General features: G+C 43.4%; 3 protein-coding genes across 10 annotated transcripts; 1 reads left to right on the top strand and 2 right to left on the bottom strand.

The window, feature by feature from the left end:
* Nucleotides 1-61,917: 61,917 nt before the first annotated feature.
* ctnnal1 (catenin (cadherin-associated protein), alpha-like 1) lies at nucleotides 61,918-197,696 on the top strand. 4 transcript variants are annotated; one of them, XM_042310014.1, is made up of 19 exons: nucleotides 61,918-62,257; nucleotides 141,725-141,914; nucleotides 151,287-151,474; nucleotides 153,226-153,345; nucleotides 158,489-158,578; nucleotides 160,658-160,828; nucleotides 161,404-161,604; nucleotides 163,911-164,000; nucleotides 169,957-170,115; nucleotides 170,424-170,516; nucleotides 172,997-173,147; nucleotides 175,036-175,073; nucleotides 175,152-175,202; nucleotides 178,728-178,882; nucleotides 180,410-180,458; nucleotides 181,135-181,191; nucleotides 188,094-188,213; nucleotides 195,627-195,710; nucleotides 195,882-197,696. In XM_042310014.1, exons 1-19 carry the CDS (start codon nucleotides 62,162-62,164, stop codon nucleotides 196,044-196,046), a joined length of 2,268 nt encoding a protein of 755 aa, XP_042165948.1. In that variant the 5' UTR covers nucleotides 61,918-62,161; the 3' UTR covers nucleotides 196,047-197,696. The 4 variants fall into 4 exon arrangements, with proteins under 4 accessions (XP_042165948.1, XP_042165946.1, XP_042165949.1 ...); XM_042310012.1 differs by having other exon boundaries at nucleotides 172,997-173,162; XM_042310015.1 differs by having other exon boundaries at nucleotides 61,919-62,257; nucleotides 163,914-164,000.
* Nucleotides 197,697-198,411: 715 nt separating this feature from the next.
* Nucleotides 198,412-204,652, bottom strand: abitram (actin binding transcription modulator). The gene is made up of 6 exons (XM_024395374.2): nucleotides 204,442-204,652; nucleotides 204,092-204,143; nucleotides 203,740-203,869; nucleotides 200,194-200,270; nucleotides 199,269-199,338; nucleotides 198,412-199,116 (listed from the first exon to the last, which is right to left on the bottom strand). Exons 1-6 carry the CDS (start codon nucleotides 204,509-204,511, stop codon nucleotides 198,940-198,942), a joined length of 576 nt encoding a protein of 191 aa, XP_024251142.1. The 5' UTR covers nucleotides 204,512-204,652; the 3' UTR covers nucleotides 198,412-198,939.
* A 38,958-nt stretch (nucleotides 204,653-243,610) lies between these two features.
* LOC112229512 (src-like-adapter) lies at nucleotides 243,611-281,304 on the bottom strand. 5 transcript variants are annotated; one of them, XM_024395375.2, is made up of 9 exons: nucleotides 281,183-281,304; nucleotides 259,708-259,785; nucleotides 256,791-256,881; nucleotides 256,401-256,500; nucleotides 253,288-253,374; nucleotides 253,073-253,176; nucleotides 249,628-249,759; nucleotides 245,390-245,522; nucleotides 243,611-245,206 (listed from the first exon to the last, which is right to left on the bottom strand). In XM_024395375.2, exons 3-9 carry the CDS (start codon nucleotides 256,861-256,863, stop codon nucleotides 244,990-244,992), a joined length of 846 nt encoding a protein of 281 aa, XP_024251143.1. In that variant the 5' UTR covers nucleotides 256,864-256,881; nucleotides 259,708-259,785; nucleotides 281,183-281,304; the 3' UTR covers nucleotides 243,611-244,989. The 5 variants fall into 5 exon arrangements, with proteins under 5 accessions (XP_024251143.1, XP_024251144.1, XP_042166111.1 ...); XM_024395376.2 differs by lacking the exon at nucleotides 281,183-281,304 and having other exon boundaries at nucleotides 256,401-256,497; nucleotides 259,708-259,882; XM_042310177.1 differs by lacking the exon at nucleotides 281,183-281,304 and having other exon boundaries at nucleotides 259,708-259,881.
* Between the last annotated feature and the right edge of the window lie 7,054 nt (nucleotides 281,305-288,358).

The raw sequence follows: 288,358 nt of genomic DNA, 5'->3' as shown, positions 1-288,358 counted from the left end.
AAGAGAGAACAATAAAGAGAGAGAAGAGGGAATGGAAGGAGGGAAGAGGAGGAGTGATGAGAGCTCAGTCACTAATAAGACAGTTATAAAAGCCAAGTTGTCAAACTTGAAGCACAAAGAATCGTCCTGAAATAATTAAAATGCTGCATCTAGCAATCTCAGTAGAATCTCACTTCTCGTGTCAGAGCTGCCAGGTTCTAAACAGATGCATTTGGAACAGAAGCCAAGTCCCAAATGGCACCCTAATCCCTATGTAGTGCACTACTTTTTACTAGGACCCATACGGATTAGGGTGACATTTGAAACACAACCCAGAGAGTGGAAGGTTTTCTGTCTGGCAATATGGAGATGGCCCCCAGTCAGGCTGGAAAGCTTAAGAAAACACAGATACCTTAAACTGCTGGAGATATTTAGACTGGAATTAACACACACACACACACACACACACACACACACACACAACACACACAGTGATTATGCACTGGCAAATTATTCAACCTCTAAATGCTTTCAGTTTGCGGAAAAACAACGTGATGTTAGGGATGCACGATATTAGCTAAAAATGTCAAGACAACTCAAAGGTGAAATCCATTAATGCCAATATAATGGAATTCATTGCCCTTGACAATCAAACGTTCTCTGTCGTGGATGTTGGCTTTCGCCAACTGGTTGAGCACCGGCACACACTACCAAGTCTGAGCTATTTTTCAGATGTTGCCCTACCGGAGTTACACAGTATTGTTGAAACACGTACATGAGCTACTTGCTATGGGCGTCACTGCTATTAGCTTCACAACCGACATTGGGACCAGCGATGACAGCCCCATGAGCATGCGGAGTCTGACAGCACAGTGGGTCGATGAGGATTTGGTACTGAGGAAAGCTGTATTGCATGCTCAAGAATGTGCTGGTTCTCATACTGCTGCTGCCATTTCAATGGCATTTGAGAACATGTTTGAAACGTGGAAACATAAACACACTCCTAGTGCGTTCGAACAATTGACTGGAGAAATAAGCTCATCAACTGCGTCTGCAGCAGACGTGATACCCTCTGTCATGGCATTGAAACGCCTGCTCAACAAAACTGCCGACACAGACCATGGGTTTAAAACTTACAAAAGTACTGGAGGCTGTGAACAAGCGATTTGGTGGTATTCTCTCTGAGCCTCTTTACCGTGTCACCACCACGCTCGATGCTAGGTACAATAACCGCTACTTCGATGCAGACAAGAAACAGGGTTTACGTGAAATGTTAGACACAGCTGGACAAGAGGGAAACGGACACAGTGACAGTGGGACCGGGGAAGAGAGGCCACAGACAGACAGAGGTGGACAAGATGGAAACGGACACAGTGACAGTGGGACCGGGGAAGAGAGGCCACGGACAGACAGAGGTGGACAAGATGGAAACGGACACAGGAAAGTGGGCACCGGGGGAAGAGAGGCCACGGACAGACAGAGGTGGACAAGATGGAAACGGACACAGTGACAGTGGGCACCAGGGGGAAAGAGAGGCCACGGACAGACAGAGGTGGACAAGATGGAAAGAGAGGCGGACACAGTGACAGTGGGAACACCAGGGAAGAGAGGCCACAGACAGACAGAGGTGGACAAGATGGAAACGGACACAGTGACAGTGGGCACCGGGGAAGAGAGGCCACAGACAGACAGAGGTGGACAAGATGGAAACGGACACAGTGACAGTGGGCACCGGGGAAGAGAGGCCACAGACAGACAGAGGTGGACAAGATGGAAACGGACACAGTGACAGTGGGCACCGGGGAAGAGAGGCCACAGACAGACAGAGGTGGACAAGATGGAAACGGACACAGTGACAGTGGGCACCGGGGAAGAGAGGCCACAGACAGACAGAGGTGGACAAGATGGAAACGGACACAGTGACAGTGAACACCGGGGAAGAGAGGCCACAGACAGACAGAGCTGAAACACTTCTTGACATGTATGATGAAATCCTGGTTGAGAACGACTGAACAAATGAACAATGAAACAGCACAGCAAGTAAGTGAAAGAAATTTGATTATGCTTTACTGGTAATGGGAACATACGTAAATGCCAACTAAATAACTTGTTGCTCAGTGTGGTGTGTGTGTAAACTTTATTTAACTAGGCAAGTCAGTCAAGAACAAATTCTTATTTTCAATGATGGCCTACCCTAGCCAAACCCGGATGACACTGGGCCAATTGTGCACCAGGACTCCCAATCACGGCCAGATGTGATACAGCCTGGAATCGAACCAGGGACTCTTGCACTGAGATCCAGTATCTTAGACCGCTGCGTCCCTGTGTGTGTGTGTTAACTATTTAACTGTACTAGAATGCTTAAAAGGCCACTAAAATAGTTTATATCGGTTATCGGTATCAGGTTTTTTGGGCAAGGAAAATATTGAACATCGTTATCGGACAAAAATGCAATATCGGTGCATCCCTACTTCATGTTTTAAAAGTCAGCAAACACCTAACCATAGATTATCAGCCTGGTGGGAGAAACATCTCTTCCTCTCAACCTATCAAACTTAAACATTTCATATTCAGAAATATACTCAAAATAGATACGCCACCAGTCAATCATTGTACAGCAAAAATAATAAGGCCCTTATCTATTTTCATGTTCCTATTATGTGTCCAATTATACAATGCATTCCTTGCCAAATGGGAGTAAGAAAAGTGCTATTCAAAAACACAATGGTTGTATGATGGCATGTTAATGCAGGATTGACTGGTAAATGGAATTAACATTAACCACAAATGGAAGGGATATATTCTGCTGGGGAGAGAAGAGGCTCATGGGGCATGAGGAGGAGGGGGGTCTGCATTTTGGCTGACTGGCTGGATGGCTGTTTCTGAAGGGGGTTTAGAAACAACATTTTCAGACACAATCCTCACAGGCATTTTCTTTATAAAAATTCTATAAATATGGGAAACTAGTCAAAACGTTATCGCTCACAAAAGATTGAAATCACACATACCTCGTATGCATTCCAATACAGTAGGAAACAGTGCTAAAACAATTTTTCTGTCAAGCCCCATCTGATTCTGTAGTTGATAAGGCGGATGCAAAAGTTGTACTCGCTGACATTGGCTGCCTTTACACAAGCAGCCCAATTCTGGTCTTTTGGCAAAAGAGTTCATCCGATTGGTCAAAAGACCAATTAGTGGAAAAATATCAGAATTAGGCTGCCTGTGAAAACGCAGCCATTGAAACAGAAAACGAGTGTCAAATAAAATAAAATAGGTTTTGTCACATGCGCCGAATACAACTGGTGTAAACTTTACAGTGAAATCCTACCTTATGAACACTTTCCCAACAATGTAACTAAAAAGTAGAAAATAAACATATAGATGAAAAGAAAATGGTAACACAATAAAATAGTGAGGTTTATTGTGTGTGCACGCATGCCTGTGTATGAGGATGGAAAGGAAAGGACTCGTTAGAAGGATCATGTCACACTTGTAGTTTTTCATATTGTATTTTGGAGCAGGTGGTCCTCTGGAGGGAGCTCTGTGGATACCGAGCACACACACACACACACACACACACACACACACACACACACACACACACACACACACACACACAATAACAAAGAAAGTCAATTTCACAATCCTTACATAACTACTCAATATATTCAACATTCGCTTGTTTTAAAATTCAAATAAATCGGAAGCATTTTCCGATTGACTAAATGAAGATTGTATCTAACTGGCTGGCTGTTGTGATTTTCTTGTTTAACAACCCCCCTAATATTAAGCAGGGAGGGAGAGAGGGAGTAAAAATAAAAAGGGAATTAAAGACGAGAGACACACTGGAGACACGAAACAGAACGAAGAACAGAATTGACCGCCTCAAGACAATGTTCTCTCATTTTCTTCACAGTGCTCATCGTTAGCATTTAGCTCCAATATGTAACCCTCAACTTGTGATTTCTGAAAAGCTATTTTGAACAAGGCTTTATCTTCAAATTTTTGAGGGGTGCTGCAAATGAGAATCAAATGTATCCCCGCTCTCATTCTCAACCCATAGCAAGATAACTTCACCATCTACTCTTCAGACACAGTGTGTCCCAAATGACACCCTATTCCCTTTATAGTCCGACAGGCCCTGGTCAAAAATAGTGCACTATTTTGGGAATAGGTTGCCATTTGGGACGCACCCACTTACGCAACCCATCCTCTCCTTCATTACACATGAAATTGAAATCCTTGTTCCCCCTCTTTTTGAATTTGTCCCAGGCTTCCCGTGTCTCCCTAATTGTTCCCTCCCTTTACCCCCTCTAGTAGTGAATCAGAGACATGGCATTATTCTGTTAACTCATTATACTGTTAACAACTCTGTGTCTGCGTCATTTCCCTCTCCCCATAGCCCTCTACGAACACACACACACAAAAGTAGCCTGTAGCCTAGTCATCAATATTATAACTTCGCTCTGTACAGAAACACACACACGTGCACACACACACATACAGCTCAGTAGCCTAGTCATCGATATCATAACTCTGTAATCATCTACAGTGCCTTCAGAAAGTACTAATACCCCTTCACTTATTCAATTGTTTTTGCGTCACAGCCTGAATTCAAAATGGATGATATTTATTTGTTTTCTCACCCATCTACACACAAAGTGAAAACATGTTTATAAATGCACATTGATTGAAAATTAAATACAGAAAAATATAATTGACATAGGTATTCACACCTAAGATAATACTTTGTAGAAGCACCTACTTTGAGTCGTCTTGGGTATGTCTGCATTAGCTTTGCACATCTGGGTTTGGGGATCTTCTCCCATTCTTCCTTGCAGATTTTCTCAAGCTGTTAAGTTAAATGGGGAGCGGCGGTGAACAGCAATCTTCAAGTCTTTAAACAGATTTCTAAATGGGATTCAATTCTGGGCTTTGGCTGGGCCACTCAATGACTTTCACATTCCTGTTCTGAAGCTATTCCAGCACTGCTTTGGTTGTATGCTTGGGGTTATTGTCCTGTTGGAACATAAATCTTCGCCCCAATATAAGGTCATTTCCACTCTGAAGCAGGTTCTCTTCAAGGATTTGCCTGGATTAGGCACCATTCAGTGGTCTCTCTATCCTTACCATTCTCCCAGTTCCTGCCACTGAAAAGCATCCCCATAGCATGATGCTGCCACCACCTTGCGTCACGGTAGGGATGGTGTTAGAAGGGTGATGAGATGTGCCTGGTTTTCTCCAGACATAGTGCTTTGCTTTCAGGCCAAAGAGTTCAATAAACATGTCACGCCCTGACCGTAGAGATCCTTTTATTCTCTATGTTTGTTTGGTCAGGGTGTGACTCCGATGGGAAAGTCTATGCTTTCTGGTTCTTTGTTTTTGGCAAGGTATGATTCTCAATCAGGGACAGCTGTCTATCGTTGTCTCTGATTGGGAATCATACTTAGGCAGCCTTTTTTCCTTTTCTCATTTGTGGGTTGTTGTCTTCGTTTAATGCATGTATAGTCTTACGGTGCTTCACGTTCGTTTTTGTTGTTTATTGTTTTGTTGGCGACATTTAAAAATAAAGAGAAATGTACGCTCACCACGCTGCACCTTGGTCCGTTCATTTTCAAGACGACGTTCGAGACAGAACAGCCCACCACAAACAGACCAAGCGGCGTGGCCGGGAGGAGCAGACAGAGTGGACATGGGAAGACATTCTGGAAGGAAAGGGATCCTGGACGTGGGAGGAGATCCTGGCTGGAAAGGATCGCCTGCCGTGGAAGCAGGTGGAAGCAGCGAGGAAGGCGGAGGCAGCTAGTAAAGGGGCCCAGCGTTACACAGGGCAAGGAAGACCGGGAGGCCATTCCCAAAACATATGTTGGCGGAGCTAACTCCCCGTGCTCACGATTGGGAGCGTGGTATTGGACAGGTACTGTGTTATGCGGTGAAGCGCACGGTGTCTCCAGTGCGCGTTCACAGCCCAGTGCACTATATTCCAGCTCCTCGCATTGGCCGGGCTAGAGTGGGCATCCAGCCAGGACGGATGGTGCCGGCTCAGCGCTCCTGGCCTCCTGTGCGTCTCTTCGGCCCAGGATATCCTGCGCCGGCTCTGCACACTGCGTCTCCGGTGCGTCTGCACAGCTCAGTGCGTCCTGTGCTAGCGCCCCCGCATTTGCCGGGCGAAAGTAACCATCCAGCCAGGATGGGTTGTGCCAGCTCTCCGCTTGAGACCTCCAGTGCGCCTCCACGGCCCAGTGTATCAGGTGCCTGCTCCACGCATCAGGCTTCCAGTGCATCTCCTCAGTCCGGTGAGACCTGTTCTGATTCCACGTACCAGGCATCTGGTATGTCTCCCCAGCCTGGTAAGCCCTGTGGCAGCTCCACGCACCAGGCTTCTAGTATGTCTCCTCAGTCCGGTGAGATCTGTTCCGGCTCCACGTTCGAAGCCTCCAGTGATGATCCATGACACGAATCCTCCAGTGGTGATCCATGGCACAGAGCCTCCAGTGATGATCCATGGCACAGAGCCTCCAGTGATGATCCATGACACGAATCCTCCAGTGGTGATCCATGGCACGAAGCCTCCAGTGTCGATCCGCGGTCCGGAGCCTCCAGCGACGGTCTACAGTCATGAGCCTCCAGCGACGGTCCCCAGTCCAGAGCCTGCAACGAGGGTCCCCAGTCCAGGGGTTGCAACAAGCATCCCCAGTCCGGGGCCTGCAACGAGGGTCCCCAGTCCGAGGCCTGCGACGAGGGTCCCCAGTACAGGGCCTGCGACGAGGGTCCCCAGTCCGGGGCCTGCGGAGAGGGTCCCCAGTCTAGGGCCTGCGGCAAGGATCCCCAGTCCGGGGCCTGCAGCGAGCTTTACTTTCATTTTCCGTTTTTTTGAGTGCGTTTGATTTATGTAGTGCTCTCGTTTTAAGAACTATAATACACCATTGACATCCCTCTTCATAACATTTTGGAGTATAGGCAAATTGCCATCATACAAACTAAGGCAGCAGACTTTGTGAAAATTAATATTTGTGTCATTCTCAAAACTTTTGGCCACGACTGTATACCACCCCTACCTTGTCACAACACAACTGATTGGCTGAAACACATTAAGAAGCAAAGAAATTCCACAAATTAACTTTTAACAAGGCACACCTGTTAATTGAAATGCATTCCAGGTGACTACATCATGAAGCTGGTTGAGAGAATGCCAAGAGTGTGCAAAGCTGTCATCAAGGCAAAGTGTGGCTACTTTGAGGAATCTTAAATCTATTTTGATTTGTTTAACACTATTTTGGTTACTACATGATTCCATATGTGTTATTTCATAGTTTGATGTCTTCACTCATATTCTACAATGTAGAAAATAGTAAAAAAAAACAAATTAAAAAAACCCACCTTGAATGGTACTGTATGTAAATGAGATATTTCTGTATTTAATTTTCAATAAATTTGCAAACATTTCTAAAAACATGTTTTCACTTTGACATTATGGGGTATTGTGGGTGAGAAAAAAAATATGTTTAATACATTTTGAATTCAGGCTGTAACACCACCAAATGTGGAATAAGTCAAGTGGTATGAATACTTTACGAAGAAACTGTAAGCCTTTATTCTAACTATGATCTCAGACTTGAAATAAGGAGCTTTTTACAATCACAGTGAATGACAACGCCTGACACCGATTGCCTAGAGCAAAGGTTACCCTAAGCTTCCCCGACTCGCTCTCCCTTCATCCCTCTCTCACCATCCTTCCCTCCCCTCTACACACTGCTACTCTCTCTCTGCCTCTCTCTTTTTCTCCCCCTCCCTCATCACAACATCCTTCCCTTCCTCATATCTCCAGTAATAACATTTGTCTCCAGCTTCTCGGATTCATCCCCCTCTTCTAACACGCAGGCATGGGGAGCAGAGCAGAGCAGCGGCATCTACTAACTAGTTGTCATGAAGGCTGGATATCATTGTCCCTTACAGGAATAAACAGAGACAGGGAGGGGGAGAAGCAGAGAGAGCGAGAGAAAGAGAGAGACTCAAGGGCTGCACTGGGGGAGTGTATAGGGAAGGGAAACATATCCCTTCCGAATAAACAAAAAAAATGGTTTATGTAAGTCTGATGTTTTGTGGGAGTAAAGCCTTAGACATAATACTTTTTCAGTATGCAATACTATTAACACTGAGAGGGTGGACATAGGACTCTTGGCATTGGTCAGAAACCCTGTTGAACCCGGTTCCCTCCACTTTATTGGTCTTGGGAGCAAGATCACTAGTCAATAAAAAAGGAGAAACTATCAGAATCATTCAGATGTATCGAGACATTGACTGTTACATGCAGAAAGACCAAGTTAAGGATATGCATAGGCTGCACTTACACAGGCAGCCCATTGTGATATTTTTTCCATTAATTGGTCTTTTGACCAATCACATCAGATCTTTTCACATCAGATCGTTTTCAGAGCTGATGTCATTGGTCGTAAGAGGAGTGCCAGATATGTTGCCAAAGTTCTCCATAAAGTTACCGTGGGGCAGGGAACACCCGCAGGACCTTCTCGTCGGCCCGGAGATGTATTGAAAACGCCCCACCATGGCCAGAAACTGCATGTCATAGCTGTGGATCTGGGGGTGAGAGATCTGGTGTCAGGTAGGCTGTAGTTAAGATACAGAGGACAGGGGGGGTTGGAGATACTGTAGAGATACTGAGGTATAGTATTATAGTGAGAGATCTGGTGCCAGGTGGGCTGGGGGAGGACAGGGGGTTAGAGGTAGTAAAGAGATACTGAGGTATAGTATTATAGTGAGAGATCTGGTGCCAGGTGGGCTGGGGGAGGACAGGGGTTTAGAGGTAGTAAAGAGATACTGAGGTATAGTATTATAGTGAGAGATCTGGTGCCAGGTGGGCTGGGGGAGGACAGGGGGGTTAGAGGTAGTAAAGGAAATGTTAGAAGAGGTCTCCTGTGGCTGCATATCTAATGGCATCCCTATTCCCTATAGTGTAATACCAGGGCCAATTGTCCAGAGCCCACAGTTAGGAAATGTGGCGGTAACAAATACATGCGCATAACTTCGACAGAAATATCCATCTTCAGATAAATATATAATTTTTTTCAGTTTTATGTAGTCCTGGGAATTTTTCCACCAACAATAGGTATTATTCAAAGTAGTACTGATCTAAAATGCACTTTTCCCTTCAAAAACCACCTCAGAGAGAAATAAGCAATTTTAATGTGGTTACGTGCCTGAATACGAGACAGAAAAACGCATTTTCCCTTCTTAACAAGGTTTTCCTGCCAGACAGACATATTACAGTATAAACTTAAACAACAAATTGTTGACTCCATGGAATCTTAACAAGTCCTCCATGAGAAAATGTAGTAAAACTACTTAATCTTCACAAACGGTTCATATTTTACTGTAAATGCAAAACGACGCTGCCCACAATATAACACTGCCTTATTGGAAACTTTCAAAACAGGAGGATGATATCTGGCCATTACCAAGAGGAATAAACACTTTGAAAAATGAAAGTACTTTGAGTTTTAGGACCATGGTACGTAGCCAGTAGTTTGGTTAAAGGCCTCAACTTACAAGTGTTCATGCAGTAGTAAACAAAATAAAAAATGTTCCTGTGGTCAAATAGAATTGCAGTATGGTTTTATTAGTAGGGCACGGTAGGGGCATCAACATGGGCAGGTTTTTATTTTATTTTTTTATTTTTATTTCACCTTTATTTAACCAGGTAGGCTAGTTGAGAACAAGTTCTCATTTGCAACTGCGACCTGGCCAAGATAAAGCATAGCAGTGTGAACAGACAACACAGAGTTACACATGGAGTAAACAATTAACAAGTCAATAACACAGTAGAAAAAAAGGGGAGTCTATATACATTGTGTGCAAAAGGCATGAGGAGGTAGGCGAATAATTACAATTTTACAGATTAACACTGGAGTGATAAATGATCAGGTTAGCGTTTTTCATCATGCATCTTGTTCTGGAGGCAACTCTGCAGATTGGTCACTAGCTGGCATAACCACAGTCATAAAATCTGATTTAAATCTAACCTTAACCTAAACATTATCACTGCAAACCCTAATGCCTAACCCAAACCTTAAACTACGACCAAAAAGCTTGCCAATTTTGACTCTGCAGTTGACCTATTTAAGGGGAAATCTTTCAGATCTGCCTTCAGGACAAGACTAATGACACTAAAGTCCACTTGCTCAATGTGATGTCTATAGGTACTTGTGCATACGCCTCTATTTTCTGTCTACAGTGCATCTGTGGGTCTGCCTATAGGAGTGAAAGGGGTCTATAGGTTACATCAGGGCTCTCCAACTCTGTGCCTGGAAAGCCTCTCCAACCCTGATCTAGCGCACCTAATTCAAAAAGGCTTCTCAACAGTTTTTAACCCCAAGCCATAATACTCCTGAACAGGTAATCAAATGGCTACCAGGACTACTTGCACTGTGTTTGGTCTTTCCTCTTCCAGGGTGTTAATAACCTGGTGGTCTGGTCTGACCCCACACTGAGGATGAAGTGACCTGGGACCGCACACAGACATAACCTTATCGCACAGCTACTGAACCGGATCCCTTCTTCCCACTATCCTGCTGACCCAACCAGACTGTGCTGTAGTGTTGTCACATTTTCTTTGGGGAAAGAAAAAAAACACTAACCAAAATTCAATCTAAGGTCCTTTAAACCTACTTTTGTAAAATATTGTGTGCTATATGGCTTGCAAAATAAACAAATGTAACTCTGGGTGACAATTTAAGGCATTAGGACTGTTTTTCAGTCCGCTTCACGTTTTGTTTCCTTTCCTTCCTTACTCCCTAGTAACGCCATGCCGGTGTCATGACAACCCTACTGTGCTGACCCAGATATTTTCCTTTCACATTGAACCAGGCCAGTACATCTCCGCTCAGTTCAGTAGTGTAAAACAACAAGGGTAACAGAGTAGTCAGCCACTCAGTCAGGTCTGGTTCCCAGGGTAACAGAGTAGTCAGCCACTCAGTTAGGTCTGGTTCCCAGGGTTACAGAGTAGTCTGACACTCAGAGTCAGGTCTAGTTCTCAGGGTAACAGAGTAGTCAGCCACACAGAGTCAGGTCTAGTTCTCAGGGTAACAGAGTAGTCAGCCACACAGAGTCAGGTCTAGTTCTCAGGGTAACAGAGTAGTCAGTCACACAGAGTCAGGTCTAGTTCCCAGGGTAACAGAGTAGTCAGCCACACAGTCAGGTCTAGTTCCCAGGGTAACAGAGTAGTCAGCCACTCAGAGTCAGGTCTAATTCTCAGGGTAACAGAGTAGTCAGCCACAGAGTCAGGTCTAGTTCCCAGGGTAACAGAGTAGTCAGCCACACAGAGTCAGGTCTAGTTCCCAGGGTAACAGAGTAGTCAGCCACACAGAGTCAGGTCTAGTTCCCAGGGTAACAGAGTAGTCAGCCAATCAGTCAGGTCTGATTCCCAGTCAGACACTGACAATCAGGGTCTTTAGTCAGTCTAATTACACTTTGCACAGTCTCTCTCGAAGTGTGGCTGACCGGGAACTCACTGTGATTAAATCTCATTTGAGATAGACCCACCACAGTGCAGCTCAATCAGTAGTCTATAGAATATAATATAATAGGAATCGCACCTTTTTGCCTCCAGAGATGTAGAATAGAGAGAGACAGAGACAGAGACAGAGACAGAGACAGACAGACAGACAGACGAGAGAAATGGGGCAGTCGTCTGACATTATCTAAAGTAAACCCATGGCTCCAGACAGTCCACCTAAACTCACCTAACTGGCATCAGCTGGGTGATGAGCAATCCCTTTTTAGGTCAGAAATTTTGCATCAGCGCAGCAACACCGCAGATCCAATAGAAATCAACACTGGTTGCCTCCCAAATGGCACTGTATTCCCTACATAGTGCACTACTTTTAAAACCGGACCTGTAGGGCTCTGGACAAAAGTAGTGCACTATATAATATAGAGAATATGGTGCCATTTATTTTAGACTGTATAAGTCGTTTATTTGGGTCGCATCTCTTGGGTCACCTCCAAAGCACACAATGTATAATGAATCTGTTGGGAGTCAGAGCAGTGTGGCCAGGACATTTTACTGACCATGTGACGTTGCAACCAGGGAAAAACTCTGCGTCCTAGTTATAAGGTTAGTGCTATCCTGCATCCTTTGGACGTCGCTACCCTAACCTTAACCCTTACCATAACCCTTACCTTAACCCTTACCATAACCCTTACCTCAAACCTTACCCTAATCCTAACCTTAACCCTTACCATAACCCTAACCCTTACCATAACCCTTACCCTAATCCTAACCTTAACCCTTACCCTAATCCTTACCTCAACCCTTACCCTAATCCTAACCATAACCCTTACCATAACCCTTACCATAACCCTAACCTTAACCCTTACCTTAACCCTTACCATAACCCTTACCTCAACCCTTACCCTAATCCTAACCTTAACCCTTACCATAACCCTTACCTTAACCCTTACCCTTACCATGACCTTAACCCTTACCATAACCCTTACCCTAATCCTAACCTTAACCCTTACGCTAATCCTAACTTTAACCCTTACCATAACCCTTACCTTAACCCTTACCATAACCCTTACCTTAACCCTTACCTTAACCCTTACCATAACCCTAACCTTAACCCTTACCATAACCCTTACCATAACCCTAACCTTAACCCTTACCATAACCCTTACCATAACCCTAACCTTAACCCTTACCATAACCCTAACCTTAACCCTTACCATAACCCTAACCTTAACTTAACCCTTATCATAACCCTTACCATAACCCTAACCCTTACCATAACCCTTACCTTAACCCTTACCATAACCCTAACCTTAACCCTTACCATAACCCTAACCCTTACCATAACCCTAACCTTAACCCTTACCATAACCCTAACCTTAACCCTTACCATAACCCTAACCTTAACTTAACCCTTACCATAACCCTAACCTTAACCCTTACTATAACCCTTACCATAACCCTAACCTTAACCCTTACCATAACCCTAACCTTACCTTAACCCTTACCATAACCCTTACCTTAACCCTTACCATAACCCTAACCTTAACACTTACCTTAGCCCTACCATAACCCTTACCTTAACCCTTACCATAACCCTTACCTTAACCCTTACCCTAATCCTAACCTTAACCCTTACCATAACCCTTACCCTAATCCTTACCTTAACCCTTATCATAACCCTTATCATAACCCTTACCTTAACCCTTACCGTAACCCTTACCATAACCCTTACCTTAAGCCTTACCCTAATCCTATCCTTAACCCTTACCCTAACCTTAACCCTTACCATAACCCTTACCTTAACCCTTACCCTAATCCTAACCTTAACCCTTACCTTAACCCTTACCCTAATCCAAACCTTAACCCTTACCCTAATCCTAACCTTAACCCTAACCTTAACCCTTACCATAACCCTTACCTTAACCCTTACCCTAACCCTAACCCTTTTAAAATGTCAACTTCAATGGGGTAGGGATGTCGCAAGGACCCGGATAGCAAGGACCTTAGTTCTAGGCTGGTCAAAAATCCTAGATAGCAACGACCATACTTCTAGGCTGGTCAGGGATCCCAGCTAGGAAGAACCCTAGTTCTAAGCTGGTCAAGGACCTCAGATAGCAAGGACCCTAGTTCTGGGCTGGTCAGAGGTCCCAGATAGCAATGACCCTAATTCTAGGCTGGTCAAGGAGCCCAGATAGCAAGGACCCTTAGTTTTAGGCTGGTCAGGGATCCCAGCTAGCAAGGATCCTAGTTCTAGGCTGGTCAGGGAAATGCCTGCCTCTACAAATTAGTAATGACCACTAGATAATCCCAGATGTCTCCATCCAACCATCTCTTATTAACAAACACCCAAACAAATCAGACAGTCAAGCCAGAATAAGTAATTATGCAAAGCTATAAGACTCATTATTAGAAGGGAATCCATTTGGTTATTTTTGGAAATTAATTTATCGTCTAATGCGATAATGAAAGCAGTCACAGCGCTCCATATCACATTAAAGAAATGGGCACCAAAAAGGGCATAGCTGGAGAACATATTAAGACTTGACTAGGAGTTGTTTAAATTGGATTCGGGTGAGAGAGCCTTTGACCTGGGAATGTAATCACTCCATAGATCTTACAAGTAGGTTACTTCCAAATGGCATCCTAATTGCTATATAGCGCACTACTTTGTAGGGAATAGGGTGTCATTTGGGATGCACAATAACCCGTCTACCCTCTATATGACTATAAGCCTATATTGGAAAATCCCATTAATTTGAAAATGATCAGTAACCCCAGCTGTAACAGCCAATAGGGAATAAATTATTTTCTTTCAAGATCACAACCACATGCTCCATATTTAAATAATGCTATATTTAATTATGTAGAGAGAAAGTATGTAGTTCAATGTATAAACTAGAGCCAGAATGACCTCTTTCACAGGATAGGTGAGTGGGATAAGTCTATCAGGGTCCATATTCAAGAGTGCTGATCTAGGATCAGGTCCCCTCTGTCTATATCACATTATTCAGTATAATGGAAAGGCTAAACTGATCCTAGATCAGCACCCCTACTCCGAGAGGCTTTATGAATAAGGGTCCCGATTTTGACAATTTTACAATGAAGTCATTCGCCAATTAGCAATAACCAAATTAAGATGACTTAAGTGGTAAACAAGTACATTTCAGGCAGAGAGAATTGTGGGGGAAAAGAGGATTATAATTGAGTGATAACATTACGACGTAAAATAAAGATAATTTTATGCAAACGAAGTCCTCACATGTATGCAGTAATCCAGTTCCTGACACTAATATCCATGGAAAAACAATACTAAAAACGAATCAAAATAACACAAGACAGCCTACATTAGAAACACTGTTTCTTGTGGGTTGTGTAACCAGTGGCATTTGTGGTAGGATTAAAGGCCCAGTGAAGTTAAAAATGTGATTTTTTTCTGTGTTTTATATAGTTATTAAGTGGCAAAATAATGGAAACACTTGAGTAAATGAGGGATATAAAGTATATTGAAAGCAGATGCTTCCACACAGGTGGGTTTCATGAGATAATTGAGCAATTAACATCCTATCATGCTTAGGGTCGTGTATAAAATGCTGGGCAGGCCATTATTTTGGCTACCATGGCTATGCCCCCATAGGATGACAACGCCCCCCACCATCCACAGGTCACGAGTGGTCACTGAATCGTTTGATGAGCATAAAAAACACATACCATGACAGTTGCAGTCAACAGATATCAACCCAAATGAACACTTATGAAAGACTCTGGAGCGGCGCCTGAGAAAGTGTTGTCCACCATCAACAAAACACAGAATTGTGGAAGAATAGAGTTCCAGACACTTGTAGAATCTATGCCAAGGTGCAGTGAAGCTGTTCTGGCTTCTGGTGGCCTGTTAAGACACTATGTTGGTGTTTACTTTATTTGGTAGTTACCTGTATATTTCCAGGTTGGAATAATACTGTAAAAAAATGCCCTTAGTGTAAGAGCTGTTTGAAAAGACAGCCTCAAATTCCAGCCTGTTTTGGTGGGCTGAAGTTTTGGCCCGACTGGTGACATCACCTGTAAATTAATTAATAGACCAATAAAAAAAGAGGGGTTTGTATTTGTATTTATTATGGATACCCATTAGCTGCTGCCAAGGCTACTCTTCCTGGGGTCTGAAATGAAGGCAGTTATACAATTTATACAAAAAAACATTACAATACATTAACAGATATCACAACCCACCTTGTACCCTCAGGCCTCAACTCCACCACTACCACATATCTACAGTACTGTGTGTATAGTGCATATGTCATTGTGTGTATGTATGCATGTGTCTGTGTTTGTTCCAAACCTCTCAGTTAATAACAGAAGTTTTCAGTTTTCCACTCCCTACTCAGACCCCTCCCAGACAGTAGAGAGAATAACCTAACTTAGCAGGCGTTTCGTTCTTTCTGGTCCTGACGTGAGGGGGAAAAATGGTTGAGGGAGGTTCTCTTCTGCACTGTTCAACCAATCCAGTAAATGTGGAGGAGTTAAGATGGAGTCAATGTCGCCTTATTAATGTCAAAAAACAGAAGTCGGGTCCTTTCACCTGATGCATCCGGTTGTTATTAACCCCACAGAGGGTGGGTGGAGAGAGAGGAGACAGAGAAAACAACTTATTCTGCTCCCTCAGCACTTTGGCTGTGTCAAATCTAGTCAAAGCTATGTACTATCTGTGTTAAGTAATACATGGGCACATTCCACTATTCTATGGAATGTAATCAATTGTTCAGAAGTGTTGCGAAATATGAGAACTCAGAATATTATTCTGGCCTCAACAATAGTCAATGAATTAATCCGTTTCCCTTGTTTGGATTGATAAAGTAGTGTTTGTAGTTATTAGTTAGCAGACTAGTAGTAGTAAAGTGCATACAGAAAGTATTCATACCCCTTGACTTATTCAACATTTTGTTGTGTTACAGCCCGAATTAAAAATTGATAAAATAGATTCTCACCCATCTACACACAATACCCCATAATGACAAAGTGAAAACATGTTTAAACATTTTAGTACATTTATTGAAAATGAAACACAGAAATATCTATAAGTATTCACAACCCTGAGTCAATACTTTGCAGAAGCAACTTTGGCGGCGATTACAGCTTTGAGTCATCTTGGGTATGTCTTCATCAGCTTTGCACATGTGGATTTTGAGATTTTTACCCATTCTCCTTGCAGATTTTCTCAAGCTCTATTAAATTAGATGGGGAGCGGCGAACAGCAATCTTCAAGTCTTTCCACAGATTTCCAAATGGAATTCAAGTCTGGGCTTTGGCTGGACCACTCAAGGACTTTCACGTTCTTTTTCTAAAGCCATTCTAATGTTGCTTTGGCTGTATGCTTGGGGTCATTGTCCTGTTGGAATGTTGAAGTCGGAAGTTTTCATACACCTTAGCCAAATACATTTAAACTCAGTTTTTCACAATTCCTGACATTTAATCCTAGTAAAAATTCCCTGTTTTAGGTCAGTTAGGATCTCCACTTTATTTTAAGAATGTGAAATGTCAGAAAAATAGTAGAAAGAATAATTTATTTAGGCTTTTACTTTCAGCACATTCCAAGTGGGTCAGAAGTTTACATACATCCAATTAGAATTTGGTAGCATTGCCTTTAAACTGGTTAACTTGGGTCAAACATTTCAGGAAGCCCGCCACAAGCTTCCCACAATAAGTTGTGTGAATTTTGGCCCATTCCTCCTGACAGAGCTGGTGTAACTGGCCAGGTTTGTAGGCCTCCTTGCTTGCACACTCTTTTTCAGTTCTGCCCACACATTTTCTATAGGATTGAGGTCAGGGCTTTGTGATGGCCACACCTTGACTTTGTTGTCCTTAAGGCATTTTGTCACAACTTTGGAAGTATGCTTTGGTTCATTGCCCATTTGGAAGACCCATTTGCGACCAAGCTTTAACTTCCTGACTGATGTCTTGAGATGTTGCTTCAATATATCCACATAATTTTCCTGCCTCATGATGCAATCTATTTTGTGAAGTGCACCAGTCCCTCCTGCAGCAAAGCACCCTCACAACATGATGCTGCCACCCCCGTGCTTCAAGGTTGGGATGGTTCTTTGACTTGCAAGCCTCCCCCTTTTTCCTCCAAACATAACGATGGTCATTATGGCCAAACAGTTCTTTTTTTTTCATCAGACCAGAGGACACTTCTCCAAAATGTACGATCATTGTCCCCATGTGCAGTTGCAAACCGTAGTCTGGGTTTTTTATGGTGGTTTTGGAGCAGTGGCTTCTTCCTTGCTGAGCGGTCTTTCAGGTTATGTCGATATAGGACTCCTTTTTACTGTGGATATAGACACTTTTGTACCCGTTTCCTCCAGCATCTTCATAAGGTCCTTTGCTGCTGTTCTGGGATTGATGTGCACATTTCGCATCAAAGTACGTTCATCTCTAGGAGACAGAACGCGTCTCCTTCCTGAGCGGTATGACGGCTGCGTGATCCCATGGTGTTTATACTTGCGTACTATTGTTTGTACAGATGAACGTGGTACCTGCAGGCGTTTGGAAATTGCTCCCAAGGATGAACCAGACTTGTGGAGGTCTAAAAACAAAATTCTGAGGTCTTGGCTAATTTATTTTGATTTTCCCATGATGTCAAGCAAAGCTGTACTGAGTTTGAAGTTAGGCCTTGAAATACATACACAGGTACACCTCCAATTTATCAGGTACACCTCCAATTGATCAGAAGCTTCTAAAGCCATGACATAATTTTCTGGAATTTTCCAAGCTGTTTAAAGGCACAGTCAACTTAGTGTGTGTTAACTTCTGACCCATTGGAATTGTGATACAGTGAATAATAATTTCAATTATCTGTCTGTAAACAAATTGTTGGAAAGATAACTTGTGTCATTGTAACGGTTCTCTTTTGGATGAAGGAGAATCAGACCAAAATGCGGCGTGTAGATTTCGATCCATGTTTAATCAACAAACGTAAAACACGAATCAATACAAAAACTACAAAACAATAAACGTAGAAACGTAACGAAAACCGAAACAGCCCTATCTGGTGAAAACACAGAGACAGGAACAATCACCCACAAACACACAGTGAAACCCAGGCTACCTAAATATGGTTCCCAATCAGAGACAATGACTAACACCTGCCTCTGATTGAGAACCATATCAGGCCAGACATAGAAATAGACAAACTAGACATGAAACATAGAATGCCCACTCAGCTCACACCCTGACCAACCAAAACATAGAAATATACAAAGTAAACTATGGTCAGGGTGTGACAGTCATGCACAAAGTAGATGTCCTAACCGACTTGCCAAACCTATAGTTTGTTAACAAGAAATTTGTGGAGTTGTTGAAAAACGAGTATTAATGATTCCAACCTAAGTGTATGTACACTTCCGATTTCAACTGTAAATCTTCGCCCCAGTCTAAGGTCGTTTGCACTCTGAAGCAGACTCTCCAAGGATTTTCCTGTATTTGGCTCCATTCATGGTTCCCTCTATCCTTAACAGACTCCCTGCCGCTGAAAAGCATCCCCATAGCATGATGCTGCCACCACCTTCCTTCACGGTAGAGATGGTGTTAGACGGATAATGAGCTGTGCCTGGTTTTCTCCAGACATAGTGCTACGCATTAAGGCCTAAGAGTAAAATGTTTATCAGACCACAGAATCTTTCACGTGCCTTTTTGCAAACTCCAGGCATGATGTCCTGTGCCTTTTTCTCAAGATTGGCTAGTGTCTGGCCACACTTGGTAAAGTGCTGTAGAGACTGTTGTCCTTCTGGCAGGTTCTCCCATCTCAGCCAAGCAAATCTGTAACGCTGTCAGAGTGGACACTGGGTTCTTAGTCACCTCCCTGACCAAAGTCCTTCTTGCCCTGTAGCTCAGTTTGGTCGGACGGCAAGCTCTAAGCTGATACTGGGTAGTTCTATATTTTTGATGGAGACTACTGTGATCTTGGAAACTTTCAACAAATTGTTTTACACCCTTCCCAAGATCTCAATTCTATCTCGGAGATCTACGGACAGTACCTTGGAATTCATGGTATAGTTTCTGCTCTGACAACTATGGGATCTTATATAAACAGGTGAGTTTCTTTCTAAATCATGTCCAAACAATTGAATTGGCCACAGGTGGACTCCTTTTTTTTCACCTTTATTTAACCAGGTAGGCTAGTTGAGAACAAGTTCTCATTTGCAACTGCGATTTGGTCAAGATAAAGCAAAGCAGTTCGATACATACAACAATACAGAGTTTCACATGGAATAAACATACAACCAAAGGAGCAAGATAAATAAATAAATACAGTATGGGGATGAGGTAGATTGGATGGGCTATTTACAGATGAGTTATGTACATATGCAGTGATCTGTGAGCTGCTCTGACAGCTGGTGCTTAAAGCTAGTGAGGGAGGTTAGAGTCTCCAGTTTTATTGATTTTTGCAGTTCGTTCTAGTCATTGGCAGCAGAGAACTGGAAGGAGAGGCGGCCAAAGGAAGAATTGGCTTTGGGGGTGACCAGTGAGATATACCTGCTGGAGCGCGTGCTACGGTGGGTGCTGCTATGGTGACCAGTGAGCTGAGATAAGACGGGGCTTTACCTAACAAAGACTTATAGATGACCTGGAGCTAGTGGGTTTGGCGACGAATATGAAGCGAGGTCCAGCCAAAGAGAGCGTAGAGGTCACAGTGGTGGGTAGTATATGGGGCTTTGGTGACAAAATGGATGGCACTGTGATAGACTGCATCCAATTTGTTGAGTAGAGTGTTGGAGGCTATTTTGTAAATGACATCGATGAAGTCGAGGATCGGTAGGATGGTTAGTTTTACGAGGGTATGTTTGGCAGCATGAGTGAAGGATGCTTTGTTGCGAAATTGGAAGCTGATTCTAGATTTAATTTTGGATTGGAGATGTTTAATGTGAGTCTGGAAGGAGACTTTACAGTCTAACCAGACACCTAGGTATTTGTAGTTGTCCACATATTCTAAGTCAGAACCGTCCAGAGTAGTGATGCTGGACGGGCAGGCAGGTGCGGGCAGCGATCGGTTGAAGAGCATGCATTTAGTTTTACTTGCATTTAAGAGCAGTTGGAGGCCACGGAAGGAGAGTTGTATGGCATTGAAGCTTGTCTGGAGGTTAGTTAACACAGTGTCCAAAGAAGGGCCAGAGGTATACAGAATGGTGTTGTCTGCGTAGAGGTGGATCAAAGAATCACCAGCAGCAAGAGTGACATCATTGATATTTACAGAGAAGAGAGTCGGCCCGAGAATTTAACCCTGTGGCACCCCCATAGAGACTGCCAGAGGTCCGGACAACAGGCCCTCTGATTTTACACACTGAACTCTGTCAGAAAAGTAGTTGATAAATCAGGCGAGGCAATCATTTGAGAAATCAAGGTTGTTGAGTCTGCCAATAAAAATGTGGTGATGTGGTGATAGAGTCGAAAGCCTTGGCCAGGTCGATGAATACGACTGCACAGTAATGTCTCTTATCGATGGAGGTTATGATATCATTTAGGACTTTGAGCGTGGCTGAGGTGCACCCATGACCAGCTCGGAGACCAGATTGCATAGTGGAGAAGGTACGGTGGGATTCAAAATGGTCGGTGATCTGTTTGTTAACTTGGCTTTCGAAGACCTTAGAAAGGCAGGGTAAAATAGATATAAGTCTGTAGCAGTTTGGGTCTAGAATGTCTCCCCCTTTGAAGAGGGGGATGATCGCGGCAGCTTTCCAATCTATGGGAATCTCAGACGATATGAGAGAGAGGTTGAACAGGCTAGTAATAGGGGTTGCAGCTATTTCGGCAGATCATTTTTAGAAAGAGAGGGTCCAGATTGTCTAGCTCGGCTGATTTGTAGGGGTCCAGATTTAGCAGCTCTTTCAGAACGAACATCAGCTATCTGGATTTGTGTGAAGGAGAAGTGGGGGAGGTTTGGGCGAGGGGGTGGAGGGCTGTTGATCGGGGTAGCGGTTGTCAGGTGGAAAGCATGCCCAGCCGTAGAAAAATGCTTATTGAAATTCTCAATTATAGTGAATTCATTGGTGGTGACAGTGTTTCCTAGCCTCAGTGCAGTGGGCAGCTGGGAGGAGGTGCTATTATTCTCCATGGACTTTACAGTGTCGCAAAACTTTTTGGAGTTTTTTCTACAGGATGCAAATTTCTGCTTGAAAAAGCTAGCCTTTGCTTTCCTAACTGCCTGTGTATATTTGTTCATAACTTCCCTGACAAGTTGCATATCACGGGGGATGTTCGATGCTAATTCAGAATGCCAGAGAATGCCAGGTCTGCAGAGAACTAAGTTCCTGGTTCTACATCTTTTGAATGGGGCATGCTTATTTAAGATGGTGAGGAACGCACTTTAAAAAAATAACCAGGCACCCTCTACTGACGGGATGAGGTCAATATCCTTCCAGGATACCCGGACCAGGTCGATTAGAGAGACCAACCTCAGAGACCAACGGGAAGAGACCAACCTCAGAAATTACAGCCCAAATAAATGCTTCAGAGTTCAAGTAACAGACACATCTCAACAACTGTTCAGAGGAGACTGTGTGAATCAAGCCTTGCCTTGGGCCAAGATACATGAGAAATGGACATTAGACCGGTAGAAATGTGTCCTTTGGTCTGGAGTCCAAATTGGGGGTGGTGGTGGTGGTGGTGGTAGTAGTAGTAGTAGTAGTAGTGGTGGTAGTTGACTAGTTGCAGTAGTAGTTGACTAGTTGCAGTAGTAGCAGCAGTAGTAGTTGACTAGTTGTAGTAGTGGCAGCAGTAGTAGTAGTTGACTAGTTGCCGTAGTAGTAGCAGTAGTAGTAGTTGACTCGTTGCAGTACTAGCAGTAGTAGTAGTTGACTAGTTGTAGTACTAGTTGTTGACTAGTTGTAGTAGTAGTAGCAGTAGTAGTTGTTGACTAGTTGTAGTAGTAGCAGCAGTAGTAGTTGTTGACTAGTTGTAGTAGTAGCAGCAGTAGTAGTTGACTAGTTGTAATAGTAGGTTTATTCTAGATCTGACTGTAGCTTAAATTATGTAACCTGGGGTCCCTAGCACTAGCAACCTCCCTGCCAAGCTGCTGCTAGCTCCATTATTCTCCCTCCTAAAGAGGCCCAGCCATCAATGACCTTCAAAGACACGTTTCCTGTCGATCCTAAGGCTGAACTAATGACATCTACAAAGCCGTCTCCTTTCACTTTGAGTGGCACCCATCTCCCCCAGCCATTCAGGGCATAGACAACGAGGAGAGACCCATCTCCCAGCCATTCAGGGGATAGATGACGAGAAGAGACAGCGACGGAACATTAAACAGATTGATTTTGATTCTGCACACAAGAGCCCTGCCGTAAATCATGCGATACTCAGAGGCACACAAGAAAAAATGTAATCAGTCTTGTTTACTAGAGGGAAAACAATATGGATGCGACATGGGGTCTTATCGCTGGCAAGTGGATAGAGGGGAAAGAATTAAACAAGAATGACAGGAAAGAGGGGGATGGCATATTTCATTCCTCAAGAGGAAGGAGGAAAGACGAGGACTTAATGATGTGTGGAAACGGACAAGAGAAGGCCATACGGTACAGTAAAGGGATAGTTCAAATCATTGCTCAGCTTTGTCCATCAACAGGTTTATACTAAACAGCCTGGTTGCTCTCTAGGTTTCTTCCTCCTAGGGAGGAAGGCTCTTTGTGGTCTAGGCAGGGTTACTGTAAACTACAATCAGTCACGTCTGAGGGAGGGAGGGATGCTCTGGTCTATTGGCCTCCCCAGTATTTAATTAATAGTATGGCTCGTTGTTAGTACTTGGTGCTTAACTCCGCGGTGGGCCTGGCCACCCCACTGCTCGCCTCGACCCTCCGCTAAATTTCGCCAATTACTCTAATCATCACAGAGGGGGTGAGGTTTCCTTTGTAAAGGCGTTAATTAAGACCTAGCCAAGGCTGGTCGTTTACTGCCTTGCCTTTGGTTCACTGAACTCAGTCCTGGGGCGTGTTCAGTAGGGCACACTATAGCAATACGTTTCGCAACGGAAAATGAAAACTAGCATATCTTATTGGAGTTCTGGTTGTTTCACTCCCTTTTCAAAAACTTTTCTCCCTACTGGATAGGAGTTGGCTCTAGAAAGGGATAGGTCTCCTTCTGGTGCAGACAGGACATGTGGAAGTTCATTAGAGTTAACAGCCTCAGAAATTGCAGCCCAAATAAATGCTTCACAGAGTTAAAGTAACAGACACATCTCAACATCAACTGTTCAGAGGAGACTGTGTGAATCAGGCCTTCATGGTCGAATTGCTGTAAAGAAACCACTACTAAAGGACACCAATAAGAAGAAGATACTTGCTTGGGCCAAGAAACACGAGCAATGGACATTAGACCGGTGGAAATTTGGTCTTTGATCTGGAGTCCAAATTTTAGATTTTTGGTTCCAACCGCCATGTCTTCGTGAGACGCTGTGTGGGTGAAAGGATGATCTCTGCATGTGTATTACCCACTGTAAAGCATTGATGAAGAGGTGTTATGGTGTGGGGGTGCTTTGCTGGTTACACTGTCTGTGATTTATTTAGAATTCAGAGCACACTTACTTAACCAGCATGGCTACCACAGCATTCTGCAGCGATACGCCACCCCATCTGGTTTGCGCTTAGTGTGTCTATCATTTGTTTTTCAACAGGAGAATGATCCAACACACCTCCAGGCTGTGTAAGGGCTATTTGACCAAGAAGGAGAGTGATGTAGGGCTGCATCAGATGACCTGGCCTCCACAATCCCCCGACCTCAACCAAATGGTTTGGGATAAGTTGGACCGCAGAGTGAAGGAAAAGCAGCCATGTGCTCAGCATGTGGGAACTCCTTCAAGACTGTTGGAAAAGCATTCCAGGTGAAGCTGGTTGAGAAAATGCCAAGAGTGCGCAAAGCTGTAATCAAGGCAAAGGGTGGCTATCTGAAGAAAATAAAATCTATTTTGATTTGTTTTTGGTTACTACATATTTCTGACCATGCTACTAATGACAGAATGACAGTATAATATGTTCTCTCCAACAATGGGATTTAAAGCTGGAATCCTTAATGGTGTAACTGCCATGGCCGTTTTACAATATTAAAACAAAGAAGTTACTGCAAACAACAAACCCTGTTTTTTCCCCTCTGACATCATTGCACACGCGATAGAACAGCAGCACATGTACTGCAATCATTTGTTTTTACGACTCACAATGCTCCCCATTTTATGTTACTTTTAAAATATTTTTATTATTTTCCAATATAATAAAAAAAAGAGATACAAACATTGACATTCCTTGTGTTGAATGGGAGGCAAATTTAGTGGACAAAACAAAACTTAACTCACAAATACAAAAATCCTATTAGGTGGAACATATTAGAAGACAGCATATAGTCATTACAAGCAGTAATGCAAACCCTTTATCCAGTATCAGGGTGGCAGGGTAGCCTAGTGGTTAGAGTGTTGGACTAGTAACCGAAAGGTTGCAAGTTCAAATCCCTGAGCTGACAAGGTACAAATCTGTCATTCTGCCCCTGAACAGGCAGTTAGTTAACCCACTGTTCCTAAGCTGTCATTGAAAATAAGAATTTGTTCTTAACTGACTTGCCTAGTTAAATAAAGGTTAGAAAAATAATTGGCTGCCATATTTTGTAAAACATTGGACTTCTATTGGAGGTATTGTATCGCCTTTTTTCCATATGCATTACATTCCCTAAATCCCGTAACCACATTTCAAAAGGTAGGTACATTCTCCAATTTCCACAATTGCAAAATGAGACTTTCGCTTACAGAGTACAAAGAGAGACAGCTTTCCCTTCCTGGTTATTCCCATCAACTGTACCAAACAGAGTGATCAATGGTTCTGGGGCTAGAACTCTATCGAAGGCTTTAGATAAGTCATCAAAAATGAAAGCCCAGTAAGCATGTAACTTAGGACATGTCCAAAATAAGTGGGTCAAAGTCCCCTCATCCTGTGGTGAGGTGTCCGGAAATATTTTGATAACCTTTGAGTAATGTAACCTGTGTATCACCTTAAACTGTACAAGGTTGTGTCTGGCATTCACTGAAGTGTGGTTGATATTCCTGAGAGTATCTGCCCAGTCCTCATCTGAGATTTCTGAACCAAATTCCTGCTCCCAAGCCGTTTTAATAGTGTCTGTAGATCCCTCTATGTGGGTCTGTAGCATATCAAAGGTCTAGAGACCGACCCTTTTGAATGGGGTTGACAAGGATATCTAATGTAAATAATCCTACATTAGATATCCTTGTCAAAGGATAGTCTTAATGTTATACTGTGGGATATGTACCCTTAAGAAATTCCTGATTTGGAGGTATCTGAAAAAATGTGTTGCTGGCATGTTAAAATAAATCCTCTTAAGGATCCGACCCTTTTTTTTCTTTCAATTTTCGCCTAAAATGACATACCCAAATCTAACTGCCTGTATCTCAGGCATTGAAGCAAGGATATGCATATTCGTGATACCATTTGAAAGGAAACACTGACGTTTGTGGAAAGGTGAAATTAATGTAGGAGAATAAAACACATTAGATCTGGTAAAATAAAACAAAGACAATACCAACATTTTTTTTGCACCATCATCTTTGAAATGCAAGAGCAAGACCATAGTGTATTATTCCAGACCAGGTGCAATTTAGATTTTGGCCACTAGATGGCAGCAGTGTATGTGCAAAGTTTTAGACTGATCCAATGAACCATTGCATTTACCTTCAATTTGTTTTACATTAAAACTGTTCAAATATGCCTAACTGGTTTATTAAAAACGTTTCAAGCTCATAACTGTGCATTCTCCTCAAACAATAGCATGGTATTATTTCACTGTAATAGCTACTGTAAATTGGACAGTGCAGTTAGTTAACAAGAATTTAAGCTTTCTGCCAATATCAAATATTTCTATGTCCTGGGAAATTCTCTTGTTAATTACAACCTGAAGCTAATCGCATTAACCTACCTTAGCTCAACCGTTCCCACCGATCCAGAAGAAGGTTTACCCTGTAACTGTTGAAATTAAGCTAAATGACCATCAATGTATAAAAGTTATTGATTGTTGTGAGCCCCTTCTCCCTCCACTGTGAAAACACCATATCATCCAATGCAGGGTGGAAAGAATGAATCAAATTGGGCAGTCAAGGTATATATTGGGTATGTTAAGAAAATACTGTATCTGTTTCCAGATCCTAAGAGTGTGACAAATTACTGGGTTAGAGTCATAAGAGGCTTTTTTCACACATTCTGGGGTATTAACAAGTGGAGGGAGTGGTGAGCGTTGACAGGAGGCCTACTCAATCAAAAGGCATATCATTCTGACGGATCCCAGGTAAACGTTCCCTCCAGAAAGACACAATGTTCAGATTGGCAGCACAATAATACAGTTTAAAGTGAGGAAGGCCAAAGCCCCGCTCTATCTTGTATTTGCATAAATGCTTCTTTGAAATTCTGGCTGCCTTGTTATCCCATAAAAATGCAACTACTATTGAATCCAGTTTCTTAAAATAGCTTTGTTGTATGAAATTGGGTAGACATTGGAAGAGGTAAAGAAACCTGGGGAAAGGACAACCATTTTAATAGAGTTCATACCACCAACCAAGGAAATATTCCAAAAATTAATATTTTGTTTAATTTTCATGATCAATTTTCATGTCCCAATTTGTTTTCAATAGCTGATCAAATTTTCTTGTCACTACAATTTGTCCATCACAGTTCTAAATGGGGTAGATTGCAGAAATTGGAAAGCTGCCGCGGTCATCCCCCTCTTCTAAGGGGGAGTCACTCTAAACCCAACCTGCTACAGACCTATATCTATCCTATCTTGCCTTTCTAAGGTCTTCGAAAGCCAAGTTAACAAACAGATTACCAACCATTTTGAATCCCACAGTACCTTATTCACTATGCAATCTGGTTTCCGAGCTGGTCATGGGTGCACCTCAGCCATTCTCAAGATCCTAAACGATATCATAACCTCCATCCATAAGAGTCAATACTGTGGAGCAGTATTCATAGACCTAGCCAAGGCTTTCGACTCTGTCAATCACCACATTCTTATTGGCAGACTCAACAGCCTTGGTTTCTCAAATGACTGCCTCACCTGGTTCACCAACTACTTCTCTGACAGAGTTCAGTGTGTCAAATCGAGGGGCCTGTTCTCCGGAACTCTGGCAGTCTCTATGGGGGTGCCACAGGGTTCAATTCTCGGGCCGACTCTCTTCTCTGTATACATCAATGATGTCGCTCTTGCTGCTGGTGATTATCTGATCCACATCTATGCAGACGACACCATTCTGTGTCCCTCTGGCCCTTCTATGGACACTGTGTTAACTAACCTCCAGACGAGCTTCAATGCCATACAACTCTCCTTCGGTGGCCTCCAACTGCTCTTAAATTCAAGTAAAACGAAATGCATGCTCTTCAACCGATCGCTACCAGCACCTGCCCGCCTGTCCGGCATCACGACTCTGGATGGTTCTTACTTAGAATATGTGGAGAATCAGCTTCCTATTTCGCAACAAATCATCATTCACTCATGCTGCCAGACATACCCTCGTAAAACTGACTATCCTACCGATCACGGACTTTGGCGATGTAATTCACAAAATAGCCTCCAACACAAATTGGATGCAGTCTATCACAGTGCCATCCGTTTTGTCACCAACACCCCATATACTACCCACCACTGCGACCTGTATGCTCTCGTTGGCTGGCCCTCGCTTCATATTCGTCGCCAAACCCAATGGCTCCAGGTCATCAATAAGTCTTTGCTAGGTAAAGCCCCGCCTTATCTCAACTCACTGGTCACCATAGCAGCACCCACCCGTTGCATGAACTCCAGCAGGTATATTTCACTGGTCACCCCCAAAGCCAATTCCTCCTTGGGCCGCCTCCTTCCAGTTCTCTGCTGCCAATGACTGGAACGAATTGCAAAATTCACTGAAGCTGGAGATTCATATCTCCCTCACTAACTTTAAGCACCAGCTGTCAGAGCCGCTAAAAAGATCACTGCACCTGTACATAGCCCATCTGTAAATACCCATCCAATTACCTCATCCTCACACTGCTATTTACTTTTTTTGCAACCCATCTCTACTTGCACATTCATCTTCTGCACACCGATCACTCCAGTGTTTAGTTGCTAAATTGTAATTATTTTGCCACTATGGCCTATTTATTGCCTTACCTCCCTTATCTTACCTCATTTGCACACACTGTATATATCCTTTTTTCTTCTATTGTGTTATTGACTGTACGTTTGTTTATTTCATGTGTAACTCTGTGTTGTTGTTTGTGTTGCACTTCTTTGCTTTATCTTGGTCAGGTCGCAGTTGTAAATGATAACTTGTTCTCAACTAGCCTACCTGGTTAAATAAAGGTGAAATATATATATATTTTTAAATACGTTGAAAAGGAGTCTCAAATTGTAGTATATACAGGCGTGGTCAAAAGTTTTGCGAATGACACAAATATACATTTTCAGAAAGTCTGCTGCCTCAGTTTGTGTGATGGCAATTTGCATATACTCCAGAATGTTATGAAGAGTGATCAGATGAACTGTAATTAATTGCAAAGTCCCTCTTTGCCATGCAAATGAACTGAATCCCAAAACAACATTTCCACTGCATTTCAGCCCTGCCACAAAAGGACCAGCTGACATTGTGTCAGTGATTCTCTTGTTAAGACAGGTGTGAGTGTTGATGAGGACAAGGCTGGAGATCTCTCTGTCATGCTGTTTTGAGTTCGAATAACAGACTGGAAGTTTCAAAAGGAGGGTGGTGCTTGGAATAATTGTTCTTCCTCTGTCAACCATGGTTACCTGCAAGGAAACACGTGCTGTCATCATTGCATTGCACAAAAAGGGCTTCACAGGTGGTTTCACTTTATGTGGTTTGTCACCCAGTTCAAAATAACTTTGTTGCATTCTAGCACGTAAAGAGCTCACCCGTTTCGAAAGGATGGTAATTGTATTCATATTTCAACTTTGTGATCTTCTCAAGGACTGCATTTGAGGAAATCTCTTGTTCGCCTAACTCTTATAAATTCTTTCAGCCTATTGTTGGTGCGTTTCCTCCTCTCCGATGTATATGAAATAATGTGACCTCTAATCACAGCCTTGAGAGATTCCCAAAGGGTAGAGTCATCGACATCCCCATGTCATTAGCTCCAAGGAAAAACGTTATCTGCTCCTTCAAATACTGACAAAAGGCATCATCTTTCAATAAGTGAGCGTCTAAGCGCCACGGTCGACGACCTGCATACATATTGTCCAGTTTCAGCACCATGGACAGAGGAGAGTGGTCTGTAAGTAGAATCGGGTGACAGGTATCCGACACAGCTGCTGAAATTAGTTGAGTCCAACAAAAAATAGTAAATTCTGGAATATGACTTATGAACTGACAAGAAGAAAGAATAATCCCTATCTGTTAGCTTCCAAATATAGACAATGTTAAGGTTTGTCATCAATATATTTAGACAGACACTGGCATTTGATTGTTGGAGTGACATTGATTGATATCTGTTAATCTAAAAGAGGATCTAGTCACCTCCAACAATAACATTTGTATCTGACATATTTGGTATGGTCTTAAATTACGCTTTGAAAAAAGTTTGGATCATCGAAGTTGGGTCCATGTAAATTGACCAAGGTTATTGGTATCGAATTCAGTGTACCAGCCACAATAATATACCGACCATTAGGATCTGAAATCGAGGATGAGTAAATACAAGGAATGTTTTTCTTTATAAGGATTCTTCTCCCTCTCGCTTTTGCATCAAAATTATACTGGTATATCTGATCGATCCAGCCGACTCGTAGTTTGGCCTAAGCCGAGCGTTTAATATGAGTTTCTTGAAGAAGCACTATGTCAGTGGCCAGTGATTTAAGATGAGAAAAAACCTTGGCTCTTTTCACAACATGACCTAAGCCATTGCAGTTCCAACTGACTATCTTTAATCCACCAGGTCTACTCTGTGCCCGGTCACTATGTGGCATTTCTTATTTTAGAGCAAATTGTTTCTGTCATATAAAAACCAAAAGAAAAACGTCCCGCCATGCGGGAACTTGTCGTGCCACCTGTACTAACAGTGAACATAAAACAGACACCATCCCCCTTCCCGTCTCATTACTGAGTGACTTCCCCAAATGAAGCACTCCTTGACTAACACACAAACCTTAGGGTGCCTAGACATAACACTTAAACTCGGCACCTATAGATGCTCTGCATATAAACAAAGATTAAATAACACATAACTCTCACATTAGGGGGTGAGTGGGACTAAAACATGATATTGCTTATGTAGCATTGTTTAGCCTAACATCTCACCCATCATTATAGGCCCCCATTTCTGATCAAAAAGACATCGGCAGAAAATTCAAAACACATTCCTGGCCTGTATTTGGCCACTTAGCCGGCTGACACAGCAGTTCAGTATCCTCAGCCAGGGAGCTTGCTTGACAAGAACAGTTCGGCCTCTTTTGGGTTGTCAAACTTACAGTTGATCTGTCACCTTAAACTGAGCTGGAAAGAGGAATCCATATAGGATGTTCGCCGCCATGCATTTTGCCCTGCAACTTGTATCTTTCCGTTGGTTCCTCCAAAGTAAGATCTGGGTAGAAAGACACCCTGGCTCTGTTGTAGTAAAGGGGAACCTTTGACTAGCCAGCTTGAGGATGAGATCCCTGGTCTGGGGATAGTGCAGCCGTGCGATGAATGGCCTTGGCTGGCTTCATTGCCTGTGATCTGTGTGAGCGGTTGATCAGGATGGGAGTTTTGAAGTGTTCACTCCCCAGCAGTGCCGGTATCAGCTCCGAGACAAATTCAGTTGGTTTCCCTTTCTCAGTGTCCTCCTGGATCCCAAATATTCAGATGTCCGGGCGTCTTGAATGCGATTCAAGCATTTCCTGTCAGACTTTCAGTGTTTTGTTGTGCACTGTTCCTCAATGTCCTGTAGCCTGGCCTCGTGATGAACTGTTGTCTGCTCAACCTCATGCACCCTGCCCTTGGTTGCCTTCACAGTTTCAGACAAAGTCCTAATACTCTTAGAGATATCAGCCAACCATGTGTCCACCTTTCTTCTTAGTGAGTTTATAGCGGCCAGTCGGTCACTTGGAGTAGGTTCTGTGGGGAGCTCGTGGGCTGGCAATGTTGACATTGGTTTGTTTTCTGTCTCATCCAAATGATCTTGTTTAGCGCCCCCTTTTTTGATGCCTTTTCCTTTTGTCATATTGTCAGACAATGTTTTAAGTTATAGGTTGTGAGAGATTAAGAATAAATATGAAATCATTTAAAAATTGAGTGGCGCTCTAACAAAACACATATATTCCATAGCACACTCTCTAGCGCCCCCCCAAGCTACCCATATTTGCTTCGTCAAACAAAATGAAAAAAAGAGAGAAATAGTAATCCTGTCCTTTTGTAGGCACTTCTAACGCCATGGTTCGCTGGACAAAGCCTATGGGGAAATTAATGGAGTTTTGTAGGGTTTTTGGAGAAAGCTGAAAATCTGTCTGTGGTAAGCACAGGCTTAGGAGATCTTATACATTTTGGTCTATGAGAATCTTCAACAGCTAACATCACTTTTTGTGATATCTTTTTGTATTTATGTCGTTTAAAAAAGCACAAAGCACATAAAAGCTTCATAATTCCTAAAGGTCATGTTAACTGACTGATATTATATCATAAAACAAAACATAAGATCTCCTAAGCCTGTGTTAACCATTGACCTTATTTTCAGCGTATATCCAAAAACCCTATTCTTTCCCCACAGGAATAGCTGAACGAACCAGAGAGAAATCATTCACGTTTTTTAGGAGCTGGAGAGCTCCATAACAGTGACCGTGGGGTGGACAGTGTTGCTGTTACTGGGGAAGGTTATCTAAGGTCTCTACCAGAATACACCTGTCACTCCTGAAACTCAGGGCAGATGGGGAGGAATTTACAACTTCCACACTTGTCTTAAATTTAGTCCAGCACTGATGAAAATAGCAGATGTTCTGCACTCCAAGAGAGGGGTGGGGGGGGGTGGGGGGTCTGGTATGTCTTTCGTTATCCCTTCTTCCCGTCGGCTCTCTCTGGCTTGTGACTGATGGCAAGGCGACAGGGAGAAAACCAACCCATACAAACCCAACCTACAGTGTAGAACTGTCGGCTAATGGCATCAGCCTCTAACAATGCCATTTCTACAATCCAACACCACATCAGTGACATAATCAAATTATAAACCGGGTAGTTTGGGTCCTGGATAACAGACAATATACCACAGGTATGACACAATATTACTTGTTTTCTGTTGTAATTAAGTTGGTAACCAGTTTATAATAGCAATAAGGTCCCTCAGGGGGTTGCGGTAGGGCTAAGGGCTGTATCCAGGCACACTATTGAAACACAACGGGGGCATGATGACGAGAGAGAGAGACGGACAGAGAGAAAAGTGAGTGGGGCCTTGATGACATTTCAACATTTAATTTCATCACAACAGCTGCTGAAGACAGACGAGACAGAGAGACAGACAGCAAGAGACAGAGACAGGGGTGTTGACCTTTAACAGTGGAGGATTTGAAAAACAACAAAGCTATGAATGGAAAGATGGTTGTCCCCCAAACAGCACTCTATTCCCTATAGAGTGCACTACTTAAAACCAGAGGCCAAAGTAGTGCACTATATAGGGAATAGTGCCATTTGGGACACAGCTCGAAGCCTCCCGTTGACACTGACCTGCTCCACCCACACCCCTAGCCCTCCTCTGGAGCCCACAAGATCATGGTCATGTCCATGGACACAGAGAGCAGGCTCAGAGACTGATGCTGGTCGCATTCTATATGGGGATTTGCCAGAACTGCAGCAGGCAGACAGACAGTGAGTGATGTGAACTAATAAAAGAGTTTAGGGGTCACCCTTTCTGATTTCATGGGTGTATGGTAGGCCCATCAAACAAATCACTCCCTCCAACACCATGGAATCATTGAGTGGTATGGCACCACCACATCACAGTGAAATAAGAAAAGTCTGATCTGGGGACTGAATGGTGTATATGTTGACAGTACAGTACCTTTTATGACAAGGGTGTGCCAGTGGACTCCATAGACCTTTTTCTCATGTCAGGCCAGGACTGACTCTAGCATCACTGCAAACAATGAGGAGGCATCTGGGGCAAGGAGACAACATACAATGGGGCAAAAAAGTATTTAGTCAGCCACCAATTGTGCAAGTTCTCCCACTTAAAAAGATGAGAGAGGCCTGTAATTTTCATCATAGGTACACTTCTATTATGACAGACAAAATGAGAAAAAAAAATCCAGAAAATCACATTGTAGGATTTTTGGAAAGGAAAAACTCCCTAGAAAGGCCAAAGCCTAGGAAGAAACCTAGAGAGGAACCAGGCTAGGATGAATGGCCAGTCCTCTTCTGGCTGTGCCGGTTGGAGATTATAACAGAACATGGCCAAGATGTTCAAATGTTCATAAATGACCAGCATGGTCAAATAATAATAATCACAGTAGTTCACAGCAAGTCTGGGACAGGTAGCACATCCGGTGAACAGGTCAGGGTTCCATAGCCGCAGGCAGAAAAGTTGAAACTGGAACAGCAGCACAGCCAGGTGGACTGGGGACAGCAAGGAGTCATCATGCCAGGTAGTCCTGAGGCATTGTCCTAGGGCACAGGTCCTCCGAGAGAGAAAGAAAGAATTAGAGAGAGCATACATAAATTCACACAGGACACCGGATAAGACAGGAGAAGTACTCCAGATATAACAGACTGACCCGAGCCGCCCGACACATAAACTACTGCAGCATAAGTACTGGAGGCTGAGACAGGAGGGGTCGGGAGAAACTGTGGCCCCGTCCGACGATACCCCCGGACAGGGCAAAACAGGCAGGATATAACCCCACCCACTTTGCCAAAGCACAGCCCCCACACCACTAGAGGGATATCTTCAACCACCAACTTACCATCCTGAGACAAGGCCGAGTATAACCCACAAAGATCTCCGCCACGGCACAACCCAAGTGGGGGCGTCAACCCAGACAGGAAGACCACGTCAGTGACGCACCCTTCCTAGGGACTGCATGGAAGAGCACCAGTAAGCTAGTGACTCAGCCCCTGTAATAGGGTTAGAGGCAGAGAATCGCAGTGGGGAGAGCGGGGAACCAGCCAGGCAGAGACAGCAAGGGCGGTTCGTTGCTCCAGAGCCTTTCCGTTCACCTTCACACTCCTGGGCCAGACTACACTCAATCATATGACCCACTGAAGAGATGAGTCTTCAGTAAAGACTTAAAGGTTGAGACCGAGTTTGCGTCTCTGACATGGGTAGGCAGAATATTCCATAAAAATGGAGCTCTATAGGAGAACGCCCTGCCTCCAGCTGTTTGCTTAGAAATTCTAGGGACAATTAGGATGCCTGCGTCGTGTGACCGTAGCGTACGTGTAGGTATGTACGGAAGGACCAAATCGGAAAGATAGGTAGGAGCAAGCCCATGTAATGCTTTGTAGGTTAGCAGTAAAACCTTGAAATCAGCCCTTGCCTTGACAGGAAGCCAGTGTAGGGAGGCTTGCACTGGAGTAATATGATAAAAATTTTGTTGGTTCTAGTCAGGATTCTAGTAGCCATATTTAGCACTAACTGAAGTTTATTTAGTGCTTTATCCGAGTAGCCGGAAAGTAGAGCATTGCAGTAGTCTAACCTAGAAGTACCAAAAGCATGGATTAATTTTTGTGCATTATTATTGGACAGGAAGTTTCTGATTTTTGCAATGTTACGTAGATGAAAAAAAGCTGTCCTTGAAACAGTCTTGATATGTTCGTCAAATGAGAGAGATCAGGGTCCAGAGTAACACCGAGGTCCTTCACAGTTTATTTGAGGGACTGTATAACCATTAAGATTAATTGTCAGATTCAACAGAAGATCTCTTTGTTTCTTGGGACCAAGAACAAGCATCTCTGTTTTGTCCGAGTTTAAAAGTAGAACGTTTGCAGCCATCCACTTCCTTATGTCTGAAACACAGGCTTCTAGCAAGGGCAATTTTGGGGCTTCACCATGTTTCATTGAAATGTACAGCTGTGTGTCATCCACATAGCAGTGAAAGTTAACATTATGTTTTCGAATGACATCCCCAAGAGGTAAAATATATAGTGAAAATAATGGTGGTCCTAAAACGGAACCTTGAGGAACACCGAAATTTACAGTTGATTTGTCAGACGACAAACCATTCACAGAGACAAACTGATATCTTTCCGACAGATAAGATCTAAACCAGGCCAGATCTTGTCTGTGTAGACCAATTTGGGTTTCCAATCTCTCCAAAAGAATGTGGTGATCGATGGTATCAAAAGCAGCACTAAGGTCTAGGAGCACGAGGACAGATGCAGAGCCTCGGTCTGACGCCATTAAAAGGTCATTTACCACCTTCACAAGTGCAGTCTCAGTGCTATGATGGGGTCTAAAACCAGACTGAAGCATTTCGTATACATTGTTTGTCTTCAGGAAGGCAGTGAGTTGCTGCGCAACAGCTTTTTCTGAAATTGTTGAGAGGAATGGAAGATTCGATATTGGCCGATAGTTTAAAAATATATATTTTCTGGGTCAAGGTTTTTTTTTCTTCTTCAAGAGGCTTTATTACTGCCACTTTTAGTGAGTTTGGTACACATCCGGTGGATAGAGAGCCGTTTATTAATGTTCAACATAGGAGGGCCAGGCACAGGAAGCAGCTCTTTCAGTAGTTTAGTTGGAATAGGGTCCAGTATGCAGCTTGGAGGTTTAGAGGCCATGATTATTTTCATCATTGTGTCAAGAGATATAGTACTAAAACACTTGAGTGTCTCCCTTGATCCTAGGTCCTGGCAGAGTTGTGCAGACTCAGGACAACTGAGCTTTGGAGGAATACGCAGATTTAAAGACAAGTCTGTAATTTGCTTTCTAATGATCATGATCTTTTCCTCAAAGAAGTTCATGAATTTATTACTGCTGAAGTGAAAGCCATCCTCTCTTGGGGAATGCTGCTTTTTAGGTAGCTTTGCGACAGTATCAAAAATAAATTTCAGATTGTTCTTATTTTCCTCAATTAAGTTGGAAAAATAGGATGATCGAGCAGCAGTGAGGGCCCTTCGATACTGCACGGTACTGTCTTTCCAAGCTAGTCGGAAGACTTCCAGTTTGGTGTGGCGCCATTTCCGTTCCAAATTTCTGGAAGCTTGCTTCAGAGCTCGGGTATTTTCTGTATACCAGGGAGCTAGTTTCTTATAACAAATGTTGTTAGTTTTTAGGGGTGCAACTGCATCTAGGGTATTGCCCAAGGTTAAATTGAGTTGCTCAGTTAGGTGATTAACTGATTTTTGTCCTCTGACGTCTACGGGTAAGCAGAGGGAGTCTGGAAGGGCATCAACATATCAGCTGATGTAAAAATGGCTATATAAATACATTTGATTTGATCAAGAAATCTTTGGGTTGTCTGAGAATTTATAGCATGACGTTTGATGCTCCTTGGTTGGGGTCTGAGCAGATTATTTGTTGCGATTGCAAATGTAATAAATGGTTTTCCGATGGTCCAGGATTATGAGGAAAAACATTAAGATCCACAACATTTATTCCAATGGACAAAACTAGGTCCAGAGTATGACTGTGGCAGTGAGTAGGTCCAGAGACATGTTGGACAAAACCCACTGAGTCGATGATGGTTCCGAAAGTCTTTTGGAGTGGGTCTGTGGACTTTTCCATGTGAATATTAAAGTCACCAAAAATTAGAATATTATCTGCTATGACTACAAGGTCCGATAGGAATTCAGGTAACTCAGTGAGGAACGCTGTATATGGCCCAGGAGGCCTGTAAACAGAGCTATAAAAAGTAATTGAGTAGGCTGCATAGATTTCATGACTAGAAGCTCAAAAGACAAAAACGTCTGTTTTTTTTTTGTAAATTGAAATTTGCTATCGTAAATGTTAGCAACACCTCCGCCTTTGCGGGATGCACGGGGGATATGGTCACTAGTGTAACCAGGAGGTGAGGCCTCATTTAACACAGTAAATTCATCAGGCTTAAGCCATGTTTCAGTCAACCCAATCACATCAAGATTATGGTCAGATTAGCTCATTGACTATTACTGCCTTTGAAGTGAGGGATCTAACATTAAGTAGCCCTATTTTGAGATGTGAGGTATCACGATCTCTTTCAATAATGGCAGGAATGGAGGAGGTCTTTATTCTAGTGAGATTGCTAAGGCGAACACCGCCATGTTTAGTTTTGCCCAACCTAGGTTGAGGCACAGACACGGTCTCAATGGGGATAGCTGAGCTGACTAAACTGACTGTGCTAGTGGCAGACTCCACTAAGCTAACAGCCTGCTGCCTGGCCTGCACCTTATTTCATTGTGGACCTAGGGCAGTTAGAGCCCTGTCTATGTTCGTAGATAAGACGAAAGCACCCCTTCAGCTAGGATGGAGTCCGTCACTCCTCAACAGGCCAGGCTTGGTCCTGTTTGTGGGTGAGTCCCAGAAAGAGGGCCAATTATCTACAAATTCTATCTTTTGGGAGGGGCAGAAAACAGTTTTCAACCAGCGATTGAGTTGTGAGACTCTGCTGTAGAGCTCATCACTCCCCCTAACTGGGAGGTGGCCAGAGACAATTACTCAATGCCGACACATCTTTCTAGTTGATTTACACGCTGAAGCAATTTTGCACTTGGTGACCTCTGACTGTTTCATCCTAACATCGTTGGTGCCGACGTGGATAACAATATCTCTATACTCTCTACACTAGCCAGTTTTAGCTTTAGCCAGCACCATCTTCAGATTAGCCTTAACGTCGGTAGCCTTGCCCCCTGGTAAACAGTGTATGATCACTGTATGATCACTTTAATTGTATATATTCCCTAGATAGGCCTAGTGCATTACATTTGGGCTCTGATCAAAAAGAGTTCACTACAGAGGGAATAAGGTGCCATTTCAGATTCACTCTAGATAAGATGGCTGAGAAGAGAACACACAACTTCTTAAAACTAAGGCCACCTGGGGAAGAGTAACAGGGAGAGGAGGGGGTTGAAAGGAATGGGGTGATTAGGTGGCCATGGTAGTATAAGGACACCAGGATTAACACCCCTATTCCTGCAACAAGAAGGAATCTTCAGTGACCACGGAGTGTCAGAACCTTGGTTGAACCGTGTCTTCTAAAAGTTGGAATTAAAAAGACCCCCAGCTGAACTCAAAGACAGGGCTGCAGAGCCATGCTGCTTGAAGGATACAGTATATCTGAGAGAGAGGGGTGGAACGAAAGCATTGACTAGGCCCTGCTGCACCCATTTCATGCATTATAGAAAGGCTTCAGTTTGCAAATGCAAATCGAATTAAACAAATGCCCCAGTCATAAAAGGATGGATTTTAATTTTGTTTTATAGTAGAGAGAGACTGGAGAGAGAGGACTTTTGCAAAGCCTATGGGGCTGGTACATATAAATTCATCTCTGACTGCATCCCATAGGCCTCTGGTCAAAAGTAGTGCACTATGAAGGAAATAGGGTGCCATTTGGGACACACATCTCTCTCCACCTCTAATGGCCGCCCAGCTTGGAGTAGTTCATTGACTGAGTGGGATGAGTCCAGTGGAGGGGGCTGGTGAAGGAGATGAAATAGCTTTTACAAACCCTGGGCTGAAACCCAAATTGCATACCATTCCTTATTATAGTGTGCCACTTTGGACCAGGACCCATGGGGTTCTAGTCAAAATTAGTGCACTATATTAAGCCCTTAGGGTGCCATTTGTGATGTAGGCCTGAACTCCTGCTGGAGTACATCTGGAGTGGGTTGCACAACTCAAGTAGGCAGCTGAATACACATATACCAGAAATACTTCCACATATTTTGTCATAACATCTCTGATTATTAGACAGATTTTTGACTAAAATGTAAATGTAAAATAAGGCAGTGAGGAAACAGATCGCTAAACACTGGTGTGGTCCTCACCTAAATACACCCACTCCACACCACAGATCCAATCCTCATACCCTTGCAAGGAGAAGACTTTCATGAACTGTCAGAGACACTTGGGAAAAAGGCCAGCATCAATGTAAATTAATATGTTTATGAATATGAATACAACATACTCGATTTATTGATTTTAACATTACTGTCCATTAATTTGTTGGCCAATGCCAGCTATTTGATTTCGCTCACCTGTCCATTGCACTGCACATACAAATGTGTTCTGTAATCTCGCCACAGCAGGCCAGTACGGGAACACTTGCTGCTGAAGCCAGGCTGCATTATAACACAGACAGATTGAGTGAAGGGGTGGAAGGGCAGGGGGACAAAGCATCAAACAGAGAACAGGCATGTGAAAGGGAGGAGAGATAACGTGTGGGACACTTCATGCACAAATTGCATTTTTAATATGGGGTGGGGGGTATCTCCAACCGGCAACCGCCGCCGTAGAAACAGCTTACTTCTGCTGGCTGGCAAGAACGCTAGCGAGACATCCATCATGAAGCCTCTCCCAAATGATATGGTTTGTGTGCACTCCACTTCAGGGAGAGAGAGGGAAGAAAGAACAACAAAATTAGCCTTTAAAATAGGGTGTGAGTCATACTTGTACAAAACGGGCATGAAAATTACACAAAAACATTGGGTTCCATACATCACTGACAAGCATTCCTAAATCAACTGCTCCCAGATTATTTCACTAACTCATCCTAGAGAAGTGAGATGGCTAATCGCTAGGCTAGTTCTTTTGAGGCAAGCTACAGAGACATTTGTCAAACGGTGACATGTTTTTCTTCTCTCCTTTCGCCAGAAACCCAGGGGTCTTCCAGGCACTAGCAGCACACTCTGGCAGCAGAGCTCCGTCTGGCCTACATAAGACAACACACCCTGAGGACAGACCCAGACTGCATCCCAAATGTCACCCTATTCCCTATATAGAGCACTACTTTTGACCAGGGCCAATAGGGCATAGGGTGCCAAATGGGACGCAGCCCCAGCCCCAGCCACACGCTCATCTCCATGACTGTCATGTAACATCAACATTCACTCCCCCCCCACACCAGCTAACATACAGACAGGAAATACCAACCAATGCCACAAAAACACCTAATCTAAGAAACCCAGAACTAAAATCATGCGCAAATGCATCAGATGCTTGATTAGGTTCTGGGAAGAGATGCATGAGATAAGATACACTACATGACCAAAAGTAGGTGGACACCTGCTCGTGAAACATCTCATTCCAAAATCATGGACATTAATATGGAGTTGAACCCCCCTTTGCTGCTATAACAGCCTTCAACTCTTCTGGGAAGGTTTTACACTAGATGTGGGAACATTGCTGTGGGGACCTGCTTCTATTCAGCCACAAGAGCATTAGTGATGTCTGGCACTGATGTTGGGCGATTAGGCCTGGCTCTGCGTTCAAATTCATCCCAAAGGTGTTCGATTGGGTTGAGATCAGGGCTCTGCGCAGGGCAGTCAAATCTTCCACACCGATAAACCATTTCTGTATGGACCTTGCTTTGTTTACAGGGGAATTGTCTTGCTGAAACAGGAAAGGGCCTTCCCCAAACTGTTGCAACAAAGTTGGAAGCACAGAATCGTCTAGAATGTTATTGTATGCTGTAGCTTTAAGATTTCCCTGCACTGGAACTAAGGGGCCTAGTCCAAACCATGAAAAGCAGCCCCAGACCATTATTCCTCATCCACCAAACTTTACAGTTGGCACTATGCATTGGGGCAGGTAGCGTTCTTCTGGCATCCGCCAAACCCTGATTTGTTTGTTGAACTAGCAGATAGTGAAGCGTGATTCATCACTCTAGAGAACGTGTTTCCACTGCTCTAGAATCCAATATGTACGAGCTTTACACCACTCCAGCCGACGCTTGGCATTGCGCATGGTGATCTTAGGCTTATGTGCGGCTGCACGGCCATGGAAACCCATTTCATGAAGCTCCCGACGTACAGTTCTTGTGCTGACGTTGCTTCCAAAGGCTGTTTGGAACTCGGTAGTGAGTGTTGGAACCAAGGACAGACGATATTTACGTGCTACACGCTTCAGCACACGGCGGGCCGTTCTGTGAGCTTGTGTGGCCTACCAGTTTGTGGCTGATCCGTTGTTGCTCCTAGATGTTTTCACTTCACAATAACAGCACTTACAGTTGACAGTGGCAGCTCTAGCAGTGCAGAAATCTGACAAACTGACTTGTTGGAAAGGTGGCATCCTTTGACAGTGCCAAGTTTATGAAAGACAAGCATTGTAATTTTGAATTCCACAAAGTGTGGAAGAGGTGAAAAAATGATTGTTGTCCATTAACAATGACAAGCCCCCGGGTCTGACAACTTAGATGGAAAATTACTGATGATAATAGAGGACGATATTGCCACTCCTATTTGCCACTCCTATCTTCAATCTAAGCCTACTAGAAACTGTGTGCCCTCAGGCCTGGAAAGAAGCAAAAGTAATGCCTCCTTTACTGACCCAAATAGCTGATCAAAGAGCCTGTTACCAACCCTTAGTAAACTTTGACAAGATACAATGCTATTTGACTGTAAACAAATTGAAAACAGATTTTCAGCATGCTTATAGGGAAGGACATTCAACAAGCACACATTCACAGCACTTACACAAATGCCTGATGATTGGCTGGAAGAAATTGATGACAAAAAGATTGTGAGGGCTGTTTTGTTAGACTTCAGTGTGGCTTTTGACATTATCGATCATAGTCTGCTGCTGGAAAAATGTATGTGTTATGGCTTTCCACCCCCTGCTATCGTGTGGATAAAGAGTTACCTGTCAAACCTGCCTCTCGAACATTATCCAAGTAGAATCAGGAATTCCCCAGGGCAACGGTTTAGGCCCCTTACTTTTTTCAATCTTTAAATCTTTCAATCTTCATTCTCCATGTATGTGGCTGACTCAACACTGTACACGTCAGCTACTTCAGCTACTACAGCGACTGCAACACTTAACAAAGAACTGCAGTTAGTTTCAGAATGGGTGGCAAAGAATAAGTTAGTCCAAAATATTTCAAAAACTAAAAGCATTATATTTGGACAAATTGTTCACGAAACCCAAACCCTCAACTAGATCTTGTAATGAATAATGTGGAAATTGAGCAAATTGAGGAGATTAAATGAGACTAAGAGTGGTAGAAGTATGTCCATAGTAAAGTGCTGCTCTGTCTTCTTGACAATACTGTCCACAAGGCAGGTCCTACAGGCCCTATTGTCGCACCTGGGTTACTTCAGTCGTGTGATCAGGTGCCACAAAGAGGGAGTTAGGAAAAGATTAAACAACTGAGACATAAACTGAACAAGTTCCACAGACATGTGACTAACAGAAATGGAATAATCTGTCCCTGAACTAAGGGATCAAAATCAAAAGTAACAGTCAGTATCTGGTATGGCCACCAGCTGCATTAAGTACTGCATCTCCTCCTCATGGACTGCAGCAGATTTCACAGTTCTTGCTGTGAGATGTTACCCCAATCTTCCACCAAGGCACCTGCAAGAGACGGTGGGTTTGTGCCCATAGGCAAAGTTGTTGACGGTGATGTCTGGTGAGGGCCTGCCTTACAACAGTCCAGCCTCTCTCAGCCTATTGCGGACAGTCTGAGCACTGATGTAGGGATTGTGCATTTCTGGTATAACTCAGGCAGTTGTTGTTGCCATCCTGTACCTGTCCCGCAGGTGTGATGTTTGGATGTACCGATCCTGTGCAGGTGTTGTTACACGTGGTCTGCCACTGGGAGGACGATCAGCTGTCCGTCCTGTCTCCCTGTAGTACTGTCTTAGGCGTCTCACAGTACGGACATTGCAATTTATTGCCCTGGCCACATCTGCAGTCCTCATGCCTCCTTGCAGCATGCCTAAGACACGTTCACGCAGATGAGCAGGGACTCTGGGCATTTTTCTTTTGGTGTTTTTCAGAGTCAGTAGAAAGGCCTCTTTGGCGTCCTAAGTTTTCATAACTGTGATTGCCTACCGTCTGTAAGCTGTTAGTGTCTTAACGACCGTTCCACAGGTGCATGTTCATTAATTGTTTATGGTTCATTGAACAAGCATGGGAAACAATGTTTAAACCCTTTACAATGAAGATCTGTGAAGTTATTTCAATTTTTACAAATTATCTTTGAAGGACAGGGTCCTGAAAAAGGGACATTTCTTATTTTGCTGAGTTTACATGGCAATCTCTCATGGCTCAAAGTGGAGGAGATATTGACTTCATCACTACTTGATTTTGTAAGGTGTTGACAAGCTGAATGCACAAAGCTGTCTGTTTAAACTACTAGCACACAGCTCGGACGCATATGCATATCAAGACATGCCATCAGAGGTCTCTTCACAATCCCCAAGTCCAGAACAGACTATGGTAGGCGCACAGTACTACATAGAGCCATGACTACATGGAACTTTATTCCACCTAATAGAACAGCGAAGAGACACACACAGGTACAGACACACATAGCACACGCATTCTACACACATGTACATTGTGGTATTGTTGTATAGTGGTATCATAGATTTTGTGCTGTGGATATGTGTTGGTGTGACTGTCATATGATGTAATGTTTTATCTTTTTCTTTTATGTGTAATATAAGTGTCTTAATGTGTTTGGACCCCAGGAAGAGTAGCTGCTGCCTTGGCAACAGCTAATGGGGATCCCTAATAAAATACTAAATAGAAATACCTTGATACAATCCTGGTTTCACGACACAGTGGAAACCACAGCGGTAACAATAAGCCATTACAATGATTTGAGACAATCGTGAAGTGATGACTCATTAAATTCTGTGACTCAAATGATCAGACTGTTCCCTCTGTGTTTCTACTACCACAGCATGCCAGCAGATGTCAGGGTAGGTGGAGAATTCAGCACAGATTAACTCAAAAATGCCCCTTTTGCTACAGTGTGAAGTTTCCCCTGTAAACAGACACACTGCCTGCATCTCAGAGCAGGATTCAAGGAACACTTATAGTCCTTTTATAATGCAGGGTTTTATAGATCTGGGGTGAAGTTTCCCTTAGGTAAAGATCTAGGATCAGCGACCCCTCAACCATTAGTGGGGAAAATGCAAAACTGACCCAAGATCAGCATCTAGAGGCAACTTCACCCTACTTAGGTAGAAATAAGCCCACTTTAGGTGAACATTGTGGTTTGTGTATCCTTATCATATTGAGATAAGAGTACTTGAGAGTACTACTGAAGTTACAAAATACAAATCAACATAGCTGGCCGGCCTATGAGCAATGTTCCAGCTGAACTGCACACGTGCACGGCCTCGCACCTCCTCCAGGACTGCGACGCAGAAGAAATGCCTGGCAGCACAGAGATGCAAGAGATTGAACTTCAGCTAGTTCGCCCCATTAGTTTGCACTGTATAGATGAACATTTCTTCTGTGATCGAATCAACATTATATCAGCCCCTTTTCAATCGAACAAAACAAAACAAATCTAACTTTGCAAGATTGAGTCTGTGATTTTGTTGTAGACAGAGCCAGAGTACAAAACGGAGTAGAATTCTATTGGCAAGGTAGCCCACGATCCGTCTTTCAATCACCCGCGAGTGTATGTGCACAGAGCTGCGAATGATATTATTTACTAGTTAGCGAGTAATTAGCCCAGTTATAGATAAGAATAGTTCAGCAATGCGGAGTTACTGCTTCCTACAAGAGCACAAAACATGTACGCTACATTTCAATCTGTCTTTGAAATGCTATTTAGATTGTTGAATATGCAAATAAGCCAACAGGCAAAGGGGTAGTCTACATTGTATAATTCTCTGTATGGTAATAATTCATTGAATTTGTAAAGTGGTTTCTTGCATCATACAACACAATGCAATTTACAGTTCATTGTTTTGCAGACAAAGTAAAAAAAATCATTAATTCATGTCAAGCCCTTAACTCTTAGAACTACCCATCCCGGATCCGGGACAATTGTCATCAACTACACTAATTAGCATAGCGCAACAGTCAAAAAATATTACTAGAAAATATTCATATTCATGAAATCACAAGTGAAATATAGTGAAACACAGCTTAGCCTTTTGTTAATCACCCTGTCATCTGAGATTTTCAAATTATGCTTTACAGCCAAAGCAAGACAAGCGTTTGTGTAAGTTTATCGATAGCCTAACATAGCATTATGTCCAGCTAGCAGCAGGAAGCTTGGTCACGAAAATCAGAAAAGCAATCAAATTAAATTGTTTACCTTTGATGAGCTTCGGATGTTTTCACTCACGAGACTTCCAGTTAGACAGCAAATGTTCCTTTTGTTCCATAAAGAATATTTTTATTGCCGAAATACCTCTGTTTCTTGTCCATGTTTGTTGAGAAACCCACCGGAAATTGCGGTCACGACAACGCCGAAAAATTTGATCCATAATATTGACAGAAACATGGCAAAGGTTTTTTATAATCAATCCTCAAGGTGTTTTTCAAATATCTATTTGATAATATATCAACCGGGACAATTGGCTTTTCAGTAGTAGTGAGAGGAACAATGGCCGCCTTTGTCTATTACGCACAAATCACTCTGAGAGCCACCACCTGACCACTGACATAATGTTGTCATTCACGTTCATTTTTCAAAATAAAAGCCTGAAAATATCTCTAGTGGCTGTAGACACATTAGGGAAGCCATAGAAAAAGGAATATGGTTGATATCCCTTTCAATGGGCAATAGGGATGCATAGGAACACAGGGGTTTCAAAATAAGAGTCACTTCCTGATTGGATTTTTCTCAGGCTTTCGCCTGCAGTATCAGTTCTGTTATACTCACAGACAATATTTTTACAGTTTTGGAAACTTTAGAGTGTTTTCTATCCTAAGCTGTCAATTATATGCATATTCTAGCATCTGGTCCTGAGAAATAGCCAGTTTACTTTGGGAATGTTATTTTTCTAAAAATGAAAATAGTGCCCCCTAGTTTCAAGAGGTAATTCATGTTAAAACGTTATTAAAAGTCTCATGCAATGTAGCCTGCATTGAACACCACATATAGGCTACTGTAGGCTGCTATATCACAGAAACCAAAAGCTATTTCCATGTGAAAATGTTATGGGATTTGCTCCATTGGATTTGTTGGTAAGCCTACATTATGCTTGAATAGCCACAATAGCCAATTGGCTACTGTCTAAAACTGTAAGGAAACAGCCTCAGTGTTCACTGTAAATACGCCGGAAGTTGAACAAAATTCTCAAAACGTTCAAGTTTCCGCTCACAAGTTTCTGCTCACAAGACCTAAAATTTGCTCAGTGCCCCGAGTGCCCCCAGTGTGTCCAACACACTTTACACACTGGTTAAACTGGGGCAGAGAGGACAAACAACAAATATGCATCTCGGAAAGTATTCAGACCCCTTGATTTTTTCACATTTTGTTACGTTACAGTCTTATTCAAAAATGGATTACATTAAAAAAATGTCCTCATTAATCTACACACAATACCCCATAATGACAAAGCAAAATGAGATTTGTATAAATGTTTGCTAATTTATTACAAATAAAAAACAGAAATACCTTATTTACATAAGTATTCAGACGCTTTGCTATGAGACTTGAAATTGTAGCTTAGGTGTATCCTGTTTCCATTGATCATCCTTGAGATGTTTCTACAACTTAATTGGAGTCCACCTGTGGTAAATCAACTGATTGGACATTATTTGGAAAGGCACACACATGTCTATATAAGGTCCCACAGTTGACAGTGCATGTCAGAGCAAAGACTAGCCATGAGGTGGATGGAATTGTCTGTAGAGCATCGAGACAGGATTGTGTCGAGGCACAGATCGGGGGAAGGGTACCAAAACATTTCTGCAGAATTGAAAGTCCAAGAACACAGTGGCCTCCAACATTCTTAAATGGAAGAAGTTTGGAACCACCAAGGCACATGACAGCTCGCTTGGAGTTTGCCAAAAGGACTCTCTGGTCTGATGAAACCTGGCACCATGGCTACAGTTAAGCACGGTAGTGGCTAGAGGTCGACCGATTAATCGGAATGGCCGATTAATTAAGGCCGATTTCAAGTTTTCATAACAATCGGAAATCGGTCATTTTGGACGACGATTTTGCCAATATATATATATTTTTTTACACCTTCATTTAATCTATATTTAACTAGGCAAGTCAGTTAAGAACACATTCTTATTTTCAATGACGGCCTAGAAACGGTGGGTTAACTGCCTTGTTCAGGGGCAGAACGACAGATTTTTACCTTGTCAGCTCAGGGATTCAGTCTTGCAACCTTACGGTTAACTAGTCCAACGCTCTAACCACCTGCCTCATGAGGAGCCCGCCTGTTACGCGAATGCAGTAAGAAGTCAAGGTAAGTTGCTAGCTAGCATTAAACTTAATCAATCATAATCACTAGTTATAACTACACATGGTTGATGATATTACTAGTTTATCTAGCGTGTCCTGCATTGCATATAATCGATGCGCATTCATGAAAAAGGACTGTCGTTGCTCCAACGTGTCCCTAACCATAAACACCAATGCCTTTCTTAAAATCAATACACAGAAGTATATATTTTTAAACCTGCATATTTAGCTAAAAGAAATCCAGATTAGCAGGCAATATTAACCAGGTGAAATTGTGTCACTTTTCTTATGTTCATTGCATGCAGAGTCAGGGTATATGAAACAGTTTGGGCCGCCTGGCTCATTGCGAACTAATTTGCCACAATTTTACGTAATTTCGCATAACATTGAAGGTTGTGCAATATTTAGACTGATGGATGCCACCCTGTAGATAAAATACGGAACGGTTCCGTATTTCACTGAAAGAATAAACGTCTCGTTTTTGAGATGATAGTTTCCAGATTCGACCATATTAATGACCTAAGGCTCGTATTTCTGTGTGCTATTATGTTATAATTAAGTCTATGATTTGATAGAGCAGTCTGACTGAGCGATGGTAGGCACCAGCAGGCTCATAAGCATTAATTCAAACAGCACGTTTGTGCGTTTTGCCAGTAGTCCTGCTATTTATGACTTCAAGCCTATCAACTCCCGAGATTAGGCTGGTGTAACGATGTGATGTGAAATTGCTAGCTAGTAAGCGGGGTGCGCGCTAATGGCGTTTCAAACGTCACTCGCTCTGAGACTTGGAGTGGTTGTTCCCCTTGCTCTGCATGGGTAACGCTGCTTCGAGGCTGGCTGTTGTCGTTGTGTTCCTGGTTCGAGCCCAGGTAGGAGCGAGGAGAGGTACGGAAGCTATACTGTTACACTGGCAATCCTATAGTGCCTATAAGAACATCCAATAGTCAAACGTATATGAAATACAAATAGCATAGAGAGAAATAGTCCTATAAATACTATATTAACTACAACCTAAAACTTCTTACCTGGGAATATTGAAGACTCATGTTAAAAGGAACCACCAGCTTTCATATGTTCTCATGTTCTGAGCAAGGAACTCAAACGTTAGCTTTCTTACATGGCACATATTGCACTTTTACATTCTTCTCCAACACTTTTTCTCTCCATTATTTAAACCAAATTGAACAGGTTTCCTTATTTATTTGAGGCTAAATAGATTTTATTGATGTATTATATTAAGTTAAAATAAGTGTTCATTCAGTATTGTTGTAATTGTCATTATTACAAATACATTTTTCTTAAATCGGCCGATTAATCGGTATCGGCTTTTTTTTTTGTCCTCCAATAATCGGTATTGGTATTGTCGTTGAAAAATCATAATCGGTCAACCTCTACTAGTGGCAGCATCATGCTGTGAGGATATTTTCCAGCGGTCGGGACCGGGAGATTAGTAAGGATTGAGGGAAAGATGAACGGAGCCAAGTACAGAGCGATCCTTGAAGAAAACCTGCTCCAGAGCGCTCAGGACCTCAGACTGGGGAGAAGGTTCACCTTCCAACAGGACAACAACCCTAAGCACACAGCCAAGACAACGCATGAATGGCTTCGGGAGAAGTCTCTGAACGTCCTTGAGTGGCCCAGCAAGAGCCCAGACTTGAACCCGATCTAACATAGATCTGTAGAGAAGAATTTGAGAAACTTCCCAAATACATGTGTGCAAAGCTTGTAGCGTCATACCCAAGAAGACTCAAGGTTGTAATCACTGCCAAAGGTGCTTTAACAAAGTACTGAGTAAAGGGTCTGAATACTTATGTAAATGTTTTCAGTGTTTATTTTTATAAAGTTGCTAAAAAAAATAAACCTGTTTTTGCTTTGTCATTATGGGGTATTGTGTGTAGATTGATGAAGTGCCAATCGGATGAGACCAATTCCTGCTTCTAGTAGTGTTAACACACCTTCCCATCTAGGGCCTCCCACACAATCAGTAGATTGTCAGACCCTCCTGACACCAGGTGAGTTTCTGTACCATCATCAGGGAGGAAGACAACCAACTGTCATAAAAAGTCTATCAAAGCATTGGATGAAACATATCAATATATATTATCAGCATATCAAAGCATTGGATGAAGCATGCAGGTAGCTACTCACCACAGTCCTCTCTGTGGACTCACTGGACTGTGTTCACCCTCCCAGATGTCCATTCAGGACAGCAACAACACCTTTCTCCTGTAAACCTGACTGTCACAGCAAATGTGCCTTATACCCAAGGACTCCAAGAAGCTGTCAACATTGACAAGACTGATTATGTAGTGACACGAGTACATTTAAAATGTGAAATATATATATATTACTTTTGGGTCATAGAGAGCGGCGTAATTACATGTTCTACATGCAATGACCCCACCACGACCCCATGAAAGAACATTTTGGGTTCGATTAGCACAACATGAGACATGGCATGTTTCTATTATGGGCGCTGCCATTCTGAATTCTACCCCGCAGCAGAGTTACCGTAAATACGGGTATACATGGCAAATAATTCTACAAACATTCCGCTCACAGAGCTTTAATGGGTAAAATGAAGTTGAACACACTCTGGAAAACTGTATATTTTTGTTTCACAAGACTGCAATTTAAGGGGACAGTTGCTTTAATTGTATTGGTGGCATTGTTACCTTTACAATAAAACATTACACACGCTTCATCGTAGCCTACATGATCTCGAACAATCGCTAAACTCTTCTGATTGCGTTATTGGGTAGAATCCACTAGGTGGTGCAATAGACCCATTGTGGGCCTTGCGCAGCAAAAGCCCCAGTTTCAATCTTCGACATACAGTTATTCTTATTAATGGGACTTGTGAAGCAAACGTCTTTTTAGTACTTAATGGGACTTGTAAAGCTAAGTCTTCAACATACTCAGAGGCGACCCATCATTCAGGGCCTGTTTTGGGCCTCCCTGTTCAGTAAAAAAAAAATCCTGTTTTGCATGTTATTTTGGCAATAATACTTGTCACATATCAGTTTGCAAACAATGTAAAAAAACAATAATAATAATAATAATTGAGTTAATAAAGACGTATACAAACATGATATTGAGTAAGGCAGCTCCAAACTGCAAAGCATAGGGGTTGGTAATGTTCTCTAGTTGTGCCGTGATTGGCTCAGTGTTCTGTCACTCATGGGGACACTAGTCACCTCAAAATCTTTAGGGAGAGCTCGAAAATGTAAGCCCCTTGGGTGCTGAAATAGCCTTTTTTTAATCAAAAGTGTTGAAAAACTTGTCAATAATCAACTGACTGGCTTTCTTGATGTTTATAGTATTCTCTCTCGTATGCAATCTGGTTTCCGCTCAGGTTATGGATGTGTCACTGCAACCTTAAAGGTCCTCAATGATGTCACCATTGCCCTTGATTCTAAGCAATGGTGTGCTGCTATTGTTATTGATTTGACCAAAGCTTTTGATATGGTATTCCATTCTTGTGGGCCAGCTAAGGAGTATTGGTGTCTCTGAGGGGTCTTTGGCCTGGTTTGCTAACTACCTCTCTCAAAGAGTGCAGTGTATAAAGTCAGAAAATCTGCTGTCTCAGCCACTGCCTGTCACCAATGGAGTACCCCAAGGCTTGGGGAGGTATGGCCCCACGCTCTTCTCAATTTACATCAATAACACAGCTCAGGCAGTAGGAAGCTCTCTCATCCATTTATATGCAGATGATACAGTATTGTACTCAGCTGGCACCTCAGTGGATTTTGTGTTAAATGCTCTACAACAAGGTTTTTTTAATGTCCAACAAGCTTTCTCTACCCTTAACCTTGTTCTGAACACCTCCAAAGGTCATGTGGTTTGGTAAGAATGCCCCTCTCCCCACAGGTGTGATTACTACCTCTGAGGGTTTAGAGCTTGAGGTAGTCACCTCATACAAGTACCTGGGAGTATGGCTAGAAGGTACACTGTCCTTCTCTCAGCACATATCAAAGCTACAGGCTAAAGTTAAATCTAGACTTGGTTTCCTCTATCGTAATCGCTCCTCTTTCACCCCAGCTGCCAAACTAACTCTGATTCAGATGATCATCCTACCCATGCTAGATTACGGAGACATCATTTATAGATAGGCAGGTAAGGGTGCTCTCGAGCGGCTAAATGTTCTTCACCATTCGGCCATCAGATTATGACAGAGCCTGGGCGCGAACCCAGAGTCTCTGGTGGCGCAGCTGGCGCTGCAGTACAGCGCCCTTAACCACTGCGCCACCCAGGAGGTGCGTGACCTATTGTTGTCTCTACCTTCTTGCCCTTTGTGCTGTTGTCTGTGCCCAATAATGTTTGTATCATCTTTTGTGCTGCTACCATATTGTTGTCATGTTGTGTTGCTACCATGCTGTTTTGACATGTTTTGCTGCCTTGCTATGTTGTTGTCTTATGTCTCTCTTGTCGTGATGTGTGTTTTGTCCTATACATATATTTTATTTATTTATTTTAATCCCAGCCCCCGTTCCCGCAGGAGGCCTTTTGGTAGGCCGTCATTGTAAATGAGAATTTGTTCTTAACTGACTTGCTTAGTTAAATAAAGGTTAAATAAATAAATTAAATAAAAAAGAAGGCAAAAGGTAATTGGCCACAGATAAAATGACGTCAAATCACGTTATATCTACCGTAGCTGAACTGATGTAAACATCATACTTTCAAAAGTAAGCAGTCATCATCATGAATCAAGTCGACAATCTACTGGCAAATCCTTTTCAATCCTTGTCATATGAAGAGAAATTATAGATACAGTAAATGGTATCGGTGCTCATCGGCCATTGGACATAAACATACTACTTCTTCTTCTTATTCTGTAGCACGCTACTCCTCCTACACCGTTTAAGCTAGAAATGGCGTTAACTTCAAAACGTACAGAATTGTATACAACTTTTTGATATCATCTATACTTAATATTACACTTTTTGAATTTTTTTTGTCCATCTTCCATTTACTGTAAATGTATTAATACAACTTTTGACACAAATCAGCTACTTTGACCACTTTGCAACACCTTAGACAGAAAGTTAGTGTATAAATCTTTGTCTACTTCTCTACTACTCAATTCTGACATTTGAACAAAAAATAATACTACCCCAACAAGTTAGACAAAAATATAGAGGGTATGAAATCTTCATCTCCTTCTCTGCTTTTAAAATCCGAAAACAGATTAGTCATAGAGTCTACCAATCTGTAGATGTTTTAGTAACCCATTAACTGCTCTCTAGCTGCAATTAGTCATGTCAGAAGCTAGCAGATTCATTATTTAACAACAGCTGCAAATAAAAATTAAAAACGCATCACGTTTTGAAGTCCACTTTCCTTTATTTGTCTAACAACATTATCATGAATCTAGCAAATACGTTTTGTGGGTCAGAGTGAAGTATTTCGGTCAGGCCAGGTAGGTGGGTCCGGATGGCCAGACAGATAGGTCCAGTCGGGCAGACAGGTGGGTCTGACCGGTCGGCCAGATAACTAGGTCCGGCCAACCAGCCAGATAGCTTAGTCCGGCTGGCCAGGTGGCAAGGTCCGGCCCCCAGCCTGATAGCTTGCAGATAGCTAGGTCCGTCGGGCCAACCGACAGATTACCAGGATGTGTACTCAGAGCATGTGCTGACTCCCTGACCCAGTCTATAATACCTACATGTTCCAAGCCGACCACCATAGTCCCTGTGCCCAAGATTGCCACGGTAACCAGCCTAAATGACTACCGCCTCGTAACACTCACATCTCTGACTACAGCCTCAAACCCTGGACACACTCCAATTCACATACCTCCCCACAGATCCACAGCAATATATAGTATGAGTTAAACAGACATAGTGTTTCCTCTCCCTCACTCTTAGGTGTTAATTTCAGTCTGTCCATTTCGTGATGGTAAATCCCTATTCAAATATATTGGGGGCGGTGCTAAGCTGACATATGGAATTGTTTTAAGATGGTCATACTATGGATCATTTAGCTATTCGATGTGGAATTTTAGGTCTCCTTTAGGTATACCAAAAATATATAAACAAATTATTTGATAAAATATTTATTTTGGCCATTACTACTAAAGTTAATAGAAATGCATTGAATAACACATTTGTAAATGGCAAAAAGGAAAGTAAAAAAATATATCATAAGAAACAAGGTTTTGAAGTGTCTTTCCTAAATCTACATTTATTTGACACATATTTAACACAGTTTTGGGGGTAGACACGAAACCACCTTCATACTTCCATTAGTCTTTTTTTTTTAACCTGTACCGTTTACCTTCAGCCGAGTCCTGTAACACTTCTGGGGGTCGTCGAGCAAAACGTCATTGTGAGAGTCTCCCCTTTCTATGGAGTGGTCATAATAGTTTGTAGGTCAAACCGTTCTGACACTACAGATGTTTTCATGAGAAGACCGATTTTCGGGATGTCTCATTGTCTGACAAACATGGTTCTAGCTCTGCCACCTTTCACCGCAGATGTGGAAGTGCGACAGTGGCGTATGCGGTGGATTGAACGGACATTATTTTAAACGGACAGATGTTTTGTTGTTATGTAGCTTACATTGAAACACCTGTGCATTTCAGAGAAAATTTTGCAGTTTTAAAGCTAATTTCCTGCAATTCTACACATTTTTCCATGGGGCAGAGATAAAAATGTGCTGTTTTATAGCTCATCTCATGCCATTCTATACATTTTGCCATGTGGATGAGAATACATTTTGCAGTTAAACTAACTGTCTGAAAATCTCACATTGAGAAGTTCGTATTCTCTCAACCCATACCCAAATAATGTTATTGAATCATTCTATACTTGTATTGGTGGCCAAAGCATATACAGTGCCTTGCGAAAGTATTCGGCCCCCTTGAACTTTGCGACCTTTTGCCACATTTCAGGCTTCAAACATAAAGATATAAAACTGTATTTTTTTGTGAAGAATCAACAACAAGTGGGACACAATCATGAAGTGGAACGACATTTATTGGATATTTCAAACTTTTTTAACAAATCAAAAACTGAAAAATTGGGCGTGCAAAATTATTCAGCCCCCTTAAGTTAATACTTTGTAGCGCCACCTTTTGCTGCGATTACAGCTGTAAGTCGCTTGGGGTATGTCTCTATCAGTTTTGCACATCGAGAGACTGACATTTTTTCCCATTCCTCCTTGCAAAACAGCTTGAGCTCAGCGAGGTTGGATGGAGAGCATTTGTGAACAGCAGTTTTCAGTTCTTTCCACAGATTCTCGATTGGATTCAGGTCTGGACTTTGACTTGGCCATTCTAACACCTGGATATGTTTATTTTTGAACCATTCCATTGTAGATTTTGCTTTATGTTTTGGATCATTGTCTTGTTGGAAGACAAATCTCCGTCCCAGTCTCAGGTCTTTTGCAGACTCCATCAGGTTTTCTTCCAGAATGGTCCTGTATTTGGCTCCATCCATCTTCCCATCCATTTTAACCATCTTCCCTGTCCCTGCTGAAGAAAAGCAGGCCCAAACCATGATGCTGCCACCACCATGTTTGACAGTGGGGATGGTGTGTTCATTGTGATGAGCTGTGTTGCTTTTACGCCAAACATAACGTTTTGCATTGTTGCCAAAAAGTTCAATTTTGGTTTCATCTGACCAGAGCACCTTCTTCCACATGTTTGGTGTGTCTCCCAGGTTGCTTGTGGCAAACTTTAAACGACACTTTTTATGGATATCTTTAAGAAATGGCTTTCTTCTTGCCACTCTTCCATAAAGGCCAGATTTGTGCAATATACGACTGATTGTTGTCCTATGGACAGAGTCTCCCACCTCAGCTGTAGATCTCTGCAGTTCATCCAGAGTGATCATGGGCCTCTTGGCTGCATCTCTGATCAGTCTTCTCCTTGTATGAGCTGAAAGTTTAGGGGGACGGCCAGGTCTTGGTAGATTTGCAGTGGTCTGATACTCCTTCCATTTCAATATTATTGCTTGCACAGTGCTCCTTGGGATGTATAAAGCTTGGGAAATCGTTTGTATCCAAATCCGGCTTTAAACTTCTTCACAACAGTATCTCGGACCTGCCTGGTGTGTTCCTTGTTCTTCATGATGCTCTCTGCGCTTTTAACGGACCTCTGAGACTATCACAGTGCAGGTGCATTTATACGGAGACTTGATTACACACAGGTGGATTGTATTTATCATCATTAGTCATTTAGATCAACATTGGATCATTCAGAGATCCTCACTGAACTTCTGGAGAGTTTCAAATCAAATCAAATCAAATCAAATTTTATTTGTCACAGATGTTAATGCGAGTGTAGCGAAATGCTTGTGCTTCTAGTTCCGACAATGCAGTAATAAAAAGCAAGTAATCTAACTAACAATTCCAAAAAAAACTACTGTCTTATACACAGTGTAAGGGGATAAAGAATATGTACATAAGGATATATGAATGAGTGATGGTACAGAGCAGCATAGGCAAGATACAGTAGATGATATCGAGTACAGTATATACATATGAGATAAGTATGTAAACCAAGTGGCATAGTTAAAGTGGCTAGTGATACATGTATTACATAAGGATGCAGTCGATGATATAGAGTACAGTATCAACGTATGCATATGAGATGAACAATGTAGGGTAAGTAACATTATATAAGGTAGCATTGTTTAAAGTGGCTAGTGATATATTTACATAATTTCCCATCAATTCCCATGATTAAAGTGGCTGGAGTAGAGTCAGTTTGCTGCACTGAAAGTTAAAAAAGTTTGAAATATCCAATAAATGTCGTTCCACTTCATGATTGTGTCCCACTTGTTGTTGATTCTTCACAAAAAAATACAGTTTTATATCTTTATGTTTGAAGCCTGAAATGTGGCAAAAGGTCGCAAAGTTCAAGGGGGCCGAATACTTTCGCAAGGCACTGTATATATATACAATAATATAATATATATATATATATTTAAACACTTCAATCCCACCTCAAAAAGACTGTTTTAAAAAATGCTTGATATTATTTAATCCTTCTGAGCAGGATGAGATGGCCAATCAGCGGTCTAGTCACACAAATATTTTTAATGACTGGAATATACCCACACTATTCTGTTGTTAGGGTACGCACACTCTATTCCAAAACAGAAAAGCTGCTTTTTTAAACATGCTTTTTACCATTTTTATGTAGAAATCTGGAAACACCGGACAGTTACTTTAACGGTTAACTTTGGGCAAAAACGCAAAAATTACAGCTTTAAACTGTAGAACTGATCAATGCACGTCATACTAGGTCATGATGCTTTAAAAAAAATACGAATAAATAATTGGCTACAGAAGTGCCATTTCTTACCGATCTCTACAGCTTCCGTCCAAAAACAAGTCCTGTGAAATTACGTCAACACATACCGGAGGAGTTACTGGCTAGCTATAAGTTAGCTATCTTAGCTAACAAACTAACTACTTCAGTCACGGCGCGCATTAGAATGTTACATCGATGAACCACCAAAGGGCACAACCCCATTACTGTTTGAAAATTGAGAAAGGGGAGGAATTGGACAGATTTTACTGTTCAAAGTTGACCGTTGACGCTAATGTCTTGCAATTCTACACATTTTGCCATTGAATATGACGTCTTCATACGCACATTTATGTTGTGTTTTTTTTTTTTTTTTTTTACAGCTGCAATATGTAACTTTTTGGGCGACGTAACAAAATTCACATAGAAAATGTGTTTACAGAGTTGTCATTCTCGTTAAAAGCAAGTGTAAGAAGCGGTAAATCTGTTCTATATGCAATATTGCTATGCTTCCCTTTCTTAAATTTCGTTATTGCATCTTTCAGTTTCCTACACCAGCTTCAAACAACTGAAAATAAAATATCTTTGGTTATAGAAAATATATTTCACAGCTGTTTATATGGTACAACGATTCTCTACACTATAGGTGCTTATTTTGTCACATAAACTGAAACTATTAGAATTTTAGCAACCAGGGAAAGGCTGAGCGATTTCTGCATAATGCATCTTTAAAGCTAATGATTGGGTGGGACAAATCAACCTGTTTCGTGGCAATTTCGCCATGTGTGTATGGCCTATTCACAACTCTAGTCCAGTACTAGCAGTAAGTACTAACTCCCCCTGCTATTTCCCACAGCCACGAACTACTGCACCCACCATTCTGAAGGCTTTGTTGTGCTTGCTCTCTGATGTAAGTCACAAACACATTCTGCATCAGAAATGATCAACTCATTATCTCTCCCAGCACCGGACAGATTGGTGAGCAGGTCCAGCTAATCACTATGTCCAGCAGAGGTCAACCCCCTTGCATTCACAAGCAAGACACAACCCCTGAAGTGTGTGTATGTGTGTGTAATGTCATCCCTACCTGCATGCATCAGCTTACAGAGCAGACAGACGATCTGTAGTTTAAGGTGCAGGATAAAGAGAGAGAGGCTCGGAGAGTATTAATGAGCGTGTGTGGGATTTAAATATCCATGATTATGTCACAACAGGGGAAATACTATAACAAAACATGGCAGCAAGATTAATGGCAGCTGCCTCTGTGTCACTTTCTGCAGCCTGTTTTTGTTTACAGGCAATTAAATGATCCTAGCCCCTGAGGGCCTCTCTCTGGTAGGCTGGCCAGCAGTGGTATAGGCATATTGAGCATATGGCACTGGCAGTCACAATCACTGATGTCCAGAAGGAGCATCAGTTTGCACCTGTGGTCTCAAATGCAAGGTCAAAGGGGTTTAATGGTAGAGGTAAGGGAATCTTTCCACCGTGCCCTTTTTGAAGGTGAAAGTATCCACTCTCTGGAAGCAGAAAAACAACTATGTTTTTATCATTTATAGTTATCGCAGGGCCCATCCAGTGTCATTAGCTCAAAACCCGAATGCCTCTGGAACGCAAAAGACATTGGTGTTTCAGGAAATGCTATATGAAATCTGTTGTACATTTCTTGAACTTAAATTCTATAACTCTATTTCAGAAAAGATATAACACCATTACTTATTTTTAGGGAAAACTACCAATCAAACTTTGTTGGTGGATTATTGGAATCATCATATGCTGCCCGTGAACCCAATATGCCTGAGAAAATACTTCAAAATCCCACTGCAAGTCATCCTTTAATCTGCATATCCCAGGGAAATGACTGAGTATGCAGTTTATTCCACGTTTCACTGTGCACAAAATCACCCTCAATTCACGATCTTTACATTCAGCTCAGCAGTTCTGTTCCCAAGAGCCACACGGCCAAGAGGAAAGATACAGAGAGTGAAATAGCAGTCCTTATTTCTGCAGAGTATAAAAACTTCAGAGGCAGCTGTAAGCAAGACAATCACACATTGCCTAGACATGCTAGGACAGTGTGGATATGCTTACACAAAACAAATAGAGTTTTCTGAGTCTGATTGTTTTCCTCAGAAAATATGTCTGACAAACAATAAAAACAGAGCCTCCAGAGTGGCACAGCGGTCTAACGCACTGCATTGCAGTGCTTGATGCGTCACTACAGACCCAGGTTTGATCCCAGGCTGCGGTCACCGGGAGACCCATGAGGCGGCACACAATTGGCCCAGCGTCGTCCGGGTTAGGGGAGGGTTAGACCCATGAGGCGGCACACAATTGGCCCAGCGTCGTCCGGGTTAGGGGAGGGTTTGGCCATCCGCTGACTTCGGTCGCCAGCTGGACAGTTTTTCCTTTGACATATTGGTGCGGCTGGCTTCCGGGTTACGCGAGCAGTGTGTCAAGAAGCAGTGAGGCTTGGCAGGTTTGTGTTTCGGAGGATGCATGGCTCTCGATCTTTGCCTCTCCCGAGTCCCTTCTATGCAACCCCCCTACGGACAAGACTGTAACTACTAATTGGATATCACAAAAAAGGGGTAAAAGTAAAACATTTTTACAGTACTTGTCAAAAGTTTGGACACACCTACTCATTCAAGAGTTATTCTTTATTTTTACTATTTCCTACATTGTAGAATAATAGTGAAGACATCAAACTATGAAATAACACATATGGAATCATGTAGTAACCAAAAAAGTGTTAAACAAATATTATTCAAAGTAGCCTCCCTTTGCCTTGATGACAGCTGGAAATGGACTGCAATTTCAATCAACAGGTGTGCCTTGTTGAAAGTTAATTTGTGGAATTTCTTTCCTTCTTAATGTGTTTGAGCCAATCAGTTGTGTTGTGACAAGGTAAGGGTGGTATACAGAAGATAGCCCTATTTGGTAAAAGACAAAGTCCATATTATGGCAAAAACATCTCCTTAGAGCGCTGCTCCCGAGTGGCGCAGTGGTCTAAGGCACTGTTTCTCAGTGACCAAGGCATCACTACAGACACTGGTTTTATTCCAGGCTGTATCAAAGCCGTCTGTGATTGGAAGTCCCATAGGGTGGCACACAATTGGCCCAGCGTCATCCGGGTTAGGTTTTGGCCAGGGTAGGCCTTCGTTGTAAATAAGAATTTGTTCTCAATGTTCTTAACTAACTTGCCGTGTTAAATAATGGTTAAAAAATAAATAAATAATAAGCAAAGAGAAACTACAGTTCATCAATACTTTAAGAAATGAAGGTCAGTCAATCTGGCAAATTTCAAGAACCTTTAAAGTTTCTTCAAGTGCAGTTTCAAAAACGATCAAGCGCTATGATGAAACTGGCTCTCATGAGGACCGCCACAGGAAAGGAAGACCCAGAGTTACCTCTGCTGCAGAGGATAAGTTCATTACAGTTACCAGCCTCTAATAACAGACACATCTCAACATCAACTTTTAAGAGGAGACTGCGTGATTCAGGCCTTCATGGTTGAATTGTTGCAAAGAAACCACTACTGAAGGACACCAATAATAAGAAGAGACTTGCTTGGGTCAAGAAACATGATAATGGACATTAGACCGGTGGAAATCTGTCCTTTTGTCTGATGAGTCCAAATTTGAGATTTTTGGTTCCAACCACTTTGTCTTTGTGAGATGCAGAGTGGGTGAACGGATGATCTCCACATGTGTGGTTCCCACCGTGAAGCATGGAGGAGGAGGTGTGGGGGTGCTTTGCTGGTGACACTGTCTGCGATTTATTTAGAATTCAAGGCACACTTAACCAGCATGCTGCAGCAATACTCCATCCCATTTGGTTTGTTCTTAGTGGGACTATCATTGGTTTTTCAACAGGACAATGACCCAAAACACACCTCCAGGCTGTGTAAGAGCTATTTGACCAAGGAGAGTGATGGAATGCTGCCTCAGATGACCTGGCCTCCACAATCACCCGACCTCAACCCAATTGAGATGGTTTGGGATGAGTTGGGCCGCAGAGTGAAGGAAAAGCAGCCAACTTGTGCTCATCATATGTGGGAACTCCTTCAAGACTGTTTGAAAAGCATTCCTCATGACGCTGGTTGAGAGAATGTCAAAAGAGTGCAAAGCTGTCATCGAGGTTAAGGGTGGCTACTTTGAAGAATCTCAAATATAAAACAGATTTTTATTTGTTTACCACCTTTTTGGTTACTACATGATTCCATATGCGTTATTTCATAGTTTTGATGACTTCACTATTATTCTACAATGTAGAAAATAGTAAAAAATTAAGAAAAACCCTTGAATGAGTACTTTTTTGTTGTTGACTACTACTGTATATATATATATATATATATATATATATATATATATATATATATTTTTTTTTGTTGAATATACTGTATCAGGCTGCCAATCACCAAAGAGATGGCTAACACACATCAAAGACTCACATTCCTGCAAACACCTTGTTACATACATGTCTTCATTCTTCCAATAAGCTTGAGCAAACGCCTGCTATGAAGTTAACATGTGAATTGAGAAGGTATAGAGAGAGCTGTCGTCGATGCTTGTCCTGTAAAACTGTCCGGGTGAGAGAGTCGTGGAATATTACATCAACTAGTCAAGGGTTACTACCATGTAAACAAAACACTAGGGTAGGCTAAAGGCTATGCGGACAATAAACCATGTTGTACGAGTTTAAGACAAACTGAAATGAGCTCTGTAAATAAGAGACTAAAACGTCCATGTCCCCAGTGTGCTCTCTCTCTCGATCGATCGATACAACCTTTGTGTGCGTGTATGTGCGTGCCTGTCAGTTCCTACTCGTACGGCTATAGTCCTGGAGAGCCAACCCACTCTCTAGCTAGTTGCTGCAGACTCCTCTGCCTGTCGTAGTTGAGTAAACTACATAGACATTAGCGGGCGCACAGAATGCAGCACACCCGAACACGAGTGGATTAAAACGGTATGCTTCTTTAGAGTCAGTCAGTCGACCGTGTAACTAGAGGAATAAACCCCAAATACTTTCACACTTTACTTTACGCTAATTTACTGAAACGTTAAGCCAGGTAGCGGTAACCCAGTAGTGCATTGTGTAATAAAGAGAGATCGGCTGGAATGGCTTCATCTCCTTGCAGCAGTGTTAACTTTGATTCCGGACTGGAAATCAAAACTCGGTCGGTGGAACAAACACTTATCCCATTGGTCTCGCAGGTGAGTTGTTGTGCGCCAGAACGAAACGAGTGAAACTTTGTCCATGAACATTCTTAAAGGACGAATTGTTATTTTGTTTCATTTACCAAGCTAACGCAGTGTTTTGTGGATTGAAGGAGACTGCATTGCACTTTCACTCTCAAGTCGTCGATTGTTTAAACTATTCAGACATTTCTGTAAATGTGAAAGTTTGATAGAGGTGATTGAATGACGGTGCATTGGAATAACTGCGTTGTTCCCGTTTGTTTACGTGGAGGCCGCCGCATGTTCATGTTGTTGAGAAGTTTTGCCCTGACGAAAAAAGATTGCAGTCAGAGTGCAGTATAACGGCAGTACACTGCAGTATAACTGCATTTAGAGTGCAGTATAACTGCAGTATGCTGCAAATACTGCGTCCAAAATAACCGTTTTTTGTTACTGTAGTAATTTTGCAGTGTAACTGCAGTTAGAGTGTAGTATTCTGTAATTACTGCGTCAATAAACCCACAGTTGACCGCAGTTATTGCACTTTTACAGCTGTTTCAAAACTGCAATCTTTTTTTAAGGGTGGAATTTGTACCCAGTGAAATATCCAACTGCTGTAAAGGCTCCACTTTAAAAAAAAAATATATGGTCTAATTCTATTGTGAAAGTCTCAAATTATTTAATTGCATAGGGCTCAACTTGGGAAAGAATGTGGGGACATGATCACAAGGAAGTTTCAAAGGGTGGCCTACTAAAGCTACAATGTGTAATTTGCTCATTGATGAACTATTGTGGAAACTGTTTATTTTCAGTACATTTCTTGTATCAAATTGTCTGAACATTTCTCCTTGTTTCTTCCCCTTCTAATTAGTGCACAACGGGGCTGACCCCAAAATGTAGAAGAAAAGTTACAAATAGCCTATATTCTCAGAATTTATGTTAACTTTTCTCCCCTCACTAGATGCAGAGAACATTATGGTGACTAGCCTATACCCATGCAAGACATGCAAGTTTCTCTGACATGCAAGTTTCTCTACCCTGCTGCCCCATTCTTCGAATAGGGGTTCATCACATAACAAAAAGTACCTGCTCTTCTGCAGTTTAAAATCATAGCCTATTACAGTTCTATAGATTAAGCTATAAGCAATGTATGTCTATTATCCCCATTGAGAAATAGGATTTGTCCAGCTCAGATAAACAACATAATCAGATTTTCACAAATAGCTCCTGTGTCAGCATGTGTAAAACTAACCCATTATGCTCTTGTGTGACCTCTAGGCTGATTTCCAATTCCAGCAAGTCACATGGCCAGCTTGCATTGTATCACATCAATGGAGGGGAATGAGAGAGAGAGAATCACATAAATGCTAATGTTTTCTTGTTTAAGAGGTAGTGGCTATTGGAGAAGGTTCAGAGAGACATGTAATATCTACTGGTGTGTCTCTATTCATCTACAGTGGAAAGAGAGGCAGTGGGGCACCTCTCCAATGAGGGTTTACAGAGTCCCAGACAATACAGTGGTGAGGGGGGTCTCTGTCCAGGACCCTTCCCCCTCAGAGGGGTGTCAAAGCCTAGGTCCTCCCTATATTGGCACTGGCTCATTTGAAAGATAAGGCCACTAGTGTGGTCCTTGTGGATACCCCTCTCAAGAGGAGAGCTGCATGACGTAGGTCTAGGATACTCTTGTCATTCCAATGCATTCATTTAGCACTGGGCTGTGTGCTTTTTAATTCCATGTATCTGAAGTGAAGAAGCAGGTTGTACATGCTTTAGTTTATTGATGAAATGAGCTGTAAAATCAGTGTTTCTGCCTTTCTCAAGGAAAGCTGAAAAGGCCTTCTCTAGCTTAACTTTTTCATAGCAACTAATTTGAAAAACTAGCAGAGTTATTGTGACATTCATGCACTTTGCACAGCCAACTTACTGAATGTAAGGCTACAGTGCTGCAAAATCAAGCTGTAAGGTCTGTTTCAAGTTTCCTATATTCTCTCCGGTGATGAGGAAGATCATCGTGTGGGCGTGCTATAATGACATTCACATTCTTGCTGTTTTAGATGTAACAAAAGCGTCAAGGACAAAATGTTTGCTCAACAATGACATTTTCTCTCCCCTTGTAAGAATCCCCATAGCAACCGTTTGCGATGCAGATAATCTCTGCTGAATGTTTTCTCCATATGTGTTGTTGTTGTTAAAGTCATGATGTCATTGGAGATAATCATGCAACCAGACAGTGTTGATGATACAATGTAAATGTAATACACAAGTTTCCCTGCAGTGAGGCTTCTGTTGTGTAGAGGGCAGAAGTAGATTGTGAGGGACTGGCTACATTGTGTGGGTTCTCCTTTGGGAGTGGGGATGGGGGGTTGGAGAAGGGGGTTCTGGATGATTATCTGACTGCCTGCATTGTGTGGGCTCTCCTTTGGGACTGGGGTGGTTAGAGGGGGGGTGGTGGATGAAAAGTCTGTGTCACTGAGAAAAGTCCTGGGAAGATTATTCTGGTGCAGATTCCACCCCTGTCTGTACACTGTGACATTGATCTTCTCACAGCCTCTGTTCTGTTATCAGCTCTACTCCCATCAGCATGTAATCTCTAGTAGATGGGAGGGAGATGTACTGCTGGGCTTGCTCACGACCGCACACCTCTACAACCACAGAATGAAATGGAACACTTTTATACACGCTCAGAACAATATAATATAGAAGAGCCATATTGTGTCTCTATGGCTACAATATTCTATCTCTATGGTCCCGCACCATGTATGCACACACAAGGTTACAACAACCTGCCAATCTGTTTGTCTGCCCGCCTGGCTATCTGTTTGTCTACCTGTTTGTCTGCCCATCTGGCTATCTGTTTGTCTGCCGTCTGGCTATCTGTTTGTCTGACCGCCTGGCTATCTGTTTGTCTACCTGCCTGCCTGTCTGATTGTCTGACCGCCTGGCTATCTGTTTGTCTGCCTGTTTGTCTGACCGCTTGGCTATCTGTTTGTCTACCTGTTTGTCTGACCGCTTGGCTATCTGTTTGTCTACCTGTTTGTCTGACCACCTGGCTATCTGTTTGTCTACCTGCCTGTCTGTCCGTCCGTCCACCTGTCTTTTTGCACCCTCCGTCACTGTGGCCACTCTCAGGACCTGGTCAAAGATTTCTTTAATCGAGCAGTAGCCACATTTGTTTTTACAAATCATGGTGTACAAGACACCTGTCTGATTGATGCCTGTCTGAGTGCACTGATCCATTGTGGAGGCCGTGGGGATGGCACAGTCTATCAGTCTAAAACATGTGCTACTGAAATTGTATATGGTTAAATTATGTAAGAGCAATGGTGTAACACAAATAAAAAATTATATTATTTTACAACAAATGCGCTTTCTCCAGCGTTGGATAGTGGTCGCTGTCCGCGGTTCTGAAACACATCACTGCGCTGTTGAATTGGCGCCTTTTCCTAGACCATGTTGCTATGTGCATAATAGCAAAGTTAACCAGCATACTGTTTTTGAGAACAATGTGGTGGAGGCAGCAGATCTCCTTTTTATTGTTATTATTACTATTATTATTATCATCTTTAGTAGGTTTATTATAGCAGCCTTGTATCACCACCATCGAACTGTAAGCCTAAGAGAGCATCCTGTTTATTCTTAATACCGTAACTTACTTATGCCTTTATTTTAATGCTTACAGTATATATATATATATATATATGTATCAATCAATCATTTATTTGTTCATATCGGGGCGGCAGGATAGCCTAGTGGTTAGAGCATTGGACTAGTAACCGGAAGGTTGCAAGTTCAAATCCCTGAGCTGACAAGGTACAAATCTGTCGTTCTGCTCCTGAACAGGCAGTTAACCCACTATTCCTAGGCTGTCATTGAAAATAAGAATTTGTTCTTAACTGACTTGCCTAGTTAAAAAAAGGTCAAATAAAAATTCATAAGTCATTCATGATGTGAAATGCATTCAAGGATTTTAGTTTGAACATAAAATAAAGCAACCATTGAATAATTAGCGTAAGCAATAAATAGGACTAAACCATTTCGGAAATTGCATTCAGGAATGTGGCTTTACAAAAAACAAAAAAACTTTACAACAGACTCTCTGGTACACTTATAATTTATCTAGTGTTGTCTACATTGTTCCAAACGGTCAGAAAAAGTAGATTGTATTCTAACAGAACCTGTTTGTCACACATAGGCCTAATATGCATGCAACACTTGCTCCTTACCTTGCTTTTCTTGAGCTCCAGTATTTTCCACAACTAGTCAAATTTATTCCACATATCTGACTTCCCCTTTACAACCTGAGCAACCAGTAAACATTCCCTTTTCGAGTTTATTTGTCATATCCTCTTCATTGATTTTGCTATCATGTGTTACGAAGTACCAATTTATCGATGTGATTATGATATGCTATAGGTAAGGCCCTATTGGTCACATGCATGTGATGCGTACATGTGTCACATAAGGAGAGAACGCATTGAGGGTAGGGCGGGGCGATAAATCAATCTCAATAATTATTGAGGTAATTGCTTCCCTCAATAACAATATAAAAACGTTTAGAATCATTTTAGATTATGTCAAAATAGGATAATTAGGTCCATTTCATCTCTGTGACGCAGCAGGAACGTGCGGAGAAGTGACAATATGCACGTGGAGAGATATATGCCCACTAAAAAACACTATTAACCACAAAAAAAATGGTGATGTAGGTGAAAACAGTGGCAATGAAAGCCATGGAGAAGGAGCAGCTTCCAACAAATAAATTATTTATAAAAAGGGTTCAACTTGTTTCAGTTATTTGGAAGTGGTTTGGCTTTTTGAAGTCCGACAAAGAGCAAAGCAATGTTCGGTGCAAATTGTGTCGTAGACAGGTGGCTACCAAGTGGTAATACGACAAACCTTTTTCACCATCTGAAGCAAAATCACTCTTTGGAACATGCAGGAAGTTTGAGTTTGTGCCACGGTATTGATAAACGCCCCTCAAACACCAGCCAATATAGGGATGTTCGCCCGAAGCAGTCAACACTGACAGCGTTTATGCCCTACGAGCAAACATCGAAAAGACACAAAGACATCACAAATGCTATTATGCATTGCATTTCTAAGGACATGCTACCAATTAGCACAGTCAAAAAGGAAGGTTTCAAGAGGTTTCTCAATTTAATTGACCCCAGGTATGTGCTCCCTGGCCACAAACATTTCTCTCACACCGCACTGCCTAAACTCTACGCCGAGTGTAGGGAAAACGTTGAGGAACAGCTCAAGACAGATTTCACGTATTTTGCTACTACTAACGGTCAAGTCGCACGTCAGAGCCTTATATTAGCCTCACTATCCACTATATTGACAAAGAGTGGAATCTTAGAAATAAATGCCTTCAAACATCATACTTTCCCGACGACCACACGGGTTAAGCTATAGCAGAGGGGCTCATTGACACTCTGCCTCCTGGGGACTCAGTCAAGACAGACAGGTCTGCATTACAACGGATAGTGGTGTGAACGTGGTGAAGGCCGCTCAAATCAACAAATGGAACCGACTGCAATGTTTTGGACATCGTCTGCACTTGGCCATTGGTAATTAGCCTTGTCAATTGTGTATATTGAAGTGATTGGTTAGATGAAACTAAATGTGCATTTGTTTTCATCAACTGATTAAGTTAAATATTAGATTTGTACATAACTAAAGGGATTATTGTGATTTTAACATTTTATTAAAATCTCTTGATTTCCCTTAGAGAGAGTGAGTAGAGACAAATGGGTGGATCGAGCAACTGGAGTGTGTAAGAAAGTGGTAGGTGCCTTTTCCTATTTGTGGAAAAAGAAGAGAGACCTGGTACTTCCTCAAGAAGAACAACCTACCCCAGCGCAAGTTGGTGACAGAGTCGCCTACCAGGTGGGGATCACGTCAAAAGATGGTGCAAAGAGTACTGGAGCAGGAGAAAGCCATTTCACAGGTCTTGTCCAATGACTTGTCAACCTGTCCTTGTCCGAGTCTGTAATACCAACATGTTTTAAGCAGACCACCATAGTCCCTGTGCCCAAGAACACTAAGGTAACCTGCCTAAATGACCCGTAGCACTCACGTCTGTAGCCATGAAGTGCTTTGAAAGGCTGGTCATGGCTCACATCAACACCATCATCCCAGAAACCCTAGACCCACTCCAATTTGCATACCGCCCCAACAGATCCACAGATGATGCAATCATTATGCACTCCACACTGCCCCTTCCCACCTGGACAAAAGGAACACCTATGGGAGAATGCTATTCATTGACTATAGCTCAGTATTTAACCCCATAGTGCCCTCAAAGCTCATCAATAAGCTAAGGACCCTGGGACTAAACACCTCCCTCTGCAACTGGATTCTGGACTTCCTGACGGGTCACCCCCAGGTGGTAAGGGTAGGTAACAATGCATCCGCCACGCTGATCCTCAACACAGGGGCTCCTCGGGGGTGTGTGCTCAGTCCCTTCCTGTACTCCCTGTTCACTCATGACTGCACGGCCAGGCATGACTCCAACAACATCATTAAATTTGACACAACAGTGGTAGGCCTGATCAAATACGAGACAGCCTATAGGGAGGAGGTCAGAGACCTGGCCGTGTGGTGCCAGGACAACAACCTCTCCCTCAATGTGATCAAGACAAAGGAGATGATTGTGGACTACAGGAAAAAGAGGATGTAGCACGCCCCCATTCTCATCGATGGGGCTGCTTTGGAGCAGATTGAGAGCTTCAAGTTCCTTGGTGTCCACATCACCAACAAACTAACATGGTCCAAGCACATGAAGACAGTCGTAAAGAGGGCACAACAAAACCTATTCCCCCTCAGGAGACTGAAAAGATTTGTCATGGGTCCTCAGATCTTCTAAAGGTTCTACAGCTGTATCACTGGTTGCATCACTGCCTGGTATGGCAACTGCTCGGCCTCTGAACGCAAGGCACTACAGAGGGTTGTGCGAACGGCCCAGTACATCACTGTGGCCAAGATTCCTACCATCCAGGACCTCTAAGCCAGGCGGTGTCAGAGGAAGGCCCTAAAAATTGTCTAAGACTCCAGCCACCCTAGTCATGGACTGTTCTCTCTGCTACCGCACGGCAAGCAATACCGGAGCGCCAAGTCTAGGTACAAGAGGCTTCTAAACAGCTTCTACCCCAAACCATAAGACTCCTGAACATCTAGTCAAATGGCTACCCAGACTATTTGCAGTCCCCCCCCCCACCTTCTTTACACCGCTGCTACTCTCTGTTGTCATCTATGAATAGTCTCTTTAATAACTCTACCTACATGTAGGTACTACCTCAACTAACCGGTGCCCCAGCACATTGACTCTGTATTGGTACCCCCATGTATATAGTCTCACTATTGTTATTTTACTGCTGCTCTTTAATTACTTGTTACTTTTATCTCGTATTCTTATCCATATTTTTTTTAAACTGCATTGTTGGTTAGGGGCTCGTGTCACTGGGCAGCTCTCGGCTGTGCTTCCCCTTGTATTCTGTAATGGTTTGCAAGCCCTGCCACATCCAACGAACTCAGCTGCTACCTTCAGTTTCCTGATGCTGACAGTGAAACCAATTCACTGGACTGGTGGAAGATCCACCAAAAACACTTTCCCAAAGTCAGCCACCTGGAAAGCGCTACCTGTGCATTCCTGCGACCAGCTTCCCCCCATATTGTGTTTTTAGCACAGGTGGCAACATAGTGGCCTGCCATAGGGCAGCTTTAAATCCAGAGACAGTAGTCAGACTTTTCTTTCTTGCTTGTAACTTGTAAGACAACAACTACCCCAACTTCAACTGTGATGTGCTATTAGGCTAACAGCTATAATGCATATTGACTTGCACTATTTGTTTTTTTTAATTTTGTATTTCTTGTTCATAACTTGTAAGGGTTTATACCTTTATGAAAAGTCGAGTTAATGTTATTTGTGAGTTCTACATCTGACAATAAATAAGAATCATTAAAGCCTTTGGTTTGTTTAGACAGTCTTGAGTCTGAAGCAGAAATGGCCCTTTGATGAAAATGAATATATAATATATATATATATATATCATGATAATTTATTTGCCATATCGCCCAGCCCTAGTTGAGGGTATAGGGAATGTTTTTCCTAAACAAATGAGAGATTTCGGAAACATAACTTTTCAGTCAGAAATGTCTGTAGTTATGTTGCCGCTTCAGCAACACTGACAGCGTGATACACACTGTTGATGCAGGGAAGAGAGAGCGGGTGCTAGTCACAGTCACTCGCTGTCTTTTTTTAAACACCGCGCAGCATGTCTGAGTCAGGCTCGGCACTCCCTCTTGTCATTTGTGTGTCTTAATTATTTCATCAAACAGTTCGCTTAAAGCATCAGACAAGCTCAGTGCATATATTTGATTTGATTAAAACACATAGGATGTGTCTATATATGGAAAAATACACCTTTTAAAATTCCGACCATTCAATTGGTCAAAAGAATAGACAACTCTTAGTCGACCAAGATTTTATTTTGTCGGGAACAGCCCTAAATGTGTCTCAACCAGCCCTTTGTGCAGCCTTACCTATGATGTGGTCCACACAGTAGGCTGGTGGGCAATTAGGGATCATCTAGCTCTGCTTTTGTGCTTCCTTTTCACATCCGATTACTGTTTTGAAGCCACGATTAGTCAAATAGTACTTCTGGTCTTTGGCTATATAATTGAGGTGTTCATTTCGTTAAAAGTTCCCGTGTAGAGTATAGGTCTGACACGGGGGTCTGTGTCTTAACTGGAAACGTGGGTGGAGGTGGTGGTGTTGTCTGGAGGTTTGGGTCTTGTGGGAAGAAAACAAGGCTAATAAATTACACCCGAGTCTTTGATCTCATCTGGGAACATTTAAACGCCTGTGACACCCAAAGCCTTGTTATAACATATTTGTGCTGGCTCTGTTGTTTTTCTGCCAGACTAAGCACAGTTTCTTAAAATATTTTCTCTTATAATTGGGGCTGTGAAATCCTTTCTCTGTCCAAGTTGGTTAAGTTGAGTTGTCATGCTTGCGTAACTTCTGCGCCACTTGCAGTTTTTCTGAACGGTCAAAAGGTCTGAGAAAGGGAGGAGTTTTTTTGTTGTTGCTCACAGTCTGGAATAAGATCAAATATAATATATGTATTACCATAACAACACCTCAGTGATAGGCTTTCAGTCAATTGTTGACTAGAATCCAACGGGATATTCTCTGTTTCACCAGCATATCAGTGTGGATTCCAGGCTAGTAATGTACCCATCCCAGCAGCGGATTGACATGATAAACACCCAGGTGGAGAAGTATTTTTTTTATTCCCAGACAGACAGTAGAGGCATTAACCTAGTTTGAGAGCATAACAGATCTGCTTCTTCTAGCCATGACTGTAATGAAGATGAATGACTCCATGGCTTAAAGGCAAGCCACAGAGGATTACCACACCAAACACCTTCTGGGATAGGAGGGAAATGTGTGTGCGTGGTGGTGTGCAGTGTGGTCAAGCGTGTTTGCCTGTGGTAAGCGGTTGTATTCTCTCAGCATGATGTTTGTTTAGCTATAGCTCAACACGGGTGACCAGGACCAGGGCCATATCTGATCAATTATTTCACAGTCGACTTCAGGCTAACTATGTGAGTTGAGGCCTCTGTTTTTTGGTTTCCTCATCATAGGCTTCTGTGTGAGGCCAAAGCCAACTCTGCTCTGCTCAGCACTATGGAGAATGATGCAGTCAGCCAGTGTGCATCACACACCATGAACCATGAGGCACAGAACAGGCAGAGCAAATGGTCTGGTGTAAGATAACATCAGATCAGCTATAAAAACACATGCGCTAGCCTGGGGCTGACTCGTTGTTGTGTGAATGAACTTTTTAAACAATACTGCCTTACTGCTCTTTAATTATTTGTTACTTAACTTTTTTTAATTTTTAGGTATTTCCCTTAAAACTGCACTGTTGGTTAAGGGCTTGTAAGTAATAATTTCACTGTTGTATGCGGCGCATGTGACAAATACAATTTGATTTGATTTGATTACTCATGAGATGGCTAGTGCAGGCCATCACCAAAGATTTCATTTGAAACCCAGATCTGTCAACAATGTATTTTGTTTCGATGCACCACATTTCTAGGCCATCGTTGTAAATAAGAATTTGTTTTTAATTTACTCACATGGATAAATAAAGGTTAAATAAAATACTAAATAAAATCACAGATCCCACTAATATTTGGGGTGGGAAGCCAAGATGTAGTAGTTGGTCAGGTGGTTTGGTCATATTAGGGAATCTTGGACCCCATTCCTATGACCACAATTTCCCGCTCTCATCTCTCTATTGCTCTTCTGTCTCTTCCCCTCTTTTATCTCTTCCCCTCTTCCGTCTCTTCCCCTTTTCTGTCTCTTCCCCTCTTGCCCTCTTCCGTCTCTTCCCCTCTTCCGTCTCTTCCCCTCTTCCGTCTCTTCCCCTCTTCAATCTCTTTCCCTTTTCCGTCTCTTCCCCTCTTCCGCTCTTCCGTCTCTTCCCTCTTCCGTCTATTCTGTCTCTTTCCCTCTTCAATCTCTTCCCCTCTTCCGTCTCTTGCCCTCTTCCGTCTCTTCCCCTCTTCCGTCTCTTTCCCTCTTCCCCTCTTCCGTCTCTTCCCCTCTTCCGTCTGTTCCCCTCTTCCGTCTGTTCCCCTCTTCCGTCTCTTCCCCTCTTCCGTCTCTTCCCCTCTTCCCCTCTTCCCCTTTTCCGTCTCTTCCCCTCTTCCGTCTCTTTCCCTCTTCCGTCTCTTCCCCTCTTGCCCTCTTCCGTCTCTTCCTCTCTTCCGTCTCTTTCCCTCTTCCCCTCTTCCGTCTCTTCCCCTCTTCCGTCTCTTCCCCTCTTTCCCTCTTCCGTCTCTTCCCCTCTTCCGTCTCTTTCCCTCTTCCCCTCTTCCGTCTCTTCCCCTCTTCCCCTCTTCCGTCTCTTCCCCTCTTCCGTCTCTTTCCCTTCCCCTTTCCGTCTCTTCCCCTCTTCTCTCTTCCCCTCTTCCGTCTCTTCCCCTCTTCCCCTCTTCCGTCTCTTCCCTCTTCCATCTCTTCCCCTCTTCCGTCTCTTCCCTCTTCCATCTCTTTCCCTCTTCCGTCTCTTCCCCTCTTTCCCTCTTCTGTCTCTTCCCCTCTTCCGTCTCTTCCCCTCTTCCGTCTCTTCCCCTCTTCCCCTCTCTCTTTCCCCTCTTCTCCTCTTCCGTCTCTTTCCCTCTTCCGTCTCTTCCCCTCTTCCCCTCTTCCGTCTCTTCCCCTCTTCCGTCTCTTCCCCTCTTGCCCTCTTCTGTCTCTTCCCCTCTTCCGTCTCTTCCCCTCTTGCCCTCTTCCGTCTCTTCCCCTCTTGCCCTCTTCCGTCTCTTCCCCTCTTCCGTCTCTTTCCCTCTTCCGTCTCTTCCCCTCTTGCCCTCTTCCATCTATTCCCCTCTTCCGTCTCTTTCCCTCTTCCCCTCTTCCGTCTCTTCCCCTCTTTCCCTCTTCCGTCTCTTTCCCTCTTCCGTCTCTTCCCCTCTTCCGTCTCTTCCCCTCTTCCGTCTCTTTCCCTCTTCCGTCTCTTCCCCTCTTGCCCTCTTCCGTCTCTTCCCCTCTTGCCCTCTTGCCCTCTTCCGTCTCTTCCCCTCTTGCCCTCTTCCGTCTCTTCCCCTCTTCCGTCTCTTTCCCTCTTCCGTCTCTTCCCCTCTTGCCCTCTTCCGTCTCTTCTCTTCCCCTCTTTCCCTCTTCCGTCTCATCCCCTCTTTCCCTCTTCCGTCTCTTCCCCTCTTCTGTCTCTTCCCCTATTCCCTCTCTTCACCTTTTCCCCTCTTCCGTCTCTTCCCCTCTTGCACTATTCCGTCTCTTTCCCTCTTCCGTCTCTTCCCCTCTTGCACTATTCCGTCTCTTCCCCTCTTCCTCTCTTCCGTCTCTTCCCCTCTTCCGTCTCTTCCCCTCTTGCCCTCTTCTGTCTCTTCCCCTCTTCCGTCTCTTCCCCTCTTGCACTATTCCGTCTCTTCCCCTCTTCCATCTCTTCCCCTCTTCCGTCTCTTCCCCTCTTGCCCTCTTCTGTCTCTTCCCCTCTTCCGTCTCTTCCCTCTTGCCCTATTCCGTCTCTTCCCCTCTTCCATCTCTTCCCCTCTTCCGTCTCTTCCCCTCTTGCCCTCTCTTCTTCCCCTCTTCCCCTCTTCCGTCTCTTCCCCTCTTCCGTCTCTTCCCCTCTTCCGTCTCTTCCCCTCTTGCACTATTCCGTCTCTTCCCCTCTTCCGTCTCTTCCCCTCTTGCACTATTCCGTCTCTTCCCCTCTTCCGTCTCTTCCCCTCTTGCACTATTCCGTCTCTTCCCCTCTTGCCCTCTTCCGTCTCTTCCCCTCTTCCCCTCTTCCGTCTCTTCCCCTCTTCCGTCTCTTCCCCTCTTCCGTCTCTTCCCCTCTTGCACTATTCCGTCTCTTCCCCTCTTCCGTCTCTTCCCCTCTTGCACTATTCCGTCTCTTCCCCTCTTCCGTCTCTTCCCCTCTTGCACTATTCCGTCTCTTCACCTCTTCCCCTCTTCCGTCTCTTCCCCTCTTCCGTCCCTTCCCCTCTTGCCATCTTCCGGCTCTTCCCTCTTCCGTCTCTTCCCCTCTTCCGTCTCTTCCCCTCTTCCATCTCTTCCCCTCTTGCACTATTCCGTCTCTTCCCCTCTTGTCCTCTTCCGTCTCTTCCCCTCTTCCGTCTCTTCCCCTCTTGCACTATTCCGTCTCTTCCCCTTTCCGTCTCTTCCCCTCTTGCACTATTCCGTCTCTTCACCTCTTCCCCTCTTGCACTATTCCGTCTCTTCCCCTCTTCCCCTCTTCCGTCTCTTCCCCTCTTCCGTGTCTTCCCCCTTGCACTATTCTGTCTCTTCCCCTCTTCCGTCTCTTCCCCTCTTGCCCTCTTCTGTCTCTTCCCCTCTTCCGTCTCTTCCCCTCTTGCACTATTCCGTCTCTTCCCCTCTTCCGTCTCTTCCCCTCTTCCGTCTCTTCCCCTCTTGCACTATTCCGTCTCTTCCGTCTCTTCCCCTCTTGCCCTCTTCTGTCTCTTCCCCTCTTCCATCTCTTCCCCTCTTGCACTATTCCGTCTCTTCCCCTCTTGCCCTCTTCCGTCTCTTCCCCTCTTCCGTCTCTTCCCCTCTTGCCCTATTCTGTCTCTTCCCCTCTTCCGTCTCTTCCCCTCTTGCCCTCTTCCCCTCTTGCACTATTCCGTCTCTTCCCTTCCATCTCTTCTAGAGGTCAACCGCTTAATCGGAATTATTCCGAACACCGATTTGGCCGATCTTTATTATTTTTTAAAATAATTTTATCCTTTATTTAACTGGGCAAGTCAGTTAAGAACACGTTCTTATTTTCAATGACAGCCTAGGAACGGTGGGTTAACTGCCTTGTTCAGGGGCAGAATGACAGATTTTTACCTTGTCAGCTCGGGGATTCAATCTTGCAACCTTCTGGTTACTAGTCCAATGCTCTAACCACCTGCCTTACATTGCACTCCACGAGCAGCCTGCCTGTTACATGAATGCAATAAGAAGCCAAGGTAAGTTGCTAGCTAGCATTAAACTTATCTTATAAAAAAACAATAAATCAATCAATCATAATCACTAGTTAACTACACATGGTTGATGATATTACTAGTTTATCTAGAGTGTCCTGCGTTGCATATAATCGATGCGGTGCGCATTTGCGAAAAAGGACTGTCGTTGCTCCAACGTGTACCTAACCATGTGTACCTAACCATAAACATCAATGCCTTTCTTAAAATCAATACACAAGTATATATTTTTAAACCTGCATATTTCGTTAATATTGCCTACTAACATTTAATTTATTTTAACTAGGAAAATTGTGTCACTTCTCTTGCAACAGTGTCAGGCTATATGCAGCAGTTTGGGCTGCTTGGCTCTTTGCGATCTGTGTGAAAACTATTTCTTCCTAACAAAGACAGCCAACTTCGCCAAACAGGGTATGATTTAACAAAAGCGCATTTGTGAAAAAAGCACAATCGTTGCACGACTGTACCTAACCATAAACATAAATGCCTTTCTTAAAATCAATACACAGAAGTATATATTTTTAAACCTGCATATTTAGCTAAAAGAAATCCAGGTTAGCAGGCAATATTTGCCAGGTGAAATTGTGTCACTTCTCTTGCACGCAGAGTCAGGGTATATGCAACAGTTTGGGCAGCCTGGCTCATTGCGAACTAATTTGCCAGAATTTTACGTAATTATGACATAGCATTGAAGTTGTGCAATATAACAAGAATATTTAGACTTAGGGATGCTATCCCTAAGAATATTTAGACTTAGGGATGCCATCCGGAAACTATCATTTTGAAAACAAAAAGTTTATTATTTCAGTGAAATACGGAACCGTTCCGTATTTCACTGAAATAATAAACTTTTTGTTTTCAAAATGATAGTTTCCGGATTCGGCCATATTAATTAATGACCAAAGGCTCGTATTTCTGTGTGTTATGTTATAATTAAGTCTATTGGCGATGGTAGGCAGCAGCAGGCTCGCAAGCATTCATCGAAACAGCACTTTCGTGCGTTTTGTCAGCAGCTCTTCGCAAGCACAGCGCTGTTTATGACTTCAAGCCTATCAGCCTAATGGCTGGTGTAACCGATGTGAAATGGCTAGCTAGTTAGCGGGGTGCGCGCTAATAGCGTTTCAAACGTTACTCGCTCTGAGACTTGGAGTAGTTGTTCCCCTTTCTCTGCATGGGTAACGCTGCTTCGAGTGTGGCTGTTGTCGATGTATTCCTGGTTCGAGCCCAGGTAGGGGCGAGGAGAGAGACAGAAGCTATACTGTTACACTGGCAATACTATAGTGCCTGTAAGAACATCCAATAGTCAAAGGTGTATGAAAAACAAATGGTAAAGAGAGAACTAGTCCTATAAATACTATATTAACTACAACCTAAAACCTCTTATTTTGGAATATTGAAGTCTCATGTTAAAAGGAACCACCAACTTTCATATGCTCTCATGTTCTGAGCAAGGAACTCAAATGTTAGCTTTTTTTACATGGCACATATTGCACTTTTACTTTCTTCTCCAACACTTTGTTTTTGCATTATGTAAACCAAATTGAACATGTTTCATTATTTATTTGAGGCTAAATAGATTTTTATTGATTATATTAAGTTAAAATAAGTGTTCATTCAGTATTGTTGTAATTGTCATTATTACAAATAAATAAACAAAAATCATCAGATTAATCGGTATCGGCTTCTTTTGGTCCTCCAATAATCGGTATCAGTATCTGCGTTGAAAAATCATAATCGGTCGACCTCTAGTCTCTTCGCCTCTTCCTCCTCTTCCCCTCTTCCCTCTCCGGCTATCAAGTGAGCCATTACCACTCCATGTCTTTTTAAGAGGCGATAATAGGGTGTCCATCAGTTGTTCTCAGTCCTGGATCAGGACTTCTCCTCTGCTAATATACTGCATGATAAGAGTCCAACACAGAGTCCAACACCAGAGATCTGGGGAGGAGAGGAATGGGGGATGGAGTGCAGCCCATCCATCCACAGCTTGTGTGTGTGTTTCTCTCTGTGTGTGTGTGTGTGGTGCCATTTCACCCTCCTCCTTCTCATTGGTTTTAGAGATAAGAGGAGAAAGAGTCATTACCCAGAAGGGATCTCTCACCTGAGAGAATGGGGAGGTAAGTGGAGTGTCTCTCACCCTCACTTATCTATTGGCCAGTGGTGGCTGATAGCCAGACTCATTATCTGGAGTGGAGCTAACTTAATGCCTGCTGCCTCAGACTGCGAGATGAGAGGAGACCCAAGCCAGGGAGAGGTGACCCAAGCCAGGGAGAGGAGACCCAAGCCAGGGAGAGGAGACCCAAGCCAGGGAGAGGAGACCCAAGCCAGGGAGAGGAGACCCAAGCCAGGGAGAGGAGACCCAAGCCAGGTAGAGGAGACCCAAGCCAGGGAGAGGAGACCCAAGCCAGGGAGAGGAGACCCAAGCCAGGGAGAGGAGACCCAAGCCAGTTTTCACAAAAAGTCTCAGAGTAGGAGTGCTGACCTAGGGTCAATTTTCCCTTTTAGGTGTTAATGAATACAATCATATGGACAGGAAGAACCTGGTCCTAGATCAGCACGGTTTGAGACGGTTTGTGAATACCAACCTTGGGGGTCTGACTGATGTGGTGGGAGGTGAGCACTGATGAGAGGTTCCTTGTCCCTCTCAGACCTGACCAGGGCTGCACCTGCTCTGGGTTCCAGGATCAGGTAGCATCTTGGTTCACTTCCAGTAAACCGTATTAATGTCATGGAGGCGTGATATCTTTATCTGTTAGCGTGCTGGGAGCAGGAAGCGATCTCTGTTGGTTTTGGTGGGGCTTGTCGTGTTGGGTTCCCCCCCTGCCTCATTTTCAGTCCAGCATGGGAGAAAAGAGGAGCACTCTATGAATAGAGAAAACAAAACATCCACTGTCTTGTCACTGGTGCTGCCTATGATCTCTGGGCTTTGGTGAAGTGCAGAATTGAGTAGCAGTTGATGTTCTCTCTCGGTCTGTCTCTCGCTCTCTCTCGCGCACTCACTCTTTCTCTCTCTTCCTGCTCTCTTCCTCCCTCTCTCTCTCAGTCAATCAATCAAATGTACGTATTTATAAAGCCCTTTTTACATGAGCAGATGTCACAAAGTGCTTGTACAGAAGCCAGCCTAAATCCCAAACAGCAAAATGTAGAAGCACAGTGGCTAGGAAAAACTCCCTAGAAAGGCAGGAACCTAGGAAGAAACCTAAAGAGGAACCAGGCTCTGAGGGGTAGCCAGTCCTCTTCTGGCTATGCCAGGTGGAGATTATAAGATTACATGGCCATTAAGGCCAGATCATTCTTCAAAATGTTCAAACATTCGTAGATGACCAGCAGGGAGAAATAATAATCACAGTGGCTCTATCTCTCTGCTCTATCTCTCTGCTCTATCTCTCCCTCCCCCCACCTCTTATGACATGCCATTTGTAGACCCCAAGCACGCCGACTGAGTCTTCATTTGTGTCAGCCTACCACCCACAGTTGGAGTAAGACAGACAGACAGACGGACGGACGGACGGACGGACGGACGAACGGACGGACGGACGGACGGACAGACAGACAGACAATCTATTATTTCTGCTGCCTGGACATCGGCAAACAAACAGCCAGCAATGGATGGAAAGTATCAGGCTGTCTCCTATTACTCTTCTATAACTAGCCCCACTCATCCCTCTCTTCTCAGCTGACTGGACCACAGAGAGAGAAGCACATCAGAATATTAGTTATATGTATTAATTGCTTCCCTGTGAGCAGCTGTGAACCTCTCCCTCCCTTCGATAATGAATTGAAAGTTATCGTAACAGAACAAAGCCTTGACTTTTAAGAAAAAAGGACTGTCAGGACAGGAACTTTTAGAATATTTTTTGGGCCAGGTCTCAGAGGTGGAAACACGAAAGGTAAAAATGTTTGGCCAAACTTGTGGTAAAAGTTGATGCCTCACAAGTTTTATGCCCCCTTGTGTGTTGCTGGGTTTGCTGTTGAGTTGAGGTGTTGTTGAGTTTTTACCTCTGGCAGGTGTCCCAAGTGTCCTTTTGATAGTGTTCACAGCCCTCTGCCCTCACACCACAGGTAGGACAGTGCCCCTGGCTGTACCAGGTCTGGGGCCTGCTGCAGAGGTTGCTTGTCAGGCCGGATGTAACTGTAGGTATGGATTGGTCCAGAGACCTCCATCCGGGCCAGTGGAGTTGGGAGCTGTTCCTGTGACTGCAGGGGGCTGATCACTGGTGTGTTAATATATTACTTGATACCTATGTGTCGGCAGAACTCTTTGTTAGGGGTTTTTAGTTCTCGCTCTTTCTTTCTGTCTCTCTCCCCCCTTTTCTCTTCTCTCTCTCTCCTTGTATCTCTCTTCTGTGCCTCTCTCTCTCTCTCTTTCTCTGTAACGGTTCTCCTCGTCATCTGAGGAAGAGTAGACAAGATCGGACCAATGCGCAGCGTGGTAAGTGTCCATAATATAGTTTCATGAAATATCACTGGACACAGAAAACAAAAGGAACAAGAGAATAAATGAAAACCGATACAGTCCCGTAATGGAACAAAACCTGACACGGAAAATAATCACCCACAAAGCACAGGTGGGAAAAGGCTACCTAAGTATGATTCTCAAACAGAGACAACGATGGACAGCTGCCTCTGATTGAGAACCATACAAGGCCGAACACAGATATAAAACAAAGAAAAAAGAACAGACTACCCACCCCAACTCACGCCCTGACCAAACTAACACAAAGACAATAAAGGAACTAAGGTCAGAACGTGACACTCTCTCTCTCTCTCTCACCTGAGAACCCCGTGTCCCAGACTCACAGCTTCATTAATTATACAGGCTATTGAAAGCTTAGCCCCAGGCTTAAAGGTAGCTAGCACACTGAGGTAAAATGAACCTGTTGTGTCCACAATGACCCAGCTCCTACTTCTTCTACCCTTTCTCTGTGAGTCGAATGTGTAAACTGAGACTTGATAATACCCACCCATCCCTTCTAAAGAACAGAGCTGGCCTGGAAGTCTGTAACGAAGTCGCTGGGTGGGTCCCAAATGGCACCCCATGCACTGTTGGGCAGAGTGTAAAAGTAAAGCATTTCTCTGTACTTGTGCATGTGACAATGCAACTTGAACTAGGCTAAAAGTAGTCCACTGTAAAGGGAATAGGGGTGCCATTTAGGATGGAACCGTCCACATTCCAAACTCTTCTCACTCTGGATTGAGTAGCCTACATGGAACCAAGTAGGAGCTTGCGGTATTCTGATCATGTTTTGTGCGTAATGTTGGTGTTGTCACGTGGCGAGTCAGAGCAGTATTTACTTCACAGAAACCTCATTTGAATAGGAAGGGGACAGATATGTCATTTTGATAGATTTGATGGTCCTCGCCAAGCAAAAGATCAACGTTCAATACTGAGGAGTCTTCATTGTAAATGATTGTCTGTATGACAGTTATGAGAATGAGATTGATGAGCCTGGCGTATTTGTTTGAGATTTGGCTACATTCTGTCGCTTTCAAAACAACTTTCCACACCTACATTTCAGCTAACACTGCAAAAATGTTTGGGAAAAAACCCACAAGCGACTTTTCAAAAAGTGACAGACCCCAAAGGGAGATGTAAAAAACAGATAAAATGTCAGCTAGCAGCTCAGAGAAGAGAAGTCACACCAGTGTGAATCCTCCTTTAATTGTTCCAGTATGTACATTCTATGCTTCCTTCCTGCAGAGTTGGTTTCCTAAAGCAGCTTCCCAGAGTAATTAGTTCCATCAATCATGTCCCCGGTCTGGGCCCCATGGAATAGCCTAGTGCCCCTCCGTCAGACAGATAAGAACAGATGAAGCTAATGCTAATGGAAGCTAGCCACTAAAACATTAGCTTCTGGAATGGATTGTGCTTACTCCGTCAAAATCGATAGCGTATCCAGGTTTGTTGGCAGGTATAACAAAAGAAAGCATTGGTGTAGATGACAAGAATGCATTATTGGACTCACTCCAACAGTAAACCTTTGTTTACAGTTCAACACAGAAAAGATAACCACATATTTAACTTTAATTGTTGTTTACAAAAATTAATGACTGTCCTCACCACATAAACTTGTGTGAAAGTTTTCAACAGGGTATCTGTCCTTGGTCCACATACGTGGAGGAGGGTCAGCTATCTATCTCTGTTCTGCTGCGGGTGGTTTATCTGATGGCAGCGTCTTGGGGGACAGGGAGAAAGGGAGTGTGTGTGTGTGTGTGTGCGTGCGTGCGTGTGCGCGCATGTGTGTGTGTGGGAGCAGTGACCGGCCAGAAGGGACAGTGTGTTGTGCCTTTTATGGCCTTAGTGCTTCTGGGTGGCTGAAGCCGGTGTGGTGACAGGTGGTGGTGAGTGAGAGTGACAGTAAGGTGACTTTTATACAGTGATGAAACTTCCTATTAATAAGTTAGCGTTAGCCCTACCGCTGACCACTATAAATAAACACTGCTTCCAAGACGAAAGATCACGTCCGTTATTTAAATGTATTCTTATGTAGCCTTATGTGAGTAATGGACTGGTGGGTATGGAATTTTAACTGTAAAGATGTTTTAGACTGGTTTCTCACACGCTGCGGCAGAAAAGGTTGATCAAAGTGGAATGAAGGCGGGATCTTCATTGAATAGCAATGGGGGTGGGCATTCATTTCCTGATTCAGTTTTGGTCAAATTCATTTGCCTCTAGTTTGTGAATCTGTGAATGACAGAAGGCTGTTTGAGATTGTGGAGATTGGAAATGTGACAGCATTTTCCAGCCTGAATGTACATGATGCACTGCTCCAAATTGTTAAATGAGGGTTTGTAAGGTCATGAAACGTCATGGAAATTAGTTTCATAATTGCTGTTAATGTAATTCATGAAAGCACACTTTTAAATATGATCAATCAATAAAAAACACGATATGTCAGTCATTATCAGAATGACTCTTCAGTGCTGTGGTGCTGCGTGTGTCTGCCAGTGCGACTGGGCCGTTGCCCGAGGAGAGAGAACACGACATGTCAGTCATTATCAGAATGACTCTTCAGTGCACGTCTGTGGTGCTGCGTGTGTCTGCCAGTGCGACTGGGCCGTTGCCCGAGGAGAGAAAACACAGGCTATTGAAAGCAGCAGGTATAAAATAATAACAGACAGACAAACTACATCACTAATTCAAAACAAAACACTAACTAAAGCTAACTAAGCATTCATTTTGTTGTTGCCTTTCTACCGGCACTGTAGAGCCTAAATAAATCTGCACTGTTGGAAAGCAGGGAATCCCCTCGATTAAGCAGGAGCCATGTAATTGCAACGTACAAAATGTTCTAAGAATAGCCTAATTAACAAATAATTAGCTGTGCATAGATCTCCCCTGAAACATGAATGTTTGAGCCTAATATATAAACATGTCTCGTTAAATACCTTGCTTTGAAGTAGCCTATCTTATCCGTTGATCCCTGATTTATTGAATGAGGGAATAAAGAATTTAGTTGTAATGTTGAAAAGGCCACGCCTGCACAACCAGGAGCTCTCCAGATGGAGGGTTGACCACATGTTGACAACATGGTGCTATATCAGTGCAGTTCTATGTGGGGTGTTAAGTGCCTAGATCAAGGGCACAATGGCAGGAGGTGGTAGTTCTACATGGGATCAGACACAGCAGCCTTCCAGTGTCAGTCATGCTTACTTTTCATGTAGGCTATAACAATAGTCATGTGGTTAAAAGTTATGGAGAAGTCATTGAACATGTGTATAAACCGTTAACAGTGAATAATCAGAGGTCTCTATAGCATAATGTAAGTTGTGAATTTCGGTGAATGGACCGACTAATGGACCGACTTAGAAAAAGACAGCTCCTACACCAAGTCAAGCACTGTGTACATATAGGGGCTTCAGTGTCAGGCTTGGGTTACAGATTGACTGCAGATAGCTATGGCCTTGAGGGAAATATGGGTGCTTAAAGTAACTGTCCAGTGTGTCCAGATTTCTATCAAATATGACTTATCATTTTTTTATTTTTTTTATTTCACCTTTATTTAACCAGGTGGCCAGTTGAGAACAAGTTCTCATTTACAACTGCGACCTGGCCAAGATAAAGCAAAGCAGTGCGACACAAACAACAACACAGAGTTACACATGGAGTAAACATACGTACAGTCAATAAGACAATAGAAAAAGTCTATATACAGTGTGTGCAAATGGTGTGAGGAGGTAAGGCAATAAATAGGCCGTAGTAGCGAAGTAAATACAATTTAGCAAATTAACACTGGAGTGATAGATGTGCAGATGATGGTGTGTAAGTAGTGATACTTGTGTGCAAAAGAGCAGAAAAGTAAATAAAAACAATACGGGGATGAGGTAGGTAGATTGGGTGGGCTATTTACAGATGGACTATGTACAGCTGCAGCGATCGTTAAGCTGCTCAGATAGCGGATGCTTAAAGTTAGTGAGGGAGAGATAAGTCTCCAACTTCAGCTATTTTTGCAATTCGTTCCAGTCATTGGCAGCAGAGAAATTAATTACAATATGACTGAACATTTTTTCCTTACAATTTATTTTAATTAAGTATGTGAAAAAGCAGCTTTTCTGTGTTGGAATGGTGTGTGTGTATACTGGTCATTAAAAATATTATGGCAGTAGACTGCTGATTGGCCAGCTCATTATCTTGAGGAAATAGCAAGCGTTTTTTAAACGGTCTGTTTTGAGATACAAGTTTGAGGTGGGGGTTTTGAAGTGGGGTTTTTTCTCCAATTTATGCTTTGGCCACCAATACGGGTATAGAATGAGTCAAGAACATTATTTGGGTATGAGTTAACAGAATATTAACTTTTAAAAGTGAGATTTTCACTGGACAGTACTTTAAAACACTGGAGAACATGATTGTGTGTCATGTAGTGAAAACAGGTTGCAGTGTGTGTGGTGTGACAAGACACATTCCTTTGTGCAGACTGGCAGGGGGGCCAGCATTCCTCCAGAGACAGGGCTTGTGTTTCCACCCTCCAGCGAAGTGTATGTGCATGTGTGTGTGTTTTGCTGTGTTGTGTGCGTGTGTGTGCTTATGCTTGCCTGTGCTTGTTTTTGCGAGAGTGTGTGTGTGTGTGCACATGTGTCTGTGTGTGCATGTGTGTAAGCTTGTGTGAGTGTATGCTTGTGTGAGTGTGTGTGTGTGCAGTGAGAGGAGGGGGCGTCTCCAGTGAGGTCAAAGGCCAGAGTCTCATAGGGCGAGACACACACAGGATTCACACAGGCCTCTCCAGTCTCCTTGAAATCATTGCCTGAATTCATCAATGCATCATCCCACTTGCCCTCAACTTAAGCTTCTGCTTGATGGTTGATGTTTGGCATGACACCACTTTTAAAGTGATTTATTGATGTAACCATTCAATTTTGTACGTTTTTTCTTCTTCTCAAATGTCAGTGACAACACAGCATGATGAAAAGCAATCTCAGTTCTTCTTTTCCTCAGGATAGAACACGTAGTCGTGTTGACTTGTTTTCACACCTGACATCTTCAATACAATCTCTTCGTTTGATCATTGAAGAATCATTTGAAAGCAGAGCGATTGTGACTCACGCGAAAACCACACCACAGCTCACATACTCATGAGCGTAATTCAGTTGGCTGTCAGGCCTACCCCCGGAGAAAGTCAAGACTAACTCTTTCATGTGACACTTGAGCTTTTGTATTTGATTTCAACTCAATGGCGTTTCTCTCTCATTGACTGAAAACCGTGTTTCCCCTTAACTGTGCCTTCCATTCAGAAGTTACACAGCCCCTTTTATTCGATTAGCATCCAAATGAATGTAGCTTTTGACTGCAGCCATGTGGCTGAGGGCCGTGGTCATTAACCCTGTTAGCACTGTGGGAAGCTATGTGACGCTATGTGAAGCTAAGTGACACTATGTGACGCTATGTGAAGCTATGTGACGCTATGTGAAGCTATGTCACGCAATGTGAAGCTATGTCACACAATGTGAAGCTATGTCACACAATATGAAGATATGTGACGCTATGTGACGCTATGTGACGCTATGTCAACCTATTATTATTATTCTTTTTTTCCCCCCCTTTATTTAACCAGGTAGGCTAGTTGAGAACAAGTTCTCATTTACAACTGTGACCTGGCCAAGATAAAGCAAAGCAGTGAGACACAAAAAACATCAGAGTTACACATGGAATAAACAAGGTTACAGTCAATAACACAATAGAAAAAAAAAGAAAGTCTATATATACAGTGTGTGCAAATGGCGTGAGAAGGTAAGGCAATAAATAGGCCATAGTAGCGAAGTAGTTACAATTTAGCAAATTAACACTGGAATGATAGCAGATGGTGATGTGCAAGTAGAAATAATTGTGTGCAAAACAGCAGAAAAGTAAGTAAAAACAATATGGGGATGAGGTAGGTAGATTGGGTGGGAACATATGAAAGCTGGTGGTTCCTTTTAACACGAGTCTTCAATATTCCCAGGTAAGAAGTTTTAGGTTGTAGTTATTATAGGAATACCATTTGTATTTCATTAACCTTTGACTATTTGATGTTCTTATAGGCACTTTAGTGTGAAACAGTATAGCTTCCGTCCCTCTTGTTAGCGCGCGCTAACTAGCTAGCCATTTCACTTCGGTTACACCAGGGGGTTGATAGGCTTGAAGTCATAAACAGCGCACAACGAAGAGCTGCTGGCAAAACGCACTAAAGTGCTGTTTGAATGAATGTTTATGCGCCTGCTTCTGCCTACCACCACTCAGTCAGATACTTGTATGCTTGTATGCTCAGTCAGATTATATGCAACGCAGGACACGCAAGATAATCCCTAGTAATATCATCAACCATTAACTAGTGATTATGATTGATTGTTTTTTATAAGATAAGTTTAATGCTAGCTAGCAACTTACCTTGGTTTACTGCATTCGCGTACCAGGCAGTTTCCTTGTGGAGTGCAATGAGAGAGAGGCAGGTCGTTATTGCGTTGGACCAGTTAACTGTAAGGTTGCAAGACCGAATCCCCCGAGCTGACAAGGTAAAAATCTGTTGTTCTGCCCCTAAACAAGGCAGTTAACCCACCGTTCCTTGCCGAGTTAAATAAAGGTATATATATGTATTTTACCCCAATTTTGTGGTATCCAATTGTTTAGTAGCTACTATCTTGTCTCATTGCTACACTGGCTTGGGAGAGACGAAGGTTGAAAGTCATGCATCCTCCGATACACAACCCAACCAAGCCGCACTGCTTCTTAACACAGCGCGCATCCAACTTGGAAGCCAGCCGCACCAATGTGTCAGAGGAAACACTGTGCACCTGGCAACCTTGGTTAGCGCGCCCTGCGCCCAGCCCGCCACAGGGGTCGCTGGTGCGCGATGAGACAAGGATATCCCTACCGGCCAACCCCTCCCTAACCCAGACGACACTAGGCCAATTGTGCTTCGCCCCACGGACCTCCCGGTTGCGTCAGGTTACGACAGAGCCTGGGCGCGAACCCAGAATCTCTGGTGGCACAGCTTGCGCTGCAGTACAGCGCCCTTAACCACTGCGCCACCCGGGAGGCCCTAAATAAAGGTATATTTTAACAAAATCGGCAAATTGGCCCTAATTAAATCGGCCCTAATTAATCGGCCAATGAAATGAATCGGTCGACCTCTAGTTTAGAGTGTCACCCCCTTTGAAGAGCTTTCCAATCTTTAGGGATCTCGGACAATACGAAAGAGAGGTTGAACAGACTGGTAATAGGGGTTGCAGCAATTGCGGCAGATCATTTTAGAAAGAGAGGGTCCAGATTGTCTAGCCTAGCTGATTTGTACGGGTTCAGGTTTTGCAGCTCTTTCAGAACATCTGATATTTGGGTGAAGGAGAAGCTGGGGAGGCTTGGGTAAGTAGCTGCAGGGGGTGCGGAGCTGTTGGCCGGGGTTGGGGTAGCCAGGAGGAAAGCATGGCCAGCCGTAAAGAAATGCTTCTTGTAATTCTCGATTATTGTGGATTTATCAGTGGTGACAGTATTACCTAGCCTCAGTGCAGTGGGCAGCTGGGAGGAGGTGCTCCATGGACTTTTTGAAAATTGATCAAAATTTCTGTTTGAAAAAGCTAGTCTTTCCTTTTCTGACTGACTGCGTGTATTGGTTCCTGACTTCCCTGAAAAGTTGCATATGGCGGGGACTATTCGATGCTAGTGCAGTCCACCACTGGATTTTTTTGTTGTGCTGGTCGAGGGCAGTCAGGTCTGGAGGGAACCAATGGCTATATCTGTTCTTAGTTCTACATTTTTTTGAAAGGAGCATGCTTATTTAAGATGGTGATGAAATTACTTTTAAAGAACGACCAGGCATCCTCGACTGATGGGATGAGGTCAACATGCTTCCAGGATACCTGGGCAATGTCGATTAGAAAGGCCTGCTCGCAGAAGTGTTTTAGGTAGCGTTTGACAGTGATGAGGGGTGGTTGTTTGACCGCGGACCCATAGTGGATGCAGGCAATGAGGCAGTGATCGCTGAGATCCTGATTGAAAACAGCAGAGGTGTATTTGGAGGGCAAGTTGGTCAGGATAATATCTATGAGGGTGCCCATGTTTACGGATTTAAGGTTGTACCTGGTGGGTTCCTTGATAATTTGTTTGAGATTGAGAGCATCTAGCTTAGATTGTAGGACTGCCGGGGTGTTAAGCATATCCCAGTTTAGGTCACCTAACAGAACGAACTCTGAGGATAGATGTGAAGCTATGTGAAGATATGTGACGCTATATGACGCTATGTGAAGCTATGTGACGCTATGTGATACTATGTGAAGCTATGTGACGCTATGTGAAGCTATGTGAAGCTATGTGACGCTATGTGACGCTATGTGAAGCTATGTGACGCTATGTGACGCTATGTGATGCTATGTGAAGCTATGTGACGCTATGTGACGCTATGTGAAGCTATGTGATGCTATGTGAAGCTATGTGACGCTATGTGAAGCTATGTGAAGCTATGTGACGCTATGTGATGCTGCTATGTGATGCTGCTATGTGAAGCTATGTGATGCTATGTGAAGCTATGTGAAGCTATGTGACGCTATGTGAAGCTGTCACAAAGCGAGTTAAGCTACTTTTACACACTGTTCCCCAGCTCTGTATTATTTGTCCATTACTTGTAATTACTGGTCATGAAGACTGATGGAATTTCTGCCACTGACTTGGCTGTGATTTGGGATTATCCTCCCGTAAGGGTTGGTGTAATTCCCAAATCATCAGACACAGCTCTGGGTGAAACAATATTAGAAAAATGGGTGATTTTGCCAGAGGACAGGTTCCCCTTAGGATCCCCAGTTTGGTTTAGCATTAGCTACCAACCAACTTGCTTTTTGGAAATCAAAATCACCTATGGAAGTTATTTTCCTGAACAAGATGGCTCATACATGGGTTTCCTGTCTTGCTAATACTTCGGTGTGATGCTGAATGGCAAATACATGTAGGCTAAAGTAGACTAACTCACATCCACTACACTTTATGTAGGATCGGGACCAGCCCCTGGCCATGTAACTGATCCTACATAATAGTATATGCCATTTAGCAGACACTTTTATTTTATGTATGGGTGGTCCCGGCAATCAGAAAAATGACTAGTGCCATGCTCTACTAACTGAGCTACAAAGGACCACCTACCAGCACTCCTGCTATGAGAAGCTTGATCCATACGGTCCCTGGTTCCATTCTGTCAACCGCTACTGTGCACCTCAGCAGCAGCTTGAGCAATATTCCTTGTGGCCCATTTCTGGGGCCAAAACGCCACAGGAGTTTAAACAGACAGTTTATTCTCATCGGAGTCATTGTTGTGTGAGGCATCAGTCAGATGACTCTAAGATAATGATGATGAAAAGATGCAGAGCTGCTAATTACAGTGACTGATCTTCGCTTTGCTCCCAACATGGTCCCTGTCCACCCTGTTGGATGATAATGGTACCTGAGGTAGTTACCACGGTAGACCGGATTGATTTACACTCTCTGCGATGCGTCGACCCACCCGAGAGGGTATGTGTGTGTGTACGATCTCGGGCCGAGAGGGGTGGTTTCCATCACCGCTCCGCACGCTCCCTGCCAAAGGATCCTTCTCTCTGAGATAAGTGGAGAGGTACAATGAAGCCTCATCAGGCAGAGGAGGGAATCTCATACCTTGTTTCCTCTTCAAAAGGTAATCAAGGAAGGGGATAATCAAAATTTGGGCTCATGCTAGTCATGTTGAACAACAAAGAGTTCGCCTTGGGCCCTGTGCTTTTTTCTCCACTTCAAAGTTTTCAAAGAAAGAGATTTGTTACACCCTATGTAAATTCAGGACAGTTTTTTTCTCTATATTGATTTGGGATGCTTGATCTCACCAGCTGCATATAACAGGTTATAACTGATTTACAATTTTAATCTCTCAAGCGTAATTTGGAAGATCTCATTTCCCCTCATCTCCAACAAAAGACCTTGACCTTTTGAATAATGCAGTAAGTTCAATCATAGGTAGGCCTTGGCCTGAACAAGTGCCCCAGCCACCGTGAACCGTGAATCTGAAAGTGTATCTGAAATTAATGCAAGCAGAGTTTTTCAAATTCATTTTAGATGTAGGCTATTTCAGTAAACTGCTTCATTCATTTCACACACACTTTATATTTCACAGAATGCAGCAGACTGCCCCACACTGCTGAATTCCACCTCCCCATAATGCCAGCAGTGTCTATATTGATACCTCACACTTAGATGTAATGTGTCCTGTCCTGCTGTTTGCATGCACCGTTCGGCTCTCCAGGTTGTGTTCTCTGGCCAGGTTAAACAACTGCCATCTCCCTGTAAAATAATAGTTCATCTGGTGAGAGGATGGGGGGGGGGGTATGAGCCAGAGCCATAACCATGCTGTTAGAGACATAACATAACAGTTAAAACCAAAGAGGCAGTATGTTGTACAGTATACCCCACCACCACTACGCTATGGAAATGAGCACAGTGTACATTTAAAAGCGGTGGGATGGAACTCTGTCTTGTCCTGAAATGTCCACCTTCAATATAATTTATTCTCTGTCAATGTGTGTTTGTGTTCTACTGACTTTTTACATTTGAAAAACATTAGTCATTTAGCAGGCGCTCTTATCCAATGCCACTTAGTATATTCATCATAAGGTAGCTAGGTGAGACGTAAAAATAAATAAATAGAGTCGCACACTCTATATACAAGCTCCCAGTAATTTATCGAGTAAACCACCAACGTTTCGGCATCACTGTGGCTTCTTCATGGTGAGACATCCACATATCTGCGTCATAGGAAGCACATTGTTCCTCAATAAAGCAGCTATCTGTAAAGTCAGTGCTAGTTAGGAAAGTCAAATGTGTGAGTGTGACCTCAAGGCTCATTGTTGGTGACCCTGGTCAAAGTAGTACACTAAATCATTGTTGGTGACACTGGTCAAGTAGTGCACTAAATCATTGTTGGTGACCCTGGTCAAAGTAGTGCACTAAATCATTGTTGGTGACCCTGGTCAAAAGTAGTGCACTAAATCATTGTTGGTGACCCTGGTCAAAGTAGTGCACTAAATCATTGTTGGTGACCCTGGTCAAAAGTAGTGCACTAAATCATTGTTGGTGACCCTGGTCAAAGTAGTGCACTAAATCATTTTTGGTGACCCTGGTCAAAAGTAGTGCACTAAATCATTGTTGGTGACCCTGGTCAAAAGTAGTGCCCTAATTCATTGTTGGTGACCCTGGTCAAAAGTAGTGTTCTAAATCATTGTTGGTGACCCTGGTCAAAGTAAAGCTATATGTATATAAGTACCTGCCAATCAATAAATGACCAGCTCTTCAGCAGGGTTTTCCCTGTATTTACTCAACCTGTTCTAGAAAACACCAGCTTTTAACCTTTTGACTCGTTTGACCTTGATGCTAAGAAAACACGGAAGAACTGATGGAAAAAGAAGGATAACTCATGGAATCTTTTCCCCCCAATGATGATGATGTTTGCTTACACAAGACAAGCCTGGCCTAGATAATTCAGTTGGCCCATTTCCAAGTCAATGAAACCATGATCATCATCACATTTAGATAGTAGTAGATTATGTTGATGGCTGAGATTTTTCTGTTTACCTGGATATGATAACACGGTTATAAACATAATCGAATGTACTCGATGATATTAACATACTGTATTTACTTACATTTCAGTACAATTAATTCAATGAGGACCTCCCATTCTTCCCCAATAGCCACTGAAACAAGACAGGAATTTCTTCCCGAGGTCTTTCAGAATCTGATTCTGTATTTTCCCAAACTCGGGAGGCCTGACAATCATGGCATTGGAGGCTAAGATTAACAGGGTGGGTTGGTGAACCACAACGGGGGTTGAGTCATGGCTCGCCACTCTTGTAGCCATTTCCTGTAGTCAAATGACCTAGTGGCCACATAGGTGGAATGTTATTAATATTTTTTCCTAATTTCCTAATTAATTAAATGTTTGTTTTTTCTACACTGAATGTCCAGGGTTTCTATGCCAAATGATTTTGTTATATTTCAGTCTGTAATGTATATAAAGGGAATGGAATGGGGATATTTAGTCAAATGTGTCTTTCTGCATTTAAATCCAGGATTTTTGGTTACTGGCCCAACGCTCCTATCCGCCAGGCTACCTCACTATTGGGATGTAAACTCAAAACTATATTTGACATGGTACAGGGGTCTTCTTTTTTTAAGCTCATAACCATGTGTGTGAGGTGTATACTTTTGTTTTAAAGTAGATTTGTTTAAGACTACCAAGAAACACTCTGTGTGACCCTGATTTAGCCCATTGCAGTAAAAGGTTAACCAATGACTGAATGTGCATCCCAAACACTCACAAGAAGTGCACTATGTAGGGAACAGGGTGCCATTTGGAACACGGTCGGTAGGCCTTTAACAGAGGAGATCAGTGTATCAGTGTTTTTCTCTTTCTTCCGGCTTTGGCGGTGAACCGTAGAAGACTATCTGAAGTATAATGTCTTCTCATCTCTTCACAGCAAAGACAGGGAGCAGAGACCACGCTGAGATGATCTGAGTCACATGGCTTTTCTCTTTCTCTCGCTCTATCATTCTATCGCTCTCTGTCTCATACACACACACACACACACACAAACTCTCTGCTATTTCCCTCTCCATTTTCTCTCCTCTCTCTTCACTCTTGCTCTCTCTCTCCAGCACTCCTCTCTATCTAGTTTGACGTTTTAATGCACAAGTACAGGGAAATGCAAACTCCGACCCCAACAATGCAGTAACCAATTACAATACAAAAATAACAAGGTAGAACAAAAACACACAAGCTATAAAAATAAGAAATAAGAAGAACACGATAAAGTAAGTAAGCTGTATACAGGGTCAGTTCACAGTCAGTTCCAATACAATATTTACAATGTGCAGTGATACTGGATCGATAGAGGTAGATACATTACATCACCAAAAGTATGTGGGCACATGCTCATCAAACATCTCATTCCAAAACCATGGGTATTACAGTTTTTTGGGAATGCTTACACACTAAAATTAAAAGTAGTACACTATTAGCAAAACCTTACACTCAAGAAGCAAAACATCAGCCCATATTTGCACAACTATAAGCACATTGTCAACCTCACACTTGTTGCAAAACTCTACACACAGTGATTTGCAAAACACTAAACACACTTAACATACATTACACACACAAATCTATCATGAAGTCACGTCCTTGCAATACCAAAGCACTGACTGTCAGATTACCACACCGTCCAACCAATTGGTTCAACACAGTCATCAGGTGTGCAAACACTCGTTTGCTTAATTGTAGACACACCAATCAGGTGTATAAGCACTATTAAAAGCAGCAGGTGAGTTCATCGGTCTTCAAACACAATGGAAAGAGTCAGAGAAAGAGTAAGACGAGGACGAGGAGGAGGACAACAAGGAGGATGAGGAGAACGAGGAGGACGAGGAAGGGGAGGAAGAGGAAGATAAGAAGGTGCTCAAAGAGGACCGAATCTGACAAATGAGATCCGCGCAACATTGGTTGACCACGTTGTCAACCACGGCCTGACGCTGAGGGAGGCTGGACTGCGAGTACAGCCAAATCTAAGCCGATATACAGTGGCAAGTGTGATGAGAACATTTCGACTGGAAAATAGGTATTGTAAAAATATCATCATATCAAAAACATCTGCACGGTTTCAGTAACTGCTTACAGTACTGTATTCTATGCACTATCAGCACTTCTGTTACCTTTTCTTGTGAAATTACTGTACTATTGTATACTGGGTTTTTCTCTACACAGGATTGAGGGTCAGGGACGACAAGGGGGAAGGCCTCCTATGTTCACAGAACAGCAAGAGAGGGAGATAGTAAACATGGTTTTGGCCAACAATGCTATAACACTCAAGCAGCTCCAAGCTAACATTGTCAATAACCACGCCCTTTTCAACGATATCCATCAGGTCCCACATGGTCAATAACCACTCCCTTTTCAACGATATCCATCAGGTCCCACATGGTCAATAACCACGCCCTTTTCAACGATATCCATCAGGTCCCACATGGTCAATAACCACGCCCTTTTCAACGACATCCATCAGGTCTCAACATCAACACTGGCACGCATCCTAAAGAAAACATATTCAAGTGAAGCAAATTTATCGAGTGGCTTTCGAGCACAATTCCGAAAGGGTGAAACGACTGTGGCATGATTATGCAGAGGTTTGTATTCACTTTAGCACTGTGATCTTGCATACTGTCTCATAATCTTTTACTGTACTGTAATATGTATACTAGATCTACACTGAACTACACAATTTTGCCTGACACTGTTTTTCTGAGAGTTTTACGAATGGATGGAGAGGAGATCCAGCATGAGTTCATTTATGTAGATGAGGCTGGGTTCAACCTGACGAGAACACGAAGGAGGGGAAGAAGCATCATTGGCCACAGGGCAATAGTCAATGTCCCAGGGCAACGTGGGGGTAATATAACACTCTGTGCAGCCATTACACAGAATGGGGTCCTCCACCGCCATGCCCATATGGGCCCTTACAACACAGCACTCATACTTACATTCTTGGACCAATTGCACAACATAACAGCAGCAAATCAAATCGATCATATGCAATACATTGTTGTCTGGGACAATGTGTCTTTCCACCGCTCTGGTCTGGTTCAGATCTGGTTTCAGCAACTTCCACATTTCACCGTCCTATATCTTCCACCATATTCTCCATTCCTCATCCCTATAGAAGAGTTTTTCTCTGCATGGCGGTGGAAGGTATATGATCTCCGTCTCCAGGCTGAGGTACCCCTCATCCAAGCCATGGAGGAGGCCTGTGACCAGATGGAGGTAGCAGCAATGCAAGGATGGATTCGTCATTCAAGACGTTTCTTTCCAAGGTGTCTTGCTAATGACAACATTGTCTGCGATGTTGATGAAATTCTCTGGCCAGATCCAGCTAGGCGAAGAGACAATGTCTAGTTATTTATTTATTTATTTTTACTTACAATACGTAAAGTGACGTTTGGTTACAGTATTATGAATCTCCATGTCAACATTTTGGGCGTGTTGAGAAATAAATGAGTTTCTTCAGTCTGCAACATTGGTCTTGTGTAGTGTTTGGTGAATTTACATTATATTTGTACTTTGTTGATGGTAGCCTACTCTAATCATAGGGAAGTAGAAGTGCTAAAAGTGTTTTAGGTTTATCACAGCAGAGTGTAACTCGTGCAAACAGAGCATAGTAATGTGAAACGTGTGTGTTTCATATGGTAACAAAGTGTGGTTTTTAAAAGAAGTGTATAGTTTTTACAAGAGTGTTTAATTTTGCAAAGGATCTGTAGTGTTTAGCTAATTGGGTGTGTGGTTGTGCTAATTGTGTGTAGTGTTTTGAAAACACAGGCCCTGTTTTGAAAATCGTGCTTAAGCAATCAAAAAAAAATGTAATATTGAGTTAGTCCCCCATTTGCTGCTATTACAGCCTCCACTCTTCTGGGAAGGCTTTCCACTAGATGTTAAAACATTGCTGCAGGGACTTGCTTCCATTCAGCCACAAGAGCATTCGTGAGGTCGGGTACTAATGTTGGGCAATTAGGCCTGGCTCACAGTCGGCGTTCCAATTCATCCCAAAGGTGTTCAATGGGGTTGAGGTCAGGGCTCTATGCAGGCCAGTCAAGTTCTTCCACACCGATCTCGACAAACCATTTCTGTATGGGACCTCACTTTGTACACGAGGGGCATTGTCATGCGGAAACAGGAAAGGGCCTTCTCCAAACGGTTTCTACAAATGTGGAGAAACAAAATAGCCTATAATGTCACTGTATTATGTAAAGATTTCCCTTCAGTGGAACTAAGCTGCCTAGCCAAAAACAGCCCCAGACCATTATTCCTCCTCCACCAAACTTTACAGTTGGCACTGTGCATTGGGGCAGGTAGCGTTCTCCTGGCATCCGCCAAACACAGATTTCTCCGTCAGACTGGCAGATGGTGAAGCGTGATTCATCACTCCAGAGAACGCGTTTCCACTGCTCCACAGTCCAATGGCGGCAAGCTTTACACTACTCCAGCCGTAGCTTGGTATTGTGCATGGTGATTTTAGGCTTATGTGTGGCTGCTCGGCCATGCAAACCCATTCCATGAAGCTCCCAACGACACAGTTATTGTGCTGACTTTGATTCCAGAGGCAGTTTGGAACTCGGTATTGAGGGTTGCAACCGATGATAGTTTTATGAGCTACGCGCTTCAGCACTTGGCAGTCCCATTCTGTAAGCTTTTGTGGCCTACCACTTCACAGCTGAGCCGTTGTTGCTCCTAGACGTTTCCACTTCACAATAAGAGCACTTACAGTTGACTGGGGAAGCGCTAGCAGGGCAGAAATGTAACAAACTGACCTGTTGTAAAGGTGGCATCCTATGACTGTGCCACGTTGAAAGTCACTGAGCTCTTCAGTAAACCCGTTTTACTGCCAATGCTTGTCTATAGAGATTGCATGGCTGTGTGCTCGGTTTTATACACCTGTCAGCTGTCTGAAATAGCGTATGATGTGCGATTTTCTTATTTTACTTTTATTTAACTAGGCAAGTCAGTTAAGAACAAATTCTTATTTTCAAGGACGGCCTAGGAACAGTGGGTTAACTGCCTGTTCAGGGGCAGAACGACAGATTTGTACCTTGTCAGCTCTGGGATTTGAACTTGCAAACTTTCGATTACGAGTCCAACGCTTTAACCACTAGGCTACCCTGCCGCCCCACTAATTTGAAGGGGTGTCCACATACTTTTGTATATATAGTGTATGTATAGGGGTAAGGTCACTAGGCCTCAGGATACAGTGGCTTGCGAAAGTATTCACCCCCTTGGCATTTTTTCTATTTTGTTGCGTTACAATCTGGAATTAAAATAGATTTTTTGAGGGGTTTGTATCATTTGATTTACACAACATGACTACCACTTTGAAGATGTAAAATATGTTTTATTGTGAAACAAACAAGAAATAAGACAAAAAAACTGAAAAGTTGAGCGTGCATAACTATTCACCCTCTCAAAGTCAATACTTTGTAGATCCACCTTTTGCAGCAATTACATCTGCAAGTCTCTTGGGGTATGTCTCTATAAGCTTGGCACATCTAGCCACTGGAATTTTTGCCTATTCTTCAAGGCAAAACTGCTCCAGCTCCTTCAAGTTGGATGGGTTCCACTGGTGTACAGCAATCTTTAAGTCATACCACAGATTCTCAATTGGATTGAGGTCTGGGCTTTGACTAGGCCATTCCAAGACATTTAAATGTTACCCCTTAAACCACTCGGGTGTTGCTTTAGCAGAATGCTTAGGGTCATTGTCCTGCTGGAAGGTGAACCTCCGTCCCAGTCTCAAATCTCTGGAAGACTGAAACAGGTCTCTCAAGAATTTCCCTGTATTTAGCGCCATCCATCATTCCTTCAATTCTGACCAGTTTCCCAGTCCCCGCCGATGCTGCCACCACCATGCTTCACTGTGATGCTATTCTCGGGGTGATGAGAGGTTTGCTCCAGATATAGCGTATTCCTCGATGGCCAAAAAGCTACATTTTAGTCTCATCTGACCAGAGTACCTTCTTCCAAATGTTTAGGGAGTCTCGCACATGCCTTTTGGCGAACACCAAACATGTTTGCTTATTTTTTTTCTTTAAGTATTGGCTTTTTTTCTGGCCACTCTTCCGTAAAGCTCACCTCTGTGGAGTGTACGGCTTAAAGTGGTCCTATGGACAGATACTCCAATCTCCGCTTTGGAGCTTTGCAGCTCCTTCAGGGTTATCTTTGGTCTCTTTGTTGCCTCTCTGATTAATGCCCTCCTTGCCTGGTCTGTGAGTTTTGGTGGGGGGCCCTCTCTTGGCAGGTTTGTTGTGGTGCCATATTCTTTCCATTTTTTAATAATGGATTTAATGGTGCTCCATGGGATGTTCAAAGTTTCAGATATTTTTTTATAACCCAACCCTGATTGGTACTTCTCCACAACTTTGTCCCTGACCTGTTTGAAGAGCTCCTTGGTATTCATGGTGCCACTTGCTTGGTGGTGCCCCTTGCTTAGTGGTGTTGCAGACTCTGGGGCCTTTCAGAACAGGTGTACATATACTGAGATCATGTTACACTTAGATTGCACACAGGTGGACTTTACTAAACTAATTATGTGACTTCTGAAGGTAATTGGGGGCACCAGATCTTATTTAGGGGCTTCATAGCAAAGGGGGTGAATACATATGCACGCACAACTTTTTTGTTGGGTTTTTTTGTTAAATTTTTTGAAACAATAATTTTTTTTCATATTACTTCACCAATTTGGACTATTTTGTGTATGTATGTCCATTCCGTGAAATCCAAATAAAAATCCATTTAAATTGCAGGTTGTAATGCAACAGAATATGAAAAAAACGTCAAGGGGGATGAATACTTTTGCAAGGCACTGTACTGGGCTGTTTGCACTGCCCTCTGTAGCACCATGCGATCGAGGGCGGTGCTATTGCCATACCAAGCAGTGATGCAGCCAGTCAAGATGCTCTCAATGGTACAGCTGTAGAACTTTTTGTGGATTTGAGGGCCCATGCCAAACCTTTTAAACCTCCTGGGGGGAAAGAGGCACTGTCGCGTCTTCTTCACGACTATGAGCGCATGTGTGGACCATTTAAGTTCTTAGTGATTTGGACACCAAGGAACTTGAAGTTCTAAACCTGCTTGACTGCAACCCTCCTGTAGTCCACGATCTGCTTCATGGTCTTACTGACGTTGACGGAGGGGATGTTGTTCGGTCACCGGGTCCTAAGCTTAGTGATGAGCTTGGAGGGGACAATTATGTTGAACTCTGAGCTGTAGTCGATGCATTTTCACATAGGTATTTCTCTTATCTAGGTGGGTTAGTGCTGTGTAGAGTGCAATTGAGATTGCATCGTCTATGGATCTGTTGGGGAGGTATGCAAATTGGAGTGGGTCTAGGACGTCTGGGATGATGGAGTTGATGTGTGCCATAACCAGCTTCTCAAAGCACTTCATGATTACATATGTGAGTGCTACAAGGCGGTAGTCATTGTGGCATGAAGCCTTAGAGTTCTTGGGAACAGGAATGATGGTGGTCATCTTAAAACATGTAGGGATTACAGACTGGAACCAGGAGAGGTTGAAAATGACCATGAATATGTCTGCCAGCTGTTCTGTGCAAGCTCTGAGAACCCGACCTGGAGTACCATGACTGAGGTGTTTAGTCATGAAAGATATTCCAATCAGGGCTAGCAAAGCAGTCCTGTAGCATGATCTCTGATTCTGGAGAGTCACAGGTACATCCTGTTTGAGCTTCTGCTTGTACAGAGTCATGATCTAATTTGCCGAATGGTTGACGAGGGAGGGCCTTGTGTGTTTGCTTGTGGGTAGAATAACAGTGGTCTAGTACTTTATTGCCCCTAGTAGAGAGGGAGACGTGTAGATGGAAGTTGAGCATTGTGTCTCTTAATGACGCGGCATTAAATACGCCGACAACCAGAAAAGCAGCCTCTGGATGTAAGTCTTCCTGGTTATAGCCTCGTTAAGTGACAGCTTGTTATTTTTCTTGTCCTCTAAACTCCCCTTTTTTCTGTTTATACTAATCTGTTCTGACAGTATATCTCTTCATCACACCTGGCTCACACTCTGCTCTTCCCTTGTTTATCAACCAGTCTCATCATCTGCTGTATGTTGTTGTGCAGTTATCACCCTGTAATGGGTCCTATGTGTAGCTGGTGTAGAGAGTCAGGCGCAGGACAGCAGATATGAGTAATCAACGTACTTTTACTCAAAATGTATAATATACAAAGTAACAAATACACGCACACCATGACAGGCCGAAAATACAATAAAACAATCACTCACAAAAAAACATGGGGGAACAGAGGGTTAAATAATGAAACAGATTGAAATCAGGTGTGTAAAACAAAGACAAAACAAATGGAAAATGAAAAGTGGATCGGCGGTGGCTAAAAGGCAGGCCGAACAAGGAGACACACCCAGTCTCATCATCTGCTGTATGCTGTTGTGCAGTTATCACCCAGTCTCATCTACTGTATGCTGTTGTGTAGTTATCACCCAGTCTCATCATCTGCTGTATGCTGTTGTGCAGTTATCACCCAGTCTCATCATCTGCTGTATGCTGTTGTGCAGTTATCACCCAGTCTCATCATCTGCTGTATGCTGTTGTGCAGTTATCACCCAGTCTCATCATCTGCTGTATGCTGTTGTGCAGTTATCACCCAGTCTCATCTACTGTATGCTGTTGTGCAGTTATCACCCAGTCTGATCATCTACTGTATGCTGTTGTGCAGTTATCACCCAGTCTCATCATCTGTTGTATGCTGTTGTGCAGTTATCACCCAGTCTCATCATCTGCTGTATGCTGTTGTGCAGTTATCACCCAGTCTAATCTACTGTATGCTGTTGTGCAGTTATCACCCAGTCTGATCATCTACTGTATGCTGTTGTGCAGTTATCACCCAGTCTCATCATCTGTTGTATGCTGTTGTGCAGTTATCACCCAGTCTCATCTACTGTATGCTGTTGTGCAGTTATCACCCAGTCTCATCTACTGTATGCTGTTGTGCAGTTATCACCCAGTCTCATCATCTGCTGTATGCTGTTGTGCAGTTATCACCCAGTCTCATCTACTGTATGCTGTTGTGCAGTTATCACCCAGTCTCATCTACTGTATGCTGTTGTGCAGTTATCACCCAGTCTCATCATCTACTGTATGCTGTTGTGCAGTTATCACCCAGTCTCATCTACTGTATGCTGTTGTGCAGTTATCACCCAGTCTCATCATCTACTGTATGCTGTTGTGCAGTTATCACCCAGTCTCATCATCTGCTGTATGCTGTTGTGCAGTTATCACCCAGTCTCATCATCTGCTGTATGCTGTTGTGCAGTGCTTACAGTAACATTACACAGTGATAGTGATGTTCTCCGTCTTCACTGTATTGAGTGTGCTCTGCTTAGTAGTCTGTGAGGGTAGCATATAAGCCTTTCTGTATAGTCGTCTGTTAGGGTATATGCTGAAAAAACTGGATTGTTTGGACTTAAAAGGATTCCCTATGTAGTCCACTGGCTTCACTTAATAACTGATGGATTCCCTAATACGACCAGCTCCATATGGGTCTTGGTCAAAAGTAGTGCACTACTTATGGAATAGGGTGCCATTTTGGACGCATAATATATATATATGTGCTGCTTCTGTCAGAGTGACTCATGAAGAGTGCCTGCTGCTTAGCCATGCTCCACAGCCTCCACTTAATACCTGATAGATTTCCCATTACGGCTCAGACAGCAGTGATGGAGCACCAGGTAAACCAGCCGTTTCCTGTCTCTCCTGCTCTTACCACTGCTCTTTTGATCAACTCCCCGCCACTCAAGAGAATGAACGACGAGACTTCTACTACCATCCATGAGACAAATTAGTAGTTTAGTGTGGAAAGCTATATGGAAAACGGAAGCAAGGTTTTTCCTTCTTTGCTCACATCTGCCATTTAGCCAAAGCGACTTACGTCAGCCCTCAGACTTACATGGTCCTTTGCAGATCTGTTGGTAGATCCTGGTGCTTGTAACTCCAGGGTAGTGGGTTTGATTACCGGGACCACCCATACGTAAAATGTATGCTTTGGATAAAAGCAGCTGATAATTGGCATATATTATTTTATCAGTCAGTGAACACATTTTCATATCGGTGGCCCCAACTGGAATCGAACCCACTACCCTGGCATGGCTAGTGCCATGCTCTACCAACTGAGCAACATAGAACCAGAAGGGAGATTTTTCCTTCTTTACTCTCCCTCTGGGCTCCTTTGCGTTCCCTTTTTTATCAGTCCTCCATTAATGTCTATGGACATTTGAACTGTGGCATAGAGCACCATGCACAATGTCAGGCCATAATGCAAAGGAAGCATATCGTAATAGGGATGTATTTTACGTTGATTTGACACTGAATGGTGCTATGTAAAACCTAAGTGCTGTGTTTAGAGGTTGGTTTGCAGTGTGCTTGCCTGGCTGTCAGTCTGGTAGGGGTTGGCATGCGTCTGCTTGCTGTGTCCTGGCATGTTCAGACAGAGACGTGTATTGAGTGAGACCTCAAGTAATCGACACTTAGGCAGCAATTACAGATAAGAAGCCCATAAGAAGCCTAATTGTAGAGACTGAGGTGCTTGGGGATTTTCACTGGTTAAAGGGGAAATCTGGAATTCAGAAAACAACAGAGGGTCACCCAGCCACTTTTTTTGGTAAACAGTTCAGGGATGGGGCCTTTAAGTGTACTGAACATCTGTGGACCAACAACAAAAGTCTTGCCTAACATAATATAGTCTACATATTTAATCCGATTTTGATTCCGAGGGAGGGAATCCTTTGGTGCAAGAAGGGTAGATTCAGCTGGATTAACGTTCGTCCCTGAGACTCAACTGGCCAGCTTCGAGTGGCCTGTCACGAATCATGTTGTCTCACGATGTGTGGAACAGAAGATGACAGTGACATTGTTTGATGGGACCACACTGTGTGGCTCACACGGCAAGCCAGGAACAGATATTGCTTCTGACCGCCGCCAAGGGTTTTCTTGTTCCCTCAGCTTAAGGTTATAACTGTCATCTGTCCACGGCGATAGAAGCTGAAAACAGACATGGTGCTATAGAGGAGGAGCTTGTTCATCACTCAACCTCACACTCTGGGCTCAGCGACTGGAGCCTGAAGAGATGAGTTCTCAGCTCTGTCTGTCCTCCTGTGGGATGAAGACATGGATTAGAAGTGGAGGATTCAGTCTTGTCCAGAGAAACTCTACCATCATCTTCTTTCAGAGCAAAGGAGAGCGTAATTGGGGATATGGAAGGAGAGGACACAGAATCCCGCCAGTCTGTGTCAGTCCATAGATTCAAACCAACAACCCTCTGGTTAAAAGCCTGCCTCTCTACCCTCAAGGCTACCGCTGCCTCCAAAAGTGGGAGTGCTGGGTAAATTGGGGACATAGAATGAGTTCAGAGTGCTCCCTCACTGTCTGAGATTACAGCTCCTCAGTTTGAAATTGAGGCACTGCAGATGTAGCAACGTTACGTCTACGCACCAGGTTCAGAAAGCTGTCAAGGCTGGACTTATATAACTCAAATCTCCCAGGACAGGTGGACTGCATACCTGCCTCCGGTACTCTCTCACACGCTAATCTCTGATGGATCTACATTCATGGAAAGGTCAGGTGAACCAACGAACAGTGATCCTCCTGGAATCATTCATGCAGCAGTCAGAGAAAGAGTGAGTTTCACTGGTTACAGTAAATAGTCAGTCACGTTGCATTCTAGGCTGTCTACCAACCCCAACCCCCCCACCCCAATAATCACGCGCACAGGACAGAATGAAAGGAAGGTATTGTGCTCTGCTGAATGTGCTGAATGTGAGCGGAGTGTGTGTGTGTGTGTTTGTGCAGTGAGGACTCACTGGAATGCGATGACGAGCGTACAACCGTATGGCACGCCAGCCCTCAGGTGCTTTGGGGACACAGCCTTCAGATGCCTATCTCCCCTTTCAGCTCTCACCGGAGAGGAGCGACACGTTTAATGGGCATGTTAACTAATGTTTCCATTAGGAAGATCATATGCATGGGAAGTAAACACACATGCATATATGCTTATGCATGTCATGTTCAGGGATTATGAAGGCTTAATGAATGGTTTATGAAGGCTTTAGGCCCCCCTCCCATTCATGTAAGAGTACCGTAGTAGAATGCTTCCTTCGATCTCTGTCTCCTTGGCTCTGGAGGTCACCACAGTTTCACTCTGTTTACCGCTGCATTAATGTCAACGGATTGCTGCGCCAATTGAACAAAAAAAACATACGCCTTTTCTCTCAGTGCTGTGATGGGTCAGATCTGATAATACAGAGTGAAACAACTGCCTGCGACACACACAGACACACACAGACACACACAGACACACACACACACACACACACACACACACACACACACACACACACACAGACACACAGACACACAGACACACACAGACACACACACACACACACAGACACACAGACACACACACACACACACACACACACACAGACACACTACAGGTTGACACTGGAGTGAAAATTCATTCCTGTCCCATCTTGTCCTGTAAATTATTTTCCTGTACTGTTCTATAACCCCGAGAACCTTTCTGTCCTGTGCAAATTTTTGAGCACAGACATATGGAGGCTATTGTGTTTGTTTAGGAAGTATTGATAATAATGTCATTAATGCATTATGCGACTGTGTGGTCCTCTTACCTATTATAGTTAAATGCACTGACTGTAGGCCAAAGTTGCTGTGGATAAGAACATATTCTAAATGACCTGGATGTAGATGGGTTAAGGCTGGAGGATGACAGAGACCCAGCAGGATGGTCTGCTCAGCATTACAACATGAACAAAAACATGAACAAAAACCTGAGCGGCAGTACTGCATAAGTCAATCTATTTGTATTTCACTCTTCACCTCAGATTGCACGTGTTTAGTTAAATACTCAAACAATTGGGCTTGACTGTAAAGTTGTTGCAAGAATGAGCAGCTCTGCCGCTTCAGGCCACTCTCTGTTTGGTAGCCTATTTGATTAAACAGCAGCATTTTTTACAAGCCGTGTACTCGGTTCCTTCTTTGTCAAAGACAACTCCATCAAATGTAGCAACAAAAAAATAGCTCTTTCCTTGACTCTAATGTTCATGTTAGGGATGGGTACTTGGCTGCAACAAAACGTTGCAATTCCTCTGTTGAAGGCTTCATCGTTTAGCCTACTGATGTAGGTTGGCATCTGAGGTAGCCTATGGGCTGGCTACAACTGGAGTGAGGCGTGAGAGAGGGCTGGCTACAACTGGAGTGAGGCGTGAGAGAGGGCTGGCAGTAGGGTTGAAATTACTTTTTTTTATTTTATAGATTTTTATAATGTAAACTATAATAGGCCTAGCCTACACAGTGGTTGTTATATGAAATGCTCCACACATGACTTACATTATATGGCCAAAAGTATGTGGACACCCCTTTAAATGAGTGGATTCGGCTATATTTCAGCCACACCCGTTGTTGACAGGTGTAAAGAATTGAGCACACAGCGATGCAATCTCCATAGACAAACATTAGCAGTAGAATGGCCCATACTGAAGAGTGCAGTGACTTTCAACATGGCACCGTCATTGGATACCACCTTTCCAACAAGTCAGTTTGTCAAATTTCTGAAAGTGCTGTAATTGTGAAGTGGAAACATCTAGGAGCAACAATGAAGCACGTAGCATGTAAAAATCATCTGTCCTCGGTTACAACACTCACTACCAAGTTCCAAACTGCCTCTGAAAGCAATGTCAGCACAATAACTGTTCGTCGGGAGCAGAAATGGGTTTCCGTGGGCGAGCAGCCGCACACAAGCATAAGATCACCATGCACAATGTCAAGCGTTGGCTGGAGTGGTGTAAAGCTCGCCGCCATTGGACTCCGGAGCAGTGGAAACGTGTTCTCTGGAGTGATGAACCACACTTCACCATTTGGCAGTCCGACGGACTAATCTGTGTTTGGTGGATGACAGGAGAACTCTACCTGCCCAAATGCGTAGTGCCAACTGTTAAGTTTGGTGGAGGACGAATAATGGTCCAGGGCTATTTTTCATGGTTCGGGCTAGGCCGCTTAGTTCCATTGAAGGGAAATCTTAACATGACAGCATACAATGACATTCTAGACTATTCTGTGCTTCCAACTTTGTGACAGCAGTTTGGGGAAGGCCCTTTCCTGTTTAAGTATGACAATGCCTCCATTCACAATGTGAAATCCATACAGAAAGGGTTTGTCGAGATCGGTGTGGAAGAACTTGACTGGCCTGCACAGAGCCCTGACCTTAATCCCATCGAACACCTTTGGGATGAGTTGGAATGTCAACTACGCGCCAGTCCTAATCGCCCAACATCAGTAATGAGATACTGGGTATTTTATGGGCACCGCACGGCTTTGAGTCTGCCCTCTCTCTGGAGCCATCCGTTGTGCAGCTGTCTTGTAATGCAGCCCAGAACCATCTGGTCGCTGGTTCAAATCCTAAGCCAAGGCGGTGAGACATTTGCCAATGTGCCCTTAAGCAAGGCACTTAACCCTAATTGCTCCTGTAAGTCGCTCTGGATAAGAGTGTCTGCTAATTGACTAAAATGTAAATGTAAAAGTATGTGTGTACTGCGTAAGTAAAATTGTGTGTGTTTGTGTGTGTGTACTGTGTTAAGCAATAGTTCTACAGTCCTCCACCAGGCTCATCAGCCCAGTACCAGTCTGCCCATGCTGATAAGAGGCAACCTCACTCTGCCCATCTTATCTTGTGACCAGTGCCCAGCTCCTTCATACCGCTGATGTATTACTCTCAGTGTGCCACTTGTTTAGGAGATTATGGACTGCCAATACAGCCACAGACTAGTGTCTTTGGAAGATGCAAGATGTCTATTTTCAGTTTTGAAAGTGGAAAGATTTTATCTTTACTTGCAAGGGGTGTTCAAAGTTTACTGAATGCTAGGAGTTTCTTCTCAAATTCTTCCTCAATAAGTTGTTATAACTGAACTGAAAAAGCTCAATATGTTGTTGGTAGTGGTGCGTTAACTATGCTGCGCCTGTTGGTTTTAGGAGTAGTGTAAAGAGATTAAGCTCACAGTTCCTCCAGAGGATGGGAAATAAAACCTAGCGAGGCCTCACTCTGAGAGCTGAATGAAAGGTAGGCCTGTATGTTCACAGTAAATGTTAAGAATGCATGGACAGAGAGCACCACATGTGGCATGACTCCGTTCAGCTCTGTTCAGTCTTTAAACACATGAAGAAGCTGCCATATTATATGGAGCTTGTTGTTGTAATTTAGTACGGTAGAAACCCCTTTCTTGTCCTATTAGCTGACTCCATGACCCCTTCTTTGTCTCTGTAGCCAGTTCAATCAGCATGAAACGATTCAAGTATGTTTCCTGGATAATGGTTGTGGTTCATGCGCTGGGTTTTGCCTGCAGAGAGTAGAGAGTAGAGGGTGGAGGGGAGTTTGTATGCCTGGCTGGCAGCCCGGTATGTTTCACTCACTTATGCTTTGTGTCGGTAACGTCCGCCCTGGTGTACAAGAGCAATACTTTTGTCTCAGAATCAGAAACCACCCCCATGGTTCTCATTAGCTCTGCTCTGAACCGGAACGCCCCACGGGTTTGGTTCAGCTGCGGTCCGCACGTTAAACGACTGTGACTAGAGGTGTTTTGGCGGGAAATACGAGTCTCTCTATAAAGAGATACTGTCCTCAGTTGCAACACTCACTACCAAGTTCCAAACAGCCTCTGGATGCTACGTCAGCACAATAACTGTTTGTCAGGAGCATCATGAAATGGGTTTGCATGGCCAAGCAACCGCACACAAGCCTAAAGATCACCATGCGCAATGCCAAGAGTCGGCTTGCATAGTACAACTGTAAAGTTTGGTGGAGGAGGAATAATGGTCTGGGGCTGTTTTTCATGGTTTGGACTAGGCCCCATAGTTCCACTGAAGGGAAGTCTTAACGCTATAGCATACAATGACATTCTAGACGATTCTGTGCTTCCAACTTTGTGGCATATTTGTGGCATACTAATGGCCATGATTTTGGAATGAGATGTTCAACAAGCACGTGTCCACATACTTTTGGTCATGTAGTGTATGTTTCCCATGCCAAAAAAGCCCCTTTGAATTGGAAAATTGAGAGGAGAGATGTGTTCTCTTACCCATAGACAGTAGCAGGGCAGGGGCCCTTGTGTAAATGTGTCCTTTCCTAAGCCTGACATACTGTCCCTGTTCCACTCTCTGATCTTAATTATCTGCCCTCTCCCTCGCTCGCTCTTTTCTCTCTTTTTTGCTCTCTCTCTCTCTCTCTCTGGCTAGCGACCAGCACACTGTACTGAGCCTCATCTGCTCACAGACAATTTGGAATTAATTTGTTCTTCCATTAAAGTGCATATTCAGCACAACTTTCATCTTTTCGCCCCCATCCCCCTGCGAACAGTACAGCCTCACCTCAGCAGCATCACATAGCAGCAGAAAAACCTGTGTTTCAAGAGCACCTCGGTTCAGGTTCCAGAAAAAGAAGTCAAACCCTGCAGAAAACATTATATTGGTTAAAGTGATGAAAATAAAAGCATCCAGCCAGTTGCCAGTTTTGGGGCAATGTTCTATAACAATCTGTACCCAGGTCTTTTCTGCTACCTTAACCTGCCATATAATTAGATGAGATGGAAGAGGGTGGAGTTTCTCTGACAAAATTATGTCTGTGATGGTATGGGACTGTGAGCTTTACAGCAGAGTGCAAAGCTACAGCCCTTGGTTACAGTAGTGTCTGTGTCACTGGCTAATTCATTTTAATGGCCTTTGTTTCAGTGGAGAAAAAGTGCTGCTTGTTACCAAGGTTTCAAAGCATCTTTTAATTACTGTGTTGATTAGTGCTCCTGTTGTTTAAATGCCTATCCCCCAATTTGAGACGCAATCAATCGATCAATCAAATTTATTTATAAATCCCTTCTTACATCAGCTGATGTCACAAAGTGCTGTACAGAAACCCAGCCTAAAAGCCCACACAGCAAGCAATGCAGGTGTAGAAGCACAGTGGCTAGGAAAAACTCCCTAGAAAGGCCAGAACCTAGGAAGAAACCTAGAGAGGAACCAGGTCTAAATCGGAGCCACCTATGAGGGGTGGTCAGTCCTCTTCCGGCTGTGACGGGTGGAGATAACAGAACATGGCCAAGATGTTCAAATGTTCATAGATGAGCAGCAGGGCCAAATAATAATAATCACAGTGGTTGTCGCGGGTGCAACAGGTCAGCACCTCAGGAGTAAATGTCAGTTGGCTTTTCATAGCCGATCATTCAGAGTATCTCTAGCGCTCCTGCTGTCTCTATAGAGTTGAAAACAGCAGGTCTGGGAGGTAGCAGGTCGCACGTCCGGTGAACAGGTCAGGGTTCCATAGCCGCAGGCAGAACAGTTGAGACTGGAGCAGCAGCACGGCCAGGTTGACTGGGGACAGCAAGGAGTCATCATGCGAGGTAGTCCTGAGGCATGGTTCTAGGGCTTAGGTCCTCAGAGAGAGAGAGAGAGAGAGAGAGAGAGAGAGAGAAAAAAAAAGAAAGAAAGAAAGAAAGAAAGAAAGAAAGAAAAGAAAGAAAGAAAGAAAGAAAGAAAGAAAGAAAAAAAAGAAAGAAAGAAAGAAAGAAAGAAAGAAAAAAGAAAGAAAGAAAGAAAGAAAGAAAGAAAGAAAAGAAAGAAAGAAAGAAAGAGAATTAGAGAACTTAAATTCACACAGGACACCGGATAAGACAGGAGAAATGCTCCAGATATAACAGACTGACCCTAGCCCCTGACACATAAACTACTGCAGCATAAATATTGGAGGCTGAGACAGGAGGGGTCAGGGGCACTGTGGCCCCATCCGATGATACCCCCGGACAGGGCCAAACAGGCAGGATATAGCCACACCCACTTTGCCAAAGCACAGCCCCACAATCATTTTTTCAGTTGATGGCCATCTGCTCAACTGAAAGAGAGGTTTGCTGTACAGTCTACAACCAGGTGTATTCAACTCTTACCCTACAAGGGCCGGAGCCTGCTGGTTTTCTGTTCTACTTGATATTTAATTGCACCTACCTAGTGTCCCAGGTCTAAATCAGTCCCTGGTTAGAGGGGAACAATGAAAACAATGCAGTCTGCAGTCTAAACAGTCTTGCAGTCTAAACAGTCTTGCAGTCTAAACAGTCTTGCAGTCTAAACAGTCCAAACAGTCTACACAGCCTATAGTCATTAATTGTCTACAGTCTAAACAGTCTACAGACCATCCCTATTGTCATTATGTGACTGACTGGGGTTCAAACCTAAGTCTGCTGCAACCACCACAAGACTGTTAGCCCGTTGAGCTAAAGTAAATTTCCATCTGCTCAACTAATGTATGCGATTGACCATGTTGAAGAGACTAAACAGCTGGGTGAACCCTAGATACTGCAAGCTGTTATGGTCAAAACATCTAGACTCAATGGTTGCTAAAATAGGAAGAGGTCTGTCCATGGTAAGGCGTTGCTCTGCTTTCTTGACATCGACCAGACAGGTCCTACAGGCACTAGTTTTGTCGCACCTGGACTACTTCCCAGTTGTGTGGTCATGTATGGGAAAGAGGGACATACACTACTGTTCAAAAGTTTGGGGTCACTTAGAAATGTCCTTGTTTTTTAAACTCGTCAGTCTATTCTTGTTCTGAAGAAATGAAGGCTATTCCATGCTGGAAATTGCCAAGAAACTGAAGATCTCGTACAATGCTGTGTACTACTCCCTCTTGCTCAGCTGTGCACCGGGGCCTCCCTCTCCTATTTCTATTCTGGTTAGAGACAGTTTGCGCTGTTCTGTGAAGGGAGTAGATAAACTTGGATTAGCTAACACAACGTGCCATTGGAACACAGGAGTGATGGTTGCTGATAATGGACCTCTGTACGCCTATGTAGATATTCCATTTTAAAAAATCAGCAGTTTCCAGCTACTATAGTCATTTACAACATTAACAATGTCTACACTGTATTTCTGATCATTTTGATGTTATTTTAATGGACAACAGATTTGCTTTACATTTCTAAGTGACTCCAAACCTTTGAACGGTAGTGTAGGTAAATTGCTGTTGGATGTACGTGGCTCGTATTGCACTCAGATGTACACGGAGGGTGAATGTCAGTAACATGCAGTTCCATCTCTCCTGGCTCAAAGTGTTGAAAGTACCGAACTGTCTGTTCAAGCAGTTGGCACACAGTTCGGACACTCATCGGAACAACACAAGACATGCAATCTGAGGCCTCTACACAGTACCCAGGTCCAGAACAAAGTCTGGGAAACGCACAGTATTAAATAGAGACACTCTGCCAGCCCTGGTAACTCAAAATAGCAATAAAACCAGATAAAAGAACACCTTACAGCACAACGGGGTAAATGTGCTTGTCATTTAGTAGGCCGGGTTTCTATTTACACTGTAATTAGCTGTAATAGCAAAGCAGACCTAGATCTCATTATTATTATACCAGGTTCCTGATTACAGACAGCCCCAGGTAGCCCTAACCCTGCCAGGTTCCTGATTACAGACAGCCCCAGGTAGCCCTAACCCTGCCAGGTTCCTGATTACAGACAGCCCCAGGTAGCCCTAACCCTGCCAGGTTCCTGATTACAGACAGCCCCAGGTAGCCCTAACCCTGCCAGGTTCCTGATTACAGACAGCCCGAGGTAGCCCTAACCCTGCCAGGTTCCTGATTACAGACAGCCCCAGGTAGCCCTAACCCTGCCAGGTTCCTTAATTACAGACAGCCCCAGGTAGCCCTAACCCTGCCAGGTTCCTTAATTACAGACAGCCCCAGGTAGCCCTAACCCTGCCAGGTTCCTTAATTACAGACAGCCCCAGGTAGCCCTAACCCTGCCAGGTTCATGATTACAGACATCCCCAGATAGCCCTAACCCTGCCAGGTTCCTGTTTACAGACATCCCCAGGTAGCCCTAACCCTGCCAGGTTCCTGTTTACAGACAGCCCCAGGTAGCCCTAACCCTGCCAGGTTCCTGATTATAGACAGCCCCAGGTAGCCCTAACCCTGCCAGGTTCCTGTTTATAGACAGCCCCAGGTAGCCCTAACCCTGCCAGGTTCATGTTTACAGGCAACCTAACCCTGCCTCGTTCCTGTTTACAGACAGCCCCAGGTAGCCCTAACCCTGCCAGGTTCATGTTTACAGGCAACCTAACCCTGCCTCGTTCCTGTTTACAGACAACCCCAGGTAGCCTTAACCCTGCCAGGTTCCTGTTTACAGACAGCCCCAGGTAGCCCTAACCCTGCCAGGTTCATGTTTACAGGCAACCTAACCCTGCCTCGTTCCTGTTTACAGACAGCCCCAGGTAGCCCTAACCCTGCCAGGTTCATGTTTACAGGCAACCTAACCCTGCCTCGTTCCTGTTTACAGACAGCCCCAGGTAGCCCTAACCCTGCCAGGTTCATGTTTACAGGCAACCTAACCCTGCCTCGTTCCTGTTTACAGACAACCCCAGGTAGCCCTAACCCTGCCAGGTTCCTGTTTACAGACAGCCCCAGGTAGCCCTAACCCTGCCAGGTTCATGTTTACAGGCAACCTAACCCTGCCTCGTTCCTGTTTACAGACAGCCCCAGGTAGCCCTAACCCTGCCAGATTCCTGTTTATAGACAGCCCCAGGTAGCCCTAACCCTGCCAGGTTCCTGATTATAGACAGCCCCAGGTAGCCCTAACCCTGCCAGGTTCCTGATTATAGACAGCCCCAGGTAGCCCTAACCCTGCCAGGTTCCTGTTTACAGACAGCCCCAGGTAGCCCTAACCCTACCAGGTTCCTGATTACAGACACCCCCAGGTAGCCCTAACCCTGCCAGGTTCCTGTTTACAGACAGCCCCAGGTAGCCCTAACCCTGCCAGGTTCATGTTTACAGGCAACCTAACCCTGCCTCGTTCCTGTTTACAGACAGCCCCAGGTAGCCCTAACCCTGCCAGGTTCATGTTTACAGGCAACCTAACCCTGCCTCCCTGTTCCTGTTTACAGACAACCCCAGGTAGCCCTAACCCTGCCAGGTTCCTGTTTACAGACAGCCCCAGGTAGCCCTAACCCTGCCAGGTTCATGTTTACAGGCAACCTAACCCTGCCTCGTTCCTGTTTACAGACAGCCCCAGGTAGCCCTAACCCTGCCAGGTTCATTTTTACAGGCAACCTAACCCTGCCTTGTTCCTGTTTACAGACAGCCCCAGGTAGCCCTAACCCTGCCAGGTTCATGTTTACAGGCAACCTAACCCTGCCTCGTTCCTGTTTACAGACAACCCCAGGTAGCCCTAACCCTGCCAGGTTCCTGTTTACAGACAGCCCTAGGTAGCCCTAACCCTGCCTTGTTCCTGTTTACAGACAGCCCCAGGTAGCCCTAACCCTGCCAGGTTCATGTTTACAGACAGCAACCTAACCCTGCCAGGTTCATGTTTACAGGCAGGTAGCCTTCCTGTTTACAGACAGCCCCAGGTAGCCCTAACCCTGCCTCGTTCCTGTTTACAGACAGCCCAGGTAGCCCTAACCCTGCCAGGTTCCTGTTTACAGGCAACCTAACTCTGCCTCGTTCCTGTTTACAGACAACCCCAGGTAGCCCTAACCCTGCCAGGTTCATGTTTACAGGCAACCTAACCCTGCCTCGTTCCTGTTTACAGACAGCCCCAGGTAGCCCTAACCCTGCCAGGTTCATGTTTACAGGCAACCTAACCCTGCCTCGTTCCTGTTTACAGACAGCCCCAGGTAGCCCTAACCCTGCCAGGTTCATGTTTACAGGCAACCTAACCCTGCCTCGTTCCTGTTTACAGACAGCCCCAGGTAGCCCTAACCCTGCCAGGTTCATGTTTACAGGCAACCTAACCCTGCCTCGTTCCTGTTTACAGACAACCCCAGGTAGCCCTAACCCTGCCAGGTTCCTGTTTACAGACAGCCCCAGGTAGCCCTAACCCTGCCAGGTTCATGTTTACAGGCAACCTAACCCTGCCTCGTTCCTGTTTACAGACAGCCCCAGGTAGCCCTAACCCTGCCAGGTTCATTTTTACAGGCAACCTAACCCTGCCTCGTTCCTGTTTACAGACAGCCCCAGGTAGCCCTAACCCTGCCAGGTTCATGTTTACAGGCAACCTAACCCTGCCTCGTTCCTGTTTACAGACAACCCCAGGTAGCCCTAACCCTGCCAGGTTCCTGTTTACAGACAGCCCCAGGTAGCCCTAACCCTGCCTTGTTCCTGTTTACAGACAGCCCCAGGTAGCCCTAACCCTGCCAGGTCGTTCCTTTTACAGACAGCCCCAGGTAGCCCTAACCCTGCCAGGTTCATGTTTACAGACAACCTAACCCTGCCTCGTTCCTGTTTACAGACAGCCCCAGGTAGCCCTAACCCTGCCTCGTTCCTGTTTACAGACAGCCCCAGGTAGCCCTAACCCTGCCAGGTTCCTGTTTACAGGCAACCTAACTCTGCCTCGTTCCTGTTTACAGACAACCCCAGGTAGCCCTAACCCTGCCAGGTTCATGTTTACAGGCAACCTAACCCTGCCTCGTTCCTGTTTACAGACAGCCCCAGGTAGCCCTAACCCTGCCAGGTTCATGTTTACAGGCAACCTAACCCTGCCTCGTTCCTGTTTACAGACAGCCCCAGGTAGCCCTAACCCTGCCAGGTTCATGTTTACAGACAACCCCAGGTAGCCTTAACCCTGCCAGGTTCCTGTTTACAGACAGCCCCAGGTAGCCTTAACCCTGCCAGGTTCCTGTTTACAGACAGCCCCAGGTAGCCTTAACCCTGCCAGGTTCCTGTTTACAGACAGCCCCAGGTAGCCTTAACCCTGCCAGGTTCCTGTTTACAGACAGCCCCAGGTAGCCCTAACCCTGCCAGGTTCATGTTTACAGGCAACCTAACCCTGCCTCGTTCCGGTTTACAGACAGCCCCAGGTAGCCCTAACCCTGCCAGGTTCATGTTTAAATCAAATCAAATCAAATCAAATTTTATTTGTCACATACACATGGTTAGCAGATGTTAATGCGAGTGTAGCGAAATGCTTGTGCTTCTAGTTCCGACAATGCAGTAATAACGAGCAAGTAATCTAACTAACAATTCCAAAAAAAAATACTGTCATACACAGTGTTAGGGGATAAAGAATATGTACATAAGGATATATGAATGAGTGATGGTACAGAGCAGCATAGGCAAGATACAGTAGATGATATCGAGTATGTAAACCAAGTGGCATAGTTAAAGTGGCTAGTGATACATGTATTACATAAGGATGCAGTCGATGATATAGAGTACAGTATCAACGTATGCATATGAGATGAACAATGTAGGGTAAGTAACATTATATAAGGTAGCATTGTTTAAAGTGGCTAGTGATATATTTACATCATTTCCCATCAATTCCCATGATTAAAGTGGCTGGAGTAGAGTCAGTGTCATTGACAGTGTGTTGGCAGTAGCCACTCAATGTTAGTGGTGGCTGTTTAACAGTCTGATGGCCTTGAGATAGAAGCTGTTTTTCAGTCTCTCGGTCCCAGCTTTGATGCACCTGTACTGACCTCGCCTTCTGGATGGCAGCGGGGTGAACAGGCAGTGGCTCGGTGGTTGATGTCCTTGATGATCTTTATGGCCTTCCTGTAGCATCGGGTGGTGTAGGTGTCCTGGAGGGCAGGTAGTTTGCCCCCGGTGATGCGTTGTGCAGACCTCACTACCCTCTGGAGAGCCTTACGGTTGAGGGCGGTGCAGTTGCCATACCAGGCGGTGATACAGCCCGCCAGGATGCTCTCGATTGTGCATCTGTAGAAGTTTGTGAGTGCTTTTGGTGACAAGCCGACTTCAGCCTCCTGAGGTTGAAGAGGCGCTGCTGCGCCTTCCTCACGATGCTGTCTGTGTGAGTGGACCAATTCAGTTTGTCTGTGATGTGTATGCCGAGGAACTTAAAACTTGCTACCCTCTCCACTACTGTTCCATCGATGTGGATGGGGGTGTTCCCTCTGCTGTTTCCTGAAGTCCACAATCATCTCCTTAGTTTTGTTGACGTTGAGTGTGAGGTTATTTTCCTGACACCACACTCAGGGCCCTCACCTCCTCCCTGTAGGCCGTCTCGTCGTTGTTGGTAATCAAGCCTACCACTGTTGTGTCGTCCGCAAACTTGATGATTGAGTTGGAGGCGTGCATGGCCACGCAGTCGTGGGTGAACAGGGAGTACAGGAGAGGGCTCAGAACGCACCCTTGTGGGGCCCCAGTGTTGAGGATCAGCGGGGAGGAGATGTTGTTGCCTACCCTCACCACCTGGGGGCCCCGTCAGGAAGTCCAGTACCCAGTTGCACAGGGCGGCGAGACCCAGGGTCTCGAGCTTGATGACCCTTGGAGGGTACTATGGTGTTGAATGCCGAGCTGTAGTCGATGAACAGCATTCTCACATAGGTATTCCTCTTGTCCAGATGGGTTAGGGCAGTGTGCAGTGTGGTTGAGATTGCATCGTCTGTGGACCTATTTGGGCGGTAAGCAAATTGGAGTGGGTCAAGGGTGTCAGGTAGGGTGGAGGTGATATGGTCCTTGACTAGTCTCTCAAAGCACTTCATGATGACGGATGTGAGTGCTACGGGCGGTAGTCGTTTAGCTCAGTTACCTTAGCTTTCTTGGGAACAGGAACAATGGTGGCCCTCTTGAAGCATGTGGGAACAGCAGACTGGTATAGGGATTGATTGAATATGTCCGTAAACACACCGGCCAGCTGGTCTGCGCATGCTCTGAGGGCGCGGCTGGGGATGCCCTGGGCCTGCAGCCTTGCGAGGGTTAACACGTTTAAATGTCTTACTCACTTCCTGCAGTGAAGGAGAGACCGCATGTTTCCCTTGCAGGCCGTGTCAGTGGCACTGTATTGTCCTCAAAGCGGGCAAAAAGTTATTTAGTCTGCCTGGGAGCAAGACACCCTGGTCCGTGACTGGGCTGGGTTTCTTCCTGTAGTCCGTGATTGACTGTAGACCCTGCCACATACCTCTTGTGTCTGAGCCGTTGAATTGAGATTCTACTTTGTCTCTGTACTGGCGCTTAGCTTGTTTGATAGCCTTGCGGAGGGAATAGCTGCACTGTTTGTATTCAGTCATGTTACCAGACTCCTTGCCCTGATTAAAAGCAGTGGTTCGTGCCTTCAGTTTCACACGAATGCTGCCATCAATCCACGGTTTCTGGTTAGGGAATGTTTTAATCGTTGCTATGGGAACGACATCTTCAACGCACGTTCTAATGAACTCGCACACCGAATCAGCGTATTCGTCAATGTTGTTGTCTGATGCAATACGAAACATCTCCCAGTCCACGTGATGGAAGCAGTCTTGGAGTGTGGAGTCAGCTTGGTCGGACCAGCGTTGGACAGACCTCAGCGTGGGAGCTTCTTGTTTTAGTTTCTGTCTGTAGGCAGGGATCAACAAAATGGAGTCGTGGTCAGCTTTTCCGAAAGGGGGGCGGGGCAGGGCCTTATATGCGTCGCGAAGTTAGAGTAACAATGATCCAGGGTCTTTCCACCCCTGGTTGCGCAACCCTGCCATCGATATGCTGATAAAATTTAGGGAGTCTTGTTTTCAGATTAGCCTTGTTAAAATCCCCAGCTATAATGAATGCAGCCTCCGGATAAATCGTTTCCAGTTTGCAGAGAGTTAAATAAAGTTCGTTCAGAGCCATCGATGTGTCTGCTTGGGGGGTATATACGGCTGTGATTATAATCGAAGAGAATTCTCTTGGTAGATAATGCGGTCTACATTTGATTGTGAGGAATTCTAAATCAGGTGAACAGAAGGATTTGAGTTCCTGTATGTTTCTTTCATCACACCATGTCACGTTGGCCATAAGACATACGCCCCCGCCCCTCTTCTTACCAGAAAGATGTTTGTTTCTGTCGGCGCGATGCGTGGAGAAACCCGCTGGCTGCACCGCTATTGCGTCTCTCCAGTGAGCCATGTTTCCGTGAAGCAGAGAACGTTACAGTCTCTGATGTCCCTCTGGAATGCTACCCTTGCTCGGATTTCATCAACCTTGTTGTCAAGAGACTGGACATTGGCAAGAAGAATGCTAGGGAGTGGTGCACGATGTGCCCGTCTCCGGAGTCTGACCAGAAGACCGCTTCGTTTCCCTCTTTTTCTGAGTCGTTTTTTTTTTTTTTTTTGGTCGCTGCATGTGATCCACTCGGTTACACTGGTTGTAAGGCAGAACACAGGATCCGCGTCGCGAAAAACATATTCTTGGTCGTACTGATGGTGAGTTGACGCTGATCTTATATTCAGTAGTTCTTGTCGGCTGTATGTAAAGAAACCTAAGATGACCTGGGGTACTAGTGTAAGAAATAACACGTAAAAAAACAAAAAACTGCATAGTTTCCTAGGAACGCGAAGCGAGGCGGCCATCTCTGTCGGCGCCGGAAGTACACCAGGCAACCTAACCCTGCCTCGTTCCTGTTTACAGACAGCCCCAGGTAGCCTTAACCCTGCCAGGTTCCTGTTTACAGACAGCCCAATGTAGTCATGTGTTCTGTTGATCCCCCCCCCCCCGGAGGAAGTTAATGGCAACATTGCCCTCCTCTATCTCTACCTAACGCAAGCACGCACACACTGACCGTCAGTACACTCTCACATTTACAGGTTCTCTATCTTTCTCGAACAGAAATACACTCTCTCACACACACACACACACACACACACACACACACACCTTCTAAATCATACGTTGTAAGAGACTCCTGCCCTGAAAGATAATAAAAACAAGGAGAAAGTATCTTTCAGGGCAGGAGTCTCTTACAACGTATGATTTAGAAGGAGTGTGTGTGTGTGTGCGTGTGTGTGTGTGCTTGTGTGTGTGTGTGTGTGCATGCATGTGTGTTCGCGGGTATGTGTGTGCGTGTACATGGTGTGCGTAAATAGCATGCAGATAATAAAAACAAGGAGAAAGTATCTGCATGCTATTTACGCACACCATGTACACGCACACACATGCCCGCGAACACACATGCATACACACACACAAGCACACACGCACACACACATTCACATGCAAGCACACACACACACACCATACACAGGGGCAGAGACTTTGAACCCATGACTTTTATGTAAATGTCACTGTCATGTTGTTGATTTAAATTCAGGCCAAACATTCTAACCTTTTCCAGAGGTTGAGTACAGTGTGACATATGGTAACTCTATCACTGAGTCACCATGGGCCTATACTGTCATATACTGTAGTAGAACCTATCCAGTATTCAGGCTTCAGGACAGAAATAGCATTTCCCTTTTCCTATAGAATGCCTATTTCTTTCTGTGGGTGAGTCAGCAAGAGCTCCTTGGTTTGAAGGCAGCGTAACTAGTGGCTCTAATCCTGACCAGGCAGCGCTGTTGTCACGCATGGAAAGAGAGAGAGAGGGAAGGAGAGAGAGAGAGAGAGAGAGAGAGAGAGAGAGAGAGAGAGAGAGAGGGGATAGAAAGACAGTCAGTGAGAGAGAGAAATGCAGAGATGGGGAGAGAGAAAGAAAAAGAGGGAAATATATATATACAGTTGAAGTCGGAAGTTTACATACACTTAGGTTGGAGTCATTAAAACTCGTTTTTCAACCACTCCACAAATTTCAGGTAGCCCTAACCCAGGTAGCCCTAACCCTGCCAGGTTCATGTTTACAGGCAACCTAACACTGCCTCGTTCCAAAAACCACCATAGAAAAGCCAGACTACGGTTTGCAACTGCACATGTGGACAAAGATTGTACTTTTTGGAGAATTGTCCTCTGATCTGAGAAAACAAAAATAGGACTGTTTGGCCATAAGGACCATCGTTATGTTTGGAGGAAAAAGGGGGAGGCTTGCAAGACGAAGAACACCATCCCAACCGTGAAGCACAGGGATGGCAGCGGTGCTATGCTGCAGGAGGGACTGGTGCACTTCACAAAATAGATGGCATCATTAGGAGGAAAAATGATGTGAATATATTGAAGCAACATCTCAAGACATCAGTCAGGAAGGTGAAGCTTGATCGCAAATGGGTCTTCTAAATTGACAATGACCCCAAGCATAATTACAAAGTTGCTTCCCACAATAAGTTGGGGGAATTTTGGCCCATTCCTCCTGACAGAGCTGGTGTCACTGAGTCAGGTTGCTAGGCCTCCTTGCTCGCACACACTTTTTCAGTTTTGCCCACACATTTTCTATACGATTGAGGTCAGGGCTTTGTGATGGCCACTCCAATACCTTGACTGTCTTTAAGCCATTTTGCCTCAACTTTGGATGTACAGTGGGGCAAAAAAGTATTTAGTCAGTCACCAATTGTGCAAGTTCTCCCACTTAAAAAGGTGAGAGAGGCCTGTAATTTTCATCATAGGTACACTTCAACTATGACAGACAAAATGAGAAAAAAAATCCAGAAAATCACATTGTAGGATTTGGAATGAATTTATTTGCAAATTATGGTGGAAAATAAGTATTTGGTCACCTACAAACAAGCAAGATTTCTGGCTCTCACAGACCTGTAGCTTCTTCTTTAAGAGGCTTCTCTGTCCTCCACTCGTTACCTGTATTAGTGGCACCTGTTTGAACTTGTTATCAGTATAAAAGACACCTGTCCACAACCTCAAACAGTCACACTCCAAACTCCACTATGACCAAGACCAAAGTACTGTCAAAGGACATCAGAAACAAAATTGTAGACCTGCACCTGGCTGGGAAGACTGAATCTGCAATAGGTAAGCAGCTTGGTTTGAAGAAATCAACTGTGGAAGCAATTATTAGGAAATGGAAGACATACAAGACCACTAATAATCTCCCTCGATCTGGGGCTCCACGCAAGATCTCACCCCGTGGGGTCAAAATGATCACAGCAAAAATCCCAGAACCACACGGGGGGACCTAGTGAATGACCTGCAGAGAGCTGGGACCAACCTAACAAAGCCTACCATCAGTAACACACTACGCCGCCAGGGACTCAAATCCTGCAGTGCCAGACGTGTCCCCCTGCTTAAGCCAGTACATGTCCAGGCCCGTCTGAAGTTTGCTAGAGAGTATTTGGATGATCCAGAAGAAGATTGGGAGAATGTCATATGGTCAGATGAAACCAAAATAGAACCTTTTGGTAAAAACTTGTTGTGTTTGGAGGACAAAGAATGCTGAGTTGCATCCAAAGAACACCATACCTACTGTGAAGCATGGGGGTGGAAACATCATGCTTTGGGGCTGTTTTTCTGCAAAGGGACCAGGACGACTGATCCGTGTAAATGAAAGAATGAATGGGGCCATGTATCGTGAGATTTTGAGTGAAAACCTCTTTCCATCAGCAAGGGCATTGAAGATGAAACATGGCTGGGTCTTTCAGCATGACAATGATCCCAAACACACCGCCCGGCCAACGAAGGAGCAATTCAAGGTCCTGGAGTGGCCTAGCCAGTCTCCAGATCTCAACCCCATAGAAAATCTTTGGAGGGAGTTGGAAGTTCGTGTTGCCCAGCAACAGCCCCAAAACATCACTGCTCTAGAGGAGATCTGCATGGAGGAATGGGCCAAAATACCAGCAACAGTGTGTGAAAACCTTGTGAAGACTTACAGAAAACGTTTGACCTCTGTCATTGCCAACAAAGGGTATATAACAAAGTATTGAGATAAATGTTTGTTATTGACCAAATACTTATTTTCCACCATAATTTGCAAATAAATTCATACAAAATCCTACAATGTGATTTTCTGGATTTTTTTTTCTCATTTTGTCTGTCATAGTTGAAGTGTACCTATGATGAAAATTACAGGCCTCTCATCTTTTTAAGTGGGAGAACTTGCACAATTGGTGGCTGACTAAATACTTTTTTGCCCCACTGTATGCTTGGGGTCATTGTCCATTTGGAAGACCCATTTGCGACCAAGCTTTAACTTCCTGACTGATGTCTTGAGATGTTGCTTCAATATATCCACGTAATTTTCCTCCCTCATGAAGCCATCTATTTTGTGAAGTGCACCAGTCCCTCCTGCAACAACTCACCCCCACAACATGATGCTGCCACCCCCTTGCTTCACGTTTGGGATGATGTTCTTCGGCTTGCAAACCTAACCCTTTTTCCTCCAAACATAACGATGGTCATTATGGCCAAACAGTTCTATTTTTGTTTTATCAGACCAGAGGACATTTCTCCAAAAAGTACGATCTTTGTCCCTTTGTGCAGTTGCAAACCGTAGTCTGGCTTTTTTATAGCGGTTTTGGAGCAGTGGCTTCTTGCTTGCTAAGCGGCCTTTCAGCTTATGTCGATATAGGACTTGTTTTACTGTGGATATAGATACTTTTGTACCTGTTTCCTCCAGCATCTTCACAAAGTCCTTTGCTGTTGTTCTGGGATTGATTTTCACTTTCCTCACCAAAGTATGTCTATCTCTAGGGGACAGAACGCTTTCCTTCCTGAGCGCTATGACGGCTGCGTGGTCCCATGGTGTTCATACTTGCTTACTATTGTTTGTACAAATTTCTTGATAACAAACTATAGTTTTGGCAAGTCGGTTAGGACTTGCCGAAACTATAGTTTGTTATCAAGAAATTTGTGGAGTGGTTGAAAAACTAGTTTTAATGACTCGAACCTAAGTGTATGTAAACTTCCGACTTCAACTGTGTATATATATATATATATATATATATATATATAAATAAATAAGAGAGGCACTAAAGAGAGAGAGGGAAGGAGAGAGAGGGAGAAAGGCAGAGATGGGGAGAGAAAGAAAAAGAGAGAGTGAGAGAAACAGGGATTTGCTCACTTACATTTTCTGTAGTTTTCCAATTATCCTCCTGTTCAGGGACACACGTCACTAAACCGACCATCACGTTACACTCGGTTACCTGTGGTGTCACATACTCACCAACGGCCCCCCTTCCACTTAATGTGCCTGGTGCCTCTTCTGCCGTGCTTCTGTTCTGTTCTGACTGAAGAGTGGGCTGTGGTTCTGTTCTGACTGAAGAGTGAGCTGTGGTTCTGTTCTGACTGAAGAGTGAGCTGTGGTTCTGTTCTGGTTTAAGAGTGAGCTGTGGTTCTGTTCTGACTGAAGAGTGGGCTGTGGTTCTGTTCTGACTGAAGAGTGAGCTGTGGTTCTGTTCTGTTCTGACTGAAGAATGGGCTGTGGTTCTGTTTTGTTCTGACTGAAGAGTGGGCTGTGGTTCTGTTCTGACTGAAGAGTGAGCTGTGGTTCTGTTCTGACTGAAGAGTGAGCTGTGGTTCTGTTCTGTTCTGACTGAAGAGTGGGCTGTGGTTCTGTTCTGGTTTAAGAGTGAGCTGTGGTTCTGTTCTGACTGAAGAGTGGGCTGTGGTTCTGTTCTGACTGAAGAGTGGGCTGTGGTTCTGTTCTGACTGAAGAGTGGGCTGTGGTTCTGTTCTGACTGAAGAGTGAGCTGTGGTTCTGTTCTGACTGAAGAGTGAGCTGTGGTTCTGTTCTGGTTTAAGAGTGAGCTGTGGTTCTGTTCTGACTGAAGAGTGGGCTGTGGTTCTGTTCTGACTGAAGAAGCTGTGGTTCTGTTCTGTTCTGACTGAAGAATGGGCTGTGGTTCTGTTCTGTTCTGACTGAAGAGTGGGCTGTGGTTCTGTTCTGACTGAAGAGTGAGCTGTGGTTCTGTTCTGTTCTGACTGAAGAGTGGGCTGTGGTTCTGTTCTGGTTTAAGAGTGAGCTGTGGTTCTGTTCTGGTTTAAGAGTGAGCTGTGGTTCTGTTCTGACTGAAGAGTGGGCTGTGGTTCTGTTCTGTTCTGACTGAAGAGTGGGCTGTGGTTCTGTTCTGGTTTAAGAGTGAGCTGTGGCTCTGTTCTGACTGAAGAATGGGCTGTGGTTCTGTTCTGACTGAAGAGTGGGCTGTGGTTCTGTTCTGACTGAAGAGTGGGCTGTGGTTCTGTTCTGACTGAAGAGTGAGCTGTGGTTCTGTTCTGGTTTAAGAGTGAGCTGTGGCTCTGTTCTGACTGAAGAATGGGCTGTGGTTCTGTTCTGTTCTGACTGAAGTGTGGGCTGTGGTTCTGTTCTGTTCTGTTCTGACTGAAGAGTGGGCTGTGGTTCTGTTCTGACTGAAGAGTGAGCTGTGGTTCTGTTCTGGTTTAAGAGTGAGCTGTGGCTCTGTTCTGACTGAAGAGTGGGCTGTGGTTCTGTTCTGACTGAAGAGTGAGCTGTGGTTCTGTTCTGGTTTAAGAGTGAGCTGTGGTTCTGTTCTGACTGAAGAGTGGGCTGTGGTTCTGTTCTGACTGAAGAGTGGGCTGTGGTTCTGTTCTGACTGAAGAGTGAGCTGTGGTTCTGTTCTGACTGAAGAGTGGGCTGTGGTTCTGTTCTGACTGAAGAGTGGGCTGTGGTTCTGTTCTGACTGAAGAGTGAGCTGTGGTTCTGTTCTGGTTTAAGAGTGAGCTGTGGCTCTGTTCTGACTGAAGAATGGGCTGTGGCTCTGTTCTGACTGAAGAGTGAGCTGTGGCTCTGTTCTGACTGAAGAATGGGCTGTGGTTCTGTTCTGACTGAAGAGTGGGCTGTGGTTCTGTTCTGGTTGAATAGTCATTATTATGTGCCTCATAACATGCAAATCATTTCAGCTGGAGAAGGGTTGGGGTTTATCTTCTGGCAATGTACTCGGCTTTACTATAAGATTATATTATATTATTAAGAGATTCCAAATGAAATAGCAGGGCCGAAGTAATCTGTTCTAATAAAAAGCGATTAAATGTGATGAAATTATTGAGACGTGTGTTAAATAAAGAGCTTAAATAACGAGCTTCAAAGCTACTCTTGTTCACACTTGCTGGGTATTACACAGGCTCTGTCTATTCCCGACGTAGGGAATAGGGTGCCATCTGGGACAGAGACAGAGTGTTAAGAAGTGACTGGATTTTCCCAATGGGATTTACCAATAACTGGAATGTCTCAAGATTGCTTCTCAGAAACATGTTACAATAGAAAAACACACACACATTCACATACACCTGCGCACCCCCACGCACTCGCACACAGACAGGCACACACACACTACACAAAGAAAGAAATACACCAAGGGGAGAAAGACAAAATGCCAAACGGAGTCTTTTGTTGAGCTGTCTTTTAGCACAACCTGTCAGTAACCACAGGAGGTTGCCACAAGTGTTTCCAGCTTTTGTTAAAAGTCAGATTTATAGTCAGACAGTGTGTCCTTCAGGAATATGCTTCCTGTAAGCCCAAACATAACCCATACACAGCACTGCCTATTCTCTATCCTCCTCTGTTTCCATTGTGGGTTGTTGTTGCAGCAGTGTGACGTGTGTGTAATTGTAGATGCCATTATGGATAACAGCATGGATTTAGCTGAGTGGCTGCAACTGAGTTGATTGTCTGTGTCTGGTCAAAAGCAGGGAACGGTAAGCTGTCCACTTCTGTGCTGATTACGACAAAGCTCTCTGTGTGTGTTTGTGTGTGTATGTGTGTGTATGTGTGTACAGGTGAGGTGCTTTGATGTGTCGTAAACATTTGTTTTTGTTTGTTCTTTGAAGTCTTTTTTTTCTAAAACCTTGAATCCTTGACAGGTTTTTATTTTCATCAGCAGGCAGCACAGCTCTGATGCTCTGAGGCTGTTCTGTTCTCATTGGGATGCATGGGGGATGTGTCAGAGCTTACTGTGTGTGTGTGTGTGTGTGTGTGTGTGTGTGTGTGTGTGTCTGTGTCTGTCTATATGTGCTGTATGCAGCTTGTCACACTCAAATCTAAGTCTGTGTGCTCCCAGCTACGAATAACACTCTGCAGGGCTTCTTCCTGACCCCTGACAACCACACATTCTGCTGCTGTTGAACAAGAAAAAGCATCCACTGAATGGCTTGCTTAATTAGATTGGACATAGACTGCCTCCTAAATTGCACTACTTTTGACCAGGGCCCAGGGCCCATCTATGGTCAATAGTCTAGACCTTGGGTTTAGACCCATATAGCAGCTCTCTCTCATACACACACACACACACACACACACACACACACACACACACACACACACACACACACACACACCCCCAACACACACACGGTAGTCTCTTCACTCATGGCTCAACGTATCAATATTATGTTTCTCCACCCTCCACAGACAGCCCCAGGTAGCCCTAACCCTGCCAGGTTCCTGTTTACAAACAGCCCTAGGTAGCCCAAACCCTGCCTCGTTCCTGTTTACAGACAGCCCCAGGTAGCCCTAACCCTGCCAGGTTCCTGTTTACAAACAGCCCTAGGTAGCCCTAACCCTGGCAGGTTCCTGTTTACAGACATCTCAAGGTAGCCCTAACCCTGCCAGGTTCCTGTTTACAGACAGCCCCAGGCAGCCCTAACCCTGCCAGGTTACTGTTTACAGACAGCTCCAGGTAGCCCTAACCCTGCCAGGTTCCTGTTTACAGACAGCCCAGGTAGCCCTAACCCTGCCAGGTTCATGTTTACAGACAGCCCAGGTAGCCCTAACCCTGCCAGGTTACTGTTTACAGACAGCTCCAGGTAGCCCTAACCCTGCCAGGTTACTGTTTACAGACAGCTCCAGGTAGCCCTAACCCTGCCAGGTTACTGTTTACAGACAGCTCCAGGTAGCCCTAACCCTGCCAGGTTCCTGTTTACAGACAGCCCAGGTAGCCCTAACCCTGCCAGGTTCATGTTTACAGACAGCCCAGGTAGCCCTAACCCTGCCAGGTTCATGTTTACAGACAGCCCAGGTAGCCCTAACCCTGCCAGATACACCATACACATGCATGCACATATACACACGCACACATACACATGCATGTACGCACACACACACCATACACACACACCATACACAGGGGCAGAGACTTTGAACCTGTGACTTTTATGTAAATGTCACTGTCATGTTGTTGATTTAAATTCAGGCCAAACATTCTAACCTTTTCCAGAGGTTGAGTACAGTGTGACATATGGTAACTCTATCACTGAGTCACCATGGGCCTATACTGTCATATACTGTAGTAGAACCTATCCAGTATACAGGCTTCAGGACAGAAATAACATTTCCCTTTTCCTATAGAATGCCTATTTCTTTCTGTGGGTGAGTCAGCAAGAGCTCCTTGGTTTGAAGGCAGCGTAACTAGTGGCTCTAATCCTGACCAGGCAGCGCTGTTGTCACGCATGGAAAGAGAGAGGGAAGGAGAGAGAGGGAGAAAGGCAGAGATGGGGAGAGAGAAAGAAAAAGAGAGAGAGAGAAACACAGAGATTTGCTCTGTTACATTTTCTGTAGTTTCCCGATTATCCTCCTGTTCATGGACACGTCACTAAACCGACCATCACGTTCCACTCGGTTACCTGTGGCGTCACATACTCACCCGCCACCCCCCTTCCACTTAATGTGCCTGGTGCTTCTGTTCTGACAGAAGAGTGGGCTGTGGTTCTGTTGAATAGTGGGCTGTGGTTCTGTTCTGACTGAAGAATGGGTTGAAGTGTTGGCTGTGGTTCTGGTTGAAGAGTGGGCTCTCTCTCTCTCTCTCTCTCTCTCTCTCTCTCTCTCTCTCTCTCTCTCTCTCTCTCTCTATTCAATTGGCTTTACTGGCATGGGAAACATATGTTAACATTGCCAAATCAAGTGAAGGAGATAGCAAACAAAAGTGAAATAAACAATCAAATTAACAGTAAACACTACACTCAGAAGTTCCAAAATAATAAAGCATTTCAAATGTCATATTATGTCAATATACAGTGTTGTAACAATGTGCAAATAGTTAAAGTACAAAGTGGAAAATAAATTAACAGAAATACGGTTGTATTTACAATGGTGTTTGTTCTTCACTGGTTGCCCTTTTCTTGCGGCAACAGGTCACACATCTTGCTGCTGTGATGGCATACTATGGTATTTCACCCAGTAGATATTGGAGTTTATCAAAATTGGGTTTGTTTTCAAATTCTTTGTGGATCTGTGTAATCTGAGGGAAATATGTGTCTCTAATATGGTCATACATTTGGCAGGAGGTTTGGAAGTGCAGCTCAGTTTCTACCTCATTTTTGGGCATTGTGCACATAGCCTGTTTTCTCTTTAGAGCCAGAACCGCCTAGGGCGGCTTTTCTCAATAGCAAGGCTATGCTCACTGAGTCTGTACATAGTCAAAGCTTGTTGGTCAAATAAAATAAAATCTAACTTTATTTGCCACATGGACCAAATACAACAAGTGTAGACTTTACAGTGAAATCCTTACTTACACGCCCTTAACCAACAGTGCAGTTCAAGAAGAAGAAAATATTTATCAAGTAGGCTAAAATAAAAAGTCATAATTAAAAGTAACAAAATAAGAATAACAAGTCTATATACAGGGGGCACCGGTACCAAGTCAGTGTGCGGGGTTACAGGCTTGTTGAGGTAATCTGTACATGTAGGTGGGGGCGAAGTGACTATGTATAGGTAACAAACATACAGCGAGTTGCAGAAGTGTACAAAAGTGTGGGGGGAGGGGTCAATGTAAATTGTCCGGTTGCGATTTTTATGAATTGTTTAGCAATCTTAATGGCTCGGGGAAAGAAGCTGTTGAGGAGCCTTTTGGTCCTAGACTTGGCGCTCCGGTACCGCTTTCTGTGCAGTAGCAGAGAAAACAGTCTATAACTTGGGTGACTGGAGTCCCTGACAATTTTATGGGCTTTCCTCTGACACCGCCTATTATATAGGTCCTGGATGGCAGGAAGTTTGGCCGCAGTGATGTACTGGGACATTCGCACTACCCTCTGTAGCGCGTTACGGTCAGATGCCGTACAGTTGCCATACCAGGCGGTGATGCAACCGGTCAGGATGCTCTCGATTGTGCAGCTGTTGAACCTTTTGAGGATCTGGGGACCCATGCCAAATCATTTCAGTCTCCTGAGGGGAAAAAGATTTTGTCGTGCCCTCTTCATGACTGTCTTGGTATGTTTGGATAGTTCGTTGGTGATGTGGACACCAAGGAACTTGAAACTCTCGACCCGCTCCACTACAGCCCCGTCGATGTTAATGGGTGCCTGTTTGGCCCTCCTTTTCCTGTAGTCCACGATCATCTCCTTTGTCTTGCTCACATTGAGGGAGAGGTTGTTGTCCTTGCACCACACTGCCAGTTCTCTGACCTCCTCCCTATAGGCTGTCTCATCAATGTCGATGATCAGGCCTACCACTTTTGTGTCTTGAGCAGACTTAATGATGGTGTTGGAATCATGATTGGCCACGCAGTCGTGGGTGAACAGGGAATACAGAAGGGAACTAAGTACACACCCCTGAGTTGAGGATCAGCGCTGCAAACGTGTTGTTGCCTATTCTTACCACCTGGGGTCGGCCCGTCAGGAAGTCCAGGATCCAGTTGCAGAGGGAGGTGTTTAGTCCCAGTGTCCTTAGCTTAGTGATGAGCTTCTTGGGCACTATGGTGTTGAATGCTGAGTTCTAGTCAATGAACAGCATTCTCCCATAGGTGTTCCTTTTGTCCAGGTGAGAATGGGCAGTGTGGAGTGCGATTGAGATTGTGTCATCTGTGGATCTGTTGGGGCGGTATACGAATTGGAGTGGGTCTAGTGTATCCGGGAGGATGCTGCTAATGTGAGCCATGACCAGCCTTTCAAAGCACTTCATGGCTACTGACGTGAGTGACACGGGGCAGTAATCATTTAGCCAGGTTACCTTCACTTCCTTTGGCACAGGTACTATGGTGGTCTGCTTGAAATGTGTAGGTATTACAGACTCGGTCAGGGAGAGGTTGAAAATGTCAGTGAAGACGCCTGACAGTTGGTCCGCGCATGCTTTGAGTACACGTCCTGGTAATCCGTCTGGCCCAGCGGCTTTGTGAATGTTGACCTGTTTAAAAGGTTTTGTTCTCATCGGCTACCGAGAGCATTATCACACAGTCATCCAGAACAGCTGGTGCTCTCATGCATGCTTCAGTGTTGCTTGCCTCGTAGCGAGCATCAAGTCTCTATGGGGGTGCCACAGGGTTCAATTCTCGGGCCGACTCTTTTCTCTGTATATATCAATGATGTTGCTCGTGCTGCGGGCGATTCCCTGATCCACCTCTACGCAGACGACACCATTCTGTATACTTCTGGCCCTTCCTTGGACACTGGGCTATCTAACATCCAAACGAGCTTCAATGCCATACAACACTCCTTCCGGGGCCTCCAACTGCTCTTAAACACTAGTAAAACCAAATGCATGCTTTTCAACCGTTCGCTGCCTGCACACGGCTCCAGGTCATCTACAAGTCCATGCTAGGTAAAGCTCCGCCTTATCTCAGTTCACTGGTCACGATGGCAACACTCACCCGTAGCACGCGCTCCAGCAGGTGTATCTCACTGATCATCCCTAAAGCCAACACCTGATTTGGCCGCCTTTCCTTACAGTTCTCTGCTGCCTGTGACTGGAACAAATTGCAAAAATCGCTGAAGTTGGAGACTTTTATCTCCCTCACCAACTTTAAACATCTGCTATCTGAGCAGCTAACCGATCGCTGAAGCTGTACATAGTCCATCGGTAAATAGCCCACCCAATTTACCTACCTCATCCCCATACTGTTTTTATTTATTTACTTTTCTGCTCTTTTGCACACCAGTATCTCTACCTGCACATGACCATCTGATCATTTATCACTCCTGTGTTAATCTGCTAAATTGTAATTATTCGCCTACCTCCTCATGACTTTTGCACACAATGTATATAGACTCTTTAAAAAAAAAATTCTACTGTGTTATTGACTTGTTTATTGTTTACTCCATGTGTAACTCTGTGTTGTTGTCTGTTCACACTGCTATACTTTATCTTGGCCAGGTCGCAGTTGTAAATGAGAACTTGTTCTCAACTAGCCTACCTGGTTAAATAAAGGTTAAATAAATTAAAATATTTTTTTTTTAAAGGCATTTAGCTCGTCTGGTAGGCTTGCGTCACTGGGCAGCTCGCGTCTGGGTTTCACTTTGTAGTCTGTAATAGCCCTGCCATATCTGACGAGTCAGTCACAGTGGTCTGGTATTCTGCCACTGTGTACTCTCTGTTTAGGGCCAAATAGCATTCTAGTTTGCTCTGTTTTTTGTGTGAATTCTTTCCAATGTGTCAATTAATTATCTTTTTGTTTTCTCATGATTTGGTTGGGTCTAATTGTGTTGCTGTCCAAGGGCTCTGTGGGGTGTGTTTGTGTTTGTGAACAGAGACCCAGGTCCAGCTTGCTCTTCTCCAGGTTCATCTCTCTATAGGTGCTGGCTTTGTTATGGAAGGTTTGGGAATCGCTTCCTTTTAGGTGGTTGTAGAATTTAACAGCTCTTTTCTGAGTTTTGATAATTAGCGGGTATCGGCCTAATTCTGCTCTGCATGCATTATTTGGTGTTTTACGTTGTACACATATGATATTTTTGCAGAATTCTGCATGCAGAGTCTCAATTTGGCGTTTGTCCCATTTTGTGAATTCTTGGTTGGTGAACGGACCCCAGAACTCACAACCATGAACGGCAATGAGTTTTATAACTGATTCAAGTATTTTTAGCCAGATCCTAATTGGTATGTCGAATCTTATGTTCCTTTTGATGGCATAGAATGCCCTTCTTGCCCTGTCTCTCAGATCGTTCACAGCTTTGTGGAAGTTACCTGTGGCTCCGATGTTTAGGCCAAGGTATGTATAGTTTTTTGTGTGCTCTACTAGGGAAACAGTGTCTAGATGTAATTTGTATTTGACACACACATTCTAAACATGTAAGATCAAGAAGATCAAACTCTGGGAGAATAAATGTGAAGATGGGGATAGAAGTTGTTTCCAGCAGCTTGACACCTACCTTTCTACATACGATGTTGACAGAGCTCCTATGGTGCTAATAGTTAGCTCACATTTACCCAATCTCAACAGTGAGTTCTACTCCTACTTCCCTGACATTGAAAACAAGTCTGCCAAACTTGACTGGGTGTGTACCAACAACAACATTCCTACCAGACTGCAGGATAATCTTCTGGATGTGTCCTCAGGCCATGGCCTGAAGACGAGGTACTCAGAGACAAGACTGTCACAGTTCTTGCATGATGTGGAGAAGGAATATCCTGATTTGGGGAAGCATGCACTGAATGAACTGCTACCCTTTGGATCTACATATGTATGTGAAATGTCATTTTCATCCATGACTCTAATCAAGACCAAGAACAGGTACAGACTCGACTTGGAGAAAAGCATGATCACTGCTGTTGCCACACTGACCCCAAGACTGGCAAAGTTTATGAGTGAGAGACAGGGTCAAGTTTCTCATTGATTGGTGAGTCCTCCGTCCCCACAGAAGGCCTTTTGCCTTTTGGTAAGCCGTCATTGTAAATAAGAATTTGTTCTTAACTGACTTTAAAAAATATATACAGTACCATTCAAAAGTTTGGTGTCACTTAGAAATGTCCTTGTTTTTGAAAGAAAAGCTCATTTTTTGTGCATTATAATAACATCAAAGTGATCAGAAATACAGTGTAGACATTGTTAATGTTATAAATGACTATTGTAGCTGAAAACGGATGATTTGTTAAATAGGATATCTACATACAGTTGAAGTCGGAAATTTACATACACTTAGGTTGGAGTCATTAAAACTCATTTTTCAACGACTCCACAAATGTATTGTTAACAAACTATAGTTTTGGCAAGTCGGTTAGGACATCTACTTTTTCCAACAATTGTTTACAGACAGATTATTTCACATCACATTTCCAGTGGGTCAGAAGTTTACATACACTAAGTTGACTGTGCCTTTAAACAGCTTGGAAAATTAACGAAAATGATGTCATGGCTTTAGAAGCGTCTGAAAGTCTAATTGACATCATTTGAGTCAGTTGGAGGTGTGCCTGTGGATGTATTTCAAGGCCTACCTTCAAACTCAGTGCCTCTTTGCTTGACATCATGGGAAAATCAAAAGAAATCAGCCAAGACCTCAGAAAAAATAATTGTAGACCTCCACAAGTCTGGTTCATCCTTGGGAGCAATTTCCAAACCTGAAGGTACCACATTCATCTGTACAAGGTACCTGAAGGTACCACGCTCATCTGTGCAAACAATAGTACGCAAGTATGAACACCATGGGACCACCCAGCTGTCATACTGCTCAGGAAGGAGACACATTCTGTCCCCTAGAGATGAACATACTTTGGTGCAAAAAGTGCAAGTCAATCACAGAACAACAGCAAAGGACTTTGTGAAGATGCTGGAGGAAACATGTACAAAAGCATCTATATCCACAGTAAAACGAGTCCTATATCGACATAACCTGAATGGCCGCTCAGCAAGGAAGAATCCACTGCTCCAAAACCGCCATAAAAAAGCCAGACTACGGTTTGGAACTGCACATGGGGACAAAGATCGTACTTTTTGGAGAAAGGTCCTCTGGTCTGATGAAACAAAAATAGAACTGTTTGGCCATAATGACCATTGTTATGTTTGGAGGAAGAAGGGGGATGCTTGCAAGCCGAAGAACACCATCCCAACCGTGAATCAAGCGGGTGGCAGCATCATGTTGTGGGGGTGCTTTGCCGCAGGAGGGATTAGTGCACTTCACAAAATAGATGGCATCATGAGGGAGGAAAATTATGTGGATATATTGAAGCATCATCTCAAGACATCCGTCGGGAAGTTAAATCTTGGTCGCAAATGGGTCTACCAAATGGACAATGACCCCAAGCATACTTCCAAAGTTGTGGCAAATTGGCTTAAGGACAACAAAGTCAAGGTATTGGAGAAATCACAAAGCCCTGACCTCAATCCTATAGATCATTTTGGGCAGAACTGAAAAGGCGTGAGCGAGCAAGGAGGGTTACAAACCTGGCTCAGTTACACCAGCTCTGTCAGGAGGAATGGGCCAAAATTATTGTGGGAAGCTTGTGGAAGGCTACCCGAAACATTTGACCCAAGTTTAACAAATTAAAAGCTATGCTACCAAATACTAATTGAGTGTATGTAAACTTCTGACCCACTGGGAATGTGACGAAAGAAATAAAAGCTGAAATAAATCATTCTTTCTACTATTATCCTGACATTTCACATTCTTAAAATATAGTGATGATCCTAACTGACCTAAAACAGGGAATTGTTACTTTTATTACCGAGGCAAGTCAGTTAAGAACTAATTCTTAATTTCAATAAATGACGGCCTAGGAACTGTGGGTTAACTGCCTTGTTCAGGGGTAGAGCGACAGATTTGTACCTTGTCAGCTTGGGGTTTTGATCTTGCAACCTTTCGGTTATTAGTCCAACGCTCTAACCACTAGGCTACCTGACACCTCAGTTCTATTAGCTATGATGACTAGGACGTTACTTTAGCTAATATGGGGACAACGATGTGGGCTGTGTGTAGTGGTTATGATATGGTTTGGCTTGCAATGTTTTTTTTTGCCTGGTCACATATAGCTGATGTGTTGTTCATTGAAGTCCACAAACAAAGAGAAAAGGTGAGAGGACGAGAGTGCATAAAGGCGAGAAGGAATACAATGTGAACTGTGTTTATTCGTGATCAGGGGTGTATTCATTCCGCCGATTCTGGAAGCAAAGAAACATGGGTAAAAATACTAGAATTTGTCCAATAGAAACTCTTGTCTACAACTGTTGGACTAATGATCACACCCTAGATAAGCTAGATGCAGGTAAGGCGGTATTGTATATAAGGCAGTATTGAATGTGTCACTGTCTGTCCATGTCTCACTGTCTGTCATCTCAAATGTTTCTCTCGACCTGTGTGCACCTACGTTGTAAACTTTCATTCATATGCTAGATTGTAGTACCCTCATGATGGGTATAGGGAAAATTTGAGTATCATGTAGTAGCCTAAACCTTTCGATGTTACATTGAACTGGTGAATGGAATATGAATGACAGTCATCCAATATGCAAAAATAGAAATAAGGCCATGTTCATGAAAAAAAGTGTCCTCCCTCATCTTAAACGGCACTGACTGCTACTGGTCTTCAGTACATGGGACTTCATATCCCACCTCTCATCAATGTGATGACTCATTGCAGTGATGTATGACAGCGTGTTCATAGACGTCCAACAATTTGTTTTTAACGCCATGCATGGGGTGTTTTAGAGCACTTTGAACATGCAGAGCAATCATTGTACAAGTTGGTTCTTCTAGATGTGCCGTCAGAGCAGTAAAGCCGATATCCTCTACCATTGACAATGGCTGCATATCAACTGGAATCGTTTCTGTAATCAGCACTGTGATTTTCTTCACTCCGTCCCTTCTTGCACTTCTTTTATGTGAACCTGTCTAATGTCTGTTGTTATTGGCCTGCACAGTTTCGGGGTCTCACGGTGCCCCCCTTTTTAGATGGTTAAGTATTGCACCTGTACTGCCACTAGCTCAGTTCCACTGTGTTTCTCACCACCTTCTCGTTTAACTTGTGAAAGTATTGTCATACAGGACTTCGCTGCGGTTGCTTCCCTGTCTCACTGCCATTTTTTCAACTGTTAACAACGATGACGTGCTGAGCGTTTTATGTCTGTGGCAAAAAGTAGCGTTACAGCATTGTTGGATTAGGTATTTGTATCATTTGTATTTTTGTCTTTATGATGATGATCGGGACCTGTTAGTGGTAGTTTTGTGACTTTTGTTTTGTAAAGGGAAAACGTTTTTTCTAAACGTTAACGATTCTAATTTTGTTTAACTTCTTGCGTCGAGCCATCCCGGATCCGGGATCGTAAATACAGCCTCAAGCTCATTACCATAACGCAACGTTAACTATTCATGAAAATCGCAAATGAAATGAAATTAATATGCTAGCTCTCAAGCTTAGCTTTTTGTTAACAACACTGTCATCTCAGATTTTCAAAATATGCTTCTCAACCATAGCAAAATAAGCATTTGTGTAACAGCTAGCGCAGCTAGCGTAGCATTTAGCGTAGCATTTAGCGTTAGCATCAGCAGGCAACATTTTCACAAAAACCAGAAGATCATTCAAATAAAATCATTTACCTTTGAAGAACTTCAGATGTTTTCAATGAGGAGACTCTCAGTTAGATAGCAAATGCTCAGTTTTTCCTGAAAGATTATTTGTTTAGGAGAAATCGCTCCGTTTGGTGCGTCACGTTTAGCTACGAAAAAAACCTGTATCCAGGAGTGTAATTATCCCCGCAGCTCATTAGCATAACACAACGTTAACTATTCATGAAAATCGCAAATGAAATGAAATTAATATGCTAGCTCTCAAGCTTAGCCTTTTGTTAACAACACTGTCATCTTAGATTTTCAAAATATGCTTCTCAACCATAGCAAAACAAGCATTTGTGTAACAGCTAGCGCAGCAAGCGTAGCATTTAGTGTAGCATTTAGCGTTAGCATCAGCAGGCAACATTTTCACAAAAACCAGAATCATTCAAATAAAATCATTACCTTTGAAGAACTTCAGATGTTTTCAATGAGGAGACTCTCAGTTAGATAGCAAATGCTCAGTTTTTCCTGAAAGATTATTTGTTTAGGAGAAATTGCTCCATTTGGTGCGTCACGTTTGGCTACCAAAAAAACCCGAAAATTCAGTCTTCAAAACGCCAAACTTTTTTCCAAATTAACTCCATAATATCGACTGAAACATGGTAAACGTTGTTTAGAATCAATCCTCAAGGTGTTTTTCACATATCTCTTCATGATATATCGTTCGTTGAAAGCCTCCTCTCTCCTCTCAATCACTGGATGACTGCGTGCAGCTTGTAGATTACGCACCAATTTAGACAAAGGACACCGGGCGGACCCCTGGTAAATGTAGTCTCTTATGGCCAATCTTCCAATGATATGCCTACAAATACGTCACAATGCTGCAGACACCTTGGAGAAACGATAGAAAGGGCAGTCGCATTCACAGCCATATAAGGAGACAATGGGAAACAGAGCTTCAAAAATTCTGCCCATTTCCTGGTTGAAGTTTCATCTTGGTTTCGCCTGTAGCATGAGTTCTGTGGCACTCACAGATAATATCTTTGCAGTTTTGGAAACCTTAGAGTGTTTTCTTTCCAAAGCTGCCAATTATATGCATAGTCGAGCATCTTTTCGTGACAAAATATTGCACTTAAAACGGGCACGTTTTTTTATCCATAAATTAAAAGAGTGCCCCCTATATCCAAGAAGTTAAACGTTCACAGCCCTAGTGTCAGTGCATGCGACTGTGTGGGTGTGTGTGTGTGGGTGTGGGTGTAGATGCTGAGCTCTTCTCTCCTGCTGTCTCACTGCCGGCTCTCCACCTGTTACTCCATAGGAAATCAGCAAACAGTTCTCTGTCTCTCCGTGAAAAATAAATAACTATCATTTAGACTTTTCTTCCGTGTATTCACTTGGGGAAAGTGGTAGAAACACGGCCTGTGTTTACGTGCTGTACAGTGGACGGGGTAGACTCAAATTGATTTATATAGCTCTTCTTACATCAGCTGATATCTCAAAGTGCTGTACAGAAACCCAGCCTAAAACCCCAAACAGCATGCAATGCAGGTGTAGAAGCATAGTGGCTAGGAAAAACTCCCTAGAAAGGCCAAAACCTAGGAAGAAACCTAGAGCGGAACCAGGCTATGAGGGGTGGCCAGTCCTCTTCTGGCTGTGCCGGGTGGAGATTATAACAGAACATGGCCAAGATGTTAAAATGTTCATAAATGACCAGCATGGTCAAATAATAATAATCACAGTAGTTGTCGAGGGTGCAGCAAGTCAGCACCTCAGGAGTAAATGTCAGTTGGCTTTTCATAGCCGATCATTAGGAGTATCCCTACCGCTCCTGCTGTCTCTATAGAGTTGAAAACAGCAGGTCTGGGACAGGTAGCACGTCCGGTGAACAGGTTAGGGTTCCATAGCCGCAGGCAGAACAGTTGAAACTGGAGCAGCAGCACGGCCAGGTGGACTGGGGACAGCAAGGAGTCATCATGCCAGGTAGTCCTGAGGCTGGATGGATGCCTAAGGAAACCAGGATTTCCCCCCAAAATTATATATATTATGTATCTTTTGTTGTTTCATAATTGTCGTTCAATTTGCAAAAGGCTGAATGTATCTCACCAGAGAAAGTATCTGAGCAAATGAAACAGCGCACCTCTGTCTCTGTATGGATAGCCCATGTATCTGATGCTGTCTGGTCATAAAGAGGATATTGTTGCCGCCCGTACTGATGCTGTCTGGTCATAAAGAGGATGATATTGTTGCCGCCCGCAGCATTGAATGCAAGAGAAGCCAGCGAGCATTTGGCCGCCCTTAATAAACAAATTATGAAATAATAGCCAATCAATGTTGAGCTAAACTGAGCGAGCTCAACTGTGAATGGTCCAGGTCCACCAAAAAAAAGTGTCAAGGGAAGCCAGTTTGGATATGGCTTCACACCAATCACATCACATCAAGAGAAACGCCATTGACAGAATAAACTTGAATTATTGCATCTCGATATTGTTGTTGTCCTCCGGTGGCTAGCTAGCTCAAATTGACCCTTTCCTAAATTAGTAATGGATGGAAATAGGGATTTGGTCTTGTGGTTTTACTTAATTCTCAGTACTGGCCAATGATTATAACGGTGGTTCTGATCCAACCATAAATTCATACATTGTGCCCCTTGCCTGATGTATGTCAGGACCTGGTTACAAACCCAGGTCTCCAGTGTGAGAAACAGTCACTTAGCAAACTGAGCCACAAATAGTCAGCAGAACCCAGGATATAAGGCAGACACAGCAGTACTGGAGACGGTGTTTTAAGAAAGTAAAAGGAAAGTTCTTCAGGCAAAAATATAAGTCCACAACGTCAAAAGTAATTCCAAGAGAACAAAGAATCCTCCAAGTCAAAAAGGTAAATCCACAAGGTGGTAGGTACAGCAGAAAAAAGCCTCAAAAGATAATCAAAAATAAATAAGAACAAAAACAGAATACCACAAGCGAGTCCAACTGGAGCAACAAATGTTCACAGCATCACTGGGGCTGGGTGCCAACATTCAAACACAGAGCAAAGAACTGAGGAAAACGAAGGGTTTAAATACAATCAAAGGAAACGAGGCACAGGTGCAAATAATAACTGGGAACAAGGGAAAACAAAAGGGTCAAAAAAGCACAATGGGGGCATCTAGGGACCAAAACCGGAACAACCCTGGCCAAATCCTGACCATGTAGAAGGCTAGTGTTAACTAGCTGGCTCATCATTGCCCATGAAGTTAGGCTAGTGGGAAAGCATTTTAGCCAGGTAGCCAATCAGAATCATACAGAATCATAGACCATTTTGGCAACATGAAAGAGAGGGGGATGGGCATTGGCATTTCTCTAAAAGTAGGGTGAGTTCACATGTTTTCTCTACTTGCGAGCACGCACACACACACACACACATACACACACACAAATTAGTACTATGGACAGCCACATCATATTTAGCTTATGTTGATTGGACTAAATTGTTTTTGGTATCTTTTAGTTGTCACTGTATTAGACTAAGCATATGTGATTTGAAGATGTTGAAATGTTAAAGTTGAAATGGTGCTGAAATAGTGGCGGCAGCTCCTGTTTTCTTTGCAACTTGCAGTAACTCTCTGGTTTTCTAAATCAATAGTTGTTTAGTAGTCCGAAAATGTTGGAAATGGTGACTTGCTTGACCCTGCTGTAGGTAATGTAACTGCTTGTTACATGCAATATGTTTCGTGGACTTCACCGGACAGATGTTGCTCTCCGGTTTTGTGATGAAACAAAAGTGTGGCTGAATTTATTCTGGGCCTATAGGCCTATATATTATGGCGTCAAGGCATATGAACTAACAGATTATAGAGCAAACAACGCAATTATCGCAACACATAATAATGGCTTTGTAATATGGCTTTTCCCCCCAGTGATTTTACCCACTCACCGTTACTGTGTAGACTGTAGGGGATTTTAACTGTTCGAAGAGACGAGAGACTGCAGAATCTTCAAACAACAACTTTATTATAAGATTTGAAAAAATGGAGCAGTCAACTATGCTCTTCAACAGTACTAAGTTAAGGCCCAACGAACAGAGTTGTCTCTCAGCTTTTATAAAAAAGTTCAATCTTTTTGTCTATGTGGCAGTTAGCAGATGTGTGTAAACAGGGGTGGGGAACATAGTGTATAAAAAAGGCATTTAGCTTGTCTGTGTAGATTAAGATAGCTGATGTTGCCACCATTGTCTGATCTTTCCTGCAAGTTTCCACACAGAGGAGTTCCTGCAGATAGTTCAAACAGGATGTCACAAACTGTCTCACCCTGATCTGTTTCACCTGTCCTTGTGATTGTCTCCATCCCCTCCAGGTGTCACTTATTTTCCCCAGTGTATTTATCCCTGTGTTTCCTATCTCTCTGTGCCAGATCGTCTTGTATGTTTATCAAGTCAACCAGCGTATTTTTTCCCGTACTCCTTTTTCAATTCTCCTTTTGCTAGTCCTCCCGGTTCAAACCCTTGTCTGTTTTCTGGACTCTATGCCCGACCTGCCTGACCATTCTGCCTGCCCTGACCTCGAGTCTGCCTGCCCTTCGGTACCTCTTGGACTCTGATCTGATATTGACATTTTGCCTGTTCATGACCATTCTCTTGCCTACTCCCCTTTGGATTTATTAAACATCTTAAACTCCAACCATCTGCCTCCTGTGTCTGCATTTGGGTCTCGCCTTGAGTCATGATACATAGTGCGGTCGCACCCAGCTCTTATCTGTATACCCAGGCTAACTAAGTCACAAAAGACAACAATCCTGCATCAGCAAAAAAAATCACAAGCATATACAATGGACAATTCTCTAAGTAAAAACAGCATAGTATGTCTAATTTAGAAATTTTCCATGACAAGACGGTGATTTGTTTTAGGGAAACTGGTTGGTATGCTGAGTCAGGTTGAGGACAGCAGCAATCTTCAAATGACCATTTCCTCACCAGCTATGACAGCATTCTCAGGTACTTCAAAATATGATTCCTTTACACGGTTCCTATACACCAGTGGTCAACAACCTTTTCTGAATCAAGATCACTTTCTGAGTCAAAATGCAAGCCGAGATCTACCGCTCAGATTTTTTTAAACATGACTTAAAAAACATGAGCCTATGCAACATTAACTAATTAAAAACAGTTATGTAGTAATGAGGTTTGTGCAGTAGGCTATAGGCCCAAAACATTATCACTGCATATTGGCTACGCCTGAATTGCCCAGACGATGTTGTTCTTCTCAGACCATCTTTTTAAATTATATTTCAAAATTGTAGGTATATGATCACACTGGCAATAGATCATTTGTTCTATTACTTGTGAGGCACAGCTGAGTGAGCATAATAATTAGCTTGTTTTGTTTACTGTGCTAATGGGCTGCATCTGATGGTCAGTCTGAGGGGAGGCTGCCTCTCACCCGACTCACTGTCCCTCCTCTCTCCCTCCCTCAACTGAGAAAAGGGGACACAGTCTTCCAGCTGATGGTGAGGCTTAAGTTGCACTGCATTACTTCTGCCTCATGAACCAATTAATGTTGTTACTCCTATGACCAGAGAAATAACAACAAAGCAAGCTTATCGAAACACTTGCATTTTATGGCTTATAAAACTGATGAACTAAGTGTTGACAGTGCTGAATAACAACTTAAACATGAACTCACTCATAAAAACAGCACCTCTCTGCTGTATTCGTTGAGTCTCTCTCTACTCATGGTTTTAAATGTTCTGAAATCTCACAGGATCAACTTTGCTGTGAGTTCAAGGCTTCTTTTTACAGTCTATGGAGCGAGGAAACTGTGTAGACATGGTGATCTGAAATATCTGATTTACTAGCATTAGGCCTATAGGTGCACTTGATTTGCTCTCTGGGCCTGCCGGGTAGGCGGAGTTCTACCTTCAGACACATGAAATGGTTTAAAATGGGAACAATTTGCCTTCCCGGCGCTAGGGCTGCTGAATCAAGTGCACCTACCGTCAACAGCGGGAAACGGAAAGAATAGGAACACACGGCTTTATTGTTGAGTTTATCACAGAAATTCATCGCGATCGACCGGTTGGTGACCACTGCTGTACACCTATATTACAAACACACAAGGCACACCTCACTGACTAGTCTCTGTCTCTGTATCCTTCTAGATCACCACCCTGATCAATCACAAAGACAAACCAAAGAAGTCTGAGCGGACGCAGCAGGCCATACAGAGGGTGGGCCAGGCTGTTAGTGTTGCTGTGGGTCGCTTCGTTGCCGTGGGCGAGGCCATTGCCGTGGAGAACGAGGAGCTGAAGGAGGAGATGGGCATGGCCTGCTTCGAGGCCCGCAGAGCAGGTAACTGGATCTGCGTCTGAAATTACATCCTAAATGGCATCCTAGTGCACTCTATAGGGAAGAAGGTGCCATTTTAAATGCAGTCCAACGAAGGGAGTGTTTTTGCTGTTTTCATCATAAATACATTTTTAAAATGGGTCGGAAACTTTCCATGGGAAGTTAAGCCCTTGAATTTGGCGAATTGTGCTTAAATTCATTAAAAAAGTTAGCTTATATCAGTGAACCTTTTTTGTGGGATACAGATAAGGCCATTCTAGGTCTTGTGGCATATTTTGGTTAAACTATCCCCAATTCAATGGAATTGCAACCCTCTGCATGCACAGTTCATTCTTCCATCACATGTACAGCTGATTCTCAAGATCTTGCACACTAATGAGATGCTATTGAGCCTGCGCTACATATTATATGAAAGAAGAACTACATGCTTTCTGGTAAGTTTTACAATACTGGGTGGGGTGAATATATTTTATATGACATACGTTATTTTTTGTTAACTAGTAAATAGTACCCTATAGCAAAGTGTGTTTAAATCATTTCTAATTTATTAACCATTTCTGCTAGTTCGTTTTTGCTACGATGTGGGTTTTTAGCTTGCTTGAGCCTGCTAACCGAGGAGTGGTAGTTCATTTATTTCCATACATGTTTCATTCTAAAACATTTGTCTTACAAAGGAGTTGTTTAATCTAACTGCTTAACTATTTATCTGCACAGGGAATTGTATTCTGAGTTTTTCAACATTTGTTTTTCTAATCTTTACAGGAAAATGCCACGAGCACTATCTCATGTGTGGAGACATTTCACTGCAGCTAATGTAGAAGGAAAAGCTGTGTACATTTGCAAATACTGTGCCAAATCATATGTGAAGAATGCAACAAAGATGCAGAATCATCTGACCAAGTGCATAACGTTCCCTCAGCACTCACAACAAGCAAACTCTGACAAAAGTCCCTCTACTTCTATTTGAGGTGAAAATTATGAATCAGACACCTTATTGTTGTGTCTGGCTATGCCGGATTAAGTGATATGACATGCTATTCTATAAAATCCTTTCTCTGTAATTAATATTACCTGATTAAGCTAATCATGTAAATGTAATTAACTAGAAAGTCGGGGCACCACAAAATAATATTTATAGAGCAGTTATCTTCCGAAGAAACTCTTAAAGACCTAGTAATATTTTACATCAATAGCAGTCAATATCAATTGTCACCTTATTTCAGTCTCATCTGAAAGTTCTAAATTAGGGGCAGCAGGTTAGCCTAGTGGTTAGAGCGTTGGACTAGTAACCGGAAGGTTGCAAGTTCAAATCGAGCTGACATGGTACAAATCTGTCGTTCTGTCCCTGAACAGGCAGTTAACCCACTGTTCCTAGGCGTCATTGAATATAAGAATTTGTTCTTAACTGACTTGCCAAGTTAAATAAAGGTAAAAAAAATGGTTATCTTCCCGAACCCTGGCTAACAAGTTGAATCAGCAATACAAAATTGGGTTTAATTATTTATTTACTAAATACCTAACTAATCACACAGAATTACATATACACAGAATAAACCATACATTGATTACAAATGATGTCATAAAGGAAAACGTCCCTAGCGGACGGAACAGATATGACAGCTGGTTACCCAAAGAAAAGGGGGCTGGGTTTGAGTGGTAGAGCGGGAAGACTGAAGAACAAAGGGAGAAGCGATGTCTCTATCTGGCCGTAGGCAGCTACTCTATCGCAAATACAGAATCTTATGCATTCTAAATTACCGCCCATTTGGAAAAGGAAAATGCAATAAATATTTACTCTGAGCTGCGCTTCGGTAGGTTGGTCGTAGATGCTGGTCGTGTTGGCCAACAGAGATCTTCCTGTTCTCGGAAGAATGTCTCTGGTGGTAAATTGGATATGTTGTAGTAACGTCGTTCTGTGGTAGACGGGGTACTCAGTCTGTTCTTTCCTAGCCCACGTTTTCAGCTGCTGTTGCTAACTCAACGGCTAGGATGTATCACTTCTGTAGCGAATAAGAGTTCAAAGTTCATACCATTCGCAACCAAAGCTCACGCTGAGGTTGGCTTCGTTCTGTAGTTATTATCTGAACCCTTCTGACATCGGATCGTCATCCCAATGTACCCGCAACAGAACGTTATATTGTCGTCAAGGCTTTATATAGGAAGGGAGAGGAGGGCGTGTTTCATAGTTTATAACCAATGTCTCTTCACGTGGGTGGGCCAATGATTCGGGCCTAATTCACCCAATTCTCACATTTTAGAAGCTAAAATCACATTTCATCCCATCACGAATAATTTCATATTCAAACATTTAAATTGCACAACAATTCCACGTGAATCTGATACCTATAATGTGTAGACTTTCCACTGTAGAGTTTATGTCATCCTATCATTGATGAGAATGTCTCAGATGACAACCGAACTGACATCATATTCATTAAGTACCAACGCATATGTTCAACTGGTTGGTTTACCAAAAAGTGGTTCATTTCCCCCCACCTTCTGATGTTCCCAGAATCTATATGTTAACCAAGGGATTTTCAATAGTTACATCAGTAGGGTAGAGAGAGGAAAAAGGGAGGGAGAGGTATTTATGACTGTCATAAACCTACCCCAGGCCAGCGTCATAACATTATCGATAGCAACAACTCATGGTCCTCCTGGAATCAGAAGTTTTTTTGACCCAATAGAGGAACGTAGTCAGAGAAATGCTGATGAATGTCTTGCTCGAGCTGTGTCTGTAACTGGTTCCCCTCTGATGCTCACAGGCAATGTTTATTGGAAGAAATTTCCGAATGTTCTTCGCCCAGCATACACCCCTCCAACCAGACATGCTTTATATACTAATTTACTGGATGCAGAGTTCAACAGAGTTCAAGTGAAGGTCAAGCAAATCATAGAGAAAGCAGACTGTATTGCACTCATCTCTGATGGGTAGTCGAATGTTCGTGGGCAAGGAATAATTAACTATATCATCTCCACCCCTCAACCAGTAGTCTATAAGAGTGCAGACATTGCACGGATTGAGGGAGACAATGCCATCCTGACTGATATTCAGACTCTGCTTTCAGATGTAAGAGAAGAAATCCGTACTGCCCTGCCCACTTCACTGTTGCTCCAAGCAGAGGAAACTGCAGTTCTGAAATACATCAAAAAGTGTAAAGACTTCTGCCTGAAGCCCATACACACCGCAGCGTACATGTTAGACCCCAAGTATGCTGGCAAGAGCATCCTGTCTGGTGCAGAGATCAACAAGGCCTATGGTTTCATCACGACTGTGTCTCGCCACCTTGGCCTGGCTGAGGGAAAGGTTCTTGGCAGTCTGGTGAAGTACACTTCCAAGCAAGGGCTTTGGGATGGAGATGCAATATGGCAATCGTGCCAACATATCTCATCAGCCACCTGGTGGAAGGGACATTGTGGATCTAAGGCTCTTTCCCCTGTTGCCTCCATCAGCCTCCAAATCCCACGAACATCAGCCGGCTCAGAGCGCAACTGGTCCTTATTTTGGAACACACACACCAAAGCACGCAACAGGCTGACCAATACAAGGCTTGAAAAATTGGTGGCCATCTGGGCAAATTTGAGGCTTTTTGAGCCTGACAACGAGCCATCCTCAACAAAGTTGGAAAGTGACAGTGAAAATGAGGCCTCAGATTCTGATGTTTAAGAGGTAGACATTGAGGAGGTCCAGGGAGAAGACATGGAAGCCTGAGAGGAAGACAACCAACGCTTTAGTTTCTAGACTATCATTTTACAGATGTACTGTATGTTGAAAACATTTTTGGGAGATGTGATGGATCATTGGGTATCACTCAATATTCCCTTTCTTTTGTTGTTCAGTGAAATCATCCCATGTGAAGAGTCAACACATTTAATTAATGTTCAATTCGTAACTAAATGTTTTTTGTTTTTTCTATTGGAAGGATTTAATCATTTGCAATTATGTCTACTTACGATACGGTAAAAGGTTTATGTTTCTGTCTCCATATGATATGGTAAATATATCCAATGCAAAAAAACATCTACGTTTATCAGTATTAATATTAATTTGCATATATTTCCGTTAATTCCCATATATTCCCGTTAATTCCCATATATTCCCACGGAAAGTTTCCACCTCTGAATATTCCCCAAAATGTGCAACCCTAACTCTGCCTATTCAACATATTTGCACTGGAGGTGTTCAGAAGTCAAATACTGTTGTTTTTGTTAGTTTTGAGTGAAGTTTAGTTTAAGTTTGCAAGACTAGAAGCTAGAGGGAAGTGACGTTGGTTATGTTCTTTCCTGAGGGGGGAAATGCAGAGACAGAGAACAGAACAGTATGAGTAAGGTTTGGAAAAGGAGAGAGCTGTGTAATTTGAGGCTGAAGTGTTTGTGTACCAGGCAGGCAGGGCTGCAGGCGTAATGAAGGGTATTCTGAGGTTTGCTTACTCTGTCTTCTGGACAGAGTTCACTCATCTTCAGTATCTTCTCTCGCTCAGAGGGATATAGAGAGAGAGAATCTCGCCTGTTCTCAGCTGTCGGCAGTTGAATCCTTTGCTTAGAGAGACAAATGGAGAAACTGGGACGTGTCACCTTGTGCCCCCCTCTTTCAACACTTTTCCATGAGCCCATGCAACTAAATATACCTACAAACGCCGACCATTTATCTCTTCATCATAACTGTCCAGTCATTCTCCAAATAACTACCACATGCCGTGGGAGGAGGATATCTACACCGCAGCTATCAACACTCTTTTAAAAGAAACAGAGTAATATATTTTTGAGCCGGCTTTGCAACTCTTATCAAGTGAAAAAGAGCAGGATGAATAGGGGGTCAAAGCCTTGAGGCCCAATCACAGTCTTATCCTGTTGATATATGAAGTCCAAAACAAAATCTCACAGGGTAAGAATTTAGAAGCCAACACGGGATAATAGGTTAATGTGGAGAGAAGCGGCATGTGTAACAGTGTGTTTAATCTCCCAGTGTGCTGATTTGAAAAGCGCTGAACCCAAACAAAAGCGTGCTGGTGGGAAGCGTCAGCCAGAGTGGCCCACTTTTATTCCTTCCACTCCTCCTTTCTTCTGTTTTCTTACCTTCTTCACTCTATTGAGGGAATATTTGACCTTTACCGTTAAAAAGACAGAAAGTGAACTTTTCCCTCCGTCGTTCTGGGACGGAATGAAGTTGTCTTCTCTGTGATGGAAAGAAAAAAGAAAGAAAGAAAGAAGGGGAAAGGAAAGGAAGGTAAAGCTTTAAATCTGCAGGAAGAGGAGAAGGATTGACGGCCTCTTAAAGTGTAGCCAGAGGGAGGAAGAGACGAGGCGAACCTCCTCCAGCGCAGGGAGGCAGGAAGGCAGGCAAAGACACAGGGAGACAGGCAGGGAGTGAGGGAAGCAAAACAAGGTGGATGGAGGCAGGAAGGCATGCAGGCAGGAAGCGTAATGAAATAAATAAATACGGTGATTACGTTACTTTCATTTGGTGATCTCCATCATGGGGCGATGTCGTAGAGAGGGGGCAATGAGGCATAGTTGTTGGCTTCAATCTGTTCTGCTTGACCAGACCAAACATATTATGCCGCTAGCTAAGGTTTTAGGAGGCAGATACTGTATTGAGAGTTTAGTGAGTGTGTAAAAGGGCACCACGGTCCTGTATCTCTCAAACGGTGTATGTCAGTGCAACATGCAGGCTGTAGACTACATAATATCACAATCACCCTGTTACAAGGCTCTTTTTATGGTCAGGACTCGGCCGGTTACAAGTCTCCACAGGTTTTAATCATTTCAAGTGTTCATCCCATTTGAATAGCAAGCAGCAGAAAACAAACAATTCCCATAAAAAGATATCTTAGCGATAAAGAGAACAAGAAGACGAATGAGCAACATTCTGTTACAGCATTCTTGGGAAGCATGGAGGGGGACATTTGGCATAGCTTAATCAAACTCCATGCAGCTTCTGGACCGTATTCTGATGTTCAGCAATATTATTTGTGAGCTATGCTGAATGTTTCAGCTGGTTTGGGGGATTCTGGCATCCACAAGGGGCTGTCGAATGCAATCAGTGCGTTGGTGCACTTTATTTTCGATTGCAAACCAACCCAAACAAGGAGCCAAACCATGCAGCCAACGTGATACAAGTCTCTCTCTCCACCCCACCCCCCTTCTCTCTCGCTCTCTCTCGCTCTCTCTCTACTGCCCGAGACTATTTTAGTTATGGTTCTTCAGCCCAATATTTATATGTTGGTTTTCCTTTTCCGTTGTGCACCCAGGGTTGTTTTGGAGTTTCGTGAAGGAATTAGCGACCCTCCAGTGTACCGGCCTCTCAGTTTGAAATGGCCTGGTCATGCCGCTCAGAGGGCGTGCCAGCTGGCCTTAGCATTGGCTGCATCACATTGCTGCAGTGCCACCAAGCTGAATATAAGCCTGTCCAGGATGAGATGTTCCCACTGGGGTTTATGGTGCTACCGTTGACTGACAGGAGAGCAGAGGAGAAGAGAAGAGAAAGGAGGGGAGGAGCCTCTCAACTGTCACATAGGGCACCATGGGAAGGGAACCTAAAGGGTTTTATCTCTAACAAAGTGGAGCTGAATTCTGGATGTCACTTTTTAGTTTATGCAACTTTGAACAAGTTTTTGGATAATGGGGTTTGCATGAAACCACTGTGAAGAAATATGACCAAGTATTAGAACATTTAGATAAAGTGATAATGTACGATACAATGTACCTCTGAAAATGTTGTATGGTGTTTCTATGCTGAATGATATAGAACAATTCCAAAAGATTTGATCATCATCATCACCCTCCCCCTTCTCCTCTTACTCCTCCTGATCATCATCATCATCATCACCCTCCCCCTTCTCCTCCTCTTACTCCTCCTGATCATCATCATCTCCCTCCCCCTTCTCCTCCTCTTACTCCTTCTGATCATCATCACCCTCCCCCTTCTCCTCCTCTTACTCCTCCTGATCATCATCACTCTCCCCCTCTCCCTCCTGATCATCATCACTCTCCCCCTTCTCCTCTTACTCCTCCTGATCATCATCACCCTCCCCCTTCTCCTCCTCTTATTCCTCCTGATCATCATCATCACCCTCCCCCTTCTCCTCCTCTTACTCCTCCTGATCATCATCATCACCCCTCCCCTTCTCCTCTTACTCATCCTGATCATCATCACCCTCCCCCTTCTCCTCTTACTCCTCCTGATCATCATCATCATTACCCTCCCCCTCCTCTTACTCCTCCTGATCATCATCATCCCTCCCCCTTCTCCTCCTCTTACTCCTCCTGATCATCATCATCACCACCCCCTCCCCCCTTCTCCTCCCCCTCTTTTACTCCTCCTGATCATCATCATCATCACCCATCCCCCTTCTCCTCTTACTCCTCCTGACCATCATCATTACCCCTCCCCCTTCTCCTCCTGATCATCATCATCATCCTCCCCCTGATCATTCTCCTCTTACTCCTCCTGACCATCATCATCATCTTCTCCTCTTACTCCTCCTGATCATCATCATCATCATCACCCTCCCCCTTCTTCTCCTCTTACTTCTCCTGATCATCATCATCATCACCCTCCCCCTTCTCCTCCTCTTACTCCTCCTGATCATCATCATCACCCTCCCCTTCTCCTCTTACTCCTCCTGACCATCATCATCACCCTCCCCTTCTCCTCTTACTCCTCCTGATCATCATCATCACCCTCCCCTTCTTCTCCTCCTCTTTCTTCTCTTGACCATCATCATCACCCTCCACCTTCTCCTCTTACTCCTCCTGATCATCATCATCACCCTCCCCCTTCTCTTACTCCTCCTGATCATCATCATCACCCTCCCCCTTCTCCTCTTACTCCTCCTGACCATCATCATCACCCCCTCACCCTACTCCTCTTACTCCTCCTGATCATCATCATCACCCTCCCCCATCATTCTCTTACTCCTCCTGATCATCATCATCATCCTCCCCCTTCTCCTCTCTTACTCCTCCTGACCATCATCATCACCCTCACCCTTCTCCTCTTACTCCTCCTGATCATCATCATCACCCTCCCCCTCTTCTCCTGACCATCTTACTCCTCCCCTTCTCATCATCATCATCATCATCATCCCTTTCTCCTCTTACTCCTCCTGATCATCATCATCACCCTCCCCCTTCTCTTACTCCTCCTGATCATCATCATCACCCTCCCCTTCTCTTTACCCTCCATCATCACCCTCCTCTCTCTTACTCCTCCTGACCATCATCATCACCCTCCCCGTTCTCCTCTTACTCCTCCTGATCATCATCACCCTCCCCCTTCTCCTCTTACTCCTCCTGATCATCATCATCCCCCTCTCCCTTCTCCTCCTCTTACTCCTCCTGACATTCATCATCACCCTCCCCCTTCTCCTCTTACTCCTCCTGACCATCATCATCACCCTCCCCGTTCTCCTCTTACTCCTTCTGATCATCATCACCCTCCCCCTTCTCCTCCTCTTACTCCTCCTGACCATCATCATCATCACCCTCCCCCTTCTCCTCTTACTCCTCCTGACCATCATCATCACCCTCCTCCTTCTCCTCGTACTCCTCCTGACCATCATCATCACCCTCCTCCTTCTCCTCGTACTCCTCCTGACCATCATCATCACCCTCCCCCTTCTCCTCTTACTCCTCCTGACCATCATCATCACCCTCCCCCTTCTCCTCGTACTCCTCCTGACCATCATCATCACCCTCCCCGTTCTCCTCTTACTCCTTCTGATCATCATCACCCTCCCCCTTCTCCTCCTCTTACTCCTCCTGATCATCATCCTCTTTACCCTCCCCCTTCTCCTCTTACTCCCCTGATCATCATCATCATCACCCTCCCCATTCTCCTCCTCTTACTCCTCCTGATCACCATCATCATCACCCTCCCCCTTCTCCTCTTACTCCTCCTGACCATCATCATCATCACCCTCACCCTACTCCTCTTACTCCTCCTGACCATCATCATCACCCTCACCCTACTCCTCTTACTCCTCCTGATCATCATCATCACCCTTCCCCTTCTCCTCCTCTTTCACCTCCTCCACAGATAACCAATATTCTATAAATAGGATGAAAAAAGGGAATTTCATGCTTATCTGAACACTTGCAGACATTCTCATGATGTGTCATTCATTTCACAATGTAAGAAATCAACATTTGAAGCGTAATTCTTAGGACAGTTGCTCTTCTGAAGGGCAATTTATGAGAATTAATTGCGGGATAATTACACTTTTTCATTTCCGCTGTAAAACAGTATATCAGCAGATATATTGGTATCGGTAAGTTTTGTCCCCCCAACAATCGGAATTGGTATCAGACCCAAAAAACCTATCGGTCGGGCTCTAAAAACCATTATCATCCTCCGTCCTTTTTGTCCTCTAGGGGATGCCATAGCCCAGCTGACAGACGTTGGGACTGCGGTGACTCCCCCTGTGGACGGACGCACAACAGTGTTCAGTGACCGGACAGGCATGGTGAAGGCCGCCCGCATGCTCCTCTCCTCCGTCACCAAAGTCCTGGTCCTCGCAGACCGCATCGTTATCAAACAGATCATCACCTCACGCAACAAAGTAGGTCCCATCGTCATCAAACAGATGAGTAGTTACCGCTTCCGACCACACAGTATAGATATAGGGCTTTAGATGCACACAGACTCACAAAACAAAGTAGGTACAGACAGAGTCTCACACACGCACACACACACACACACACACACACACACACACACACACACGCACCCAGCACTGGCAACTCCATCCTCCTTCCAGTCTATCCGATCCTATCTGAGCTCCATGACACAGTACAGGAGAACTCCTCTGCTGCTGTGGAGATAATGGTGGGGGAGTAGCAGCACATTCACATAAAAGGACCAGGCCCTGTTTCTATTCCTGCTGCTTTCAGGAACGGGATGTGCTGTGTGTGTGCGTGTGTGGCTCTTAGAGGCGAGGGGGCACACACACACACACACACACACACATACACAGAGTGTAAGGGCCTAATCACGTCCAGTAAGGCCTGTTTGGACAGACGGGCGACAGGTCTGCTCCCATTACTGGCAAACACAATTCAATTTTGAACCCTGTGTCTGTCTGATAACAGCATAGAGCTCCTGCCTGGCTTGCAGGATGTCACTACTGTTTACCCTCCTAGAGCCAAGCCACTCTCTCACACACACATGAACACACACACACACACACACACACTGCTCCGGATGGATGGATCACGCTGTTTTATAATAGATCCATATTTCATGATGTTTTGGGGGGGTCTGAGAGGTGTTGAAGGTTTGATGCATTATGCATCGGCTGATTTTGTTCAGTGTTGCATGTCAGACAAAGTTGTATCTAAATGCAATACAGTTCACTAGTAGCATGTTATCAAGGTACGTGTCTTATAAAGTAGCTGAAGGCTTAGTAAGCTAATGATTTCTACATTTTCATGACAATAGTCATTCCTGTAACAATTGTATACATTAATACACCGTCATACATCATGGGTTCTGTTCCGTCTGTATTGCAGACAGATCCCAGGTTACCCTTTTAACACACCTTCATGCAACACAGAGTTCCGTCTGTAATGCAGACAGATCCCAGGTTACCCTTTTAACACACCTTCATGCAACACAGAGTTCCGTCTGTAATGCAGACAGATCCCAGGTTACCCTTTTAACACACCTTCATGCAACACGGAGTTCCATCTGTATTGCAGACAGATCCCAGGTTACCCTTTTAACACACCTTCATGCAACACGGAGTGTGTTCCATTGTGTACAGTAGAGGTGATTGGGGTAAATCAATGTGATCTGATTGGTTTTTCAGATGCCCCACTCAGCCCCAAGGCCATTGTGATAACTCCTGAGACATGGTGACACCAACATTAATCCTCCTTCCTATTTCCCCGTTCACCAGACGATTGGAAGACAATACCACTTCTTGTCACTATGACCTTTTCCTGTTTCGACAGACAGGTCCTCCGTGTCGTCTCAGTCAATCAGTCATGACAAACTGCTCTACTGAACACTGCAGCTGGAAAGTGAAATGAATAGCCATCATTTATATGGCGAGGCCAACATTAAGAATTTGCTTTGCTACCTCGTTCACATATCTTAAAGCAGCATTTTGCCAGCAGCAAAAGCAGTCTGAGGTGTCAAAGTAGTAATATCTCTCACAGCAACTTTGCTCCCTCAAGACATGGTTCTGGCAGAAAGAAATGTGCCATCTTTGAGTTCAGCATGTGGTGTTTAATTCAAGAGTTGTTGTGTGTAATGTGTAGGTGTGGGAGCCAATGGTAGTTACTGTAATAGTGTTCCTGATCTTCCCAGGTGCTAGTAACTTTGGAGCAGCTGGAGAGAGTGAGCACCTTCCAAGAGTTTGTCCAGATCTTCAGCCAGTTCGGGAATCAGATGGTGGAGTTCGCCCACCTGACCGGGGACAGACAGAATGTGAGTATCATCCCTCTCTGATCATGTATTGGGCAAAGTCTTCCTTCTTTCCCCCTTCCTACCAAACACACTGTCATCCTACCAAACACTATGTCATCCTACCAAACACTATGTGCTTCTCCACTCCCCATCAGCTCTTGATAAACACAGTCAGTCCAGAGAGAGAGGGGGGGGAGTGAGACCCTCCAGATTTTGTACAGTACCGTGTGCTGCTGGCTCCACATCCACTCAGACAGCAAGATGACACAGATAGCAGGGTGTGTGTGACGAGCCCCTGCTACCCAGACACACGTGCCGTTTGTCTAAACACACACACACACACACAGAGATACACTCCAGGGCTTCTACCCAGACACACGTGCCGTTTGTCTAAACACACACACACACACACACACACACACACACACACACACACACACACACACACACACACACACACAGAGATACACTCCAGGGCTTCTGCACAGGCTAGGAGTGTGTGTGTGTGTGTGTGTGTGTGTGTGTGTGTGTGTGTGTTTTTAGACAAACGGCATGAAAAATGGGTCAGATCTGACTCGAATATCAAAGGAGCGTTTACATCATGAAAGCAGAATGTTGATATGCCTTGATACATTTTGACCGTCAAATCAAACAAACTCTCTATTTGAAATATATCAAGTGCAACATGTCATATACAGTGCCTTGCGAAAGTATTCGGCCCCCTTGAACTTTGCGACCTTTTGCCACATTTCAGGCTTCAAACATAAAGATATAAAACTGTATTTTTTTGTGAAGAATCAACAACAAGTGGCACACAATCATGAAGTGGAACGACATTTATTGGATATTTCAAACTTTTTAACAAATCAAAAACTGAAAAATTGGGCGTGCAAAATTATTCAGCCCCCTTAAGTTAATACTTTGTAGCGCCACCTTTTGCTGCGATTACAGCTGTAAGTCGCTTGGGGTAGGTCTCTATCAGTTTTGCACATCGAGAGACTGACATTTTTCCCATTCCTCCTTGCAAAACAGCTCGAGCTCAGTGAGGTTGATGGAGAGCATTTGTGAACAGCAGTTTTCAGTTCTTTCCACAGATTCTCGATTGGATTCAGGTCTGGACTTTGACTTGGCCATTCTAACACCTGGATATGTTTATTTTTGAACCATTCCATTGTAGATTTTGCTTTATGTTTTGGATCATTGTCTTGTTGGAAGACAAATCTCCGTCCCAGTCTCAGGTCTTTTGCAGACTCCATCAGGTTTTCTTCCAGAATGGTCCTGTAATTTGGCTCCATCCATCTTCCCATCAATTTTAACCATCTTCCCTGTCCCTGCTGAAGAAAAGCAGGCCCAAACCATGATGCTGCCACCACCATGTTTGACAGTGGGGATGGTGTGTTCAGGGTGATGAGCTGTGTTGCTTTTACGCCAAACATAACGTTTTGCATTGTTGCCAAAAAGTTCCATTTTGGTTTCATCTGACCAGAGCACCTTCTTCCACATGTTTGGTGTGTCTCCCAGGTGGCTTGTGGCAAACTTTAAACGACACATTTTATGGATATCCATAAAGGCCAGATTTGTGCAATATACGACTGATTGTTGTCCTATGGACAGAGTCTCCCACCTCAGCTGTAGATCTCTGCAGTTCATCCAGAGTGATCATGGGCCTCTTGGCTGCATCTCTGATCAGTCTTTTCCTTGTATGAGCTGAAAGTTTAGAGGGACGGCCAGGTCTTGGTAGATTTGCAGTGGTCTGATACTCCTTCCATTTCAATATTATCGCTTGCACAGTGCTCCTTGGGATGTTTAAAGCTTGGGAAATCTTTTTGTATCCAAATCCGGCTTTAAACTTCTTCACAACAGTATCTCGGACCTGCCTGGTGTGTTCCTTGTTCTTCATGATGCTCTCTGCGCTTTTAACGGACCTCTGAGACTATCACAGTGCAGGTGCATTTATACGGAGACTTGATTACACACAGGTGGATTGTATTTATCATCATTAGTCATTTAGGTCAACATTGGATCATTCAGAGATCCTCACTGAACTTCTGGAGAGAGTTTGCTGCACTGAAAGTAAAGGGGCTGAATAATTTTGCACGCCCAATTTTTCAGTTTTTGATTTGTTAAAAAAGTTTGAAATATCCAATAAATGTCGTTCCACTTCATGATTGTGTCCCACTTGTTGTTGATTCTTCACAAAAAAATACAGTTTTATATCTTTATGTTTGAAGCCTGAAATGTGGCAAAAGGTCGCAAAGTTCAAGGGGGCCGAATACTTTCGCAAGGCACTGTATATATAAAACAAAAAGTTTTACAGAAATAATGAGGCCAGAAAAACTCTGGTGTTCCCCTGTAGTGTCAGCGTCTGCTAATCATGCTTTGATTCATACACAGTCTCTTTGTATGCATCCCTAATGGCTCCCTATTCCCTGGTCCCAAAGCCCAATGGCTAATGCACTAGACAGGGAATAGGTTGCCATTTAGGATAATGGATAAGGTTTATCCAACTGTGTTAACTAGCTGATGAAAAGTGTTATCGCTGTGCTGTAGGGAGAGAACGGATCATATTCAGCTTTCCTTCCCTTCTTTTTGTTTAAAGGGGTGTTTCACAAACATGCCACGTCCCCATCTCTCTCTCCGTCTGGAAATCTCCTGGCTCTTCTATTGAGAGACTAACCTAGTGAAGAGCAGGGGAATATAATAACACATCATCACATCTCCTTAGTAATCCATGGCTCTGCGCCTCGAGAAGTCGATTCAGCCTCTCCTGAAAAACACACACACACACACACACACACTAAATCCCTACTGGAGGCTAAGTCTTTGAAACACAGAGAGAGGAGAGAGAGTCCATGGATGTAACTGAGATACCTAGTCTCCTGCCGACTGCGTAATGTTATCTACTGCATTGAGTCGTGCTTCACCAGGTTGGTCTATGAGTAAGAACTCTGATGGCCTGAGAACTAGGCTTTAACTTAACATAGCCTAATAACTCTGACATATCTTTCCCATCATAGGAATGTGGTCCATATGTATTCAGCATGCTCTTTAGGAAGTGCACTATATGGTGAATAGGGTGCCATTTGGGATGTGGCCTTGGTCCACTAATCCAGACCACTGGTAGGGTCAGACCCCACTGAGTCAGAGTGGGTTTGAGACTTGCTTCAGATCCCACTGGTGCTGTTAGGTCACTGTCAGTTGTGTTGTATTTAATCTTGAGAAATGGTTCTGTCTATTCAGTGGCTCACAAGATCATTCAAAGGGCTTTAACTGGGTCACACTCACAAATCAGAGAAGTTTGGGAACCTGCTACTTCTCTAACTGTCCAGTGTTGGTCTCTGTCCTTTTGGACCTGAAGGGAAGCTTCTTCTCTTAAACCTATGTTCACACTGTGTGCCTTAATATTGAAAATCAGTTTTGTATTTCAAATCAGTTTTGGACTAGTGACTGTCCAAACAGCCAGTTACGTGACCAAATTGGATTTGTGTTTGTTCAGACAGCAGTTATTTGCTGACATGGCTACGCTAGTTGTCATAGTAACAATGGGTGTATACGCAGTGATAAAGACTGATTGGTGGTGGTGCACGTGCTTCCTATCACTCAGAAGTTATGTAGCATGCTAAGGTGACAACAGTGTCTGCCATGGACGTTTCCCAGGTGCTTTGAATGTTCAAAATCTGCGTGTTTTAAACACTTATAACTTCTTATGGGCAGGTGGGATGGTAGCGTCCCATCTGGCCGACATCTGGTGAAATTGTAGAGCGCGAAATTAAAAAATACCAAATTAAAATATTTAACATTCTTGTATACATGTGTTATATATCAAAAAGGCTTTACGGCGAAAGCAAACCATGCGATTATCTGAGGACAGCGCCCTGCATACAAACACATGAAAATCATATTTCAACTAGGCAGGTGCGCCACAAAAGTCAGAAATAGCGATATACTGAATGCCTTACCTTTGAAGATATTCTTCTGTTGGCACTCCAAAATGTCCCAGAAACATCACAAATGGTATTTTTGTCCGATAATGTCCTTCTTTATGTCCCAAAAATGTCCATTTATTTGGCGTGTTTGATTCAGAAATACACCGGTTTCAACTCGCCCAACATGCCTACAAAGTATCTAATAAATGACCTGTAAACTTGGTCCAAACATTTCAAACAACGTTCCTAATCCAACCTAATCCAACATTCACTAACACGTAAATAATCGATCAAATTTAAGACGGAATAAACTGTTTCTAATACCAGATAAAAACAATGTGAAGCGCGCTCCAGTTCACTCGCACCAAAACAGTAGAGTCCATATGGAGTGACGCTTACAATGAATAGCACTACTTCTTCATTTCTCAAAAGAAAAACATCGAACCATTTCTAAAGACTGTTGACATCTAGTGGAAGCCATAGGAACTGCAACCAGGTTCCTATTAATAAGGGTATTCCATAGAAAACCATTGAAAAATCCTATGACCTTAATTTTGCGTTTCCCTGGATGGTTTGTCCTCGGGGTTTCGCCTGCCATATCAGTTCTGTTATACTCACAGACATTATTTTAACAGAAACTTTAGAGGGTTGTCTATCCACATCTATCACTTATATGCATATCCTAGCTTCTGGGCCTGAGTAACAGGCAGTTTACTTTGGGCATGCTTTTCATCCGGAGGTGAAAATACTTCCCCCTACCCAAGAGAGGTTAAAGCCTCAAAGGATAAGATGATCAAACTTTCAAAATGAATCATTTTTGGCTAGCAACAGCAGTCAACTAGCTAGCTAGGTAGCTGTTTAGCTTTCTGTCACATTCACTCAGTTTTTTGTAAACAATTAACAAGCTCGTTAGCTGCCACATGTTCTTGTCAAACTGTTAACAGAGTAGCTAGCAAGCAACAAGATATTCCAAAGAACCACTTGAGGACAAAAACATCACATTTGACCTTTCAGACACAAGTCACATGGGCAGGAATCAGATTTGTATCTGACTTCAAACCTATGAAGGTGGTTTGAAATGTGTCTTGAAATATTAGATTCCATCTGCTTTTTGTCTGTTCAGGCTGCAGGAAAAAGAACAGATTCAAATCAGATATGCAAATAAATAGGATTTGAGTGACTTCAAACTGTCAATGTGAACACAGCTTAACTGTCCAGTGTTGGTCTCTGTCATTTAGGACCTGAAGGATGAGAATAAGAAGGCCAGGATGGCAGCAGCCAGAGCAGTGCTGGAGAAATGCACCATGATGCTGCTCACTGCGTCCAAGGTATGTACATCCTACCACTACTGCTAATGTAGTAGGTCAAAGCTGTGAGCTGGAAAACCTTAGTACTTCATGGGTGAAATTAGGCCTTATGGTGGTCATGTGAATTTTCATTCTTTTTTGGAATCAAACCAGTCTAACTTCTCACCTAAAACATCGTTTTTGTGTTAAATATACATTTGAAGTCAGACGTTTACATACACTTTAGCCAATACATTTAAACTCTGTTTTTCAGCTTTTATTTCTTTCATCACATTCCCAGTGGGTCAGAAGTTTATATACACTCAATTAGTATTTGGTAGCATGGCCTTTAAGTTGTTTAACTTGGGTCAAACATTTCGGGTAGCCTTCCACAAGCTTCCTACAATAATTTGGGTGAATTTTGGCCCATTCCTCCTGACAGAGCTGGTGTAACTGAGTCAGGTTTGTAGGCCTCCTTGCTCGCACACACTTTTTCAGTTCTGCCCACAAATGTTCTATAGGATTGAGGTCAGGGCTTTGTGATGGCCACTCCAATACCTTGACTTTGTTGTCCTTAAGCCATTTTGCCACAACTTTGGAAGTATGCTTGGGGTCATTGTCCATTTGGAAGACCCATTTGCGACCAAGCTTTAATTTCCTGACTGATGTCTTGAGATGTTGCTTCAATATATCCACATAATTTTCCTGCCTCATGATGCCATCTATTTTGTGAAGTGCACCAGTCCCTCCTGCAGCAAGCACCCCCATAATATGATGCTGCCACCCCCTTGCTTCACGGTTGGGATGGTGTTCTTCGGCTTGCAAGCATCCCCCTTTTTCCTCCAAACATAATGATGGTCATTATGGCCAAACAGTCCTATTTTTGTTTTATCAGACCAGAGGACCTTTCTCCAAAAAGTACGATCTTTGTCCCCATGTGCAGTTGCAAACCGTAGTCTGGCTTTTTTATGGCGGTTTTGGAGCAGTGGCTTCTTCCATGCTGAGCGGCCTTTCAGGTTATGTCGATGTAGGACTCGTTTTACTGTGGATATAGATACTTTTGTACCTGTTTCCTCCAGCATCTTCGCAAGGTCCTTTGCTGTTGTTCTAAGATTGATTTGCACTTTTCGCACCAAAGTGCGTTCCATCTCCTTTCTGAGCGGTATGACGGCTGTGTGGTCCCATGGTGTTTGTACTTGCGTGCTATTGTTTGTACAGATGAACGTGGTACCTTCAGGCATTTGGAAATTGCTCCCAAGGATGAACCATTCTTGTGGAGGTCTACAATTTTTTTTTCTGAGGTCTTGACGGATTTCTTTTGATGTCAAGCAAAGAGGCACTGAGTTTGAAGGTAGGCCTTGAAATACATCCACAGGTGCACCTCCAATTGACTCAAATGATGTCAATTAGCCTATCCGAAGCTTCTAAAGGCATGACACCATTTTCTGGAATTTTCCAAGCTGTCTGTAAACAATTGTTGGAAAAATTACTTGCGTCATGCACAAAGTAGATGTCCTAACCAACTTGCCAAAACTATAGTCTAAACAAGTTCACATTGTCTACATTGTTCATCTCATATGCATACGTTGATACTGTACTCTATATCATCGACTGCATCCTTATGTAATACATGTATCACTAGCCACTTTAACTATGCCACTTGGTTTACATACTTATCTCATATGTATATACTGTACTCGATATCATCTACTGTATCTTGCCTATGCTGCTCTGTACCATCACTCATTCATATATCCTTATGTACATATTCTTTATCCCCTTACACTGTGTATAAGACAGTAGTTTTTTTGGAATTGTTAGTTAGATTACTTGCTCATTATTACTGCATTGTCGGAACTAGAAGCACAAGCATTTCGCTACACTCGCATTAACATCTGCTAACCATGTGTATGTGACAAATAAAATTTGATTTGATTTGATTTGAAGTTTTAATGACTCCAACCTAAGTGTATGTAAACTTCCGACTTCAACTGTATATATGAGGTAGAGGGACTGTATTACTACAATTGATTTCAAACATGGACTGTTTCTTCATCTGCTGCTTGGTTTTCAAATCATGTGCCAGATACTTATAAAACCACATCTCTCTCCTCCCTGCAGACGTGTCTCAGACACCCTGACTGCGAGTCGGCACGCATCAACAAAGACGCCGTGTTTCACCGCATGCGTTTCGCCCTGGAGCAGGTCATGGAGATCGTGACGGACGCTCGGCCCTGCGGGGAGACTAAGGTCCTTCCCCTCAGCATTTACACCGGCATCAAGGACTTCAAGGTGGGACGACAGGGGAGGACCGAGCCTGGGGGCTCCTTCCATATGTTGTTGTTTTTTGTGCCAGTTTGTGGGGGGCAACACGTTTCTAAGTACCACGCAACAATGTGTTATAACACTGTACCTGACTGTGTTAATACAGTATGCCGCTTTAGGCCTCTACATACAAAGATGAAGTATGCTAGGAGTTCTGTGCGAGTTCTTTAGAATAAGTCAATTATCCTAGCTTTGAATTGGATAATAGACTGCAACAGAGATCATAGAGCTTTCTAATGATCTTCTCTGTCTCTGCCTGTGTCTCTGTCTCTGCCTGTGTCAATTCAATTTTTGGCATGACAAATAGTTTTTGTATTCACTATTGTCTCTGTCTCTGTGTTTCTATGTCTGTGTCTCTGTCTGTGTCCCTCTCTGTGTCTCTCTCTATCTCTCTGTCTGTGTCTCTGTCTATGTCTCTGTGTCTCTCTCCATCTCTCTGTCTGTGTCTCTGTCTCTATGTCTCTGTCTCTATGTCTCTGTCTGTGTCTCTGTCTCTGTGTTTTTCTCTGTGTGTATGTCTGTGTCTCTGTCTGTGATCCCAGTCAAACGTGGAAGGTCTGCGTGAGGGTCTGTACTTGCTGCCCCACCAGGCTCTGTCTGGCCAGCTAGAGGCGGTGGTGGAGAGGACGGAGGACTTCACTGACTCGGCCTACACCAGCCACGAGCACCGAGAGGGCATCCTGCAGCTCTGCCAGCTCGCCCGCCAGGACACTGACCAGCTCATCACAGCCTGGATGGAGGCAGTATGTGGCCGTTCACAGGGCATACATGCACATATAAACACTCACATGCATACACACAAGCACAGAGACACACAGGGACACACAAACACGTATACAAGTACTCACACAGATATGTGATAGATATGTACTCATACTTCTACATGGTTAAGAGCACACATACAGTATGTTATGATTTAACACATGCATATGCACATTTACACGTGCAAATACCCACAGACTTCTTTTCCTTTTCACGCACATTTTATTCAACCTTTATTTAACCAGGTTAGTCTCGTTGAGATAAAAATCTGTTTTTCAAGAGAGACCTGGAACACACACATTCACCTTCTCTCTGTATCTCCTTTCTATATTGTCAGTGAATGTCCTTGAGCTGTCAAGTGATTCTCTGGGTGACAAATGGATCACACTGCAGGAGTGTAGTTGCATGACCTTGTGTACTGTTGATAGGTTTACAGATAATGTGGAGGAGAAGTATAGAATATCCAGCCTTTTCACACTACCCTCCTGCATGCTACTATGCAGGACTATTTTCCTTCTTTCAGTATGTTTGTGTTTCCATACAGGATTTACCCTAGTGTTTTACCCAAAAGGCTGAGACTTGTCTGTTTCCATCTACGCGGGCCGGTACCCGTGTCTCTGGCAGACCTGCTCTCACTTGGGGCCAAAGCCAGGCCCCTGGTACTTTTCAGCTTGCATTTACATAACAGTGGATAACTGTGAACTGTTACACCTCACAAAGCAACTGTTTTGATTATGCAGAGGTTGTTGATTCTGCTCTTCACAGGTCTTCACTGTCAGCCCCAGCTTTGGAAACACAATGTCCCTAATATAACATAAGGGTGTATACACTAGTGTAACATAAGGGTGTATACACTAGTGTAACATAAGGGTGTATTCACTAGTGTAACATAAGGGGGTATACACTAGTGTAACATAAGGGTGTATACACTAGTGTAACATAAGGGTGTATTCACTAGTGTAACATAAGAGTGTATACACTAGTGTAACATAAGGGTGTATACACTAGTGTAACATAAGGGTGTATACACTAGTGTAACATAAGGGTGTATTCACTAGTGTAACACAAGGGTGTATTCACTAGTGTAACATAAGGGTGTATACGCTAGTGTAACATAAGGGTGTATGCACTAGTGTAACATAAGGGTGTATACACTAGTGTAACATACGGGTGTATACACTAGTGTAACATAAGGGTGTATACACTAGTGTAACATAAGGGTGTATGCACTAGTGTAACATATGGGTGTATTCACTAGTATATAATAAGGGTGTATGCACTAGTGTAACATAAGGGTGTATGCACTAGTGTAACATACAGATGTATACACTAGTGTAACATAAGGGTGTATGCAATAGTGTAACATAAGGGTGTATGCACAAGTGTAACATAAGGGTGTATACACTAGTGTAACACTGGTGTTGCAGTATATAGGAGTAAGATCTAACTTGAAGTCAGCCTCGTTGTATGAATAGATATCCACTTGACTCCACTGATAACACGGACACATTGTGTTCTCTGTCTCTCTCTTGACACCTCGCTCAAAAGATTCTCCTTGGATACCGAAACTTGGAGGTTTTATACAATGTGTTTTTGGTTTAAGCTGGTATAACGATGTGAAAGTAGAGGCCACAGTTCCTCTGACAGATTGAATGGAATCAGAGCTACAACACGTTGAAGGATTGGTTCCCTGGTGAGACACATTTCCACAACGTGCGTCACTAGCTGGATCCCAGGGTCTGTTTGTGTTTCTCCACTCAATTCAGTAGAAACAGAGAGGGTGTGAGAAGGTGTTACTCCACTCATTTAAGTGGAAACCGAGAGAGTGATATGAGGGGGTGTGGTGAGTGGGTCAAATACAAATCATCTGATCCCTCCTGCTTGTTTGACAGTGTTTTGACACCCTGCTTTAATCCTGTCTGTGCAAGGTTGGTACTGCCCACCTGCCTCCTTGGCCTGAGAACCTGTGTCTGAAACGATTATGTTTTACATGCTATTGGTGAAGCAGAAGGGATCTTAATTCAATTCAAGGGGCTTTATTGGCATAGGAAACATATGTTAACATTGCCAAGGCAATCGAGCGATCTCTCTCTCTCTCTCTCTCCCCTCTCTGTCTCTCTGATAGGGACTGAACAGGTTTGTGTGATCTGGTGTGGGTCAGAAACTGACTTCTCCTTCCTCTGCAGAGACAGGACACGTCCAAGGCAGCAGTCCATGATTTATGTGACAACTCTTATCTTTTCCCACTCCCTCCTTTCTTTCTTTTTGTCTTTATCTTTCTTTCAAGAAGCAGTCTCTAAATGCTAAAGAGGCCACGGAGGAGATGGAGCTGTCTATACTGAAGACCTGCCAAAGTGTCTACGAACTCCGCAGAGAGGTGAGTCCCGTAACCCTATGCTCCTACCCAGAATGCTTCACTGTTTGGCATGCCAAGGGGTTCAGTCCTAGAGCAGAAATTTTCTGTACTCCATCACAGTTTGTCTGTATCTCTTGCTCTTTTTTATCTTTGATATGCCCACATCACTCTCTCTGTTTCTCTCTCTGTTCTGTCTTTATCCTCTAGTGTACACTGCCACTCTCCCTATTCCTTTCACTCTTTCTCTCTCTCTGCCTTGTTCTTTCTCTCTCTGCCTTGTCCATTCTCTCTCTGTCTTGCTCTTTCTCTCTCTGCCTTGTTCTTTCTCTCTCTGCCTTGTCCATTCTCTCTCTGACTTGCTCTTTCTCTCTCTGACTTGCTCTCTCTACTCTCTCTGCCTTGCTCTTTGTCTCTCTCTCCCTGCCTTGCTCTTTCTCTCCCTGCCTTGCTCTTTCTCTCTCTGACTTGCTCTCTCTCTCTCTACCTTTCTCTTTCTCTCTCTCTGACTTGCTCTTTTTCTCTCTGCCTTGCTCTTTCTCTCTCTAACTTGCTCTTTCTCTCTCTGCCTTGCTCTTTCTCTCTCTAACTTGCTCTTTCTCTCTCTGACTTGCTCTTTCTCTCTCTCTCTCTGACTTGCTCTTTCTCTCTCTGCCTTGCTCTTTCTCTCTCTCTCTCTGACTTGCTCTTTCTCTCTCTCTCTCTGACTTGCTCTTTCTCTCTCTCTCTCTCTTTCTCTCTCTCTCTAACTTGCTCTTTCTCTCTCTGACTTGACTCTTTCTCTCTCTGACTTGCTCTTTCTCTCTCTCTCTCTGCCTTGCTCTTTCTCTCTCTGCCTTGCTCTTTCTCTCTCTCTCTGCCTTGCTCTTTCTCTCTCTCTCTCTCTCTAACTTGCTCTTTCTCTCTCTGACTTGCTCTTTCTCTCTCTGCCTTGCTCTTTATCTCTCTGCCTTGCTCTTTCTCTCTCTCTCTCTTGCTCTGACTTGCTCTTTCTCTCTCTCTCTCTTTCTGACTTGCTCTTTCTCTCTCTGCCTTGCTCTTTATCTCTCTGCCTTGCTCTTTCTCTCTTTCTCTCTCTGCCTTGCTCTTTCTCTCTCTGACTTGCTCTTTCTCTCTCTAACTTGCTCTTTCTCTCTCTGATTTGCTCTTTCTCTCTCTGCCTTGCTCTTTATCTCTCTGCCTTGCTCTTTCTCTCTCTCTCTCTGACTTGCTCTTTCTCTCTCTCTCTCTCTCTCTCTCTCTCTCTCTTTCTCTTTCTCTCTCTCTCTCTCTCTCTCTGAACTTGCTCTTTGTCTCTCTGACTTGCTCTTTCTCTCTCTGACTTGCTCTTTCTCTCTCTTGCTCTTTCTCTCTCTGACTTGCTCTTTCTCTCTCTGACTTGACTTGCTCTTTCTCTCTCTGACTTGCTCTTTCTCTCTCTGCTCTTGCTCTTTCTTTCTCTCTCTGCCTTGCTCTTTCTCTCTCTCTCTCTGACTTGCTCTTTCTCTCTCTCTGCCTTGCTCTTTCTCTCTCTGACTTGCTCTTTCTCTCTCTCTCTCTGCCTTGCTCTTTCTCTCTGACTTGCTCTTTCTCTCTGACTTGCTCTTTCTCTCTCTGACTTGCTCTTTCTCTCTCTGACTTGCTCTTTCTCTCTCTGACTTGCTCTTTCTCTCTCTCTCTCTCTCTCTGACTTGCTCTTTCTCTCTCTGCCTTGCTCTTTATCTCTCTGACTTGCTCTTTCTCTCTTGCTTTTTCTCTCTTTCTCTCTCTGCCTTGCTCTTTTCTCTCTCTGACTTGCTCTTTCTCTCTCTAACTTGCTCTTTCTCTCTCTGACTTGCTCTTTCTCTCTCTGCCTTGCTCTTTATCTCTCTGCCTTGCTCTTTCTCTCTCTCTCTCTCTGACTTGCTCTTTCTCTCTCTCTCTCTCTCTCTCTCTCTCTCTTTGCTCTTTCTCTCTCTGCCTCTCTCTCTCTGCTAACTTGCTCTTTGTCTCTCTGCCTTGCTCTTTCTCTCTCTGACTTGCTCTTTCTCTCTCTGACTTGCTCTTTCTCTCTCTGACTTGCTCTTTCTCTCTCTCTCTCTGCCTTGCTCTTTCTCTCTCTGCCTTGCTCTTTCTCTCTCTCTCTCTCTCTGACTTGCCTTGCTCTTTCTCTCTCTCTCTCTCTGACTTGCTCTTTCTCTCTCTCTCTGCTTGCTCTTTCTCTCTCTGACTTGCTCTTTCTCTCTCTCTCTCTGACTTGCTCTTTCTCTCTGCCTTGCTCTTTCTCTCTCTATCTCTGACTTGCTCTTTCTCTCTCTGCCTTGCTCTTTCTCTCTCTGCCTTGCTCTTTCTCTCTCTCTGACTTGCTCTTTCTCTCTCTGCCTTGCTCTTTCTCTCTCTCTCTGCTTGCTCTTTCTCTCTCTCTCTGACTTGCTCTTTCTCTCTCTCTCTCTGACTTGCTCTTACTCTCTCTGCCTTGCTCTTTCTCTCTCTCTGACTTGCTCTTTCTCTCTCTGACTTGCTCTTTCTCTCTCTGACTTGCTCTTTCTCTCTCTGACTTGCTCTTTCTCTCTCTGCCTTGCTCTTTCTCTCTCTGACTTGCTCTTTCTCTCTCTGACTTGCTCTTTCTCTCTCTGACTTGCTCTTTCTCTCTCTTTCTCTGACTTGCTCTTTCTCTTTCTCTCTCTGCCTTGCTCTTTCTCTCTCTCTGACTTGCTCTTTCTCTCTCTCTTTCTGACTTGCTCTTTCTCTCTCTCTCTCTCTCTCTGACTTGCTTTCTTCTCTCTTGCTCTTTCTCTCTCTGCTTGCTTTTCTCTCTCTGCCTTGCTCTTTCTCTCTCTCTCTCTGCCTTGCTCTTTCTCTCTCTGACTTGCTCTTTCTCTCTCTGACTTGCTCTTTCTCTCTCTGACTTGCTCTTTCTCTCTCTGCCTTGCTCTTTCTCTCTCTGCCTCTCTCTGCCTTGCTCTTTCTCTCTCTGACTTGCTCTTTCTCTCTCTGACTTGCTCTTTCTCTCTCTGACTTGCTCTTTCTCTCTCTGACTTGCTCTTTCTCTCTCTGCCTTGCTCTTTCTCTCTCTGCCTTGCTTGCTTTTCTCTCTCTCTCTCTTTCTCTCTCTGCCTTGCTCTTTCTCTCTGCTTGCTCTTTCTGACTTGCTCTTTCTCTCTCTGCCTTGCTCTTTCTCTCTCTGACTTGCTCTTTCTCTCTCTCTCTCTGACTTGCTCTTTCTCTCTGCTTGCTCTTTTTCTCTGACTTCTCTTTTCTCTCTCTGATCTCTGCTCTTTCTCTCTCTGACTTGCTCTTTCTCTCTCTGCCTTGCTCTTTCTCTCTCTGCCTTGCTCTTTCTCTCTCTGACTTGCTTGCTCTTTCTCTCTCTGCCTTGCTCTTTCTCTCTCTCTCTGACTTGCTCTTGCTCTTTCTCTCTCTGACTTGCTCTTTCTCTCTCTCTCTCTGACTTGCTCTTTCTCTCTCTGCCTTGCTCTTTCTCTCTCTCTCTCTGACTTGCTCTTTCTCTCTCTGACTTGCTCTTTCTCTCTCTGACTTGCTCTTTCTCTCTCTGCTTTGCTCTTTCTCTCTCTGCCTTGCTCTTTCTCTCTCTGACTTGCTCTTTCTCTCTCTGACTTGCTCTTTCTCTCTCTGACTTGCTCTTTCTGACTTGCTCTCTCTCTCTGACTTGCTCTTTTCTCTCTGCCTTGCTCTTTCTCTCTCTGACTTGCTCTTTCTCTCTCTCTTTCTGACTTGCTCTTTCTCTCTCTCTCTGACTTGCTCTTTCTCTCTCTGCTTGCTCTTGCTCTTCTCTCTCTCTGACTTGCTCTTTCTCTCTCTCTTTCTCTGCCTTGCTCTTTCTCTCTCTGACTTGCTCTTTCTCTCTCTGACTTGCTCTTTCTCTCTCTGACTTGCTCTTTCTCTCTCTGACTTGCTCTTTCTCTCTCTGCCTTGCTCTTTATCTCTCTGACTTGCTCTTTCTCTCTCTGACTTGCTCTTTCTCTCTCTGACTTGCTCTTTCTCTCTCTGACTTGCTCTTTCTCTCTCTGACTTGCTCTTTCTCTCTCTGACTTGCTCTTTCTCTCTCTGCCTTGCTCTTTCTCTCTCTGACTTGCTCTTTCTCTCTCTGACTTGCTCTTTCTCTCTCTGACTTGCTCTTTCTCTCTGACTTGCTCTTTCTCTCTCTGACTTGCTCTTTCTCTCTCTGACTTGCTCTTTCTCTCTCTGCCTTGCTCTTTATCTCTCTGACTTGCTCTTTCTCTCTATGCCTTGCTCTTTCTCTCTCTGCCTTGCTCTTTCTCTCTCTGACTTGCTCTTTCTCTCTCTGACTTGCTCTTTCTCTCTCTGACTTGCTCTTTCTCTCTCTCTCTCTGACTTGCTCTTTCTCTCTCTGCCTTGCTCTTTCTCTCTCTCTCTCTGCCTTGCTCTTTCTCTCTCTGACTTGCTCTTTCTCTCTCTGACTTGCTCTTTCTCTCTCTGACTTGCTCTTTCTCTCTCTGCCTTGCTCTTTATCTCTCTGACTTGCTCTTTCTCTCTCTGACTTGCTCTTTCTCTCTCTGACTTGCTCTTTCTCTCTCTGACTTGCTCTTTCTCTCTCTGACTTGCTCTTTCTCTCTCTGCCTTGCTCTTTATCTCTCTCTGACTTGCTCTTTCTCTCTCTGACTTGCTCTTTCTCTCTCTGACTTGCTCTTTCTCTCTCTGCCTTGCTCTTTCTCTCTCTGCCTTGCTCTTTCTCTCTCTGACTTGCTCTTTCTCTCTCTGACTTGCTCTTTCTCTCTCTGACTTGCTCTTTCTCTCTCTCTCTCTGACTTGCTCTTTCTCTCTCTGCCTTGCTCTTTCTCTCTCTCTGACTTGCTCTTTCTCTCTCTCTTTCTGACTTGCTCTTTCTCTCTCTCTCTATGCCTTGCTCTTTCTCTCTCTGCCTTGCTCTTTCTCTCTCTGCCTTGCTCTTTCTCTCTCTGCCTTGCTCTTTCTCTCTCTGACTTGCTCTTTCTCTCTCTCTCTCTGACTTGCTCTTTCTCTCTCTGCCTTGCTCTTTCTCTCTCTCTCTGCCTTGCTCTTTCTCTCTCTGACTTGCTCTTTCTCTCTCTGACTTGCTCTTTCTCTCTCCGACTTTCTCTTTCTCTCTCTGCCTTGCTCTTTTCTCTCTCTGACTTGCTCTTTCTCTCTCTGACTTGCTCTTTCTCTCTCTGACTTGCTCTTTCTCTCTCTGCCTTGCTCTTTCTCTCTCTGACTTGCTCTTTCTCTCTCTGACTTGCTCTTTCTCTCTCTCTCTCTGACTTGCTCTTTCTCTCTCTGCCTTGCTCTTTCTCTCTCTCTGACTTGCTCTTTCTCTCTCTCTTTCTGACTTGCTCTTTCTCTCTCTCTCTCTGACTTGCTCTTTCTCTCTCTGCCTTGCTCTTTCTCTCTCTGCCTTGCTCTTTCTCTCTCTCTCTCTGCCTTGCTCTTTCTCTCTCTGACTTGCTCTTTCTCTCTCTGACTTGCTCTTTCTCTCTCTGACTTGCTCTTTCTCTCTCTGCCTTGCTCTTTATCTCTCTGACTTGCTCTTTCTCTCTCTGACTTGCTCTTTCTCTCTCTGACTTGCTCTTTCTCTCTCTGACTTGCTCTTTCTCTCTCTGACTTGCTCTTTCTCTCTCTGACTTGCTCTTTCTCTCTCTGCCTTGCTCTTTCTCTCTCTGACTTGCTCTTTATCTCTCTGACTTGCTCTTTCTCTCTCTGACTTGCTCTTTCTCTCTCTGACTTGCTCTTTCTCTCTCTGACTTGCTCTTTCTCTCTCTGCCTTGCTCTTTATCTCTCTGACTTGCTCTTTCTCTCTATGCCTTGCTCTTTCTCTCTCTGACTTGCTCTTTCTCTCTCTGACTTGCTCTTTCTCTCTCTGCCTTGCTCTTTCTCTCTCTGACTTGCTCTTTCTCTCTCTGCCGTGTCCTCCTTCTGGCTTACTCTTGTTTTCTCTTTCTGCTACCATTGTGCAGCCAGGCATAGAAAAGATACAAAACATACACATATTCACCCCCTCTTTTCCCTTCTCCCTTCCGTCCAGCTTCATAAGGTGGCGGTGGGGCGGGCGGCGGACCTGCTGAAGCTGCACGCGGAACACCTGCCTCTGCGGGCCCTGAAGGCCTCGGGGGGCGAGGGCAACCTGGAGGCTGTGGCAGAGTACGCCCGGACGCTCGGCGAGCAGAAAGAACAGCTGGTGGAGGTGAGAGAAGCTCACTGGACTGGGGAGGTTGACTTAAGTCTGTTGAGTCTCCTTGATCAAGTCACCATTGAAGCACAATAAAGTATTCAATTCAATCCACAGCAATCCAACCTCATATCCATCTCTATATCGGAGGTATATGGACATGTATGATGTGGGATACTGGCTTTGGAAGCCTGTATGTATTTTATCAATTGAAACATTTGGATAAGTATCTTGATCTGTTGTTGGCATCAACATGTAACACACACACTGCTCATATCCAATCATATGGATGTTAGACGTCAATGTTCTTTGTCCTGTTCCAGACTTGTCGTCTGCTGTGTCACGTCTCGGGGACAGAGCCTCTGGAGATCACCTGTATACATGCTGAGGAGACCTTCCACGTCATCGGCCCCCAGGTAACACACACTGACAGGTAACACACACACTGACAGGTAAAACACACACACTGACAGGTAACACACACACACACGCACACTGACATGTAACACACACACACACACATACACACTGACAGGTAAAACACACACACTGACAGGTAAAACACGCACACTGAAAGGTAAAACACACACACACTGACAGGTAAAACACACACACTGACAGGTAAAACACACCCATACTGACAGGTAAAACACACACACTGACAGGTAAAACACACACATTGGCACATTGGCAGGTAAAACACACACATTGGCAGGTAAAACACACACTGACAGGTAACACACACACTGACAGGTAAAACACACACACTGACAGGTAAAACATACACACACTGACAGGTAACACACACACTGACAGGTAAAACACACACTGAGAGGTAACACACACACTGACAGGTAACACACACACTGAGAGGTAAAACACACCCATACTGACAGGTAAAACACACACACTGACAGGTAAAACACACACACTGACAGGTAAAACACACACACACACTGACAGGTAAAACACACACACACACTGACAGGTAAAACACACAGGTCAAACACACCTGACAGGTCAAACACACACTGACAGGTAATGCACACACTGACAGGTAACACACACACACTGACAGGTAACACACACACACTGACAGGTAACACACACACTGACAGGTAACACACACACACACTGACAGGTAACACACACACTGACAGGTAACACACACACTGACAGGTAACACACACACTGACACGTAACACACACACACACTGACAGGTAACACACACACACTGACAGTTAACACACACACACTGGCAGGTAACACACACACTGACAGGTAAAACACACACACTGACAGGTAAAACACACACACTGACTGGTAAAACACACACACTGACAGGTAACACACACACTGACAGGTAACACACACACTGACAGGTAAGACACACACTGACAGGTAACGCACACTCACACATACGCATCACACTCACACTGGGAATGGGCCCCTGAAGGGCCAAAACAAGACACATGAGATGGCATAGTCCTGATCATGTCTGATACAGTCCATGTTGCGACAGAAACTTGATAATCTGTATAACCTCTCCATTATCAAGGTTCAGTTTTTCAGCACATCCCCTGTCATCTAGATCCCTTATAGCTTCAACACCATACATTAAACACAGCCAACCATTGCAGAAAAATACATTAAGAAGACTTCATCTGATACATGGGAAATAACTCAGACAACCACATGCACACAAGTCAGAGTGCATCACCCCCAGTGTGCTGCATTTAATTGGCAATTACCCGCAGGAGTCCCTTTATTATCATTGAAAGACACGCACAGACGCACAGACACACACACACACACACACACACACACACACACACACACACACACACACACATACCAGTATCATCCCTCCCTGCTGGGCAGTGGCTCCCTCTCTGTGACCTTATTGATTGGTTGACCTTTGAGCTTATGAGCTCAGTCATTACTGCGGGGTCATGCAGCGTCTGACGTTACTGTGGGAGGATCATCACATTTCACACTATACCCCCAGCAGCAGATAAAGACCTTCCCGATGGCCTGGAAGACCAAACATAATTAGAAAAGTGGGGAACAAAACTGATGCCCTGCCCACTGAAGATTGTGTGAAATGGAACAAATCCACCCCCACACTGAAAGGTAATGATTTGGTGTAACTCCGGTGTCTCTGCTGTCTCATAGTAGTTCAACATTGTACGAGACTGAGGCCTGTTTCCATTCAAATCACCCTCTCCTTTTCTTGGTCTTGCCTCAAAGAGTCAACTGGTCTGGATAGGTACTGCTGTGAGTAACATAGTAATAGCTCCACTTAAGGTAACGTTTCCCATGTGTGGTTGCCTGATTTTGAAAATGGGGTCCGAGAGAAATGGTGAAATAAAATTTTGAAGCAAAAATATAAAATAATGAAACTGTTTTCCTCCTACAGATGTGGCTCAGTCGTTTGAACGGTTTAAGCTATAAAATATTATGACCCCATCACTGAAAGACTCTCAGGAACATGCATGAGTGGACAATACCAGGCACTAAGTCAGACTGGGAGGAAAAGATCATACATAATTATTAGCTGAGAACATTCTGAACTTCCCAATAGCTTTCTGATGCATTTCAATCACTTCAAACCAGTACTTTTGAAATATTGTAAAAAGTACTGTCAGACTCATTTGTAATAGGCTGTCAAATAAAAAATGATTACATCATTTTTGTTACATGGTGTGGTCATGAAACAAATGTGATATCAAAATGGGGTCGGGGGTCAAAAAGTTTGGGATCCCCTGACTTAAGGTAGAACTTAGTGCACCTTATCAAAACACTTTCACAGTCCAATACAGTGTAAAACATAGCTACTCCATCTGCTCACTCCCTCCCTCCCTCTCTCTCTCCCCCCTTCCTCTCTCCTGTCAGATCATCTCTGCAGCCCAGACGCTGGCCCTGCACCCATCCAGTAAGATTGCCAAGGAGAACCTGGATGTGTTCTGTGAGGCCTGGGAGTCCCAGCTCTGTGACATGGCAGTGCTGCTAAGGGAGATCAACGACGTGTTCGAGGGCCGCCGAGGTGGGGCTGCCAGTGGTAGGAGAGGGGGAGAGGGATGGGTGTGTGTTATGGGCAGTCGCAGGAGAGGGTTGTCGTAGGACAGCTCACCACAAGCCGTGGTTGTTTTTACTCTGTCTCTCACTGAGCTTTGGTAGTCAAATGTATTGATCCTATTCATAGACAGTTAAATCTCTATAACCGTAGTTGTTTGTATTATCTGACACAAGCTCTATCAGGGAGGGGATGTCAGATTAAAGCACCATCAGCAGGATACCTCTCATTGAGTTGGAGATGCAAACCGTTCTGTTACAGGCCTGATAGTCAGTGTGTGTCCCAGCGTGGTGATGCCAGACGTTTCTCAGAGCTCTCTCCCAGCATGCAGCGTGAGTCCTGTCATCCGTAACCTCTGTGGCGTGTCACGGTGCCAGTATTTATGGGCTACGATCCCAATGACAAGCAGCGAGAGAGACGACGTCCCCCTACTAAACCAATTGAATAGGGGAGGAATAGGGATAAATCTCCCTCCCTGGTGGAAGTTTAACGATGAAGTTCACACTGTGCCCTCGAGTCGTGGCTCTAACATAGTAAAAGTGCTATTTTTCCTCTGGTAAAGCTGGTATGTGTGTGTGTTTACCTGTGTATGTGTGTGTGTCTACCTTTCTGTTTGTGTGTGTGCTCACGCTTGTGGAGGGGGTGTGTTACTCAAGCGAAACAGACAGGCCCTCCAAAAAGCTGCCTGTACTTTTATGTGAAGTAATGCTCCTTGAACATGTTAGTGATGTTTATCACACCCTCACCACCACTGGAAATTCTACTGAAATGTCCCTTTATTCCAAACTTGATTGGTGAGTTAATTGGTTGCACTCCATTTGAAGTCTGATAGAGGATGTGTTAGGGATAATCAACTGTAGTATGATAGAGGATGTGTTAGAGATAATCAACTGTAGTATGATAGAGGATGTGTTAGGGATAATCAACTGTAGTATAATAGAGGATGTGTTAGGGATAATCAACTGTAGTATGATAGAGGATGTGTTAGAGATAATCAACTGTAGTATGATAGAGGATGTGTTAGGGATAATCAACTGTAGTATAATAGAGGATGTGTTAGGGATAATCAACTGTAGTATGATAGAGGATGTGTTAGGGATAATCAACTGTAGTATAATAGAGGATGTGTTAGGGATAATCAACTGTAGTATGATAGAGGATGTGTTAGGGATAATCAACTGTAGTATAATAGAGGATGTGTTAGGGATAATCAACTGTAGTATGATAGAGGATGTGTTAGGGATAATCAATTGTAGTATGATAGAGGATGTGTTAGAGATAATCAACTGTAGTATGATAGAGGATGTGTTAGGGATAATCAACTGTAGTATGATAGAGGATGTGTTAGGGATAATCAATTGTAGTATGATAGAGGATGTGTTAGGGATAATCAACTGTAGTATGATAGAGGATGTGTTAGGGATAATCAACTGTAGTATAATAGAGGATGTGTTAGGGATAATCAACTGTAGTATGATAGAGGATGTGTTAGGGATAATCAACTGTAGTATGATAGAGGATGTGTTAGGGATAATCAACTGTAGTATGATAGAGGATGTGTTAGGGATAATCAACTGTAGTATGATAGAGGATGTGTTAGGGATAATCAACTGTAGTATAATAGAGGATGTGTTAGGGATAATCAACTGTAGTATAATAGAGGATGTGTTAGGGATAATCAACTGAATCCCTCCCTTTTAGTATCCTTTCATGGGTTGGCGTGGGTCATTTCAAAAGGTACACAATACTTTCACTGGAAAATGATTCTTTCCAAACTTACCTTGTGACCAATGCCCAAAATATGACTTAAAAAAATGTATTTCCTCAAAATACTTTCTTTCTTTCTGATTAATTACAGGTGATAAGAGAGCCTACATGTCGCTTCCCAGACCAGGGGTGAGTATCAGAATATACAATGTTATGACTGGTGGATATTTCTTATTTCGTTTTATTCAAATGACTTTCTCCCGCCAGAAACATTCAGCCAACCTGAAGACGGTGAAGGCAGTCAAGCTAGATGCAGAGGTATAACTTGATCATCAATTACACAATACACCTCACATAGGACACAACCTATGTGAGGTGTATTGGGACACAGCCTATGTGAGGTGTATTGGGACACAACCTAATACACCTCACATAGGCTGTGTCCTAATACACCTCACATAGGCTGTGTCCCAATACACCTCACATAGGTTGTGTCCTAATACACCTCACATAGGATGTGTCCCAATACACCTCATATAGTCTGTGTTCCAATACACCTCATATAGGGTGTGTCCCAATACACCTCATATATGTTGTGTCCCAATACACCTCACATAGGTTGTCCCAATACACCTCACATAGGTTCTGTCCCAATACACCTCACATCGGCTGTGTCCCAATACACCTCACATAGGTTGTCCCAATACACCTCACATAGGTTGTGTCCTAATACACCTCACATAGGATGTGTCCCAATACACCTCACATAGGTTGTCCCAATACACCTCACATAGGTTGTGTCCTAATACACCTCACATAGGATCTGTCCCAATACACCTCATATAGGTTCTGTCCCAATACACCTCACATAGGCTGTGTCCCAATACACCTCACATAGGATGTGTCCCAATACACCTCATATAGTCTGTGTTCCAATACACCTCATATAGGTTGTGTCCCAATACACCTCATATATGTTGTGTCCCAATACACCTCACATAGGTTGTCCCAATACAACTCACATAGGATCTGTCCCAATACACCTCACATAGGCTGTGTCCCAATACACCTCACATAGGTTGTCCCAATACACCTCACATAGGTTGTGTCCTAATACACCTCACATAGGATGTGTCCCAATACACCTCAAATAGGTTGTCCCAATACACCTCACATAGGCTGTGTCCCAATACACCTCACATAGGTTGTCCCAATACACCTCACATAGGTTGTGTCCCAATACACCTCACATAGGTTGTCCCAATACACCTCACATAGTCTGTGTCCCAATACACCTCACATAGGTTGTATCCCAATACACCTCATATATGTTGTGTCCCAATACACCTCACATAGGTTGTCCCAATACACCTCACATAGGTTGTATCCCAATACACCTCATATATGTTGTGTCCCAATACACCTCACATAGGTTGTCCCAATACACCTCATATAGGTTCTGTCCCAATACACCTCACATAGGTTGTCCCAATACACCTCATATAGTCTGTGTCCCAATACACCTCACATAGGTTGTGTCCTAATACACCTCATATAGGCTGTGTCCCAGTGGTACTCTATTCTCCCAGGTGCCATGGTCAAAAGAAGTGCACTATATGGGGGATAGGGTGCCATTTGGGGCACATCCATTACCTCTACTTTCTCACCCTGACAGGTGAATTAATTCTGCAGGAAATGAATAACTGTTCAAACACACTATTGGGGAATTATGCCGATATTGCAGGAACCATGGTCTGCTAGATTTTAGCAGGACTCTGTCAGTCATGACTGGGCATGCAGGGTCGAGAGTATTTTATGAGTAACTTAGTACACAAAGTGATAATCAATAATTGGAAATAATTAGGAAATATTATGGCTGATTGATAATGCATGACATTTAGAGGTGAAGAGCAGAACTGAGTTTATATTCAAACTGATAATGTTACGCCCTGACCTTAGAGAGCCTGTTCATTTCTCTATTTGGTTAGGTCAGGGTGTGATTTGGGTGGGCATTCTAGTTTTCTATTTCTTTGTTGGTCGGGTATGGTTCCCAATCAGAGGCATTTGTCTTTCATTGTCTCTGATTGGGAATCATACTTAGGCAGCTTGTTTTCCACCTAAGTTTGTGGGATCTTGTCTATGTTCAGTTACTGTGTAGCCTGCAGAACGTTACATTCATTTATCTTTGGTTGTTTTTTGTTGTTCATCTAAAATAAAGAAAGCTGTACATTTTCCACGCTGCACTTTGGTCTCATTCCGACAATGGACTTGCCAGAAGATCCCACCACCAAGTGACCAAGCAGCGTGCCCAGGAGTGGAGGACATCATGGACCTGGGTGTAGGTAATAGCAGGGGACAAGACCCTGTCATGGAAGCAGGCGGAGGCAGCGAGAGAGGAACGGCGACGAGATCAGGAATCTTGGACACGACGCAAGCAAGAGAGGCACATGGGGTGGTCGGCGGAGCTAAGGGTTGAACCAGAGCCAGTCAGGGAGTCAAGTAAGGAGCTTGACGCAAGATTACGGAGAGAGGTGCTGGCGTTGAGAGCGCTGCAGAGCAGGCGTGCTGAGGAGCGTGACACCAGTCCGGTGTCATGTGCACTGGTTTCACGCATCTGGCCTCCGGTGCGCCTCACCAGTCTGGTGCGTCCTGTGTCTCCTCTGTGCACTCGCCCTGGGGTATGTGTCGCCGTTCAGGCACCATGTTATGCGGTTCTACGCACCGTGTCTCTAGCGCCCCGCACTTGCCGGGCTAAAGTGAGCATCCAGCCAGGACGGGTTGTGCCAGCTCTACGCTCCAGACCACCAGTGCGCCTCTACAGTCCAGTACGTCCTATGCCTCCTCCCCGCACTCGCCCTGAGGTGCCTGTCATCAGCCCGGTGCCACCTGTACAGGTCCCACGCATCAGGCCTCCAGTGCGCCTCCACAGTCCAGAGCTTCCTGCGACAGTACCCAGTCTAGAGCTTCCGGCGACAGTATCCAGTCCAGAGTTTCCGGCGACAGTACCCAGTCTAGAGCTTCCGGTGACAGTATCCAGTCCAGAGTTTCCTGCGACAGTACCCAGTCTAGAGCTTCCAGCGACAGTATCCAGTCCAGAGTTTCCGGCGACAGTTCCCAGTCCAGAGTTTCCGGCGACAGTTCCCAGTCCAGAGTTTCCGGCAACAGTTCCCAGTCCAGAGTTTCCGGCAACAGTTCCCAGTCCAGAGTTTCCGGCGACAGTTCCCAGTCCAGAGTTTCCGGCGACAGTTCCCAGTCCAGAGTTTCCGGCGACGGTTCCCAGTCCAGAGCTTCCGGCGACGGTCCACAGTCCGGAACCTCCTTAGGCGGTCCACAGTCCGGAACCTCCTGAGGCGTTCCACAGTCCAGAACCTCCTGAGGCGGTCCACAGTCCGGAACCTCCTGGGGCGGTCCACAGTCCGGAACCTCCTGAGACGGTCCACGGCCCGAATCCTCCAGTGACGATCCACGGCCCGGAGTCTCCAGCAATGGTGTGCAGTCCAGAGCCTCCAGTGACGGTTGGCAGTCCAGAGCCTAGAGCGACGAGAATGCCAAAAATGTGCAAAGCTGTCATCAAGGCACAGGGTGGCTACTTTGAAGAATCTCCAATATAAAATATATACTTTTTGGTTACTACATAATTCCATGTGTTATGTCATAGTTTTGAAGTCTTCACTATTATTTTACAATGTAGAAAAACCCTGGAATGAGACTTTCCAATCTTTTGACTGGTACTGTATGTTCCATCATTATTGGGAAACTGAGTCCTACTTTGTTCAGTACTTTCGAATTGGATCATTAACTTTTAACAAATAAGGGATCCGTTATCTTTCTTTCTTTCTTCAGGAGCAGAGCACCATAGCCAAGCTGGGTCTAGAGCTCCGTCTTCTGACTTCAGACATGGACACGGAGGTGGAGAAGTGGGAGGACCAGGAGCATGACATCGTCCGCCAGGGCCAGAGCTTGTCCAGCATGGCCTACTCCATGTACCTCTTCACCAGGTAGACCGTCTGTCTGTCTGTCTGTCTGTCTGGTTTTGTGTGACAGAAGATTGCAACTCCTTTTACCGCAAGGTACTTTGCACCAGCCAGGTATTGACCACCAGCCAAGTATTGACCACCAGCCAGGTATTGACCACCAGCCAAGTATTGACCACCAGCCAGGTATTGACCACCATCCAGGTTTTGACCACCAGCCAGGTATTGACCACTAACCAGGTATTGACCACCAGCCAGGTATTGACCACCATCCAGCTATTGACCACCAGCCAGGTATTGACCACCATCCAGCTATTGACCACCAGCCAGGTATTGACCACCTCTGTATGGATATAGAAGTAGAGGACACAGATGCCATCACAAATCTTGTTGATATGATGTGCATAGTCAATATACACTACAATGCCAAAAGTATGTGGATTTGGCTATTTCAGCCAGACCGTTCAGACAGGTGTATAAAATCAAGCACATAGCCATGCAATCTCCATAGACAAGCATTGGCCATAGAATGGTCCGTACTGAAGAGCTCAGTGGCTTTCAACTTGGCACTGTCATAGGATGCCACCATTCCAACAAGTCAGTTAATCAAATACTGTATGTACCCTGCTAGAGCTGCCCCGGTCAACTGTAAGTGCTGTTATTGTGAAGTGAAAACATCTAGGAGCAACAACGGCTCACAGAACGGGACTGCCGAGTGCTGAAGTGCTTAGCGCGTAAAAACCATCTGTCCTCAGTTGCAACACTCACTACTGAGTTCCGAACTGCCTCTGGAAGCAACTTCAGCACAATAACTGTTCGTCGGGAGCTTCATGAAATGGGTTTCCATGGCCGAACAGCCACATACAAGCCTAAGATCACCATACGCAATGCCAAGCGTCGGTTGGAGTGGTGTAAAATTCGCCGCCATTGGACTCTGGAGCTGTGGAAACGCATTCTCTGGAGTGATGAATCACACTCCACCATCTGGAAGTCCGATGGATGAATCTGGGTTTGGCGGATGCCAAGAAAACGCTACCTGCCCCAATGCATAGTGGCAACTGTTAGTTGTTGTTGGGGGAGGAATAATGGTCTGGGGCAGTCATGGTTTGGGCTATGGATGACAATGCCCCTGTGCACAAAGTGAGGTCCATACAGAAATGGTTTGTTGAGATCGGTGTGGAAGAACTTGACTGGCCTGCACACAACTACATTGAACACCTTTGGGATGAATTGGAACGCCGACCTGCGCCAGGCCTAGTTGCCCAAAATCAGTGCCCGACCTCACTAATGCTCTTGTTGCTGAATGGAAGCAAGTCCCTGCAGCAATGTTCCAACATCTAGTGGAAAGCCTTCCCAGAAGAGTGGAGGCTTTTATAGCAGCAATGGGGGGACCAACTCCATATTAATGCCCATGATTTTGGAATGAGATGTTCAACGAGCCGGTATCCACATACTTTTGGCCATGTAGTGTGCTTCATCAGTTGTTATCATCAGGTAATATATAATTCACTCTGTTTCATTTTTCGTTCATTTCCTGTATCGATTGTGTAGGGGGGAGGGCCTACTGAAGACAACCACGGATCTTTTCCATCAGGCTGAGGTAAAGTACTGTACATGCCCCCTGTCCTCCACTCCACTCATCCCTCTCCTCTCCCTTCATCCTTGTCTACTTAGTACGGGGCTTTAATTGAATCTGTCCCAGGTTCCATTAAGGACAACCACGTCCCTGGGAGAAGACAGAATCAATACTGTATTAAAAGGCCCAAGACAATAAGTTGTCTGTGGTAACGAGAGGATGACTAGAAGAGCAGAGTGGCCTGCTCTTAATATAGAGAGGGAGCGGGAGAGGCAGAGAGAGAGAGAGAGAGAGGCAGAGAGAGAGAGAGAGGCAGAGAGAGAGAGAGGCAGAGAGAGAGGCAGAGAGAGAGAGAGAGGCAGAGAGAGGCAGAGAGAGAGAGAGGCAGAGAGAGAGAGAGAGAGAGAGAGAGATCATAGAGACGCAACTATACTTTATATAACTCTACCCTTTCACACAGCAAAATGTAACCTGCAATTATCGTAATTGGCTGCTCACTGATCGGCTGATTGAAATGCACCTTTTGAATTTGAAAACCTACAGTGTGTGCTGGTCTGGTTCACATCCTCCCGGCTACTTACCTTACCAGCCATTGAGTGTAATTGACAATACTTGGCTGATAGATTTGCCAGACCAGTGTTCAGAATGTTCTGCCAGTGAAGTGAGTCATGCTTTTTGACTTCTCTTTATCTTTCTGCAGGTGCTTTCTGAGGAGGGACTCCAGCTGTGTTCTTCACTACACACTTTTTCCACCCAGGTACACATGCACGCACGCAACCACACATAAAACACACAGGCTCCGAGACCGCTTCTACCCCTAAGCCATAAGACTGCTAAATAGCCAGACAGCTAAATAGTCAACTAATGGTACCCAGACTGCACTGACTCTATCTTGCATTGACCCTACGCACTCTCACTAGACTTTATATACACACCGTATACACACTCAGTCACACATACTACATTGACACGGCCCACACAAAACCCACACACATTCACGTACACTACATACGGACACACACACACACGAACACACATTCTACACATTATCAAATCAAATGTATTTATATAGCCCTTCTTACATCAGCTGATATGTCAAATTGCTGTACAGAAAAACAGCCTAAAACCCCAAACAGCAAGCAATGCAGATGTAGAAGCACGGTGGCTAGGAAAAACTCTCTAGAAAGGCCAAAACCTAGGAAGAAACCTAGAGAGGAACCAGGCTATGAGGGGTGGCCAGTCCTCTTCTGGCTGTGCCGGGTGGAGATTATAACAGAACATTGCCACGATGTTCAAATGTTCATAAATGACCAGCATGGTCAAATAATAATAATCACAGTAGTTGTCGAGGGTGCAGCAAGTCAGCACCTTAGGAGTAAATGTCAGTTGGCTTTTCATAGCCGATCATTAAGAATATCTCTACTGCTCCTGCTGTCTCTAGAGAGTTGAAAACAGCAGGTCTGGGACAGGTAGCACGTCCGGTGAACAGGTCAGGGTTCCATAGCCGCAGGGAGAACAGTTGAAACTGGAGCAGCAGCACGGCCAGGTGGACTGGGGACAGCAAGGAGTCATCATGCCAGGTAGTCCTGAGGCATGGTTCTAGGGCTCAGGTCCTTCGAGAGAGAAAGAAAGAGAGAATTAGAGAGAGCATACTTAGATTCACACAGGACACCGGATAAGACAGGAGAAGTACTCCAGATATAACATACTGACCCTAGCCCCCCGACACATAAACTACTGCAGCATAAATATTGGAGGCTGAGACAGGAGGGGTCAGGAGACACTGTGGCCCCATCTGATGACACCCCCGGACAGGGCCAAACAGGAAGGATATAACCCCACCCACTTTGCCAAAGCACAGCCCCTACACCACTAGAGGGATATCTTCAAACACCAACTTACCATCCTGAGACAAGGCCGAGTATATCCCAATAAGATCTCCACCACGGCACAACCCAAGGGCGGGCGCCAACCCAGACAGGAAGATCACGTCAGTGACTCAACCCACTCAAGTGACACACCCCTCCTAGGGACAGCATGAAAGAGCACCAGTATGCCAGTGACTCAGCCCCTGTAATAGGGTTAGAGGCAGAGAATCCCAGTGGAGAGAGGGGAACCGGCCAGGCAGAGACAGCAAGGGCGGTTCGTTGCTCCAGAACCTTTCCGTTCACCTTCACACTCCTGGGCCAGACTACATTCAATCATATGACCCACTGAAGAGATGAGTCTTCAGTAAAGAGTTGAGACCGAGTCTGCGTCTCTCACATGGGTAGGCAGACCATTCCATAAAAATGGAGCTCTATAGGAGAAGGCCCTGCCTCCAGCTGTTAGCTTAGAAATTCTAGGGACAATTAGGAGGCCTGCGTCTTGTAAGTAGCGTACGTGTAGGTATGTACGCAGGACCAAATCGGAAAGATAGGTAGGAGCAAGCCCATGTAATGCTTTGTAGGTTAGCAGTAAACCTTGAAATCATCCCTTGCCTTAACAGGAAGCCAGTGTAGGGAGGCTAGCACTGGAGTAATATGATACAAAATGTTGGTTCTAGTCAGGATTCTAGCAGTCGTATTTAGCACTAACTGAAGTTTATTTAGTGCTTTATCCGGGTAGCCGGAAAGTAGAGCATTGCAGTAGTCTAACCTAGAAGTAACAAAAGCATGGATTAATTTTTCTGCATCATTTTTGGACAGAAAGTTTAAGATTTTTTGCAATGTTACGTAGATGGAAAAAGCTGTCCTTGAAACAGTCTTGATATGTTCGTCAAAAGAGAGAGATCAGGGTCCAGAGTAACGCTGAGGTCCTTCACAGTTTTATTTGAGACGACTGTATAACCATCAAGATTAATTGTCAGATTCAACAGAAGATCTCTTTGTTTCTTGGGACCTAGAACAAGCATCTTTGTTTTGTCCGGGTTTAAAAGTAGAAAGTTTGCAGCCGTCCACTTCCTTATGTCTGAAACACAGGCTTCTAGCGAGGGCAATTTTGGGGCTTCACCATGTTTCATTGAAATGTACAGCTGTGTGTCATCCACATAGCAGTGAAAGTTAACATTGAACTTGTCCTAAACCAGGCCAGACCAATTTGGGTTTCCAATCTCTCCAAAAGAATGTGGTGATCGATGTTATCAAAAGCAGCACTAAGGTCTAGGAGCACGAGGACAGATGCAGAGCCTCGGTCTGACTCCATTAAAAGGTCATTTACCACCTTCACAAGTGCAGTCTCAGCGCTAGGATGGGGTCCAAAACCAGACCCTAGCATTTTGTATACATTGTTTGTCTTCAGGAAGGCAGTGAGTTGCTGTGCAACAGCTTTTTCTAAACAAATTGAGAGGAATGGAAGATTCGATATAGGCCAATAGTTTTTTATATTTTCTGGGTCAAGGTTTGGCTTTTTCAAGTTTATTATGTTCAACATAATAGGGCCAAGCACAGGAAGCAGCTCTTTCAGTAGTTTAGTTGGAATAGGGTCCAGTATGCAGCTTGAAGGTTTAGAGGCCATGATTATTTTCATCATTGTGTCAAGAGATATAGTACTAAAACACTTGAGTGTCTCCCTTAATCCTAGGTCCTGGCAGAGTTGTGCAGACTCAGGACAACTAAGCTTTGGAGGAATACGCAGATTTAAAGAGGAGTCCGTAATTTGCTCTCTCATGATCATGATCTTTTCCTCAAAGACGTTCATGAATTTATTACTGCTGAAGTGAAAGCCATCCTCTCTTGGGGAATGCTGCTTTTTAGTTAGCTTTGCGACAGTATCAAAAATACATTTCGGATTGTTCTTATTTTCCTCAATTAAGTTGGAAAAATAGGATGATCGTGCAGCAGTGAGGGCTCTTTGATACTGCACGGTACTGTCTTTCCAAGTTAGTCGGAAGACTTCCAGTTTGGTGTGGCGTCATTTCCGTTCCAATTTTCTGGAAGCTTGCTTCAGAGCTCGGATATTTTCTGTATACCAGGGAGCTAGTTTCTTATGACAAATGTTTTTAGTTTTTAGGGGTGCAACTGCATCTAGGGTATTGTGCAAGGTTAAATTGAGTTCCTCAGTTAGGTGGTTAACTGATTTTTGTCCTCTGACATCCTTGGGTAGGCAGAGGGAATCTGAAACGGCATCAAGGAATCTTTGTGTTGTCTGAGAATTTATAGCACAACTTTTGATGCTCCTTGGTTGGGGTCTGAGCAGATTATTTGTTGCGATTGCAAACGTAATAAAATGGTGATAGTCCAGGACTATGAGGAAAAACATTAAGATCATTACACACACACATGCACACACTCACTTTTAGACTTGTCATTTGCTGCTGCTACTCTGTTCTTTTTTTTACTCCTATTATTATATATCCTGATGCCTAGTCACTTTACCCTGCCTTTATGTACATATCTACCTCAAATACCTTATAATTATCTATCCTGATGACTAGTCCCTTTACCCTGCCTTTATGTACATATCTACCTCAAATACCTTATTATTATATATCCTGATGCCTAGTCACTTTACTCTGCCTTTATGTATATATCTACCTCAAATACCTTATAATTATCTATCCTGATGACTAGTCCCTTTACCCTGCCTTCATGTACATATCTACCTCAAATACCTTATTATCTATCCTGATGCCTAGTCACTTTACCCTGCCTTCATGTACATATCTACCTCAAATACCTTATTATCTATCCTGATGCCTAGTCCCTTTACCCTGCCTTCATGTACATATCTACCTCAAATACCTTATTATCTATCCTGATGCCTAGTCACTTTACCCTGCCTTCATGTATATATCTACCTCAAATACCTTATTATTATCTATCCTGATGCCTAGTCCCTTTACTCTGCCTTTATGTACATATCTACCTCAAATTCCTTATTATTATCTATCCTGATGCCTAGTCCCTTTACTCTGCCTTTATGTACATATCTACCTCAAATACCTTATTATTATCTATCCTGATGCCTAGTCCCTTTACTCTGCCTTTATGTACATATCTACCTCAAATACCTTATAATTACCTATCCTGATGACTAGTCCCTTTACCCTGCCTTTATGTACATATCTACCTCAAATACCTTATTATTATCTATCCTGATGCCTTGTTCCTTTACCCTGCCTTCATGTACATATCTACCTCAAATACATTATCTATCCTGATGCCTAGTCACTTTACCCTGCCTTTATGTACATATCTACCTCAAATACCTTATTATTATCTATCCTGATGTCTTGTCCCTTTACCCTTCCTTTATGTACATATCTACCTCAAGTACCTTGTACCTCTGCACATTGATCTGGTACTGGTACTCCCTGTATATATTGAACCAAAATATAAACGCAACATGCAACAATTTCAGAGATTTTACTGAGTTACAGTTCATATAAGAAAATCAGTCAATTGAAATCTATGGATTTCACATGACTGGGAATACAGATATGCATATGTTGGTCACATATACTTTACAAAAAAGGTAGGGGCGTGGATCAGAAAAGCAGTCTGTGTCTGTTGTGACCACCATTTTCCCCATGCAGTGTGACACATCTCTTTCACATAGATTTAATCAGGCTGTTGATTGTGGCCTGTGGAATGTTGTCCCCTCCTCTTCAATGGCTGTGCGAAGTTGATGGATATTTGCAGAAACTGGGACACGCTGTCGTGCACATCGATCCAGAGCATCACAAACATGCTGAATGTGTGACATGTCTGAGTATGTAGGCCATGGAAGAACTGGGATGTTTTCAGTTTCCAGGAATTGTGTACAGATCCTTGTGACATGAAGCTGCGCATTATCATGCCATCATGGGGCACACTGTTCACAACATTTACATCAGCAAACCGGTTGCCCACACAACGCCATACACGCTGTCTGCCATCTGCCCGGTAGAGTTGAAACCGGGATTCATCCATGAAGAGCACACTTATCCAGTTGGCCATCGAAGGTAAGCCGAACTGTAGTCAGGTCAAGACCCCGGTGAGGATAACGAGCATGCAGATGAGCTTCCCTGAGACAGTTTCTGACAGTTTGTGCAGAAATTATTTGGTTGTGCAAACCCACAGTTTAATCGGTTCAGGTGGCTGTTCTCAGACTATCCCATAGGTGAAGAAGCCAGATGTGGAGGTCCTGGGCTGGCGTGGTTACACGTGGTCTACGGTTGCATGTACTGCCAAATTCTCTAAAACTACATTTGAGGTAGCTTATGGTAGAGAAATTAACATTAAATTATCTGGAAACAGCTCTGGTGGATATTCCTGCAGTCAGCATGCCAATTGCATCTGACTGCAACAATCTGTGGCATTGTGTGACAGAGCTACACATTTTAGAGTGCCCTTTTATTATCCCCAGCATAAGGTGAATCTGTGTAATGATCATGAGATTTAATCATCTTATAATATACCACGCCTGTCAGGTGGATGGATTACCTTGACAAAGGATAAATGCTCACTAACAGGGATGTAAACACATTTTACACAATTTGAGAGAAATAAGCTTTGTGTGCATTTTTGGGATCTTTTATTTCAGCTCATGAAACATGGGATCAACACATGTTGCGTTTATATTTTTGTTCAGTGTACCTCCATTCTTGCAAGTTATTTTATTGCTTGTGTTACTATATCCTCTTATGTTACTCTGCATTGTTGGGAAGGGCTCGTAAACAAGCATTTCACGGTCAAGTCTACACCAGTTGTATTCAGCACGTGACAAATAACATTTGATTTGATTCTCCACCCAGGTAGCCTACTGCACGACCGTAAATCACATACACAGGGCAGGAAATGAATCCTGTTAACCAGTTTCAGTTTCCTCTGTACTCAAATCAAAGAAACAAGTTAGCATGCCTCCCTCTCTCCAAAGTGCCCAGGTCCTGGAGTTTAATTAAATGCCCCCCTCTGACAGACATTAATGACTGCCATCCGTCTCTGGGGAAAGTGGCAATGTGGTTATCAGCATTGGCTAACCCTGTTCTCTGGAGAGGGCACCCAAACACTAATACACACACGCACACACGTGTGCAGGCAAATGTGCATATGCACACACACACACACACACACACACACACACACACACACACACACACACACACACACACACACACACACACACACACACACACACACACACACACACACACAAACTACTAATACATAATCAACACATCCAGCACTTCAGCTCAGCAGCGTTTGATTAATTACTTCAAACAAACAATGGCTAATCGATTCCCCACCACTCTGGAATGAAGCAGGCTTGTGCAGCTGCACAAGTTATTTATGCTAATTAGCCTTAATGTTTTCAATTGAAACACTTTTATTAGTATTATTACCAGAGGATGTGAATGGTACTACAGAGATCTATTCTAATGTACAATAATATCATTCACTTTTTATGGCCCAAATAAGAGACTTTAGGCACTGTTAGATTTGAATGCATCTACTCCATCCTAACCTCCTATACCTTTGCTGTGCTTTTTATTTTTGTGATCACATTTTTACCTGTATTTTTATATATCTAGATGTGTCTTTATGATCACATTTTCACTTTTTTCTAAAACTACATTTCATTTTTGGTGATCACATTTGTACTTTTATTTTCATATAACTTAAGGTCTTTATTTTGTCATCAAATTTTGACGTGTGTTTTGATATACTAAACATTTCTCTCCTGATCCCTCTTCAACAGCTGATGGATGAACAGAAGGTGGTAGTGCTGTCGGAGATGGAGAAGCTTATGGGCTTATGCCAGCAGCTGCAGATGGGGGTGAGGACGCCAGTACAGGGCAAGACTGCCACCTTCCAGAAGGTACTATAAATACAGGCTTTATAAATACATTTGATTGATTGATTGATTGATTACTATTATTGATATACTAGCTGTACATAATATGTTGAACTATGGTGTTGTTGTCAATGACTGGATTTGTTTTTGTAATGAAATCCAGTTTTATTTAAGTTCTATGTTACAATAGTCCGCCAAGGATTAGTTTATTAATTAGATTTGTCATACAGAATACAATACAAATATTGCCAGGAGAGCACATGACTATAAATAGGGTTCTACAATGTTGAAATAAACCATTGTCCAAAATCTAGCTTGCCTACTACTCACTTAAACTGCATACTGTGTATACAAATTGTACTACATACTGTTTAGAACATACTGTTTAGTAAAAAACAAATGTGGTAAGCAACAAATATCAGCATACAAGGCCCATCCTACAGAGAATGCGTCATCTAATGCGCAATCTAAGCTTGATGCCCTCAATCTGACACAAATGATCAATGAACCCACCAGGTACAACCCCAAATCCGTAAATATGGGCACCCTCATAGATATCATCCTAACCAACTTGCCCTCCAAATACACCTCTGCTGTTTTCACTGCCTCATTGCCTACATCCGTAATGGGTCTGCGGTCAAACGACCACCCCTCATCACTGTCAAACGCTCCCTAAAACACTGCAGCGAGCAGGCCTTTCCTATCGACCTGGCCCGGGTATCCTGGAAGGATATTGACCTCATCCCGTCAGTGGAGGATGCCTGGTTATTCTTTAAAAGTGCCTTCCTCGCCATCTTAAATAAGCATGCCCCATTCAAAAAAATGTAGAATCAGGAACAGATATAGCCCTTGGTTCACTAGAGACCTGTCTGCCCTTGACCAGCACAAAAACATGCTGTGGCGTTCTGCATTAGCATCGAACATCCCCCGTGAAATGCATCTTTTCAGGGAAGTTTGTAACAAATATACACAGGCAGTTAGGAAAGCTAAGGCTAGCTTTTTCAAGCAGAAATTTGCATCCTGTAGCACAAACTCAAAAAAGTTCTGGGACACTGTAAAGTCCATGGAGAATAAGAGCACCTCCTCCCAGCTGCCCACTGCACTAAGGCTAGGAAACACTGTCAGCACAGATAAATCCACAGTAATTGAGAATTGCAATAAGTGTTTTTCTACGGCTGGCCATGCTTTCCACCTGGCTACCCCTACCCCGATCAACAACCCTCCACCCCCCACAGCGACTCACCCAAACCTCTCCCACTTCTCCTTCACCCAAATCCAGATAGCTGATGTTCTGAAAGAGCTGCAAAATCTAGACCCGTACAAATCAGCCGGGCTAGACAATCTAGACCCTCTCTTTCTAAAATGATCTGCCGAAATTGTTGCAACCCCTATTACTAGCCTGTTCAACCTCTCTTTCGTATCGTCTGAGATTCCCATAGATTGAAAAGCTGCCGCGGTCATCCCTCTCTTCAAAGAGGGAGACACTCTAGACCCAAACTGCTACAGACCTATATCTATTCTACCCTGTCTTTCTAAGGTCTTCGAAAGCCAAGTTAACAAACAGATTACCGACCATTTCGAATCCCACCGTACCTTCTCCGCTATGCAATCTGGTTTCAGAGCTGGTCATAGGTGCACCTCAGCCACACTCAAGGTCCTAAACGATATCATAACCGCCATCGATAAGAGACACTGTACAGCCGTATTCATCGACCTGGCTAAGGCTTTCGACTTTGTCAATCACAACATTCTTATTGGCAGACTCAGCAGCCTTGGTTTCTCAAATGACTGCCTCGCCTGGTTTATCAACTACTTCTCTGATAGAGTTCAGTGTGTCAAATCGGAGGGCCTGTTGTCTGGACCTCTGGCAGTCTCTATGGGGGTGCCACAGGGTTCAATTCTCGGGTCGACTCTCTTCTCTGTATACATCAATGATGTCGCTCTTGCTGCTGGTGATTCTTTGATCCACCTCTACGCAGACGACACCATTCTGTATACCTCTGGCCTTTCTTTAGACACTGTGTTAACAAACCTCCAGACGAGCTTCAATGCCATACAACTCTCCTTCCGTGGCCTCCAACTGCTCTTAAATGCAAGTAAAACTAAATGCATGCTCTTCAACCAATTGCTGCCCACACCTGCCCACCCGTCCAGCATCACTACTCTGGACGGTTCTGACTTAGAATATGTGGACAACTGCAAATACCTAGGTGTCTGGTTAGACTGTAAACTCTCCTTCCAGACTCACATTAAACATTAAATCTCCAATGCAAAATTAAATCTAGAATCGTCTTCCTATTTCGCAACAAAGCATACTTCACTCATGCTGCCAAACATACCCTCGTAAAACTGACCATCCTACCGATCCTCGACTTCGGTGATGTAATTTACAAAATAGCCTCCAACACTCTACTCAACAAATTGGATGCAGTCTATCACAGTGCCATCCGTTTTGTCACCAAAGCCCCATTTACTACCCACCACTGTGACCTGTATGCTCTCGTTGGCTGGTCCTCGCTTCATACTCATTGCCAAATCCACTGGCTCCAGGTCATCTACAAGTCTCTGCTAGGTAAAGCCCCGCCTTATCTCAGCTCACTGGTCACCATAGCAGCACCCACCCGTAGCAAGCGCTCCAGGAGGTATACTTCACTGATCACCCCCAAAGCCAATTCTTCCTTTGGCTGCCTCTCCTTCCAGTTCTCTGCTGCCAATGACTGGAACGAACTGCAAAAATCACTAAAGCTGGAGACTCTTACCTCCCTCACTAGCTTTAAGCACCAGCTGTCAGAGCAGCTCCCAGATCACTGCACCTGTACATAGCTCATCTGTAAATAGCCCATCCAATCTACCTCATCCCCATACTGTATTTATTTATTTATCTTTCTCCTTTGCACCCCAGTATCTCTACTTGCACATTCATCTTCTGCACATTCTACCATTCCAGTGTTTAATTGCTATATTGTAATTACTTCGCCACCATGGCCCATTTATTGCCTTACCTCTCTTATCCTACCTCATTTGCACATGCTGTATATAGATTTTTCTACTGTATTTTTGATTGCATGGTTGTTTATTCCATGTGTAACTCTGTTGTTGTATGTGTCGAACTGCTTTGCTTTATCTTGGCCAGGTCGCAGTTGCAAATGAGAATTTGTTCTCAACTAGCCTACCTGGTTAAATACAGGAGAAATAAATAAATAAAAAATTGTGTTGATTCCCGCCATTCGTTCGTTTTGGTACAGCGCGTCCCTTCAGTTGATTATCAGCTGTTGTCAGACACACGTGTCTCAAAATACAGTAGGACATCCTGGCATTTAAAGTGTACAAAATGTTCTAAATTGCACATACTATAAAACAAACTTTTTCGCATAACTAAAATGCCTACTATTTAGAACGCACGTATGGGTATTCAGACATGGCCATGGTTATAGGGAGCGTGAGAGAATGCCCTGAAAAGAAACCTGCCAAAGGAGTATTGATGAACTGCAATGATAAGAGACAGTCCACCCATTCTTAATACAGCATTTGTTACTGCTTCACAGACAGAGGTCAATTATAAAAACATTATTGTAAAATTAAACCCTGAGCTTAATGAACCTCTTAAAATCTGTTGGACAGTGATGAACTGACACTGGTCACCTTGTACTAATGGGAAAGGTTACAATCAGGATGAGAGAAGAGAGAATAACATGGGGTGCATCCCAAATGGCATCCTATTCCCTATATAGTGTGCACTGCTTTGAATAGGGCCCATAGGATTCTGGTCAAAAGTAGTGCATTATGTTGGGAATAGGGTGTCATTTGGGACACAACCATTGGGCTTCTCTGATTAATGTGGATCTGTTAGATGGGCATTGGCTTTCCCCTCAAGTTGTCATTAGCCAGACAGATCAGTCCACTCTGTCTGTCACAAGGGAATTAAGGGTGTTTTAATCAGGCAAAGGTCATTGCTGAAAAGTATTTTTAAATGGAGCAGGAGATGGAGGTTGTGTGTTTGGTGTGTCTAGTGTTGGTTTAGAAACACTCTGTAGTGAGAGGTTTAGAAACACTCTGTAGTGAGAGGTTTAGAAACACTCTGTAGTGAGGTTTAGAAACACTCTGTAGTGAGAGGTTTAGAAACACTGTAGTGAGAGGTTTAGAAACACTGTAGTGAGAGGTTTAGAAACACTCTGTAGTGAGAGGTTTAGAAACACTCTGTAGTGAGAGGTTTAGAAACACTCTGTAGTGAGAGGTTTAGAAACACTCTGTAGTGAGAGGTTTAGAAACACTCTGTAGTGAGAGGTTTAGAAACACTCTGTAGTGAGAGGTTTAGAAACACTGTAGTGAGAGGTTTAGAAACACTGTAGTGAGAGGTTTAGAAACACTCTGTAGTGAGAGGTTTAGAAACACTCTGTAGTGAGAGGTTTAGAAACACTCTGTAGTGAGAGGTTTAGAAACACTCTGTAGTGAGAGGTTTAGAAACACTCTGTAGTGAGAGGTTTAGAAACACTCTGTAGTGAGAGGTTTAGAAACACTCTGTAGTGAGAGGTTTAGAAACACTGTAGTGAGAGGTTTAGAAACACTGTAGTGAGAGGTTTAGAAACACTCTGTAGTGAGAGGTTTAGAAACACTGTAGTGAGAGGTTTAGAAACACTCTGTAGTGAGAGGTTTAGAAACACTGTAGTGAGAGGTTTAGAAACACTCTGTAGTGAGAGGTTTAGAAACACTCTGTAGTTTAGAAACACTCTGTAGTGAGTTTAGAAACACTCTGTAGTGAGAGGTTTAGAAACACTCTGTAGTGAGAGGTTTAGAAACACTCTGTAGTGAGAGGTTTAGAAACACTGTAGTGAGAGGTTTAGAAACACTCTGTAGTGAGAGGTTTAGAAACACTGTAGTGAGAGGTTTAGAAACACTCTGTAGTGAGAGGTTTAGAAACACTCTGTAGTGAGTGAGTGAGGTTTAGAAACACTCTGTAGTGAGAGGTTTAGAAACACTGTAGTGAGAGGTTTAGAAACACTCTGTAGTTTAGAAACACTGTAGTGTTTAGAAACACTCTGTAGTGAGAGGTTTAGAAACACTCTGTAGTGAGAGGTTTAGAAACACTCTGTGAGTTTAGAAACACTCTGTAGAGTTTAGAAACACTGTAGTGAGAGGTTTAGAAACACTGTAGTGAGAGGTTTAGAAACACTGTAGTGAGAGGTTTAGAAACACTCTGTAGTGAGAGGTTTAGAAACACTGTAGTGAGAGGTTTAGAAACACTCTGTAGTGAGAGGTTTAGAAACACTCACTGTAGTGAGAGGTTTAGAAACACTCTGTAGTGAGAGGTTTAGAAACACTCTGTAGTGAGAGGTTTAGAAACACTCTGTAGTGAGAGGTTTAGAAACACTCTGTAGTTTAGAAACACTCTGAGGTTTAGAAACACTGTAGTGAGAGGTTTAGAAACACTCTGTAGTGAGAGGTTTAGAAACACTCTGTAGTGAGAGGTTTAGAAACACTCTGTAGTGAGAGGTTTAGAAACACTGTAGTGAGAGGTTTAGAAACACTCTGTAGTGAGAGGTTTAGAAACACTGTAGTGAGAGGTTTAGAAACACTCTGTAGTGAGAGGTTTAGAAACACTGTAGTGAGAGGTTTAGAAACACTCTGTAGTGAGAGGTTTAGAAACACTGTAGTGAGAGGTTTAGAAACACTCTGTAGTGAGAGGTTTAGAAACACTCTGTAGTGAGAGGTTTAGAAACACTCTGTAGTGAGAGGTTTAGAAACACTCTGTAGTGAGAGGTTTAGAAACACTGTAGTGAGAGGTTTAGAAACACTCTGTAGTGAGAGGTTTAGAAACACTCTGTAGTGAGAGGTTTAGAAACACTCTGTAGTGAGAGGTTTAGAAACACTCTGTAGTGAGAGGTTTAGAAACACTCTGTAGTGAGAGGTTTAGAAACACTCTGTAGTGAGGTTTAGAAACACTCTGTAGTGAGAGGTTTAGAAACACTCTGTAGTGAGGTTTAGAAACACTCTGTAGTGAGAGGTTTAGAAACACTCTGTAGTGAGAGGTTTAGAAACACTGTAGTGAGAGGTTTAGAAACACTCTGTAGTGAGAGGTTTAGAAACACTGTAGTGAGAGGTTTAGAAACACTCTGTACTGAGAGGTTTAGAAACACTCTGTAGTGAGAGGTTTAGAAACAAATCAAATCAAATCAAATCAAATTTTATTTGTCACATACACATGGTTAGCAGATGTTAATGCGAGTGTAGTGAAATGCTTGTGCTTCTAGTTCCGACAATGCAGTAATAACGAGCAAGTAATCTAACTAACAATTCCAAAAAAAAACTACTGTCTTATACACACTGTGTAAGGGGATAAAGAATATGTACATAAGGATATATGAATGAGTGATGGTACAGAGCAGCATAGGCAAGATACAGTAGATGATATCGGTACAGTATATACATATGAGATAAGTATGTAAACCAAGTGGCATAGTTAAAGTGGCTAGTGATACATGTATTACATAAGGATGCAGTCGATGATATAGAGTACAGTATCAACGTATGCATATGAGATGAACAATGTAGGGTAAGTAACATTATATAAGGTAGCATTGTTTAAAGTGGCTAGTGATATATTTACATCATTTCCCATCAATTCCCATGATTAAAGTGGCTGGAGTAGAGTCAGTGTCATTGACAGTGTGTTGGCAGTAGCCACTCAATGTTAGTGGTGGCTGTTTAACAGTCTGATGGCCTTGAGATAGAAGCTGTTTTTCAGTCTCTCGGTCCCAGCTTTGATGCACCTGTACTGACCTCGCCTTCTGGATGACAGCGGTAGTGAACAGGCAGTGGCTCGGGTGGTTGATGTCCTTGATGATCTTTATGGCCTTCCTGTAGCATGGGTGGTGTAGGTGTCCTGGAGGGAGGTTTTGCCCCTCTGGTGATGCGTTTGCAGAAACTACCCTCTGGAGAGCCTTACGGTTGAGGGCGGTTTGCCAACCAGGCGGTGATACAGCCCGCCAGGATGCTTAGAAACATCTGTAGAAGTTTGTGAGTGCTTTTGGTGACAAGCTCTGTAGAATTTCTTCAGCCTCCTGAGGTTTTAGAAGACACGCTGTACTGAGCCTTTCAGAAACACTCTGTGTGAGTGGACCAATTCAGTTTGTGCACTCTGTAGTGAGAGGTTTAGAAACACTCTGTAGTGAGAGGTTTAGAAACACTCTGTAGTGAGGTTTAGAAACACTCTGTAGTGAGGTTTAGAAACACTCTGTAGTGAGAGGTTTAGAAACACTCTGTAGTGAGAGGTTTAGAAACACTGTAGTGAGAGGTCCCATGTATACATCAGCTTTCCCATGTATACATACCATTATTTGTTTTACCATTATCTATATCTTTATGTTGTAATCATAATTATTACATTCTATCAGACCACCATCCTTGACATGTTTTTGAAAACTTTCTGTCTGTCTCTAGGTGGATTCCTCCATTCAGAACACTAGAGCCATCATTACTGTGGTGATCTACCTCCTGCCAGTCTGTAACAAGATTGTCAGAAAGGTGAGAGATCACAGTTGACATCAGCTCATCTACCAAGTGGTTCAAGTGCACCCTCTTACCAATGTTTACTGGGGTTTGAGTACACTTTTTTTTAAGTACAGATGAATATATCAATGGTGGTCATTTTCCAATGTGTTATTACTCTACCTTGTCCTGTGTCTGTGTCTCCAGTATAAGTCAGAGAGAAGCAGTCTGGGTTCTCCACAAAGCTGGAGGGACAGGCAGTCGTCCACGGCCGTCAAAGACGATGTGCTCAACGGCAAGAACAGCAACGGCTTCGGGGTCAAATCCCTGGAGCAGCATATGGCCAACCTCACCTTCCTGGAGAGCAAGTAGTCCAGTCCAGCGACCTTTGATCCCTAACCTGTATCACCTATCAGAGTTGGAGCGTACCATTGTCGACCACCAGGGGGCGACATACATGAAACGTCACTCACGCAGGCATAATGGCAGTGCACCCACCACTCACACGTGCCTCTGTCAGTGTAATCAGCCCATTTGCTTTGTGATGTAACTGTTACCTGTAGCACATCTCAGCCAAATACAGCAGATGTATGAACAAATATTTAAAAAAATATGCTGTAATGAAATCCATCGCCAGTGCATGATGCCATCACCTGACAGGTCTTTGAATCTCCTTTTATCAATCCCTGTGATTTGGGCTGTTAAACCAGCTTTCTGATTGCCTGGTCCCAGATCAGTTGTGGCTGTCTTATCAACTCCTATGGCCATTGTCATGAGGAGTTGGCAGGACAGCCCAAACAGATCTGGTAGCAGACCAGCTTTCTGCTGTTTCTCTCACTGTTGTACGCCAACCAAATCCCATCATGGTTTAGTAATTATTGAGTGAAATCAATGCTCTCACTTTGATGCCAAATAAGAGAGTAAATGGATGGTTTAATCAGGGTATTATGACACTTGGCTTGCTAATAGACTGAAACATAAGGCTCTTATTATTGCTCCATTTCAGCAGAGGCGGAGACAATTTTATCCAATTGACTTTCTACTGTCTTTAGAGTATTGAATCACATTCAGTGTTTGTGGTATACTGTTTTATGCATTTTTCAGAAGACATGTAAAAGATTGCTGGCCTAGCGCATGAGTCAAATCAACTGTGGTTTTGTAGCTGTTCCTTATGAAGTGTACTTGTAATTAAGGTTATGTCCCAAATGGCACCCTGTTCAGTGCACTACTTTTGACCAGCGCCCATAGGTCTCTGGTCAAAAGTAGTGCACCTAGTTTCTCAAAATATTTTGGCCCGCGACCCCATTTTGGTCCGAATTTTGAAAAAATGTATGTAATCAATGTCTATTACTAATCAGTCTGACACTACTTTTGACAGTATTTCAATCTAAAGTAGGGTTTGAAGTGACTGAAATGCATGTGTAGAGAAGAACATGTGTAGAGAAGAACATCATGTTATTTTCCCCCCTGATTTAGTGCCTGTTCTAATTAGTCCTGTGTGGCTTGTGGGCATTGTAGGTGTTCCTGAGAGTCTTATCTTTCAGTGATGGGGTCATAATATTTAATAGCTTAAACCATTCAAAAAGACTGAGCCACATTTGTAGGAAGAAAACAGAAGCATTATTATAACTGCATCTAGTGGCTACCGGAAGTTACTGATGTGACCCCTGTTCTATGAACCAAGAGCAATTTATTTTCTTTTTTTCCCAGTTTCTCTCGTGACCCCTAGTTTGGAAAACACTGGAAAAGGGTGCCATTTGGGATGCAGGCTAAGACTGCCTTGTGGGCTATTGTGTATTATTATGGTACTTGAAGCACAGATATATACAGGTAACTGCCAAAATATAGGAAACACTTGAGTAAAAGACAGATACAAACTCTGTTGAAAGCAGGTGCCTCCACACAGGTGTGGTTCCTGAGTTAATAAAGTAATTAACTTCCCATCATGCTTAGGGTCATGTATAAAAACACCCAGTTGCCCAGTATTTTGGCTACCATGGCTAGAAGAGATATGTGACTTTGAAAGAGGGGTCTCAAAGGAGCACAGGGGGTTTAAAGGGTGTGTTGGTCTCACACCCTTTAAAGCTGACAAGGTACAAATCTGTTGTTCTGCCCCTGAACAGGCAATTAACCCACTGTTCCTAGGCCGTCATTGAAAATAAGAATTTGTTCTTAACTGACTTGCCTAGTTAAATAAAGGTTAAAATATATATATATATATATATATATATATATATTTTTTTTTTTATTCACCAGATCTCCACCCAATTGAACACTTATGGGAGATTTTGGAGCGACAAAATTATGGAATTTCTATTGGAGGGATGCGACACCATTCCTCCACTAGAAATTCCATAATTGTGTGTTTTGTTAATGGTAGTGTCGCTCCAGACACTTGTAGAATCTATGCCAAGGTGAATTGAAGCTGTTTTGGCGGCTCGTGGTGGCCCATTAAGACACTATGTTGGCGTTTCCTTTATTTTGGAAGTTACCTGTAGCTATAGCCACTGAGGTGACGATTCTGGTACTACTAAACCTGAATGGTTAGTGTGAAGACTGCATAACCATATAAAGCTTTAGAGTTGATTGTGTATGGCTGTAGCTAATGTCATCTTCTGTTGAGTAAAGAAACCACAGATGTGCAGAAGCAGATGTACTTTTAGACCATCTATCCTTTTGACAGTTGAATGATTGATAAACAGAACACAAATCTAAATAAACCTTATTTTTCTTAAAACTGGTTTGATTGTGTCATTTATTAAGGTATGTACAGTAAACAAAAAATACATATTTTTCTAACAGAACAAAAACATGGGCTTGTTTGGTACATAGTCACTTAATAACTGACATAATAGAAATATCTTAGACTTCCTCCTTTGAAAATAAATGTCACGTTCCTTATCAACGATCTTAGTAAAGAGCAAAACATTTTAAAAAAGGTATCTCATAAAACTTAACTGGCTGTGAATTTCTTCATGTTACATCAAAGCAAACAAAACAGTATTTGCCCTGGACTGCCTACAGGTAAGGTAGAGGCTAGAGAACTTAAAGGCACAGTGCATTACCTCCAGCACCCCAGATATCTGCACCGTCATCCACCACAGGCATAAGTCCATATCTGGACAGGGGCATGCACTATGCTGTGATGTAAGTACCTAGGTCTGGCTGGGCCTGAGACGAGGGACCCCCTCCAACAGAGCTGCCACAGGAAAGGTCACTCCAGCTGGGCTGAGGAGAGTGTGAGGAGTCCCTGTGACCTCATTCCTCAGCATGGCTCTGGCTCTGGCTGTGGCTGTGGCTCCGGCTGTGGCTCTGGCTGGGTGCTTTTGGTCCGTTTAGAGACAACGCTCTCGTACTCCTCTCTGCTAAGGAGACCATTAGTGACCGTCTTGCTCTCCTCTATTTTAGGGAGGATGACCGCAATGTATCCCTCAGTGGAAGGCTGGTCAAATACACATGAAAGACAGGTAGGAAAGTTAGCCATGTTAATGGTAATGTGATTTACCATCTCAATGGGGTATATGTAAATGGGGAACATTAGATTGACCAAAGATGTATTTTAACTGGTATGAACCTTATGGAAATGTTTCTCACCTTTCCCAGTAAAAGTTCTGGTCTTTCAAGAATATCCTCATTGACCTCCAATAGCCGACCCCTTATGCAGCTGAAAAGATTAACCAGGATTATAATTCAGGCTAATTTAAAAAGATCTTAGAGTAGTGAATGGCACTAACCATAAAGGGTAGATTATCTGCAGAGGTGAAAATCATAATACAAGAGCATCAAAGGTTGTAATCACCTGTAAATGGTGTACTCCATACCATCTGTACATGTTATTCTACACAAAGGTTGTAATCACCTGTAAATGGTGTACTCCATACCATCTGTACATGTTATTCTACACAAAGGTTGTAATCACCTGTAAATGGTGTACTCCACACCATCTGTACATGTTATTCTACACAAAGGTTGTAATCACCTGTAAATGGTGTACTCCATACCATCTGTACATGTTATTCTACACAAAGGTTGTAATCACCTGTAAATGGTGTACTCCATACCATCTGTACATGTTATTCTACACAAAGGTTGTAATCACCTGTAAATGGTGTACTCCACACCATCTGTACATGTTATTCTACACAAAGGTTGTAATCACCTGTAAATGGTGTACTCCACACCATCTGTACATGTTATTCTACACAAAGGTTGTAATCACCTGTAAAAGGTGTACTCCACACCATCTGTACATGTTATTCTACACAAAGGTTGTAATCACCTGTAAATGGTGTACTCCATACCATCTGTACATGTTATTCTACACAAAGGTTGTAATCACCTGTAAATGGTGTACTCCACACCATCTGTACATGTTATTCTACACAAAGGTTGTAATCACCTGTAAATGGTGTACTCCACACCATCTGTACATGTTATTCTACACAAAGGTTGTAATCACCTGTAAATGGTGTACTCCACACCATCTGTACATGTTATTCTACACAAAGGTTGTAATCACCTGTAAATGGTGTACTCCACACCATCTGTACATGTTATTCTACACAAAGGAGCGAACTCTGTGAGGAACTGTCCTCCCTGGAAATGAAGAAGACACGTGTTAGTTTGACCGTCACAAGTCACAAAATCAAAGGATGTCAATACCACAGTATATGTAATAGTAGTGTAAAATATAATAATAGTCCTAATATGCCAGAGTATCCTTACGGCAGGTAGCCTCGCCGTTAAGAGCTTTGGGCCAGTAACCGAAAGGTCGCTAGTTCAAATCCTGATGCAGACTAGGTGAAAAGTCTGTACCCTTGCTCAAGGCACTTCACCCTAATTTCTTCTGTAAGTTGCAGAGTGTCTGCTAAATGACTAAAATGCAATAATATACATTTAAACGTGAGTAAAGCATTTAAACGTGTTAACCCTCGCAAGGCTGCAGGCCCATCCCCAGCCGCGTCCTCAGAGCATGCGCAGACCAGCTGGCTGGTGTGTTTACGGACATATTCAATCAATCCCTATCCCAGTCTGCTGTTCCCACATGCTTCAAGAGGGCCACCATTGTTCCTGTTCCCAAGAAAGCTAAGGTAACTGAGCTAAACGACTACCGCCCCGTAGCACTCACTTCCGTCATCATGAAGTGCTTTGAGAGACTAGTCAAGAACCATATCACCTCCACCCTACCTGACACCCTAGACCCACTCCAATTTGCTTACCGCCCAAATAGGTCCACAGACGATGCAATCTCAACCACACTGCACACTGCCCTAACCCATCTGGACAAGAGGAATACCTATGTGAGAATGCTGTTCACCGACTACAGCTCGGCATTTAACACCATAGTACCCTCCAAGCTCGTCATCAAGCTCGAGACCCTGGGTCTCGACCCCGCCCTGTGCAACTGGGTACTGGACTTCCTGACGGGCCGCCCCCAGGTGGTGAGGGTAGGCAACAACATCTCCACCCCGCTGATCCTCAACACTGGGGCCCCACAAGGGTGCGTTCTGAGCCCTCTCCTGTACTCCCTGTTCACCCACGACTGCGTGGCCACGCACGCCTCCAACTCAATCATCAAGTTTGCGGACGACACAACAGTGGTAGGCTTGATTACCAACAACGACGAGACGGCCTACAGGGAGGAGGTGAGGGCCCTCGGAGTGTGGTGTCAGGAAAATAACCTCACACTCAACGTCAACAAAACTAAGGAGATGATTGTGGACTTCAGAAAACAGCAGAGGGAACACCCCCCTAATCACATCGATGTAACAGTAGTGGAGAGGGTAGCAAGTTTTAAGTTCCTCGGCATACACATCACAGACAAACTGAATTGGTCCACCCACACAGACAGCATCGTGAAGAACCGCCTCTTCAGGAGGCTGAAGAAATTCGGCTTGTCACCAAAAGCACTCACAAACTTCTACAGATGCACAATCGAGAGCATCCTGGCGGGCTGTATCACCGCCTGGTACGGCAACTGCTCCGCCCACAACCGTAAGGCTCTCCAGAGGGTAGTGAGGTCTGCACAACGCATCACCGGGGGCAAACTACCTGCCCCCCAGGACACCTACACCACCAGATGTTACAGGAAGGCCATAAAGATCATCAAGGACAACAACCACCCGAGCCACTGCCTGTTCACCCCGCTATCATCCAGAAGGCGAGGTCAGTACAGGTGCATCAAAGCTGGGACCGAGAGACTGAAAAACAGCTTCTATCTCAAGGCCATCAGACTGTTAAACAGCCAACACTAACATTGAGTGGCTGCTGCCAACACACTGACTCAACTCCAGCCACTTTAATAATGGGAATTGATGGGAAATGTAAAATATATCACTAGCCACTTTAAACAATGCCACTTAATATAATGTTTACATACCCTACATTATTCATCTCATATGTATACGTATATACTGTACTCTATATCATCTACTGCATCTTTATGTAATACATGTATCACTAGCCACTTTAACTATGCCACTTTGTTTACATGCTCATCTCATATGTATATACTGTACTCGATACCATCCACTGTATCTTGCCTATGCTGCTCGGTACCATCACTCATTCATATATCTTTATGTACATATTCTTTATCCCCTTACACTTGTGTGTATAAGACAGTAGTTTTGGAATTGTTAGTTAGATTACTTGTTGGTTATTACTGCATTGTCGGAACTAGAAGCACAAGCATTTCGCTACACTCGCATTAACATCTGCTAACCATGTGTATGTGACAAATAAAATGTGATTTGATTTGACTATATTAACAACAACAAAACATTACTTCAGTTTTAGCAGTACATACCAATGATTTGTTTTGACGCCACCACACCTCCAACTTGGCACTCCCACACCATTGTAAAAAATATTTAACTATAGAAGACATTTACTAATGTCTACATTTGTTTTTAGTAGTGCTGATCGATTAATTGAAAAGTAGGTTCATTAATTTGAATTCTATTTTTTTTATGTGAGCTCGATGCTCACATTTCAGTTTCTCAAGAGATAAATCAGATCCAGCCTGAACTGTGAGATGTCCTAGGGAGTTGTAGTTTCCAACAGGCCAATATTAACGCACATAACTTGGTAATTAACTACAATACCCATAATCCACTGTGCATCTACTTGTCCGGCCTGCTACATTAGGTTAGTGTGCTGCAGCCTGGAGAGCAGAATGGCAATTGTGAGGGGATATAGAGAGCAGCTGTTGCTTTGCAGCCGGGTACCCTAGTGGTTAGAGCGTTGGACTAGTAACCGGAAGGTTGTGAGTTCAAACCCCCGAGCTGACAAGGTACAAATCTGTCGTTCTGCCCCTGAACAGGCAGTTAACCCACTGTTCCCAGGCCGTCATTGAAAATAAGAATGTGTTCTTAACTGACTTGCCTGGTTAAATAAAATTAAAAAATTAAAAACAATTCGCAAGGCACCTCTACCTGAAAATACATGATCTAAGTGAATGACAGTTGGTATTCATCAGCAGTCATAAAAGTATGCCTTATTACCTTTGAAGAACTACAACAATTGTGATTTTGTCAGGCAGCAGCTCTATAGAGATGAGATGACTTGGAATTAAATAATAAAGTTATAAAATAAAAAATCTAATATACACAACTTAATTTATTCACATTACTTTACTTTAAAATATTTATCGTTAATAAGTGATAAGCAGTTAATTGTTGGTTAATTGTTTTATTCTGTATTGTTACAGCATTCAACCTAAATAATCAAAACCGAACCGACCTCAAGAAGCACTAATCGCTCAGCACTTTTTGGGGCCATGTTTATTCTATTGCATACTTTTAAATTATAGGTGAGCTAAACATTAAAAAAATGCTATATTAAAGTGTATATTAAAACACTTTCCTTAAAGGTTTTTTTTTTTTGGTACTAATGTTACCCTCCCCACTATAAAAATTAATTAATTAAATAGCCTACATTTTAATGAAATATAGAGGACTACTTTTCTGAAGAGTGCCAATATGGCCAACCCATTGATTCAAAGCCTCTCCATGGCCAAAACACAGCATCTTCAAAACCAGGATTTATAAACATTGGTACATACTCTCTTTGACTTTCCAGACACTTTGTTATGCAGGCGACTGCAGCCAGCGCTGATCTGATAGTTGATGCTCTTGATTGACCTCCCGTTCTGAAGGATAGGGTGACTCTCTGCCAGGGTGATGACACAGATTCTGTCAAAAGAGATCCACAGGAACACATTAGCGCCATGTTTAAATTTACAGAAAATAAATCATGTTGTCTGTGGAGGTAGCAAAGCAAATTGTTGATTAGCTTTGGGACAACATCGGGAGTGTTGTGTCCCAAAGTAACGCGTTGATGAGCTGCAGTTTTGTTTATGAGCTGCACATTGGCAATTTTAAGTAGGAAATGAACACATTATCTTAGCCAGCTACCTGTTTGAATGCTGAAGAACGCACTGGTCTTCATAATCCTTGCCCTTGATATCTAAGCACAAAGAAGAATACATCGTTCGTTACAACTTTATTCATTCATTTAAAAAAAAATACGCCAGTGGTCCGCAACCATGGACAAGGAGGGATACGGATTTGAGGTTTTTGGGACCAGCCCAGTTCTTAAAGAAATGAGTCAACTGCAAATTCTATGAAAATACATCGCAAAAGCTGTCAGGCTAGCTACCATACCCAAAGCCAAAACACACGTGTTGGTCTCATGTCGACACCCAGTGTCAGTGGTGAACACTGGTTACGTTAGCAAAAATATGTCTAGTTAGCTAATAAGTTACCTGTTTTATACCATCGAGTGTAATACCGATCGATGACAGAGGGTGCCTTATTATGCTCCATGTCTTCCATTGATACAAGTACTAAAGGGCATTAGCTAGCTAGCTAAATAAAAGACAACTGTTTGACAGATAAATGTACAAATGTTTCGATTTCGTGACGGAGTGTAAACACTGTTACACACTTCGGGTCCGTCCCTTTCAAAAATCCGGAAGACTTTCAAATTGAAATTTCAAACGTTCCGAGAACCTTTTAATCAGTTATGAAATTACTTGATGTCAACCAAAGATGTATATATACCCAGGGTTGGGTAGGTTGCTTTTTAAATGTAATCCGTTACAATTACTAGTTACCTGTCCAAAACTGTAATCAGTAAAGTAACTTTGGGATTACCCAAACTCGGTAACATAATCGGATTACTTTCAGTTACTTTTGGATTACTTTCCCCGTAAAATGCACTAGAAGACAAAAATTAATATTACCAATTGAACGACATCTATTGTAGAATAAGTCAATGTTAGAGTGCACATAGCTTGTCATAAACGTATGTTGCATTTTACTTTATGGTTATGTAGGCTTCTTCTAAATCATATTTTTTTACTACAGATATTAATATGATTTGGCTATATCTTTACATTAAAAACCAAACTCGGTCATATTTCCATTAATTACAATTAATTTATTACCCCTTTATATTCAAGAATAGCACTTGGCAATATGGAAATATAGATTAGCCAAATTGTAATTAACCTACTCTGTTGTTTATGATTTAGATTTTGTTGATTGGGGTCATTGTTTCGAGAAATACTGCTCTTATAGAATGGCATGCTTTGAGCACTACCGAAAAGTGCTATTTGCATGTGAAACATGTATGCCATAGTCTGCATCTGCTATAGGCCTATTGTTTATATTGTTTGTTGGTGACACTTTGAATACCCAATCATTTGCAGAAATGTGTCTATAAAAAGGGCGCGAGTTTGAGGATGTGTCCGTTAAGGCCTACAGCACGAATTAGAATGAGCAATAAAAGCCCCACAGTATGGAGAACAATACCACGGAGGAGTTGGGAGAACCTCTGTCAAAATGTTATTCCAAAGGATGGGATCTGCACTATGCAGCTGTTGCGAGAGCGCATTTTTCACTGGCTGTCTACTGGTTACAAAAACAATGCCAGATAGGCAGTTTAAACGTGTTCAATTCAACCGTTATTGGGTTAAAATACTCATATAGCCTACACTTGTGAACAGCCATCCACAACAACCACAATCCGTAAGGCGTAAATAGCTAAATGAGAGCGCAGCAGTGTGATTCACCTCAATGCGCTATGTAGACATCAAATCAAATTGTATTTGGTCACATGCGCCAAATACTACGGGTTACACCTTACGGTGAAATACTTACTTACTAGCCCCTAACCAGCAATGCAGTTAAAAAAATACTTATAACAATAAGAAATATAAGTAACAACTACGTAATTGAAGAGCAGCAGTAAAACAACAATAGTGAGATTATATACAGGGGGGTACTGGTACAAGTCAAGGTCCGGGGGCACCGATTAATTGGGGTAATATGTACATGTAGGTAGAGTTCTTAAAGTGACTATGCATATATGATAACAACAGAGAGGAGCAGCAGTGTAAAAGGGGGGGGGGCAATGAAAATAGTCTGGGTAGCCATTTGACTAGATGTTCAGGAGTCTTATGGTTTGGGGTAGAAGCTGTTTAGAAGCCTCTTGGACCTAGACTTGGCGCTCCGGTACCGCTTGCCGTGCTGTAACAGAGAGAACAGTCTTAAACTAGGGTGGCTGGAGTCTTTGACAATTTTTAGGGCCTTCCTCTGACACAGCCTGGTATAGAGGTCCTGGATGGCAGGAAGCTTGGCCCCAGTGTTGTACTGGGCCATTCGCACTACCCTCTGTAGTGCCCCTGAGGGGCCCCTGTGTTCAGAATCAGCATGGTGGATGTGTTTTTACCTACCCTTACCACATGGGGTCGGCCCATCAGGAAGTCCAGGATCCAGTTGCACAGAGAGGTGTTTAGTCCCAGGGTCCTTAGCTTATTGATAAGCTTTGAGGGCACTATGGTGTTGAACGCTGAGCTGTAGTCAATGAATAGCATTCTCACATAGGTGTTCCTTTTGTCCAGGTGGGAAAGGGCAGTGTGGAGTAGATATCAGTAAGTGATATCCGTATCGCCCGTAGGCTACACCACTGCTGTCTTCCTTACCTCCAAGTGTTTATTGAAGTTGGATAATCTTTGGATACTGACAGCAGTTGCACCATTGGAAGACATGGCTTGGACTGTAGCCTACAAAAGCCTATTCCTGCTCTTTTCCCGCAATCCATCAAACTATTTTGGTGTGTTATCATAGTGGTCTCTGACTTGCGGCCAGACTTGCTCAGGCTGAACAAATTTAAACTTTTTTCAATGCTGATTTGGATTTTTTTGACATCGTTTTTTAATTTAAAAGTAATCCTAAAGTTACTAATCTATTTTTTCAAAAGTATCTGTAATTTGATTACAATATTTTTGCTGGTAAGTAATGGATTAGAGTTACATGTAACTGATTACATGTAATCTGTTACTCCCCATATATACCCTAGCTCAGTGGTTCCCAAACTTTTTATAGTTCCATACCCCTTCAAACATTCAACCTGCGTATCCCCTCTAGCACCAGGGTCAGCGCACTCTCAAATGTTTTTTTTTTGCCATCATTGTAAGCCTGCCACACACACACACTATACAATACATTTATGAAACATAAGAATGAGTGTGAGTTTTTGTCACAACTCGGCCCGTGGGAAGTGACAAACCAGGGTACAAATAATAATATAATAATAATCAATAAGTTTGCTCTTTATCTAACCATCTTACATATAAAACCTTATTTGTTAATCGAAAATTGTGAATTAATGATAAGGGTGTGCTTGAAAGGATACACATAACTCTGCAATGTTGGGTTGTATTGGAGAGAGTATCAGTCTTAAATTATTTTCCACACACTGTCTGTGCCTGTATTTAGTTTTCATGCTAGTGAGGGCCGAGAAACCACTCTCACATAGGTACGTGGTTGCAAAGGGCATCAGTGTCTTAACAGCGCGATTTGCCAAGGCAGGATACTCTGAGCGCAGCCCAATTCAGAAATCTGTCAGTGGCTTCTGATTAAATTACATTTTCACAGAACTACTTGTTGCAATTTCGATGAGGTTCTCTTGTTTTCTCTCGCCTGAGTAGCCTCGTTTCACTGCCAAAAATAAAATAAAATCATCTGTGGTGTCGGGAGCAACTGCTTGCACGCGCGTTACCACTCCACTATGTCCCCCTGTCATGGCTTTTGTGCCATCAGTACAGATACCAACATGAGCAGCAGCTACGTTTGGCTACATACAGAACGTTAGTGAAATTCCCGTGACCAAGTAACGGTTAATGTGATTGGATGTTAATTATTTGACAAGGCTACCTGTATTTGACATTGTGTTGTTATTTCGCTGAACACTAGATTTTGTTTATGGCAGTGAAACAAGGATACTCAGGCGAGAAAAAAACCTCACCCAAATGTGTAGCCCCGTTGGAAAATATAAATGGACTGTTTGAAAATGTGAAGGAAAAAAAAGTTTAAAAAAGAAAAAAAAATACATATATAAAAATGTTTTTGAATCACATTTTTATTTGACGTATCTCCAACGGCATTGCCAGTTTGGGAATAACTGCCCTAGATGACTAACAGGGGAGCTGTTTTGAAGCCACTGCGCTCCCATCTTGGCACTCCCCCACCGTTGTAAAAAATATTTAGGATATGGAAATGCATTTATTAATGTCTACATTTGTTTTTGCCACTTTTATTCTATTACAGACACTTAAATGCATACTTTTAAATCATATTATGTGAGCTAAACATAAAAATATTTTTAAAAATTCCTTAAAGTATATATTTTTTGAAAGTTCTAATTTTACAGTCCCCACTACAACAAAAACATACTTAAATACATGTAATTTTGTCCTTGAAACATTTAATTGAAATATTCCATTCATTCCTATGGAGGACTGCTTTTTCTGGGGAGAGCCAATATGGCTCTCCAGGGTTTATTTATATACAGCAATCCAGGGTTTATTTACAGTGCCTTGCGAAAGTATTCAGCCCCCTTGAACTTTGCAACCTTTTGCCACATTTCAGGCTTCAAACATAAAGATATAAAACTGTATTTTTTTGTGAAGAATCAACAACAAGTGGGACATAATCATGAAGTGGAACGACATTTATTGGATATTTTAAACTTTTTTAACAAATCAAAAACTGAAAAATTGGGCGTGCAAAATTATTCAGCCCCCTTAAGTTAATACTTTGTAGTGCCACCTTTTGCTGCGATTACATCTGTAAGTTGCTTGGGGTATGTCTCTATCAGTTTTGCACATCGAGAGACTGACATTTTTTCCCATTCCTCCTTGCAAAACAGCTCGAGCTCAGTGAGGTTGGATGGAGAGCATTTGTGAACAGCAGTTTTCAGTTCTTTCCACAGATTCTCGATTGGATTCAGGTCTGGACTTTGACTTGGCCATTCTAACACCTGGATATGTTTATTTTTGAACCATTCCATTGTAGATTTTGCTTTATGTTTTGGATCATTGTCTTGTTGGAAGACAAATCTCCGTCCCAGTCTCAGGTCTTTTGCAGACTCCATCAGGTTTTCTTCCAGAATGGTCCTGTATTTGGCTCCATCCATCTTCCCATCAATTTTAACCATCTTCCCTGTCCCTGCTGAAGAAAAGCAGGCCCAAACCATGATGCTGCCACCACCATGTTTGACAGTGGGGATGGTGTGTTCAGGGTGATGAGCTGTGTTGCTTTTACGCCAAACATAACGTTTTGCATTGTTGCCAAAAAGTTCAATTTTGGTTTCATCTGACCAGAGCACCTTCTTCCACATGTTTGGTGTGTCTCCCAGGTGGCTTGTGGCAAACTTTAAACAACACTTTTTAGGGGATATCTTTAAGAAATGGCTTTCTTCTTGCCACTCTTCCATAAAGGCCAGATTTGTGCAATATACGACTGATTGTTGTCCTATGGACAGAGTCTCCCACCTCAGCTGTAGATCTCTGCAGTTCATCCAGAGTGATCATGGGCCTCTTGGCTGCATCTCTGATCAGTCTTCTCCTTGTATGAGCTGAAAGTTTAGGGGGACGGCCAGGTCTTGGTAGATTTGCAGTGGTCTGATACTCCTTCCATTTAATATTATCGCTTGCACAGTGCTCCTTGGGATGTTTAAAGCTTGGGAAATCTTTTTGTATCCAAATCCGGCTTTAAACTTCTTCACAACAGTATCTCGGACCTGCCTGGTGTGTTCCTTGTTCTTCATGATGCTCTCTGCGCTTTTAACGGACCTCTGAGACTATTACAGTGCAGGTGCATTTATACGGAGACTTGATTACACACAGGTGGATTGTATTTATCATCATTAGTCATTTAGGTCAACATTGGATCATTCAGAGATCCTCACTGAACTTCTGGAGAGAGTTTGCTGCACTGAAAGTAAAGGGGCTGAATAATTTTGCACGCCCAATTTTTCAGTTTTTCGATTTGTTAAAAAAGTTTGAAATATTCAATAAATGTCGTTCCACTTCATGATTGTGTCCCACTTGTTGTTGATTCTTCACAAAAAAATACAGTTTTATATCTTTATGTTTGAAGCCTGAAATGTGGCAAAAGGTCGCAAAGTTCAAGGGGGCCGAATACTTTCGCAAGGCACTGTATATACATCGTTGATGTCAACAGGTGTTATCTTGATGTTACCTGCTATAATCTTAAAGATCGACTGCCCCTTAAAAGCAACTTCTCGTTTTGAAATCAGCCTATGTGGCATTGAAATGAGTCAGAAACATTTATTCTACTGTCAAATTTGACTACAACGTGTAAATGGGATAATTTTGGTCATAAAGTCAGTATCATCAAAAACTGAGATTTGCGAGATGATAGGAAAAAATAGTATGTCACGGAATGAAGGGTAGGCTACCGTAACAGTTCATTGGGTTGGGTTTACTTCCAATCCTGCCCACAAGCCCACCGATGTACATGGGACAATATGTTTAAATGTCAATAGCTCCAAATTTCAATGACTTAAAAAACCTCAAACCAACTATAAATTGCAGAAATTCATCTACAAATATTGAAAGCATTAAATAAGACAACTAAAAGATTTGCAACATGAAAATATTGTCCCATTTACATCTCCACTGGGATTCTCTGCCTCTAACCCTATTACAAATCAAATCAAATCAAATTTTATTTGTCACATACACATGGTTAGCAGATGTTAATGCGAGTGTAGTGAAATGCTTGTGCTTCTAGTTCCGACAATGCAGTAATAACCAACAAGTAATCTAACTAACAATTCCAAAACTACTGTCTTATACACAGTGTAAGGGGATAAAGAATATGTACATAAGGATATATGAATGAGTGATGGTACAGAGCAGCATAGGCAAGATACAGTAGATGGTATCGAGTACAGTATATACATATGAGATGAGCATGTAAACAAAGTGGCATAGTTAAAGTGGCTAGTGATACATGTATTACATAAGGATGCAGTCGATGATATAGAGTACAGTATATACGTATGCATATGAGATGAATAATGTAGGGTAAGTAACATTATATAAGGTAGCATTGTTTAAAGTGGCTAGTGATATATTTACATCATTTCCCATCAATTCCCATTATTAAAGTGGCTGGAGTTGAGTCAGTGTCAGTGTGTTGGCAGCAGCCACTCAATGTTAGTGGTGGCTGTTTAACAGTCTGATGGCCTTGAGATAGAAGCTGTTTTTCAGTCTCTCGGTCCCAGCTTTGATGCACCTGTACTGACCTCGCCTTCTGGATGATAGCGGGGTGAACAGGCAGTGGCTCGGGTGGTTGATGTCCTTCATGATCTTTATGGCCTTCCTGTAACATCGGGTGGTGTAGGTGTCCTGGAGGGCAGGTAGTTTGCCCCCGGTGATGCGTTATACAGACCTCACTACCCTCTGGAGAGCCTTACGGTTGTGGGCGGAGCAGTTGCCGTACCAGGCGATGATACAGCCCGCCAGAATGCTCTCGATTGTGCATCTGTAGAAGTTTGTGAGTGCTTTTGGTGACAAGCCGAATTTCTTCAGCCTCCTGAGGTTGAAGAGGCGCTGCTGCGCCTTCTTCACGATGCTGTCTGTGTGAGTGGACCAATTCAGTTGGTCTGTGATGTGTATGCCGAGGAACTTAAAACTTGCTACCCTCTCCACTACTGTTCCATCGATGTGGATAGGGGGGTGTTCCCTCTGCTGTTTCCTGAAGTCCACAATCATCTCCTTAGTTTTGTTGATGTTGAGTGTGAGGTTATTTTCCTGACACCACACTCCGAGGGCCCTCACCTCCTCCCTGTAGACCGTCTCGTCGTTGTTGGTAATCAAGCCTACCACTGTTGTGTCGTCCGCAAACTTGATGATTGAGTTGGAGGCGTGCGTGGCCACGCAGTCGTGGGTGAACAGGGAGTACAGGAGAGGGCTCAGAATGCACCCTTGTGGGGCCCCAGTGTTGAGGATCAGCGGGGTGGAGATGTTGTTGCCTACCCTCACCACCTGGGGGCGGCCCGTCAGGAAGTCCAGTACCCAGTTGCACAGGGCGGGGTCGAGACCCAGGGTCTCGAGCTTGATGACGAGCTTGGAGGGTACTATGGTGTTGAATGCCGAGCTGTAGTCGATGAACAGCATTCTCACATAGGTATTCCTCTTGTCCAGATGGGTTAGGGCAGTGTGCAGTGTGGTTGAGATTGCATTGTCTGTGGACCTATTTGGGCGGTAAGCAAATTGGAGTGGGTCTAGGGTGTCAGGTAGGGTGGAGGTGATATGGTCCTTGACTAGTCTCTCAAAGCACTTCATGATGACGGAAGTGAGTGCTATGGGGCGGTAGTCGTTTAGCTCAGTTACCTTAGCTTTCTTGGGAACAGGAACAATGGTGGCCCTCTTGAAGCATGTGGGAACAGCAGACTGGTATAGGGATTGATTGAATATGTCCGTAAACACACTGGCTTACTGGTGCTCTTCCATGTCGTCCCTCGGAGGGGTGCGTCACCTGAGTGGGTTGAGTCACTGACTTGGTCTTCCTGTCTGGGTTGGCGCCCCCGCTATGGTTGTGCCGTGGCTTTGTGGGCTATACTCGGTCTTGTCTCAGGATGGTAAGTTGGTGGTTGAAGATATGCCTATAGTGGTGTGGGGGCTGTGCTTTGGCAAAGTGGGTGGGGTTATATCCTGCCTGTTTGGCCCTGTCCGGGGGTATCATCGGATGGGGCCACAGTGTCTCCTGACCCCTCCTGTCTCAGCCTCCAGTATTTATGCTGCAGTAGTTTATGTGTCGGGGGGCTAGGGTCAGTTTGTTATATCTGGAGATTTTCTTCTGTCTCATCCAGTGTCCTGTGTGAATTTAAGTATGCTCTCTCTAATTCTCTCTTTCTCTCTCTCAGAGAACCTGAGACCTAGGACCATGCCTCAGGACTACCTGGCATGATGATTTCCTGCTGTCCCCAGTCCACCTGGCAGTGCTGCTGCTCCAGTTTCAACTGTTCTGCCTGCGGCTATGGAACCCTGACCTGTTCACCGGACATGCTACCTGTCCCAGACCTGCTGTTTTCAATTCACTAGAGACAGCAGGAGCGGTAGAGATACTCTGAATGATCGGCTATGAAAAGCCAACTGACATTTAATCCTGAGGTGCTGACCTGTTGCACCCTCGACAACGACTGTGATTATTATTATTTGACCATGCTGGTCATTTAAGAATATTTGAACATCTTGGCCATGTTCTGTTATAATCTCCACCCGGCACAGCCAGAAGAGGACTGGCCATCCCTCATAGCCTGGTTTCTCTCTAGGTTTCTTCCTAGGTTTTGGCCTTTCTAGGGAGTTTTTCCTAGCCACCGTGCTTCTACACCTGCATTGCTTGCTGTTTGGGGTTTTAGGCTGAGTTTCTGTACAGCACTTTGAGATATCAGCTGATGTAAGAAGGGCTTTATAAATACATTTGATTTGCATTGTGTAATTTATTGATGGTCCCTAACTAGCCCCAGAGACAGGCTATCAAATGTCAAACAAATTTTGCCACAGTCGCACACCAGCCAGCTGAAGCTAATTGGTGAAAGAAGTTGGCTAGCAACAGCTAGCCTGGGCGACTTCAAGACACAAGACCTGGTTGGACTGTTTCAAGTTTTCTAGAAGGGTGAGTGACTGTAGCTGTGTGCAGTTTTTGGCAGAGTGAATGTATAAACGCTTGCCACGTGCAAACACACACAAGAGACACCCACAGCGACCCTGGGAGCTTTGTGTTCGAATTGACCTAAAAAAGGGAAACAGACCGTGGAATTCAAGCGAACCGAACACAGACCACCTCTCAAGATTAACCGAACCGCACTAAATTCATAAAAATTACCTGAAAGGGACCGTGTGAAAACACCCTTAGGTTCAATGTTGCTGCAGTGCAGTTTCCTACATGATCCCTCAAACAAGCTGTCAGTTTCTCATGCCCTTCAAGCTCAACTTGATGTGATTGCTAATGAATCCAACCCCTAAAACTGGGTTAAATCCAAAATGCACCTATACAGGTATTTCATCAATTAATAAATTCCTCCACAATCAACACTTCCCAATAGTTATCACATCAGTGGCTATTACATAATATATTTCAACATATATCTACAACTTTTTCTTCACTTCTTCCCTAGGGAAGGCTGATGCAGAGAATCTTAGCAGAGGGTAAAACTGCTGACTCTATTTCAAATCTCCATCAGTATTCTCCTGAGAAGATACAGTATAGAACAACCTTTTAAAACTTCCAAGGTCCATCCATTTTACATCATGATAAATGAGGATGCCAGATCCCACATGGACAGTTAGGTAATTAAGGTTTTGCAATTTCACCTCTTTTCTTAAATCAATGTCAAGCTCTTTAGAATGTTCTATCTGAACGAACACTCACACTTTTCTAATTTTCTGGTCAAGTTTTCTGTACATTCAGCTGGTTTTGTTGTAGAGTAGGTCTACTGTGTAATAGCCCACATAGGCACCCAGTCGTTTGATTGACGTTTGTGCAACCCCTAACTTCTCTCCTCCAGCAAAGTGTGCTTGGATAATTATTGTGACTTTTACTCTCTGTTATAATGCCACTAGATGTCACTGTAGTACAACCTTGGAGAGGTTAGTTCATGGCAAATACATCAGGGTAACACAAGCCATACACATGCTAGTTAATCTCAGTCTCTACAGTTGTAATTGATGATTCATCCCGGCTGATCTTCCTGATCAGGCTCCTACTGAATGATGTGTTTTGCTCTGATTCTGTTAACGGTATTACAATAAAAATGTTGGATCTCAATCTGTATTATTTCCTGGAAATTCTTATCAATACCAATAAAACTTTTTATACTCAGCTTTAATGTTTCTCGCAGGCCTCATATAAATATTCCTCCATGCAAATGATTGTCACTGATTCCGTAATGATTTCTAAGGGGGGTGGGACAGAGGGACCATGGGAATGTTTCCCCTTCCTGACTTTGAGAAATGGAGATTCCAGCCATATCGGACGTGGCTGTTTGGCTATGTGGACCATTTGGAGGGAACAGTTGTTTTTTTCTTGCACAAGGCAGCTTAAGTGAAATGTACTCACTTTGGCCATGAGAGAGAGGGGGGGGAGAGGAGAATAGAGAGAGAGGAAGAGAGGTACAGTACATATAGTTTTTCCATGTATCGGCTAACAGGAAACTGTGGCTGAAAAGTGCCTACTAATACACTTTTCCATTACTCTTCCCTGTGGTAGTGTGTAGTCTGTAATTTATTCAGAAAAAAATACAAAACTGCAGCTGAGACAGTGGACATAAATATAAATAATGCATTGGATCTGGTTTAACAAACAAAAAACGGTTACATCCAAAGACTGAAATACTACAATACTTCCCTCCAAGTCTCCTAGTCTGGGTTGGTGTTACAGAAATAGGACTGTATTTAGTCTCTGTGAGAGGATGATGATGCTCATCTCTCGACTGGCTGTAAGTCAATTGCTCAACAAGGTGTGTTACAAAGACATCTGTCACTACAGGAACAACGATTATTGTCTTCGAGTGCTCTGTGGAAGTGCTTAGGTCATAGAGAATCCTGTATTGAGAAGGCATAGTTTAGTCACCTCTTACATTCGCACTGTCTAGGGGACGATGGTGATGAAGCCACAGCCTGACAAAAGTTCCTGAACGGATTGAGTTGCTTAGTTTTACACACTGAAAAATAAGTTGAAGTGCGTGTGTTTGTTATCCTAACTGGCAGGTGCCGACATGGTGCTTGGAGCATTGGAGAATTCCTGAGACATCTCAGCACATGCACACACACACACACACACACACACACACACACATTTATATACACCGACAGTAGAAAACATTAGGAACACCTGCTCTTTCCATGACAGACTGACCATGTAAATCCAGGTGAAAGCTATGATCCTTTATTGATGTTACTTGTTAAATCCACTTCCATCACTGTAGGGGAGGGGAGGAGACAGGTTAAATAAGAATGTTTAAGCCTTGAGACAATTGAGACATGCATTGTGTATGTGTGCCATTTAGAGGGTGAAAGGGCAAGATAACAATTTTTACTGCCTTTGAACGGGGTATGGTATTAGGTGCCAGGTGCACCGGTTTGTTTTCAAGAACTGCAACATTGATGCGTTTTCACATTCAAAAGTTTCCCATTTGTATCAAGAATGGTCCACCACCCAAAGGACATCCAGCCAACTTGACAAAACTGTGGGAAGCATTGGAGTCAACATGGGCCGGCATCCCCGTAGAACGCTTTCAACATCTTGTAGAGTCCATGTCCCGACAAATTGAGGTCAAACGGGGGTGTAACTCAATATTAGGAAGGGGTTCCTAATGTTTTGTACACTCAGTGTATATAGTTCCTTCGGAAAGTATTCTGACCCCTTGAATTTTTTCACAATTTGTCACGTTACAGCCTTATTCTAAAGTTGATCAAATAAAATAAATCCTCAACAGTCTACACACAATACCCCATAATGAAAAAGAGATAACAGGTTTTTCGACATTTTAGCTCATTTATAAAAAATATAATACAGAAATACCTTATTTACATAAATATTCAGATACTTCGCTTTGAGACTCGAAATTGAGCTCAGGTGCATCCTGTTTCCATTGATCATCTTTGAGATGTTTCTACAACTTGATTGGAGTCCACCTGTGGTAAATTCAATTGATTGGACATGATTTGGAAAGGCACACATCTGTCTATGTAAGGTCCCACAGTTGACAGTGCATGCCAGCAAAAACCAAGCCATGAGGTCGAAGGAATTGTCCGTAGATCTCCAAGACAGGATTGTGCCGAGGCACAGATCGGGGGAAGGGTACCAAAACATTTCTGCAGCATTGAAGGTCCGCAAGAACACGGTGGCCTCCATCATTCTTAAATAGAAGAAGTTTGGAACCACCAAGACTCTTCCTAGAGATGGCCACCCGGAAAAACTGAGCAATCAAGGGAAAGGGCCTTCGTCAGGGAGGTGACCAAGAACACGAGGGTCACTCTGACAGAGCTCTAGAGTTCCTCTGTGGACATGGTTGTCCTTCTGTAAGGTTCTCCCATCTCTGCAGCACTCCACCAATCAGGCCTTCATGGTAGAGGGGCCAGACGGAAGCCACTCCTCAGTAAAAGGCACATGAAAGCCCGCGTGAAGTTTGCCAAAAGGCACCTAAAGACTCGCAGACCTGAGGAAACCAACATTCAACTCTTTGGCCTGAATGCCAATAGTCACATCTGGAGGAAACCTGGCACCATCCCTACGGTGAAACATGGTGGTGTTTTTCAGCGGCAGGGACTGGGAGACTAGTCAGGATCGAAGGATAGATGAACGGAGCAAAGTACAGAGATATCCCTGATGAAAACCTGCTCCAGAGCGCTCAGGACCTCAGACTGGGGTGAAGGTTCAACTTCCAACAAGACAACAATCCTAAGCCAAGCCAACGCAGGAATAGCTTCGGGACAAGTCTCTGAATGTCCTGGAGTGGACCAGCCAGAGCCCGGACTTGAACCTGACCTAACATCTAAGGAGAGACCTGAAAATGGCTATGCAGCAATGCTCCCCATCCAAGCTGACCGAGCTTGAGAGGATCTGCAGAGAAGAATGGGGTAAACTCCCCAAATACAGGTGTGCCAAGCTTGTACCCAAGAAGCCTCGAGGCTGTATTTGCTGCCAAAGGTGCTTCAACAAAGTACTGAGTAATGGGTCTGAATACTTATGTAAATGTGATATTTTAGTTTTTTTATTTGTAATAAATTAGCAAAAATGTATAAAAACCTGTTTTTGCTTTGTCATTATGGGGTATTGTCTGTAGATTAATGAGGTAAAAAAAACAATTGCTCCCGAGTGGCGCAGCAGTCTAAGGCACTGTCACACCCTGACCATAGTTTGCTTTGTATGTTTCTATGTTTGTTTGGTCAGGGTGTGATCTATGTTGTGTGTCTAGTTTGTCTGTTTCTGTGTTTGGCCTGATATGGTTCTCAATCAGAGGCAGGTGTTAGTCATTGTCTCTGATTGGGAACCATATTTAGGTAGCCTGGGTTTCACTGTGTGTTTGTGGGTGATTGTTCCTGTCTCTGTGTTTGCACCAGATAGGGCTGTTTTGAGTTTTCACATTTCTTGTTTTTGTTAGTTATTTCATGTATAGTTGTCTTTATTAAAAACATGAATAACCACCACGCTGCATTTTGGTCCGCCTCTTCTTCAGTGGAAGAAAACCGTTACAGGCACTGCATCTCAGTGCTAGAGGCGTCACTACCCTGACCTGTTCACTGGACGTGCTACCTTGTCCCGGACCTGCTGTTTTCGGATCTCTCTGTCTACCGCACCTGCTGTCTCTAACTCTGAATGCTCGGCTATGTAAAGCCAACTGACATTTACTCATGAGGTGCTGACCTGTTGCACCCTCTACAACCACTGTGATTATTATTATTTAACCCTTCTAATCATCTATGAACATTTGAACATATTGGCCTTGTTCTGTAAAAATGTCAACCAGGCACAGCCAGAAGAGGACTAGCCACCCCTCAGAGCCTGGTTCCTCTCTAGGTTTCTTCCTAGGTTCCTGCCTTTCTAGGGAGTTTTTCCTAGCCACCTTGCTTTTACATCTGCATTGCTTGCTGTTTGGGGTTTAGGCTGGGTTTCTGTACAGCACTTTGTGACATTGGCTGATGTAAAAAAGGGCTTTATGAATACATTTGATTGATTGACTACAGACCCTAGTTAGATTCCAGGCTGTATCACAACAGGCCGTGATTGGGAGTCCCATAGTGCGGCGCACCATTGGCCCAGCGTCGTCCTGGGTTAGGTTTTGGCTGTGGTAGGCCGTCATTGTAAATAAGAATCATTCTTGCCTAGTTAAGAAAAGATAAACATTTAAAAAATAAACAATAAGGCTGTAACCTAACAAAATGTAGAAAAGGTCAAGTCAAAAGTTTGGACACACCTTCTCATTCCAGGGTTTTTCTTTATTGTTACTATTTTCTACATTGTAGAATAATAGTGAAGACTTCAAAACTATGAAATAACACATATGGAATCATGTACTAACCAAAAAAGTGTTAAACAAATCCAAATATATTTTATATTCTTCAAAGTAGCCACCCTTTGCCTGGATGGAAGCTGTAACGGTTCTCTTGTGGTGAAGGAGAGTCGGACCAAAATGCAGCGTGTAGATTGCGATCCATGTTTAATCAAACAAACGTAACACGAATACACACAAAACACTACAAAACAATAAACGTCACGAAAACCGAAACAGCCTATACTTGTGTCAACTAACACAGCGACAGGAACAAAGACACTAAGGACAATCACCCACACCAAACTCAAAGAATATGGCTGCCTAAATATGGTTCCCAATCAGAGACAACGATAAACACCTGCCTCTGATTGAGAACCACTTCAGACAGCCATAGACTTATCTAGAACACCCCACTAGCTACAATCCCCCATATATACACACCACATACAAAAACCCATGCCACACCCTGGCCTGACCAAATAAATAAAGATAAACACAAAATACTTCGACCAGGTCGTGACAGAAGCTTTGCACACTCTTGCCATTCTCTCAACCAGCTTCATGAGGTAGTCACCTGGAATGCATTTCAATTAACAGATGCGCCTTGTTTAAAGTTAATTTGTGGAATGTCTTTCCTTCTTAATGTGTTTGAGCCAATCAGATGAGTTATGACAAAGTAGAGGTGGTATACAGAAGATAGCCCTATTTGGTAAAAGACTAAGTCCATATTATGGCAAGAACAGCTCAAATAGGCATTGAGAAATGACAGTCCATCATTACTTTAAGACATAAATGTCAGTCAGTTCATAAAATTTCACCAACTTTAAAAGTTTCTTCAAGTGCAGTCGCAAAACCATCAAGCGCTATGATGAAACTGACTCTCATGAAGACCGCCACAGGAAAGGAAGACCCAGAGTTACCTCTGCTGCAGAAGATAAGTTCATTAGAGTTACCAGCCTCAGAAATTGAAGCCCAAATAAATGCTTCACGGAGTTCAAGTAACAGACACATCTCAACATCAACTGTTCAAAGAAGACTGTGTGAATCAGGCCTTCATGGTCAATTTGCTGCAAAGAAACCACTACTAAAGGACACCAATAATAAGAAGAGACTTGCTTGGGCCAAGAAACATGAGCAATGAACATTTGACCAGTGGAAATCTGTTTTGATTGATGAGTCCAAATTTTTAAAAATTGGTTCCAACCGCCACATCTTTGTGAGACGCAGAGTTGGTGAACAGATGATCTCCGCATGTGTAGTTCCCACGAGAAGCATGGAGGAAGAGGGGTGTTGCTTTGCTGGTGACACTGTCAGTGATTTATTTCGAATTCAAAGCACACTTAATAAGCATGGCTACCACAGCATTCTGCAGCCGTACGCCATTCCATCTGGTTTACGCTTAGTGTGATTATCATTTGTTTTCAACAGGACAATGACCCAACACACCTCCAGGCTGTCTAAGGGCTATTTGACCAAGAAGGAGAGTGATGAAGTGCTGCATCAGATGACCTGGACTCCAGAATCACCCGACCTCAACCCAATTGACATGGTTTGGAATGAGTTGGACTGCAGAGTGAAGAAAAAGCAGCCAACAAGTGCCTAGCATTTGTGTGAACTACTTCAAGACTGTTGGAAAAGCATTCCAGGTGAAGCTGGTTGAGAGAATGCCAAGAGTGTGCAAAGCTGTCATTAAGGCAAAGGGTGGCTACTTTGAAGAATCTCAAGTATAAATATATTTTGATCTGTTTAACACTTTTTTGGTTACTACATGATTCCATAGGTGTTATTTCATGTGTTATTTCATATTCAAAATAAAGAAAAACCTTTGAATGAGTAGGTGTGTCCAAACTTTTGACTGGTACTGTAACGATTGTTTCTCTGACGAGGAGGAGTAGTAGGAAGGATCGGAGGACCAATGCGCAGCGTGGTACGTGTTCATATTGCTTACTTTTAATAGAACACTGAAAAGTACAAAATAACAACGTGAATAAATGAAACAAACAAAACAGTCCCGTGTGGAACAAACACTGACATTGAAAATAATCACCCACAACTCAAAAGTGAAACCAGGCTACTAAGTATGGTTCTCAATCAGGGACAATGATTGACAGCTGCCTCTGATTGAGAACCATACAAGGCCAAACACAGAAATCCCAAATTATAGAAAAAGGAACATAGACTGCCCACCCCAACTCACGCCCTGACCATACTAAAACAAAGACAAAACAAAGGAACTAAGGTCAAAACGTGACCGGTACTATATATATATATTTACACACACACCAATCACTCAAATGTGTAATCGACTGATGATAATGATGATGATGATGAGTTGAAACCTCAAGTGGCTGCAGCTGCAGACTTGCAGCAGCCGGCAAGGCTTCTTCCTCTAGCTCCACGTCAGCTACTGTTGCAACATGGTTGTCTCCTTGTTTGCCTCGCTCCCTAGATGGAGTGACATTCCCTGGCTCTTTATAAGCCAGCCAGTACTCTAGTGTACATACCTCATACACCCAGCTAAACATTTGCCTGATAAAGGATAAGCAGAGCTTTATCATCAAGGGAACAGAGTACAGTTTCTGTGGTTGTCAAGTTTTAATGTAACGTGCACAAGTACAGTGAAATGCCTTTCTCGCAAGCTCTAAGTCCAACAATGCAGTAATCAATATGATGATCATAACCGGCTGGTCGCAGAATCTTATCACGGTCTGGTTAATTCAATAAAGCTGCTCAGTGGAAAACAATCCTTTCCTAATCTTAGTCACTAATCATCTGAAATATGGTTAAGATCAGAAGTCTCTGAGGAGTTATTTGCAAGTAGAAGACCTGTCGCCCGGTCATCAGGCAATGATGAGGCAATTTATTATTGTTATTTTATTTATTTTTCTATTCTTTTCCAGGCAAGGCAATTGAGAACTGCTGGAACATAAAGTCAATTGTTGGACTTCTAAGTGTTTGATATGGCTGGTCGGTCCCTGCTTGTTGTACTATACATAAATAACAATCATTATCTTGAAAGGTCAACATTCCGAAGTTCTAGACCCCCACACATTCTTTGAAACCTGAGAAAATAGATTTTTCGTCCTTCCAGAAGAACAGATCAGTTTTTTATTGGCTATTCTTGTTGGAAAAGAGAGACGCCTGCATATAGACTCTATCAAAAGGACAATGTAGTTACTATGCTGAAGTGCACGTTCAAAGTTAAGAGCCACTTTATTCACTTGAATATTTCAGTGAAAGCTTTTGGATTATTTCATGTTGGCAGCTGCACATCTCTGTGGATGTAGGAGCTTATTCCATTACGTAGAGTTATTCCATTACGTAGAGTTATTCCATTACGTAGAGTTACAGGAAGACAGCATTTGATCACCAAAAGATTGTTATTCCCAGATGGGAAAATCCACTATTGAGAGAATCCAGGATATTTCTTTCCTCTTTCAACAATATTTATACTATTAAATGCTCAAATTGATGTGGTGCCGGTATTATAAAATGATGCGTTAATACCGGTCTAGGCCGTTCAAGCACCACTCTCTCTTTCATGGACCTTATTTCTGGATCCTCTCCAAAGGAACACCTGAAACAAGTAGCTACCAACCATGGTTGCCTGGGGCACCAAGAACAACCATGGGGAATTGTCATATTGTATTTGGGTTGATAGAAAGGAACACATTAAACATTCTCACTGCCAGCTAGAGGTTCCACTTTACATTCCACAAGTCAAGATGTTATACTAAGTAGATTGATAGACCACTCATATCTCAGGAATGGATTCAACCTCAGTTCTCACAACCATAAGCACTTATGTGAATGATTGGGCACGTCTGTTAAGTCCAGTTCCCATGAAAACATACGGTATAAAATGACAATGACTACAGATGTGTGACGTCTGCTCACACAATGAAGTTGGAGATTGTCTCATATGATTGAGGTTGCTGGTTGGTTGTAGAGATGTGTCCGTGTCAATGTTGTATTGGCTCAGTGTTTGCTCAGACCATGTGGAAACATTATGGGGCCATTAGGGTTCTGATCTCTGGGTTGATTAAGCTCCAAACAAACCAGATCAAGAATGTCTCTCTCTGATGACATCACAGGAGGAAAGCACAACTGAAGTGTGAACAAACAAGCCACACTTCGCTCTTGTTCTGTTGTCAGTGTCACAAAAATATACTATATATACAACAGTATGTGGACACCCCTTCAAATGAGTGGATTCTTCAATTCCAGCCACAACTGTTGCTGACAGGTGTACAAAATTGAGCACACAGTCATGCAATCTCCATAGACAAACATTGTCAGTAGAATGGCCTCACTGAATAGCTCAGTGACTTTCAACATAGCACCTTCATGGGATGCCACCTTTCCAACAGATTTCTGCCCAGCTAGAGCTGCCCTGGTCAACTGGAAGTGCTGTTATTGTGAAGTGGAAAAGTCTAGGAGCAACAACGGCTCAGCCGCGAAGTGGTAGGTCACACAAGCTCACAGAATGGCACTGCCGAGTGCTGAAGCGCAAGTTCCAAACTTCCTCTAGAAGCAACGACAGCACAAGAACTTTTCGTCGGGAGCTTCTTGAAATGGGTTTCCATGGCCCGAGCAGCCGCACACAAGCCTAAGATCACCAGCGTTGGCTGGAGTGATGTAAATCTCGCCGCCATTGGACTCTGGAGCAGTGGAAACGCATTCTCTGGAGTGACGAATTCCGCCTCACCATCTGGCAGTCCGACGGACAAATCTGGGTTTGGAGGATGCCAGGGAAACACTACCTGCCCCAATGCACAGGCAACTGTAAAGTTTGGTGGAGGAGGAATAATGGTCTGGGGCTGTTTTTCATGGTTTTGGCTAGGCCCCTTAGTTCCACTGAAGGGAAATCTTAATGCTCAAATCATATCAAAGTTTATTTATCACATGCGCCGCTACAGCATACAATGACATTCTAGATGATTCTGTGCTTCCAACTTTGTGGCAACAGTTTGGGGAAGGCCCTTTCCTGTTTCAGCATGGAAAAGCAAGGTCCATACAGAAATGGTTTGTTGAGATCGGTGTGGAAGAACTTGACTGGCCTGCACAGAGCCCTGACCTCAACCCATCGAAAAACTTTGGGATGAATTGGAATTCCGACTGCGAGCCAGGCCTAATCTCCAAACATCAGTGCCCGATCTCACTAATGCTCTTATGGTTGAATGGAATCAATTCCCCGCAGCAATGTTCCAACATCTAGTGGAAAGCCTTACCAGAAGAGTAGAGGCTGTCATAGCTGCAATGGGGGTGTCAGGACTTCTAGGAGAAGTGAGTGTGGAGTCAGGCGCAGAGAGCAGAGGGTTTAGGACAATCGTATTTATTCCGGTACAGAAACAGTCACGCCAAAAACACCAGGCGCAACAACTGACCGGCCCAAAAACAGGACCCAAACAGTCCGGAGAAAATACGATAAAAATGCACATCCACAAAATTAACAGAGAAACAAGCCCGCACAAAAGCAGGCGGGTGAGGCCAGAAGAGGGGCGGGGGCGTATGCCTTATGACTAACGTGACATGTTGTGATGAAAGAAACATACAGGAACTCAAATCCTTCTGTTCACCTGATTTAGAATTCCTCACAATCAAATGTAGACCGCATTATCTACCAAGAGAATTCTCTTCGATTATAATAACAGCCGTATATATCCCCCCCCAAGCAGACACATCGATGGCTCTGAACGAACTTTATTTAACTCTCTGCAAACTGGAAACGATTTATCCGGAGGCTGCATTCATTGTAGCTGGGGATTTTAACAAGGCTAATCTGAAAACAAGACTCCCTAAATTTTATCAGCATATCGATTGCACAACCAGGGGTGGAAAGACCTTGGATCATTGTTACTCTAACTTCCGCGACGCATATAAGGCCCTGCCCTGCCCCCCTTTCGGAAAAGCTGACCACGACTCCATTTTGTTGATCCCTGCCTACAGACAGAAACTAAAACAAGAAGCTCCCACGCTGAGGTCTGTTCAACGCTGGTCTGACCAAGCTGACTCCACACTCCAAGACTGCTTCCATCACGTGGACTGGGAGATGTTTTGTATTGCGTCAGACAACAACATTGACGAATACGCTGATTCGGTGTGCGAGTTCATTAGAACGTGCGTTGAAGATGTCGTTCCCATAGCAACGATTAAAACATTCCCTAACCAGAAACCGTGGATTGATGGCAGCATTTGTGTGAAACTGAAAGCGCGAACCACTGCTTTTAATCAGGGCAAGGTGTCTGGTGACATGACTGAATACAAACAGTGCAGCTATTCCCTCCGCAAGGCTATTAAACAAGCTAAGCGTCAGTACAGAGACAAAGTAGAATCTCAATTCAACGGCTCAGACACAAGAGGCATGTGGCAGGGTCTACAGTCAATCACGGACTACAGGAAGAAATCCAGCCCAGTCACGGACCAGGATGTCTTGCTCCCAGGCAGACTAAATAACTTTTTTGCCCGCTTTGAGGACAATACAGTGCCACTGACACGGCCTGCAATGAAAACATGCGGTCTCTCCTTCACTGCAGCCGAGGTGAGTAAGACATTTAAACGTGTTAACCCTCGCAAGGTTGCAGGCCCAGACGGCATCCCCAGCCGCGCCCTCAGAGCATGCGCAGACCAGCTGGCCGGTGTGTTTACGGACATATTCAATCAATCCCTATACCAGTCTGCTGTTCCCACATGCTTCAAGAGGGCCACCATTGTTCCTGTTCCCAAGAAAGCTAAGGTAACTGAGCTAAACGACTACCGCCCCGTAGCACTCACATCCGTCATCATGAAGTGCTTTGAGAGACTAGTCAAGGACCATATCACCTCCACCCTACCTGACACCCTAGACCCACTCCAATTTGTTTACCGCCCAAATAGGTCCACAGACGATGCAATCTCAACCACACTGCACACTGCCCTAACCCATCTGGACAAGAGGAATACCTATGTGAGAATGCTGTTCATCAACTACAGCTCGGCATTCAACACCATAGTACCTCCAAGCTCGTCATCAAGCTCGAGACCCTGGGTCTCGACCCCGCCCTGTGCAACTGGGTACTGGACTTCCTGACGGGCCGCCCCCAGGTGGTGAGGGTAGGCAACAACATCTCCTCCCCGCTGATCCTCAACACTGGGGCCCCACAAGGGTGCGTTCTGAGCCCTCTCCTGTACTCCCTGTTCACCCACGACTGCGTGGCCACGCACGCCTCCAACTCAATCATCAAGTTTGCGGACGACACAACAGTGGTAGGCTTGATTACCAACAACGACGAGACGGCCTACAGGGAGGAGGTGAGGGCCCTCAGAGTGTGGTGTCAGGAAAATAACCTCACACTCAACGTCAACAAAACTAAAGAGATGATTGTGGACTTCAGGAGACAGCAGAGGGAACACCCCCCTATCCACATCGATGGAACAGTAGTGGAGAGGGTAGCAAGTTTTAAGTTCCTCGGCATACACATCACAGACAAACTGAATTGGTCCACTCACACAGACAGCATCGTGAAGAAGGCGCAGCAGCGCCTCTTCAACCTCAGGAGGCTGAAGAAATTCGGCTTGTCACCAAAAGCACTCACAAACGTCTACAGATGCACAATCGAGAGCATCCTGGCGGGCTGTATCACCGCCTGGTACGGCAACTGCTCCGCCCACAACCGTAAGGCTCTCCAGAGGGTAGTGAGGTCTGCACAACGCATCACCGGGGGCAAACTACCTGCCCTCCAGGACACCTACACCACCCGATGTTACAGGAAGGCCATAAAGATCATCAAGGACATCAACCACCTGAGCCACTGCCTGTTCACCCCGCTATCATCCAGAAGGCGAGGTCAGTACAGGTGCATCAAAGCTGGGACCGAGAGACTGAAAAACAGCTTCTATCTCAAGGCCATCAGACTGTTAAACAGCCACCACTAACATTGAGTGGCTGCTTCCAACACACTGACACTGACACTGACTCAACTCCAGCCACTTTAATAATGGGAATTGATGGGAAATGATGTAAATATATCACTAGCCATTTTAAACAATGCTACCTTATATAATGTTTACATACCCTACATTATTCATCTCATATGCATACGTATATACTGTACTCTATATCATCGACTGCATCCTTATGTAATACATGTATCACTAGCCACTTTAACTATGCCACTTTGTTTACATACTCATCTCATATGTATATACTGTACTCGATATCAGCTACTGTATCTTGCCTATGCTGCTCTGTACCATCACTCATTCATATATCCTTATGTACATATTCTTTATCCCCTTACACTGTGTATAAGACAGTAGTTTTGGAATTGTTAGTTAGATTACTTGTTGGTTATTACTGCATTGTCGGAACTAGAAGCACAAGCATTTCGCTACACTCGCATTAACATCTGCTAACCATGTGTATGTGACAAATTTGATTTGATTTGATTTGATTTGTGGGCAGCTAGTAGACCGCTAGTGACCGACGATGACCACGAGTGCCGCCCGAACAGGAAGAGGACCCACCTTCGGTGGGAGTCGTGACAGGGGGACCAATTCCATATTATTGACATGATTTTGGACTGAGATGTGCAACGAGCAGGTGTCCACATACTTCTGGTCATGTAGTGTATGTTCCACCATCAAAAGTGCATTTTCCTGAAAATGACAGTGTGACTCGTTCACACATCAGACAGCAGCATGAGACAGCTGCCACATGTCTCTGTTGACCAGAGCCATGTATCTAAATCTATGGCTCTGTTGATGACCTTAAAACAGATAATCACACATCTATTGTGACAGAAAAAGCCAAAAACCTAGTGCTTCTGTGTGTGATGCTACAAAAGCTGTAGTCATGTTAGTACTGATTCTAGAATCTAGAGCAGGGCTCTCCAACCCTGCAGGTTTTCACTCCAACCCCAATTGTAACTAACCTGATTAAGTTTATCAACCAGCTATTATTAGAATCAGGAGCGCTAGATTAGGGTTGGAGCGAAAACCTACAGGACGGTTTCTTTCCAGGAACAGGATATGGGTTAACCTACAGGACGGTTTCTCTCCAGAAACAGGGTTGGAGTTAACCTACAGGACGGTTTCTCTCCAGAAACAGGGTTGGAGTTAACCTACAGGATGGTAGCTCTCTAGGAACAGGGTTGGAGTTAACCTACAGGACGGTTTCTCTACAGAAACAGGGTTGGAGTTAACCTACAGGATGGTAGCTCTCTAGGAACAGGGTTGGAGTTAACCTACAGGACGGTTTCTCTACAGAAACAGGGTTGGAGTTAACCTACAGGATGGTAGCTCTCTAGGAACAGGGTTGGAGTTAACCTACAGGACGGTTTCTCTCCAGAAACAGGGTTGGAGTTAACCTACAGGACGGTTTCTCTCCAGAAACAGGGTTGGAGTTAACCTACAGGACGGTTTCTCTCCAGAAACAGGGTTGAGGTTAACCTACAGGACGGTTTCTCTCCAGAAACAGGGTTGGAGTTAACCTACAGGACGGTTTCTCTCCAGAAACAGGGTTGGAGTTAACCTACAGGATGGTAGCTCTCTAGGAACAGGGTTGTAGTTAACATACAGGATGGTAGCTCTCTAGGAACAGGGTTGGAGTTAACCTACAGGATGGTAGCTCTCTAGGAACAGGGTTGGAGTTAACCTACAGGACGGTTTCTCTCCAGAAACAGGGTTGGAGTTAACCTACAGGATGGTAGCTCTCTAGGAACAGGGTTGGAGTTAACCTACAGGATGGTAGCTCTCTAGGAACAGGGTTGGAGTTAACCCACAGGATGGTAGCTCTCTAGGAACAGGGTTGTAGTTAACATACAGGATGGTAGCTCTCTAGGAACAGGGTTGGAGTTAACCTACATGATGGTAGCTCTCTAGGAACAGGGTTGGAGTTAACCCACAGGATGGTAGCTCTCTAGGAACAGGGTTGGAGTTAACCTACAGGATGGTAGCTCTCTAGGAACAGGGTTGGAGTTAACCTACATGATGGTAGCTCTCTAAGAACAGGGTTGGAGTTAACCTACATGATGGTAGCTCTCTAGGAACAGGGTTGGAGTTAAAACATACAGGACAGTAGCTCTCCAGGAACAGGGTGGAAAGCCCTGGTCTAAAGACTTTTTCTAAAGTTTGGTGGAAACCTGGTTGCCAGTTTTTATAGACATGGGAACCCCAGTCTGATAGTTCAAGATAAACCATAAATTGTGGATTTTTCCTCTGTCCTGTTCTGTATCACCTCTATCCTCCTCTGTCCTGTTCTGTATCACCTCTATCCTCCTCTGTCCTGTTCTGTATCACCTCTATCCTCCTCTGTCCTGTTCTGTATCACCTCTATCCTCCTCTGTCCTGTTCTGTATCACCTCTATCCTCCTCTGGTCTGTATCTCCTCTATCCTCCTCTGTCCTGGTCTGTATCACCTCTATCCTCCTCTGTCCTGTTCTGTATCACCTCTATCCTCCTCTGTCCTGTTCTGTATCACCTCTATCCTCCTCTGGTCTGTATCTCCTCTATCCTCCTCTGTCCTGGTCTGTGTCCCCTATAGCCTCCTCTGTCCTGGTCTGTATCTCCTATATCCTCCTCTGGTCTGTAGCTCCTCTATCCTCCTCTGGTCTGTAGCTCCTCTATCCTCCTCTGGTCTGTATTCTATCTATCCTCCTCTGTCCTGGTCTGTGTCCCCTATAGCCTCCTCTGTCCTGGTCTGTATCTCCTATATCCTCCTCTGGTCTGTATCACCTCTATCCTCCTCTGGTCTGTATCTCCTCTATCCTCCTCTGTCCTGGTCTGTGTCCCCTATAGCCTCCTCTGTCCTGGTCTGTAGCTCCTATATCCTCCTCTGGTCTGTAGCTCCTCTATCCTCCTTGGTCTGTATCCTCTCTATCCTCCTCTGGTCTGTATCACCTCTATCCTCCACTGTCCTTGTCTGTATCCCCTCTATCCTCCTCTGTCCTGGTCTGTATCCCTTCTATCCTCCTCTGTCCTGGTCTGTATCCCCTCTATCCTCCTCTGTCCTGGTCTGTATCTCCTATATCCTCCTCTGTCCTGGTCTGTATCCCCTCTATCCTCCTCTGTCCTGGTCTGTAACCCCTCTATCCTCCTCTGTCCTGGTCTGTATCCCCTCTATCCTCCTCTGTCCTGGTCTGTATCCCCTCTATCCTCCTCTGGTCTGTATCCCCTCTATCCTCCTCTGTCCTGGTCTGTATCCCCTCTATCCTCCTCTGTCCTGGTCTGTATCCCCTCTATCCTCCTCTGTCCTGGTCTGTAACCCCTCTATCCTCCTCTGTCCTGGTGTGTATCCCCTCTATCCTCCCCTGTCCTGGTCTGTATCCCCTCTATCCTCCTCTGTCCTGGTCTATAACCCCTCTATCCTCCTCTGTCCTGTTCTGTATCACCTCTATCCTCCTCTGTCCAGGTCTGTATCCCCTGTATCCTCCTCTGTCCTGGTCTGTATCCCCTATATCCTCCTCAGTCCTGGTCGGTATCCTCTCTGTCCTCCTCTAGTCTGTATCCCCTCTATCCTCCTCTGGTCTGTGTCCCCTCTATCCTCCTCTGTCCTGGACTGTATCCCCTGTATCCTCCTCTGTCCTGGTCTGTATCCCCTATATCCTCCTCAGTCCTGGTCGGTATCCTCTCTGTCCTCCTCTAGTCTGTATCCCCTCTATCCTCCTCTGGTCTGTGTCCCCTCTATCCTCCTCTATCCTGGTCTGTATCTCCTCTATCCTCCTCTGGTCTGTATCCTCTATCCTCATCTTGTCTGTATCCCCATCTATCCTCCTCTGGTTTGTATCCCCTCTATCCTCCTCTGTCCTGGACTGTATCCCCTATATCCTCCTCTATCCTGGTCTGTATTCTCTATATCCTCCTCTGTCCTTGCCTGTATCCTCTCTATCCTCCCCTGGTCTGGTCTGTATCCCCTCCATCCTCCTCTGTCCTGGTCTGTATCCTCTCTATCCTCCCCTAATCTGTATCTCCTCTATCCTCCTCTGTCCTGGTCTGTGTCCCCTATATCCTCCTCTGTCCTATTCTGTATCCTCTCTATGTTCCTCTGGTCTGTATCTCATCCATCCTCCTCTGGCCTCTGTCTCCTTCCTCTGACACCGCCTGGTATAGAGGTCCTGGATGGCAGGAAGCTTGGCCCCGGTGATGTACTGGGCCATTCGCACTACCCTCTGTAGCGCCTTGCGGTCGGAGGCCGAGCATTTGCTATACCAGGCAGTGATGCTATATCAGTCAGGATCTCCTGAGGGGGAATCGTTTTTGGTGTGCCCTTTTCATGACTGTCTTGGTGTGCTTGGACCATGTTAGTTTGTTGGTGATGTGGACACCAAGGAATTTGAATCACTCAACCTGCTCCACTGCAGCCCTGTCGATGAGAATGGGGGAGTGCTCTGTCCTCTTTTTCCTGTAGTCCACAATCATCTCCTTTGTCTTGATAACGTTGAGGGAAAGGTTGTTGTTCTGGCTCCACACGGCCAGGTCTCTGACCTCCTCCCTATAGGCTGTCTCGTCGTTGTCAGTGATCAGGCCTACCACTATTGTGTCATCGGCAAACTGGTGTTGGAGTCGTGCAGTCATGAGTGAACAGGGACTACAGGAGGGGACTGAGCACTCACCCCTGAAGGGTCCCTGTGTTGAGAATCAGTGTGGCGGGTGTGTTTTTACCTACCCTTACCACCTGGGGGCGGCCCGTCAGATAGTCCAGGATCCAGTTGCAGAGGGAGGTGTTTACTCCCAGGGTCCTTAGCATAATGATGAGCAGTGTTGAACACTGAGCTGTAGTCAATGAATAGCATTATCACATAGGTGTTTCTTTTGTCCAGGTGGGAAAGGGCAGTGTGGAGTGCAATAGAGATTGTATCATCTGTGGATCTGTTGGGGTGGTATGCAAATTGGAGTGTGTCTAGGGTTTCTGGGATAATGGTGTTGATGTGAGCCATGACCTGCCTTTCAAAGCGCTATGGGTGCCACGGGTCAGTAGTCATTTAGGCAGATTACCTTAGTGCTCTTGGGCACAGGCACTATGCTGGTCTGCTTAAAATATGTTGGTGTTTGTTATGCACACCTCTTGGAGGAGGGAACGCAACACCCAGCTACACTCAACTCCCCGTGGAGTGAAAGAGGTATGTGACTGTAGGTGCGGGTAAGGATGCCAGAGGCAGAGAATTTTACTGTTAACAGGAAATGTATTCCTTCACACAGTAATTTGGGGAAAGGGGACTGGACGGAACCAAAGCAAAGAAAGTAAAAGTGAAAGAGCCCCTCTCCTACCTTACCTGTTCTATCCTGCGTATAACATAGATCCAGCCAGCTGTATGTTGATAGTGTTGACGTTGAGCCACGACTCCGTGAAGCACAAGATTTTACAGTTTTGAATGTCCCGTTTTAATCTTCCGCGTAGGTCGTCTATTTTATTGACCAAAGTTTTCATGTTTGCTAGCAGAATAGAAGGAAGCGGGGGTTTATTCGATCGCCTTCGAATTCTCAGAAGGCAGCCTGCCCTCCGACCCCCTTTTCTCTGCCTCCTCTTCATTCAAATCACAGGGATTTGGGCCTGTTCCCGGGAAAGCAGCATATCGTTCGCGTCGGGCTCGTCAGACTCGTTAAAGGAAAAAAAATATTCTGCCAGTCCGTGGTGAGTAATCGCAGTCCTGATGTCCAGAAGTTATTTTCGGTCATAAGAGACTGTAGCGGCAACATTATGTACAAAATAAGTTTAAAAAAAATAAAAGTTACAAACAACGCAAATAAACAAACAAAAAAAACATTTGTTGGGGGCACGTAAAACGTCTGCCTTCTTCTCCGGCGCCATTTTATTCCTCTTCACACCTGGTTTTCATCAAGAAGAAAGATCTGTTTGTCAGTCAATGTGCTTATCTGTCGCTGGTGGGACACACACACACAGACACCACACACTAACACCAATGCCTAAGATTTGGATGCATGAATTCTCAGATTCGATAACAGATCCTATGACGATATCTTCACTGATTTCCACCCAACCTGATCTGAGGTTGGCTCACTGCTTTGACGCTCCATCCGTTCTTTGCCTTATCTGAAAAGCTTCAAGTCAATCCTATCTTTCTCACATATTTTGTGAAGACAAATGGGATATGGGATATGAAAAATAACACTATGTACCAGGTACCATAAGGCACAAACTACCTGCTGGGATCATCATGTACACACTTAGAAGAAAGTTGCTATCTAGAACCGGAAAAAGGTTATTCGGCTGTCCCCATAGGAGAATCCTTTGAAAATAACTTTATGGTTGTAGGTAGAACCCTTTTGGTAAAGCTACCTGGAACCTAAAAAGCTTATTCTATGGGGACAGCAAAATAACTCTTTTGCAACCATTTTCTCTAAGAGTGTATCTACAAACACAAACCTAACATCTGATCCTTGAGTATGCTTTAGAGCCAGTGCCTTGGTTGTGGACTGCAAACTATAAAACATTATGCTTAGTACAGAATGTTCAGTATGTGTGGATTCATATACAGTAGGTACAAGCTAAACAATGAATTAGCTGGCCACATGTTCTGCTCATGTTCATTCATCTCTTTCTTCATTTGCAACCCATCTGGAGCACAGCTGTTTATGTACTCTTTATGGAAAGAGTGAGTGTCTCCAGGAGACTCCATCTTCTTGATAACCTGTAGTCTGCGTGCTGTCTGGGATGTTACAGGTCATAACTCTAGTGCCATTTGAATGACGGTACCACGTACTATCCGACCCAGACAGGTCATTCTGGTTCGTTGGAACCTAAAACATCCTCCCTTAATCAGCCCATCTCAGATATTCTTAGAAAACTGCATATATCTTGACTTTCCCTGTGGAAACGGATTCCATGTTTAAATGGTCTCTTTTTGACATGGTCTCTCTTTTGTCTTTTAGTTGAATTATTTTCTTCCATATTGAATGCACTTAGCTAGCTACAAATAGTCGAATAGGCCTTCTATATTTTGAACTGTTGTGACCAAACATATGGTGAGTGATGTCATGGTCATACAATATAAAGCACATTTAAATAGTTTATTTCTCTCAGTAAGGAACAATTAAAACAATTAAAGGAATGACTCATTGTTTGTCCCCTTTGAGTTTATTTTTAAGTGGTGTTTGTAGTTCTTGGTAGTTATCTTGGTTTATTTTCTTACATAAGTGGAACTTGAAAGCAGAACCTGCAAGCAATTTCATTGCCGGGAGAATGCTGCAACATTTAAACCACACCGCAGAGCAGACAGGATCATTTGCATATAATTTCCTTCCCTATCTGAGTGTGAACTGAGCCGTTTACAGGAAACCTTATTGACATTCTCCCCAGTGACGAGCGTTGGCGTATTCCTTTAGGTACAAATCTCTATTCTTAATAGTGCTTCTACATCTGTATTGCTAGTTTTGGGGGGGTTTAGGCTGGGTTTCTGTATAAGCACTTTGTGACATCGGCTGATGTAAAAAGGGCTTTATAATTCATTTTATTGATTTGATTATTTTTTTGATTATTTTCTTTCGGAGAGTGTGATATCACTGTTTTGTAGATGGCTGGGGTGTAAATGCATTCACTGTCTTGTCAATTGTGTGTGTGTGTGTATTCAGCACTACAGAACGGGCCTGTTTTTGAGACATCTCAGGCTACACTACAATGGGCCATAGAAACCCAATAAGACACAGCAGGCTGACTTCCACTGACCACGCTGAGCTGATGGCTATTAGTTCTCTGTGTAGAGCTAAAGGTGTTCTGATTAGAAACAGAACTTTTACATATGTATCCCACGCTTCAGGGTGATCCTTACATGTTTAATGGAATGAGAAAAGACACCCAGGGGTTTCGTTTAGAACTCCCCAAACTCTGTTGAGGTTCTGGAATTACAACGGCTCTTCTGGTGTCTGGAATTTTTTTGTTAGTTTTCCTCTGACTCTCTTGACAGAGTTGGACATGAATGTATGTGTTGGCTAAAGCTTTTTGTTTGATTTGAAAATACAGCTTGTCATGTGTTGCTGAAAGAGTTTAAAATGTTGTACATTGCAGGAAAGTCATCCTGCAACAGGTTGATCGAATTAAGATCCTACATCTGTATTGGGCAATGATTGAACAATGAACTATATTTGAACTCACTAGCAGCTGCAAGTTCCAAATACATACTGTTGATGACTGTTGTAGATTATTCTAAGGTTGCTATGTACAGCTCAGCTAACAGTCAATAGCCTTCCACACTGAGAGTTTATTCTGTTTGTTTGTCAATATTATTCATTTCAATGTCAAGAGTAGAGGACAGGGGAATGTATGTTGGCTTCCAATTAGCCCTACTTACTGGACATAGACGCCATTTCAACTTCTAGTTTTGATTTACATTTGTTTGAGTTATCAACAAATGTAAATTCAACGTGAAATCATGTCATTGCATGAAAACAATACGAAATTCCCTTTACGTTGATGACTTTGACTCAACATCATCACATATCATTTTTGTTGTTGAAGTTATTCGAAAACAATGTTGATTCAACCAGTTCAGCAGATAGGAAGTGGTGAGGTTTAAATTAAGATTGGAAAATAACACTTAATGCTTATTTAGCTAGTGAGGCTATAGCTATAGGATTCTGGTATATATATATATGGTGCTGTATATATGGTACTGTATGTATGCTAATTAATTACTTAAAGATCATACAATGTGATTTTCTGGATTTTTGTTTTAGATTCCATCTCTCACAGTTGAAGTGTACCTATGATAAAAATGACAGGCCTCTACATGCTTTGTAAGTAGGAAAACCTGCAAAATTGGCAGTGTATCAAATACTTGTTCTCCCCACTGTATATATATAACCAGTACCAGTCAAAACTTTGGACACACCTACTCATTCCAGGCTTTTTCTTTATTTTTACTATTTTCTACATTGTAGAATAATAGTGAAGACATCAAAACTATGAAATAACACATGGAATCATACAGTAACCAAAAAATGTATATTTTATATTCTTCAAAGTAGCCACCAACTCCAAATAGGCCTTGATGACAGCTTTGCACACTCTTGGCATTGTCTCAACCAGCTTCACCTGGAATGCTTTTCCAATGGTCTTGAAGGAGTTCCCACAAATGCTGAGCACTTGGCTGCTTTTCCTTCACTCTGCGGTCCAATTCATCTCAAACCATCTCAGTTGGGTTGGGGTCAGGTGATTGTAAAGACCAGTTCATCTGATGCAGCACTCCATCTCTCTCCTTCTTGATCAAATAGCCCTTACACAGCCTGGAGGTGTGTTGGGTTATTGTCCTGTTGAAAAACAAATGATAGTCCCACTAAGCGTAAAACAGATGGGATGGCGATTGTTGCAGAATTCTGTGGTAGCAATGCTGGTTAAGTGTGCCTTGAATTCTATATATATCACCAACAGTGTCACCAGCAAAGCACCATCATACCTCCTCCTCCATGCTTCACGGTGGGAACCACACATGCAGAGATCATCCGTTCACCAACTCTGCGTCTCACAAAGATACGACGGTTGGAACCAAAAATCTCAAATTTGGACTTCCAATGGTCTAATGTCCATTTTTCGTGTTTCCTGGCCCAAGCAAGTCTCTTCTTGTTATTGGTGTCCTTTAGTAGTGGTTTCTTTGCAGCATTTCGACCATGAAGGCCTGATTCATGCAGTCTCCTCTGAACAGTTGATGTTGAGATGTGTCTGTACTTGAACTATGTGAAGCATTTATTTGGGCTTCAATTTCTGAGGCGGGTAATTCTAATGAACTTTTCCTCTGCAGCAGAGGTAACTCTGGGTCTTCCTTTCCTGTAGCGGTCCTCATGAGAGACAGTTTCATCATAGCGCTTGATTGTTTTTGTGACTGCACATGAAGAAACTTTTAAAGTTGGTGAAATTTTCCAGATTGACTGACCTTTATGTCTTAAAGTAATGATGTACTGTTGTTTCTCTTTGCTTATTTGAGATGTTCTTGCCATAATATGGACTTGGTCTTTCTCAAACCAAGCTGCTTACCTATTGCAGATTCAGTCTTCCCAGCCTGGTGCAGGTCTACAATTTTGTTTCTTGTGTCCTTTGACAGCTCTTTGGTCTTGGCCATAGTGAAGTTTGGAATGTGACTGTTTGAGGTTGTGGACAGGTGTCTTTTATACTGATAACAAGTTCAAACAGGTGCCATTAATACAGGTAACGAGTGGAGGGCAGAGGAGCCTCTTAAAGAAGAAGTTACAGGTCTGTGAGAGCCAGAAATCTTGCTTGTTTGTAGGTGACCAAATACTTATTTTCCACCATAATTTGCAAATAAATTCATTAAAAATCCTACAATGTGATTTTCTGGATTTTTTTTCTCATTTTGTCTGTCATAGTTGAAGTGTACCTATGATGAAAATTACAGGCCTCTCTCATCTTTTTAAGTGGGAGAACTTGCACAATTGGTGGCTGACTAAATATTTTTTGCCCCACTGTGTATGTATATATATATATTTCATTGTTTTGCACATGCAGGACTTCAGCTGAGATTGTTCTTTACAGAGTCAAGTATATTTGTCCAGGCCTCAATTGTTCCTTGACTAGCACCATTAATTCTCTCTGTCGCTACATCTAATGGTATAACTTCTAATGGTAACTGTATCTACTGGTTAAATGGGAGAGAGTTAATAGCAGTGCTGTCTGCCAGCAGTAATCTTCTCTGATTGATTGAGAGATTCAAGGGGCTGTTATTGTTATCTAACATAATAGATGAAAAGCATTGAATATTTCAATGAATTTTGTAACTTTGCCCCAGAAGCATTTAACTGCAGTGCCAGAATGTGTATGACTGATTTAGGGGACACAGTGAACCGTTTGGAGTTGGGGCCAATTTAATCGTAAAACGTTTCCTTTGTCTTAAATACAATCTGTGAACAAACTTAAAATGTATAAATTGTTGGTTCGGGATGCCAAGGTCATATTTTTCCATATTCTGTTCCAGTTAAAGCAAGGTTCAGATTCAATTATATCTGTGGACCACACTTTTTTAATGGCTAGCTCAAAATATGAGTTTTCCGAAAGAGGTTTGTATATTATAGTGATCAGTCATTTGGGAGCCCAGATAGTTTATTTATAAATTCCATCATTGGATGTTTCAGTAATTGGGTGTCCCAGGGGACTCCATAGACCAGCATAGCTGTTCTAAATTGTAAATATAGAAAAAAGGAGTTGCCTGGTAATGTGTTTGCATCTTTAGATTTTGGAATGTTCTCAAACCATTGCTGTCCATGATATCGGTAAGGGTACGGATTCCACATCTGGAGCATTGGGGTGATGCAAAAGGCCGCCCTCTAGATCGCAAGGCATTATTGTGAAATATTGGAGTATGGGCGTGCCATTTTTATTCCCAGTTACATTGTTTTTCAATTTTGTGCCAAATAGAAATTGTGTGAGCAATAATAGGACCAAAGCATAGTTTACATTGTTTAAGGGACATATCAGTGAAGACCACCTCTTCCAGGGCAATAGCAGACACCACCTTTCTGTATATACTCAGCCAGGGTATGTATAAACCAATTTGAAGTGCACCCTTCTCATGTGAAAAGGAAAAGAGAAGAAATAGGGCTACGTCCCAAATGGCACCCTATCTTTTAACCGTGGCCCACACATTAGGGCTTCGGTCAAAGTAGTGCATGTAGGGTACAGGGTGCCATTTGGGTGACAGTATAGGACCTGATGTAATTAAGAAAAGAGGAAACACAGCGCCCCTCTTCATGATTGAGGAAAGCAAACATTTATCCGGATTTTGTCAAGGGACGTCAGGGTTGAGCATCCAGAGCCTGATGTTGTCAGACGTTTGGACAGCTGGCTCTGCTCTGGCTCTGCTCTGGCTCTGCTCTAGCTCTGCTCTAGCTCTGCTCTAGCTCTGCTCTAGCTCTGCTCTAGCTCTGCTCTAGCTCTGGCTCTGGCTCTGCTCTGGCTCTGCTCTGTCTCTGCTCTAGCTCTGCTCTGGCTCTGCTCTGGCTCTGGGGCTTCTGAGCTGATGATGTGGCTAGATTAGAAAGGTCTGGTTATATAACGATAACTGTTGCTAGCTCAACACAGCTCTCACTGCCTCTGGACGAGAGAGGGTCTAAAGAGATGAGAAAGAGGGGGGGGGGGGGGTAAAGATGGAGACTTATGGTGTGACACTGGCTCCATCAGCACTATTTTGTTTTCCTTCTCATTCAGGGAAAATCAGTCATGTATTGTTCCACCATGTTTTCCCTGGTGCCTTAGATCCAGTGTAACATCGAACAGACCTTAAGGAATGGAACGGTGGAATCAGAACTGTAAGACAGGAGAGAGTGTAGTTTGTTATGTCTCCACGGCCTTTCTAGTCACATCTGAAACAGGGTCGACCTTGAGGTTTTTCCGGGATAGAAGAGAACGTGTTCTCCTGTGAGGGTGTCCAGTTCTTCAGTTTGTTAATGTTGTACTGATTCTCTTCCGCTCTCTTCCCCGTTGTGTGCCTTTGTTTTGGTTGACACATTCTCAAGGCCATGTGATCGTTGGCAGAGTAGCGAAGTATTCCTTTACAAATCTGCATTTGTTAAACACTTCAACACTTCCATGATTTCTGGGAAATGCAGTCATTTCTTGTTAGATGTTTGCTTGTGAAAATGTGAAATCCATGGGAAAGGGCTTGGCCTATTTGCACATTACAAGGACATTTGTTTCTAAATAACTCAAAGTATAAATGTAATAAATATAAGTCTATTTACTCTGGGTGCTACCACACCTATAAACTGATATTAGAAGTTTATATGAAATTAAGCCTGTATTTCAAGGTTCAGAGATCAGCTTGAGTCTGCATCACGAGGCAGGCGATGCTTTAGCAATGACGCTAGCTAATGCATTGTGTTTTATGCCCCGCTCATAATGCAAAGTACAGCTGCCGATGGACACACACACACACACACACACACACACAAAAAATAAGATGAATTTGTTTGCCTTGCAGATGTTTAATGGGGATATTAAAAGCAGAGAAAACAAATATTTGATCCTGTTATGAATTCAATAATGAAAATGTGCTTAGTTTGTCTCAAGGAGTCAGAGTTCCTACAGGTGACTAAAACATCTGATGAAATGTAATTAATCATATGGGCCATGTTGCTGACTTTGTAACACCAACGTGCTCCAGAAACAACATTTGCAGCCTGCCAAGCTTTTGGTCTTTTCTGGCTTTCACTGGTGATTGTCTTGAGGAAAGTGGAAAAACAGACAGTCATAAGGTTGCTGGTAAACTTTTTAACAATGTCTAAAATAACTATTTTGGGTTATACTGGAAAAGTTCACTGTACAAACTTTATTGAGTCATTTTTAGCAATCTGATCAGCATGGATAAGGTTCCTCCTTAGAGAATTACATGACTACACAGTTTGCATTGTCAGACATGGTTATCCTTGCTGTCTTCTATATGACCAGAGTTACACACAGAGATAGAGCCATACAGAAAGTACTTAAAGGGATATTGTGAGATTTTGAGATGTCGTTTTTTTTCAGATACCATTTTGATGTCTCTGCGTGCAGTTTGGAGATGATTGAAGTTAGCATATCGTAAATCTATTGTAATTGCTGGTTGTCTCCCAGTACAATAGCCAGCTCCCCCTTCAAAAGCAGGGAAGTAGACCTTCTAACTACTTGAAAGCTGAGTGGATGGTCATTTATAGTTCTATATCTGTGCCACTGACTTAGTCTGGCTTTAATTCCAGTTTGTCTACAAATTAAAAATGTGTATGTTGGATTCACGTTTCCATCTCCACCAAAAATCTAAGTTAAAGAATTGGGCAAATTCAAGTCAAACTTTGTTTAAAGTGCATCAACGTCTCCAACTCAACCAAAAAATAAAAGTTAAATAATGGGATTAAGCCAGTGGCTCAAATGTAACTATCCAAGCAGTAGATACATCTCCTTTAAATGTTGATGTTTGGTTGAGTAACACATCCATGGCCACATTTGGAGTTAACTATAACTATACTTTTCTTCTTACGTAACCATAAAAAGCGTGCATCTTCACCATAGCATGCAGAGGTCATCGCAGGTCTGTGGAGATCTTCACAATTGCTGTAAAAATCTGCGCAGAATCTCGAACGGCATTGATCACTTGCAGCATGCACTTTTAATGTAATCTCTACTGCAATCCAGGACATGGTTCTGCTATTACTGTAGATGAAGTACAGTGATATCACAGTAATCTGTTGTATAAATAAACAAAATATCTGACATTGTATTGCCATTTGAATTTTGCTGTGATTTTAAATGGTTGAATGTGCTATGATAGACATTTGGGTGAAACTAAACCAAAAATCAGATGTTGTTTTTCCATTGGAATTTGGTTGTGCTTTTAGATGGTTGAAATCAGAGTGAAAACACATTGGAAATTCAACTAACCTTTGGTTGTCTTTTTAAGTGGGTGAATATAGGTTGTAATCTCATTGATCAACGTCTCTACCAAATTATTATCCAATTATCCACGTTGAAAATATGTTGTGTACCCAGTGGGCAGCTTTCACAGTCCCAATGAACCTATCAGCCTCGCATATGGCCGCCATGAGGCATTGGCGAGACAACAACAGCACATGACACAATACACTGAGACTCATGAGGTAGACCAGAGTATTTTCACTGTGCTGTTTTCCCCAATGTTTGCTAGGATTCAGGAATGCTATGTTGATTCCTATTCAATTTGGTGCATACTTGAAGCCCTGGGATACATTCAAGAGGACAAATTATTCTCAGCAGTCATCTTCTAACGTGATGTTTTATCAACTTATTATGGCTTCTCTGGACATAACTCCCCATATCCCTTCCAGAATTAACTTTATGTTATGGCTAGTCTCTCGTGACAGACTAGATGGCCCGACCAGCGCACACACAATATTTGGTTCTGGGTGCCGAGATTATATGATAGTTAACTTTTATTTATATGAGCAACTTGTACACTCAACTGAAATCAGTTTGCAAGGGTTAGGTTAAAGGTTCTGAAACTGTAACAATTGACATTGACATGCTGACAGACACACACATCCATAAATTACACATTAACACACAGTAAACATACATAATATAGCCTTCAAGTCTTACATCGATCAACTGTCATGGCGCTAACATGTTTTGTACTCTGGCAGGACACTCGGTCAGGGCTCTGGATTCCAGACGGACTTCAAATTCATTGTTGATTTACCCCACTGGAAATTCCTTCTCAGATCAATCCCAAAGGCTCAGATAAGGACAAATGTGTGCTTTGGAGGAAAAAATAGTATCTCGTAACAGATGATGAGAACCAATGTGTGCTTTGGAGGAAAAATAGTATCTCGTAACAGATGTTAATATCCTAAATAGAGTAGCTGGCCACTAAGTCTCTTAGTCCTTCTTTTAAACATATTTGTTGTGTGCTTTATGTTATTTAGATAGGACAGTGAAGAGGAGACAGGAAAGATAGCAATAGTTCAGAAGGGCAGTGGTTCAGATTCAAACTCATGCCAGCACTTCTCAAATCTCTCCTCTGGGACCCCCAGATGTTTCACAATTTAGTTGTAGCCCTGAACTAACTCACATGATTCACCTAGTCAAGGGCATGTTGATAAGTTGAAAAGTTTAATCAGGTGTGCTAGCTCTATGTCGATACGTTGTTTTAGTTAATGTGACGACTGTTGCTCATCGAATGATTACAAGTTTCTAATTGTGTGATTAACTGAATCAAGCAATTATTAACTCATTAACCTGGGGTACCATGGGAAAACTAGTTTTTATTGAGTTTCTATTTCCCAAATTAACTCAAAGAATATCAGAATATCGATTTTACAACAGCCACTAATTAACCAGTTACCTCTTACAATCTCGTTCTGAACGTCGTATAGCCCGTGAATCTGCACAGACCCGGGTCTCACCAATGAGTTCGTACCACACCAATCTTAGTTTAATATTTATTTACTAAAAAGCTAAAATGATGATATAAGATACACATAGACAAAACACATTATAGGCTATTGATTAGAACACACTATGGCGCGTGTTACCCAAAATGGGGATTTCAAAGAGAGAGAAAAAGAGAAAGTACATGAGAGAAATATACATTTGGGTGAATTTGTCAGCTATGCTATTCTAACCCTAGCCTTGCCCCAAACTGCCGCTCTTATGGGTCAGAATATAATGATGTAATTACGTGGGGTAGATCTCCGAGGATTCTCTGCGTGGACCATTCAGGGGACCGTTCAGCTGCTCGATGATGCACTTCTCCTGCGCACCTCTCTGATCGTCCTCCCAATGTCAGTGTCCTTTTGGCTTAGGAGTCTGTTCCCTCACCCTGGAAGGGGTCTTCTGAGGACAGACAGCTCTGCAGCTCAGAGCTCACAGCATAGGAATGAAACCCTTTAGGTACCATGATTAGCTGGGACTGGATGCTAAGGGGGTCCGGCTTGAATTCACCCGCTTAGACACAGCTACTCATCCGTAGCTTGGGTAGAAAAGGATTTCTTTGTCTTCAAACTTGTGTTGCGTTCTGGAAACCCCCACATCTTCAGACCCCTAGATCTCTCCTCCTCTGTTGGGGTTGAGAGATAATCTGTAGGGTTGTGGTCTCCTGTAACCTGACCTGATCAGGACAGTCATGACATCTAGAATAGATCAAATACATGGAAAGTCTGGGGGTCCCTGAGGAGAAGTTTGAGAGTGTAACGTTATGACTATAACTACTATTCCCTGAAGGAGGGAAACAAGGTACAACATACAAGGGGGAGTCTCACTCTCTCGACATTTGTTGACGTATAGACAATTGCACCTGACAAAGCCAATGAAATCCGCACCTCGCTGGAAGACCCGCTTAGTGACTTTCCCCTGTCCCAGATGTAAGCACCCTGTGGGCTACACTGGGAGAAGTGACATCCAAGTGATAAAACCTTACAAAAGTGTGTGGTGATGCCCAACTCGCCGCAGCACAAATATCTCCTATAGTCAACCCTTTACACAACGGCCAAAATGCTGCCAGCCCCCTGGTGGAGTGGGTGCATACTCCACTAGGTAACCCTTGTCCCTTGCTGTTTTATGGCAGGAGATAGCCTCCACAATCCAGTGGGAGAGACACTGCTCAAAGTGCCCTGAAACTGAGCTGGATTAGCAAAACAGACAAAAATCTGGTCACACAACCGGAAAACCCAGGTTGTTCAATGTATGTGCGTAGAGCTTGCACCAGACACAGGGCATGTAACCTCTGTTGCTCTTCAGAAGCAAATGGAGGAGGCAAAAAGGGAAACACCTCAAAAGCTAAGGACTTGTAGGGCATGGCCATTACTTTTAGGGCAAAGGCCACATTTGGACACAAGGTCATCTTAGAGTCGCCCGGGGCGAACTGAGTACAGGAAGGGAGTACACCTTTCAGTAACTGCAACACCAGTGGGTGAGCCCCTGGTGAGGCTCAGTCAATTCCCACGTGCTGAGATAGCGGCCATATATAATTTTAAAGTGGAGAATGCTTTTAAAGCTCCTGTAGAAACAAGTATTTCCCAGAGCACTGAAAATGAACCAGCCCTTTATCTTGGCACCAGAGCTCAAACACTTGCCACTTATACTCATACAGCATCTCATGGATGTGATAATATTTCCCCATAGTATGTTGACTGACTGAAGGAAAATGTAACATTATGACCATAACTACTGTTCCCTGAAGGAGGGAAATGAGGTACAACACCTGTTTGGCCCAGCACCGCCTGTTCCTGGGCACGGTGAAGAGTGGTATTAAATTGAAGGAATGAATCTGAGCCTCACGTTTATCACCTGTGGAAGGTGGGACTTCCAGTGAGGTGTGGATTTCATTGGCCTTGTCAGGCGTGATTGTACATCCTTCAGCCGAAGAAGCGAGCGCGCAACTCCCCGGTAATATGTTGTACCGAAGTTGACTGACTGAAAGGGAACCACTAGCCCATAGGCTATATATGTGTACTGGGGTTCGCAGAACTAAGTGTTGCACCATCCAGGCCACTACATATCATAGTCCTCATCCAAGTCCATATGGCTGATGCTGTGGTCTGTCACACAGACAGATTTGCTCTTCTTCTTGCGGTTCTTCTTCTGCTGTCCTGGGTCATGATCCCCGACCAGAGAGAGGTAAGAGGCCATGCTGTTTCTGACACCGTAGCTCACCATGGCATTCCTGTTCTCCTGGCCCTGCGCAGCACCTGCACTGATCAGATCTTTCCTGTTGATTGGTTCATATATATAGAGAGAGGGGTGATTAGAACATGTTTGAGCCAATCATGCAGAGTCACATCTTCCCAGTTTTCCCACAAGCCATGTTTTCCATTGGCCAAAAAGCAGGACTACAATTTGATTGCAGAGATATGAGAGCTGCAACGAATGATACTAAACTATGGGTCTGTACCTGTCTATTTTCTTCCAGTCAAAGTTGTTGTGTCGCATCCTTACAGGGGGTGGCTGAGAGGTGATGTCTATGGGGCTGATAGTCCCAGACAGACACGGGCCAGTGAGAACACAACACAGACCATCTGCAGAGTCTTGGAGACCAGAGATGGACTGGGTTAGAAACAAGACACATGCACATACACTGTATGTAATCAAAAACAATCACATACTGTATGCTCACAAGTGCTCATCACATTAATTTTACCTTACAAGCACAAACACACACATACACACAAACCTCTGCCTTATAAAACATTCATATGGTGTAGTTAGGAGGTGCATGCACATACCAATAAGAAGCATTGGGTGTGAGTCGCTCCGTTTTGTACTGACAAAACTGTGGTTATAGGTAAAAGCCAGACAATTAAACCTTTAAAATCCATAGATCAATATATCCCAAAGCAACTGGGAGAGAGTGAGCGGTCAGTTATGTACAACAGCAAACCAATCCGTTTTTTATTTTCGCCTAACCCTACCACCCCTCCCCAAATTGGAGTAAACTAATGGACAACAACACTTGGGCTTCTACTTCCAGCTTATACATACTATATATATTTTACGGACACAGTATATTGTACATTAGTTATCTTTTGTTTGTTTTTAGTCCCATCCTTCAGCTACCCTCAACCCCTTCATCATTTCCTCCCCTTTATATGTCACTGTCTTATGTTCACTCACCAGTTGGTATTGTTCTTGTTTAACGGCGTGTTGCCTCATAGAATTATCTTGTTCCTGTTTTTGTTGTTTTATTCAACTTTTCACCTGCTTCCCGACTCAGCTCTGTTATTACAGAATACCAACTCAAACTATGGAAGCAGCAGGTAAATCGGATATCTTTTAGATGGTCATCGAGCAAGGGTACCTTCTACGTCAACACCATCACCAGCTGGCTGAACTGGGGATGGCCATGGAAGAGGTTCTCCACAGTTTGCAGCGTCTCGAGAGACAGACCAGCAGCAGAGGATACTCTAGAGCCAGTCTACCCAGCGAGCTAATTCAGCAACCCGCTCAGGACAGCGAAGCTCGTCTTTCCCTCCCAGAGAAATACGACGGTACACCATCCAAATGCCGTGGCTTCCTCTTTCAGTGCTCCCTCTATTTTTCACACCAGTTGGGAGCCCCCACCACCAAGAGGTCTAAGGTTGCCATGATTATATCTCTGCTGACCGGGCTGGCATTGGAATGTGCTACATCCGTCTGGGAGAGAGGAGAGGAGAGGAGGAGCTAGATTCTTATGATGGTTTCATGGCTCTGTTTAAATGCATTTTTGATCATCCCGCGGAGGGCAGAGAGGAAGTTGAGTGTCTGCTTCAGCTACAGCAGGGGAATCAGACGGCTGCTGAGTATCCGCTCACCTTCCGGACAGTAGCAGCTTCCAGTGGATGGAATGAGCCGGCGCTTCGCGCGCTATTTAGGAGAGGTCTGTGCGAGAAGGTCCAGACGGAACTGGCCTGTCGGGATGATAACCTTATCCTGGACGCACTCATTGCGATGGCCATCTGCCTGGATAACCTTCTATAGGAGCGTTTGCATTCTCATCGCTTCTCTCCTTCCTTCTGCAAGTACTCGGGATCAGAGCCTGAACCCATAGGGGTCACACGCCATTTCACGGCAGAACGACACAGATGGATACAGCTGGGGCTATGTCTCTACTGTGGGCAAGGAGGGCACAAGCTCCGCTCCCTTGCTAAAACACCCAGATCCCATGCTACCTTTTGTGGTTGAGTTAGACGCATCTGAGATGGGCGTGGGGACGGTTTTGTCACAAAGACAGGGTAACCCATTGAAATTGTATCCTTGTGCTTTTTCCTCCAAGAAACTGTCCGCAGAGGAATTACGACATCGGCAATCGAGAGCTCCTGGCAGTGAAGTTAGCATTAGAGGAGTGGAGACATTAGCTGGAGGGCGCAGAGGAACCATTCGTCATCCTCACCGACCATTGGAACCTAGAGTACATACGGACAGTGAGGAGACCAGTGGTTTGGGACGTCGATGTGGACATCCGCCAGGCTCTGGAGAGGGAGCCTGCACCCCGGAATTGTCCTCCCGAGCGCATCTACATTCCCACAGGGATAAGGGATAGGCTGCTGACCTGGGCACGTATGTGCTCAAATCAAGTCCCCCCGGAATGCAGGGAAGCAGGGAAGCAGGGAAGCTCCTCCGACCGTGGCCCCCAATTCACATCACGAGTTTGGAGGGCCTTCTTGGAGAAGCTTGGGGTCACGGTCAGCCTCACTTCTGGGTATCGGCCTCACTCCAACGGGTAGGTGGAGAGGATGAACCAGGAGCTGGGGAGGTTCTTGAGGAGTCACTGTCAGGACCAGTAGGGTGAGTGGGCACAATTCCTTCCCTGGGCAGAGTACGCCCAGAACTCCCTACTTCACTCCTCCACTGAGTTGATCCCCTTCCAGTGTGTTTTAGGTTTTCAGCTGGCCCTGGACCCCAGGCCAGATCGCAGCTCCTGTGGTAGATGAGTGGTTCCGGTGTGCTGAGGAGGTGTGGAGCGACACGCACGTGAGACTCCAGGGCGCCGTCCATCGTCAGAAGGAACAGGCAGACCGCCACTGCAGTGAGACCCCTGTGTTCCATTCTGAGGACCGCGTCTGACTCTCTACCAGGAACCTCCCACTCCACAAGCCCTGCAAGAATCTGAATCCCCTTGTTTGTGGGGCCATTCAAGGTTCTCCGGAGGGTCAACGAGGTGACGTACAGGTTACAACTACCCAGTTACTATCATATCTCACCCTCTTTTCACGTCTCCCTTCTCAGGCCAGTGGTTCCACGTCCCCTAGCTGATACTGTCCCCCATGACACACCTCCACCCCCCCTGGACATCTAGGGGGGTGGAGGTCCTGGGATTCATCATTACGCACACCTGTTAATCATTATAATTCACACCTGGGCTTCATTACCTTCATCATTTCCTCCCCTTTATGTCACTCTCTTATCTTCACTCACCAGTTGGTATTGTTCTTGTTTAACAGCGTGTTGCATCATGAAATTATCTTGTTTTTTTTGTATTATTGAACTTTTCACCTGCACCTGCTTCCTGACTCACAGCTCCATTATTTCAAAAATATATTTGAGATCCTTCACTCTTTGTCTTGATGATAGATTTGCACATTCTTGGCACCGTCTCCAATATTGAAAACTCAAATACATGTAACTGAAAAGTTTGTCTTTTGGACATCCGAGCAATGTTGAGGGAATCCTATTTGAATCAGAAAAGGAAACTTATATGATAGGCTTTCTCCATGGTTTTGTATATATTACCTATCTAACTGACAATCTCTTAGAAAAAAATATAAACTATTGCAATCAAGACTTAAAAGTAACTGATAGACACAAGATGGAGGGAGTGTTGGAACATAACTAACGAAATTACAGGTAACACATGTATGCTTAATCCAGTATAAACTAATGTCTAGATATTATACAAAATAAAAAATATTCTACAGCACAATGGCAGAGTCATGTCTTAAGTGTATAACTAATGACTCAAATCAATGCTTTCTTGGAATGCTATGAAGTCTGAAAGTTGTGGGCGGAGTTGGAAAGTTGGCTGTCAGAAGTATTCCAATGTAAACTTACTTTTAAACAATCTATCTGCATATTTCAAGACATGACATATGGGGGTGTAGTGAGAGAACCAATGGGGTGGACCATACTTTAATCGTCAATTATTTTGAAAAAAATCTCTTCTCAAAAACTGGAAATCAAATGATCCTTCATCACTACGACAGTGGATGACTCCAACGTATTATTATTATTTATTATTATTATTTATTATTATTTAAATATTGAATATTGAGTGTGGGCTACAGAAAAAAAAGAACGTTTCAATTTGAGGCCATATGGCATAGAGTGCTACAAGCACTGGAAAGTTCCAGGGGATGAAGGATGAGAGGGAGTGGGATTGTGAGAAATGTGTGTGTGTTTGTTTGTCTTTTGTATGGTTATTGTTTGAGAAAATAAACAAAAGTAAAACAGTGTGACAGTCAATATGAAAGTCATAGTCTAAGCATTACATTTTTTTACATGGACAACAACAACACCATTACTTCCTGTTTTGTTCTTAGTGTGTGTACTCTCAGAGCTAGGCCAACACACAGTGGAAAGATGGTTAGCATCTGATAAGAACAAAGCTATTTAAAAATGCTTGAGGTTATTTTCAGTGTGTGTCTGTCTTGGACTCACCAGAGTAGTGGTTTACCATCTCTTCCAAGCACTGGAAAGTCAGACGAGGAGAGATATAGTACCAGCTGTTCTCCAGGCGAAAGATTTTATAGTGCTGGATGGATCTGTGCTTTACAGACATCGAGTAGACACCTGCAAATATAATATAACATAAAAGGCATTAGGTATAGTCCTAGATAGATCTTAATAGATACCCATCTCCTATCATCCTACTGACGTCCAGTTTAATAACCCCCTTGAGTTGATGTCTGCACCCAGAAAATCTGATTAGCATAATACATTTTTAAAAACCTGTCTGTTCAATCCTCCACCAATGGCGGCCTTCTACATCTGAGGTGGAAGGTGGCTGAGCTACAGTGATGTTTGTCAGAACATGGGACATCCTGAAAATTGGTCTTCTCACTAAAACGTTTGCAGCGTCCAAATGGTTTGCCTACAAACTAATAATAATTGGCACTCTATGATGGGACCAAAGATGAGATGTGTACTCCGTTTTGACCCTCACAAGACTTACGTGTTTGCAGGTAGCTATGTACCAGTTAAAAAATGAATGTAAGAACAGTGCCTTCATAAATTATTCACACCCCTTGACATTTTGTTGTGTTACAGTGTGAATTTAAAATGTATTACATTTATATTAGTGTCACTGGCCTACACACAATACAGCATAATGTCAAAGTGGAATTATGTTTTTATAATTTTAAAAGGCTAATTGATCATGAGAAAACTCTTTTGCAATTATGTTAGCACAGCTGAAAACTGTTGTCCTATTTAAAGAAGCAATAAAACTGACCTTCTCTAGACTCGTTGAGTATCTGGAGCATCAGCATTTGGGGGTTCGATTACAGGCTCAAAATGGCCAGAAATAAAGAAATGTCTTCTGAAACTCGTCAGTCTATTCTTGTTCTGAGAAATGAAGGCTATTCCATGCGAGAAATTGCCAAGAAACCGAAGATCTCGCACAACTCTGTGTACTACTCCCTTCACAGAACAGTGCAAACTGGATCTAACAGAACAGAATAGAAAGAAGAGTGGGAGGCCCCGGTGCACAACTGAGCAAGAGGACAAGTACATTATAGTGTGTAGTTTGAGAAATAGACGCCTCACAAGTCCTCAACTGGCAGCTTCATTAAATAGTACCCGCAAAACACCCGTCTCAACGTCAACAGTGAAGACGCGACTCAGGGATGTTGGCCTACTAGGCAGAGTTCCTCTGTCCAGTGTCTGTCTTCTTTTGCCCAATTTAATATTTTGTTTTTATTGTTCAGTCTGAGATATGTTTTTTTCTTTGCAACTCTGCCCAGAAGGAGTGATGGTTGCTGATAATGGGCCTTTGTTCACCTATGTAGATATTCCATTAAAAAATCTGCCATTTCCAGCTACAATAGTCATTTACAACATTAACAATGTCTACACTGTATTTGATGTTATTTTAATGGACCAAAATATTTGCTTTTCTTTCAAAAACAAGGAAATTCCTAAGTGACCCCATACTTTTGAACGGTAGCGGATATATAGATATATACAGTTGAAAACTGAAGTTTACATACACTTAGGTTGGAATCATTAAAACTAATTTTTCAACGACTCCACAAATTTCTTGTTAAAAAACTATAGTTTTGGCAAGTCGGTTAGGACATCTACTTTGTGCATGACAATACATTTTTCCAACGATTGTTTACAGACAGATTTCTTCACATATAATTCACTGTAATTCCAGTGTCAGAAGTTTACATATACTACGTTGACTGTGCCTTTAACCAACTTTGAAAATTCCAGAAAATTATGTCATGGCTTTTGAAGCTTCTGATTATCTAATTGATATCATTTGAGTCAATTGGAGGTGTACCTGTGGATGTGTTTCAAGGCCTACCTTCAATCTCAGTGCCTCTTTGCTTGACATCATGGGAAAATCAAAAGAAATCAGCCAAGACCTCAGAAAACAATTGTAGACCTTCCCAAGTCTGGTTCATCCTTGGGAGCAATTTCAAAATGCCTGAAGGTGCCATGTTCATCTGTACAAACAATAGTACGCAAGTTTAAACACCATGGGACCATGCAGCCGTCATACCGCTCAGCCGTCATACCGCTCAGCCGTCATACCGCTCAGCCGTCATACCGCTCAGCAGTCATACAGCTCAGCCATCATACCGCTAACCTCACTATTGGTTAGAGCCTGTACGTAAGCATTTCACTGTTGTATTCGGCGCATGTGACAAATAAACTTTGATTTGATTTGAAGGAGACGCATTCCCTAGAGATGAATGTACTTTGGTGCGAAAAGTGCAAATCAAATCCCAGAACAACATCAAAGGACCATGTGAAGATGCTGGAGGAAAAAGGTACAAAAGTATATACAAAGAAGAAGCCACTGCTCCAAAACCGCCATAAAAAAGCCAGACTATGGTTTGCAACTGCACATGAGGACAAATATCGTACTTTTTGGAGAAATATCCTCTGGTCTGATGAAGCAGAAATAGAACTGTTTGGCCATAACGACCATTGTTGTGTTTGGAGGAGAAAGGGGGAGGCTTGCAAGCCAAAGAACACCATCCCAACCGTGAAGCACGGAGGTGGCAGCATCATGTTCTGGGGGTGCTTAGCTGAAGTAGGGACTGGTGCACTTCACAAAATAGTTGGCAAAGTTGTGGCAAAATGGCTTAAGGACAACAAAGTCAAGGTATTGGAGTCGCCATCACAAAGCCCTGACCTCAATCCTATAGAAAATTTGTGGACAGAACTGAAAAAGCGTGAGCGAGCAAGGAGGCCTACAAACCTGACTCAGTAACACCAGCTCTGTCAGGAGGAATGGGCCACAATTCACACAACAATTTAAAGGCAATGCTACCAAATACTAATTGAGTGTATGTAAACTTCTGACCAACTGGGAATGTGATGAAAGAAATAAAATCTGAAATAAATTATTCTCTCTACTATTATTCTGACATTTCACAGTCTTGAAATAAAGTGATGATTCTAACTGGCCTAAAACAGAGAATTTTTACTAGTATTAAATGTCAGCAATTGTGAAAAACTGAGTTTAAACGTATTTGGCTAAGGTGTATGTAAACTTCCGACTTCAACTGTGTGTATATATATATATATATATATATATATATATATATATATATATATATATATATATATATATATATATATATATATATATATATATATATATATACATATCAGATATAGGACAGAGATTTTAAAACAATCTTCCTTTTGATAAAATATTTTTCGATCTGCTTTTCCGTGTATGAATCTGGTATTTAACACATTTCTATGGGCTAATAGTAGTAAGGCCAAATTCAATGTTTCATCCAATAATTTGTATATAAATATATATATTTGTTTTATACTTAAAGAGGCATCAAAAAAATACCCACCCGGCTTAGACTCTTATGGAATAACTTGGTAGGGCATTAAATGTTAATGGACTCACCTCTCTGCTGGGTGCTCTCTCTAATCATGAAGGAACCCACTCTGTTTTCAGGGAGACTAAGTAGTTCCTCTGCCTTCTGCCTCACTACTCCCTCAAACAGCCATCTTAAAACAACACACACACACACACACGGTATACATTATATCACTGTACAGAATCAAGTCAACACAGCCTTTATTTATGACAATACAGAACACAATTTTAACATTGCTTACCCATGGTAGACTTTGGCAATATAGTTGTTAGGGATGTAGTTTTCACTTCCTGATTGGACAGACCGAACTCTCCACCAGTTGCCTTCCCTGAAGAACACAGATTAAAGGAGAACTTCAATAGGCTACACTGTAACGGAAACAAAATCTGAAATTGTAGTTCTCCCCTATTTGTATAAGTGTTAAGTGTTATACATCAGATTTCCCCCAATGTGTTCATTCTTTGTTGTGTGCAAAATGTTATTGATTGTGTACTGTTGTTTTGTATTATTGCATGCTTAGTAGTTATACTTGTATGCAGAGTGTTCCATTTTGTTTTGGAAAGGACTGTATCTGTCCTCTTTTGTTGTCTCGGTATCTATATCTGTAACTCTGCATCTACCAATTTCTGCCCTAGGAAGCTTTTAGTACAGAGTAGGGTTGCAAAACTACCGGTAATTTACCAAAGTTACTGTAATCTATGGTAATTTATACTCAAATAACTTTACAAAACATATATGCATACTGTATTGCTTTTTTATATACAGTGCCTTGCGAAAGTATTCGGCCCCCTTGAACTTTGAGATCTTTTGCCACATTTCAGGCTTCAATCACAAAGATATAAAACTGTATTTTTTTGTGAAGAATCAACAACAAGTGGGACACAATCATGAAGTGGAACGACATTTATTGGATATTTCAAACTTTTTTATCAAATCAAAAACTGAAAAATTGGGTGTGCAAAATTATTCAGCCCCTTTACTTTCAGTGCAGCAAACTCTCTCCAGAAGTTCAGTGAGGATCTCTGAATGATCCAATGTTGACCTAAATGACTAATGATGATAAATACAATCCACCTGTGTGTAATCAAGTCTCCGTATAAATGCACCTGCACTGTGATAGTCTCAGAGGTCCGTTAAAAGCGCAGAGAGCATCATGAAGAACAAGGAACACACCAGGCAGGTCCGAGATACTGTTGTGAAGAAGTTTAAAGCCGGATTTGGATACAAAAAGATTTCCCAAGCTTTAAACATCCCAAGGAGCACTGTGCAAGCGATAATATTGAAATGGAAGGAGTATCAGACCACTGCAAATCTACCAAGACCTGGCCGTCCCTCTAAACTTTCAGCTCATACAAGGAGAAGACTGATCAGAGATGCAGCCAAGAGGCCCATGATCACTCTGGATGAACTGCAGAGATCTACAGCTGAGGTGGGAGACTCTGTCCATAGGACAACAATCAGTCGTATATTGCACAAATCTGGCCTTTATGGAAGAGTGGCAAGAAGAAAGCCATTTCTTAAAGATATCCATAAAAAGTGTCGTTTAAAGTTTGCCACAAGCCACCTGGGAGACACACCAAACATGTGGAAGAAGGTGCTCTGGTCAGATGAAACCAAAATTGAACTTTTTGGCAACAATGCAAAACGTTATGTTTGGCGTAAAAGCAACACAGCTCATCACCCTGAACACACCATCCCCACTGTCAAACATGGTGGTGGCAGCATCATGGTTTGGGCCTGCTTTTCTTCAGCAGGGACAGGGAAGATGGTTAAAATTGATGGGAAGATGGATGGAGCCAAATACAGAACCATTCTGGAAGAAAACCTGATGGAGTCTGCAAAAGACCTGAGACTGGGACGGAGATTTGTCTTCCAACAAGACAATGATCCAAAACATAAAGCAAAATCTACAATGGAATGGTTCAAAAATAAACATATCCAGGTATTAGAATGGCCAAGTCAAAGTCCAGACCTGAATCCAATCGAGAATCTGTGGAAAGAACTGAAAACTGCTGTTCACAAATGCTCTCCATCCAACCTCACTGTGCTCGAGCTGTTTTGCAAGGAGGAATGGGAAAAAATTTCAGTCTCTCGATGTGCAAAACTGATAGAGACATACCCCACGCGACTTACATCTGTAATCGCAGTAAAAGGTGGCGCTACAAAGTATTAACTTAAGGGGGCTGAATAATTTTGCACGCCCAATTTTTCCATTTTTGATTTGTTAAAAAAGTTTGAAATATCCAATAAATGTCGTTCCACTTCATGATTGTGTCCCACTTGTTGTTGATTCTTCACCAAAAAATACAGTTTTATATCTTTATGTTTGAAGCCTGAAATGTGGCAAAAGGTCGCAAAGTTCAAGGGGGCCGAATACTTTCACAAGGCACTGTATGTGTCCATGAGTTTCTAGTGGATAGATAGGCCATATGGTTCAAATATCATAATTAATGATGAAAGCATCTAATCAACAATTGTAACGCTTGTCTTCGTCCTCCTCTGACGAGGAGTAAGAAATAGGTGTCCATAGGTGTCCATATTGTATTTAATACGAATACTGAACACTTGAACAAAAACAATAAAACAACAAAAATGAACAGTCCTGAACAGTGAAGCAAAACACAGAACAGAAAATAATTACCCACAACTCAAGGGTGAAAACAGGCTACCTAAGTAAAAAAGGACAGACTGCCCACCCCAACTCACGCCCTGACCATACTAAAACAAAGACAAAACAAAGGAACTAAGGTCAGAACGTGACAACAATGGCATTTTAAAAATAAACTCTGCAGCTTTTTTCACAATTGCCCTCAGTTTGGTGCCAAAACTTTTACAAGAAAGACATATTGACATCAAAAAAGAAATAAAGGATATTTCATGCTGAAACCTTCATATTAAAACACCAATGGTATTCACTAAGTTGTATGGTTTATGTTTCGGGTAATGTTTTCCAGGTTTGTTTCTATTTTGTGTTTCAAAATCATCTTATGTGATCATTTTATACATGTTACATGTGATAAGGGCACACAGAGGGCCAGATATAATTACAGACACCTGGGATAATCTGAATTACCCAAAAAGGCTACTAGAGGTCATGTGATAAAATTCTTCAAAGACCTTGAAAGTTTCAGAAATTCTGGTATAACTTTGAAAGTTATAATATATACAATAATATATATATATATATATATTTATATATATAATATAAATATATATAATATATAAATATAAAATATAAATATATATATATATATATATATATATTATTCCCTCTAATATACCCTCCCTTTGCAATCCTAGTGCAGAGACTGGGTTTATAATTGTTCTGACAGACAAAGTACTGACTCTACTTACTGAGACAAGACCCTCAGCTTCTCTCCCATCCTAAAGATCGGCTCACTGATGTCTGGAGAAGGATAGTCATGGAGAACGACAAGCGTCTCGTCTTCTCCTGCTGAGGAACCGCCAATGTTACACAATTAGATAGACGTTAACACAGAGACACAATTTGCCAGAAATATAGGAAATAATTGTCTCATTGTAACTTCTAATTCCAATGAATTATATGAAACACTTGGACAAATGGGTAAACAGTATGTCATCTAAAAAGTCCTGTCATCTTTCAAAGCTGTGTGAACATCATATATTTTGTTAAGCCTAAACACATTACAGTGTCAAAAACTGCAGTATCACAAAGAAACGGCAAATATCTGCTCAATATCTCAAAAAAGATTGAAGTCTTACCCTTTAATGCACTGTCATGGCAGTTTGAATTTGTTTTGTTCCCAGCTCCCTGTCCCCACATCACATTCCCCATAGCTGCACTCTAATGGGTCTGAGGACAGACGGACATACGGTATAGCTGGTCCTCAAACTAGTCATCAACACAAACTTCCGATAGTAGACAGAGAGTAATCTGGCTGGTCAGTGAAGGCCCCATCCAGCACCTGCGTCCCTGTCATGCATGTGCATGTGTGCATGTTGTAACTTCCCTATTAACAGCCAGAGTGATATCTCGACCAGGACACGCAGTAGACTGCAAAACCTGAGGTGGCTCTGTAAATAATGAAAATACTGCATAACTCATGTTGCAATATGTGTTAACTAATTGGAAGGTCCATTTGTGTGTACAGCAGTTGGCTATATTGTGTAGCCTATATGTTTTTTTACCTCAACCATAACACACAGTGAAAACTCCTGGTTTTCCAAATGTTTTGTCGAATCTTGATTAAATTCAGCATTTCCAGGTTTCTATCTAGTTTTCACTATATTCACATTATAGAGTAGTAAACTGGAGTAGTTGCTATATTAAAACTGTAGTGTCCAATTGTCACTCTGCTGAACTAATAAGAGAACACAGGAAACAGTGACACAGTGGAAACAATCAGAAGATAATATCTTGGTTAATTTGCATGATATGTCGGCAAATATTTATCATGCTGTGTGTCAATGCTATTTATAGTCAGAGTAAAAATGTTGATTTGACCAAATGTGACCAGCAAATCAAATCAAACGTTATGTCACATGTGCCGAATACATGTGTAGACCTTACTGTGAAATGCTTACTTAACCAACAGCACAGTTCAAGAAAATATTGACTAAATAAACTAAAGTAAAAAAATAATCAAAAGTAACACAATGAAACAACAATAACGAGGATATATACAGGGGATACCTGTACCGAGTCAATGTGCAGGGTTACAGGTTAGTCTAAGTCATTTGTGCATGTAGGTCGGGGTGAAGTGACAATGCATAGATAATATACAGCATAGCAACAGTGTACAAAAACAAATGGAGGGTGGGGGGGGGTTCAATGTAAATAGTCAGGTGGCCATTTGATGAATTGTTCAGCATTCTTATGGCTTGGGGGTAGAAGCTGTTAAGGAGACTTTTGGTCCTAGACTTGGCACTCCGGTACCGCATTCTGTGCGGTCGCAGAGAAAACAGTCTATGACTTAGGTGACTGGGGTCTTTGACTATTTTTTGGGCTTTCCTCTGACACCACCTGTTAAATAGGTCCTGGATTGCAGGAAGCTTGGCCCCAGTGATGTACTGGGCCGTACACACTACCCTCTGCAGCACCTTACGGTCAGATGCCGAGTAGTTGCCATAACAGACGGTGATGCAATCGGTCAAGATGCTCTCTATGGTGCAGCTGTAGAACTTTCTGAGGATCTGTGGACCCATGCCAAATCTTTTCAGTCTTCTGAGGCGGAAAAGGTGTTGTCGTGCCCTCTTCACGACTGTCTTGCTGTGTTCGGACCATGATAGTTTGCTGGTGATGTGGACACCTAGGAACTTGAAATTCTCGACTCGCCCAACTACAGCCCCGTTGATGTTAATAGGGGCCTGTTCGGGCCGCCTTTCCCTATAGTCCACGATCAGCTCCTTTGTCTTGTACACATTGAGGAAGAAGTTGTTGTCCTGGCACCACACTGCCAGGTCTCGGACTTCCTCAGGCTGTCTCATCGTGGTCGGTGATCAGGCCTACCACTGTTGTGTCGTCAGCAAACTTAATGATGGTGTTAGAGTCGTGTTTGGCAACGCAGTTGTGGGTGTACAGGGAGTACAGGAGGGGACTGAGCACACACCCCTGAGGGGCACCTGTGTTGAGGATCAGCGTGGCAGACGTGTTATTGCCTACCCATACCACCTGGGGGCGGCACATCAGAAAGTCTAGGATCAAATTGCAGAGGGAGGTGTTTATTCCCAGGGTCCTTAGCTTAGTGATGAGCTTTGTGGGTACTATGGTGTTGAACACTGAGCTATAGTCAATGAACAGCATTCTCACATAGGTGTTCCTTTTGTCCAGGTGGGAAAGGGCAATGTGGAGTGTGATTGAGATTGCGTCATCTGTGGATCTGTTGGGGCGGTATGCGAATTGGAGTGAGTCTAGGGTTTCCGGGTGGATGCTGTTAATGTCATGACCAGCCTTTCAAAGCACTTCATGGGTACTGATGTGAGTGCTACGGGGTGGTAGTCGTTTGGGCAGGTTACCTTTGCTTCCTTGGGCACAGGGACTATGGTAGTCTGCTTGAAACATGTAGATATTACAGACTCGGTTACCAGTGAAGACACTTACCAATTGGACTCGGGCCTCAGGTTTAAAGGTCTTGCTCACATCGGCTAGAGGTTGAAAATGTCAGTGAAGACATGCTTCAGTGTTGCCAATTGGTCAGCGCATGTTTTGCTCACATCTGAGTTTCCCTTTGTTGTCCGTAATAGTTTTCAAGCCCTGCCACATCCGACGAGTGTCAGAATCGGTGTAGTGGGACTCAATCTTAATCCTGTATTGGCACTTTGCTTGTTTGATGGTTTGTCTGATAGCATAGCGGGATTTCTTATAAGCGTCCGGATTAGTGTCCCGTTCCTTGAAAGTGGGTGCTGAGGAGTATTTATGTCTGTAATAAAGCCCTTTTTAAAACTCATTCTGATTGACTGGGCCTATGCCCTCCCAGGCCCACCCATGTCTGCTCTCCTGCCCAGTCGTGAAATCCATAGATTAGGGCCTAATGAATTTATTTCAATTGACTGATTTCATTCTAAGAACTGTAACTCTGTAAAATCTTTGAAATTGTTGCATATTGCATTTATATATAGGCTTATTGCACTTTTACCAGACACATACTGCAATAAATGTATGACAGCCTCGAAAACTCACCTGGCTGCTGAGTCGTGTGGAGTCGTCAAGCTTGGAGGGCCAGTAGCAGGGGATTCTAGTTGAGTGTGGTGTTTGGCTCTGTGTGTTGAAGATCAGCCAGAGGAAGCATGTCAGCTACACTATTACTAATGACCGTAAGAGTTCCACAGTTCACACCCTCAACTGATGCATGCATAGTGAGGCGAGAGCACTTCCTCTGGCCAAACATTTGCACACACACACACACACACACACACACACACACACACACACACACACTTCCTATGAAGAAATGAGGAAGGAGAAGAGAACCAGAACAAGAGACCAATGAGAATGCTAAAAGTACATACTGGTTTTAGCTTTCAGAAATGACACAAAAGAGCAAGGTTATTTCCATGCAAATATGTATGCTGTATGCATCACATACATATATTAAATTTGAACTACATAGATAGTAATTTCCTTACTAAAATGGATCAGTTACAGTTTTTTATGTGGTGAATGTTCGAAACATTTGTAACACAGCCAGTCATTTTGTTTGTAGTCATTTTTTACCACACAAACATTGTTCCAAAATATATGTTTACTGTACAATACAATGAATACATTGGTTTAATCACCAAAACACATTACAATTGTATCTTCTCAATTTAGTTATTTTAACTACCAGTTAATCGAATAGCAGAAAATGTAAGATACAATACATGTTTCAACATTGCCCTTTGAATGTAATATGGTATAGTACTGTAAATACACTGTTTTCACATTAGGCAACACACTTGCACTACCCATAAAAATGTACTTTTGACTGTGTGGCCTCTCACAACTCCAACCGCATCATTAAATTTGCTGACGTCACGACGGTGGTAGGGCTGATCACCAACCACGATGAGACAGCTTATAGGGAGGAGGTCAGAGACCTGTCAGTGTGGTGCCAAAACAACAACCTCTTCCTCAATGTCAGTAAGTCAATGGAGCTGATCGTGGACTACAGGAAACAGAGGGACATTTACGGGGTTGTGGTGGAGTGGGTTGAGATCTTCACATTCCTCGGTGTAGACATCACTAAGGACCTATCATGATCCATTCACACCAACACAGGTGTGAAGAGGGCACGACAACACCTCTTCCCCCTCAGGATGCTGAAAATATTTGGCATGGGCACTCAGATCCTCTAAAAGTTCTACAGCTGCACCATCAAGAGCATCTTGACTGGCTGCATAACCGATTGGTATGGCAACTGCTTGGCAGCCGACCACAAGGCGCTACAAAGGGTAGTGAGTATGGCCCAGTACATCACTGTGGCCGAGCTCCCTGCCATCCAGGACCTCTATACCAGGCGGTGTCAGAGGAAGGCCCAAAATATTGTCAAAGACTCCGGCCACCCAAGCCACAGACTGTTCTCTCTGTTACCACATGGCATGCGGTACCAATGCATCAAGTCTGGAACCAACGGGACCATTACCAGCTTCTACCCCCAAGCCAACAGACTCCTACAAGATTGATAAATAGTTCATAAAATGGCTACCCGGTCTTCCTGCATCGGCCCTTTTTTGCACTACCTCTCTTGCACTGACTATGCACACACACTGAACTCTACCCACACACCAGTGGCGGTCGGAGCCGTTTAAGATGAGGGAGGACGATTATTTTTGAGCATGGCCTTATTTCTATTACAGCATATTCGATGACAGTCATTCATATTCCATTCACCCAGCTCAATGTAACATCGCCAGGTTTAGGCTAATATATGATACTAGAATTTTCCCTATACCTACAACCTAGCCTATGAAAGAAAGTTTACAATGCAGGTGCACAGGTTGAGAGAAATATTAGACTAATCAAGAGGTGCATTTGTAAATTCACTCCGGCTATCTGCTTCGATTTCAGAGCACTCTCGTCTGTGTGCCTTGAGTGCAGAATAACTGATGAATTTATGAATGCGCAACACCCGTTGAATTTAACTGGTGTCAGTAAACGTTGGCAAAAATATATAATTACATTGTTGCTAGCTGCACAGTTAGTCACTAACACTCTAGATAACATGATAACAGCATAACCAGCTCTGCTAGGGCGAGTAAAAAGGTCAGAGTGAGGTTTGTGTCTGGAAGTAGCTAGCCAACTTTAGCCAGTTAGCTTTGGTGCTTGACTGTAGTTTATGAGGTCCAAATGCTCGGATCAACCCTACTGAACGCTCCCGAAAGCGACACGCTCTGAATTTATGAACAGACAATCTGACAATGCTCAGATTTACGAAACCTTCATATCATGACCACTAAGAGCTACACATCATTGTCACATAACAATCATTCACCATAGCTCTACTATAACTAACGCATTAGTAAACCCGCTACAATCATGCAGTACAGTGTACAGTCAGCAGCAAGCAGTTTAGCAGATACAGTGGCGCGCCCCGGTGGCAGTACGTTTATAAATCCAAAAGCTTACCTTGACTTGGAAGAGTTCAAGTGTTTGATAGCCATAGTCAGCTAGCTTCTTGGAGCACCCATCCCGTTAGCGGGATCCTTTTCGTCAACATCCGCTGAATTGCAGAGCGCCAAATTCAAATTAAATGACTAAAAATATTTAATTTTCATGAAATCACAAGTGCAATATAGCAAAACACAGCTTAGCTTGTTGTTAATCCACCTGGCATGTCAGATTTCAAAAAAGGTTGACAGCAAAAGCTATCCAAGCGTTTATGTTAGGACATCTCTCTCAGCAGACAAAACAGCTAGCAGCAAAGTAGATTGGTCACGAAAGTCAAAAAAGCAATAAAATGAATCACGAGACTCCCAGTTACACAATTAAATGTTCCTTTTGTTCGATAAAGATTCTTTTTATATTCAAAAACCTCCATTTGGTTGGCGCATTTTGTTCAGAAATCCATAGGCTCGTGCAGGTCATGACGGGCAGACCAAAATTCCAAATAGTATCCGTAAAGTTCGTAGAAACATGTCAAATGTTTTTTATTATCAATCGTCAGGTTGTTTCTACAATAAATAATCGATAATATTTCAACCGGACCATAGCTTTTTCAATAGGAGAGAGAGAGAAAATGTCTGCCAGCCATCCACTGACGCGATGTGATAATTCTCGCTCATTTTTCAGAATAAAAGCCTGAAACTATGTCTTAAGACTGTTCACACCATGTGGAAGCCATAGAGAAATGAATCTGGTTGATATCCCTTTAAATGAAGGGAAGGCATGCAATGGAGCAGGGTGATTTGTTTCTCTTAGGCACTTCCTTGTTGGATTTTCCTCAGGTTTTTGCCTGCAATATCAGTTCTGTTATACTCACAGACAATATTTGGACAGTTTTGGAAACTTTAGAGTGTTTCCTATCCTAATCTGACAATTATATGCATATTCTAGATTCTGGGCCTGAGAAATAGGCAGTTTCATTTGGGTACGTCCATCATCAAAATACTGCCCCCTACACTCAACAGGCTAGCTAACATAGCATCCCTCTCTGTTTGAGACTGGTGTTTGAGTAGGCTAAACTAGCTAGCTGCATTTGATGCTAGCTAAGTAAGTGAAAGTAAAAGGGAAAAAATATATACTACGAAATAAAGCTAGCTCTCTCTCTTTTGCTTCTCCTTAATTTTGGAAGAAATATATTTGTTCAAAACTGTTAAACTATTGTCTTTCTCTCTCTTTGAGTCAACTACTCACAACATTTTATGCACTGCTGTGCTAGCTAGGGGTGGAAGGGGGTGAGAACCATGAGCCTCCTAGGTTTTGTATTTAAGTTAATAAAAGCATAGGACAGAAGCTAGCTCCAGCTACACCATGGTGCTACCCTACAGAGCGCTGCTGAGGCTACTGTGTTTTTTAATTATATATTTGGTGACGTGAATATATTTAGTATAGTTCTATGTAAAAAATGATGTTTTTATTTTTAAGAAATTCACTGAGGATGGTCCTCTCCTTCCTGCCACACACTCAAATATACAGTACTTGCACTGACACCCAAACACACACACACACTCACAAGATGGAGATTTAACCTTTAGTGACACCCCATCCCGGATCCGGGAGCGTAATCATCGACTGACACTAATTAGCATAACGCAACAGACATAAATATTACTAGAAAATATTCCTATTCATGAAAATCACAAGTGAAATATATTGAGACACAGCTTAGCCTTTTGTTAATCACCCTGACATCTCAGATTTTCAAAATATGCTTTACAGCCAAAGCAAGACAAGCATTTGTGTAAGTTTATCGATAGCCTAGCATAGCATTATGTCCAGCTAGCAGCAGGTAACTTGGTAACTTGGTCACGAAAATCAGAAAAGCGATCAAATTAAATAGTTCACCTTTGATGAGCTTCGGATGTCTTCACTCACGAGACTCCCAGTTAGAAAGCCAATGTTCCTTTTTTCCCAAAAATATTGTTTTTGTAGGTGAAATAGCTCCGTTTGTTCTTCACATTTGGCTGAGAAATCGACCGGAAATTTCTGTCACGACAACGCCGAAAATTATTCCAAATTAGCTCCATAATATCGACAGAAACATGGCAAACGTTGTTAATAATAAATCCTCAAGGTGTTTTTCAAATATCTATTCGATAATATATCCACCGGGACAATTGGTTTTTCAGTAGGACTGATTGGAAAAATGGCTACCTCTGTATTTTACGCGAGAATCACTCTGAGAGCCATCAGGTGACCACTTACACAATGTAGCCGCTTACGGGTATTCTTCAACATAAAGGCGTAAAACTACGTCACAATGCTGTAGACACCTTGGGGAATACGTAGAAAAAATAATCTGGTTGATAGCCCATTCACTGCTCAATAGGAATGCATTGGAACGCAGAGCTTTCAAAACATGAGGCACTTCCGGATTGGATTTTTCTCAGGCTTTCGCCTGCAATATCAGTTCTGTTATACTCACAGACAATATTTTTAGAGTGTTTTCTATCCTAAGCCGTCAATTATATGCATATTCTAGCATCTTGTCCTGACAAAATATCCCGTTTACTTTGGGAACGTTATTTTTCCAAAAATGAAAATACTGCCCCCTAGTCACAAGAGGTTTTTAAAGAGAGAGAGAGAGAGAGAAAGAGCAAGAGAGAAAAGCAACACCTGGATCATTTGTAAACTATGGTTAGTTTTAGTACTAACACCTTGCCCTGAACTGCCACTCTTATGGGTAAGAATTGTGATGCCTGTATTTACATGTTGAAGGTTTTCGTTGAGTATCGTTTGTGTGCCAAGTTCTGCTTACTGGCATAGGTTAGGCCGACACACCTTGTTCTTTCGATGGCCATCTCCTTCGTTATCGGGTGTAAGTCTATGATTGTCCACAAGATGTCACAATGTGCTTTTTCTAAGTTGTATGTTTCCTTGCACTCATTCTGTGAGAGTGGGCTTCTGAGGAGGCTACTCAGCCATGTCGACGCTCCAAGCGTGGGAAGGAGGGCCGTGTAGACAACCGGTGACTTGAAAAGAATAACCGGGTGGTCCTGCTTGAATTCACCTTCTTAGATACAGTACTCAACTGTAGCATTGATTGTTAAGAGGTTTCCTTTGTCTTCAACAACCTCGTGTTGTGTTTCGGGGTCATGACTAGTCGTAGACCTCAGCTGCAGCTCATGGTCAACTTAGTCTACTAGGTCAATTCTAAACTCACATGTTTATACCCTAGGGTAGAAAGGAGCTTTTCTATCTTTATGACACACTCTCTGGGTACACCGGGGCGTAGCTAGTTACGAGGCAAGGTATCAGGATTTACTATGAACTCGTTTAGACAACTAAAATCACAGTCTTATCGTCAACCTGGTAGGATTTATGCAAGCTGCCAACCACCACCAGAATGGACAGGGGAGGTCCCGGCTGTGGCTCGCAGTTCCAGACCCGTCGTCCGGTTGTCCAGGCTAGTGGATCTAGGCAGTAACTTATGCAGACGTTAATAAATGAACAACACTCAGGCAAAACATCCTTACATTTCTTTCCCAAATGAGCGGTGTCGTGGCACTAACTGGTAGCTGTATGGGGAACTGGTTTGTGGCTTTATCATTTCCTAATTATCAAAGTGAATTAAATAAAAATGAATAAAAAGACAAACAAAGATGTTCAAAATATAGTTACCACACCTTAATCATCTAATTTTAACTACAGTTGAAGTCGGAAGTTTACATACACCTTAGCCAAATACACTTAAACTCAGTTTTTCACAATTCCTGACATTTAATCCTAGTAAAAATTCTCTGTCTTAGGTCAGTTAGGATCACCACTTTATTTTAAGAATGTGAAATGTCAGAATAATAGTAGAGAGAATGATTTATTTCAAATTTTTATTTCTTTCATCACAATCCCAGTGGTCAGAAGTTTACATACACTCAATTAGTATTTGGTAGCATTGCCTTTAAATTTACATACAAGAATTTACATACAAAAATTGTCCGTTTTGTAGGCCTCCTTGCTCGCATACGCTTTTTCAAGTTCTGCCCACAAATATTCTATATGATTGAGGTCAGGGCTTTGTGATGGCCACTCTAATACATTGACTTTGTTGTCCTTAAGCCATTTTGTCACAACTTTGGAAGTATGCTTGGGGTCATTGTCCATTTGGAAGACCCATTTGCGACCAAGCTTCAACTTCCTGACTGATGTCTTGAGATGTTGCTTCAATATATCCACATAATTTTCCTTCTCATGGTGCCATCTATTTTGTGAAGTGCACCAGTCCCTCCTGCAGCAAAGCACCCCCACAACATGATTATGCCACCTCTGTGCTTCACGGTTGGGATGGTGTTCTTCAGCTTGCAAGCCTCCCCCTTTTTCCTCCAAACATAACAATGGTCATTATGGCCAAACAGTCCTATTTTTCTATCTTCAGACCAGAGGACATTCCTCCAAAAAGTACGATCTTTGTCCCCATGTGCAGTTGCAAACCGTAGTCTGGCTTTTTTTATGGCGGTTTTAGAGCAGTGGCTTCTTCTTTGCTAAGCGGCCTTTCAGGTTATGTCAATATAGGACTCGTTTTACTGTGGATATAGATACTTTTGTACCCGTTTCCTCCAGCATCTTCACAAGGTCCTTTGCTGTTATTCTGGGATTTACTTGCACTTTTCGCACCAAAGTACGTTCATCTCTAGGAGACAGAACGCGTCTCCTTCCTGAGAGGTATGACGGCTGCCTGGTCCCATGGTGTTTATACTTGCATACTATTGTTTGTACAGATGAACGTGGTACCTTCAGGCATTTGGAAATTGCTCCCAAGGATGAACCAGACTTGTGGAGGTCTACAATTATTTTTATTTTAGGTCTTGGCTGATTTCTTTTAATTTTCCCATGATGTCAAGCAAAGAGGCACTGAGTTTGAAGGTAGGCCTTGAAATAAATCCACAGGTACACCTCCAATTGACTCAAATGATGTCAATTAGCTTATCAGAAGCTTCTAAAGCCATGACATCATTTTCTGGGATTTTCCAAGCAGTTTGAAGGCACAGTCAACTTAGTGTATGTAAACTTCTGACCCACTGGAATTGTGATACAGTGAATTATAAGTGAAATAATCTGTCTGTAGACAACTGTTGGAAAGATGGCTTGCGTCATGCAGAAAGTAGGTGTTCTTACCTACACCTGTTGTTTTCACAGCATGTGACAAATAACATTTGATTTGATATATAGATCATTTTAAATATGATGATTACTTTTTGGATCAGCTTGTCTTTCTTGGTTTGATGTTGTATTGTATTGTAGCTCAACATCCTCTCAGTAGATTGAGGTGTAATTTCACAAAAACTGAAACTGTCAGTGTCCACAAAATGACACAGGATGACGCAGTAATAACAGATGCAACACTGCTTGCCTAAAAATGAGTTGAGTCATTATCTTTGAGAAACAAATGGCATAAACAACAGGGACTTTTGGTTTGGAGCGAACCCATAGTCCCTTCCTTTTTACTAGGAATGTGTCTAAATTAAACACACTACAACCGTCCTTTCTCCATGATTTCTTTGTGTCAGAAGTTGAAATGATTTGAACTTTTATGAATGTCGGATAATTAATTGATGTATAGACAGGAAGACGAGGACCATGCAGTTGTATAGATAAATGTGGGATAATAAATTAAGTCTATAAAAATAACATACACTACATCAGGAGACAAAATAAGGAGATGCTAATTAACTACAGTAAAGTCTTGTAAAGCAGTTGGTCTAGCAGATCTTAAAGTAATAGGAAACCTGACATGTTCATCGTAAATTTCCTTCTGTAAATTAATCAAGGATTCCAGGGTGTATGTCCTACACTGAAATTATTCATTGATGTTACAAAATAGGTGGATAATGTCTGGTGAACTTTAAAGAAGGTAGATGATTTGTAGGAATACAGATGACATCAGCCTTGTGGTCAGTGTTGGCTAGAAAGCTATGTTACCTTTACTGTGTTATTGGACTGTGTGTTAACATACAGATGTCCGTCTTCATAGTCAAACCAACACCAGCACAGGAATAAACACAAACAGGGAACGTGTCGGTTGGAATGCCATTTCAATTTCCCCTTAAACACCTTCAAAAAGTTCCAAGTCCACCACAATCCAATATGATTGTTAACCATAAGCTATGGGGTTACTTGTGTTTAGGTCACTCTGCGGCACCAAGGCTATACGCCATGATGCCATAACATCTGCTTTTTTACAAACAGGAGCCCTCAAGCATCTCATCAAATGTCTTATCCACTGCATTCCCATACAATGTTGGCACTCCCGCTGGCAGAGCGCAATCCAAAGACTCCCCAGTAGCCTCCCAAATGGCACCCTATCCCCGACGTAGGGCACTACTTTTAACCAGGACCTATAGGGTAGTAGTGCACTATATAGGGAATAGGCTGCCATGAGGGACTCCATCTGTAGAAGTCATCAAATCATTATCTCTTGCTGATCCTTCCTCACATTCATATTCCTCAACGCTTTTCAAATATGTCAGCTGGATAAACCCTAAATAATGATTTCTGGCACACGCATAATGTCTATTGCTTTCTTAGTGATTTCAACATTCATAATAATAGGAACATTTAGATCCTTGACCAAATTCAATGGCGTAATTGTGGTGAGAGAGTTAAGAGAGCACAGCTATTTACTGTGTAATTAACTTCTGTAACGGGACCATGGGATTCTCATACTACAATAACCTTTAGTCACTGGTCTGGTCTGCCTGGTGTAGGATGAAATACACTGTAGATGCTGTTCTTCGGTTAGTTTAGCATTTACCCCACTAAACGCTTAAGGTTAGTATTTGGGGTGGGGAAGCTGATCCTAGATCTGTACCTAGGGAAAACTTCACCCCAGGGCCCTGGTAGAGCAGGGAGGTGGTGCTGTTCAGGTAATCAAAGACTTTATAACAGTATTATACCTGGCCCAAGATCTATCCTGACTTGGTTGCTTTACTCTCTGATCCAGGAAGTGTACTGTATGTTATATGGTCCTGATCCAGGAAGTGTACTGTATGTTATATGGTCCTGATCCAGGAAGTGTTCTGTATGTTATATGGTCCTGATCCAGGAAGTGTACTGTATGTTATATGGTCCTGATCCAGGAAGTGTACTGTATGTTATATGGTCCTGATCCAGGAAGTGTTCTGTATGTTATATGGTCCTGATCCAGGAATTCTATCTTGCATGGTTCTTATCCAATTCAACATTTTTCGAAATCGACTCAATTATCAAGTTTACATATTCTACTTTGATTTGATCCTTCACAGCTCAAGTCTATATTTTGGGTGGTTCTGATCTTTGCTTTTATACTATGGCACTGATCCAGTCATAGGCCTATGTATATTCTCTAATCTCTATGGCCCCGATCCTTTGTGCTTTATAAATCAAATCTAGTCACACGTTCTCCATGGTTTTGATCTTGTGTTGATGCTCTTCCAGAGTGAAGGGACGCTACAGTGAGTACTGAGTCAAATTAGACCTGAGTGCAAATAGTATTCAAAATATTTTCTGAGGTCTTGGCTGATTTATTTGGATTTTCCCATGATGTCAAGCAAAGAGGCACTGAGTTTGAAGGTAGGCCTTGAAATAAATCCACAGGTACACCTCCAATTGACTCAAATGATGTCAATTAGCCTATCCGAAGTTTCTAAAGTCATGACATAATTTTCTGGAATTTTCCAAGCTGTTTAAAGGCACAGTCAACTTAGTGTATGTAAACTTCTGACCAGTGGGAATTGTGATACAGTGAATTATAAGTGAAATAATCTGTCTGTAAACAATTGTTGGAAAAATGTAGTGTGTCATACACAAAGTAGATGTCCTAACCGACATGCCAAAACTATAGTTTGTTAACAAGACATTTGTGGAGTGGTTGAAAATGAGTTTTAATGACTCCAACCTAAGTGTATGTAAACTTCCGACTTCAACTGTATATTCTAAGGTCAAATGTCGTTCTGTCATGGCCTGGTGTGGTCTAGTGATTAGGGTTTCTGCCTTCAGTGCTCACACATAGGCCTACCATATTGGTGTGGGTTTGATTCTGGCCTGTGCCCTTCTGATAAAATGACTCAATCCCTGATGGACTAGATTTACACATTTCAAATATGGAAATAATAAATAATGTAATACTTTTTTTCTGCTCGTCAAATAGAGAAAGTTTGCAAGTTCAATAATGGTTGCAATTTAGCACGTATTGATGGTTTAACGAGACATCAGATAATCTAGTGCCATCGATGATTGCAATAGGCCCCTTGTTATTTGATTATATTCCAATAGGCTACATTCTGCGGCTACACATTAGCATAAACACATAATGAATTGTGTGAAAAATGATAATAGGCTACTGTTTGTTTCTCTGGCTGAGATGATGAGCTGACTTGGGCCATCAGTTGATTGACAGATGTAGGCCTACTATAGAACAATAAACTTTCCTCCAGTGTGGATGCTCGTACACATTTTAGCCTATATATAATTTGTCGATATAGTCTTTGGTGTGGATTGAAAGCTTGTATTGTGTGGCTTTAATATTTCATTTCGTAAAGCTGACAAGACGTTTATGCAAATAAGCCTATCCAAAGACGATTTCGTTGAGCTGAGACACTTTTCCTTGATGTTTAAATGATCAGACTATTCTTTTTACTACTTGAACACATGGAAGTAAATTACATTTCCTTGTGGGCCTAACCTAGGCTCAAGTACTACTAGACGCAAACTGATGAGGCTCGGAGACTGAAGTACAGTGCTTAGACCACTGCACTACGGCAGTTCACAATGCTTGAGAAAGAACTAAGAATACTATGAATACTGATGATACATAGATACATGTTGTTTTAAATAATTTTATTTGAAGCATTCCCCAAACCATAGTCCTAGTACTAACCTTAACCACTCAGAATTAATGCCTAATCCGTTAACCTTTGAGTTTTTTTTTTAACCTTGTAACCACACAGAACTAACCCTGTTACTATACTATTAATGCATGAAAATTAGACGTTCATCCATGAGTCAAATGGCCGGATTCAAACTCGACCCTTGGTTATGTGTGGCTGTAAATGCTGGACCCCACAGGGATTGAGGAAACCTTAACATTTAATAAAACAGTTGATCTAAAACAACAGATTTTCCCTAACGAAAAATGCATCTACCCCCTACAAATATGTACATTTATTATAATCCACATAAAAATTCACAGGAGACTCTCTGTAGCCTACATTAGGTACAATGTAGGTACAGTGAACATTGTATATACAGCTGACCCCTGGCAGCGATTCAAAATATTTCTTCAGATATTCAAATCCTCCTGCTGCAGGAATCTTTTCTTCCTGCAACGAAAGGGGTCAAATTAAGATCCGACATATGTATCTATGAGCCTGAGAGGTGCAGCCAGCCAGGCAGTCCAGCTGGTGACAGACACCCATTAAGTGGTCTTAATGGGTGTCTGTCTGTAATTAGAACTAGTGATTACAGCATATGGCAGGACACCTGCGTAAGCGGGCACACAGAAACACAAACACACATGCAGCGGCTCCTAATGGCACAGTGGATATAATGCCAGCCTTTATATCCAGGAGAGTACTGTAACTACGGGTTGCCAGTCCCAGACCATTATAAGCAGCGTTGCCAGCCTGAGCCAGCTCATTCTCCTAAATGGCACAGATGCGATCTCTTATCGCCACGGCAACACCCATTACCTGGTCATTATAGGGCTGTTTCTACGGTCAATTTTTATGCTGTTTGTTTTTACTGAGCCCCTGTGAAAGTAGATCCGCCTCTCTGGTTTAGTGCATGTAAAAACACAGCCCTCAGGCAGCTGTATCTGATACAGACTCCGTGTAATGGTGTACAGCCCTGTAATCATGATGTTTTTACACCGTAAATTGTGTGTAATAGCACTGTAAATTAGATATCAAGTGGAAAGATTGTAGATTTATATTTTAGTATCCATAAAAAGTACATATTCATTGTGCATACAATATAGACCACATAGTGTCTTTATACAAATGTGATTAGTTATGTACTAACAGATTGGGCAAAACTTGGGATTTAGCAAAATTGCAAAAGGTTTGAAATCTCATTTGCATTTCTCTAAGAAATGACTAACAACCAGTGTAGCTCTTAAGGTCTACAGAGGACAGGAAAGTGTCTTAGTTTCCACTGGCTACCTTCAAGAATTATTCAACTGCAAACATTCCAGGAAGATCATTGCTTTATTGCTTTTCTGAGAAATGGACCACCGCAGCAATAACTTTTCTTCCCTATTCAACTTTGAATTTAGAATGCATATATTCTGGTAGCCATGGATACATGTCTGTACTCGTCAGGTTCCGAGATAGATGGGTACTTATCTGAACTGCCGTATTAGCTAAAATACTACACTCTGGTTCACTGCAAGTGCATTTCAATGCAGACTGTGTACTTGGTCCATACAATTTGTGACATGCCAATGAGTGACACAGAGTTGGCATGATAGCACAAGCAGACTGTCAACTGTATTTCTCATTTTCTCTGAAATTTACTTTCCACCCATGTGTGGACCTAAACCGAGCGTGACCTGACAGCAAAGTGGAGGTGTATCTGAGGATTTAATGCCCCTGTCTGAGAGGGACCAAAGAGGCGAGACCAATCAGTTTTAGGTCAGTGTCATGGCTCCAACAGGCAGGAGAAAGCAAGGCATTGTGGGGGAGATTAATGTAGAGGTTCTCTCCTCCTCTGTGGATTATTCCTTCTTCTGACATTTGACCCTCTGTACTGCCATCATGCATATTAAAACATTAGAGTTTAACATCCAACAGAGACATAGGGGAATGGATGGAAAATATATTTATTAGGCTAAATGTACAGTCAAATAGTGGCAAATGGTTGGCAGTCTAAGCTTTTGTGTGGAAAATATTACATCCACATCTCTCTCTACTCCAAGAGCAAGAAAAAATGCTATTCCACTGACGCAATCTACACGGAGTGATTCTCTCACATTCCTCAAATTCCAGACCGATGTCTTAAACTTTGAATTTCACCCTTTCATCTAGGTCCATTGAGGTCAGAGTCAGTGGCTCACCGGCCACCCCCCTTTTCACCTCAGAACTATCAGCCTAGATCCCTGTGTCCCAATTCTCTGTTCTTTCTTCCCAATGAAGTGCACACTTATTCTATTCCTTTCATGATTTAACAGGAACTGACTGGTTTAAGAAATCTGCTGGAAACTCTTTTCCTTTTTCTTCACAAATCCATTGCTTTAAAAAAACAGTTATAAACGGGGCTCCTGTCTCACTCACACTACCGCTCTCCCTCGCTCTCCCACTCTGGAGAGACGTGCACCAGCGCACACTCTTCGTATGGGGAAAAGAAAGGCCAGATCATTTGGATGCAGAAGCTTTGGCCGTGACCAGGACAATTTGTATTTGGCACACTAAGCTATAAGTCAGCCTGTCAGCAGCCAGATGTGTTTTGGCGCTGGAATATAAATAGATCTGACCCGAGGTCAGTTGAAGCTCCTTTAGCTCTGACCAAGGGTTGTCATTATCCACAGTCTTGGACCGCTTGCTCATCTCCGCTGACCTCCCCTGTACTTCATAGTCTGTAGTAGTTGATCCCAGATGCAGAGAGAGAGTGGGGGAGAGAGGGAGAGAGGTAGTGTGAGTGAGACAGGAGCCCTGTTTATAACTGGTTCTAACATGCGTCCTTTGTCCTGATCTTGTCCACATTCTGATTGTGCCAAACATTTTAGATGGGTGTAGACGATTAAAAGACGCATTGTGATGTGATTGTGATCAGGTCTTCCTGACCACCTCCTGAGGTAGTCAGGCATGCAATTGTGTCTGTATATCTTACAAGTGTTGATGGATCTAGACTGTGAAAACATTTAAATCATCATTATGTCAGCCATTAAAATCATTGACAGTTATCACCATTGACTTATGGCATCAAAATGTGTCTTAAATACATATTATTTTGAAAGAATATATCTGTCAAATAATTTGCATACAGGGAGGGATCAGGAAATCTGGTCACAATGAGGACACAGTAGATGGATACGAGACACAGTTAATACCATGTGTACACATATTTCTGAAAATGTGGACACAACAGAATGTGGACAAGATCTTGACAAAGGATGCATGTTAGCGCCAGGTATAAACGAGGCTAGAAGGGGAAGAGAGCGAGATGGAGAGAGAGAGCGAGATGGAGAGAGAGAGAGAGAGAGAGAGAGAGAGAGAGAGATGGTCGGCCATAGTGGACTGCCTGCATGTTATTGCGTCAGACAAATTGTTTTGTTTGAAATGTGGTTTTGGCTCCCACATGTTCACGAGGGAAAGAGCTCAACTCTTAAATTCTGTTTAGGAGCTCACTTTGAGAAAATCCCAGTCAGCCACGATGGCTTAGAGATTCCCTCCTCTGATTTTAGCATTAAAAGACTCCAAAAACCTGCCAATAATTTCAGATCCAGTACCATCGTTGGGCCGCGGGTGTGAAAGATTCAGCAGACTGCTGGCATTACACATTTGGCTAAAAGACTTCTGCTGGAGTCACTTTTATTGATAACTTTGACACCTTCTGGAAACAGAAGATACTTTACAGGAATGACAGATGTCCATCCAAATCATCTTGGCTCCTGGACTCTGTCCGCACATTTCAAGGCTGCGTTGAAACAACGACTGGTAAATGATCCAAGACCAGCTCAGTTAATCCCTACCATTGTGACAATGACTCGTCATAATGCTGCATCAAATGTACATGATCTTAGGGGCATTGGCAAACACAATGGAAGTAATTTAATTTATGTACCCCTAATTGCACCGAATGCATCTGTTTATCCTACAGCTATTGTGAGCAGTATTCATGAGCCTATAAACCAGAGTCACACTGTTAGCACTGAGGCGGTGTGAAAGAGTAAGACCACATTATGCAGCTCACTCTGCACTATCAGCTCCAATGTAAACAACATGAGTAAGTCCACCTCTGACAAGCTTCCCAGTAAAGCATTAAAAACAATCAAGCAACCCAGAAAAGTGCTAAAAAATAGGCCATACTAAAATATGTAGCCTGAGAAACAAGGTCCATGAAGTCAATAACTTGCTTGTAACAGATGACATTCATATTCTGACTATCTCTGAAACTCTTAGATAATACCTTTGATGATACAGTGTTAGCAATACATGGTTATAACATCTACCGAAAAGACAGAAATGCCAACGGATGCGGTGTTGCTGTCTGTATTCAGAACCACATTCCTGTAAAGCTTAGAGACGATCTAATGTTAAATACTGTTGAAGTAATATGGCTACAGGTTCATCTGCCTCACATAAAGCCCATTCTTGTGGGAAGCAGCTATAGACCACCAAGTGCTAACCTCAAATCAAATCAAATTTTATTGGTCACATACACATGATTAGCAGATGTTAATGCGAGTGTAGCGAAATGTGCTTGTGCTTCTAGTTCCGACCGTGCAGCAATATTTAACAAGTAATCTAACAATTTCACAACAACTACCTTATACACACTAGTGTAAAGGAATGATTAAGAATATGTACATATAAATAAATGGATGAGCGATGGCCGAACGGCATAGGCAAGAGGCAGTAGAAGGTATAGAGTGCAGTATATACATATGAGATGAGTAATGTAGGGTATGTAAACATTACATAAAGTGGTACTGTTTAAGTGACTAGTGATACATTTATTACATCCAATTATGAATTATTAAAGTGGCTAGAGATTGAGTCTGTATGTTGGCAGCAGCCACTCTGTGTTAGTGATGGCTGTTTAACAGTCTGATGGCCTGTAAAAACTGTTAAATCCCCTCGGATTGATGAGAAATTGAAAACTTGTATGGTTGAGAGGGATGAGGCAAAAGGTAATTAAGTCTGGCAGCCCAACTGATTGGCAAACGCACTGCAAATTAAGAAATCATGTGACTAAACTAAATAAAAAGAAACTACACTATGAAACAAAGAGAAATTATATAAAGAATGATAGTAAAAAGCTTTGGGGCACAAATTGACAAAAACAAATCCAGGATGCTTAAAGGGAAGGACACTCAACAAAGCACAGCATTTACACAAATGACTGATTATTGGCTGAGAGAAATTGATGATAAAATGATTGTGGGGGCTGTCTTGTTAGACTTCAGGAATTCCCCAGGGTAGCTGTTTAGGCCACTTGCTATTTTCAATTTTTACTAACGACATGCCACTGACTTTGAGTAAAACCAGAGTAACTATGTATTGCGGATAACTCAACACTATACACGTCAGCTACTACAGCGACTGAAATGACTGCAACACTCAACAAAGAGCTGTAGTTAGTTTCAGAGTGGGTGGCAAGGAATAAGTTAGCCCTAAATATTTCTAAAACTAAAAGCATTGTATTTGGAACAAAACACTCACTAAACCCTTAACCTCAACCAAATCTTGTATTAAATAATGTGGAAATTGAGCAAGTTGAGATGAGTAAACTGCTTGGAGTAACCCTAAATTGTAAACTGTCATGGTCAAAACATATGGATGCAGTAGTAGCTAAGATGGGGAGAAGTCTATAATAAAGCAATGCTCTGCCTTAACAGCACTATCAACAAGGCAGGTCCTACAGACCCTAGTTTTGTCGCACCTTGACTACTGTTCAGTCGTGTGGTCAGGTGCCACAAAGAGGTGACTTAGGAAAATTGCAATTGACTCAGAACAGGGCAGCACATCTGGCCCTTGGATGTAGAAAGAGAGCTAATATTAATAATATCCATGTCAATCTCTCCTGGCTGAAAGTGGAGGAGAGATTGACTTCATCAGTACTTTTATTTATGAGAGGTATTGACATGTTGAATGCACCGAGCTGTCTGTCTAAGCCACTGGCACACAGCTCGGACACCCATGCATACCCCACAAGACATGCCACAAGGGGTCTCTTCACAGTCCCCAAGTCCAGACAGACTATGGCAGGCACATAGTACTAAATAGAGCGACGACTACATGGAACTCCATTCCACATCAAGTAGCAGTAAGATTTGATTTAAAAAACAGAATAAAAAACACCTTATGGAACAGCGGGGAATGTGAAGCAATACAAACATTGGCACACACACACACACACACACACGGATTTAGTACTGTAGGTATGTGGTAGTGGTCGAGTAGGGGCCTGAGGGCACACAGTGTGTTGTGAAATCTGTGAATCTATTGTAATATTTTAAAAATTCTATAAACTGACTTAATTTTGCTGGCTCACAGGAAGAGTAGCTGCTGCTTTGGCAGCAGCTAATAGGGATCCATAATAAATACAAATACTTCAACTGCTGGCATTTGATAAAACAGAGCCAGGAGATAGGAAAAGATCTGACCGCGTCACACACACATCTCGATTGAATCTACTCTGCCTTCATCCCATATGGAAGGTATGCATATGGCACAAAAATTCTAAAGAACAACCCAGAAAAAAAACACAGTGGCTGTTACTTAATAGATGCATTGTTAAAATTAAGCACCCAACTTTCCACAGACCATTAATACTCGGAAATGTATAATTTCCTAATTACAACAGTTTTCCAGATAACATCCTCCTTTCACAATGCGGGAAGAAAAGTAGCCAGTGTAAAATAACCATTGTGTTGGTGTAAAAAGGCCAAATCTCCACCATCAACACCATAACTTAATCCTCCATGCATCCGAGGAATGAAAGGAAGGCGATTGAATTGAACTGTTGCCTGACAGCCATTTAAATACCTGCAGGCTCTCTGAGTGATTGTGATAAATAGCTGCTGAAAGCGTTGACAATTCCTCAACCTCTGTATAATCAGTCTTATGTGTCCATCAGTTACTGCTGCCAAACATTGACTAATTGGGTTTTTAATGGAAACTCCTTAAACACATGCACACACGCGCGCACCTACACACACACACAGTAAAGAGGCTGCTGTGAATTTGACTAACTTATAGGCCGCTCAGTGGCAAGTACAATTATGTATTTCATATTACAGTACATCTACTGTAATATAAATATGGTATCAAAGCAAGTACTGTGTAATGACACACAGTACATCACCGTAAAATGTACTTTATTATACTGAACAAAAGTCAACACTACCGTAATCAGAATTAATTATATTAATTGAGGGGAGCTGATTCTATTTACTGTAATTACAAGTGATTGATGCAAGCAAGTTGGCTGCTGGGTAAAGTGTTTACACGTTACAACATATTAATGAACATTTTGTGTTTTATATCTTTTGCACATCTAAAGGCCTTAACACAGGCTTCCAAACTGTCAGTGACTACAGGGCAAAACAGACCAAAAGCACATGGCCAAATGCTCAACTTGCTGCCACTCTAATCTGTCCCCTACACATGTTAAATTGATGGAGCACTATAACCACATGGGAGTTACATTGGTACAGAATTCTTACTCACGAGTGCAATAAATATAGCCTCTAACGCAGCTCCCCTCAAAATATGTTAATGAGCCAGAAACAACAATGTCATGTACCCACTTGTGGTCAAAAGGTTTTCGGCGCTCCAAAGATACGGTATGGTACTGTATTCTGTAGGGTGGAATTATAATACCATTTGAAATACAGCAACTATTCCCACAAAACTTTCCTGGTTCGATTCCAGGCTGTATCACAACCGGCCGTGATTGGGAGTCCCATAGGGCGACGCACAATTGGCCCAGCGTCATCCCAGGTTAGGGTTTGGCCGGGGTAGGCCGTCATTGTAAATAAGAATTTCTTCTTAACCGACTTGCCTTGTTAAATAAAAATACAACAAAAAAATATGTTGAGTTTACAGTATGTTAGGCTATTATACAACCAAGGTAAAGCTGAACCAACTATATCTCACAGGGATGCTTGTGGTTGTTCCCCTCTACACACAGAGTGCCTGAAAGGCTGCTTTTGTTCAGTTGTAGAGACGATGGTGATGAATGTCCTTCGTCGGCCCATAGGAGAGCTCTGCTTTTTTAGACCTGGCAGCATCCTAAATCCCTGCCTTTGTGTCGGTGTCACCTCTCTCCTTCCAAAAACACCCCACTGGGCACAGACGTCAGTTCAACATCTAGTTTTGATTTACATTTGGTTGAGTTGTCAACTAATGTGAATTCAACATGAAATCAACAAAAATATTTGATTGAGGTTAAAAGTTGGATGAAAATTCCCTTGGCAAGTCCAATCAATTTTCCATGTTGATTCAACATTATTACAGAGCTTTTTTTTATGACGTGGAAACAATGTTGATTCAACCAGTTTTTGCCCAGTGGGACAGAGAGGAACAAATCAAAGTAGGCCTCATAAAGACAGTGTGTCAGGTTTGACAGCAGAGTTCATTACTTGTGCCCTTTAAATTCTTAGAAGAATAAAAACCTGTCCAGGCATCAGAGGCTTATGAGCAGGCAAGGCCTCTCTCCCACATGCCAAACACTTTGGCTCAGCGCCAGGCCTATCTCCCACGTGGCAAACACTTTGGCTCAGCGCCAGCATTTGTGATACATGTCTGAGCCTGGCATTCAACCCCACAGAGAAAGGACAAGGCTGGTTTGAGCCTGGCATTCAACCCCACAGAGAAAGGACAAGGCTGGTTTGAGCTTGGCATTCAACTCCATAGAGAAAGGACAAGGCTGGTTTGAGCCTGGCATTCAACCCCACAGAGAAAGGACAAGACTGGTTGTTTATTTTGCAGGGAGGAACTGGACAGGACTCAAACACAAGTTGGTGCCCAGTTTTTGAACCAAAAGGCAGTCAGTCAAATCCCCAAATTAAATTCAAACAAAGTGTTATAAAGACAAGGAGCATTATTTATCCACCTGTCAATGCCATAATTTGCCATATCTGACAAAGATACTAAGTCTGAGCTTTGGCTAAAAAATTATCTCAGTTTTGCAAAGGACAGAGATGGCAGCCATACTTTTTATGTCAACAGGGATGTTTTAAATAACAGCTCGCCTTGCTCCAAATCCAGATCCTCTCAAATCAAGTGTCAAAACACATCAAGCATCCCATGATCCAGCCAGGGACCTTTGGAAGCCTCCCAAAAGGCACCCTATTCTCTATGTAGTGCACTACTTTTGACCAGGGCGCATAGAGCGCTGGTCAAAGGTAGTGTACTATATAAGGAATGGGGTGGTTTTTTTGCCTATTGGGTTTTATATATTTATTGATTTATATCTTCCAGCGTGTGTTGTGACAGGAGAGGCTCATAGCACATATCGGGATATAGGCCCTAAGGAGGCAGCTTGGTCTCAGAACAAGAATGTCTCATTAATCATATTGGATTATCTGCTGAGGGAGTGATCTACTGGAAGGAAATAATCTACTGTGGAAAAGTGATATGTTGAATGGAAATGATAAACTACTGATTTAGAGAGAAGATTATGATAACTCTTCAAAGTGTTTGGAATGAAAAAGTAAGGAATAATTGTCTAGTTATTATCCTATCAAGTGCTGTAGCTGCTGGATCTTTATGGTGTGTGTGTACTTAGTATTTGTATTTATTGGGGATCTCCATTAGCTGTTGCCAAGGTAGAAGAAGCTACCTTTCCTGGGGTCCAAACACATTAAAGCACTTACATTACAAATAAAACAAAATAGTGCATCATATAATATTATTACACAACTACATATCTAAAATAGAAAATGTATAATACCACCATAAAACAATATTACAATGTACTTGTGTGTGCCTGTACCTGTGTGTGTGCCATTTCACAGTCTCCGCTGTTCCATAAGGTGTAATTGAAATCTGTTTTTTAAATCTGCATTGAAATGGCCTGAAGAGGTATGGTGCCTTTTACTTCAGTGTAAATTAACTGGTAAAGCCCAAGAGGTTTTGTCAGCGCTACCTCTTGAAGACAGTTTGAATTATGAAGGGGTCAAAGCTACTGTTCTTCGTGCCTATGAGCTTGTGCCTGAGGCATACCGACAGAGATTTAGGTCTCATAGAAAGTCTTCTAGTAAGACATGCTAGAGACAAGGGGAATCTGTTTGATAAATGGCATGCTGCTAGCAAGGTAACTGATTTCAACTCTCCCCGGGAGTTAATCTTGTTGGAAGAATTTAAAAATTGCTTACCCGAACGCATTGTAGTTTACCTAAATGAACAGAAAGTATCCTCCCTGTCAGAAGCTTCTGTGTACAAAAGCGTGTTTTCGGCTCATACTGAGAGTAGAGCCACTGAATTGTCTACTTTTAGCCCTAGTCGGCCAGTAGTATATCAAGCACGCCAGAAAAATGAGCGTCCCTGTTTCTATTGTCATAAGGTGGGACATATGATTAATGACTGCTTCCTGCTAAAACACAAACAAGGGATGCCTATTCGTGCCAAGCCGCCAACAGGAGTTGGTCTTATATTGTTTATATTATCTGATGTTTTGCCCTTATCCGACAATACATACTGTGGTTCCAGTGTGTTAGTTCAGGGTATTGAAATGGGTTTTGTCCCAGTGCCATTGCACTTTGTGAAGGTACACACTGAGTTAATCAGTGGAATATTCAAAGTGGGGTACGTCCTATGTTGCCAGTAAAAGGTGTGACCTTTATAATGGGTAACAATATTGCCGGAGGAAAGGTAGTACCCGTATTGAAGCCTATGCTCTCACAAAGGAAGCTCTGTCTTCCTCACAGAGGAGTATGTAAGATTCGTAACTCCTGATGTGTAATAGAGTTACTTGTAGTCATGGCTCTGTGTAGTACTGTGTGCCTTCCATAGTCTGTTCTGGACTTGGGGACTGTTCAGAGACCTCTGGTGACATGTCTTGTGGGGTATGCATGGGTGTCTGTACTAGTAGTTTAAACAAACAGCTCGGTGCATTCAGCTTGTCAACACTTCTTACAAAAACAAGTAGTGATGAAGTCAATCTCTCCTCCACTGTGAGCCATGAGAGATTTACATGCATATGATTAAAGTTAGCTCTCCGTGTACATTTAAGGGACAGCCGTACTGCCCTGTTCTGAGCCAATTGTAATTTTCCTAAGGCTCCTCTTTGTGGAACCTGACCCCACAACTGAACAGTAGCCCAAATGTGACAAAACTAGGGCCTGTGTGTATATGCGTGTGCCTGTTTTTCTCTTTGTGTGTCTGTCTATCCACATATTCAGATAGAGGTTCTGAGATAGTTGCTTTGGTCCCAGTCCCAGGGCACAGAGCCAATATTCTGAGAGTTTTAATAAAATAACTGTTGTTTTTGGCAAGGCTGTGGCTCGCAAATGTCTGTGTAACATGTCATGACTTTCCATTCAACAACAAATGAAGACATTAATAGAAGAATGTACATGTTTTTTATGTAAATGGACATTAACAGGATTTTGCCATCTATAAATACCAAATACTAATGGCCAATGATTAACACAGTGTTAATGTTCCCATTACTTAGTACTGTAGCAACACATCCCTCAAACAAATCCTCATAATTCACATGTATTACAATAAAAACACAGATTTTCCCTATACCCATCATGAGATTGCTACAGCCTGGCCTATGAATGACAGTTTACAACGTAGGTACACAAGTCGAGAGAAAATGGTGACACAGTGACACAGTGACACATTCAATACCGTCTTGCACACTCTTCTATTTTTTTTAATAAGCTTAATATTGTGGAAAGATTGTTGCTTCCGTCAATGTAATTGTCTGCATCATTTACAATCCTCCATACATTTTTTTTGTAAATATATATTTTCCCATAGACATACACATATTTTTTTAACCTTAATTTAACTAGGCAAGTCAGTTAAGAACAAATTCTTATTTTCAATGATGGTTCTGCCCCAAATGTTCAGGGGCAGAATGACAGATTTGTACCTCGATTTTTCAACTTGGGGATTTGAACTTGCAACCTTCCGTTTACTAGTCCAACGCTCTAACCACTAGGCTACCCGGCGCCCCATATATTCATATACATACCACATACCTATATAGACATACCTAATTAAAAAAATAATAATAATATACCTTTATTATTCCCCGAAAGCCCTTACCACCCTTCCCCAATTGGAGTAAACTAATAAACAACACTTAGGCTTCTACCTTCAGTTTATACATCTTATACACATTTTACAGACAATCTATTTTACAATAGTAATATTTTGTTTGTTTTTAGTCCTTCCTCTTTTTCAAGCAGAAATGAGCTTCCTGCAACACTAACTCAAAAAAGTTCTGGGACACTGTAAAGTCCATGGCGAATAAGAACACCTCATTCCAGCTGCCCACTGCACTGAAGATAGGAAACACTGTCACCACTGATAAATCCACCATAATTGAGAATTTCAATAAGCATTTTTCTACGGCTGGCCATGCTTTCCACCTGGCCACTCCTACCCCGGTCAACAGCACTGCACCCCCAACAGCAACTCGCCCAAGTCTTCCCCATTTCTCCTTCTCTCAAATCCATTCAGCTGATGTTCTGAAAGAGCTGCAAAATCTGGACCCCTACAAATCAGCCGGGCTAGACAATCTGGACCCTTTCTTTCTAAAATTATCTGCCGAAATTGTTGCCACCCCTATTACTAGCCTGTTCAACCTCTCTTTCGTGTCGTCTGAGATTCCCAAAGATTGGAAAGCAGCTGCGGTCATCCCCCTCTTCAAAGGGGGGGACACTCTTGACCCAAACTGCTACAGACCTATATCTATCCTACCGTGCCTTTCTAAGGTCTTCGAAAGCCAAGTCAACAAACAGATTACCGACCATTTCGAATCTCACCATACCTTCTCTGCTATGCAATCTGGTTTCAGAGCTGGTCATGGGTGCACCTCAGCCACGCTCAAGGTCCTAAACGATATCTTAACCGCCATCGATAAGAAACATTACTGTGCAGCCGTATTCATTGATCTGGCCAAGGCTTTCGACTCTGTCAATCACCACATCCTCATCGGCAGACTCGACAGCCTTGGTTTCTCAAATGATTGCCTCGCCTGGTTCACCAACTACTTCTCTGATAGAGTTCAGTGTGTCAAATCGGAGGGTCTGCTGTCCGGACCTCTGGCAGTCTCTATGGGGGTGCCACAGGGTTCAATTCTTGGACCGACTCTCTTCTCTGTATACATCAATGAGGTCGCTCTTGCTGCTGGTGAGTCTCTGATCCACCTCTACGCAGACGACACCATTCTGTATACTTCCGGCCCTTCTTTGGACACTGTGTTAACAACCCTCCAGGCAAGCTTCAATGCCATACAACTCTCCTTCCGTGGCCTCCAATTGCTCTTAAATACAAGTAAAACTAAATGCATGCTCTTCAACCGATCGCTACCTGCACCTACCCGCCTGTCCAACATCACTACTCTGGACGGCTCTGACTTAGAATACGTGGACAACTACAAATACTTAGGGGTCTGGTTAGACTGTAAACTCTCCTTCCAGACCCATATCAAACATCTCCAATCCAAAGTTAAATCTAGAATTGGCTTCCTATTTCGCATCAAAGCATCCTTCACTCATGCTGCCAAACATACCCTTGTAAAACTGACCATCCTACCAATCCTCGACTTTGGCGATGTCATTTACAAAATAGCCTCCAATACCCTACTCAACAAATTGGATGCAGTCTATCACAGTGCAATCCGTTTTGTCACCAAAGCCCCATATACTACCCACCACTGCGACCTGTACGCTCTCGTTGGCTGGCCCTCGCTTCATACTCGTCGCCAAACCCACTGGCTCCATGTCATCTACAAGACCCTGCTAGGTAAAGTCCCCCCTTATCTCAGCTCGCTGGTCACCATAGCATCTCCCACCTGTAGCACACGCTCCAGCAGGTATATCTCTCTAGTCACCCCCAAAACCAATTCTTTCTTTGGCCGCCTCTCCTTCCAGTTCTCTGCTGCCAATGACTGGAACGAACTACAAAAATCTCTGAAACTGGAAACACTTATCTCCCTCACTAGCTTTAAGCACCAACTGTCAGAGCAGCTCACAGATTACTGCACCTGTACATAGCCCACCTATAATTGAGCCCAAACAACTACCTCTTTCCCAACTGTATTTAATTTTAATTAATTTATTTATTTTGCTCCTTTGCACCCCATTATTTTTATTTCTACTTTGCACATTCTTCCATTGCAAAACTACCATTCCAGTGTTTTACTTGCTTTATTGTATTTACTTTGCCACCATGGCCTTTTTTGCCTTTACCTCCCTTCTCACCTCATTTGCTCACATTGTATATAGACTTGTTTATACTGTATTATTGACTGTATATTTGTTTTACTCCATGTGTAACTCTGTGTCGTTGTATCTGTCGAACTGCTTTGCTTTATCTTGGCCAGGTCGCAATTGTAAATGAGAACTTGTTCTCAACTTGCCTACCTGGTTAAATAAAGGTAAAATAAAAAATAAATAAAAATTTCTGATGTCCATCCAGTTTGATTTCTATTTGTAACTGTGCTATTTCACAACATTTCTGAACCTGTATACATTTTTCAGGCCCTGTATGTTATACATTGGTTATCTTGTTATTAGTCCCACCCTTCAGCTCCATTCAATCCCTCCCATCTATCGCTCAACAGCATCCATTTTGGATTTCTATTTGCCATATATTTTTCAACTGTGCTGTGATGCTTCACAAAGGTACTGAACCTTTCTATTCTCATATCTTCTACGGATTGTAAATGAAAAATAAAAAATTTTGCTAAAATAATTATTATATTATTGATTGACTATGACATTTCAAATCACCCAGTATTGCTGTCTGCAGCGTTAGTTCTAGGCAAATGTTGCAATTCTTCAGCCATTCCTGGACCTGTGACCAAAAACAAGCTACATATGGACAATACCAAAATGAATGAGCTAATGACTCTGCCTCCTCACAATCTGCAGAGCTGGGAAGATTGTATCGCCCATATATATAACATCCCAGTGTTTTGCGTATCAATTCATAAACCATGTGCCATGGAATCTCTTCCCAACTATTTAGCAATTTACATGGATGGCACAGCTGTCAGTTTTTTGGTCCTTAAATGAAATCGGTATATGTTTTTATTTATCACACTTTTTTAGCCATTTATGTTCTTTAATACATACAATACGACATACAAGTTCCTTTTTTCCCTTCTACTTGCCCCCATTTTTGTGGTAATGCTGCAATTCGTTGGTTGTAATTTTTGGTAGAGCAGACATTTCCATATGTCTGTTGTCACACCCTGGTCAAAGTATTTTGTGTTTATCTTTATGTATTTGGTCAGGCCAGGGTGTGGCATGGGGTTTTTGTAATTGTGGTGTGTTTGTCTTGGGGTTTTGGTGGTGGTATTGGGATTGTAGCTTAGAGGGTTATCTAGCAAAGTCTATGGCTGTCTGGAATGGTTCTCAATCAGAGGCAGGTGCTTATCGTTGTCTCTGATTGGGAACCATATTTAGGCAGCCATATTCTTTGAGTTTGTCGTGGGTGATTGTCCTTAGTGTCTTACTTGTACTCGCTGTTAGTTTGCACTAGATAGGCTGTTTTCGGTTTTCATTACGTTTATTGTTTTGTAGTGTTTAGTGTTTAGTCGTGTTTACGTTTTGTTTAATAAATATGGATTGCAATCGACACGCTGCAGTTTGGTCCGACTCTCCTTCATCACCACTAGAAAACCGTTACAGAATCACCCACCAACCAAGGACCAAGCGGCGTGGTAAACAGATGCAGCAGCAACAGCAGCAGCAGGAGAAGCGACAGGTGCAGCAGGAGCAACAGCAGCAGCAGCAAAGGCAGCAGCAGGAGCAAAGGCAGCAGCAGGAGAAGCAACAGAGGCAGCAGCAGCATTGGGAGAGGCTGCACTCTTTGGATAAATGGACTTGGGAGGAGATCCTTGACGGACAAGGACCCTGGGCAGAGCCATGGATGGAATTGGAGCTGTCGGCGAAGCAGAGTGCTGAGTCTGAGAGTGTGGAGGATGTATTGGACAGAGTAGAAAGAAAGGTGTGGGCTTGGCATAGCATGCACGGCATACCAGTGCCAGCACCACGCATCAGGCCTACAGTGCGTCCCACCTGTTCAGCGCTGCCGGAGCCTTTCTCCTCTACAGCGCTGCTGGAGTCTCCCGCCTGTTCAGCGCAGCCAGAGCCTTTCTCCTCTCCTGCGCGGCCGGAGTCTCCCGCCTGTTCAGCGCAGCTGCCAGTCTGTAAGGAGCTGCCAGTCTGTAAGGAGCTGCCAGTCTGTAAGGAGCTGTCAGTCTGCACGGAGCTGCCGGTCTGCACGGAGCTGCCGGTCTGCACGGAGCTGCCGGTCTGCACGGAGCTGCCGGTCTGCACGGAGCTGCCGGTCTGCACGGAGCTGCCAGTCTGCACGGAGCTGCCGGTCTGCACGGAGCTGCCAGTCTGCACGGAGCTGCCAGTCTGCACAGAGCTGCCAGTCTGCACGGAGCTACCAGTCTGCAAGGAGCTGCCAGTCTGTAAGGAGCTGTCAGTCTGCACGGAGCTGCCAGTCTGCACAGAGCTGCCAGTCTGCACGGAGCTACCAGTCTGCAAGGAGCTGCCAGTCTGTAAGGAGCTGCCAGTCTGCACGGAGCTGCCAGTCTGCACGGAGCTGCCAGTCTGCACGGAGCTACCAGTCTGCAAGGAGCTGCCAGTCTGTAAGGAGCTGCCAGTCTGCACGGAGCCGCCAGAGCTGTCAGCCTACGTGGAGCAGCCAGAGCTGTCAGTCTGCATGAAGCAGCCAGAGATGTCAGTCTGCATAGAGCAGCCAGTCTGCATGGAGCAGCCAGTCTGCAAGGAGCTGTCAGTCTGCAAGGAGCTGTCAGTCTGCAAGGAGCTGTCAGTCTGCAAGGAGCTGTCAGTCTGCACGGAGCTGTCAGTCTGCACGGAGCTGTCAGTCTGCAAGGAGCTGCCAGGCTGCAAGGAGCAGCCAGTCAGCACGGAGCCGCCAGAGCTGTCAGTCTGTAAGAAGCCGCCAGAGCTGTCAGCCTATATGGAGCAGCTAGGGCCGCCAGTCTGCCCAGCGCCGCCAGTGCCTCCCGTCTGCCCAGCGTCACCAGTCTGCCCAGCGCCGTCAGTCTGCCCAGCGCCGTCAGTCTGCCCAGCACCGCCAGTCTGCCCAGCACCGCCAGTCTGCCCAGCGTCGCCAGTCTGCCCAGCGCCACCAGTCTGCCCAGCATTGCCAGTCTGCCCAGCATCGCCAGTCTGCCCAGCATCGCCAGGCTGCCCAGCGTCGCCAGTCTGCCCAGCGTCGCCAGTCTGCCCAGCGTCGCCAGTCTGCCCAGCGCCGCCAGGCTGCCCAGCGCCGCCAGATCTGCCAGTCAGCCAGACTCTTCCAGATCTGCCAGACTCTTCCAGATC

This window comes from Oncorhynchus tshawytscha, linkage group LG31 (genome assembly GCF_018296145.1).
Source record: "Oncorhynchus tshawytscha isolate Ot180627B linkage group LG31, Otsh_v2.0, whole genome shotgun sequence".
Lineage (NCBI taxonomy): Eukaryota > Metazoa > Chordata > Actinopteri > Salmoniformes > Salmonidae > Oncorhynchus > Oncorhynchus tshawytscha.
Note: the sequence above shows the minus strand (reverse complement) of the source record. Positions and strands in the feature narration are given on the sequence as shown.

Excerpts from the sequence above, each read along its gene's own strand:
- ctnnal1 (XM_042310012.1), top strand. The coding sequence starts at position 62,162 with ATGGCTTCATCTCCTTGCAGCAGTGTTAACTTTGATTCCGGACTGGAA. Across the intron at positions 141,915-151,286 it reads CTTCGAGGCCCGCAGAGCAG|GGGATGCCATAGCCCAGCTG; the intron begins GTAACTGGATCT and ends TTTGTCCTCTAG. Across the intron at positions 170,116-170,423 it reads AGAAAGAACAGCTGGTGGAG|ACTTGTCGTCTGCTGTGTCA; the intron begins GTGAGAGAAGCT and ends GTCCTGTTCCAG.
- abitram (XM_024395374.2), bottom strand. The coding sequence starts at position 204,511 with ATGGAAGACATGGAGCATAATAAGGCACCCTCTGTCATCGATCGGTAT. Across the intron at positions 203,870-204,091 it reads GTTCTTCAGCATTCAAACAG|AATCTGTGTCATCACCCTGG; the intron begins GTAGCTGGCTAA and ends CTCTTTTGACAG. Across the intron at positions 199,339-200,193 it reads GTGGAGTACACCATTTACAG|CTGCATAAGGGGTCGGCTAT; the intron begins GTGATTACAACC and ends TAATCTTTTCAG.
- LOC112229512 (XM_024395375.2), bottom strand. The coding sequence starts at position 256,863 with ATGGGGAATGTGATGTGGGGACAGGGAGCTGGGAACAAAACAAATTCA. Across the intron at positions 249,760-253,072 it reads AGAGAGCACCCAGCAGAGAG|GTGTCTACTCGATGTCTGTA; the intron begins GTGAGTCCATTA and ends TTATATTTGCAG. Across the intron at positions 245,207-245,389 it reads GACTGGAAGAAAATAGACAG|GAAAGATCTGATCAGTGCAG; the intron begins GTACAGACCCAT and ends ACCAATCAACAG.